At 33.7% G+C, this 266,921-nt stretch overlaps 5 protein-coding genes across 17 annotated transcripts; 1 reads left to right on the plus strand and 4 right to left on the minus strand.

Moving 5' to 3' along the window:
* Nucleotides 1-17,149: 17,149 nt before the first annotated feature.
* On the minus strand, nt 17,150-32,239 carry LOC139521269 (spermidine/spermine N(1)-acetyltransferase-like protein 1). Its single transcript, XM_071314739.1, has 25 exons — nt 32,219-32,239; nt 30,796-30,822; nt 30,180-30,206; nt 29,630-29,656; nt 28,900-28,926; nt 28,548-28,574; nt 27,911-27,940; nt 27,736-27,764; nt 27,008-27,034; nt 26,305-26,333; nt 25,927-25,956; nt 25,286-25,314; nt 24,530-24,556; nt 23,780-23,809; nt 23,230-23,259; nt 22,849-22,878; nt 22,232-22,261; nt 21,770-21,799; nt 21,301-21,330; nt 20,577-20,606; nt 19,324-19,353; nt 18,883-18,909; nt 18,685-18,714; nt 17,778-17,807; nt 17,150-17,173 (listed from the first exon to the last, which is right to left on the minus strand). The coding sequence occupies exons 1-25, from the start codon at nt 32,237-32,239 to the stop codon at nt 17,150-17,152; spliced, it is 708 nt and encodes a 235-aa protein (XP_071170840.1).
* A 38,750-nt stretch (nt 32,240-70,989) lies between these two features.
* Nucleotides 70,990-104,022, minus strand: LOC139521690 (splicing factor Cactin-like). The gene is made up of 18 exons (XM_071315225.1): nt 103,841-104,022; nt 85,353-85,682; nt 84,582-84,705; nt 80,746-80,892; nt 80,030-80,101; nt 79,505-79,567; nt 78,897-78,951; nt 78,282-78,370; nt 77,276-77,429; nt 76,604-76,747; nt 76,045-76,154; nt 75,229-75,398; nt 74,551-74,740; nt 73,892-74,047; nt 73,650-73,733; nt 72,978-73,028; nt 72,504-72,566; nt 70,990-71,887 (listed from the first exon to the last, which is right to left on the minus strand). The coding sequence occupies exons 1-18, from the start codon at nt 103,924-103,926 to the stop codon at nt 71,762-71,764; spliced, it is 2,214 nt and encodes a 737-aa protein (XP_071171326.1). The 5' UTR covers nt 103,927-104,022; the 3' UTR covers nt 70,990-71,761.
* LOC139521692 (F-box/WD repeat-containing protein 5-like) lies at nt 103,953-115,507 on the plus strand. Of its 3 annotated transcripts, none has more exons than XM_071315228.1 (8): nt 103,953-104,046; nt 106,858-107,091; nt 107,998-108,240; nt 110,359-110,530; nt 111,179-111,315; nt 112,370-112,830; nt 113,882-114,073; nt 114,985-115,507. In XM_071315228.1, exons 2-8 carry the CDS (start codon nt 106,873-106,875, stop codon nt 115,370-115,372), a joined length of 1,812 nt encoding a protein of 603 aa, XP_071171329.1. In that variant the 5' UTR covers nt 103,953-104,046; nt 106,858-106,872; the 3' UTR covers nt 115,373-115,507. The 3 variants fall into 3 exon arrangements, with proteins under 3 accessions (XP_071171329.1, XP_071171328.1, XP_071171330.1); XM_071315227.1 differs by having other exon boundaries at nt 103,986-104,155; XM_071315229.1 differs by having other exon boundaries at nt 104,028-104,050.
* Nucleotides 115,508-126,135: 10,628 nt separating this feature from the next.
* On the minus strand, nt 126,136-224,477 carry LOC139519034 (multiple C2 and transmembrane domain-containing protein 1-like). 10 transcript variants are annotated; one of them, XM_071310784.1, is made up of 24 exons: nt 224,324-224,477; nt 214,752-214,817; nt 192,372-192,880; nt 166,964-167,069; nt 165,195-165,417; nt 162,742-162,853; nt 159,873-159,887; nt 157,912-158,100; nt 155,609-155,739; nt 148,857-149,043; nt 147,472-147,526; nt 146,465-146,606; nt 146,057-146,159; nt 145,518-145,619; nt 144,235-144,309; nt 143,543-143,662; nt 138,507-138,632; nt 137,347-137,400; nt 133,297-133,403; nt 131,273-131,382; nt 130,553-130,650; nt 128,799-129,896; nt 128,040-128,377; nt 126,136-127,834 (listed from the first exon to the last, which is right to left on the minus strand). In XM_071310784.1, the coding sequence occupies exons 1-22, from the start codon at nt 224,421-224,423 to the stop codon at nt 129,840-129,842; spliced, it is 2,787 nt and encodes a 928-aa protein (XP_071166885.1). In that variant the 5' UTR covers nt 224,424-224,477; the 3' UTR covers nt 126,136-127,834; nt 128,040-128,377; nt 128,799-129,839. The 10 variants fall into 10 exon arrangements, with proteins under 10 accessions (XP_071166885.1, XP_071166894.1, XP_071166887.1 ...); XM_071310793.1 differs by lacking the exons at nt 126,136-127,834; nt 128,040-128,377; nt 224,324-224,477 and adding an exon at nt 215,208-215,302 and having other exon boundaries at nt 129,104-129,896; XM_071310786.1 differs by lacking the exons at nt 126,136-127,834; nt 128,040-128,377; nt 159,873-159,887 and having other exon boundaries at nt 129,104-129,896.
* A 9,428-nt stretch (nt 224,478-233,905) lies between these two features.
* Nucleotides 233,906-253,150, minus strand: LOC139519035 (long-chain fatty acid transport protein 6-like). Of its 2 annotated transcripts, none has more exons than XM_071310795.1 (11): nt 253,054-253,150; nt 246,505-246,898; nt 245,932-246,042; nt 245,093-245,308; nt 241,075-241,233; nt 239,703-239,827; nt 239,040-239,231; nt 238,575-238,683; nt 235,803-235,998; nt 234,818-234,915; nt 233,906-234,292 (listed from the first exon to the last, which is right to left on the minus strand). In XM_071310795.1, exons 2-11 carry the CDS (start codon nt 246,869-246,871, stop codon nt 233,982-233,984), a joined length of 1,884 nt encoding a protein of 627 aa, XP_071166896.1. In that variant the 5' UTR covers nt 246,872-246,898; nt 253,054-253,150; the 3' UTR covers nt 233,906-233,981. The 2 variants fall into 2 exon arrangements, with proteins under 2 accessions (XP_071166896.1, XP_071166897.1); XM_071310796.1 differs by lacking the exon at nt 253,054-253,150 and adding an exon at nt 250,796-250,925.
* Nucleotides 253,151-266,921: the final 13,771 nt, after the last annotated feature.

Below are 266,921 nucleotides of genomic sequence, written 5' to 3' on the forward strand. Positions count from 1 at the left end.
ACAAAGGCATACCATGTATCATTGTTAATGGTCCCTCAACACTACCTAATGAGATGTGACAGCGCCTATACAAAGGCATACCATATATCATTGTTAATGGTCCCTCAACACTACCTAATGAGATGTGACAGCGCCTATACAAAGGCATACCATGTATCATTGTTAATGATCCCTCAAAACTATCTAATGAGATGTGCTAGCGCCTATACAAAGGCATACCATATATCATTGTTAATGGTCCCTCAACACTACCTAATGAGATGTGCCAAAACCTATACAAAGGTATACCATATATCATTGTTATTGATCCCTCAACACTATCTAATGAGATGTGCTAGCGCCTATACAAAGGCATACCATATATCATTGTTAATGGTCCCTCAACACTACCTAGTGAGATGTGCCAATGCCTATACAAAGGCATACCATATATCATTGTTAATGGTCCCTCAACACTACCTAATGAGATGTGACAGCGCCTATACAAAGGCATACCATATATCATTGTTAATGGTCCCCCAACACTACCTAATGAGATGTACCGATGCCTATACAAAGGCATACCATATATCATTGTTAATGGTCCCTCAACACTACCTAATGAGATGTGCCAGCGCCTATACAAAGGCATACCATATATCATTGTCAATGGTCCCTCAACACTACCTAGTGAGATGTGCCAATGCCTATACAAAGGCATACCATATATCATTGTTAATGGTCCCTCAAAACTACCTAGTGAGATGTGCCAATGCCTATACAAAGGCATACCATATATCATTGTCAATGGTCCCTCAACACTACCTAGTGAGATGTGCCAATGCATATACAAAGGCATACCATATATCATTGTTAATGGTCCCTCAACACTACCTAGTGAGATGTGCCAATGCCTATACAAAGGCATACCATATATCGTTGTTAATGGTCCCTCAACACTACCTAATGAGATGTACCGATGCCTATACAAAGGCATATCATATATCATTGTTAATGGTCCCTCAACACTACCTAATGAGATGTGACAGCGCCTATACAAAGGCATACTATATATCATTGTTAGTGGTCCCTCAACACTACCTAATGAGATGTACCAACACCTATACAAAGGCATACTATATATCATTGTTAATGGTCCCTCAACACTACCTGATGAGATGTACCAATACCTATACAAAGGCATACTATATATCATTGTCAATGGTCCCTCAACACTACCTAATGAGATGTGACAGCGCCTATACAAAGGCATACCATGTATCATTGTTGATGGTCCCTCAACACTACCTAATGAGATGTGACAGCGCCGATACAAAGGCATACCATATATCATTGTTAATGGTCCCTCAACACTACCTAATGAGATGTGACAGCGCCTATACAAAGGCATACCATGTATCATTGTTAATGATCCCTCAAAACTATCTAATGAGATGTGCTAGCGCCTATACAAAGGCATACCATATATCATTGTTAATGGTCCCTCAACACTACCTAATGAGATGTGCCAAAACCTATACAAAGGTATACCATATATCATTGTTATTGATCCCTCAACACTATCTAATGAGATGTGCTAGCGCCTATACAAAGGCATACCATATATCATTGTTAATGGTCCCTCAACACTACCTAGTGAGATGTGCCAATGCCTATACAAAGGCATACCATATATCATTGTTAATGGTCCCTCAACACTACCTAATGAGATGTGACAGCGCCTATACAAAGGCATACCATATATCATTGTTAATGGTCCCCCAACACTACCTAATGAGATGTACCGATGCCTATACAAAGGCATACCATATATCATTGTTAATGGTCCCTCAACACTACCTAATGAGATGTGCCAGCGCCTATACAAAGGCATACCATATATCATTGTTAATGGTCCCTTAACACTACCTAATGAGATGTGCCAATGCCTATACAAATGCATACCATATATCATTGTTAATGTTCCCACAACACTACCTAATGAGATGTGCCAATGCCTATACAAAGGTATACCATATATCATTGTTAATGGTCCCTCAACACTACATAATGAGATGTACCAATGTCTATACAAAGCATACCATATATCATTGTTAAAGGTCCCTCAACACTACCTAATGAGATGTGCCAGCGCCTATACAAAGGCATACCATATATCATTGTTAGTGTTCCCACAACACTACCTAATGAGATGTGCCAATGCCTATACAAAGGCATACCATATATCATTGTTAATGGTCCCTCAACACTACCTAATGAAATGTGCCAATGTCTATACAAAGGCATACCATATATCATTGTTAATGGTCCCTCAACACTACCTTATGAGATGTACCAATGGCTATACAATGGTATACCATATATCATTGTTAATTGTCCCACAACACTACCTAATGAGATGTAGCAATGCCTATACAAAGGTATACCATATATCATTGTTAATTGTCCCATAACACTACCTAATGAGATGTGCAAATGCCTATTAAAAGGCGTACCATATATCATTGTTAATGGTCCCTCAACACTACCTAATGAGATGTGCCAATGCTTATACAAAGGCATACCATGTATCATTGTTATTGGTCACTCAATACTACCTAATGACATGTGCCAATGCCTATATAAAGGCATGTCATATATCGTTGTTAATGGTCCCTCAACACTACCTAATGAGATGTACCGATGCCTATACAAAGGCATACCATATATCATTGTTAATGGTCCCTCAACACTACCTAATGAGATGTGACAGCGCCTATACAAAGGCATACTATATATCATTGTTAGTGGTCCCTCAACACTACCTAATGAGATGTACCAACACCTATACAAAGGCATACTATATATCATTGTTAATGGTCCCTCAACACTACCTGATGAGATGTACCAATACCTATACAAAGGCATACTATATATCATTGTAAATGGTCCCTCAACACTACCTAATGAGATGTGACAGCGCCTATACAAAGGCATACCATGTATCATTGTTAATGGTCCCTCAACACTACCTAATGAGATGTGACAGCGCCTATACAAAGGCATACCATATATCATTGTTAATGGTCCCTCAACACTACCTAATGAGATGTGACAGCGCCTATACAAAGGCATACCATGTATCATTGTTAATGATCCCTCAAAACTATCTAATGAGATGTGCTAGCGCCTATACAAAGGCATACCATATATCATTGTTAATGGTCCCTCAACACTACCTAATGAGATGTGCCAAAACCTATACAAAGGTATACCATATATCATTGTTATTGATCCCTCAACACTATCTAATGACATGTGCTAGCGCCTATACAAAGGCATACCATATATCATTGTTAATGGTCCCTCAACACTACCTAGTGAGATGTGCCAATGCCTATACAAAGGCATACCATATATCATTGTTAATGGTCCCTCAACACTACCTAATGAGATGTGACAGCGCCTATACAAAGGCATACCATATATCATTGTTAATGGTCCCCCAACACTACCTAATGAGATGTACCGATGCCTATACAAAGGCATACCATATATCATTGTTAATGGTCCCTCAACACTACCTAATGAGATGTGCCAGCGCCTATACAAAGGCATACCATATATCATTGTCAATGGTCCCTCAACACTACCTAGTGAGATGTGCCAATGCCTATACAAAGACATACCATATATCATTGTTAATGGTCCCTCAAAACTACCTAGTGAGATGTGCCAATGCCTATACAAAGGCATACCATATATCATTGTCAATGGTCCCTCAACACTACCTAGTGAGATGTGCCAATGCCTATACAAAGGCATACCATATATCATTGTTAATGGTCCCTCAACACTACCTAGTGAGATGTGCCAATGCCTATACAAAGGCATACCATATATCGTTGTTAATGGTCCCTCAACACTACCTAATGAGATGTACCGATGCCTATACAAAGGCATACCATATATCATTGTTAATGGTCCCTCAACACTACCTAATGAGATGTGACAGCGCCTATACAAAGGCATACTATATATCATTGTTAGTGGTCCCTCAACACTACCTAATGAGATGTACCAACACCTATACAAAGGCATACTATATATCATTGTTAATGGTCCCTCAACACTACCTGATGAGATGTACCAATACCTATACAAAGGCATACTATATATCATTGTTAATGGTCCCTCAACACTACCTAATGAGATGTGACAGCGCCTATACAAAGGCATACCATGTATCATTGTTAATGGTCCCTCAACACTACCTAATGAGATGTGACAGCGCCTATACAAAGGCATACCATATATCATTGCTAATGGTCCCTCAACACTACCTAATGAGATGTGACAGCGCCTATACAAAGGCATACCATGTATCATTGTTAATGATCCCTCAAAACTATCTAATGAGATGTGCTAGCGCCTATACAAAGGCATACCATATATCATTGTTAATGGTCCCTCAACACTACCTAATGAGATGTGCCAAAACCTATACAAAGGTATACCATATATCATTGTTATTGATCCCTCAACACTATCTAATGAGATGTGCTAGCGCCTATACAAAGGCATACCATATATCATTGTTAATGGTCCCTCAACACTACCTAGTGAGATGTGCCAATGCCTATACAAAGGCATACCATATATCATTGTTAATGGTCCCTCAACACTACCTAATGAGATGTGACAGCGCCTATACAAAGGCATACCATGTATCATTGTTAATGGTCCCCCAACACTACCTAATGAGATGTACCGATGCCTATACAAAGGCATACCATATATCATTGTTAATGGTCCCTCAACACTACCTAATGAGATGTGCCAGCGCCTATACAAAGGCATACCATATATCATTGTCAATGGTCCCTCAACACTACCTAGTGAGATGTGCCAATGCCTATACAAAGGCATACCATATATCATTGTTAATGGTCCCTCAAAACTACCTAGTGAGATGTGCCAATGCCTATACAAAGGCATACCATATATCATTGTCAATGGTCCCTCAACACTACCTAGTGAGATGTGCCAATGCATATACAAAGGCATACCATATATCATTGTTAATGGTCCCTCAACACTACCTAGTGAGATGTGCCAATGCCTATACAAAGGCATACCATATATCGTTGTTAATGGTCCCTCAACACTACCTAATGAGATGTACCGATGCCTATACAAAGGCATATCATATATCATTGTTAATGGTCCCTCAACACTACCTAATGAGATGTGACAGCGCCTATACAAAGGCATACTATATATCATTGTTAGTGGTCCCTCAACACTACCTAATGAGATGTACCAACACCTATACAAAGGCATACTATATATCATTGTTAATGGTCCCTCAACACTACCTGATGAGATGTACCAATACCTATACAAAGGCATACTATATATCATTGTCAATGGTCCCTCAACACTACCTAATGAGATGTGACAGCGCCTATACAAAGGCATACCATGTATCATTGTTGATGGTCCCTCAACACTACCTAATGAGATGTGACAGCGCCGATACAAAGGCATACCATATATCATTGTTAATGGTCCCTCAACACTACCTAATGAGATGTGACAGCGCCTATACAAAGGCATACCATGTATCATTGTTAATGATCCCTCAAAACTATCTAATGAGATGTGCTAGCGCCTATACAAAGGCATACCATATATCATTGTTAATGGTCCCTCAACACTACCTAATGAGATGTGCCAAAACCTATACAAAGGTATACCATATATCATTGTTATTGATCCCTCAACACTATCTAATGAGATGTGCTAGCGCCTATACAAAGGCATGCCATATATCATTGTTAATGGTCCCTCAACACTACCTAATGAGATGTGCCAATGCCTATACAAAGGCATACCATGTATCATTGTTATTGGTCACTCAATACTACCTAATGACATGTGCCAATGCCTATATAAAGGCATGTCATATATCATTGTTAATGGTCCCTCAACACTACCTAATGAGATGTACCAATGCTTATACAAAGGTATACCATGTATCATTGTTAATGGTCCCTCAACACTACCTAATGAGATGTGCTAGCGCATATACAAAGGCATACCATATATCATTGTTAATGGTCCCTCAATACTACCTAATGAGATGTACAAATGCCTATACAAAGGCATACCATATATAATTGTTAATGGTCCCTCAACACTATCTAATGAGATGTGCTAGCGCCTATACAAAGGCATACCATATATCATTGTTAATGGTCTCTCAACACTACCTAATGAGATGTGCCAATGTCTATACTAAAGCATACCATATATCATTGTTAATGGTCCCTCAACACTACCTAATGAGATGTACCAATGTCTATACAAATGTATAACATGTATCATTGTTAATGGTCTCTCAACACTACCTAATGAGATGTGCCAATGCCTATACAAAGGCATACCATGTATCATTGTTAATGGTCCCTCAACACTACCTAATGAGATGTGCCAATGCCTATAAAAAGGCATACCATATATCATTGTTAATGGTCCCTCAACACTACCTAATGAGATGAGCCAATGTCTATACAAAGGCATACCATATATTGATAATGGTCCCTCAACACTACCTAATGAGATTTGCCAATGCCTATACAAAGGCATACCATATATCATTGTTAATGGTCCCTCAACACTACCTAATGCGATGTGCCAATGCCTATACAAAGGCATACCATATATCATTGTTAATGGTCCCTCAACACTACATAATGGGATGTGACTATGTCTATACAAAGGCATACCATATATTGTTCATGGTCCTTCAACACTACCTAATGAGATGTGCCAATGCCTATACAAAGGCATACCATACTAGTATATCATTGTTAATGGTCCCTCAACACTACCTTATGAGATGTACTAATGTCTATACAAAGGTATACCATATATCATTGCTTATTGTCCCACAACACTACCTAAGGAGATGTAGCAATGCCTATACAAAGGTATACCATATATCATTGTTAATGATCCCTCAACACTATCTAATGAGATGTGCCAATGCCTCTACAAAGGCATACCATATATAATTGTTAATGGTCCATCAACACTATCTAATGAGATGTGCCAATGCCTATACAAAGGCATCACATATATCATTGTTAATGGTCCCTCAACACGACCTAATGAGATGTGACAGCGCCTATACAAAGGCATACCATATATCATTGTTAATGGTCCCTCAACACTACCTAATGATATGTGCTAGCGCCTATACAAAGGCATACCATATATCATTGTAAATGTTCCCTCAAAACTACCTAATGAGATGTGCCAATGCCTATACAAAGGTATACCATATATCATTGTTAATGGTCCCTCAACACTACCTAATGAGATGTACCAATGTCTATACAAAGGCATACCATATATCATTGTTAATGGTCCCTCAACACTACCTAATGAGATGTGTCAGCACCTATACAAAGGCATACCATATATCATTGTTAATGTTCCCACAACACTAACTAATGAGATGTGCCAATGCCTATACAAAGGCATACCATATATCATTGTTAATGGTCCCTCAACACTACCCAATGAGATGTGCCTATGTCTATACAAAGGCATTCCATATATCATTGTTAATGGTCCCTCAACACTACCTAATGAGATGTACCAATGCCTATACAAAGGTATACCATGTATCATTGTTAATGGTCCCTAAACACTACCTAATGAGATGTGCTAGCGACTATACAAAGGCATACCATATATCATTGTTAATGGTCCCTCAACACTACCTAATGAGATGTGCCAGCACCTATACAAAGGCATACCATGTATCATTGTTAATGGTCCATCAACACTACCTAATGAGATGTACCAATGCCTATACAAAGGCATACCATTTATCATTGTTAATGGTCCCTCAACACTACCTAATGAGATGTGCCAGCGGCTATACAAAAGCATACCATATATCATTGTTAATGGTCCCTCAACACTACCTAATGAGATATACCAATGCCTATACAAAGCCATACCATATATCATTGTTAATGGTCCCTCAACACTACCTAATGAGATGTGCTAGCGCCTATACAAAGGCATACCATATATCATTGTTAATGGTCTCTCAACACTACCTAATGAGATGTGCCAATGCCTATACAAAGGCATACCATATATCATTGTTAATGGTCCCTCAACACTACCTAATGAGATGTGCTATCGCCTATACAAAGGCATACCATATATCATTGTTAATGTTCCCACAACACTACCTAATGAGATGTGCCAATGCCTATACAAAGGTATACCATATATCATTGTTAATGGTCCCTCAACACTACCTAATGAGATGTACCAATGTCTATACAAAGCATACCATATATCATTGTTAAAGGTCCCTCAACACTACCTAATGAGATGTGCCAGCGCCTATACAAAGGCATACCATATATTATTGTTAGTGTTCCCACAACACTACCTAATGAGATGTGCCAATGCCTATACAAAGGCATACCATATATCATTGTTAATGGTCCCTCAACACTACCTAATGAAATGTGCCAATGTCTATACAAAGGCATACCATATATCATTGTTAATGGTCCCTCAACACTACCTTATGAGATGTACCAATGGCTATACAAAGGTATACCATATATCATTGTTAATTGTCCCACAACACTACCTAATGAGATGTAGCAATGCCTATACAAAGGTATACCATATATCATTGTTAATTGTCCCATAACACTACCTAATGAGATGTGCAAATGCCTATACAAAGGCGTACCATATATCATTGTTAATGGTCCCTCAACACTACCTAATGAGATGTGCCAATGCTTATACAAAGGCATACCATGTATCATTGTTATTGGTCACTCAATACTACCTAATGACATGTGCCAATGCCTATATAAAGGCATGTCATATATCATTGTTAATGGTCCCTCAACACTACCTAATGAGATGTACCAATGCTTATACAAAGGTATACCATGTATCATTGTTAATGGTCCCTTAACACTACCTAATGAGATGTGCTAGCGCATATACAAAGGCATACCATATATCATTGTTAATGGTCCCTCAATACTACCTAATGAGATGTACAAATGCCTATACAAAGGCATACCATATATAATTGTTAATGGTCCCTCAACACTATCTAATGAGATGTGCTAGCGCCTATACAAAGGCATACCATATATCATTGTTAATGGTCTCTCAACACTACCTAATGAGATGTGCCAATGCCTATACAAAGGCATACCATATATCATTGTTAATGATCCCTCAACACTACCTAATGAGATGTGCCAATGTCTATACTAAAGCATACCATATATCATTGTTAATGGTCCCTCAACACTACCTAATGAGATGTACCAATGTCTATACAAATGTATAACATGTATCATTGTTAATGGTCTCTCAACACTACCTAATGAGATGTGCCAATGCCTATACAAAGGCATACCATGTATCATTGTTAATGGTCCCTCAACACTACCTAATGAGATGTGCCAATGCCTATAAAAAGGCATACCATATATCATTGTTAATGGTCCCTCAACACTACCTAATGAGATGAGCCAATGTCTATACAAAGGCATACCATATATTGATAATGGTCCCTCAACACTACCTAATGAGATTTGCCAATGCCTATACAAAGGCATACCATATATCATTGTTAATGGTCCCTCAACACTACCTAATGCGATGTGCCAATGCCTATACAAAGGCATACCATATATCATTGTTAATGGTCCCTCAACACTACATAATGGGATGTGACTATGTCTATACAAAGGCATACCATATATTGTTCATGGTCCCTCAACACTACCTAATGAGATGTGCCAATGCCTATACAAAGGCATACCATACTAGTATATCATTGTTAATGGTCCCTCAACACTACCTTATGAGATGTACTAATGTCTATACAAAGGTATACCATATATCATTGCTTATTGTCCCACAACACTACCTAAGGAGATGTAGCAATGCCTATACAAAGGTATACCATATATCATTGTTAATGATCCCTCAACACTATCTAATGAGATGTGCCAATGCCTCTACAAAGGCATACCATATATAATTGTTAATGGTCCATCAACACTATCTAATGAGATGTGCCAATGCCTATACAAAGGCATCACATATATCATTGTTAATGGTCCCTCAACACTACCTAATGAGATGTGACAGCGCCTATACAAAGGCATACCATATATCATTGTTAATGGTCCCTCAACACTACCTAATGATATGTGCTAGCGCCTATACAAAGGCATACCATATATCATTGTAAATGTTCCCTCAAAACTACCTAATGAGATGTGCCAATGCCTATACAAAGGTATACCATATATCATTGTTAATGGTCCCTCAACACTACCTAATGAGATGTACCAATGTCTATACAAAGGCATACCATATATCATTGTTAATGGTCCCTCAACACTACCTTATGAGATGTGTCAGCACCTATACAAAGGCATACCATATATCATTGTTAATGTTCCCACAACACTAACTAATGAGATGTGCCAATGCCTATACAAAGGCATACCATATATCATTGTTAATGGTCCCTCAACACTACCCAATGAGATGTGCCTATGTCTATACAAAGGCATTCCATATATCATTGTTAATGGTCCCTCAACACTACCTAATGAGATGTACCAATGCCTATACAAAGGTATACCATGTATCATTGTTAATGGTCCCTAAACACTACCTAATGAGATGTGCTAGCGACTATACAAAGGCATACAATATATCATTGTTAATGGTCCCTCAACACTACCTAATGAGATGTGCCAGCACCTATACAAAGGCATACCATGTATCATTGTTAATAGTCCATCAACACTACCTAATGAGATGTACCAATGCCTATACAAAGGCATACCATATATCATTGTTAATGGTCCCTCAACACTACCTAATGAGATGTGCCAGCGGCTATACAAAGGCATACCATATATCATTGTTAATGGTCCCTCAACACTACCTAATGAGATGTGCCAGCGGCTATACAAAGGCATACCATATATCAATGTTAATGGTCCCTCAACACTACCTAATGAGATGTGCCAATGTCTTTACAAAGGCATACCATATATCATTGTTAATGGTCCCTTAACACTACCTAATGAGATGTGCCAATGCCTATACAAAGGCATACCATATATCATTGTTAATGGTCCCTCAACACTACCTAATGAGATGTGCTAATGTCTATACAAAGGCATTCCATATATCATTGTTAATGGTCCCTCAACACTACCTAATGAGATGTACCAATGTCTATACAAAGGTATACCATATATCATTGTTTATTGTCCCACAACACTACCTAATGAGATGTAGCAATGCCTATACAAAGGTATACCATATATCATTGTTAATTGTCCCTCAACACTACCTTATGAGATGTACCAATGGCTATACAAAGGTATACCATATATCATTGTTAATTGTCCCACAACACTACCTAATGAGATGTAGCAATGCCTATACAAAGGTATACCATATATCATTGTTAATTGTCCCATAACACTACCTAATGAGATGTGCCAATGCCTATACAAAGGCGTACCATATATCATTGTTAATGGTCCCTCAACACTACCTAATGAGATATGCCAATGCTTATACAAAGGCATACCATGTATCATTGTTATTGGTCACTCAATACTACCTAATGACATGTGCCAATGCCTATATAAAGGCATGTCATATATCATTGTTAATGGTCCCTCAACACTACCTAATGAGATGTACCAATGCCTATACAAAGGTATACCATGTATCATTGTTAATGGTCCCTCAACACTACCTAATGAGATGTGCTAGCGCATATACAAAGGCATACCATATATCATTGTTAATGGTCCCTCAATACTACCTAATGAGATGTACAAATGCCTATACAAAGGCATACCATATATAATTGTTAATGGTCCCTCAACACTATCTAATGAGATGTGCTAGCGCCTATACAAAGGCATTACATATATCATTGTTAATGGTCTCTCAACACTACCTAATGAGATGTGCCAATGCCTATACAAAGGCATACCATATATCATTGTTAATGATCCCTCAACACTACCTAATGAGATGTGCCAATGTCTATACAAAAGCATACCATATATCATTGTTAATGGTCCCTCAACACTACCTAATGAGATGTACCAATGTCTATACAAATGTATAACATGTATCATTGTTAATGGTCTCTCAACACTACCTAATGAGATGTGCCAATGCCTATACAAAGGCATACCATGTATCATTGTTAATGGTCCCTCAACACTACCTAATGAGATGTGCCAATGCCTATAAAAAGGCATACCATATATCATTGTTACTGGTCCCTCAACACTACCTAATGAGATGAGCCAATGTCTATACAAAGGCATACCATATATTGATAATGGTCCCTCAACACTACCTAATGAGATTTGCCAATGCCTATACAAAGGCATACCATATATCATTGTTAATGGTCCCTCAACACTACCTAATGCGATGTGCCAATGCCTATACAAAGGCATACCATATATCATTGTTAATGGTCCCTCAACACTTCATAATGGGATGTGACTATGTCTATACAAAGGCATACCATATATTGTTCATGGTCCCTCAACACTACCTAATGAGATGTGCCAATGCCTATACAAAGGCATACCATACTAGTATATCATTGTTAATGGTCCCTCAACACTACCTTATGAGATGTACTAATGTCTATACAAAGGTATACCATATATCATTGCTTATTGTCCCACAACACCACCTAAGGAGATGTAGCAATGCCTATACAAAGGTATACCATATATCATTGTTAATGATCCCTCAACACTATCTAATGAGATGTGCCAATGCCTCTACAAAGGCATACCATATATAATTGTTAATGGTCCCTCAACACTATCTAATGAGATGTGCCAATGCCTATACAAAGGCATCACATATATCATTGTTAATGGTCCCTCAACACTACTTAATGAGATGTGACAGCGCCTATACATAGGCATACCATATATCATTGTTAATGGTCCCTAAACACTACCTAATGATATGTGCTAGCGCCTATACAAAGGCATACCATATATCATTGTTAATGTTCCCTCAAAACTACCTAATGAGATGTGCCAATGCCTATACAAAGGTATACCATATATCATTGTTAATGGTCCCTCAACACTACCTAATGAGATGTACCAATGTCTATACAAAGGCATACCATATATCATTGTTAATGGTCCCTCAACACTACCTAATGAGATGTGTCAGCACCTATACAAAGGCATACCATATATCATTGTTAATGTTCCCACAACACTAACTAATGAGATGTGCCAATGCCTATACAAAGGCATACCATATATCATTGTTAATGGTCCCTCAACACTACCCAATGAGATGTGCCTATGTCTATACAAAGGCATTCCATATATCATTGTTAATGGTCCCTCAACACTACCTAATGAGATGTACCAATGCCTATACAAAGGTATACCATGTATCATTGTTAATGGTCCCTAAACACTACCTAATGAGATGTGCTAGCGACTATACAAAGGCATACAATATATCATTGTTAATGGTCCCTCAACACTACCTAATGAGATGTGCCAGCACCTATACAAAGGCATACCATGTATCATTGTTAATAGTCCATCAACACTACCTAATGAGATGTACCAATGCCTATACAAAGGCATACCATATGTCATTGTTAATGGTCCCTCAACACTACCTAATGAGATGTGCCAGCGGCTATACAAAGGCATACCATATATCATTGTTAATGGTCCCTCAACACTACCTAATGAGATGTACCAATGCCTATACAAAGGCATACCATATATCATTGTTAATGGTCCCTCAACACTACCTAATGAGATTTGCCAATGCCTATATAAAGGCATACCATATATCATTGTTAATGGTCCCTCAACACTACCTAATAAGATGTGCCAGCGGCTATACAAAGGCATACCATATATCATTGTTAATGGTCCCTCAACACTACCTAATGAGATGTGCCAATGTCTTTACAAAGGCATACCATATATCATTGTTAATGGTCCCTTAACACTACCTAATGAGATGTGCCAATGCCTATACAAAGGCATACCATATATCATTGTTAATGGTCCCTCAACACTACCTAATGAGATGTACCAATGCCTATACAAAGGCATACCATATATCATTGTTAATGGTCCCTCAACACTACCTTATGAGATGTACCAATGTCTATACAAAGGTATACCATATATCATTGTTTATTGTCCCACAACACTACCTAATGAGATGTAGCAATGCCTATACAAAGGTATACCATATATCATTGTTAATTGTCCCTCAACACTACCTTATGAGATGTACCAATGGCTATACAAAGGTATACCATATATCATTGTTAATTGTCCCACAACACTACCTAATGAGATGTAGCAATGCCTATACAAAGGTATACCATATATCATTGTTAATTGTCCCATAACACTACCTAATGAGATGTGCCAATGCCTATACAAAGGCATACCATATATCATTGTTAATGGTCCCTCAACACTACCTAATGAGATGTGCCAATGCTTATACAAAGGCATACCATGTATCATTGTTATTGGTCACTCAATACTACCTAATGACATGTGCCAATGCCTATATAAAGGCATGTCATATATCATTGTTAATGGTCCCTCAACACTACCTAATGAGATGTACCAATGCCTATACAAAGGTATACCATGTATCATTGTTAATGGTCCCTCAACACTACCTAATGAGATGTGCTAGCGCATATACAAAGGCATACCATATATCATTGTTAATGGTCCCTCAATACTACCTAATGAGATGTACAAATGCCTATACAAAGGCATACCATATATAATTGTTAATGGTCCCTCAACACTATCTAATGAGATGTGCTAGCGCCTATACAAAGGCATACCATATATCATTGTTAATGGTCTCTCAACACTACCTAATGAGATGTGCCAATGCCTATACAAAGGCATACCATATATCATTGTTAATGATCCCTCAACACTACCTAATGAGATGTGCCAATGTCTATACAAAAGCATACCATATATCATTGTTAATGGTCCCTCAACACTACCTAATGAGATGTACCAATGTCTATACAAATGTATAACATGTATCATTGTTAATGGTCTCTCAACACTACCTAATGAGATGTGCCAATGCCTATACAAAGGCATACCATGTATCATTGTTAATGGTCCTTCAACACTACCTAATGAGATGTGCCAATGCCTATAAAAAGCATACCATATATCATTGTTAATGGTCCCTCAACACTACCTAATGAGATGAGCCAATGTCTATACAAAGGCATACCATATATTGATAATGGTCCCTCAACACTACCTAATGAGATTTGCCAATGCCTATACAAAGGCATACCATATATCATTGTTAATGGTCCCTCAACACTACCTAATGCGATGTGCCAATGCCTATACAAAGGCATACCATATATCATTGTTAATGGTCCCTCAACACTACATAATGGGATGTGACTATGTCTATACAAAGGCATACCATATATTGTTCATGGTCCCTCAACACTACCTAATGAGATGTGCCAATGCCTATACAAAGGCATACCATACTAGTATATCATTGTTAATGGTCCCTCAACACTACCTTATGAGATGTACTAATGTCTATACAAAGGTATACCATATATCATTGCTTATTGTCCCACAACACTACCTAAGGAGATGTAGCAATGCCTATACAAAGGTATACCATATATCATTGTTAATGATCCCTCAACACTATCTAATGAGATGTGCCAATGCCTCTACAAAGGCATACCATATATAATTGTTAATGGTCCCTCAACACTATCTAATGAGATGTGCCAATGCCTATACAAAGGCATCACATATATCATTGTTAATGGTCCCTCAACACTACTTAATGAGATGTGACAGCGCCTATACATAGGCATACCATATATCATTGTCAATGGTCCCTAAACACTACCTAATGATATGTGCTAGCGCCTATACAAAGGCATACCATATATCATTGTTAATGTTCCCTCAAAACTACCTAATGAGATGTGCCAATGCCTATACAAAGGTATACCATATATCATTGTTAATGGTCCCTCAACACTACCTAATGAGATGTACCAATGTCTATACAAAGGCATACCATATATCATTGTTAATGGTCCCTCAACACTACCTAATGAGATGTGTCAGCACCTATACAAAGGCATACCATATATCATTGTTAATGTTCCCACAACACTAACTAATGAGATGTGCCAATGCCTATACAAAGGCATACCATATATCATTGTTAATGGTCCCTCAACACTACCCAATGAGATGTGCCTATGTCTATACAAAGGCATTCCATATATCATTGTTAATGGTCCCTCAACACTACCTTATGAGATTTACCAATGTCTTTACAAAGGTATACCATATATCATTGTTTATTGTCCCACAACACTACCTAATGAGATGTAGCAATGCCTATACAAAGGTATACCATATATCATTGTTAATTGTCCCATAACACTACCTAATGAGATGTGCCAATGCCAAACAAAGGCGTACCATATATCATTGTTAATGGTCCCTCAACACTACCTAATGAGATGTGCCAATGCTTATACAAAGGCATACCATGTATCATTGTTATTGGTCACTCAATACTACCTAATGACATGTGCCAATGCCTATATAAAGGCATGTCATATATCATTGTTAATGGTCCCTCAACACTACCTAATGAGATGTACCAATGCCTATACAAAGGTATACCATGTATCATTGTTAATGGTCCCTCAACACTACCTAATGAGATGTGCTAGCGCCTATACAAAGGCATACCATATATCATTGTTAATGGTCCCTCAACACTACCTAATGAGATGTACCAATGTCTATACAAAGGCATACGATGTATCATTGTTAATGGTCCCTCAACACTACCTAATGAGATGTGCTAGCGCCTATACAAAGGCATACCATATATCATTGTTAATGGTCTCTCAACACTACCTAATGAGATGTGCGAATGCCTATACAAAGGCATACCATATATCATTGTTAATGGTCCCTCAACACTACCTAATGAGATGTGCCAATGCCTATAAAAAGGCATACCATATATCATTGTTAATGGTACCTCAACACTACTTAATGAGATGTACCGATGCCTATACAAAGGCATACCATATATCATTGTTAATGGTCCTTCAACACTACCTAATGAGATGTGCCACTGCCTATATAAAGGCATACCATATATCATTGTTAATGGTCCCTAAATACTACTTAATGAGATGTGCCAATGTCTATACAAAGGCATACCATATATCATTGTTAATGGTCCATCAACACTACCTAATGAGATGTGCCACCGCCTATATAAAGGCATACCATATATCATTGTTAATGGTCCCTAAATACTACTTAATGAGATGTGCTAGCGCCTATACAAAGGCATACCATATATCATTGTTAATGGTCCGTCGACACTACCTAATTTGATGTGCTAGCGCGTATACAAAGGCATACCATATATCATTGTTAATGGTCCCTCAACACTACCTAATGAGATGTGCCAGCGGCTATACAAAGGCATACCATATATCATTGTTAATGGTCCCTCAACACTACCTAATGAGATGTGCCAGCGGCTATACAAAAGACAACATTAGACATACACAAAGGTCTTAACAGAAAACATACCTGAAAATCCTCAATCTGCAATGCCCCCTGCTAGAAAAAAAAAAGAAAAGACAACATTAGACATACACAAAGGTCTTAATAGAAAACATACCTGAATATCCTCAATCTGCGATGCGCCCTGCCAGAAAAAAAGAAAAGACAACATTAGACATACACAAAGGTCTTAACAGAAAACATACCTGAAAATCCTCAATCTGCGACGTGCCCTGCTAGAAAAAAAGAAAAGACAAAATTAGACATACACAAAGGTCTTAACAGAAAACATACCTGAAAATCCTCAATCTGCGTCACGCCCTGCAAAAAAAAAAAAAGGCCACACGACCTAAAGGAAAAAAAAGGAACCATTAAACAAACACAAAGGTCTTAACAGAAAACATACCTGCGAATCTCCAATCTGCGAAGCGCCCTGCTAGAAAAAAAGAAAAGACAACATTAGACATACACAAAGGTCTTAACAGAAAACATACCTGCGAATCACCAATCTGCGACGCGCCCTGACAGAAAAAAAGAAAAGACAACATTAGACATACACAAAGGTCTTAACAGAAAACATACATGCGATTCTCCAATCTGCGACACGCCCTGCTAGAAAAAACGAAAAGACAACATTAGACATACACAAAGGTCTTAACAGAAAACATACCTGCGAATCTCCAATCTGTGAGGCGCCCAGACAGAAAAAAAGAAAAGACAACATTAGACATACACAAAGGTCTTAACAGAAAACATACCTGCGAATCTCCAATCTGCGACGCGCCCTGCTAGAAAAAAAGAAAAGACAACATTAGACATACACAAAGGTCTTAACAGACAACATACCTGAAAATCCTCAATCTGCGACGCGCCCTGATAGAAAAAAAGAAAAGACAACATTAGACATACACAAAGGTCTTAACAGAAAACATACCTGCGAATCTCCGATCTGGGACGCGCCATGCTAGAAAAAAAGAAAATACAACATTAGACATACACAAAGGTCTTAACAGAAAACATACCTGAAAATCCTCAATCTGCGTCGCGCCCTGCAAAAAAAAAAGGCCACACGACCTTAAGGGAAAAAAAAGGAACCATTAGACATACACAAAGGTCTTAACAGAAAACATACCTGCGAATCTCCAATCTGCGTCGCGCCCTGCAAGAAAAAAAGAAAAGACAACATTAGACATACACAAAGGTCTTATCAGAAATCATACCTGAAAATCCTGAATCTGCGACACGCCCTGCTAGAAAAAAAGAAAAGACAACATTAGACATACACAAAGGTCTTAACAGAAAACATACCTGAAAATCCTCAATCTGCGACACTCCCTGCTAGAAAAAAAGAAAAGACAACATTAGACATACACAAAGGTCTTAACAGAAAACATACCTGAAAATCCTCAATCTGCGACGCGCCCTGCTAGAAAAAAAAGAAAAGACAACATTAGACATACACAAAGGTCTTAACAGAAAACATACCTGAAAATCCTCAATGTGCGACGCGCCCTGATAGAAAAAAAGAAAAGACAACATTAGACATACACAAAGGTCTTAACAGAAAACATACCTGCGAATCTCCAATCTGCGACGCGCCCTGCTAGAAAAAAAGAAATGACAACATTAGACTTACACAAAGGTCTTAACAGAAAACATACCTGCGATTCTCCAATCTGCGATGCGCCCTGCTAGAAAAAACGAAAAGACAACATTAGACATACACAAAGGTCTTAACAGAAAACATACCTGCTAATCTCCAATATGTGACGCGCCCTGACAGAAAAAAAAAAAAGACAACATTAGACATACACAAAGGTCTTGACAGAAAACATACCTGCGAATCTCCAATCTGCGACGCACCCTGCTAGAAAAAAAGAAAAGACAACATTAGACATACACAAAGGTCTTAACAGAAAACATACCTGAAAATCCTCAATCTGCGACACGCCCTGCTAGAAAAAAAGAAAAGACAACATTAGACATACACAAAGGTCTTAACGGAAAACATACCTGCGAATCTCCAATCTGCGACGCGCCCGGACAGAAAAAAAGAAAAGACAACATTAGACATACACAAAGGTCTTAACAGAAAACATACCTGAAAATCCTCAATCTGCAACGCGCCCTGCTAGAAAAAAAGAAAAGACAACATTAGACATACACAAAGGTCTTAACAGAAAACATACCTGCGAATCTCCAATCTGTGACGCGCCCTGCTAGAAAAAAAGAAAAGACAACATTAGACATACACAAAGGTCTTAACAGAAAACATACCTGAAAATCCTCAATCTGCGACAGCCCTGCTAGAAAAAAAGAAAAGACAACATTAGACATACACAAAGGTCTTAACAGAAAACATACCTGAAAATCCTCAATCTCCGTCGCACCCTGCAAAAAAAAAAGGCCACACGACCTAAAGGAAAAAAAAAGGAACCATTAGACATACACAAAGGTCTTAACAGAAAACATACCTGCGAATCTCCAATCTGCGACGCGCCCTGCTAGAAAAAAAGAAAAGACAACATTAGACATACACAAAGGTCTTAACAGAAACATACCTGAAAATCCTCAATCTGCGACACGCCCTGCTAGAAAAAAAGAAAAGACAGCATTAGACATACACAAAGGTCTTAACAGAAAACATACCTGCGAATCTCCAATCTGCGACGCGCCCTGCTAGAAAAAACGAAAAGACAACATTAGACATACACAAAGGTCTTAATAGAAAACATACCTGAAAATCCTCAATCTGTGACGCGCCCTGCTAAAAACAAAAGAAAAGACAACATTAGACATACACAAAGGTCTTAACAGAAAACATACCTGCGATTCTCCAATCTGCAATGTGCCCTGCTAGAAAAAACGAAAAGACAACATTAGACATACACAAAGGTCTTAACAGAAAACATACCTGAAAATCCTCAATCTGCAACGCGCCCTGCTAGAAAAAAAGAAAAGACAACATTAGACATACACAAAGGTCTTAACAGAAAACATACCTGCGAATCTCCAATCTGTGACGCGCCCTGCTAGAAAAAAAGAAAAGACAACATTAGACATACACAAAGGTCTTAACAGAAAACATACCTGAAAATCCTCAATCTGCGACAGCCCTGCTAGAAAAAAAGAAAAGACAACATTAGACATACACAAAGGTCTTAACAGAAAACATACCTGAAAATCCTCAATCTCCGTCGCACCCTGCAAAAAAAAAAGGCCACACGACCTAAAGGAAAAAAAAAGGAACCATTAGACATACACAAAGGTCTTAACAGAAAACATACCTGCGAATCTCCAATCTGCGACGCGCCCTGCTAGAAAAAAAGAAAAGACAACATTAGACATACACAAAGGTCTTAACAGAAACATACCTGAAAATCCTCAATCTGCGACACGCCCTGCTAGAAAAAAAGAAAAGACAGCATTAGACATACACAAAGGTCTTAACAGAAAACATACCTGCGAATCTCCAATCTGCGACGCGCCCTGCTAGAAAAAACGAAAAGACAACATTAGACATACACAAAGGTCTTAATAGAAAACATACCTGAAAATCCTCAATCTGTGACGCGCCCTGCTAAAAACAAAAGAAAAGACAACATTAGACATACACAAAGGTCTTAACAGAAAACATACCTGCGATTCTCCAATCTGCAATGTGCCCTGCTAGAAAAAACGAAAAGACAACATTAGACATACACAAAGGTCTTAACAGAAAACATACCTGCTAATCTCCAATCTGCGACGCGCCCTGACAGAAAAAAAGAAAAGACAACATTAGACATACACAAAGATCTTAACAGAAAACATACCTGCGATTCTCCAATATGCGACGCGCCCTGCTAGAAAAAAAGAAAAGACAACATTAGACATACACAAAGGTCTTAAGAGAAAACAAAACTGAAAATCCTCAATTTGCGTCGCGCCTTGCAAAAAAAAAAAAGGCCACACGACTTAAAGAAAAAAAAAGAAAAGACAACATTAGACATACACAAAGATCTTAACAGAAAACATACCTGCGATTCTCCAATATGCGACGCGCCCTGCTAGAAAAAAAGAAAAGACAACATTAGACATACACAAAGGTCTTAAGAGAAAACAAAACTGAAAATCCTCAATTTGCGTCGCGCCTTGCAAAAAAAAAAAAGGCCACACGACTTAAAGAAAAAAAAAGGAACCATTAGACATACACAAAGGTTTTAACAGAAAACATACCTGCGAATCTCCAATCTGTAACGCGCCCTGCTAGAAAAAAAGAAAAGACAACATTAGACATACACAAAGGTCTTAACAGAAAACATACCTGAAAATCCTCAATCTGCGACGTCCTGCTAGAAAAAAAAGAAAAGACAACATTACACATACACAAAGGTCTTAACAGAAAACATACCTGAAAATCCTCAATCTGCGACGTGCCCTGCTAGAAAAAAAGAAAAGACAACATTAGACATACACAAAGGTCTTAACAGAAAACATACCTGCGATTCTCCAATCTGCGACGCACCCTGCTAGAAAAAAAGAAAAGACAACATTAGACATACACAAAGGTCTTTACAGAAAACATACCTGAAAATCCTCAATCTGCGACGCCACCTGCTAGAAAAAAAGAAAAGACAACATTAGACATACACAAAGGTCTTAACAGAAAACATACCTGCGAATCTCCAATCTGCGACACGCCCTGACAGAAAAAAAGAAAAGACAACATTAGACATACACAAAGGTCTTAACAGAAAACATACCTGAAAATCCTCAATCTGCGACGCGCCCTGCTAGAAAAAAAGAAAAGACAACATTAGACATACACAAAGGTCTTAACAGAAAACATACCTGAAAATCCTCAATCTGCGACATTCCCTGCTAGAAAAAAAGAAAGGACAACATTAGACATACACAAAGGTCTTAACAGAAAACATACCTGAAAATCCTCAATCTGCGACGCGCCCTGCTAGAAAAAAAAGAAAAGACAACATTAGACATACACAAAGGTCTTAACAGAAAACATACCTGCGAATCTCCAATCTGCGACGCGCCCTGCTAGAAAAAAAGAAAAGACAACATTAGACATACACAAAGGTCTTAACAGAAAACATACCTGAAAATCCTCAATCTGCGATGCGCCCTGCTAGAAATAAAGAAAAGACAACATTAGACATACACAAAGGTCTTAACAGAAAACATACCTGAAAATACACAATCTGTGACGCGCCCTGCTAGAAAAAAAGAAAAGACAACATTAGACATACACAAAGGTCTTAAAGGAAAACATACCTGAAAATCCTCAATCTGCGACACGCCCTGCTAGAAAAAAAGAAAAGACAACATTAGACATACACAAAGGTCTTAACAGAAAACATACCTGAAAATCCTCAATCTGGGTTGCGCCCTGCAAAAAACAAAAAGGCCACACGACCTAAAGGAAAAAAAAAAGGAACCATTAGACATACACAAAGGTCTTAATTAACAGAAAACATACCTGTGATTCTTCAATCTGCGACGTGCCCTGCTAGAAAAAAAGAAAACAGAACATCATACATACACAAAGGTCTTAACGGAAAACATACCTGCGAATCTCCAATCTGCGACGCGCCCTGACAGAAAAAAAGAAAAGACAACATTAGACATACACAAAGGTCTTAACAGAAAACATACCTGAAAATCCTCAATCTGCAACGTCCTGCTAGAAAAAAAGAAAAGACAACATTAGACATACACAAAGGTCTTAACAGAAAACATACCTGAAAATCCTCAATCTGCGTCATGCCCTGCAAAAAAAAAAAAAGGCCACACGACCTAAAGGAAAAAAAAGGAACCATTAAACATACACAAAGGTCTTAACAGAAAACATACCTGCGATTCTTCAATCTGCGACGCGCCCTGCTAGAAAAAAAGAGAAGACAACATTAGACATACACAAAGGTCTTAACAGAAAACATACCTGAAAATCCTCATTCTGCGATGCGCCCTGCTAGAAAAAAAGAAAAGACAACATTAGACATTCACAAAGGTCTTAACAGAAAACATACCTGCGATTCTCCAATCTGCGACGCGCCATGCTAGAAAAAAAGAAAAGACAACGTTAGACATACACAAAAGTCTTAACAGAAAACATACCTGAAAATCCTCAATCTGCGTCGCGCCCTGCAAAAAACAAAAAGGCCACACGACCTAAAGGAAAAAAAAGGAACCATTAGACATACACAAAGGTCTTAACAGAAAACATACCTGCGATTCTTCAATCTGCGACGCGCCCTGCTAGAAAAAAAGAAAGACAACGTTAGACATACACAAAGGTCTTAACAGAAAACATACCTGCGATTCTCCAATCTGCGACGCGCCCTGCTAGAAAAAAAGAAAAGACAACATTAGACATACACAAAGGTCTTAACAGAAAACATACCTGTGATTCTCCAATCTGCGACGCGCCCTGCTAGAAAAAAAGAAAAGACAACATTAGACATACACAAAAGTCTTAACAGAAAACATACCTGAAAATCCTCAATCTGCAACGCGCCCTGCTAGAAAAAAAGAATAGACAACATTAGACATACACAAAGGTCTTAACAGAAAAGATACCTGCGAATCTCCAATCTGCAACGTGCCCTGACAGAAAAAAAGAAAAGACAACATTAGACATACACAAAGGTCTTAACAGAAAACATACCTGAAAATCCTCAATCTGCGTCGCGCCCTGCATAAAAAAAAAAGGCCACATGACCTAAAGGAAAAAAAAAGGAACCATTAGACATACACAAAGGTCTTAACAGAAAACATACCTGCGATTCTCCAATCTGCCACGCGCCCTGTTAGAAAAAAAGAAAAGACAACATTAGACATACACAAAGGTCTTAACAGAAAACATACCTGAAAATCCTTAATCTGTGACGCGCCCTGCTAGAAAAAAAGAAAAGACAACATTAGACATACACAAAGGTCTTAACAGAAAACATACCTGAAAATCCTCAATCTGCGATGCGCCCTGCTAGAAAAAAAAAAGAAAGACAACATTAGACATACACAAAGGTCTTAACAGAAAACATACCTGAAAATCCTCAATCTGCGTCGCGCCCTGCAAAATAAAAAAAGGCCACATGACCTAAAGGAAAAAAAAAGGAACCATTAGACATACACAAAGGTCTTAACAGAAAACATACCTGCGAATCTCCAATCTTTCACGCGCCCTGCTAGAAAAAAAGAAAAGACAACATTAGACATACACAAAGGTCTTAACAGAAAACATACCTGCGAATCTCCAATCTGCGACGTGCCCTGCTAGAAAAAAAGAAAAGACAACATTAGACATACACAAAGGTCTTAACAGAATAAAAACATACCTGAAAATCCTCAATCTGCGACGCGCCCTGCTAGAAAAAAAGAAAAGACAACATTAGACATACACAAAGGTCTTAACAGAAAACATACCTGAAAATCCTCAATCTACGTCGCGCCCTGCAAAAAAAAAAGGCCACACGACCTAAAGGAAAAAAAAAGGAACCATTCGACATACACAAAGGTCTTAACAGAAAACATACCTGCGAATCTCCAATCTGTGATGGCCCTGCTAGAAAAAAAGAAAAGACAACATTAGACATACACAAAGGTCTTAACAGAAAACATACCTGCGAATCTCCAATCTGCGTCGCACCCTGACAGAAAAAAAGAAAAGACAACATTAGACATACACAAAGGTCTTAACAGAAAACATACCTGAAAATCCTCAATCTGCGACGTGCCCTGCTAGAAAAAAAGAAAAGACAACATTAGACATACACAAAGGTCTTAACAGAAAACATACCTGCGAATCTCCAATCTGCGACGCGCCCTGCTAGAAAAAAAGAAAATACAACATTAGACATACACAAAGGTCTTAACAGAAAACATACCTGAAAATCCTTAATCTGCGACGCGCCCTGCTAGAAAAAAAGAAAAGACAACATTAGACATACACAAAGGTCTTAACAGAAAACATACCTGAAAATCCTCAATCTGCGATGCGCCCTGCTAGAAAAAAAAAAGAAAGACAACATTAGACATACACAAAGGTCTTAACAGAAAACATACCTGAAAATCCTCAATCTGCGTCGCGCCCTGCAAAATAAAAAAAGGCCACATGACCTAAAGGAAAAAAAAAGGAACCATTAGACATACACAAAGGTCTTAACAGAAAACATACCTGCGAATCTCCAATCTTTCACGCGCCCTGCTAGAAAAAAAGAAAAGACAACATTAGACATACACAAAGGTCTTAACAGAAAACATACCTGCGAATCTCCAATCTGCGACGTGCCCTGCTAGAAAAAAAGAAAAGACAACATTAGACATACACAAAGGTCTTAACAGAATAAAAACATACCTGAAAATCCTCAATCTGCGACGCGCCCTGCTAGAAAAAAAGAAAAGACAACATTAGACATACACAAAGGTCTTAACAGAAAACATACCTGAAAATCCTCAATCTACGTCGCGCCCTGCAAAAAAAAAAGGCCACACGACCTAAAGGAAAAAAAAAGGAACCATTCGACATACACAAAGGTCTTAACAGAAAACATACCTGCGAATCTCCAATCTGTGATGGCCCTGCTAGAAAAAAAGAAAAGACAACATTAGACATACACAAAGGTCTTAACAGAAAACATACCTGCGAATCTCCAATCTGCGTCGCACCCTGACAGAAAAAAAGAAAAGACAACATTAGACATACACAAAGGTCTTAACAGAAAACATACCTGAAAATCCTCAATCTGCGACGTGCCCTGCTAGAAAAAAAGAAAAGACAACATTAGACATACACAAAGGTCTTAACAGAAAACATACCTGCGAATCTCCAATCTGCGACGCGCCCTGCTAGAAAAAAAGAAAATACAACATTAGACATACACAAAGGTCTTAACAGAAAACATACCTGCGAATCTCCAATCTGCGACGCGCCCTGACAGAAAAAAAGAAAAGACAACATTAGACATACACAAAGGTCTTAACAGAAAACATACCTGAAAATCCTCAATCTGCAATGCGCCCTGCTAGAAAAATAGAAAAGACAACATTAGACATACACAAAGGTCTTAACAGAAAACATACCTGAAAATCCTCAATCTGTGACGCGCCCTGCTAGAAAAAAAGAAAAGACAACATTAGACATACACAAAGGTCTTAACAGAAAACATACCTGAAAATCCTCAATCTGTGACGCGCCCTGCTAGAAAAAAAGAAAAGACAACATTAGACATACACAAAGGTCTTAACAGAAAACATACCTGCGAATCTCCAATCTGCGACACGCCCTGACAGAAAAAAGAAAAGACAACATTAGACATACACAAAGGTCTTAACAGAAAACATACCTGCGATTCTCCAATCTGCGACGCGCCCTGCTAGAAAAAAAGAAAAGACAACATTAGACATACACAAAGGTCTTAACAGAAAACATACCTGCGATTCTCCAATCTGCGACGCGCCCTGCTAGAAAAAAAGAAAAGACAACATTAGACATACACAAAAGTCTTAACAGAAAACATACCTGAAAATCCTCAATCTGCAACGCGCCCTGCTAGAAAAAAAGAATAGACAACATTAGACATACACAAAGGTCTTAACAGAAAAGATACCTGCGAATCTCCAATCTGCGACGTGCCCTGACAGAAAAAAAGAAAAGACAACATTAGACATACACAAAGGTCTTAACAGAAAACATACCTGAAAATCCTTAATCTGCGACGCGCCCTGCTAGAAAAAAAGAAAACACAACATTAGACATACACAAAGGTCTTAACAGAAAACATACCTGAAAATCCTCAATCTGCGACGCGCCCTGCTAGAAAAAAAAAAAAAAGACAACATTAGACATACACAAAGGTCTTAACAGAAAACATACCTGAAAATCCTCAATCTGCGTCGCGCCCTGCATAAAAAAAAAGGCCACATGACCTAAAGGAAAAAAAAAGGAACCATTAGACATGCACAAAGGTCTTAACAGAAAACATACCTGCGAATCTCCAATCTGTGATGGCCCTGCTAGAAAAAAAGAAAAGACAACATTAGACATACACAAAAGTCTTAACAGAAAACATACCTGCGAATCTCCAATCTGCGTCGCACCCTGACAGAAAAAAAGAAAAGACAACATTAGACATACACAAAGGTCTTAACAGAAAACATACCTGAAATTCCTCAATCTGCGACGTGCCCTGCTAGAAAAAAAGAAAAGACAACATTAGACATACACAAAGGTCTTAACAGAAAACATACCTGCGAATCTCCAATCTGCGACGCGCCCTGCTAGAAAAAAAGAAAATACAACATTAGACATACACAAAGGTCTTAACAGAAAACATACCTGCGAATCTCCAATCTGCGACGCGCCCTGACAGAAAAAAAGAAAAGACAACATTAGACATACACAAAGGTCTTAACAGAAAACATACCTGAAAATCCTCAATCTGCGATGCGCCCTGCTAGAAAAAAAAAGAAAGACAACATTAGACATACACAAAGGTCTTAACAGAAAACATACCTGAAAATCCTCAATCTGCGTCGCGCCCTGCAAAAAAAAAAAGGCCACACGACCTAAAGGGAAAAAAAAGGAACCATTAGACATACACAAAGGTCTTAACAGAAAACATACCTGAAAATCCTCAATCTGCGTCCCGCCCTGCCAGAAAAAAGAAAAGACAACATTTGACATACACAAAGGTCTTAACAGAAAACATACCTAAATCCTCAATCTGCGTTGCGCCCTGCTAGAAAAAAAGAAAAGACAACATTAGACATACACAAAAGTCTTAACAGAAAACATACCTGCAAATCTTCAATCTGCGTCACACCCTGCCAGAAAAAAAGAAAAGACAACATTAGACATACACAAAGGTCTTAACAGAAAACATACCTGAAAATCCTCAATCTGGGACGCCCCCTGCTAGAAAAAAAGAAAAGACAACATTAGACATACACAAAGGTCTTAACAGAAAACATACCTGAAAATCCTCAATCTGCGACGCGCCCTGCTAGAAAAAAAGAAAATACAACATTAGACATACACAAAGGTCTTAACAGAAAACATACCTGAAAATCCTCAATCTGTGACGCGCCCTGCTAGAAAAAAAGAAAAGACAACATTAGACATACACAAAGGTCTTAACAGAAACCATACCTGCGAATCTCCAATCTGCGACACGCCCTGACAGAAAAAAGAAAAGACAACATTAGACATACACAAAGGTCTTAACAGAAAACATACCTGCGATTCTCCAATCTGCGACGCGCCCTGCTAGAAAAAAAGAAAAGACAACATTAGACATACACAAAGGTCTTAACAGAAAACATACCTGCGATTCTCCAATCTGCGACGCGCCCTGCTAGAAAAAAAGAAAAGACAACATTAGACATACACAAAAGTCTTAACAGAAAACATACCTGAAAATCCTCAATCTGCAACGCGCCCTGCTAGAAAAAAAGAATAGACAACATTAGACATACACAAAGGTCTTAACAGAAAAGATACCTGCGAATCTCCAATCTGCGACGTGCCCTGACAGAAAAAAAGAAAAGACAACATTAGACATACACAAAGGTCTTAACAGAAAACATACCTGAAAATCCTTAATCTGCGACGCGCCCTGCTAGAAAAAAAGAAAACACAACATTAGACATACACAAAGGTCTTAACAGAAAACATACCTGAAAATCCTCAATCTGCGACGCGCCCTGCTAGAAAAAAAAAAAAAAAGACAACATTAGACATACACAAAGGTCTTAACAGAAAACATACCTGAAAATCCTCAATCTGCGTCGCGCCCTGCATAAAAAAAAAAGGCCACATGACCTAAAGGGAAAAAAAAGGAACCATTAGACATACACAAAGGTTTTAACAGAAAACATACCTGCGATTCTCCAATCTGCCACGCGCCCTGTTAGAAAAAAAGAAAAGACAACATTAGACATACACAAAGGTCTTAACAGAAAACATACTTGAAAATCCTTAATCTGCGACGCGCCCTGCTAGAAAAAAAGAAAAGACAACATTAGACATACACAAAGGTCTTAACAGAAAACATACCTGAAAATCCTCAATCTGCGATGCGCCCTGCTAGAAAAAAAAAAGAAAGACAACATTAGACATACACAAAGGTCTTAACAGAAAACATACCTGAAAATCCTCAATCTGCGTCGCGCCCTGCAAAAAAAAAAAGGCCACACGACCTAAAGGGAAAAAAAAGGAACCATTAGACATACACAAAGGTCTTAACAGAAAACATACCTGAAAATCCTCAATCTGCGTCCCGCCCTGCCAGAAAAAAGAAAAGACAACATTTGACATACACAAAGGTCTTAACAGAAAACATACCTAAATCCTCAATCTGCGTTGCGCCCTGCTAGAAAAAAAGAAAAGACAACATTAGACATACACAAAAGTCTTAACAGAAAACATACCTGCAAATCTTCAATCTGCGTCACACCCTGCCAGAAAAAAAGAAAAGACAACATTAGACATACACAAAGGTCTTAACAGAAAACATACCTGAAAATCCTCAATCTGGGACGCCCCCTGCTAGAAAAAAAGAAAAGACAACATTAGACATACACAAAGGTCTTAACAGAAAACATACCTGAAAATCCTCAATCTGCGACGCGCCCTGCTAGAAAAAAAGAAAAGACAACATTAGACATACACAAAGGTCTTAACAGAAAACATACCTGCGAATCTCCAATCTGCGACGCGCCCTGCTAGAAAAAAAGAAAAGACAACATTAGACATACACAAAGGTCTTAACAGAAAACATACCTGAAAATCCTCAATCTGCAATGCGCCCTGCTAGAAAAATAGAAAAGACAACATTAGACATACACAAAGGTCTTAACAGAAAACATACCTGAAAATCCTCAATCTGTGACGCGCCCTGCTAGAAAAAAAGAAAAGACAACATTAGACATACACAAAGGTCTTAACAGAAAACATACCTGAAAATCCTCAATCTGTGACGCGCCCTGCTAGAAAAAAAGAAAAGACAACATTAGACATACACAAAGGTCTTAACAGAAAACATACCTGCGAATCTCCAATCTGCGACACGCCCTGACAGAAAAAAGAAAAGACAACATTAGACATACACAAAGGTCTTAACAGAAAACATACCTTAAAATCCTCAATCCGCGTCGCGCCCTGCAAAAAAAAAAAGGCCACACGACCTAAAGGAAAAAAAAAGGAACCATTAGACATACACAAAGGTCTTAACAGAAAACATACCTGAAAATCCTCAATCTGCGTCGCGCCCTGCCAGAAAAAAAGAAAAGACAACATTTGACATACACAAAGGTCTTAACAGAAAACATACCTAAATCCTCAATCTGCGTAGCGCCCTGCTAGAAAAAAAGAAAATACAACATTAGACATACACAAAGGTCCTAACAGAAAACATACCTGTGAATCTTCAATCTGCGTCGCATCATGCCAGAAAAAAAGAAAAGACAACATTAGACATACACAAAGGTCTTAACAGAAAACATACCTGCGAATCTTCAATCTGCGTCGCGCCCTGCCAGAAAAAAAAGAAAAGACAACATTAGACATACACAAAGGTCTTAACAGAAAACATACCTCAATCCTCAATCTGCGTCGCGCCCTGCTAGAAAAAAAGAAAAGACAACATTAGACATACACAAAGGTCTTAACAGAAAACATACCTGAAAATCCTCAATCTGCGTCGCGCCCTGCCAGAAAAAAAGAAAAGACAACATTTGACATACACAAAGGTCTTAACAGAAAACATACCTAAATCCTCAATCTGCGTAGCGCCCTGCTAGAAAAAAAGAAAAGACAACATTAGACATACACAAAGGTCCTAACAGAAAACATACCTGTGAATCTTCAATCTGCGTCGCATCATGCCAGAAAAAAAGAAAAGACAACATTAGACATACACAAAGGTCTTAACAGAAAACATACCTGCGAATCTTCAATCTGCGTCGCGCCCTGCCAGAAAAAAAAGAAAAGACAACATTAGACATACACAAAGGTCTTAACAGAAAACATACCTCAATCCTCAATCTGCGTCGCGCCCTGCTAGAAAAAAAGAAAAGACAACATTAGACATACACAAAGGTCTTAACAGAAAACATACCTGCGAATCTTCAATCTGCGTCGCGCCCTGCCAGAAAAAAAGAAAAGACAACATTAGACATACACAAAGGTCCTAACGGAAAACATACCTGCGAATCTTCAATCTGCGTCGCGCCCTGCCAGAAAAAAAGAAATGACAACATTAAACATACACAAAGGTCTTAAGAGAAAACATACCTGAAAATCCTCAATCTGCATCGCGCCCTGCCAGAAAAAAAGAAAAGACAACATTAGACATACACAAAGGTCTTAACAGAAAAGATACCTGAAAATCCTCAATCTGCGTCACGCCCTGTTAGAAAAAAGAAAAGGCAACATTAGACATACACAAAGGCCTTAACAGAAAACATACCTGTGAATCTTCGATCTTCATCGCGCCCTGCCAGAAAAAAAGAAAAGACAACATTAAACATACACAAAGGTCTTAACAGAAAACATACCTGAAAATCCTCAATCTGCGTCGCGCCCTGCTAGAAAAAAAGAAAAGACAACATTAGACATACACAAAGGTCTTAACAGAAAACATACCTGAAAATCCTCAATCTGCGTCGTGCCCTGTTAGAAAAAAGAAAAGGCGACATTAGACATACACAAAGGCCTTCACAGAAAACATACCTGTGAATCTTCGATCTGCATCGCGCCCTGCCAGATAAAAAGAAAAGACAACATTAGACATACACAAAGGTCTTAATAGAAAACATACCTAAAAATCCTCAATTTGCGTCCCGCCCTGCTAGAAAAAAAGAAAAGGCGACATTAGACATACACAAAGGTCTTAACAGAAAACATACCTGAAAATCCTCAATCTGCGTCCCGCCCTGCTAGAAAAAAAGAAAAGGCGACATTAGACATACACAAAGAAAGATTTGTCTTAAGATATATCTTCGGACAAATTATAGGATAGCCCTAAGACTGTCTTATGATACATCTTAGACTGTCCATCGAATGTATCTTTTAAGACAATCTTAAGATAATCTTAAAGTCATATGAAACCTCAAATTAAAAAAAAGTGATGCATATCTTTTTTATAGCAAAATTATTGTATACGGAAAGGGTCAAAGTAAAAAGAGGTGCATAAGCTATAAAACAAAGCTTATGCTGCTTTGTAGCATAAGCTATATTTGACGTCCCAAAAGGGTCAATAAATATTTTCTGGTTATGCTGCATTTTTATCGCATATGCTATATCACAAACATTGACTATGCTATATTTTCAAATTGTAGCATACTAGTATGCTGTACTATTTCAAACACATCATCAAAGGGTCAAAACTCGAAATTCGCATAGGCTGTATAATTTATATATCTAATACTGTTAGGAGTGTTTAACGAATCTAGTCAATAAACTCATCATAGATACCAGGAATAAAATTTTATATTTACGCCAGACGCGCGTTTCGTCTACAAAAGACTCATCAGTGACGCTCGAATCAAAAATGTTTAAAAGGCCAAATAAAGACATTATAAAGTACGAAGTTGAAGAGCATTGAAGACCAACAATTCCTAAAACTTTTGCATAGTCATCACTAAAGTCTCCGCCCTTTTTTATCAGTACTTATAGAAATGAAATGTATAATGCGATCATTTGAAAAAACAAGTTTTAATGATCAAGTTCGAGTTTATTGAAAAAAAATCATTTTTTAATATTATTACAGTTTATATATTCATATGTTTTGCCTGGTATATTAATGGATTTTATCACAAGTTTAAAACAAGTTGACTGGAAACGCGTCACACATGACATATATCATCTTTGTCTCGGGTGATGTCTTAATCATGTACCCAGCAGAGACTTCTCGCTAACAAATATTCACATGGACGTTCCTGCAGTATCATTAAGTAAATGTTCAGATCAATAGGTTTAAGTATAGTTTTGAATGCTTCTTAAGTAATTTCGTAGCTGGTTGTACATTGGTAAGCGTTGACCGCGCTTCATAGAAGATGTATTTCGGTCAACCCTATGAATTTACAGAAAGAAGCATTCAATTCTTAAATAAAATAATCCTTGAACTTTTGGCTAAGGCCGAAACACGAAAAAATATGCCAGTGACAAAAAGTACGTACATGCAGCAGGAGAATTTGATTTCAGCTTTAAAGTGGGACTAAGTTCATAATTTAATAAAACATTTTTTTAAAGTTTTAAAAATATTCACTGGCTATATAGTTCTTAATTTCAAAGAAATATAGGAAAGAGTCTTAATGGGCTATTCCTTAATTCTAGAAAAATTGCATCCAGGAAAGTAGTAGGGACGGATCAGTTTGATGCACCCCAAAAACGCGTGGCGCTGTGGCGCATCCAAATATGGTCAAACCCCGCCTCCGGAAGTGACGTCACGGGTGAATGGTTAAACAATGAATCACGCATAGAGACGCTGGAAGTCCTAATAAGGCCATGACGCTCGTACCCTATGACTCATACCATACCAACTTACCTAATTTGGTGATGTGCCATGATTCATTCCAGGAATGACAAAAGACGAGCCAGCCTCCTATAACGAGTATTTTTCTGTTCGTTATGATGTTTTATGCAACCCCAAAAACGCAAGGCGCTAAGGCGCTGACGTCATATGAACAGTATGACTCACGTAGATCTTTGCCAATTCTATTAGGGGTATATATCAAAACGGAAGCACCAGATGTCGGATTATGACTCTTGGACCACCATATGATGAATTCCATATATGGAAAGCGACCACAATACCCTATGACCATATATGGAAATTATGACCAAATTTGGTAAGAACCTTATTTTCACTCAAAATAAACATACATGACCATATATGGAAATGATGACCAAATTTGGTAGAAACCTTATTTCCGTTGAAAAATCAAAATAAAATACATGACCATATATGGAAACCGACAAGATACCCTATGATCATATATGGAAATGATGACCAAAGGAGTAGGTCCGGTAAGGACCGATTTTGGCCTCAAATTTCAGGTTCTTCTGACGAAAGATTTCGACAACTTTTTAAACACTTAAGTGTCTATTTTATTTGAATTAATTAGTTTATGTGAAAGATTTGAACAGATTTAGTCATTAAAAAGTAGCCGATTCAAGCTCAAATATGAAAAATCTACCTAATATGCCGAAAAATGTCACTTTTCAGATGGTTTTTGGTAAAAATGAAAGTGGCCGCATCCGTGTTCATCCTCAACCTTTATATATGTTACGTATTATCATAAAATACAACTTACATTTCAATATTAAGGATGAACACGAATGCGGCGACTTTCGTTTTACACGAAAACCGTCTAAAATTTAACTAAAATGCTAGAATTATGAGGATTTCAGTAATTTATAGATATAGGAAGATGTGGTGTGAGTGCCAATGAGACAACTCTCCATACAAATAACAATTTAAAAAGTAAACCATTATAGGTTAAAGTACGGCCTTCAACACGGAGCCTTAGCTCACACCGAACAACAAGCTATAAAGGGCCCCAAAATTACTAGTGTAAAACCATTCAAACGGGAAAACCAACGGTCTAATCTATATAAACAAAACGAGAAACGAGAAACACGTATATATTACATAAACAAACGACAACTACTGTACATCAGATTCCTGACTTAGGACAGGTGCAAACATTTGCAGCGGGATTAAACGTTTTAATGGATCCAAACCTTCTCCCTTTTTCTGAAACAATAGCATAACATCACAACAAAGAAAAACATACGATAAAATATCAATTGGCAGACTTAACTCAATCAAAAAACGTATGATTGAACAATGAACGAATAAATTTGATTTGCGATATCTGAATACAAATGCACAGTTAATTAAATATTAGAGACAAACCTTCATGACCAAAAAGCTAACAAACAAATTCAAAAACTGGACATGACTGAGAAATATTTAACCAATCAATGTTCACTTTAGAAAAAAACCGGTTTTTTTATAATCTTGAAGTTTATACAAATGTTGTAAGAATAAGTGAAAAATTGAAGATATTACAAATAATCAAAGCTGGTGTACAGACAAGATCCATATAAATAAAAAATAACAAAAAAGCATTATAAACAGTATAAACAGGTCGAATTAACAAGAAAATACGATTTGAGAGTACTCGCAGTTACTGACAGCTAGTTAAAAGCCAAAACCAATTAATAATAAAAAATCATGCATCAGAGACTAAAATCGACTAAAACACATCACAGGGATTTAGTATTTTAACGTCATTAATAGTCAAAGAAGACATGACTTGTGCAATGCCAAAAATAAATGTATCGACAGGTAGTAGTATAGTGAAGAGCGACTTCTATAGAAATAAAAGTTAACGTGTCTGTGTCTCTATACATCTCGCCTCAAAAGATAATGAAATTTAGTTATGTTTTAATTTGCTAATGACAATATCAATATTAGTGCCAATGTGAACTATATTCAGAGATCTTATTACAATATTGGTACGATAACCCTTACTTATAAGTTTGTTTAAAGGTTCGATGAGTTTACAAGGATCACATAGTGATTTCCTCGCTTTAAGTACAATATTACCATAAAATTTAGGATGTGAAATACCATTTTTAATAAGCTTTCTACAGGTATAGCCAAATTTACTAATCAAATCTTTGTATCTATGAAAGAATTTAGTAAAAGTTTTAAGTAATTTATGGTATCGAAATTCCTGACACAATAATTTACCAGTGATGCATTGATTACGTTCGTTAAAATCTATGACATCAGAACACACACGGGCAAACCGAACGAGTTGCGATATATAAACACCGTATGATGGAGCCAAAGGCACATCGCCGTCTAAAAAAGGAAAATTAACAATAGGAAATGAAAAATCGTCTCTTTTGTCGTAAATTTTAGTGTGAAGTTTCCCGTTTGAAATTGAAATGTCTAAATCTAGAAAAGGACAACTGCTGCTGTTTATGTTAGATTTAGTTAAAGTAAGTTCGTTTGGGTAAATTTCTGAAGTATATTTAGAGAACTCTGGATTATTTAACGAAAAAATATCATCCAGATAACGGTAGGTATTTTTGAATGTATCAACCAAATGTAACAATGATGGGTCTTTACTGAGTTTGGTCATAAACTGAGATTCATAGCAATATAGAAATAAATCTGCTATTAAAGGGGCACAGTTGGTGCCCATAGGAATACCTACTACCTGACGATACACTTTATCGCCGAAACGTACATAAATGTTATCAAGCAGAAAGTTTAAAGCTTCAATCATATCCTCATATTTCCAGTAAGTGTATCTAGCATACTTTCCTTTTTCGTTACAGAAAAAGACCTTAAACGAGTTACAGCAAATAAAATTACAATGAGATTTTTCGAAAGACCATTTTATCAAATACAAAAACTTTTTCTTTATAAGATTGTGTGGAAGTGTAGTGTACAGAGTAGAAAAATCATAACTGTCAACAGAATTGTAAGGACCATTGAAAGCATGTATTTTATCTAAAACCTCTAAAGAATTTTTAACACTCCAAAAATAATTAATACCATTATTTTCATAAGCTTTATTACAAAAGTTAATAACCAGTTCTTTGATAGTAGTAAGGGAGGTGGTTAGAAGCACTGATAGATTAGCAGTAGAACACTGACTGGAAGCGGAGATGAAACGGAATTTAAATGTTTTTTGTGTAATTTCGGTAACCAGTACATGGTAGGGACTTTCAAATGTTCGGAAGATGCTTTAAGCTGGGCAGTGGCAGTGGTATGCTTGTTAACGATTTGACTCTCTGTGGTGCGCACTGACCTGAATGTAGAGGAATTGATAATTTCGTTTTGAAGAACTTTCGTGTAGTATATGCGTCACACCACCACTACATTATTTGCTGCCTTGTCTGCCGGTACGAACACAAACCGCTCTGCGAGTACCTTGAGTTTGTTTTTTATTCTAGAAATGGGTATATCATGGTTCCTATTATTAATTTCAGAATTGTTTTCTAAATGAGATATTCGAATATCAACCGTATTCATAATTTTATTCAAATAACTGTCTAAAGATTTTTTATCGGATTTTTCACGTTTGCACCAATTTTTACAATAGGCAGACAGAGCGTCTTTAATGACCTGACGACACTGTTTCCAATCTATTGTAGATGGAGGACGGTATTTCGGTCCTTTCTTTAGAAAAGTTATGACTTCACGGTCATCGACGATGTTGAGGTCTCCTGTGATAACATGACCATAGGGAACATATTTAAAACTAGATGTTTCGCAATCTCAAGTGGAAGGAACATTATTTTCTATATTGACGTCTGTTGTAATTGACGTATAATTGAAAATCAAATTTCTGCTTGGTTTTTTATAAGAATACGAAATAATGGGTTGTTCTATATTATCAAAATATGGAGGTATTAAGCTATAGACAGAAGAGTCATTGAATATGCTAGACAAATTAATAAAATCAATACCTCTATTTATATATTTTAATTTGAGAAAATGTCGTTTATGATTTTCAGGTTTATCAATAATAGGAAAAAGCCTGTGATGACAAAAGGCTGTAATAATACGGGTGTATTCATAAAATGGGCTAAAAAAAAGAAATTTTATCACACTCCAGAAAAATAGCATATAATTTACTTATAGGTATCTGACCCAGTTTGCATAATACTTGATGTCTGCCATTATTCTTTATTATAGATAACAGATCAGCAAGTGTATAATTTATACGATGTTTAATACGTTGATTACGGTTCTTGCGTTTACCATGAGACCTATTATTTCTAAGTCGTTTATCAACAATATTAATGACATCGATATGAGTTTTAGATATGTTCCCCTGCCCTAATATTTTATCATTTAGACCGAGAGGATAAGCTGTTTGAAGTCTTTTTATCCAAAACAATTCGCGAACTTCGCGTGATTTTTCAAATTGCTTGTGCGATTCTCCTGGTTGTTTTTGAACGGTTTCGAGCGGTTGGAATTTTATATATTTCAGATTATGATTATGCTTATCTAAATGCTGATATACTAAACTTTTGAATTTTTTGGGGTCTACGAAAGCGGTAGAGATGTTCTTGATTTCTTCTGAAATACTCTCGTCCCGTCTGTCCCACATATTGAATACCACACTTAGGTTGGGTTCAAGTTACCACATATATTAGGTTTTGAGTTTTTCAGGTAATATCACAGGAAAAGGAGAGCGAAAAGGTTCTCCCGTTCACTGTTGACCTTATAGTATTTTGAGAAGTTAATCTAAAACAGGTTAGTCATTTTTTGGCATTGCACGGGAAAATTTGTGGATATCCACGTGCATTTTTGTTAAATAATCTGGCTGTAGTGGCATAACCAATACGTTTATTTATGCACGTAGATAACCTAGAAGTTGTGTTGTTGATAATATTTTTTCCATTCCGTAAAATCATGATTATTTAATAGGGGTATAGGATCAATACAAAAGACCGGAGGTTGTAACATTGAATGAGGATCACAGTTACGGAATAGGGAGTAATTAGGAGTGCAGTAAAGAACTCTTACAAAAACTGTAATAAAAGGCCCGACGTATGGACTTAAATATAACAAAACTGACATGTATAATAAAAAAAGCATGACTTAATGGTGATAGTACCGGATATATGTGTATTGTATTGTAAAAAAAAGCCCATATTTATGTAGCAGAAGCAGTCTACTGTCCAATAAATAACTAAAGGTTTACATTTTAACAATTTTGTAAAACTGCTATATTTTGGGGCCAAAAAGGGGTCTTACTGAACCTACTCCTTTGGAAAAAAAACTTTTATTTTCACTCACAAATCAAAATAAACATATATGACCATATATGGACAGCAGGTCACGTGATCGTATCGAGGAACGTTAACTCTGGTACAAAACAAGGGAAGCAACTCTGTATATATATCTCTCGTGGAGTGACAATTCAACGAGGCAAGGTCACGTGATCGTATCGAGGAACTCTGATACAAAAAAGGGAAGCAACTCTTCATGATGTGAACATCAATCACCGATTAATCGTATCGTGTTCGGGGCAAATAGAAAAAATACCAACGCAGATGCCAGTTTCATATATATTTATAACATTCATTCGTACAGTGCAAGCAGTTTGTCGTCGTTACTCATCAAGTCTCTAGACGAAAAATCTTTCACAATGTCTTCCATGCTAATGTTTCTATATCTCATCTTCACGAAATGTACACAACAGAGTCCGCACGTATCGGATGATCCCGGTTGCACTTGAGTCGTACTGAATCTGTATTGAGGTCCATTGGCGATGAGCACGTTCCTGAAGCGACGATGGTAATACTCCGGAGAACGTCCGAACGAATCGAAAAATTCGACGGGTCCCTCTCGCGGGAAGTGGAACGCCACCCAGTAAATGCCCTTGCCGTCGCAGTCGTCCGTGTTGACGACGAAACTGCGGGGCCTGTTCGAGACTTCATCCGGCAGTTCATCGACACAACACACGGTCGCCGGTAGGTCTTCGAGATAACACTCCAGTTCGTATCCGTAGGTTCCCTCCACGCCGTCGTCTTCCGTTCTGCATCGTTTGGCGGATGGTTCTTCGTCACAGTCCCTCTCTTGGTGGATCTCGAGTCCCCGGGCGTGCGCAAATACCAGTCCGCATGCGCGACAAGCCATCAGGTCCGATTCGCTTCCGACGTCTTCTTCCCCGAGTTCCATGGTGTTCGATTCGCTTCCGGTGGAATCGACGTCTTCGTCCTCGGCTTCGGCGTCGTCCTCGCCTCCGCCCAAGACGTCGCTACGTAATCTCAAGTGTTCGGGTGTAGCGGCCTTCAGATCCGCCAGAAGGTATCCGAAGGGTCTCCTCGTGGCCTCTCGGAACGTTTGCATCAAGAGGTGTCTCTGACTCGGATACATCTGTCTACCTAGCGTGGCGGCGGGCTGGCGATCGACTGGATTGTCGAAGAGGACCAGGTAGTGACAGTTTCTCCTCTGAGTCGGATCCTTCCCAAAATACAGGTTCTGATTCACAGCCACCACCGACAGGTTCCGATGATGCGATCCTTCCGTGAACAAGTCGTTGATGCGACGGTCTTTGGCCGAGGTCGACATCAGGTCGTCCAGCACGAGTAAGTTTCTGGTCCGTGCATCGAAGAAGTGATCGGCTTCCAACTCGGTCGGGATACCGCGAACGAATTCCACGGTGGGCACCACCGTCTTTCGAATCTCGTCGTAGAGGGGTTGCCATCGTCGGTACAGCCAGACGATCCTCTCCGGCACCGGGTTGCACGTGGATCTTCGCAATGCTTCCTTCACGAAAAACGTCTTGCCGCAGGAGGTCGAACCGGAAACGATCATGGTGAACGGGTGTTGAAAACGAAAACTTTCTTGCGTCGCATTTTGCGGCGGCGGCGGCGGTGGTGGTACGCCAGTACCATGCTTATTTCGATGATGTCTCAACATGACGTCTCTTCTCGAAAACATTCTTTGACAGCTAGGACACTCCATCCTAACTTCATGGGTGGAACTTTCCCTCATAACTTTTGTCGGAAATGAAGCAAGCAGAACACGTGATCATCTTTGCAACGGCACACGCGAAGTCGATCGTCTCTCAAGGTGATTTCCAATATTTCCATCTCGCCTCCCCTCGACGCGAGGTAGAGCGGTCTCTCGAAAATTATCTCCGTGGTCTCTTCTTTTCTGATGGATACGGATTGAAGCAGTGGCAGGTAAGTGTCTCTGACGTAAGATTCATCCCTTACCAGATCGCAACACACGTACATCCTCTGCGTAGACGTTTCAAAAGCCGGTACAAAGGTCATCTCCAACAGAGCACACTCCCACGTTCCTTTCATTAAGTGTGATCTAGGTAAACGTATTCTGAACTGTCCTCCCCTATTCTGGGGAAAAAGTTGGAGCGAGTCTCCACTATTGACGAATAAGTAAAACTCGTCCATGGTTTTGATTAAGCATTCGATCCTCTTCCTCTTATAACCATCGCCGCCGGAGTAACGACGACAAACTGCTTGCATTGTACGAATGAATGTAATAAATATATATGAAACTGACATCTGCGTTGGTATTTTTTCTATTTGCCCCAAACACGATACGATTAATCGGTGATTGATGTTCACATCATGAAGAGTTGCTTCCCTTTTTTGTACCAGAGTTCCTCGATACGATCACGTGACCTTGCCTCGTTGAATTGTCACTCCACGAGAGATATATATATACAGAGTTGCTTCCCTTGTTTTGTACCAGAGTTAATGTTCCTCGATACGATCACGTGACCTGCTGTCCATATATGGTCATATATGTTTATTTTGATTTTTGAGTGAAAATAAAAGTTTTTTTTCCAAATTTGGTCATCATTTCCATATATGATCATAGGGTATCTGGTCGGTTTCCATATATGGTCATGTATTTTATTTTGATTTTTCAACGGAAATAAGGTTTTTACCAAATTTGGTCATGATTTCCATATATGGTCATGTATGTTTATTTTGAGTGAAAATAAGGTTCTTACCAAATTTGGTCATAATTTCCATATATGGTCATAGGGTATTGTGGTCGCTTTCCATATATGGAATTCATCATATGGTGGTCCAAGAGTCATAATCCGACATCTGGTGCTTCCGTTTTGATATATAGCCCTCCCTTCTAGAATTGGCAAAGATCTACGTGAGTCATACTGTTCATATGACGTCAGCGCCTTAGCGCCTTGCGTTTTTGGGGTTGCATGAAACATCATAACGAACAGAAAAAATACTCGTTATAGGAGGCTGGCTCGTCTTTTGTCATTCCTGGAATGAATCATGGTACATCACCAAATTTGGTAAGTTGGTATGGTATGAGTCATAGGGTACGAGCGTCATGGCCTTATTAGGACTTCCAGCGTCCCTATGCGTGATTCATTGTTTAACCATTCACCCGTAACGTCACTTCCAGAGGCGGGGTTTGACCATATTTGGATGCGCCACAGCGCCACGCGTTTTTGGGGTGCATCAAACTGATCCGTTCCTACTACTCAGGAAACTTACTTTCTATTTTGAAATGATACCAAATTCTACGTTTTATCATACATAATTCTATATAGTTTTTGGAAATATTCAGAGCCTTCTGTACCATCCATAGACAATAACACACACAGAACAGAATGAACTATTTATTTCTTTGAAAATCGGAACAAGCAATAAAACAGAGTTTCAGCTTTAGAGCGAGAACAAGAGGTCGTAAGTAAAATCGGCTATGAAAGGTAACTACGTGTAAAATGTAAACAATTCATACTTGCAAACAAACGGTCTTATTTATAACAAAAACAAATATGACAGGCACAAACCAACGACAACCACTGAACTACCGGTGTTATATAACCATTCCCCCACCCCACCCCCCACCCCCATTGCCAGTTTTCCCCCCGGGGGGAAAACTGGCATGAGCCAATCTTTCCGCCGAAGAAATTTTTGAATCATTGCCATTCTTCCCATGCAGAAATTTGGTAATACGTATACATATAGTCACGTTTCCCCATGCCAATCCACCCCACGTAGTATAGATTTCACTATATTTATACAACATGTACAATACAGAGTAAGAATTAGATTTTTACGCTCACAAATATTTCGAATGGCAACGAGTACGAGTACTCGGGTACTCGCTCGAAAGGCAGAGTACTCGAGTACTGTTTTAGTACTCGGATACTCGTTTGCTGTTATACATCTTGAGATATTTCTCTTCACATTTCCACTCACTTTAGTTCAGATGAAATATCCCCTTCGTTATACTAAAAAACAATTAAGGGTGTACTTAGGTGATCTAAGGTAAAATTAAATTAATCAAGAATTCAAAACTGATACTTTAAGCTTGAGGAGTATTCGAAAAGGATCAAACTAAGCTAAAAATATTGATAGGTCATGGAGCTTCTTTTCGAGATATTTGATTTATAAAATATGGCGGGAAAAGACTGACTCGGACTTTTACCTTAATTTTGCATTGGTATTATTTGGGTCTCATATCAAAAGAAAGAAATCAAGAATCTGCTTAAATTTTGTTAAATGACATTTGATGAATTATTAAGTCTTATGTTAAAAGATAAATAGGTGTTATGGGGCAAAATATTTTACATTGTATCGTATGAAAAACACCAGTTGACATTTATTCCAAAACCTCACCTAAGTACATCCTTAACAGCATAAATATGTTTTCCTTAGGTGTTACTATTTGTTATAGAAGTACCATCAACGTCCTTTTCTTCCGAGTGAATGTTTTCATGTGCACTACTTAAAACAAAAAATAGAAAGTCAAACAGTCTTTCGTCTGAAACTGTTGACCAGATCATATTTCATAATAAGAAACGGTGAACCCTACGCAACTGATTAGAGACATTTGAACGGTGGTTATACACGGATCAACACTTTCATGGATTAATAATTAACTCATCACGAGTGTAAAACTTACCTTTGTTCGTTAATCAAGACATCTATATAAACGTGGGATGTATAATTTAATTACTCTGTGTTTGAAACTTAACTAAAGATAGGCGAATGTACGAAATCAACCTTAAACCCAAAAGTCGAAAATAAACTGACAATGTCATGGCTAAAAAAAGAAAAATAAGACAAACGATAGTGCAAAAAAAAAAAAAAAAACACAGAAAAAAGTAAGACTGAGCGACACGAAAAAGCACAAATAATTTGAAGTCCAATACTGTGGTTGACAAACTAATGGACAAGTCGTAATATAAACAAGTTGCTTTCTTTAAAATAAAGAAAAGCAATACATGAACCTAATAGAAAAAAGAAGATGTGGTATGATTGCCAATGAGACAACTATCCACAAAAGACCAAAATGACACAGACATTAACAACTATAGGTCACCGTACGGCCTTCAACAATGAGCAAAGCTAAGACCGCTGATTGCCGGGTCATCAAAAGATCGTTGCTGAATTTGTGTTTGCTTTTGAATTGAAATAATTGACTGTGAATAGAAGAGGTCAGTTGAAAGTATATATTTACAGCTTCTATTTGAATAGTTATTTTAAAGCTCGACTATTTTATTTATTACTTGGAAATGTACATAATTTTTCCGATTTTAACCCTTTGGAAAATCCTAATTTCTACTAACCGGATGACTTATGCAAATTGCACAAACCTATCGCAATATATATTTATGCACTCAGTTTGCTTTATAATCTGGAATTGTGGATGCATTTATTTTATCTATCATATCTTTATAATCTTTATATTTTGTTTCCTTCATGAATGCCTTCAGGGGGTTCATGCAAAAATACCGGCTCTTCAGGAACAGATGATAAAAATGTAGTGTTCTTTGTCGGACTTTGTATACAAATATTTTTAATTTTGTTGGAATTTTGTTCATTCATATTATTGTCTCTGGGTTCATGAACACGTAAACAAACAATAATTGCTATCATGATAGGTTATTTGTAGAAACGGCGGTCGATAATTCATTGTTTAATTGACACAAAAAAAACATAAGAGCAAGCTATGTTTGTAATAAATTTGTCTTAATATGTTCATGAAAGGTAATAACAAAAAACACTGCATTCCACCTAAAATCTCAACTTTTCAATAGACGTTTAAGATTCATTCCTTAACTTTGAATTATGAAATACATTGATTATAGAAACATGCACCAGTAACAACATATAGAATAGGAGAAAGGAGAAGTTATTTCGTAACTGAATCTTAAAATACACCTTAATTTAAATCATTGGTGTTACTGTCAATGGCGAGACAATTTTGATAAAATAACACCATTGACCAGTTTAATAACACCACTGAATATATCGTGACAATCAGCATTGTTTTGTGTTTCTTTCATGTTTAACAAGCGAAACATCATATTATTTTTGAAAAACAATACATATTTAACAAAGTTTTAACAATATCATGTATTACATATTCAAAGTTTTCACAAACTGATGTATGCTGGTAACACCAATGACACTATTTACTAACACTATTGACATTTTTTGTTATTGTTATTATATGTTATATAATTTATTTTTTTTTCGCCTAAGAAGTATTTTTTCATCTTTTTCTTTTGCTCGGTGATCTTGGCTTTGTGTTCAGTACTTAAAAAAAAGTAAAATTTGAAATGTGATGTCAATGGTGATACTTTTGTGTCATTTGGAGTTACTGAAGGGTCAGTGGTGTTATCATATAATTTTTTTTTATATTTTTATTCATAAATGAAAGTGTTTTTTATGTCGTATACGAAGAATTAGGTATATTATTACCATTAAATCTATACGTTTTACATATATTCAGTTTAAGTGTATTGTTTAGTATTTACAACGGCCATCATTAGGACAACCAACTTTTTTACGACAATTTTTTCTGAAATTTATGTTTCAATAGAATGCACAGCTATATGAATAATGTCAATAAGTCGTAATTTAAACCTAAACAACCAATTCGAACAGTTGTTTGATGTTTAACAATAATATTTAGTACCTAAATGTATGTTTTAAATTGATAACACCATTGACACGATTCTATCAAAGGATGACCTCAAATTGTTAAAATTGAAGAAACTCTTCATTTTCCCCGTTGCATATTTCTGAATATCATTGCTACCATACTATAGAATAGAGGGCCACATTCAAATGTTTTAAACAATAACATCATTTTTCAAAATAGTACCTCGTCAAAATTTGCACTTTTTTGATAATGACCCGTCTACATGTCCAACAGTCCGTCGACATGACTATCAGTCGGTCTATATGTCTACCAAGCTATGTCTACATGTTTAACAGTCCGTCGACATGACTATCAGTCGGTTTATATGTCTACCAAGCTGTGTCTACATGTTCAACAGTCTGTCGACATGGCTATCAGTCGGTCTATATGTCTACCAAGCTGTGTATACATGTCTAACATTCCTTCGACATGACTATCAGTCGGTCTATAAATCTAACAAGCTGTGTCTTCATGTCCAACAGTCTGTCGACACGGCTATCAGTCGGTCTATATATCTAACAAGCTGTGTCTTCATGTCCAACAGTCTGTCGACACGACTGTAAGTCGATCTATACGTCTACCAAGCTATGTCTACATGTTTAACAGTCCGTCGACATGACTATCAGTCGGTTTATATGTCTACCAAGCTGTGTCTACCTGTCCAACAGTCTGTCGACATGGCTATCAGTCGGTCTATATGTCTACCAAGCTGTGTATACATGTCTAACATTCCTTCGACATGACTATCAGTCAGTCTATAAATCTAACAAGCTGTGTCTTCATGTTCAACAGTCTGTTGACACGGCTATCAGTCGGTCTATATATCTAACAAGCTGTGTCTTCATGTCCAACAGTCTGTCGACACGACTGTAAGTCGATCTATATGTCTACCAAGCTATGTCTACATGTTTAACAGTCCGTCGACATGACTATCAGTCGGTTTATATGTCTACCAAGCTGTGTCTACATGTCCAACAGTCTGTCGACATGGCTATCAGTCGGTCTATATGTCTACCAAGCTGTGTATACATGTCTAACATTCCTTCGACATGACTATCAGTCGGTCTATAAATCTAACAAGCTGTGTCTTCATGTCCAACAGTCTGTCGACACGGCTACCAGTCGGTCTATATATCTAACAAGCTGTGTCTTCACGTGCAACAGTCCGTCGACACGACTGTAAGTCGATCTATATGTCTACCGAGGTGTGTCTACATGTCCAACAGTCCGTCGACATGGCTATAAGTCGGTCTATATATGTCTACCAAGCTGTGTATAAATGTCCAACAGTCCGTCGACATGACTATCAGTCGGTGTATATGTCTACCAAGCTGTTTCTACATGTCTAACAGTCCGTCGATATGACTATCAGTCGGTTCATATGTCTACCAAGCTGTGTCAACATGTCCAACAGTCTGTCGACATGGCTATCAGTCGGTCTATATGTCTACCAAGGTGTGTATACATGTCTAACATTCCGTCGACATGACTATCAGTCGGTCTGTACATCTAATAAGCTGTGTCTTCATGTCCAACAGTCCGTCGACATGGCTATCAGTCGGTCTATATTTCTACCAAGCTTTGTCTACATGTCTATATGTCCACCAAGCTGTGTATACATGTCTAACAGTCTGTCGACATGGCTATCAGTCGATCTATATGTCTACCAGCTGTGTATACATGTCTAACATTCCGTCAACATGACTATCAGTCGGTCTATATATCTAACAAGCTGTGTCTTCATGTCCAACAGTCTGTCGACACGGCTATCAGTCGGTCTATATACCTAACAAGCTGTGTCTTCATTTCCAACAGTCTGTCGACACGACTGTCAGTCGATCTATATGTCTACCGAGCTGTGTCTACATGTCCAACAGTCCGTCGACATGGCTGTCGGTCGGTCTATATGTCTACCAAGCTGTGTCTACATGTCTAACAGTCTGTCGACATGGCTATCAATCGGTTTATTTATGTCTAACAAGCTATGTCTACATGTCCAACAGTCTGTCGACAAGGCTATCAGTCGGTCTATATGTCTACCAAGCTGTGTATACATGTCGAACATTCCGTCGACATAACTATCAGTCGGTCTATATATTTAACAAGCTGTGTCTTCATGTCCCACAGTCTGTCGACACGGCTATCAGTCGGTCTATATGTCTACCAAGCTGTGTCTACATGTCGAACAGACTGTCGACATGGCTATCAATCGGTTTATATATGTCTAACAAGCTATGTCTACATTTCCAACAGTCTGTCGACAAGGCTATCAGTCGGTCTATATGTCTACCAAGCTGTGTATACATGTCGGAACATTCCGTCGACATGACTATCAGTCGGTCTATATGTCTACCGAGCTGTGTCTACATGTCCAACAGTCCGTCGAAATGACTATCAGTCGGTATATATGTCTACCAAGCTGTGTCTACATGTCCAACAGTCTGTCGACACGGCTATCCGTCGATCTATTTGTTTACCAAGCTGTGTGACTGTCTACATGTCCATCAGTCAGTCAACATGTTCACAAGTCTGTCTACATCATCAATTGACTAACAGCTTCATGGATTCTTTTGAACTGAAAATTCACTGTGTGAATGGTTTGATGTAAAGTGTGCATATGCCCGTGATCAGTTCCATCGTGCTCGCAACTTCTTCTTTAGACACCCCACAGAGACAAATAGACAATTGTATGTAACTGAAAGGAATAATTATGATAAGTTGAAACGAACGGCAAAGTTCAATTACAAGCGGCGAAAAGGCGAAATTCTGAGTAAACTGGCGAAAAACAGACTCTAGGAAATTCTGGACCGAGGTTCGTAAAAATTAAAGAAACACTGGTTGCAAAATAGACAATGCATTAATGTTAAAACACTTTGAATCTATTCTTGGAGATAACCCACCGGATTTATGTGACGAAGTTTTAAACCTTATGAACTATTCTTCTTTTGAAAATTTGAATATAAATTACCTAGACATTGAAATATCTGAGGATGAAATTAAAGCTGAAGTCAAAAAAGAGTGCGGGAAATTATGGCATAATTAGCGAAATGTTATCTTGTTGTCAGATCTTATTTGCACCAATATTTAAAATTTTGTTTAACTTTATTTTTTCATCTGGAATATATCCTGATCACTGGACAGAATGTTAAGTCATAGCGGTTCCTAAAACTGGTGATTTTTGAGATCCAAACAACTAGAGACCAATAGTTTTAGTTAGTGTGTTATCCAAACTATTCACTACTATTTTAACCAATCGTCTATTGTCGTGGTCAGAGGAAGAAGAAAAACTCATGAACAACCAATTTGGCTTCAGACCCGGACGATCTACTATAGATGCAATATTTGTATTACATGGAATTATTACTAATACTATTCAACAAAAGCAAAATTTGTACTGTTCATTCGTAGATTTCTGTAAAGCGTTTGACAAGCTGGACCGAAGAATACTTATGTATAAACTCCTTAAGAGTGGAATTAGCTCCAAATTTGTTACTATTGTGAAATCTATCTATTATCCTGTTAAAATGCGTGTTAGATCAGGTGGTATTTTATCCGAATCGTTCGAAAATTTAATGGGGGTAAAACAAGGGGCAGTTATGGCAGCAGTCCCTTTGAGCCAATTACTGTTTTTCAGGGGTATCGTTTGCGCCAAATTTCGTTTTCCAAATGTATCAATTGCGCCAATATTCGGAGTTCATTTGCGCCAATTTACCTGTACACATCATGCACATATCTATCCTAAATATATATTTATTCTTATTTTTGGCTTAAAAAGTATCATATGTTCATAGATATTTCACCATGTAGATGAGCATCTGGAGAGAAATGACTTAAAATGCATTAGACAGTCCATATACAGAGGGAGAAGAAAACGTATTGCTTTGCTGAATATTAAATACAAGATATGCCAAAAGAGAAGAACATAGAAGCATTTGCTGATTATGTTTTAGTCACATATGTTGATGACACCATGCGTATGGGCTGAAACTACATGTATCTACCGCAAGACGTATCAGTACTGGAGCAGAAGCATTCCACAAGAATTACATTGAACTGTTTTATGCATTTCATCCTTCTATTTTTGTGTTTTTTGGACAATAAAGTGAAGTTACAAGCTACTAACTACATACAATAATTTGGGAAGCATACCCAATCAGCAACAGTAAGAAGAAGATATGTTTCAGAAAAGGAAACATTTGCCGTGTAAACTGCCGGTTATAAGTCAGAATAAAGGTGGAGGGAAGTCATTTTTCTTCTAATTGGCGCAATCGTATGTTTTATTTTTGGCGCAAACGATACCATGTAATTTTAAAGCAGGTGGCGCAAACGTAGCATTGGAGAAAAAAAAGTTGTGGCGCAAAAGGACGCATTTTTGTCGCAAACGGATTTCTCCCAAACAAGGGGAACCATTGTCGCCTCTTTTGTTTTTATTCTTCATCATTGATTTGATTGAGGACATTCATATTGATAGGTGTCAGACCACCAATTAAAAATCCCTATCTGTTCAACCAAATTTTGCAATTTTCACAGCTTTCTAAATATTTTACCTTAAGTTTAACTTCAAGGAAACCAGGTATATCCTGAATTGTACATGTATCACCTTCCTACATGCCAATTTTCAACCAATGTTTAAAGTCTTGTAACAAATTTCTGATTTTGAAAAGACAGGTACTACCAAAATAACTCCCGGTTTTCTGGAAATCTTAAATTAGTGTACTATGTAGCGCATTAATCCTGAATTTTTTAATGCAAACTCATAGACAAGTGAATTTTGGCTCAAAATGGTCTAAATATATTTCCCTTTCACCAAAAGTTTCATTTCTGCAAATTTGTTGGTTGGTTTAAGTAAACAATGACATCAAAAGCACTATTTTGTGTCAAAGTAGGACTACTTTTACATACGTTCTAAATTGGAGGGAGTAATTGGTGGTCTGACACCTGATATGCGAGATGATACCGTTACTGTGCGGAATACTATTCTTATATATCTTATTCTTTTTGCTGCCTGATGATACTGAGTTGTTTGGAAAATCACCAGAATTATTGCAAGAACTTTTAGATAAATTATTGAAATACTGTCATAAGTGGAACATTGAAGTTAATACTGAAAAAAAAACAAGTTATAGTATTTAGAAATGGATGGCAACCAGTAATTGCCAGATTCTTCTACGACAACAAAGAGCTACAAATAGTAAATTCCTGTATATATCTTGAAATGATGTTTTATTTTAATGGAAAACTCGTACAGACCCAGAAACGTGTGTCCCAACAGGGTTCCCGAGCTTTATCGCCATTGTTAAACTTAGTGAAAGATTTGCACTTGTCAAAGAAGAAACAACTTGATCTATTTGACAGTATGGTGGCGTCTGTTCTTAATTATGCTTCGGAAATAGGGGGTTTCAATCGAGGTAAAGATGTTAAGATTATTCACTATCGTTTCTGTCGATGTATTTTAAAAGTTGTCAAATCTGTGCCAAATTGGGTTTTTTTTATATGGAGAATTGGGCCATTTTCCTATGTATATTACGGGAAAATTTAGAATTTTTTTAAACATTGGTTGAATATCTGAACTAAAAAAACACCTATTGTTTATGATGTTAATAAATTGTTATTTGATGATGCCAAAAAAAACCTGGGCTTCTAATGTACGTGACTTACTATTTGATAGTGGTCTCAATTATATATGGTATCAACAATCAGAAATACATACTATTGGATTTATTGATGTAATTAAGAATAGAATTAAAGATCAGTATATGTATACAAAGCTGGTTAGCATATGTAGAAAAGAGCGAAAACTTAATTATTTATAAGAATATAAAGTTAGAATTTAGGTTTGAACATTATTTAGATTGCTGTTATAATTCACATTTTTTAACTAAATTGCGAAGTGGTACACTAAAACTAAACATTGAAACAGGAAGATTTACTGGCATGGCTGGAGAATTACGTTTATGTAAATGTTGTAATATGCAGTGTGTTGAAAACGAATACCACTTTTTATTAGTATGCCCTGCCTATAGATCAATTAGGCCTATACATTTGCCAGAATTCTATTGTTCTTGGCCAAACCTTACGTAATTACAGTATCTATTTAAATTAAAGTCTGTTTTACATATTAAAATAATGTGTAACTACATAAAATCTGCGTGGTCAATCAGATCACATATTGTTTAATGTTATTTGCTTTCTTATAATGATTTATATGTATTAATCTCTGCTGTTTATCATTTGTCATGTTGTAAGTATGTTTTTCGTTGCTATAGCATACATATGTTTTTTGCAATAAAGTATTCATTCAAACAGTTTTCATTGGGGTTCATTATAAGCCAAGGAAAATTTTAATATGTATCGCCAAAACAATTCAGGTTGTAATTTTACTTTTTTTTCTTACAACAGGCTAGTATAACTAGTAGCCTAGGGATGGCAAAGAGTACTCGAAAGGCCAAGGCCGTGACTACCATTGAGGCAAGTGAGGCAATTACCTCACTAAAATTTCGACAGTGATTTTTTTTTATGGTAATTAAATACGAAATATAATTGTCATTTGTTGTTCTGTTTCAACCTTAATTTCCATAACTTATCATCATTCCTTTTAAATCATTCTTCCTGGATATAACTCAGTATCCTAACGGGTGATGTTTCTTGATTATATCAACCTAGTAGTAGTAATGATAATCATTGTGGATCTCTTGTTAAAACTGACAGGCTCTTGCAGAAAAAAAATAAAACGATACTGAAGGTAAATAAGGAATAATTCTAGTAAACTAATGCTGTTTGTGAACAGAATCTGAGTATTGAATATAACTTCATTGGAACTAATCCAAAAACGATAAGTAGACTGACAAATCAAGTACTGGGCATCGCAAGGGGACAGTCCTGTCTGGGTATTCATTTCTCCGTTTCACAAATAAAATTGAGAAAGGAAATGGTGAATATGTCAAAGCGACAACCACCCGACCATAGAGCAAACAACAGACGAAGGCAACCAATGGGTCTTCAATGTAGCGAGAATTCCCGCACCCGTAGGTGTCCTTCAGCTGGCCCCTAAAATATGCATAATAGTACAGTGATAATGGACGTCATACTAAACTCCGAATTATACACAAGAAACTAAAATTTAAAATCATACAAGACTAACAAAGGCCAGAGGCTCCTGACTTGGGACAGGCGCAAAATTGCGGCGGGGTTAAACATGTTTATGAGATCTCAACCCTCCCCCTATACCTCTAGCCAATGTAGAAAAGTAAAAGAATAACAATACGCACATTAAAATTCAGTTCAAGAGAAGTCCGAGTCTGATGTCAAAAGATGTAACAAAAGAAAATAAATAAAATGACAATAATACATAAATAACAACAGACTACTAGCAGTTAACTGACATGCCAGCTCCAGACCTCAATTAAACTGATTGAAAGATTATGTCTTCATCATATGAATATCAGGTACAATCCCTCCCGTTAGGGGTTTAGTATCATACTATCATAAAATATATGAGAAGAACATAACCCGTGTCATGCCAACAACTGTTTTTTTAGAAATAAATGTGTTTAGTTCCGATGCAAAGACCCTATCAGTGAATCAATGTTAAAGCCAAAATATGCAATCTTTAATGACCTGACAACAGTATCGTAACTATATCCCCTTTTAATAAGTCTATTTAAAGGTTTTGTTAGTTTCTGAGGAGAATACTGACATTTTTGTGCTTTATAAAGAATATTTCCATAAAATTTTGGATGTGAAATACCTGAACGTATAAGATGTCTGCATGTTGAGTTATATTTACGAATTATTTCCTTATACCGGTGATAAAATTTAGTAAATGTTTTGACCAGTTTGTGATATCGAAAACCCTGGTGTAATAATTTTTCAGTAATACATAAATTTCTCTCGCTAAAATCTAATACATTGTTACATACACGAGCGAATCGTACAAGTTGAGATATATAAACACCATAAGATGGTGACAAGGGAACGTCACCATCTAAAAATGGATAATTAACAATAGGAAATGAAAAATCATCTCTTTTATCATAAATTTTTGTATTAAGCTTCCCGTTTATGATATAGATATCAAGATCGAGGAAAGGGCAGTGGTCATTGTTATCATTAGCTTTATTTAAAGTAAGTTCTACAGGATAAATTTCTTTAGTATACATACTGAAGTCGTCATTATTTAGAGCCAATATATCATCCAAATATCTAAAAGTATTGTTAAATTTTTGTATCAAATGTTGTTTTGATGGGTCTTTGCTAATTTTAGTCATAAATTGTAACTCATAACAATACAAAAACAGGTCCGCAATAAGTGGTGCACAGTTAGTCCCCATTGGAATTCCAATAACTTGACGATATACAGAATCTCCAAAGCGAACAAAAATGTTATCAAGTAAAAATTCAAGTGCATAAATAGTATCAAAGCATGTCCAATTGACATAGTTCTTTTGTTTATTGTTACTAAAAAATGATCTAAAAGAGTTTGAACATATGTACTCTTGTTCTCTGCTTACAGATAAACAAAATATAAATAACATGAAACATAGATATAGGAAGATGTGGTGTGAGTGCCAATGAGAAAACTCTCCATCCAAATAACAATTAAAAAAAAAAAAAAAAAATAACCATTATAGGTCAATGTACGGCCTTCAACACGGAGCCTTGGCTCACACCGAACAACAAGCTATAAAGGGCCCCAAAATTACTAGTGTAAAACCATTCAAACGGGAAAACCAATGGTATAATCTATATAAAAAAAACGAGAAACAAGAAACACGTATAAATTACATATTAAACAAACGACAACTACTGTACATCAGATTCCTGACTTAGGACAGGTGCAAACATTTGCAGCGGGATTAAACGTTTTAATGGATCCAAACCTTCTCCCTTTTTCTGAAACAATAGCATAACATCACAACATAGAAAAACACACGGTAAAATATCAATTGGCAGGCTTAACTCAATCAAAAAACGTAAATTAATACACTATGCATAGATTAATTTTTATCCATGTTTCTTTAACCCTAAAAAATGAAAGAACATTCCGTATTCCAATTGGGATTATTGAGGAACGGTAGGACCTTTAAAACGGGATTTTGTCTTTACTTATTCGGGACTACGAAATTTCGTGTCTTTATATTCGTGATTTCGAAATCGGACACCCCAAACCACTAACCCCTAAATTTATAGATTCTGGAACTAACACATCTTACCACCGACTATTTCCAGAAATAATTTGAAATCACGACTTGTAAACGGCGAAAACTCCATTCCAATTCCCCTGTACCGATACAAGTAAACTAACTCCAGATAGAATCATATTCATGTATCTTATCTCATTCTATCCCTAGTTTGTTTACTCTTTGTCAGCATAAAAGCGAGTTTAATATTTTGTAACAGCGACAGTATATATATGATGGTGCTAACAGGAAAGCTAAGTCCCTTTTTTTCCGACACAACTATTACTACCGATGCTGCTACCGAATTGCTGATGGAGAAGGAATCAGAAGAAGACGTCGATCATTATGTTGATGATAGTGTGCTACCGCTAAAACAGTCTGCCCTGAAACGATTGAAAACTTGGGAAAGTGCATGCATGAGTGGCGAGAGATTGTGATGTTTTGCCATGCTCAATGTTCATCGCGATAAGGATGTCATCAGACAAAATATTCTGAAACGATTTGACGAAACCGGCCATAGAAAAATTGGCAAACTCTACTGAAGCGATGTTTGTTCTAAGTTCTGGCTAGACTCAAATTGACATTTGAATGTTTATCTGACATTTAAATTTAAATAAAAAATTTAAAAATTTAGTGTGTGTAAATGTTTTTAATATGAAAAATTTATATAAAAAGTGTCCAAATTTAAAACATTGTCAAGCTCTCTTGAAATGCCTAGAATGCAGGATTTTGCACCATTCATTTCATACTCTCCCAAAAAAATTTCGCCTCGCTTCGCTCGGCTCAATTATTTTGCCTCACTAAAATAAAAGGCCTAGTTACGGCCTTAAAGGCCGAGTACTCGGATACTCGTTTGCTGTTATACATCTTGAGATATTTCTCTTCACATTTCCACTCACTTTAGTTCCAATGAAATATCCCCTTCGTTATACTAAAACAATTAAGGATGTACTTAGGTGATCTAAGGTAAAATTAAATAAATCAAGAATTCAAAATTGATGCTTTAAGCTGGAAGAGTATTGGAAAAGGATCAAACTAAGCTAAACATATTGATAGGTCATGGACACAGGCACTTGTCTAAGTGCCTGTGGTCATGGAGCTCCTTTTCGAGATATTTGATTTATAAAATATGGCGGGAAAAGGCTGACTCGGACTTTTACCTTAATTTTGCATTGGTATTATTTGGGTCTCAAATCAAAAGAAAGAAAATCAAGAATCTGCTTAAATTTTGTAAATGACCTTTATGAATTATAAAGTCTTATGTTAAAAGATAAATAGGTGTTATGGGGCAAAATATTTTTTCCATTGTATCGTATGAAAAACACCGAGGAGTCCGAACATTTGACACTTATTCCAAAACCTCACCTAAGTACATCCTTAACAGCATACATATGTTTTCCTTAGGTTTACTTACTATTTGTAATAGTAGTACCATCAACGTCCTTTTTTCCGAGGGAATGTTTTCATGTGCACTACTTGAAACAAAAAATAGAAAGTCAAACAGTCTTTCGTCTGAAACTGTTGACCGATTAGAGACATTTGAACAGTGGTTATACACGGATCAACACTTTCATGGATTAATAATTAACTCATCACGAGTGTAAAACTTACCTTTGTTCGTTAATCAAGACTTCTATATAAACGTGATTGGTATGAGATGTATAATTTAATTACTTTATGTTTGAAACTTAACTTAAGATAGGCTTAAGTACGAAATCAACTTTCAAACCCAAAAGTCGAAAATAAACTGACAATGTCATGGATAAAAAAAAAGCCGGAAATTAAAACAAACGTTAGTGCAAAAAATTCGAGGCAAAAAAAAAAAAAAAAAAACACAGAAAAAATAATCTTGACTGAGTGACACGAAAAAGCACAAATATTTGAAGTCCGATACTATTGGACAAGTCGTAATATAAAAAAATACCGACTACTTAGGAACAGATGATACAAATGTAGTCTTTTTTGTTAGACTTTCTATGCATATATATATTTTTAATTTTATTGGAATTTTGTTCATTCATATAATTTTATCATATATATATATATATATATATATATGTATATGTCTCTGGGTTCATGAACACGTAAACAAACAATAATTGCTATTATGATAGGTTATTTTTAGAAACGGCGGTCGGTAATTCAGTGTTTAATTGACAAAAAAAAAACATATTTAATTAAGACCAAGCTATGTTTGTGATAAATGTGTCTTGTGCAAACTTTAATCAGTTATTCTCATCAACTGATATTATTGTATTAGAAAAACTAGCAAGATTCATTAAACATGTATTATCAATTGTCGTCCCTCCTGGTTAGTTAAATTGTGTTTAACATACACAATTAAATGAACTGTCTTTTTCCATATTTATTTACGCATGCACTATTATTATATTATAATTGTATACTAATTTCTCTGTAACTATGTATGTTTATGAGAATAAAATATTCGTATAAATATTCATATTCGTGTTTGTTTATGAAAGGTGATAACAAAAACACTGCATTCCACCTAAAATCTAAACTTTTCAATAGACGTTTAAGATTCATCCGAGTGCTCGCGAGTTCTCGAGTATCATGGCCGAGTATCCGAGTATTAAATTTCAGATTTTGGATTTTGGGTTTGAAAGTTGATTTCGTACTTAAGCCTATCTTAAGTTAAGTTTCAAACATAAAGTAATTAAATTATACATCTCATACCAATCACGTTTATTATTATTACTTTAACTGCTAAGTCAGTGTTTGTTATATCTATTTTGCGTGACTGTATTTATGCATCCCGACATACTTTGAACGACAAAATTATTTCATGTCTACCTGTGCGAATTTCAAACGCGCAATTTTACACCAGTACCCATACCCTCCTTCCTTGATGGGTGCATTTTACATAGACAAATATAATCGTATAATATAATCAAAATGAGTATGTTAATTTGATGTATACCTTTTTGTGCTTCTTCGTTACATTTGTTGTTTTTATAGTGATTAAGATGATAACACAATGTTGACTGCTGTACCCCTATTTTTGACATTTTTACCTATTATGTCTGTTTGTTTTGTTCACGCATCGGTGACTATATAATGGAATTTGATGCGACTGTCATACAAGTGAGAGGTTTAGCTAGCTATAAAACCAGGTTCAATCCACCATTTTCTACATTTGAAAATGCCTGTACCAAGTCAGGAATATGACAGTTCTTGTCCATTCGTTTTTGATGCGTTTTGTTATTTGATTTTGCCATGTGATTATGGACTTTCCGAATTGATTTTCCTCTGAGTTCAGTATTTTTGTGATTTTACTTTTTCACAACCATAATAAATATACATGTTTTTGCAGTTAATGTCTTTCACTGCATGATGTGTGTCCTTTTTTATATGAAATGTAGCATTTGCGCATAGATCTTATCTCGTTAGTAGTTGTTTCGTTATTAAAGAACAACCCGCCACGGTCGGGAAGACTATAATCATATTAGTTGAAATTGGCTTTGTCATAGCTTTCTGTAAATGAGTGTGCTCCTATTTCGGTGCTTTTTTTTGTAAGTTAATTGTTTATTAAAAAACACTTATACTTCCATAATATGTACCCATGGCTTACAAACATTACACAGTCATGATATACATATAATTAACATATGAAGAAAGTGGCAGGTGATTTTAAGCATATCTGCTTATTTTATAGTAAAACATTTCTTTAACAAGAATGTGTCCATAGTACACGGATGCCCCACTCGCACTATCATTTTCTATGTTCAGTGGACCATGGGTAAAAACTCTAATTTGGCATTAAAATTAGAAAGATTATATCATAGGGAACATGTGTACTAAGTTTCAAGTTAATTGGACTTCAACTTCATCAAAAACTACCTTGACCAAAAACTTTAACCTTACACGGGACAGACGGACGAACGAACAAACGAACGGACGAACGAACGGACGAACGAACGAACGAACGGACGAACAGACGCACAGACCAAAAAACATAATGCCCTTCTACTATCGTAGGTTGGGCATAAAAACAGCACTTCGATGGTCATGTGAATATGCACCTAAGCAACAAGCTATATAAATTTGGGAAGTGTGACAAGTCTTTTCTGTTCAAACATAACTTAAAACAACATGAGCCAGGGTGTAAGTAAAAATGAGTGAAAATCATAAAGCACCAATGTGAATTGTGTCAAGTTGAGCTTCTAACTGACAGAAACCTGAAATATCACATTGAAGGGAAACATGGGAATACCGCCTATAGGTGTGATGATTAACCAGACTCAAGCTAGCGACCAATCCTAGCGACCAATGAAGCTAGCGACCAATTCTAGCGACCACTATTAAAGAACACAATGAGAATCAACTTGTCAAAGAATCATAATGTGGTATATGAGAAAACCACAAAATGAAACAACGATCTGTTAAAAGTAAAATATGGCTACCAATACGGTTTATATTGATTTTTACCTTTAAATAATTATAGATTATCGTTGATCATCTCAACGAGATTGATTTTCTCGCTTGAGCTGGTACAGCGAAAGTGAGAAAAGCAATCGAGTTGAGATGACCAATGATAATCTGTTTATCGCTATTTTACCTAGGACGACGTTGTCAATTTCATGTCAATTTCGTTAGCAACGCCACGTGGCCTCCTTAGTTTCTAGCGATAATTTTTCCATCTCAAGCAAGAAGCATGATATGAAAATTATCACAAAAAAAGATCAAATGAAAAATGCACAAAATAGCGATAACTAGAGATATCCATCATATCAAGTCAGAAGGTACACTACAATATCAATGCCGTCTGTAGCCTAATGTACTGACTAGTTTGCTCGCTAAATGTCTGCATTAATATAAATCAGTAAAGGGAGAACGTCCCAGAAAATCGTAAAAAGTCAAAATATCGTAATACAATAGAAAAACAAAGGAGATAGGGTATCTTTAATCAGCAAATGCACAGCGCAAAATACACAAAACGCAAAGGAACAATCTTTTTAGCGACGATTTTTATTCCCCTAAATAAACACATACTTCATGTTATTATGTATGTATTTATAAAATGGAAAGTGCGCTCCTCTACGTATTTTACTCTATAGAGAAGGGCATATAATATATTTTGAGGCCTTTTTTACGTTTTCTCAGTTTTTCAAACTCTTAACCGAGATGGAAAACAAAAATCAAGGATTGCAAATAAACTATTAAAAACGGATCGTATATCACCCAATCAGATAATAGTTATAATATACGAGTAATATACGGATACGAAATGAGAATAAAAAGTAAACGAATTAAATTAGAAAAAAAAACCAACAGTGTTTGTCTATGATGATTTGCTCGCACAATTATTTTCCATATTCAGAGAACCTTAAATAATTTTAAAAGAACATATTTTAATAAACATGTGTACTTTAAAATAGTTTCAGCTTGATCTGACTGCAATGTCGTCTTTCAATCTAATACAGTATAAATGGATGGATACACGGAAAAACGAACGAACGAACAAACCTACAGATCAGATACGGTCTTTACTGTTGTAGGCGTAGCATAGAATAACTATTTTGTAAGTTGACTTAAACTCGTTCCTGTGTAAATACGAATATAGTCCTTAGTGTGGACTGTTTTTTTATTTGCCATTTTTTATACCCCTTCCAAATGTATTTCTTCATGATTTATGCCTCAAATAGCAAGTTAGGAGATTAAAGCACACTGTAAAAAAAAATTGGGTCATGAATTTTAGAGTAAGTAGTGATATGGTCCGGTTTAATTAGAAAAGGTTAAAAAAAATAGCACATCGGAAGCTTTCAAAAGATTTAAGGAACCCCTTAACATAAAATTGTCCATTTGGAGTTAGAGTCAAGGAATTTTTCTTTAATATTTGGATGTTAGTGAGAAAGTGTAGGTAGGATTCAATTCCCAGAAGGTTTTAACCCCAAAAAATAATTTCATCTCTGATTTATTACCTTTTATTTGAGCCATGTCCGGTGGCGTACTTTACCGTATGGAGCTTGCGAGGCTGGCCGAAAGAATGTACGTTGGACACAAAAAAACAACATCGCCACGTATGGGAAAAAACATTGCCGTAGGGAACTGTACAGAAAGACTGCTGCCACCACCCATAATGGACCAAAATGAGAAATTGAGTATGTTGTTGTCCGCTTCCGGTGCACTTTCCCACCTGGGCATTTTCATGAATAAAAGGGTCTGGGACAAGCTTTCAATCCCACTAGGTGTGACAAAAAACTTTGCCGTAGGGAACTGTACAGAAAGACTGCTGCCACCACCCATAATGGACCAACATGAGAAATTGAGTGTGTTGTTGTCAGCTTCCGGTGCACTTTGGGGAAGTGCACCCACCTGAAGATTTCACTGTCCATCTTAAGTCTGAGGTACCTATACAGTTATTGGTATGGGTTCATGTTTTCACTCTTTCTCTGTTAAATCAGACACATAAATAACCTCCTTAGTATAGGCAACCCCAACAGGATGGTTTAACTTTCCTGTAATTTCTACAACATCAACGGGATAATGCAATCGTGCAGAAAACAGTTTGCCTTTGGCTGATGCTGCATCAGCTATCAGTTACATCCCATTTTCAGTAATACAGACTGCAATGGGTGAAGACAGTGTCCCCTTTTTGTTGTCTTCATATAACCGGTATTTTTCTGGTATTATTGTATGAGTTATTGTCTTAATACCTGAAACAATGTTTCTCACTGGTTTACTTGATATCTCCAAAGATGCATCAACATCCATTCTATCTCTATTTCTGCATGCTGCAACTGTCAGGTGTGGTCTTAGTTTATCTTTTAAACTGGGGTCTCCACGTAATGTTCGAAGAAGTACCCGATTGATGCGGCATCCATCAACGAGAATAAATTCTCTTGATCTGATTACATTTGAGAAGATAAGAAGGAATATTCACACAACATTAATTTAGTTTTTGTCATTAAATCAGAATTTTTCTTGACATTGCATTGTGTAATTGATAAAAAAATACGAATAATTTATCTAAAAAAATGTATTTAATAATAGGCGAGTGATATGAGAGCCAAATTCACATTTTTAATGCACCTACCTAACACACGGCTAAATTATATATTACTGGAAAGCTAAGAATGTGTACTTTCTAAATATCGATCAATATCTCGGTCGTCAAAAGAAATTATGGTGCATTTTTTTTTAAATCGAGGTCAAAGGTCATGGGTGCAATTTCAATTCACGGATACTTCCAGTAGAAAAATCGAGTCAAAACAAATACAAAAATTAAACAATTTTATAGGAATGCTGTATTACTGTTGGGAAAATATATTTCTATCATAGTATTAATTAATTTTGGTTGATTTTAACGGTAACGCATGTTACTTAACGTTTTCTCTCGGAGTCTTTGAAAATCAACCATTAAGTCACACAAATGTATCTGTAGTCGCCCTTGCATTATATAAATCTTATAATACCTCCATATCATTTGATTGCACGTATTTACAAACATATATCTGCAAATTTGATATAAATAATTCGAAACAAAATATTTGAAGCAAGGGGAAAATATAACATATGACGTATTTTTAATTGTTTAGAAAGTCCCATGATGAGCTGTACATTAAAATTGAGGAAGCGTATGGTCTCCTGTTAGTTTGAAAGCCTACCAACCGCTTCAAGATCAGACAACCATAGGGCGGATTTTTTTTTTTATTATTGTAGTGCAATATGTTGAGTCTGGATCATACCGCAATTTCATTTACATCACTAAATCAGATATGACAAGAGTACTAACTAACATTACTAAAATGAGTAAAGTGCTACTAGTATATTTATATCAACAAATTGACAATTTTAATATAAAACATCACAAGGAAAATATGACCACTCATTGTACGTTAAACTGTGTTTGATTTTACTTTAGTCGGCCGCCGTGTATCTTGAGATATCTTATTAATCAAACAACACTTGACAAAGGAGTTTGTACTTATTTTAAATTACGCTAGTGTTGACCTTCGGGCTACTTTGGCACTACGTATTACTTTTTTTTATATCTTGTTTCACCGCTTCAAACGGAGGACAAGGTTATCCTAATATTGAACCTTTTATTTAGCTTTCTTATGTTAAAATCCCGTTAGCGTATAACCTAAATGATCGAAACGTCGGACCAATGGGATGTAGGACCATTTAGGTGTCGGAATATTGCGATATCGGAATATTATAGCTTCATTTTAACTTGTAATCTCATCATTCTTATCGGTCAAAATATCCATACAAAGACAACTTCCTTGGCATGGGCATATACCAGTACAGCAGAGGTTTTGCTCAAAGCGGACACAAGATCTACTATATACAGATTGAATTAAAAGTTGGAAATGGACATGAGGGATTTGTCAAAGAGACACCAACCCGTTCAAAAAGCAGACAACGGCCGACGACCACCAATGGGTCATCAATGCAGCAAGAAACTCCCAAACCCGGAGGCGTTCTTCAGCTGGCCCCTAAACAAAAATGTACTAGTTTGAAATGATGATGGACGTCATACTAAGCTTTGAAGTATACTCAAGAAATTTAAACAAAAAATCATACAAAAATTAAAAAAGGCCAGGGGCTCCTGACTTGGGACAGGCGCAAAATTGCGGCGGGGTTAAACATATTTTTGCAATCTCAACCCTCCCCCTGCGTAAACAGATCAAATCTTGTAGAAAGTTGCATAACATCATACCGGACCGATATTGCCTTTTAACCAACCAAAGTCATGCAGAGAACTTTTATTGTTTCTGTAGTTAGGTTGACATTGTCTTGGATAAAATTTTGACCCCCAGAAGAAAAATAATGCCATGTAGAATGTATGCCCCATTTTCAATTTTTCTTATCTGTTGATCAGTCAAACTTGTTAATAGTTATCAAAGGTGTGTCCACAAATACGGTGCATTTGTAATGACAAATCTAAATGAAAAAGAGGTAAAAAGAATAAGACAAAATTATAGAGCTACTGTATACAATAGTGGATGTACCTTGGCCTTGTTGAGGCTGTATACATGTACATTGTAACTATAAATTGACCATATATTTTTAGTATTTGTTGAAGCTGATAATATGTTATTTAGTTTTCTCGGCAGCGATCCTCGGCATAAATTAAGTAATTAAAGTTGTTAACCAGAATACTTCCTTGTGTACAGGCACGTCATCTTTAATCGTCGAAATGTTAGTAAAAGCTGTTTTATGTTCAGAATAAAATAGCTCTTTACTTTCTCACTTCAAATTTTGTAGCTAATATTTAGCGATGCAAGCTCGATGGTATACAGATTTAATAGTAAAATTATCACGAGTTATTTTGTAAATCAGATCATTACGTCCACTTGTATTTTTGTCCATGTGATGAGTTAAGCCTTTTTCAACTGATTTTTATAGTTCGTTCTTATGTTGTACTGTTATACCACTGTCCCAGGTATGGGGGAGGGTTTGGATCCCGTTAACATGTTAACCCTGCCACATTATTTATGTATGATTGTGCCTGTCCCAAGTCAGGAGACTGTAATTCAGTGGTTGTCGTTTGTTTATGTGTTACATATTTGTTTTTCGTTCATTTTTTTTTACATGAAAAAGGCCGTTAGTTTTCTCGTTTGAATTGTTTTACATTGTCTTATCGGGACCTTTTATAGCTGACTATGCGGTATGGGCTTTGCTCATTGTTGAAGGCCGTACGGTGACCTATAGTTGTTAATGTTTGGCAGGGGCGGATTTAGGCGGGGGCGTGGCGGGCGTGCGCCCCCCCCCCCTAAAATTTGCAAAGCATGGGTTGTCCTCAGCTCAATAAAGTATCTGAACAGACTACGAATATTAATCTCGTCGCATTGCATCTGTTTTAACATTCAAAGAAGTATATAAAACAGTAAGTTTAACAGAATCAACATGATTACTAATAAACTGACCTACGGTTTATTTATAAGTTCTATAAATATATTATACTTCATCGCGGTACTGTGTTTGGTGAAAAAATATCATAGGCTTTTATGAGTTCAAGTAAAACAATGTGACATGGTAGTTAATATATGGGATTTTATAAACAATTGCTTTCATAAGTTCAAAAACAACCCTACCTCACTTTCCCACGAAGTAGGCGAAAGTGCCTTACCCGCGGTTGGGTTGGTTATTTCATTATGGCACGGCCAAGAACACAGTCCTGTTTAAATTCTTTCTTAATGAAAGATAGAAATACTGGTTCAAGCGAAAGGTTCGTTTATTAATTTGTATCATTGTTGAACATCTCTGTATGATATCAACATATGTTCTCACATTCAACCTGTAAAGTTTGCCGAACGGCATGCTTAAATGGCGAAGGCCCCCAACCCGTACTACCGTATTACATAGGATCCCACGAAAATAAACATATCTTTGCAAGGTCCTCATTCTGATTTTACTGGTTTGCGGTAGAAATGTATATAAAAAGTTTGCGCCCCCCCCTAACCGAAAATCCTGGATCCGCCCCTGGTTTGGGTCATTTTGGTCTTTTGTGGATAGTTGTCTCATTGGCAATCATATCACATCTTCTTATTATATGAGCCAGTCCATGCGAAAAGGTACAAAAAGTCCTTTTGGTAAACTTTACAGGACACGTTATCAAAGTTTGTTATAGTATTTTTCAAAAACGATTTTATCCGAAAAAAATTAATGTAAACATTCATAAGATTGTCAATTCTATCCCGAATTTGTCAACTAAAACAGAAAAAGACGTAGAAATATCTGAATTTTTGGTATTTGAGCAAGTGTAAAATCATTTGTTCCCCGGACTAATGCTATACCGACCAGAAACTTAAAAATTTACGACACTACAGAGACAAAAGTCAATAATTTCCGTCAGTTCTACAGGTTTAAAGAAAGTAAGACAACATTAAAACACGAGGGAAAATACAAAAACTATGACATCTTGTGTTTTAGAAATTGAAATTTAAGTTAAGTTAAGTTATTTAATATTATTTGTTAAGTTATTTAATATTATTTAAATCAACCTTAGTTGCACGGGATTCGAACCGTTGCCCGGTTTGATTACATTGATATCCGCATCGTAAGCGGGAGTCTTATCCCCACTGCTACCGGGGTTAACATTATCAATTGGCAAATCAAGCCATTTAAACTGTACTTTGAAAATTATTGAAATATATGAATTAGTTCACTAAAAATCTTGATAAAACTACGGGGGGGGGGGGGTCCCAACACTTGCAGGTGCGTGTAGCTCACAGCTTGATGATATGAGGAAAAGTAAATGTGTTTTATAAATCTCAAGTCTACTACCAATAATTATGCACACTTTTTAGATTTTCGTAAATTTTTCGTTTTTGTACCTTTTCGCATGAACTGGCTCATATAGGTGATATCGGCGAGAGTACCAAGCAAAGCCTATGTATAGTAAATGAGTGATTTCGCCATAACTTTTTAAAAAAACAACATATTTTAGATGTGTTTTTTGCAAACTAGGAGTTTTGATAGCTGCCGAATCCATTTGAAACTTCAAATCGTTGCTAAAATATTTGGAATATGGACTTTTTGCTGATTGGTGTATGGTTGCTAAGGGGATAATTTTAGTTGCTAGGGATAATTATATGTCAAAATTTGCATTAAATTATAACGTTGGATATGAAGTATTATAAGTATTTCGATATTTCATTGCTTTTTGGCAATTTCAATTTTTTTGTTTTTTTTTTTGTGATTTTGAAAATGATATGAGCCAGTCCATGCGAAAAGGTACAAAAAGTCCTTTTGGTAAACTTTACAGGACACGTTATCAAAGTTTGTTATAGTATTTTTCAAAAACGATTTTATCCGAAAAAAATTACATTAATGTAAACATTCATAAGATTGTCAATTCTATCCCGAATTTGTCAACTAAAACAGAAAAAGACGTAGAAATATCTGAATTTTTGGTATTTGAGCAAGTGTAAAATCATTTGTTCCCCGGACTAATGCTATACCGACCAGAAACTTAAAAATTTACGACACTACAGAGACAAAAGTCAATAATTTCCGTCAGTTCTACAGGTTTAAAGAAAGTAAGACAACATTAAAACACGAGGGAAAATACAAAAACTATGACATCTTGTGTTTTAGAAATTGAAATTTAAGTTAAGTTAAGTTATTTAATATTATTTGTTAAGTTATTTAATATTATTTAAATCAACCTTAGTTGCACGGGATTCGAACCGTTGCCCGGTTTGATTACATTGATATCCGCATCGTAAGCGGGAGTCTTATCCCCACTGCTACCGGGGTTAACATTATCAATTGGCAAATCAAGCCATTTAAACTGTACTTTGAAAATTATTGAAATATATGAATTAGTTCACTAAAAATCTTGATAAAACTACGGGGGGGGGGGGGGTCCCAACACTTGCAGGTGCGTGTAGCTCACAGCTTGATGATATGAGGAAAAGTAAATGTGTTTTATAAATCTCAAGTCTACTACCAATAATTATGCACACTTTTTAGATTTTCGTAAATTTTTCGTTTTTGTACCTTTTCGCATGAACTGGCTCATATAGGTGATATCGGCGAGAGTACCAAGCAAAGCCTATGTATAGTAAATGAGTGATTTCGCCATAACTTTTTAAAAAAACAACATATTTTAGATGTGTTTTTTGCAAACTAGGAGTTTTGATAGCTGCCGAATCCATTTGAAACTTCAAATCGTTGCTAAAATATTTGGAATATGGACTTTTTGCTGATTGGTGTATGGTTGCTAAGGGGATAATTTTAGTTGCTAGGGATAATTATATGTCAAAATTTGCATTAAATTATAACGTTGGATATGAAGTATTATAAGTATTTCGATATTTCATTGCTTTTTGGCAATTTCAATTTTTTTGTTTTTTTTTTGTGATTTTGAAAATGATAATGAGCCAGTCCATGCGAAAAGGTACAAAAAGTCCTTTTGGTAAACTTTACAGGACACGTTATCAAAGTTTGTTATAGTATTTTTCAAAAACGATTTTATCCGAAAAAAATTACATTAATGTAAACATTCATAAGATTGTCAATTCTATCCCGAATTTGTCAACTAAAACAGAAAAAGACGTAGAAATATCTGAATTTTTGGTATTTGAGCAAGTGTAAAATCATTTGTTCCCCGGACTAATGCTATACCGACCAGAAACTTAAAAATTTACGACACTACAGAGACAAAAGTCAATAATTTCCGTCAGTTCTACAGGTTTAAAGAAAGTAAGACAACATTAAAACACGAGGGAAAATACAAAAACTATGACATCTTGTGTTTTAGAAATTGAAATTTAAGTTAAGTTAAGTTATTTAATATTATTTGTTAAGTTATTTAATATTATTTAAATCAACCTTAGTTGCACGGGATTCGAACCGTTGCCCGGTTTGATTACATTGATATCCGCATCGTAAGCGGGAGCCTTATCCCCACTGCTACCGGGGTTAACATTATCAATTGGCAAATCAAGCCATTTAAACTGTACTTTGAAAATTATTGAAATATATGAATTAGTTCACTAAAAATCTTGATAAAACTACGGGGGGGGGGGGGGGGGGTCCCAACACTTGCAGGTGCGTGTAGCTCACAGCTTGATGATATGAGGAAAAGTAAATGTGTTTTATAAATCTCAAGTCTACTACCAATAATTATGCACACTTTTTAGATTTTCGTAAATTTTTCGTTTTTGTACCTTTTCGCATGGACTGGCTCATATATATTGTAGGAGATATATGTATTAACACTCAATACAGCTGAGTTTGCTACTCAGAGGATACCTTATGAAGTTGTGTAACTTGCTTATAGGCTTTATACATTTGTAAAATATACAAACAGACAAATCAGAATGAGTTGTAGATCTACTGCCCTCGTTGATATATGAGAAGAGACTGGTCGGTAGAATTGGTACATGTAGTACAAAGTCTTTGTACAGACAAAACAGAAACTGATAGGTTGTACTTACTTTTGAAATATTCATAGCAACTCTTATGATATTTTGTATTTTCAAATGGGATGTTTTCATTTTTTCATATTCATCGACCAGTCTGTAAACTTCATCTTTTCGTTTTCCCACTGCGGCAATACAACTGTATCTTCATTTAAGTGTTTAACTACATAGTTTCTAAACTATATATAAATTATCATAATCAACATCAACTAAATTCAAACCAAACAAACATTCATGCAGAAAATGAATATAATTCCTGGATTTGCATTGGTTTTACTGGCGTTCAGTAACTGTCAGCTGCAAAAAAAATGTCCAAATTTTGTCCGACTTATACGAGGGTCAAGACTAAATCCTCAGAATTTGAAGCTGAAAAGGGCATCCGACTTATAGTCGGATCGACTAATAGGCGAGTATCTACGGTACCATATATCATTGTTAATGGTCCCTCAACACTACCTAATGAGATGTGCCAATGCCTATACAAATACCATATATCATTGTTAATGGTCCCTCAACACTACCTTATGAGACGTACCAATGCCTATACAAAGGCATACCATATATCATTGTTAATGGTCCCTCAACACTACCTAATGAGATGTACCAATGCCTATACAAAGGCATACCATATATCATTGTTAATGGTCCCTCAACACTACCTAATGAGATGTGCCAATGCCTATACAAAGGTATACCATGTATCATTGTTAATGATCCTTCAACACTACCTAATGAGATGTGCCAATACCTATACAAAGGCATACCATATATCATTGTTAATGGTCCCTCAACACTACCTAATGAGATGTGCCAATGCCTATACAAAGGCATACCATATATCATTGTTAATGTTCCCTCAACACTACCTAATGAGATGTGCCAATATCTATACAAAGGCATACCATATATCATTGTTAATGGTCCCTCAACACTACCTAATGAGATGTACCAAATTACCAATGCCTATACAAAGGCATACCATATATCATTGTTAATGGTCCCTCAACACTACCTAATGAGTTGTGCCAATGCCTATACAAAGGCATACCATATATCATTGTTAATGGTCCTTCAACACTACCTAATGAGATGTGCCAATGTCTATACAAAGGCATACCATATATCATTGTTAATGGCCCCTCAACACTACCTAATGAGATGTTCCAATTCCTATACAAAGGCATACCATATATCATTGTTAATGGTCCCTCAACACTACCTAATGAGATGTGCCAATGCCTATACAAAGGCATACCATATATCATTGTTAATGGTCCCTCAACACTACCTAATGAGATGTGCCAATGTCTATACAAAGGCATACCATATATCATTGTTAATGGTCCCTCAACACTACCTAATGAGATGTACCAATGCCTATACAAAGGCATACCATATATCATTGTTAATGGTCCCTCAACACTACCTAATGAGATATGTCAATGCCTATACAAAGGCACACCATATATCATTGTTAATGGTCCTTCAACACTACCTAATGAGATATGCCAATGCCTATACAAAGGCATACCATATATCATTGTTAATGGTCCCTCAACACTTCTTAATCACAAATTTTTACAAATTGTGAATTCCGCTGCCAAAATCCTCAGCAGGTCTAACTCTCATCTCCATCTTGATTGAGAAGAGACAAAAGAACAAAAAAAAACAATTTTAGAAATAAAAATCAGTTTTATTGACATACGTTTGAAATCAATATTGAATGAACTCACATGATTACGTGAAAATCTTCTGCAACATATGCTAAATAATGATATAATGATAAATACTATGAAGCAAGAAAATCATAATACAGAGAAGTTATACTTGAGTGAGTTTTATTAGAGGGTCAGCACTTCTTTATCATCCTATTTAAGATCAACCATAAGAATTTGTCAGATGGCAAAGGAGTCAATCAGAAGTTAACTGTTGCACATTTTAATGATAGTGATACAGTTCTTTATTAAAACTCATTGAGTTACATTTTATGAAAAAGAATAAATCAATCATAGATGATATAGAAAACCATACCATCTTAATAATCAAATCTGAGGCTCTTTTATTGTATCAACAGCTTTTCAATAACCCTAGAAATCATACTTTCATATTCCCCATTTCCATTCTCAATTTTATTGAATAAAGAAGTATGTCAGTATATAGGAATACAAAACCGTACACATTAACATAGTTATCTGCTCTTGTCTATTTGCAAAATATTGAAAAACAGCTGCCAATTTTCTAGACACAAATTATAGATCATATCAATCTGTTTAACAACTATATATGTGTATCATATATTCATTTCTAGGCTTATCACTTCTGCCTGTATCTTTGTTCACTGTAACATATACAAAGGCATAGTTTTCTATTATGGCCAAACAATGGTCCATTTGCATAATTTGAAGTACAATAAATGAGCACATTTGTGAAGATCTCCATTTTGGTCATCGTCTGTAACGGTATCGTTTAAAGTGAAACCACATTTGAAATATATTGTTTTGAAACTGACATCTAAATCCCCGTTTGTATGAATATTCCCACTCTCTGTTGACAACCTTGAATGCTATATCCTGAAATAAGAATTTAATCAAAATTTAGTTGGCAGTTTTATCATACATTTTTGTTTGCAGTTAAATTTTTCTGTTTTAATATAATTGACTTAATTCTTTTTGTGATGCCTTGTTTTCAACTAGTGGTAAGTTCAAGGTCCTATGAGTGTAGTCCACGTTTTATTCAACAAATTCTTCTGAAAACCCCTAAAAAAATTGTAAGAGAAATTGAACTTGAATGCTATGTCTTTATACTGGTATAGTGTTTTTTACAAAGTAGGCAATTATATAGCTTCAACATAAATCTGTGAGAACAATAGCCATTTAGAACTTTTGAATATTTAAAAATATATAAAGGGTGGATACTTTTATTCCAAAATGATCTGTGACAATATGGGAACCTTAATTTCAAAGCCCTTATATAACAAAACAATTGATAAATTAAGATTGTCGCTATTTAAATAAAACTTCCAATCGAAAAACCAACACACCAGTCTAATGAATGAATGAAGTGGCTAATCACGTGAAATAATGCTTAAATCAGTAAGAATTCATTAACCACATAATATAAAATCTTCCCTTGCTAGTGTCCTGGTCAACTAATGGCAACAAATAAATCACAAATAATTCTACTTACTTCATAAGGTGGACCTGCACGATATCGTAGTATGGCAAAGTCTTTGTTATCTTCACATGGAGTCTGCAAGTCAAAAACATAGGTAATGTATGATTAAAGCATTTGCATTGCTCAATAATTTGTTAGATATTATCAAAATTGAAATTAATTTCAGTTTTAAAGGAACCACCAGTTTGCAATGTTAATCTAGTTTTTAAAATAGGGTTTTACCCAATTCTTTAAATGGCATTGCAAAGTTAAAATTTGTCAAATCAATTTGTCTGTCACCCTCACAAAAAATAAACTGGAAACCATGGCAACTATTTGTAGAAAGTATTACATTAAAACTTGAACAATTAAATGATACAGAATGATATTTCTTCATGGTATTTGACAATTTCAGATGGTTTGCCTATTTAAACCTATCAGTATTATCTTTTTTTTTTTATTTATAAAATAACTTAATTAATTTTATATAAAGAATTAGTTACTTACAAGAGTATATTCTGGAGGCTTTGTTTTATCAATTAAATCTGGATAAAAAATCTGAAAAACAAATAAATAATATACTTAAAATGCTTTCAGAAATTTTCAGATGTCTGTTGTTGAGTTGCTACAAAAAAAAACTATCCTTCAAATCTATTTAAGGAATGACTGTAATATTTTTTCTGTCTATGAAGAAATAACATAAAAATTGTGGTGCACACTGAATAACATGCATAGCATAGCGTAGGGTGTTATTTAAAGTGTACATCACAAATTTTTATGTTATTTAGAATAGGCATAAAAAATATTACAGTCATTTCTTATAGTTTAATTCTTAATTCCATTTAAACCAGAGTAAATCATGCAAAAATGTTGATGACGTCACGGTCACATGACAAAATTATGTCTATGAGCTGATAAACAAAACAACGTCAGCCAATAAGAAGTAATATCCATCAACTAAATGCAGAATAATTAAACTTGATTTTTTTTCCCCCCTTATACACTTGTATTTCTTTCATCTTGCTTTTTGTGATGAGAAGTTGATGTATTATAACATGTATAAAGGAGCTTTATTTACAGAGGGGGAGATAATTCAAAATGAATTATGAGAGTGAGTTTCATTCTGGATACAAGGCATCATGCTAACCAAATGTAAATTCACCTTCTATGCATACTTACATTAAATTTATAACCCTGTACAATTTTAGGTGGAGGATTATCTATATCATAATGGGTTTGGTTATATTTATTCCACTCAAAACCCTGAAATTATAAAAACGATACAGATAATGTCAATTTCTACAAAGATATTTCATATGATATATGCACTCTTGATAATAGTGTTCAAATTAAAAGAAACTTTTTGATAAATCGATGTAGGTAAGGTTTTTTATAAAAGCAAATGTGATATAAAAACATACTGTATGAACCCTGTTGAAGAACCTTGGTTTTCTAGGCCTGTATTTATCTGACCATAGGAATGCTTGACTTGTAAGAGGTACTTCTACACTGAACTGTGCTTCATCGTCATTCATACCTTCTCTAGCCTTCTTCTCAAACTCAGAATCAGCATCAAGCTAAAAAAATATATTCAGTTTAGTTTAGTTTAAACAATATTTTATTCAAATAAATTGAATTGGATTAGGCAACAGACATAGCCTTTGTAAGCCCTTTCCACAAAAAAACATAATTGTAGAACATTCTGGAATTTGATTTAGATGTTGTTTTTGCCACTTAATATTGAATGTAACTAAGAGTCTTTTTCAATTTCAATACCAGATAAATTTATCAGCTAAATAAAGTATTGAGTTAATCAGTTAACTTTTTTTTTTTTTATTTTTTTTTTTTAATATTTCAAATCCAAAGAATGAAATTTTTTGAAATTTCATTACTGTACTATTCTATATATTTGACAAGGACTATCTATAAATAACACTTCTAAATCAAACTGTTTTTGTTATCATCTAAATTTCATAAAATATCAACAACAAATTGAACTGTTATATTCTTTTTTGTGTTGAATAAGTTATTCAGTTTTAATCCCCAACTTCTGTTAATAGGAGGTATAACAAACACTCACTCTGACTTGTCCAGAAGTTTTGACTTGTTCTCTAGCTAACTCTAACTTCTTTATGTCGTCTGCTACTTCATACACCACTGAATCAATCTCTAAATCATTCTGTGTTAACAACTTAGGAGAATAACAACCAGCCTCATAGTCTACATAGGCTTGTTCCTCCAAATCATCCTCTGTAATCAATGCTTCACCTCTGAAATCAAATCCAAATTTAGCATTTCAAAATGTAAGTGATACACAATATTTTAATTGATTCTGCATACAAAAGTGGTGTTAGATGTAAGTCAATGATACAGCACCTGATCTACAACATCAAGGAATAGCTTATTTTTCAACAGGTTACTTATTCTGTGGTAGGACATCCTCAAAGAGTGACCCCAAAAAAAGGTAAATTAAACATTTAATTTGTGTGCAATTTATGGGAAATGTTGGCTGTTTTCAGGTTATTTTGTCATCTATTGGTAACAAGAAACAGTAAATTTCCCCTCCAAATTGTACAGATTGTACACACAATATGGTTTTCAGAATGGAAAACAGAAATATTTAAAACTTTCACAAGAGCTTAATTACTATTGTTTTCAAAGTCATGTAACAACCACAATACAATTGAAACCTTGCAGGAAATTGGTAGACATATGTAAAGTTTAAAAAAAAGACATGCTGTTTAATTTAGAATCTTACTCTTCCTCTTCCTCCTCAGCTGGGTGACTTTGTTCTCCACTGGTTCCTGGTTCTTCACCTCTACTGACAGTTGGCACTGCAGGCGGAGGCATGTCAGTCTTTTCTTGTTTTATAACAGGAGAATCAGATTTGTCACCAGCAGGAAATAATGGAGCAGACTCTATACCTTGCTGTAAAATAAATATAATGAATTAAGATGAGCTTGAATCAGACAGAATAAAATTGAGAATGGAAACATGGAATGTGTCAAAGACACAACAACCTGATTAAAGAGCAGAAAACAGTCCAAGGCCACCAATAGGTCTTAAACACAGCAAGAAAATCCTGTACTCAGAATTATAAATATAGTTTTTTTCTCTCTCACTGAGTACTAATATAAACACAGGGTTTAATGTGTCAGGTGATATAGGCATGCAATTTCATATTTTCTTTCATCCAATAAGATTTTTACAATGACTCTTTTTCTACACTGATAAAAGAAAGAAAAATATACCAATTCATTTTTTTTTTATCATAGCCCAGTAGCTTGCAACATGGGAAGTATGGTTCCAATAGGGAAAACTTCCAACCGTTGTTGAATAGACAAATCTCCAGCATACTTTTTTTAAGGTGAAATATCAATGTGATATATAAGTTTTGAGTTTAAGTTGCAAGAAAATATGGATAAATTCTAAGGCACTGTATCTATTCAAAAAGAGGAGATCATAATCTTTGTGATTAATGACTGATGGTTTATATGCAAGCACAAACTTTAACTATTCAAAAGTAATTTATATATCATACCAATTAAATATGTCTGTGTATTACACAATTTACCTCCTGTTTCAATTTGAACAGTTTCTGTCTAAGGACTTCCTGATGACGTTCTCTCAGTCTGGTTCTTGCCATGTGAGCTTTCAGTTGTTGTATTAGAGACTCCCAATATCCTATAAATCAAATATACAAAAGTTATTTATAAATCTGCTTTTTAGGTTAAATTACTATTCTTGATACACATATAATCAATATTATAATCAAATGTACAAATGTATGCACAATGAAAAATCATGTATACTAAATTAATAAAAAAAAAATTTAAGTTTATCATGGTATAATAAAAATCTTGTCCTAGAGTCCAATTGTATACTTTTGGATATAAATGATTTTGATATAATTTGGTCTCTCTCTCACCAATACAAAATAAAACTTTGATTAGATTTATTTGACTTGAAAAACAATGTATATTTTAATTATTTTCTTCTTGGCTTCAAAGAGAATCCAGTCACTTTCTCCAGAGCATCTCAATGTATCATATAGTCCATTTTCTGAGAAATTTCAGCAATGAAACATATATTAACCCTTCCCTCTCTGTATGAATTAATCTACATATATATACCTATATCTACTCCTTCTCCACTATTCAATTTCTGATTAATCTGAGTTTCCAGTAATTGGAGTTGGTTGGTTGTCTTTCCTTTGAAGATAGAACCAACTTCTGAGTTCACCGACTCATTTATACCTTCTCTTCTATCTCTATAATCTATCAATAAATAAAAACTTCAAATGTCTGATTGAATATCAATATATTAACTATTTATATCAGCTGAAACCATGTACATGTCTTTGTGCATAAACATAATAGTCAATAACTCCAAGTTACAGACAATTAACAATAGAAAAATTATTGAGAAATGTCAGAGACAAACACTTCATGTCTGCCTGGGTCTGAATTGTACTATGCAGCTTGTATATTGTAAACAAATGAACTTATCTTCGGAATCAAATCTGTACTTATTTATTGCTCCTCATGATGATCATTAAAAACAAATGCAAACTATTGACAGGGGAGATAATCCATTAACAATGTTGACAGCATAACTGAAAATTTCATACTGTGGTAAGGTAGATATCTGATTAAAATGTGTACTCAATTAATTTTACTTGTTTAAATTTCCAAAGACTAGATTTGGGTGATGACCATTTAGGAGAAATGAATGTTAAGACAAATATGTTTTGAACTTAAAGTTGATTTTTGACTAAATTGTTCAACAAGAATGTAGCACATTACCTTTTTGAGTGTTGTCTAACTTCCTGAGTTTAGAAAGTTCATCATTTGTCACAGTGATGATATCTCTCCAATAATCAGCATTCTTCCCTTCCTCTAATTCTAAATAAACTTTAATATCTTCTAACAAATCTTCCATGTCAGTAATGGTGAGACCCTGCAATATAACAAAATTTCATCAAGGTTTGAAAAATAGGGGTAAACAATGCTATTAAGTGAATTATATATTTATTTTATAATTTTCAAAAGTCATTTATCCTAAAGATTATCTTATAACAATAAGATCAGGATGATAGTTTTGCTCTTAGCAAAAATAAGAATATTTTTTACATTATACTGAAAAGTAAAATAACAAAAAAACTGAACTTGGAGGAAAATTCAAAACTGAAAGTCTCAATCAAATGATAAAACACATCCAACAAATGGACAACAACTGTTATATTCCTGACTTGGTACAGGCATTCTCAAATGTAGAAAATGGTGGCTTGAACCTGGTTTTATAGTGCTAAACCTCTTACTTGTACAACAGTTGCATCAAATTCCATTATATTGACATTGATGCGTGAACAAAATGTCACAAATAGGGGTAAAACAACAACACGAACCCCACCAAAAACTGGGTAAGATTTCAGGTGCTTGGTAAGGGTAAGCATATCCAGCTCCACATGTAGCATCCGTCTTGTTGCTCATATTATTACAAAGACGGTAAATAGTCTTAGTCGGTAGGTCATATTTGTGAAAAAGGAATGGGATTGTAGTTATGACATAAGGAACATATCTGATATCATCTCTAGAACCTATATTCCATAACGGTCAACCAACTTGTGATGGCAGCCGTAAAATTTACGAAGTGATGATTTGTGACGAAGTGAAATTGAATCTCTAGTATTTTTTCAGAATTTTTTATACACTGCACTTAACATACAAACTTATTTAACACAAATGGTATCTTTACAAATCATAACAAATATTTGTTTTTACTGAACAATTAATAGAGTTATATACCTACATAAAGGTATGTATAAGGTTCATGCATTTCTATGGCTGAAACATCATCTTCAGCACTGATGTACTTTGCTAGTAAATCTATAGGCTTGGCTAAAAAATAAAGATCCAAAGACATCAACAACATTTGTAAATGAAAGTAATTCAACTTACAGAAATGTTATATTTCGTAAGACTTTAATTTTGCTTTTTATATAAATTTGGAAAGTAAGAATATAAGATAACCCTCAATTTGTTATATTTGTCAAGTACTAATCATACAGCTTGACCGCTCATAATTATTCAGTAAAATGTAATTGGTATTTTAAAAAGTTGTTTCAAGGTAATTTCAAGAAATTATAACATTTCTTTTTTTTTCAATAGAAAAATTGACCATAAAACTTGATCAACCTAGAAACATCAACAGTTAATACATTTGCACATCTGAATAAAAAGGATGAGAACATTTTATATATTTTGGAATAAAATATTAGATATCTAACAGGAAGTTGTCACAGATTTATGTGACATGTTTAAAAATGATCAGATTTCAAAATGTCTGGAAATTCTTAAACATGTATAAAATGATAACATTAATATGAATAAGTTATTTTTGAAAACTACAAAAGATAAAAGTTACCTCTTCCATCCTGGATTCTGATCTGGGACCTCAATTTAGCTTGGTTCAGATGGAACTGAAAAAGATAAATACATATATTATAATTTATAATAAGTCAAACATAATTTTTAAACACAATAGCTAGCTTGGAGGGCTTTTTTTCTGACAGATTATGTTAGTGGCTTTTGTCCTGCTCCCAAAATACTCCTTGACAAGTAATCACTGAGAAAGAAAGGAACAAAATGTGTCACTTTCTTTTTCTAATTAATGACAAAACTGTTCATTATGATATATATTTTTAGTAATATATAATAATGGATGCAATACATATAAAACAATATGAAGTTATGATGATTCAAATAATGTATGATTTTCAAACAGGCTTAATACATGCTATTTACAAAAGTCAATTTTAAGTAGACTCATACCAACAAATCTCAAACATTGCCTTTTCTATAAAATCATCAGTACTTTTATTTAATGCTATCAGAAGTACTATTATTTCTTTTGGTATTTCTCTGGGTCATTATAATTACAAGTTCAGACCTTGCTGCAATACCTGGCCAAACAAAACCTCGATCAAACACATTTTACATTAATAACACTCAGTATAAGTAGTAACAGCTTACATGGTCTTCTTGTTTCTCCCACTCTCTGTAATACTCAGCTTCTTTGTCTCGCTGTAACTGTTCCTATTTAAACACATAACCATTGCATCAGTAATTTCTGTACGTCTTATCATTTTTATTTTTGTGTCAGATTTTTATCATTATAATACCGTTTGAAATTTCAGATAATTTATTGAAGTTTTGGACCTGCTTTGATGAAATGGTAGCAAAACATAAATCTGATCTCACTGATATTAGGTTCACAACTATAAATATACAAACTTTTGCTCACAAGCCTATTCCAGTATAACCATCTGTTGTGTGCATGGAAATCAGATTATTCAGAGTTTTTGGTTCTTAGACAAATACAATTACAATGTATGTGCAAAAATTAAAATGAGTTTAAATTACATTATTGCAAGAATGTATATCATAAAATAAAGAAAAACAAATGAGAATATTTGCTGACCATCATATCTCAAAGTCATCATATTCTTTTATATTTGAATATTGCTGAAGGTGAAATTAAAAAATAAATAATTTTACCCTTTCTCTTTCCCTTTCATCAAGTTCTCTTTCTCTTTCCAGTCTTCTCTTTTTAACTTTCTCAAGTTCTCTCTGAAAACATACAAATGCATATATTTTATTTTGGTGGTAAAAAAGACCTTACTACAATTCTTTAATTTTTCATTTTTTTTGCAAAATATATTTTTTCTTTACATAATATATATATATTTTTTTCAAAAACCATGGTTATAAAACTATCATTTTCAGGGATCCCTTTTTGCTTATGTCGATTAATGCTTCAAATATGTGATTTGTATAAGCTCAATATATATACATAAACCTATAATGGTTTAATTTTAAAAATTGTGACTTGGATTGAGAGTTGTCTCATTGGCACTCCTATCACATCTTCTAACATCTAGGTTTGATATTGGCCAAAATGGCTTATAAAAGAAGAGATAGTTATTCTATTCAATGAATATCTTAAAGTCAAACAGCCTGAAGTATTTCATATGTGGATCCCACTAAAGTAATATATAAAAATACCTCCTTTATTTTACATGTATTAAAAGTAACAGTGACTTTCTGGTAGGTCAGCAGTATTGTTGGAAAATTTTTTAGAAGCTACAAATTAATGCCCTGGGGTTATGGTTGATCACAAGTCCTTTCAAATGAGAAGATTTTTTAAAATATAATAAACAGCCCATCAAGATGCCAAGTAATTCTGACTACTATGTATTGTAATATAATCATACCCTGCTTTCATCCATTTTTTGTTTTTGAATTCTTTGCATTTCATCATGTGACTGGACTTTGACCCCTTCTTTTTCATTCTTCTTCTTCCATGTGAATGTTTCCAACAGCGTTTCATCTCCAAATGGATTATCACTGTTTGTATAACCCTATATCAACAACACAATGATCAAATATTTTATTGTCATACATATTGATTATACAAAAGAATACAGAGGAACAAGGGTAAAACTATGCTACAGCTGGGGCACAAAAAAGATGAATTAAGAAATATGACAATTGTCAAATGAGATTCTCTACTTGGCATAACCAAATATATTCTTTAAATTGTAACCTCTCAAAAATCATGGCAGCATGTAAACAGTACTAATTGTTCTTTTAAAGGGAAATCACACTATTTATACTACTAATAATAATTTATTGAAATTTTGCATGTAGAAAGTACATACTTATTTCAATATTTTAGACGGAAAAAAAATTGGGGTCACCGATGTTGTTTTCAAGATATGACGTCTTCAAAAAGTAAAGAATCTAGTTATGTCGAAATATAGAAATAGCGCTTTAAGTTGCTATTTTAAGGCAAAATTATTGAAAAACGATGTTTAACTGGTATAAATGAAACAGTCAATTGTAACTTTTACCTTATACATATTTATTTTTCTCAGTTTCCTTATTTTTTAAGTCCTTTGAACGTTTCCCGCCATTTTTAATTTCTATTTATTATAGATTATTCTTGAAATAAAAAAAATCTACTAATGTTTTCCCCTTCAAACTTCTACATAAGTTGCAGCTTCAGGGGAGATTTTAAATGCATAAATAAAAAAGGGGGGTCACCGATGTTTTGAATCCGCTAAAACAGAAATAATCATATTATCGAATTTTGGCGGGAACTATAACTAACGTTATAGAACGACGTTGCTAGCATAGGAGCATTTCTTGCAATGCTTGGAACTATTGGGTTGAATTAAACCCTTTCACTACAAACTATAATAAAAAAAATTCAAGGTATTTCGATCATTCATTGATATTTTTATCAAACTATCGAAATTTTTTAACATTACATACAGTAACAGTTTATTATAAAGTAATTGTCAAAGTTGAAGTCACCTTATTTTTTTAATTGCATTTGTCGTATAGGGAAAACGAATGTTTGCCTCATGCTGTATTAAAGAAATTATTTACGGCTTGCAGATTAAGAATCTTCTACTTTGTAAGACCATGGAAGTAAATATTACTTCCATGTAAGACTGAGGGTATCCGGGCTGAAAAGTAACACGTTCCATTTAGACTGCAAAAAGAATGAATTCACTAACTTGTCTGCACCGGGAAGATAAAACCTGAAATGCCGTGTTTAAAAAGCCACAAACTCGGCACTTTAAAAACAGCCCTTAATAACACCATGGAAGTAATATTACTTCCATGATAACACCATTTTCGGAAGAAATTTAAAATTGGTTAACATTTCCGTAATTACACAACACTCCATAATCGAACCAAATTAAGTTCGACTTACAGTTTTTCGAGTTCTATTTTGATTTCGAACATTTATTCCAGTAAGAGTTCTTCTTAAAGCTCGAGTTACACTTAGAAACTCACGAGTTAAACTGTAAGATTGATTAAAAATTCTGGTAAGAGTTTAAATTTTGAGATTCGATGAAATTAGGAGTAAGGTTGCAATTTCTATTTTCTGTTGGTGCAACTCTTTTTCTTTGAATGTTATTCTTTTATCACATTTATCTTTCATTACGGTATATGTACTTTTTTTTTTTATTTATCAAAACTGGTTAATAAAATAACTGATTGAATCTGTGTGCCAATTTAAGCACTCTCTGCGATATCATATTGGCCTTTAAAAAAAAAAGAACCAACGAATCAATCAGCTACCTTAATTTGTATTAAAAAAACTGGTTGTCCTTTTCAGTCATGGTCGGAATCCGACAATCTCACTGTATCACTGTTTTTTTTTTACAGTTTTCGGACAATAACTCAAAAATGCTTTCAGCAGTCCTCATGAAACAATGGTGAATTGTTCATATCTATTGAATTTAGCTCCATTTACAATTTTAAAGATTTTCGATTTTACGTTTCCGAGATATGGGGTTTTATTCATTTAAAAATGGGGGATTTTCCAGTTTTCATTTGAAATGTTTTACATTGTCATTTCAGGGCCTTTTATAGCTGACTATGCGGTATGGGCTTTGCAGGCTCATTGTTGAAGGTCGTACGGTGACCTATAGTTGTTAATTGCTGTGTTATTTTGGTCTCTTGTGGATAGTTTTCTCATTGGCAATCATACCACATCTTCTTTTTTTTTATAGGCATAGTGTTTGATAATTCCCAGATTATTTGACGTCTAGCGGCCTTATATTTAACTTGCTGGTCCTACAGTTCGCTAACCACAGTTTGAAGAAATACTACAAACTATTTGGGTTTTTTTTGTGCCCAAAAGATGTTAGTCTAAACAAAGCATTAAAGAAAGGTTGACTGGCAACATGTTCATTATAATACAGTGCTATATTTTCTTTGAGTTCGACAGCCAGCAACCGATGTAAAATTTTGGACGATTCTCAACTAGCGTTATTCTATTAACGTTTAATATTTCAATAAATATGATTACTCTACGAATCACTCGTTTTCATGCCCCCCCTCCCCCCAAAAAAAATTGAGAGTCGTTAGATGTCAAGGGAACATTTGAGAAAGATAGACGACACTTGGATAATTTCAGTCGTCACATGTGAAATAAATAACGATTTCAAATAGCACTTCACACATAATTTACGTCCAGTGGCAAGTTTAATGCATATTCAGAACTAGAACATATTAATTTTGACCCTGCTTTGTATTAACCCGACAAGCTGAGCCGGGTAAATACAAATATGAAACGAGATTTTTGATGAATTGTTTATACATGTAGTATAGAAGACTATAGTTATGACGTTTCATGCATGCATGTGATATGAGAACACTGAAAGTCGAAACTCATTTGACCTATTAGTATCCCCCCGAAAATATATCCTGAACCGTACATACCGCATCCCGACGATACGCTGCCAAAGAAAAGTATATGTCATCGACTTTGTTTTCCAGAAAATGGTCCGAGAGGGTACTAAATTATATTGAATATGTGAATATGCTATGAATTCCCAACGTTCTTAGTGTTGATTATGCATGATGATTATGTGTTTTGAATTGATATGTTCTTTTTATCATAAGGGTCTGGATAGAGGGGTATTCATTTTTGAATATTTATTTGTGTTACCAATATTTTTTATTCTTTATATTTAAGCACCTCATCTTTCTCTAATCCTTTTTTTTTTTTTACCTTTTATTCTGCAGTATGTGTCCATTATTCTGTCATTCCGTAAACCCCAATACAATCAGACCCTCTTTTATGGACACGTATTTTAAATCTAATTATAACAGTTGTAAAAAATATGATATGTTCATTATCATTTCTACTGCCTTAGTGGAACGTCCTCTCGAGCGGCTCGCTATATATATATATTTTATATATTAGCAACCTTTACGACGGACACAAAAACGGCGACGTCATAATACAGTTACGGCACTATAGCGGCGCCGGGAGCGATGCGTATAAACAATAGTGTGATTTCCCTTTAAATTGAAAATCTGTTTTTTTTTACATTATTTTGGTCTAAAAATAAAGATATAAAGGAAAAAACTTGGTTTGTTTGAAGTGCATTCAATCAGGATGAACTTTCTCTTTTCATTTTCTGTCTATTTAATTATTATTATTTTTTTAAACACAGAGATAAATAATAACAACCGGTAGACTTCAAGTCTTTTATATCTTTTTACTATACAAAGTTATAAATACCAAATAGTCTTTATCCCATCCCATTTGTTCTTTCTTCTTTCTTTCCTTAGCATCTTTTTTTGCCATTCTCCTTGCCCTTTTCTCTTCTGGTGTTTCATACGTCTTCATCAATTCTTTCTGCCTCCTACAAGAGAACAGTTGGTAATACATGTTACGATGTATAAAAAAGAATAGAAAAACAAATTTAAAATGTCCTTTATCATAATATCATTAATACAATGTCTTTTAAAAATCTATAAAAACTTATATCTGTTCATCTTTAAAACGTCTAATAATGAGAGCTTATAATCATCCACACTTAAGAAATAGAAAATTTTAAAATAAATCTGTCACTCCAATTATAATTTTGTGATTGATATTGATAAATCATATGCTTAGTAATCTGAGAACAGGTGAAAATAATTTTACGTGTAATCAAACTTTATATATATAGTTAATCATTTCTGTTCAAAGGGAAATAACTCAATCACTTAAGTACCACTTTAGGTTTCTGAAAAGGACTACAAGTTGTCTACAACCAAACAGTGAGAAAAGCTTAAACATATGCGTTTTAGTAGGTTATAAAATTTTATGTACAGGTGTATGATACAAATACTAATATGGTTCATAAAATTACATGTATATGGAGACATGCTATCAAATGACCATCAAAGCAGTTGGCTGTGACTTTAATGTTTTAAATTCTAACCAATATCTGAATGGGGTTGTCTCATTCCTATACCAAGTTCTATAAAGATTCTAGTTTTAATGTAGTACATGTATGTACTGTACCTTCTTTCTTCTTTTGATAATTCAATGTTCTGAAATTTTGTCTTCTCCCTTTGTTTAAATCTTTCATCATCTGAACTACCAGCATCAGAGCTAGCTGATGAATCCCTGTACTGATTTTTATGAGATTTAGACTTTTCTTCATGTCTTCTAGGTGACCTTGATTCATATCTCTGACTCTTGTTACGTTTTGGTGATCTTGACCTCGACCTATATCTCTCATTTCGTTTTGGTGATCTTGATCTTGACCTATATCTCTCTTTTAGTTTTGGTGACCGTGACCTTGAATCAGCTGAATCAGAACCATCAGAATCTTCAGACTCAGAGTCTACCCTATAACAAAATAAAATATCTTTGTAGATAAAAAATGTATATAACTGTTTGCAATGAAATCTGAAAACATTAATTACACTGCTGAGGGTTTCCATCATTGTCAAATTTTCCAAACTTTCCCAGTCTTTTCCTGTATTAACTCTATTTATACTAACTACTTGGCATTTTCTTAATTTGTCCTAAAATGTAAAAAGAATTACTATCCATCAGTTAATGAATTGTCTTATGACTACATTCTGTTATATTATTCTTGATTTAAATAGCCTTAGGCGCTGTGAAATTATTCTGAATGAGACAACTATCCATAAAGACCAAAGGACAAAGATGTGAGCAATTACAGGTCAAACATACAGCCTTCAAGAAACAGAAAAAACCCATACCTTAAAATAACCTACATGAAAGACCCCAGAATGAAAAATGTCAGACTTGGGAAGGAATTGGCAAGTCACAACTGGAAATTTCAAAATTTTGGGCTTGAACTTGGTTTCCATAACCGGAGATCTTACATCAACATTTTCTACATGTAAGTTAATTTTGATAGTAAAGCTACATGTATCTCCTTTATCTAAATTTAGATACATGAACACATGATGAAAGAGTATTACTTTTGATTTTAATATTCTCTAAATAAGATACATTTTGATTTAAATGTAGACAAACTTTATCTAATGTCTGCTTCCCGTGTATAGTAGATACATGTACTTTACCAGTTATTATCAGTTGAGCTGGGGAAATACTTCTTAAACTCATTCAGACATCCCAAGTTTGATCCTGCAAATGTTATTTTCTGGTAAAGACTTACACTCATCGCCCATTACATTTTCCAGCCAACTAAATAACTCATAGCGGTAAGAGATGAAATCACTTCCAACACATGTTGAGCAAACAGATATTTGGAAAATTATAATTTAATAAGATGCCTCCATCATACAGGAATCAAGATTTTGAATTTACTGAACATACCTCCCTCAATCATACAGGAATCAAGATTTTGAACTTACTGAACATACCTCCCTCAATCATACAGGAATCAAGTACTGAACATACCTCCCTCAATCATACAGGAATCAAGATTTTGAACTTACTGAACATACCTCCCTCAATCATACAGGAATCAAGATTTCAACCATTTCATACTTACCAAAGATAAATTATTTCCATACTTATACCCAGCTGTAAAGAATGATGATTATGAAAGTGCTAGAAACTTTCAATAGAGCAGGGATACAGGCGTGCCTTTTATCTGGTAAATGACATCATAAAGGCATGCACAATTCGCTTTTTCAGAATCTAAAGGACTTTGGGTATTTTCATTGTTCGCACACCAAAATGAAAATAACGTTATGTCATTGGATTGATTTCCATTTTTGTGAATGTTCAAAACCAATTATAACGTTTTAGTGTACGCTTTTTGAAAATATTACCCAGAATGCATTAGATTGACAAACTTTTCCGGTACAAGACATTATTCCAGAAATGATGTATCTGTGTACACTTCCTGTAACCAGGCATCTTATAACTGTATAAGGATTAATGGAGATGTGTCCAACCATCAAAAATCATCCGAAACCCATCACCAAGTCAAGGTTTGGTTTACGGGAAGTCTGTTGGAGAAAGTACTTAGAGAGAACCACTGGGCTTACATGTATAGCTATAGGCGGAAACAGACAAATGAAGAAATACATGTATTCTATTCATCTTATTCTTTTTCTACCATATAGTGACCGCCTTCAACAAATTGAAGATTATGTCACAGGAGGAAACTTACAACTTGTAAGGCAAATTGAAAAATGTACAAATTTTAAAAATTAAAAAAAATAAAAAAATATAAAAAAAAATAAAAATGTTTTTTATAATAAAGTAAGATGTTATAATTGAGTTAATATTGATGCTTTGAAATTGAAGATTTGAAAGAGTCCACTGAAGTGCAATTTACAATGTTATCCGGTAGTTTGTTCCAGTCACTAATAGTTCTTGGAAAATAGGATTTTTTTCTGTACTGTGTTTTGCAGGATGGAATTAAGAAACTGTTCAAATTAGAATGTCTTGTTTGTCTTTTTTGTGGGATTACATGTAATTTATTGTTTTTAGTTATTGCAACCTTTTCGTGTTCAATTTTGTAAAGCATTACCAATCCGGAGTCTTTTCTTCTGTCAGAGAGACTGTGCCATTCAAGATGTTGTAACATGTTACCAACGCTTGAGGTGTTTCTGTATTTGTTGGTAACAAAGCATGCAGTCCTCCTCTGAACTTTTTCAATGCTATCTATGTCTTGTTGTAAGTATGGATCCCAAACAGAGCAAGCATGCTCTAGTGATGGTCTTACTAGGGACTTATATGCTTGCTCTTTAATGGATGTTGAACTTATGTTCAGGTTCCTCCTTAAAAAACCTAATATGCTATTAGCTTTCTTGCATATATGTTGTTTATATGCACATAAATGTGATTGTTTTTTATTTCTTGTGACTGAAATCACATTACCGTACACTTATCTGGGTGGAATGCCATTTTCCACGTAGTTTCCCACGATGCCAGTTTGTCAAGATCTTTTTGTAATGTTGATGCATCGGAATTTGATTTTATTGCCAAATAAACTATTGTGCTGTTTGCAAATAAACGACTGTAGATGTTAGACCAGTTGGAATGTCATTAATATAGTACGAGAAGAGACTTGGTCTAAGCACTGACCCCTGTGGAACTCCTGACTCAACTGCAACAAACTTAGATTTTCCCCCCTCTAGCAATGGTCTAGAACTACTGCCTGTTTACGATTGCTAAGAAAATTTTTATCCAGTAATTTAATTCCCCCTGTATCCCCTAATGGTGAAGCTTATTAGTTAGAAAAGAATGTGAAACTTTATCGAATGCTTTAGAAAAATCCATGACCAAAATATCTGCTATTCTATTAGTTGTGTTTTGCAGGATCGACCTGCAAAATCCATGCTGTCGGGGATATAAAATGTTGTGATTATCTGCATGTTTCATGATGTGTTTAACTACGATGTGTTCTAAAAGTTTGAAACAAATACATGTGAGTGATATAGGGCGGTAGTTTTCAGGGTTATAATTTTTGCCTTTTTTGTATACAGGAGAGACATGGGCAGTTTTTCAGTCATCTGGAACAACACCTGTTTTAACTGACTCTATAAAAAATCTAAAAAATCCGGGAATGCATCACTTCCTAAAAAATACAAAATGTTTAAACACCAGGTGCAGGAAAGTATATGAAAATCATACTGGGAATACCTTGAAAGCATCATATAATATTATTACTACAAGATGAAACAAATTTTGGCACTATGAAAAAATTTGGGACCTACATTAAACATAAAAAAAATTGTTATAGTGGAATTACATGTACTGAAATTAAACAAGATGGCAAACTCCTAACTGATCCACTACAAAAAGCTGGGGCACTTAACGCACAATTCCAGTCTGTATTTACACCAGCATCTAATATTTCCCATACAGAATTTTTCAGTGTAACGTGCCACAAAATACTCCTTTTCCACCCATAATCATAATCAAAGAGCTGAATAGCTCTGAGGGGAAAGACAGCCCTTGTTTCAATTTTATTTTTTTTAATTTTTTTTTTAAAATTTTATTTTGGGGGGGGTTCTTTTGATAGTCTTCATATAAAGAAATAAAGAATGAAAAAAAAAGAACAACTAGAACATGCAGAAAGATTGACAATACTGAAATCAATTGTTGTTTAATGTTAAATTTCGTTTCCTTAGTTTAGGATTCAATTTGGACCATGGAAGAGATCTGCATCTTCTAAATCTAAACATTCGATTAAAGTTGATAGTAAATTATATAAAATTCAACTGAATTCTGTCATTTAAAAACACCTACAATATCTTTTGAAATCTTAATTGTGTACCACTGAATTGCAGGCTAGGGCCATTTTCCATTTTTTGTGACAGTACTCTAAGATTTTTTATTATTTTCTTAAGAAAGTTAGGACTGAAAAATCTATTCAGTTTTAAATTTCCATTGATAAAGTTCCCAGTTACAACTTTCATCACAGGGATACAGGTACTGATAAAAACAATATGATCCTACATTTTGAAATATTTGTAAATTTCATGAATATATATACAAGATATAGGTTCAAACTACAAAATGCAACATTCTTAATTTAATTTTTTTTTTTACCATTACAACGATTATGTTGGTACACAAAATTGAGTTTTAATGGAAGACTATTAATCATATACTAAATGTCACATTTTAAGTGTTCAGATACATTAACTTTCATTTTAGTGGATAATTACTCATCAATTAAAGTGCTCCTGAATTGGACAAAGATTCTCAAAACAGAATTTTAAGGTAAAAATGAATAAAGTTGTTTCTCTCCCCAATCTCATGTATCCCCACGGTCTTTGTTTACTTTGAAAGTGTTGACCTACAAATTATTGCATGTTTGAATCATCAACAGCAAACATATTTATGTTTAAATTTAACAAATACCAATTTTTAATTAGTGCACGAACTCTGAGAATGATTTAAATAACCAATGAAGGATAACCCTGCTTCTGCGTAGTGTGGCATTCCCACAATGACGTCACTATTAAATATATAATAATGTAGGTTGGATATATTTAGAACATCTCGTCATACTGATTTTTCCGGGTTATAAAAGAAACGTAAATAGTGTAAAGGAGAGCTCAAGATACAATAATTTCACGAGAAACAGAAGGGAAATGTGTAAAAAAGTGTTTAAAGTCAATCTATTCATGTGTGTGTCTCCTTTTCATCAATCCCAGTAAGATTTGTTAGGTTTTTTTTCCACACTATCTAAACAAAATGAATGATGTGAGGGGATGTCACTCTGGTCAACCCCTTTACGGCTTGAAGCTGTCTTTAAAGGTATACAAAAACCTTTACATAACTTAAATCCCAACAAAGCAGTAGAACCAGATGAAATTAAACCAAGATTTTTAAAAGAACTTTCACATGAAATTGCACCAATACTTACCATTATCTTTGAGACGGAATGCTAGTCAATTTGTTCCAAGTCCGATTTATTTCAAGCCAGTTCATTCCAGATTTGGGCAATTCGTACCAAGTCAATGGTCAATTCGTTCCAACTGATTTAGTTCATTATTAATCAGACTTAACAATTTGTTCCAACTTTTTTATAATGCATATAGTGGAGGGGCAAACATGACAATTTTAGAAATTTAAATTACCAAAATACCTCATGGAATTTTAATGTTTTAAATTGTCTATCTATTATTCAGCTTCCAAAAAATTTTGTTGTAAATATCAAATCTGGTACAAATGACGTTAAAAACAAAGGTTTATGTGTACAATATTTGATTATTTAGTCATTCAAACTCTCATATTTTGATTTATAACATACATAAACACATAAAAATAAACTTTAGAACGTATCTTGGTATGAATGATTATAAAGACAATCAATGGGTACTATGTTTGGATAGCTTATTTTTAAAATTTTTTAAAAACAACATTTTTTTTTAAGTATAAGTATTTATTTACATTTTATATAAGAACAGCATTAAAAATTTTAAAAGCTTTGGTTCAACGGTTCATGAGTTAATGCACGGACAACATTTGATTGCCGCCCGCCCGACTGCCCGCCGTACATCCCCAAATCAATAACCGACATTTTTGTCACAAAAATCCGGTTAAAAATTAAAATAATAAGGCTATTTAAATGGTTAATATTGTTATGGCACCCTCAACGGAGTTGGGGTGACGTATTGTTATTCATCGATTCTTTTTTTCCTTATTCTTCTTCCACACATTTTGTCCACGCAGTTTCTTGGAATTGAGTTGACCAATGTTGATGGAAGTATACCACAATGTGCACCAGCATCTGAAGTTGTGCACCTGACTTTGGAATGGTCAAAATGGCTGCCGTTTCCATGGAAACAGCAAAAATCCGAAAATATTCAAAGTGTTCCAAACTGCACGAAACTTCACTTAAATATTAACAGGCATGGCTTGAGCTGCATTTTGATCTTGGAATTTTCAAAATGGCTACCGTTACCATGGAAACAGCTAAAATATCAAAAATTCTAACTCTGTCGTTATAAGACCCAACTGGATGAAACTTTATGAAAATATTACCCAGTATGCCAAGATGCCAAAACGATATTTGGAAACTCCAAAATGGCCGCCGTTGTCATGGAAACTGGGGACAAGTTTAACATTGACCCTATGGAAAAATGCATAAAATCAGCATTTTCTCAAAGATTATTGCACCAAAGTAAATGAAACTGTATTGATATATAACATGACATGTGGCAATGAGATGTCTGCTTTTAGAATTTTGGAATTATCTACTGTAACCATGGTTGCAGCACAAATGTTCAAAATTTCAAAAAAAATTTAAGTGCTGCAAACTGGATGAAACTTTATAGGAATAGTAACTGACATATGCAGAGTTGCATTTTGAAGTTTGAATTTCCAAAATGGCCGCCGTAACCATGGAAACAGCAAAATTGTCCAAAATTTCAAATTGCTCCAAACTTAATGAAATTTTACAAACATGATAACTTGCATGAGTAGATGCACTCTTTGACTTTTGAATTTTCAAAATGGCTGCCGCTCGCCTGGCAATGGGGGGACGAGGGTGCCATCCGTTATTGCTAGCAATTACAAATCTAGTTATTATGTCACCCGATCGACAATGTCGGGTGACATATTGCTTTTCCTCTGTTTCTTTTTCTGTATTATTATGTCACCCGATCGACAATGTCGGGTGACATATTGCTTTTCCTCTGTTTCTTTGTTATTATGTCACCCGATCGACAATGTCGGGTGACATATTGCTTTTCTTATGTTTCTTTGTTATTATGTCACCCGATCGACAATGTCGGGTGACATATTGCTTTTCTTATGTTTCTTTGTTATTATTATTATTCTTCCACCTTTTTTTGTCCGACAGGTTTTTTGGAGTAAAATGGAACCAATCTTAATGATAATTCACTATAAGGAGGAACACAAAATTTCGGGTTGCAGTAGGGTCTAAGACCATAAAAAATGGCTGCCGTTTCCATGGAAACGGAACAATTGTGAAAAATTCCAGTTTTTGGTTTTGTGAATAATTTAGAGATGCTTAAACTCAGAATCATCATATTTTATCACAATGTAGGTGCCAGCCATATATTGGTTTTGGATGATATTGGCAATCATTGGAACCACTATGTTGCCATGGAAACTACCCCAAAAATTTCAAAAATTTCAAAATGCTCCAAATTTTTTGAAACTTCATAGTAACGATGAGCAACTTTGGTAGATGCGTAATTTGGCGTTGGAATTTCCAAAATGTCTGCTGTTACCATGGAAACAGTGCATAAGTGTCAAAATGCTCTAAAAACCTCAGGGTTTGGTGAATAATTTTGGTATGCTAGAACTTGAAATCATCAAATTTTTACACAATATAGTTGTCCACTATATACAGCTTTTGAATGATTTTGACAATCATTGGAACTCTTCTGTTACCATGGATACAGGACCAAATATTTCAAAAATTTCAAAATGCTCATAAATTGATCAAACTTAATATGATTGTTAACTGGCAAGTCCGGATGATACTTTTGAAATTGGAATTTCCAAAATGGCCACCATTGCCATGGAAACTGCAAAAAAAGTCAAAAATTCTCTAAATGCTTTGAACTTAATGAAACTTGATATTATTGTTAACTGGCAAGTAAAGATGAGACTTTTGACTTCAAAATTTTCAAAATGGCTGCCGTTGCCATGGAAACAGTAGAATTTTGAAATTTTTTAGAATGCTCTCAATGTACAGAAAATTTACAGAAAGATGTATTGCCATGCATATAGGTGCATTCACTGTTAAACAATTTTGAAATGGCTGCCGCTTAGTGGCAATTGGGGGAAGGGTGACATCCGCTATTGCTTGCAATGGCAATTCTAGTTATTATTATTTTTCTTCCACCTAATTTTGTCCGGCAGTTTTTTTGGAGCCAAAGGAACCAATCTGAATGATGGTGCACTATAACAAGGAACCCTGACTTTCCAGTTGCAGTGCAACTTTGGAACTAAAAAATGGCTGCCATCACCATGGAAACAGAAAAATAGTGAAAAAATATAATTTTAGAGTTCGGCCAATTATTTGAGAATGGTTATGCTTAAAATCTTTAGATTTTGATACAATGTAGGTGCCCACTATACACTGGTTTTGGGATGATTTTGGCCATCATTGGAACTGCTATGTTGCCATGGATACTACACCAAAAATTTCCAAAATATGGAAATGCTCCAAATTTAATGAAACTTCACAGTAACGATGAGCAACATTGGTAGATGTGGAATTGGGCGTTGGAATTTCCCAAATGTCTGCCGTTTCCATGGAAACAATGCAAAAATGGTCAAAATGGTCCAAAAACACCTAAAAGTGGCATTTACTTTCTTAAAAGGGTAGGTCAAATCCATTGAAACTCTGATGGTATGTTCCCTCCCATGTACCAATGTGGTATCTGCCATTAGAAATTTGGAATGGTCTGTGTAACCATAGAAACCAGCCAAAATGTCAAAAATTTCAAAAATTTCAAAATGCTCAAAAAGTAATGAAACTTACTATGATTGTTGACCGTCAAGTCTGCATTAAACTTTTGAAGTTGGAATTTCCAAAATGGCAACTGTTGCCATGGAAACTGCGGAAATGTCAAATATTTTCATAATGCTCCAAATTTTATGAAACTTAATATTATTGTTAACTCGCATGTATAGATGAGACTTTTGACTTTGGAATTTTCAAAATGGCTGCCGTTGCCATGGAAACAGCAAAAATGTGAAATTTTCTAAAATGCTCTGAATGTACTGAAAATTTACAGAGAGATGTATTGCCATGTATATATGTGCATTTACTGTTAAACAATTTTGAAATGGCTGCCGCTTAGTGGCAATAGGGGGAAGGGTGACATCCGCTATTGCTTGCAATAGCAATTCTAGTTTTTATTATTTTTCTTCCACACATTTTTGTCCAGTCTGGAACTCTGATGTGAATGGACCCAAGAAGATGGAACTATACCATAATGTTAACCACCATATGAAGATTTGATTTTTGGGGTTGGCACTTTCAAGATGGCTGCCGTTACCATGGAAACGGAACAAATGTGAAAAAATCCAGTTTTTTGTTTTGGTGAACTGTTTGGATATGCTTTAACTCAGAATCATTATATTTTAATACAATGTAGGTGCCCACTATATACAGGTGTTGGATGATTTTGGTACTCATTGGAACTACTATGTTGCCATGGAAACAACACCAAAATTTTCAAAAATATCAAAATGCTCCAAACCTAATGAAACTTCACAGTAACAATGAGCAACATTGGCAGATGAAGCTTTTGGAGTTGGAATTTCCAAAATGGCTTTTGTTACCATGGAAACAATGCAAAAAATTTCAAAAAAATGAAACTTCTGCAAACTGGATGAAACTTTACAGAAATGGTCACTCGCATAAGCAGAGTTGACTTTTGAAGTTGGAATTTTCAAAATGGCCGCCGTAACCATGGAAACAGCAAAAATTTCAAAAATATCAAAATGCTCCAAACTCAACGAAACTTTACAAAAATGATAATTTGCATATGTAGATGCATTCTTTGACTTAACAATTTTCTAAATGGCTGCCGCTAGCCTGGCAATGGGGGGAGGGTGCCATCCGCTATTGCTTGCAATGGCAAATCTAGTTATTTTTATTTTTCTTCCACACATTTTGTCCGCGCGAGTTCTCAGAATTGAACGGACCAATGTTTATGGAACTCAACTATAATGAGGAACCCCATTTGAAGTTGTGCACCTTGCTATGGAATGGTAAAAGATGGCCGCCGTTTCCATGGAAACAGCACAAATGCGAAAAAAATCAAAGTGTTCCAAACTGGAAGAAACTCCACAGGAATGTTAACTGGCATGTGCTGATTTCCAGTTTGACTTTGGAATTTTCAAAATGGCTGCCGTTACCATGGAAACAGCTAAAATATCAAAAATTCGAACTCTTTCGTTATAACATCCAACTGGATGAAACTTTATGAAAATGTTCTCCAGTATGCCAAGGTGTCAAGACAATATTTGGATAGTTCAAAATGGCCGCCGTTGTCATGGAAACAGGGGCCAAGTTTTGCATTGACCCTATGGAAAAATGCATAAAATCAGCATTTTCTCAGAGAGTAGTGCACCAAAGTAAATGAAACTGTATTGATATATAACATGACATGTGGCAATGAGATGTACGCTTTTAGAATTTTGGAATTATCTACTGTAACCATGGTTGCAGCACAAATGTTAAAAATTTCCAAAAAAAATTAAGTACTGCAAACTGGATGAAACTTTACAAGAATAGTGACTGGCATGTGCGGAGTTGCATTTTGAAGTTGGAATTTCCAAAATGGCCGCCGTAACCATGGAAACAGCAAAATTGTCCAAAATTTCAAAATGCTCCAAACTCAATAGAAATTTTGCAAAAATGATAATTTGCAAGTGTAGATGCACTCTTTCACTTTGGAATTTCCAAAATGGCTGCCGCTCGCCTGGCAATGGGGGGACGAGGGTGCCATCCGTTATTGCTAGCAATTACAAATCTAGTTATTATTATTCTTCCACCTTTTTTTGTCCGACAGGTTTTTTGGAGTAAAATGGAACCAATCTTAATGATAATTCACTATAAGGAGGAACACAAAATTTCGGGTTGCAGTAGGGTCTAAGACCATAAAAAATGGCTGCCGTTTCCATGGAAACGGAACAATTGTGAAAAATTCCAGTTTTTGGTTTTGTGAATAATTTAGAGATGCTTAAACTCAGAATCATCATATTTTATCACAATGTAGGTGCCAGCCATATATTGGTTTTGGATGATATTGGCAATCATTGGAACCACTATGTTGCCATGGAAACTACCCCAAAAATTTCAAAAATTTCAAAATGCTCCAAATTTTTTGAAACTTCTTGGTAACGATGAGCAACATTGGTAGATGCATAATTTGGCATTGGAATTTCCAAAATGTCTGCCGTTACCATGGAAACAGTGCATAAGTGTCAAAATGCTCTAAAAACCTCAGGGTTTGGTAAATAATTTTGGTATGCTTGAACTTGAAATCATCAAATTTTTACACAATATAGTTGTCCACTAGATACAGCTTTTCAATGATTTTGACAATCATTGGAACTCTTCTGTTACCATGGATACAGGACCAAATATTTCAAAAATTTCAAAATGCTCCAAAATTGATCAAACTTAATATGATTGTTGACTGGCAAGTCTAGATGAGACTTTTGACTTTGGAATTTCCAAAATGGCCACCGTTGCCATGGAAACTGCAAAAAAGTCAAGAATTCTCAAAATGCTTTGAACTTAATGAAACTTGATATTATTGTTAACTGGCAAGTACAGATGAGACTTTTGACTTTGAAATTTTCAAAATGGCTGCCGTTGCCATGGAAACAGCAGAAATGTAATTTTTTTTTAAATGCTCTCAATGTACTGAAAATTTACAGAAAGATGTATTGCCATGCATATATGTGCATTCACTGTTTAACGATTCTGAAATGGCTGCCGCTTAGTGGCAATTGGGGGAAGGGTGACATCCGCTATTGCTTGCAATGGCAATTCTAGTTATTATTATTCTTCCAACTATTTTGTCCGCCACTTTTCTCGGAGCCAATGGAACCAATCTTAATGATAGTTAAGTATAATAGGGAACACAAAATTGCGGGTTGCAGTAGGGTCTAAGACCATAAAAAATGGCTGCCGTTTCCATGGAAACAGAACAATTGTGAAAAATTCCACTTTTTGTTTTTTTGGAATAATTTGGAGATGCTTTAACTCAGAATCATCATATTTTAATACAATGAAGGTGCCGCCCATATACTGGTTTTGGATGATTTTGGCAATCATTGGAACTACTATGTTGCCATGGATACTACACCAAAAATGTCAAAAATATGGAAATGCTCCAAATTTTTTGAAACTTCACCATAACGATGAGCAACTTTGGTAGATGTGGAATTTGGCGTTGGAATTTCCAAAATGTCTGCCGTTTCCATGGAAACAATGCAAAAAGGTCAAAATGCTCCAAAAACTTCCGGGTTTGGTGAATAACTTTGGTATGCTTGAACTTAAAATCATCAAATTTTTACACAATATAGTTGTCCACTATATACAGGTTTTGAATGATTTTGACAATCATTGGAACTACTCTGTTACCATGGATACAGGATCAAATATCTCAAAAATTTCAAAATGCTCCAAAATTGATGAAACTTAATATTATAGTTGACTGGCAAGTCTGGATGAGACTTTTGACTTTGGAATTTCCAAAATGGCCACCGTTGCCATGGAAACTGCAAAAAAGTCAACTTTCTCAAAATGCTTTGAATTTAATGAAACTTGATATTATTGTTAACTGCCAAGTACAGATGAGACTTTTGACTTTGAAATTTTCAAAATGGCTGCCGTTGCCATGGAAACAGCAGAAATGTGAATTTTTTTAAAATGCTCTGAATGTACTGAAAATTTACAGAAAGATGTATTGCCATAAATATATGCACATTTACTGTTAAACCATTTTGAAATGGCTGTCGGTTAGTGGCAATAGGGGAAGGGTGACATCCGCTATTGCTTGCAATGGCAATTCTAGTTATTATTATGTCACCCGTACGACAATGTCGGGTGACATATTGCTTTTCCTCTGTTTCTTTTTCTGTATTATTATTATTATTATACTTCCACCTATTTTGTCCGGCAGGTTTTTTGGAGTAAAATGGAACCAATCTTAATGATAGTTCACTATCAGGTGGAACAAAAAATTTCGGGGTGCAGGTGGGTCTAAGACCATAAAAAATGGCTGCCGTTTCCATGGAAACAGAATAATTGTGAAAAATTCCAGTTTTTGGTTTTGTTGAATAATTTGGAGATTCTTAAACTCAGAATCATCATATTTTGACACAATGTAGGTGCCAGCCATATACTGGTTTTGGATGATTTTGGCATTCATTGGAACTACTATGTTGCCATGGAAACTACACCAAAAATTTCAAAAATATCAAAATGCTCTAAATTTTTTGAAACTTCATGGTAACGATGAGCAACATTGGTAGATGTGGAATTTGGCGTTGGAATTTCCAAAATGTCTGCCGTTACCATGGAAACAGAGCATAAGTGTCAAAATGCTCTAAAAACTTCAGGGTTTGGTGAATAATTTTGATATGCTTGAACTTGAAATCAACAAATTTTTACACAATATAGTTATCCACTATATACAGGTTTTGATTGATTTTGACAATTATTGGAACTACTCTGTTACCATGGATACAGGATCAAATATCTCAAAAATTTCAAAATGCTCAAAAATTGATGAAAATTAATATGATAGTTGACTGGCAAGTCTGGATGAGACTTTTGACTTTGGAATTTCCAAAATGGCCACCGTTGCCATGGAAACTGCAAAAAAGTCAAAATTTCTCAAAATGCTTTAAACTTAATGAAACTTGATATTATTGTTAACTAGCAAGTACAGATGAGACTTTTGACTTTGAAATTTTCAAAATGGCTGCCGTTGCCATGGAAACGGTATCAATGTGAAATACTTTAAAATGCTCTCAGTATACTGGAAATTTACAAAAAGATGAATAGCCATGCATATTTGTGCATTTACTGCTTAACAAGTTTGAAATGGCTGCCGCTTAGTGGCAATAGGGGGAAGGGTGACATCCGCTATTGCTTGCAATGGCAATTCTAGTTATTATTATACTTCCACCTATTTTGTCCGGCATGTTTTTTGGAGTGAAATGGAACCAATCTTAATGATAGTTCACCATAAGATGGAACAAAAAATTTCGGGGTGCAGGTGGGTCTAAGACCATAAAAAATGGCTGCCGTTTCCATGGAAACAGAATAATTGTGAAAAAAACCAGTTTTTGGTTTTGGTGAATAATTTGGAGATTCTTAAACTCAGACTACTCATATTTTGATACAATGTAGGTGCCGGCCATATACTGGTTTTGGATGATTTTGGCAATCATTGGAACTACTATGTTGCCATGGAAACTGCACCAAAAATTTCAAAAACATCAAAATGCTCCAAATTTTTTTAAACTTCATGGTAACGATGAGCAACATTGGTAGATGTGGAATTTGGCGTTGGAATTTCCAAAATGTCTGCCGTTACCATGGAAACAGAGCATAAGTGTCAAATTGCTCTAAAAACTTCAGGGTTTGGTGAATAATTTTGATATGCTTGAACTTGAAATCAACAAATTTTTACACAATATAGTTATCCACTATATACAGGTTTTGATTGAATTTGACAATCATTGGAACTACTCTGTTACCATGGATACAGGATCAAATATCTCAAAAATTTCAAAATGCTCCAAAATTAATGAAACTTAATATGATAGTTCACTGGCAAATCTGGATGAGACTTTTTACTTTGGAATTTCCAAAATGGCCACCGTTGCCATGGAAACTGCTAAAAAGTCAAAATTTCTCTAAATGCTTCAAAATGAACTTAATGAAACTTGATATTATTGTTAACTGGCTAGTACAGATGAGACTTTTGACTTTGAAATTTTCAAAATGGCTGCCGTTGCCATGGAAACAGCTGAAATGTGAATTTTTTTAAAATGCTCTGAATGTACTGAAAATTTACAGAAAGATGTATTGCCATGAATATAATTATGTGCATTCACTGTTAAATCATTTTGAAATGGCTGCCGGTTAGTGGCAATAGGGGAAGGGTGACATCCGCTATTGCTTGCAATGGCAATTCTAGTTATTATTATTATTATTATTTTTCTTCCACCTAATTTTGTCCGGCAGTTTTCTTAGAGCCAAAGGAACCAATCTGAATGATGGTGTACTATAACAAGGAACCCTGACTGTCCAGTTGCAGTGCAACTTTGGAACTAAAAAATGGCTGCCATCACCATGGAAACCGAAAAATAATGGAAAATTCCAGTTTTTGGTTTTGATGAATTATTTGGAAATGCTTTGACTTTGAATCATTATATTTTGATACAATGTAGGTGCCGGGCATATACTGGTTTTGGATGATTTTGGCAATCATTGGAACTACTATGTTGCCATGGAAACTACACCAAAAATTTCAAAAATATCAAAATGCTCGAAATTTTTTGAAACTTTAGCATAACGATGAGCAACTTTGGTAGATGTGGAATTTGGCGTTGGAATTTCCAAAATGTCTGCCGTTACCATGGAAACAGTGCATAAGTGTCAAAATGCTCTAAAAACTTCAGGGTTTGGTGAATAATTTTGATATGCTTTAACTTAGAATCATTAAATTTTTATACAATAGAGTTTTCCACTATATACAGGTTTTCAATGATTTTGACAATCATTGGAACTACTATGTTACCATGGATACAGCTGCAAAAATTTCAAAAAATTCAAAATGCTTCAAACTTAATGAAACTTCACAATAATGTTGATTGTCATGTTTGGAAGCAGCAGCTGGCGTTGGAATTTCCAAAATGGCTGCCGTTGCCATGCATGGAAACATCAAAAATTTCAAAAATTTGAAAATGCTTTAAATGTTCTGAAAATTTGTAGAAACATGAATTGCCATGCATATATGTAAAATCACTGTTTAAAATTTTTGAAATGGCTGCCACTTAGTGACAATGGGGGGAAGGGTGACATCCGCTATTGCTTGCAATGGCAAATCTAGTTTTAAACTGTTCTTGAATAACTTGGAAGGAACTGACCAGTTTTTCAAAAAGTTGGAACGAACTGACCAAACAACTTGGGACGAATTTGTTGGTACGAATCGGAGTTGGAACGAATCTGACATCCAGAATCCCAGATACCTTGAGACTCCAAGATATTTTGCTGTTGTTACATGTTCTAATGAATGTACAAAGTTCAAAGATCTTTATTTTCAAATTAAGGGCCCTGACAGGACATAATGACAACAATACACAAAACATTCTGATTGTTAACACATAAACATACATGTATAATGAAGATGAAATTAAAATTTCAATTCAAATGAAGAGGTTGAGATAATATCATACTCATAGAATATATAATATCACAGCATAAAACAATTGTTATTGTTATTATTTATAAGTTATTTTAGTTCTTTCAAAGTTTCATATCTTTGATTTTTCTGCCATGCCAGAGTCCCAGCAAAAATGGTTTAATAATTTATTAATTCACCATATTAAATTGAGAATGGAAATAGTTTGCTATCAGAGACAGAGGTCAACCTAGTCCAAATAATTATGACGTCTTGAAAGGCTATTATAATTTTTTTCTTTGACGCCTTACTTCGAAGTCAATGTAAGGCGTCAAAGAAAAAATTATAATGTGTGAGTTCGTGGTCTAGTGGTTAAGACCGAAGACTACAGTGCTGAAGGTCCTGAGTTCGATTCTCACTCGGGGTGCTAAAAATATCAGTACATCAGAAGGGTAATTTTCACCCTCTCACACACTTCTCTGGTACCCAGACCAGAGTTTAAACTAGAATGGGTACTTTGGGAGCCTCGGTTGGTCAAAGTTGTCCCCTACTTTGACCTGGAGATCAATCTTCTGATATCTCTCTGGTTTGTCTGTTTCCACCGAGTGGCCCGGTGGTTCTCTCCGAGTACTTCGGCTTCCTCCACCATAATAACAGACTTCCCGGTGTCCTACACGCTCCCTTGGGCGGTGTTGGGTGGGGATTGTTCTGGTGTTTGGATAATATTGTAAAGGACACATCTCCATTAATCCTTAGCAAGGCCGTAACTACCTATGAGGCAAGGGAGGCAACTGCCTCCCTGCCCTGAATTTTCTACACCAAAAATTTTGTTTTGAAGTAATAAAATGAAATATTAACAATATGTACACGAAGAACTTGAATTTGTATTATAAACTACACACATTTACAGTTTTAACAGTGTTATAATGATACATGATATATTTGTCATTTTCCGGATTTTTTATCCGAAGTGAACCATTTCAGTATTTGTTTTAGTTTTTTTTTCGTGTGGCCATCCATCTGTTATTCAGTATTTCCTATGTCGTACGAGACCATATGAAACTTTGCTTTCGACAATTTTAAATAAAACTTAACTAAATAAATCACATTTATTTAGGGGTCAATTAAGCAGAGGAAGTTCCCTTTGTATTGTGAATCTTTTATGATATTGGAAATTCGTCACCGGCTAAATCAGCTGTTGGATAATTCTTTTAACGTGTACGTCTCCCGATTGTACGAGAACATTATGGTCAATGCCTTAGTTGTTAAACACTCCAATTCGTTGTAGTTCTATGTCTGCTTTTAACAATAATGAACTTCAAGGTCAATATCTTGCGTTCTATTATCTTGCTTTCAATGATATGGGTTTTTTTAACTTACCAGTTTGATTTCTAACAAAAATATCTTTAAATAAAGATAAAAATTGTTTGCAAAACAAGTTGCTTCCAGATTCAAGCATTACTGGTGAGTCTTTAAGTATGGAAATCGAAGGAAAACGGGTAATTTTTAGCCATTATATTGAGAGAGAAAAATCGGCGGTCACAATGTATTTAATGTTAATAATTAAAGCCTTCAAGACGGAGCCTTGGCTCACCCCGAACAAAAATCTCAGTTTGTTTTTGTATAAAAATTGCTTCCAAGCAATACTGATGAGTCTTTTAGTAAGGAAATCGAAGGAAAACAGGTCATCTTTAGTCATTTTACTGAGGACAAAAAATCGGGAGCCCCAAACCACTGCCTCCCCTGAATTCGAACCCTAGTTACGGCCCTGCTTAGGGAGTGTACATGGATCCGCTGTACCCTTGCAGTCAATCAAGGGGTGCGTCTAAATTGGCGGAATCTCGAGTACATACATAATAGCCTTTCAAGACGTCATAATTATTTGGACTAAGGTCAACCTTGTCTCTTAACCAGAAAAATAAGTTGAAGGAGTGTACACATGTACCTACAGATTCCCAGTTCAAAACCAGTGCCACTTTGAACAAACGAGGCCCTAAACAAATACTGATTTTGGAGTGGTTGCCAGAGATGTGTGTGTGTCTGAGGGAGCAAGGGTGAAGTTCATCTGGAAAAAAAATATATTGTAGACATGGTAGACATCAAAAATATTATTAATAAAAGATGATCATGTTGTTTCAAAGGATGTACATGATGTAGGTAATTTCAAGTGTCTCGTTTTACCTCTTATGCTTCTTTGATTTTTTGTGTCTGTGTCTTCTGTCAGATGATCTGTCTCTTTGGTGCTTTTTCTTTTTTTCTTTTCCCATTTTTTGTGATTTTGGTTCGTAAGTTCGACGAAATAAGGGAGATAATTTTGATAATTCTTAATCCTCATAGTGTTTGAAAGTAACGAGTGCTCGAAAGGAAAAGGGAAAAGACCATGATCTGTAGGTAATTTTGTTTTTGTCAACATCAACAAACTGAAACTGTTTCATCTTCCCTATTTTCTGTTTTCAGTTCGAATGTCACTCATTGATTCTGATAGAAATGACTAAAGTGAGTATCTTCAACTCAATAATCTTATGTCTGCATGTGACAAATTTTGCACAGTAAATCCCTATCTGTTAAAAACACAGCAATAATTTATTTATCTAACATCATTACAATAAATCAATGACAACTCGCGATCGCCCTGATGCAAAAGTTGCCCAAATTTTGTGACCAACTGAGCTCGTCCCACTTTTTACCTTCTGGGTGGTTCCCATTCGGGTCATGTTTTATTATTAATCGTGACACATGATTAAGTGTGAAAACGAGAAACGAAGTCCTGCAGGGCACAGGAAATTACATGCACTGTTATGATAACGAGAAGTGGGATACAGGATTCTAACGAAATATAATTAGCAGGATCCTGCATCAGATGTGGTATGAGTGTCAATGAGACAACATTTCATTCAAGTCACAATTTCTAAAAAGTAAACAATTATAGGTTTAAGTATGGCCTTCAATATTAAGCCTTGGCTCACACCAAACAGCCATTAAGCTTTAAAGGGCCCCAAAATGACGACTGTAAAACAATTCAAACAGAAAAACCAACGGTCTATCTATATAAAAAATGATAATGAAAAACACTTATGAACCATATCAACAAACAATAACCACTGAACAGGCTCCTAACTGAGGACAGGTGCATTTAAATGCAAAGGTCTAAACGTGTGGAAAAAAAGAAATTTTACAACATTTACCTTTAAGGCTACCAACTAGCCGCATTTATGAAAATAAATTTATGACATTTGTTTTTTGGTAAACATAAAACACTGTATTTTAGATTTTTATAAGTCAAGAATCATGGGTGTTTCCACAATTTTATTTTCAGATGATAGGTTTGCACATGTACATAAGTTTGCATACCAATAAAATACAAGTTTTCATGAGTGGGGCGAACTGTCATACCTTTATTTATAAATCTTTCACCCTTTTCTTAAGTGGAGCAAGTGGATAGACCTTTATCTTGATTTGACCCATTTTCATAAGGGGGGGGGGGGGGGGGGGGGGGTGTTAGCACTGTGGAGCGATTTGGTGTGCGATGAGTTGTTATGCTTCCATTACAATATAAAAAAGAAGATGTGGTATGATTGCCAATGAGACAACTATCCACAAAAGACCAAAATGACACAGACATTAACAACTATAGGTCACCGTAAGTTCTTTAACAACTTATTTTACATTAACATGATTAATTTATTGAGGTGAGGTCTTGTTTACAGATGTAGCTGTGGAAATGTAGCTCATAGATCCTGGTGATCCTCATGATTTTTTGGACAATTTGTTAGGGGCAATACTTCGTAAACATGTTTAATTACTGATGAATGCATTCAGGTATATTTTTAAGATTATCTAAGAAAAGCTAATCAAAAGTAATACTCAATCAATTTGAAGCATTGTGAACTTTTTAACAAATTTAAAAAAAACTGAAACAAAGGTAAGATTGTAACTAAATAAGGCTTTTCTATTTTACTCCCTGTGACAAGTGTGAGATACAAGGCACAAATTTCAAATAAATGTTTAGGATGGCATGAATCCATTGAAATATCACTAGAAATTATGTGTTCAAGCCATATAATTCTCAATCCAAACACTATTGTTTTGTTGGCTACAATTTACTGTCAAATCCACAGTTGACATGTCACAACTTAAGAGTGAGCTCCCATCTTGGAAGGTCATAATGAGTGTACCTTCATGACAAAATACGTTAAAAATTTGTACCAGATGGTGTTAACTAATTTTTGTGCATGAGAATAAAATGTTCTTTCTTTTAGATGATAAAAAAAAATTACTGATTTTCAATTTCAATTTGGACACAATTACGATACATGTGGATTTATGTGGGAGTTAAATAGTATCAGCCATAAGATTATATGTACATCTTTAAGTCTGCGTTAAGTAGCAATATATAGAGAATTTTATCACACTGCTGTTTATGAAGTGAAAGAAGCAAGTCTTATCTTTGATTTTACTTTCCCAGGCCATGGTTTATCAAAATTTCTAGAACACTGTAGATATTGGTTTAAGTTACAACAAATGTAACATATTATGTTTGGTTGTTGTCTGCTTGAAGTTCATTCCACTTCTTCTTTAAATTATACCATGAATCATACACATATATATATACATGTACAAATTTATGTATGTTAAAAAGTCTCCTTTGAGTAGACTTTCCTATCAGCAATAACAATGAATCTGAGGCCAAATAAAATGATATGTGAGTTTCCTATTACTTTGGAAAAAATTGGGTAGGTAGGTAGGGAATTGTTTATATTTTACAATTTATTTACAATGATTCTATGGGAGAGAAATTTTGACTTTAACAGTGCTTATTGAAAAATGACCTATAAAAGCTTTATGGTGGACTTTTTCTAAGCTAAAAATATAGGGGAGTTAGGAAAATAGGAAACATAGCTAAAAATATAGGGGAGTTAGGGAAATAGGAAACATAGCTAAAAATATAGGGGAGTTCGGGAAATAGGACACATATTGTTTTATTTGGCCTAATATCACAGGATGATCTATAAAACCAATACACTAAAATTAATTTTTTGACTCTTAGGAGTTTTTTATTTTAGCCACATATTATGACATAAAATATTTTTCAAGATGACAGGAAACTTGCATACATGTATTACACAGGAATTTTATGAATCACCTCTTGTATTGCATGAATCAAGTGAAGGCTATAAATTTTTACACATTGATTTTAGTTTTGAAAAAGAAAAATGGAAGACAGAAATGAAGAAAAAGAAGATGGTGGATTCAGAGATATAAAGGAGAAAGATATACATGATGGATTCAAAGACATAAAGGAGAAAGATTTGTGCCAGGACAGTGTGTGGAATGATGGCTCAATCTGGCAACATATGCCTGATGACTTTATCATTCATATATTCTCCTTCTTAGACTGTAACAGTTTGTTAGAAGCTTCTAAAACATGTAGTGTAAGATATCTCAAATCTTAGTTAGGATGCATGCTTACATGTAATAACATCTCTGTTCATATTTGCATATTGAAGCAAACTACTTTTCAAGGACTCAAATCATAGTAATGAATTATGATTTAGCTACTATCTGACTATTATTCCTAATGAAATTGTGGCAAAAATGAGGGGGGCAATAGGGTCCGTTAACATGTTAACAACACCTCGATTTTTTCAAAAACAGTTTACACAGTGGGTAAAAAAAAGTTAATATCTTTAAAATGTATCTCAGATAACAGTTAACAACACCTTGAAAAAGGCCAAAACAGGTATATATAAAAGGGTATTGCCCCCCCCCCTCATAAATGTTGACATACATGTAGGTTGAATAGAGAAAAGTTGTTCATGCTAAAACAACTACATTCCGTCTACTTTTAACATGTACCCAACCGCAAGATAACCACTTCAGGTGTTGGTTCACTTTGTTCAAATTCTTTTAACATGTTTAAACTTTGAAGTGTACTTTTTGAAAATGTAAGTCTCACAATTCCTGAACAACAAATCTCAAAATTGATACAAAAGAATCTTGCCTTAATGAAACCAAACATGTTATCTGTTAATAATAACTACCCCAGTATGTGAATTTGAAAAAGAAAGGCAGTACATGTATAAAGGCAAACATGAATAAAGGGAAATCTTTTGTGACTTCAATGTCAGATACAGCACTCCATCAACACAGAATTTAAAAAAAAACATGCTTCAAGCAATATTATCAGACAGGAGAAAAAATAAATTATTACATTACAATTAGAAAATTTGTTGTATTTATAGAAATGGAGATGTGTAACTGTTGCTATAGAAACTTTGTTGTATTTATAGAAATGGAGATGTGTAACTGTTGCTATAGAAACTTTGTTGTATTTATAGAAATGGAGACGTGTTGCTATAGATGAAAGCTTATGGAAAGATTTAGTCAGCTGTAAAGTGGGTCTTCCAAGGGCTTCATTACCTGACTGTGAGAGTTGGTATGAGGAATTCAGACGTCTCTGTATGAATGTTCCTGTAGTGGAAAGTGAAGTGTTAAAGGAACACGAGGATGAAGTGTATCATGTGATGTTCTCTCCGTCAGGAAAATATTTCTCTTCAACAGGAAAAGATGGCAATGTTATTGTAAGTTTCTTCCTCAGTAAGATATAACATAATGATTGTTTAATTGTAAGCTTTGTGTCTGCTCATTTTTATCTAGCCTGAAAGGTGAGATTAAAGAGATTTTCAGACAGCTTCGTCATTTGTTGGGCAATAATGTTTACATTTCTGATAAGGTCAGTTTAAGGGAATCAACTAGTGATACAAAAAGTCATGTAAGTCAAAGATATTTGGTATGCAGTTGTATTGATATCTGTACATCTTATATCCATTGCGATTATTTGTCCCTCCACTCACAGTAATGACCTTTAATGACTCTGAAATTTTTCCATAGTTTACATGTTAAAGTTTGTGTTAAGGTCAGTTTAAATTGAAAAGTTATAAGGCCACACCAATTTGATTCCTTGTTCGACGGACCCGCCCGCACCTATTTTATTCAAAACAGAATTTTTTTATTTTTTTTATATTCCCGCTTCCCGCATCCGGAAATGTAATCATGTCCATTTCCCGCACCGTTTTTTTTTTGTAAATATTATAAAAAGATATCAACATTTGTTTTTAAAATCACAGTCTTAACCTGTATATAACGATTTTAAACATAAAAGCACCCCACCACACTTTGTAAATACTGTGAGAATATTTGTTTCAGCATGAAACCTATTTATCCAAAGCGGGAGTGCTCCAATATAAATTTAAAGAACAAAAAATTGGTTACTTTCCCCCTTACTTATATTCTCTGTTAAAAAAATGTTCTTTGCTTTAGAATAAAGTACAAAGAACTTCTGAAAGATTTGCCTTCGACTGCAATTATATTGTATGCTGGCAAAACAAAACTATCCATAGCCGCTGCATGTTTATGCACCTGTCGTGATTGATTGAAGGGCCTGTCGTTCAGCAGTTATTGTTTGTTGATGTTGTTCATTTGTATTTTCCCGTTTAGATATACATGATATATAAATTAGATCGTTGGTTTTCCTGTTCGAATTGTGTACGCTAATAATTTTGGGGTCCTTTATAGCCTGCTGTTTGGTATGTATCAAAGCCCTGTATAAAAGGCCGTATTTTGACCTGTGTTTGTTATTATCAGGTTGAGAACAATCCTCCCTCAGACAAGGGGTCATTTTACTGATGTAGAAAAGAAAATAGAAAAACCAAGGATTTGTATAGTTCTTCTATACAAAACCTTTGAAAACTTAGAATTTTGTACTCAAAAAGAGGAGAGTTACATCATATTTTAAACAACTTTTTCTAAAAGAGGGGTCCACTGAAGGCACTTATTTTGAATAATATTAAACTGTTAAAGTAAATGTGTTAACATGGTTAAAGTCCAGGAATATTACAAAATTCTTGGACATGTTTTGACCATTTAATACCAGATAGATATATAGTTCTCTGAGAAAATATGAGCCCTTTTGTACAAACAAATATATTATAACTTATATTTATCCCTCATAAAACATGTAAAAGGGATATTTATAACATTCCCCAAACTGATTATGACTTGGATGGAGAATTGTCTCATTGTCAGTCACACATACATAGACCAGATTTAATTATTTCTTGGTGAACAGGGAAAAAATATTTCAGAAATTAAAGAAATGTCAAAGTACAAGTGATAAATCAAGCTTTAATATTGTCAAAACCTACTATTTTATGTTTACAAAAAAAAATTATAATCGCTCGCGTTTACTTTTCAAGCTTCGCCTCAAAAATTTGCAAATTAAATATTTTTTTATTAAAATTTTCAAATCGCTCGCTCGCCCCAAATTTTGGAGTCCAAAAATCCGTAGAACAAGAAATTAAATTGGTGTGGCCTAAATGTCTTTTATACATAAAGATAAGAAGATATGGCATGATTGCCAATGAGACAATTCTCTATCAGAGACCAAATGACATAGAAGTTTACATAGTTTACATATTAAAGGATTGACACTTTACATTCATCACATATTTTATTTTTCCTTATTTAGTACCGTTATCCTTCCATACATTTTTTTTGGATGAAATAATATAATATTTAAAAGATAGACAACTACTAAAGTTGTTTGTGTAGCATCATCATTTCAAGGCTTTCAAATATCAATTAGATTTGCTGGATGGGTGTGCTTTTAAGACTCATATATTTATATAACTTTTTTTTAGGTCTGGGAACTTGGAATGCCAACCACAATGTTTACAAAGAAACTTGTTGTAGATTTACCTAGTTATACACGTTTTTCTGAATTTAATCAATCAGAGACCAAACTTTTAGTGGCTGGGATGGATATGGGTTACTTCTATGATGGCTTTATAAAGATTTATCAATTTGGAAAAGGTAAATACTATACTAAACGAATGGTGCTTCTTATGGATGGGAGTCACTATATGTACATGTACTACATGTACTACTTGGTTGTTCAATAAGCCTGAGGACTCAGGAGGCTTTTGCATGGTCAATTGATCGAGTCAGTAATCTATATTTAAATTTTATGCCTCCAACAAGGGCATTGTGTTTTTGCGTCTGTTCGTTCTTCAGTCCGTTTGGCTCGCTTATGATTTAAGTTTCGGCATGGTAGTTTATAATGAAGCTTATGTCCAATCAACTTGAAACCTAGTACACTATGACATGATCTTTCTAAGGTTAATGACACAGAAATGAACAGCTTTTGGTCACTTTACAGCCTTCAAGAATGAGCAAAGCCCATACTGCATTGTCAGCTATAAAAAGCTAAAAAATGACAAAACGAGAAAACTAAAGGCCTAATTAATGTACAAAATAACAAAAGAAAAACAAATTAGAAATATGAAGCCCATTCCAGTTTATAGTTTCATTACAACATGTCAAAGGCTGTAAGGATAAAGGGTTCTGTTCAGTTCTTTTATAAGTTTTATAAACAGTTGAAAAAATGACCCTGTCATTAATGAATAAGCTGAAGTTTTATTGTTATTTTATAACTATGATTGTAATCAATTTTTTTTATAGAACTAATAGAACTCTGTCTTGTAAGAGTTGAATTTCCTAATTTCCGAGGAGCTTGGTATGATGACAATAATTTTATTTCCATGGGTAGAGCTAGTGAAGATGGACATGGTTATTTTTTACAAGTGAGGACTCACAAGGTAAGATTAATACAGTCCAGTTATATTCTTTCTCTGATAAATTTATGCATTTCATTAATATTGACAGAACATCAAATAAACAGACTTCTATAAGGTGAACAAGATTACCAGCCAGCATTGTAATAAATAGTGAAGTTGATAAGATTTTATAAATTTGGAAAATTTGTGAGTTCAGAACTCTGGATAAAATTGCATGATTTATGGTTATCCTGGATTTTGATAGCAAGCTTATTTCAGTTATCAAATGAATTTCATTGAAATTTCACCACTGCTGAGGTATTTGTATAATATAATGTTTTTGCTCTCTTTGATGTGGTAATATGCCAAAAAATGTATGTAAGCATTTATCCTTCTTGGAGATGCTTGATTTTATTCTCGTTATTAAATGCATTTGTTTTGCTTATAACTTGATAGCAAAGAAATGATAGACTTAAATTTGAAATGTTTAAAATAACTATCTCTGTAGATATTATGTATAAAACAAATATTATTGGAATCAGCTTTCTTGGTTAACAACAGGACTAAACAAGTACTATATAATTTTCTGTAAAGCCATAATCTATAATTGGAACAAATTAATAAAGAAGTTTTTGAGAAAAACATGTTAACACCTTCATATACTGTTTTGCCAGAAGTTATTCTTGGAGGTAATTAAGGTACGGTTGAAATAAAATTGAGAATTGAAATGGGGAATGCTTCAAAGAGACATTAACCAGACCATAGGACAGAAAAATAGCTAAAGACCACCAATGGGTCCTCAACACAGCAGAAAATTCTGCACCAGGAGGCAGGCTTCAGCTGGCCCCTTAACAAAATGTGTACCGGTACTAGTACAGTGAAAATGGACAACACACTAAACTCTAAAACATAAATGAACTGGAATTAAAAAATATACAAAACTAACAAAATCATTAATACAAACAAATCAAGCAAGCAAACCAAACCTTTGACTTGCTAGCATTAGGATAACTGCTGTAAAGGCCTTTATGTTTGATCTTCTTTAAATGCCAATTTTTTTGGTCCTGATTAAATGAAATAAAACTTTATTTTTTAGGCTGAAAAGAAGATTTGTCAGCATGAATTTAGTGAGTTATTAAAAATCAGACACTGTCGCCATAGAAACGATTTTGTTAGAATCATAGACAAATCAAAATGGCCAAAAGCAGATAATTCATCTGATTGTGAAACAGATTATAATATGTCCACTTGTGATGCATCAACAAGTGCTTGTGATTGTGACCATGACCCTGTAACTAAGAAACAAAAACAGGAAGACAATGAAAGCGATGAAGACGATAATGAGAATGCTTGTAACAATGCGGAAACACAGGATAAATATTTGATTTTATATCAAACATCATTGGATTACAGGGCTACTTTGTACAAGTATGGTATAGACTATAATGTTTTAAATGATGCAGAGTCAGGTGAAGTAGGAAGGATGTTTACGCCGCCCCATTGTTTATATGAATGTGATGGTACATGTATTGGAACAAGTTTATCAAACGATCATAGGTAAATTTAGATAATTGACTATCCTATAATTGCGTTTATGTTCATTTTTCATAGACCTCACAGAAAATATCACTAATATTTAAGCATAAATTATTTTACAGTCTTCTTTTAATACTATGAATTAGGAAATCTTTGCCAGAATGTTCTTTTGTGATTATGATTAATAGACATCAGTCGGTTAAAGAGCTCTTAAAAGAGCTCATGTTCTTGTTATTATGTATATATGCAACCCGACTTTAAATAAAGATTACTTTACTTTACTTTACAAAAATGAAAAATGCAATCTAAAGAAAAGCTGTGTACAATATTGCTGTCAATATTTTAAATATGTGCTAATGCAATACCATTCTGTATCTGTATCTGGATTAAGAAATGCCTCCTTCAAAGGAGCACTTCGTAAAGAATAAGAATTGCAATCTTGGAAGAAATGCAAACATTGACCTATAATAGTTTACTTTTTTTTTAAATTGTTATTTGGATGGAGAGTTGTCTCATTGGCACTCACACCACATCTTCCTATACCTATATAATGTCAGATTGTAGAATGTCCTTTTTTTTTAAAATTTATAAATGATTTAATTGTTTAAGTATTGAATGTAAAAGGCATATTATGCTCTTATAATTCAACCAAAAAGTGTCCTGTTTGAAAAGGTCAAATGAACATAACGAGTTTCAAAATGACCTTCCTAATGTGAAAGGGCTGCAGTTTTCAGTGAAATATGAAAACAAACAGAAATGTCTTTAAAAAATCTGAATTATGTATGGGGATATAAAAATATCATTATTTCCACAAATCGCTTTGAAATCAGAGTAAACATTGTGTATTTTGTTCTAGATTAATCATTGAAATGAGAAATAATGAGTTAAGTTACTTATTTATTTTTATAACTCCATGATATGAGTTGCTCTATCAAGGCTTGACAAAAGGAATGAATTGATTACGGTAGTCTTTATATGCTATTCAATGCACCTGTTTCCCCAATTTTAAGCCATTCACAATTAAAATTGATGCAACAATCTCAGATAACAATCTATTTATGTTTGCTTTTAGGTATCTTGCTTATTGTGTCAGACAAAAGATTCCAGGGGAAGGATTTAGTTTGTATGATGAGAGTATAGAGGTCAGAGTTTATGACCTTCAGAATGACCTTGAGACTAAAGAGGTTTACAAGGGAGCCAGATCTGTTGGAGAAGATCATGTGTCCTATATTTTCCCTTCTATTAGCAAGAATTTTGTTGCCTGGTAAGAAAAGTTAAAATCAGATTTTTATAACACGAGAATAATTTAATCAAACATAAACTTTAAACATACATTGTATGTCATTTATTTATGTCTTTATACAGCAGAAAAATTAAATTTGGCAATTGTTGTAATCATTCATTAGTTGACATTTTCCATCTTACAGTTCAGCATACAAAATATTATATTATAAAGTAAAATCACAAAAATACTAAACTCCGAGGAAAATTCAATTGGAAAGTCCTTAATCACATGGCAAAATCAAATGACAAAACACATCAAACGAATGGACAACTGTCATATTCCTGACTTGGTAGAGGTATTTTCAAATGTAGAAAATAGTGGATTGAACCTGGTTTTATAGCGCTAAACCCCCCACTTGTACAACAGTCGCATCAAATTTAATAATATTGATAATTATGCATGAACAAAACAAACAGACACAATTATGCTGAATTATAAAAATAATCAAAGAAAGCTTCAAGAATAAATATTTACAGTGATACAAAATAAAGCTGTATTTTGTGTCGGAATTATATTCAAATGGCTTAAAAATTCTAATATCAAAATGCATTTATTGTGTTATTGACTATCACAGAAAATATACTGATTTCTTTTGTAATATTATTTTTAATTCTTATTCAAAACACTCTATTTTTATGTACAATAGGTGACAGTAAGATAGGAAAATCAGCCCACTGTTTAATACAAAGCAATTTAAGCTCTGTTAGTTATAGTATTCTGTATTTGTGTACAGTTTTATGAAGTGATATTCTCTTTATACAGTAAAGTTAGTATTGGAAATTACAATTATTTTACAAAATGTTTTATTTACAAATTTTTGTAATTTTAGAATTAATAATTTTTACATGGTATATTCTTTTATCATGTTTATGATCTAATTTTATTTTCAGTGGAAGTGAAAATTTGAAAGGTTATATCTGGGACCGTCGCTATGGAGTTATATTATCAGAACTCAATCATGAATGTGGAATTCATTCTCAGAATGGTGTGAATGCCACAGCTTTCTGTCCAACAGATCAGGAAGTTTTGGTAACAGTAGCAGATGACCTTAATATCAGAGTTTGGAGGTCAAGACAGGCTGTTTATGACACCAGAATTGCAAGTGTTATAGACCTTCCAAATAAACCTTACAATCAGAATTTAATACCTCCATCCATTGATTCAGATTCAGATTCTCCAGATGAAGTTGTCATAGATGATTTAGATGATGGCAAAACAACGTGTTGTTATGGACTTAAAAATAGAAAATTAAAGGCAAAAATAACGAAAAAAAGATAATGAAGACAAAAAAATCAGATTTTAATGTTTGTTAAGGATTTGTTTTGATAAAACCAGTTAACATATAATTTCTCCAGGAAAGAATTGAAGGAAAGTAAAAGAATCACTGCATGATTAAGGGAGCTACCATTTGATTTTTAGGAGGGGGGGGGGGGGGCTGGGATGAAATTTGAAAAAATAATAGGCAGGACAGGAGTTTTGAGTAAAAAAAAAAGGCAGGATGAGACACTTGCAAAAAAAAAAGTCAGGACGACAATTTAGGTAAAATAAATCAGGATAAACTAAAAAAAAAAAAAGGCAGGACCGAACAGAGTGAAAAATAAAAAGGCAGGACAGAGATTACAGCTAAAAAAAAAATGCAGGACAAAATTTTTCATCCTAGCCTCCCCCATAAAAATCAAATGGTAGCTCCCTAATACTATTTATTATATATTTATATATATGGTAACACTCATTGACAATTATTGTTAGCCAGTGTTAATGCAGGAATTTTGTTTGAAGTGAGATTACGAATAGTAAAATGTCATTGTAGACTATCTACTTTTTACAATCTAATGTTCAAGTATTTCTTTCTGCCGAATTTTATCTTTGACTTTTTCCATGATGTTTACGTAAAGGTGAAAAAAATAGTACGTCAGACTCTTTTTAGCTGTTTTCATGTATGCTAATATTATAAAATAATGAAATAGGATACAAGCAGAAGCTAGATATTTTTTTATACAAGACAGCACAAATTAGATACTAGAACAACAAACTGAAACATTCATGACCAGGACTGCTGGGAAACTGTTGTAGTTACTTATGAACTTTTATTTTTTAGAAAATCCCTCAAACTTTGTGAGAATATGTGCATGTTATTTCTAAAGGATCAATACCTTGGCAGTATATATAAATCATCAGTAAGCGTATGTCTGTGATATATTAATGAGATTTTTTGTATGGAATATATATGAAATATATGTTTATGATTCTTTAAACATTTTTTTTAAAATTGTTTTGGAAGTGTTGATCTGGTATGTTAGGAGGATGTCTTTTGAAAAGATATTTGAATATATGTATCTATTAACATAAATATGAAAACTATATAATTTATGTGTATTGTTTTTCATTAGTTTTTCATGTTTTGTTCTTAAACCATTGGCCCATTTGGGAGTAAAATACTATTCTATAAATAGAAGTATAATATTGTGCTAAAAACTTTAATTAAATAGAGAATAATACATGGCAAAATCCGTATCATATGTCGTATCATCCAGAGACATCAATATCAGCCCAAGGGCCTTTAGGCCCGAGGGATGATATTGGTCGAGGGTGATATGGCATGTGATACGGATTTTGCCATGTATTATACACTTTATCATATATTTCAACAGAAGAGTATTATATTATATGAACTGTTTTCTGATCCATAGCACTGGGTTACCTTCAGTTCTACTTTTGTTCTTGTTTCAAAGGCCTTAAAAGAACTGCTCAATTACTTATCAGAGTTCGCGAAATCTTTTTTCCCCTGTTGGTCCTTGCAGAAAATCTGCTGGTCCTCACTATTAATCTATTGAAAAATACTAAAACTGTGTCAGTCCTATGCAAAAGTTTGGTGGTGAAATCCTGAGGACTGACACTTTTCACGAACTCTGACTTATCCGAAGCATCTGGGTTACCTTACAATTTGCGTACTGTTGTTTTAAAAATATTTTGTTTATTATTGTATTAATTTGTGTGTTTTGTATTTTTCATAGTTGCATTTAGTGTGCCAAAAAATATGAAAACTTGACGTTCGTGACGTCCACATACAATATGAAAACTTGACGTTCGTGACGTCTCATACCAAACAATGACGTCATTCAAAAAATTTACCTATTTTGAGGAAAATTTTTCTTAAGCAAAAAATAAACCAAAACTAACTTTATGTAAAAAAAAAAAAAAAAAAAAAAAAGTAGGGGTGTGATAAAGGGTAGGGGTGTGATAAAGGGTATGCAATAAAGGGTAGGGGTGTGATAAAGGGTATGGGATAAAGGGTAGGGGTGTGATAAAGGGTATGCGATAAAGGGTAGGGGTGTGATAAAGGGTATGCGATAAAGGGTAGGGGTGTGATAAAGGGTATGCGATAAAGGGTAGGGGTGTGATAAAGGGTATGTGATAAAGGGTAGGGGTGTGATAAAGGGTATGCGATAAAGGGTAGGGGTGTGATAAAGGGTATGCGATAAAGAGTGCGCATCAAAGTTGCGCGATATGGATTAAACAGCAGGGTATTTATCACATATGCAAAACTACTGTATTTACTACTAAACATATGATAAATGTTGTTACTGATAGTCTTTTCCTACAATATACTATACAGTCTTTTCCAAATATATACTATGCATTGTTTATCTTGGAAAGATTATAAACCATGGTCTATATATAGGAAATGGAATTTTTAATTTGCATTCATATACAAGATATACAACCTTGTACTTGTCTGCTCATGTAAAGTTGCATAATTATTTGATACTGAAACCAATAGTCTTTCATGTTAAAATCTACAAGTCATGAAAATTTAAAATCAGACATAAAGCTAACTTAATATAGAGGTTTTTTCCCTGACCTCTTAACCTCAATCTCCTTTCATTATTTTGAGCTTTGTATCTTTGAATTCGGTTTTGTCAAGGAAAATTGTTAAATTTTATGAAAAGAATTGTCAAAATTCTTACATTATTACTGGCATTGAATTTCGTGAAATATGTTTGTCTATTTGAAAAGCAAATCTTTCCAATAGTGTTCAAAGGAATAATCTTTTTTTAGTTCTAGTCATAATTTATAAAGAAAAAACATTCATTTAGGAATATCTTAATTCTTTTGAAACAAGAATTGATTCTTTAATTTTCTTTGCTTAATTATTTCCATCAAAGTATCAGTTATGAAAAAATCAGTTGTTCTAAAAAAATGTTTACTTCGTTTGATGTTTTTATGTTAGAGGATAGGTTAAAAAATGTGCACGTATAATTTTGTTTTACTTTCACTACAGAACAGAGTATGTGTTTCCACAGTCTATATTTAGTTATATGCTACACAATGCAGTGTTATATCATGCTTATAATGTCAAATTTTCTGTTAAATTTATTAATAAATCAATTAAAAGAACTTCTTGAATTTGAATTCTAATTTGTGTCATAAAGGGCATGTGTTTGCAGATTTAAGCAAGGGAATATACAAAAATATATCACTAACCAAACAGCTGCATGTGTGTAGAACATTTTATATTGATATTATATAGTCAAGTTCAAATGACACTTGTCAGTCAAACTACTCCTATACTTTGTTATTAATTACAGAAAAAAAAAGATTTGAACTATCTAATTTGTCTTTCCGTCGTTCTACAACAAATACTTTTTATGGCCCAGCAACAAAGTTGTCGATGCCATATAGTTTTACCCTTGTCTGTCATTCAGTCATTCCACAACAAACCATTATAGGGATATTTTTTCTAAATGCCTTCAGATATTGGACTGAATTTTGGTATATGAGTTAACCATGATGAGTTAAAGATCAAGTTTTAGTTTCATTCCGCTCTGCAAATGTTTGCTGAAATAACGGGCTTTGGACTTTTGGTGAATTGTTGAAAATCACAGTTATATGGACTTTTTAGCTCACCTGGCCCAAAGGGCCAAGTGAGCTTTTCCCATCACTTTGCGTCCGGCGTCCGTCGTCGTCCGGCGTTAGCTTTTACAAAAATCTTCTCCTCTGAAACTACTGGGCCAAATCAAACCAAACTTGGCCACAATCATCATTGGGGTATCTAGTTTAAAAAATGTGTGGCGTGACCCGGTCAACCAACCAAGATGGCCGCCACAGCTAAAAATAGAACATAGGGGTAAAATGCAGTTTTTGGCTTATAACTCAAAAACCAAAGCATTTGGAGCAAATCTGACATGGGGGTAAAAATGTTTATCAGGTCAAGATCTATCTGCCCTGAAATTTTCAGATGAATCGGTCAATCGGTTGTTGGGTTGCTGCCCCTGAATTGGTAGTTTTGAGGAAATTTTGCTGTTTTTGGTTATTATCTTGAATATTATTATAGATAGAGATAAACTGTAAACAGCAATAATGTTCAGCAAAGTAAGATCTACAAATAAGTCAACATGACCAAAATGGTCAGTTGACCCGTTTAGGAGTTATTGCCCTTTATAGTCAATTTTTAACCATTTTTCGTTAATTAAAGTAATCTTTTACAAAAATCTTCTCCTCTGAAACTACTAGGCCCCAATCATCTTTGGGGTATCTAGTTTGAAAAATGTGTCTGATGACCTGGCCATTCAACCAAGATGGCAGCCACGGCTAAAAATAGAACATAGGGGTAAAATGCAGTTTTTGGCTTATAACTATGAAACCAAAGCATCTAGAGCAAATCTGACAAGAAGTTAAATTGTTAATCAAGTCAATATCTATCTGCCCTGAATTTTTCAGATGAGTTGGACAACTGGTTGTTGGGTTGCTGCCCTCCAATTGGTAATTTTTAAAGAAATTTTGCCGTTTTTGGTTATCTTGAATACTATTATAGATAGCGATAAACTGTAAACAGCAATAATGTTCAGCAAAGTAAGATCTACAAATAAGTCAACATGACCTAAATGGTCAATTGACCCCTTAAGGAGTTATTGCCCTTTATAGTCAATTTTTAACAATTTTCATTAATTTGGTAAATTTATGTAAATTTTTACCAAATATAGTTCTCTGTTACTAATGGGCAAAGTTCATTATAGATATAATTGTAAGAAGCAAAATCGTTCAGTAAAGTAAGAACTTCAAACACATCACCATCACCAAAATACAATTTTGTCATGAATCCATTTGTGTCCTTTGTTTAATATGCACATAGACCAAGGTGAGCGACACAGGCTCTTTAGAGCCTCTAGTTTTCTATATTCCTTTAGATATGCCAGTTATTTTTGGTATGTCAGTTAACCATGATGAGTTACAGATCAAGTTTAAGTTTATTTCTGCTCTGCTGATTATTGAAATTGCAGATTTTTCAACTTTTTGAGATGGGGCCATTCGTGTCGTTTCAACACAACTAGTTTTCTAAATTCCTTCACATATTAAGCTGATTTTTAGCATGTGGGTCAACTATGATGAGTTTCAGATCATATTAACATTTGGTTCTACTCCACTGATATTTTGCTAAAATTAAGGGCTTTGGACTTGGAAAATTTACAGACTTTTTTTCTAAACATCTTTGTGTATTTAACTGATTTTTAGTATGTGAGTCTACTATCTTTTTTATTTTAAAATTTTGAGAAAATAAACAATACAGACTTTCCACTCCTTAAAATTGCTTTAAGCTTTTTTTTAGAGCTTGCCGGTTCCTGTATATCCAACACATCATATTTTTTCAGAATTAGTATAGTGCTCTAGCATATGAGATATAAGTATTCATTCAAATCCATGGAAATAGAAGAGAGGCAAAAGATACCAAATGGATTCTGTAGTCATTTTGGTGCAGAGACTAGACAATAAAGTGTACAGATCAGAACCCTTTCGTATACTGTGCTTTAGTTATGTTGCTTCAGTGTACATATTAGATCCAGTTAAATCAGAGCTTATACTGTACTGCAGTCATTTTATTTCAGAGACTAGACAAAGTGTACAGATCAGACCCTTTCCATCAGAGCTTATACTCTGCTGAAGTCACTTTGGTTTAGTGAACAGATCAGATCCCTTTTAATCAGAGCTTATACTGTGCTGAAGTCACTGGTTTAGTGAACAGATCAGATCCCCTTTCAATCAGAGCTTATACTGTGCTGTAGTCATTTTGGTTCAGTGAAAAGATTAGATCCCTTTCAATCAGAGCTTATACTGTGCTGAAGTCACTTTGGTTTAGTGAACAGATCAGATCCCTTTCAATCAGAGCTTATACTGTGCTGTAGGCATTTTGGTTTAGTGAATAGATTAGATCCCTTTCAATCAGAGCTTACACTGTGTTGTAGTCATTTTGGTTCAGTGAATAGATTAGATCCCTTTCAATCAGAGCTAATACTGTGCTGTAGTCATTTTGGTTCAGTGAATAGATCCCTTTCAATCAGAGCTTATACTGTGCTGTAATCATTTTGGTTCAGTGAATAGATCAGATCCTTGTCAATAAGAGCTTATACTGTGCTGTAGTCACTTTGGTTCAGTGAACAGATCAGATCCTTGTCAATAAGAGCTTATACTGTGCTGTAGTCATTCTGGTTCAGTGAATAGATTAGATCCCTTTCAATAAGAGCTTATACTGTGATGTAGACATTTTGGTTGAGTGAATAGATCAGATCAATTTCAATAAGAGCTTATACTGTGCTGTAGTCATGTTGGTTCAGTGAACAGATCAGACCCTTTTAATCAGAGCTTATACTGTGCTGTAGTCATTTTGGTTCAGTGAACAGATCAGATCCTTGTCAATAAGAGCTTATACTGTGCTGTAGTCATTTTGGTTCAGTGAATAGATTAGATCCCTTTCAATCAGAGCTTATACTGTGCTGTAGTCATTTTGGTTGAGTGAACAGATCAGACCCTTTTAATCAGAGCTTATACTGTGCTGTAGTCATTTTGGTTCAGTGAATAGTTTAGATCCCTTTTAATCAGAGCTTATACTGTGCTGTAGTCATTTTGGTTCAGTGAACAGATCAGATCCTTGTCAATAAGAGCTTATACTGTGCTGTAGTCACTTTGGTTCAGTGAACAGATCAGATCCTTGTCAATAAGAGCTTATACTGTGCTGTAGTCATTCTGGTTCAGTGAATAGATTAGATCCCTTTCAATCAGAGCTTATACTGTGCTGTAGTCATTTTGGTTGAGTTAACAGATCAGACCCTTGTCAATAAGAGCTTATACTGTGATTTAGTCACTTTGGTTCAGTGAACAGATCAGACCCTTTCAATCAGAGCTTATACTGTGGTGTTATCATTTTAGTGTACAGATCAGACCCTTTTGATCAGAGCTTGTACAATGCTGAAGTCATTTTAGTGTACAAATTAGACCCTTTAAATTGTAGTTTATACTGTATTCATTTTATCATTTTGGAATTTTGGATGCCAAACGTTTTTTTCTGTAGTAAAATTTATGGGAGTAAACTACACCTGCCACATCTGCTCTGTTTTTGGAAAGTTTGCTATAGCTTGCTATAGAAACAGACCAAAACACAAAAAACTTAACACTGAGCAATGAACCGTGAAAATGAGGTCAAGGCTAAATAAAACCTGTGAGACTGACATGTACATCATAAAATACTTCAATACACAAAATATAGTTGACCTATTGCATATAGTATTAGAAAAAAAGACAAAACTCAAAAACTTAAATTTGACCACTGAACCATGAAAATGGGGTCAAGGTCAGATGACACCTGCCAGCTAGACATGTACACCTGACAATCATTCCATGCATCAAATATAGTTGACCTATTGCATACAGTATAAGAAAAACAGACCAAAACACAAAATATTAACTTTAACCACTGAACCATGAAAATGAGGTCAAGGTCAGATGATACCTGCCAGTTGGACATGTACACCTTACAATACTTCCATACACCGAATATACTTGACCTATTGCTTATAGTACCTGAGATATGGACTTGACCACCAAAACTTAACCTTGTTCACTGATCCATGAAATGAGGTTGAGGTCAAGTGAACTGTCTGACAGACATGAGGACCTTGCAAGGTACGCACATACCAAATATAGTTATACTACTACTCATAGTAAGAGAGAAATTAACATTACAAAAAATCTTAACTTTTTTTTCAAGTAGTCACTGAACCATGAAAATGAGGTCAAGAACAATGGACATATTTTACATGCCAGACAGACTTGAACACCTCACAATCATTCCACACACAATATATAGTTTACCTTTTGCTTACAGTACTTGATTGATTGATTATTGGTTGCTTTACGCCGCATTAGCACAAAAAGGCTATATCGCGGCGACTTACAGTACTTGACAAACAGACCAAAACACAAAAACTTAACATTGATTAATGAATCGTGAAAATGAGGTCAAGGTTGGGTGAAATCTGCCAGACTACCTACTAGTATTCAATCTTTCCATGCACCATATATAGTTGACCTTCTGCTTATAGAATTTGAGAAAACGGACCTAATCACATAACTTTAACCTTGATCACTGATCCATGAAATGAGGTTGAGGTAAGTTGAACTCTGTCTGACAGACCTGTATAAGTTGCAAGTAAACTACATACCAAATATAGTTATCCTATTACTCTTAACAAGTGAGGAATTCACGTAACAATAAAAACTAGATGTGTCAAAAACGACACGAATGACCCTGTTCTAAACATTTGAAAAATCTGCAATTTCAACAACACATGCGGACACAAACAAGATGGTAGTCTCACATATACTAAATCTGCTCAAAATCTAAAGGCCTTAAAAAAAACATATAACTGAGACTTTCTACAATTTCTCAAAGTCCAAAGCCCGTAATTTCAACAAAAATTAGTGAAGCGGAGCAAAACTCAGACTTGATCTGTAACTCATCATGGTTACCTCACATACTAAAAATCAGTCCAATATCTGAAAGCGTTTAGAAAAAAAGTCTGTATAACTGTGATTTTTAACAATTTATCAAAGCCTGATATTTCAACAAACATTTGCAGAGCGGAATGAAACTCAAAATTGATCTGCAACTCATCATGGTTAACTCACATACCAAAAATCAGTCCAATATCTAAAGCTGTTTAGAAAAAAAACCCACATAATGGTTTGTTGTGGAATGACGGAATTACGGAATTTCAGAATTACAGAATTATGGAATTTCGGACAAGGGTAAAACTATATGTCCACGACAACTTTGTTGCGGGCCATAAAAATTGTTTAGCAGTCGCTGAACCATGAAAATGAGGTCAAAGACAATGAATATATGATTGATTGTAACTTTGTAACATAAAGTATCCGCAAACCAGATATGAAGCATCAAGGTCTTCTTATGTCTGAAATTTAAAGCTTTATACAAATAGTTTTCATAGCTGCCATAGGATAGTAATACCTATGTCACACTACAGAAAAGTCACAGGCAAAACAAAAACTGTAGTTCTGTAAACATGAAATTTTTGTGCAGTGGTTATATTTGCTTATTTCTTTGATCAACTCAAACAGGTGATAATATCCTCCACAAAAATTGTTTATACAAATTAACAATTTGTATGTCATGGGTATATACTCATTGTTAGAGGGACATTTAACCTCGAGGCGAAGAATTTATGAATTCAAATTGAATTGCCAATATAACAACACATAAAAATCTCCAAATTAAACAGTAACTAGTAATCATCTTGCATATGACTACCATCAGCTCGGAAGTTAATGAGACTGTCATCAAAGTGAGAGGGTTAGCGCTATAAAACCAGGTTTAATCCACCATTTTCTACATTTGAAAATGCCTGTACCAAGTCAGGAATATGACAGTTCTTGTCCATTCGTTTTTGATGCGTTTTGTTATTTGATTTTGCCATGTGATTATGGACTTTCCGAATAGATTTTCCTCTAAGTTCAGTATTTTTGTGATTTTACTTTTTGCTAACTAATATAAAATGAAGAAATATTGCATATATATTTTAATTTTTCATGGCTTCCACCTTAAAAAATTCAAAAAAAATAATAACAATAACAAATAAATAACAAGAAGTGACTATTACACATGTAAATTTGTACTTTGTATGTGACTAATACACATGTAAATTTGTACTTTGTATGGATTACATTTTATCTGTAAACATTTATTCACCAAATACATTTACCAAAAATCTTCAAAAAGAGGACTTCATACATATATACATTTGTACTGGATCAAATGCAAATCTTCAAAAAGAGGACTTCATGCATATATACATTTGTACTGGATCAAATGCAAATTTTGAAAATAAAATTTGCAAATTTAAATGATGATCATAACATAAGCATTACTGAGCAGTTCTGGATTTCTGTTATAAACACGATTATTACATGTTAAAATTAATGACTGATTGATGGATGCTTTAAATAAAAGAAGACAATCCCAGAAGACTGAATCCTTTTCTTTAGCATACAAATGTTTCAACCATTAGAGTATCAATGTTTCTCTTCACTAGTCTGGGCTATTTTCTAAAACATTTTGTCAAAATTAAATATTGAAGGTTTGATTTAATGCCCACTTCATAGGTTATGCAGCAGAGATAATAAATCACCAGTTAATTCAGTATAATAGTGTAATTGCACAAAACTGTGACAAACTATTCGGTTCATCAATACTGAGCAATAATGTAGAGCATAAACATTTCCCAAAGAGATTTTCAGTAGGTGTATATTGTGTTTGTATCTATTCAATGACAAAACAATCATTTTGAACAAGGCAATAAGTAAAAATGTTTCAGATTTTTACCAATTATTTTTTTTCTTCTGAAAATCCCACTTAACACAGTTAAAATTCGTCACTGAAGCATGGCTTATATTTACACTTTGTGAATGTCTAGCTTTTGAAATTGAAAAATGAAAATCATACATTTGAAAATAATTTGGATGAATATACAGAACAAATTAAGCAATAAAATGTATCTTCTCCTTTAGAATTTCTCAGGTTATATACAATATAAGGAGATGTGGTATGATTGTCAATGAGACAACTATCCAACAAAGCCTAAACGATGTTACTTTTAGAAACTACAGATTACTGTATGGCTATCAACAATGAACAAAACTCATACTTTATAGTAGGCTATAAAAGGCCCCAACAAGATAAAATTGGAAACAAATAAATAGGATTATCTTTTAATTACCGGTAGATTATCTGACAATGATTCCCTTCAACGTTTTGTTCTATAATAAAAATAATCAGATTTATTCTATAAATTCTGATCTTTGGTCAAAGAAATTATTGCACACTGAGTAATAAAAACAAAACTAATTCTACTTATACTGTTTTCTTACATTTGATTAGTAGCTTTAATTGCACTTAATTGTATAATATATACCCAGTAAAGATAACTATTACAAACTAAATATGATCTAATGTTAATGAGGTAGTATTCTTACTTTAGTTCATCAAGTTTTGTTTTATTTACTTTCGACTAGAAAACAAATTTGTTCTCAACACTTATGTGTTGACATAAATTATCATTGAGATGGTCACAATTATAAATTATCTGTTAACAAAACTTAATTTTACGAAATACTAAGGATTTTCTAACCCAGGATTAGATAAACCTTGGCTGTAATTTGCAAAACCTCTCAGAATTTTGGATTCTCAATACTTCATTTGCATTTTTACCTTTTTCTATTTTAGTGACAATGAGTCTTTTGAAGACAAAACACATATCTGGCATACATGATATGCATATTTAGTCTAATTAAACCTCAAACAACTATATTTTTAAAAATCCCATCTTTTCAAAGATAGATCATTTTTTGAGCAAAAAAACAAAAAAAAAACCCACTTTTTTATAAGTAAAAAACAGCTCTTTAGAACCAAATCCATTGAGACCAAGGAAAATATGATATGAAAGAAAAAAAAATCTTTGCTTAAATATAGTTCAGTTCAAAGGTAACACATTTGACCTTCAAAGTGTGGAATGTCAATGGATGCTAGTCTGAGATATCTACAACACTAATGAAATGAGACATGATTATAGGAAGTATACATTCCTTTCAAAAAATGTTGTCCTTTTTTATCAAAAATGTTAACCTCCAATAAAAAGGTAATTATGCTATCTCTGTGAGGTTGGGTTATTTTATCAGGATTTCTGCAAGTGTATGTTGTTTTATAATAAACTGAAAACATTTTCCTTTCTGGTATAATTGGCTGTCCAAACATAATTGTTTAGGTTTTTTAAAATTTAAGCTTATTACGCTGTTATTGCTTTGAATTTTAGCTGAAACAAAAAATGACATGTTTGCCTACATAAGATAATGAGAAGTACTACACTGTAGTAACTACAGTCATCTCAATGCTCTATGCCAGTAAAATAATCATAAATAAGATATGTTGCTAACATGAGTTCTGTAGTACAGACATAATTAAGTATACAAAATAATCAATTATACATTATATTATGGGAATTATGTAAAATGGGAATAATCTCAATACAAAATAATGCAATAAATAGTATAAATAGCATTTATACATTGCAAATTAAAAATTTCTTACACAAAAACACATGTTCCTCTCTTTACTCTTGTTAAATTGGTACATATACCAGATATCAACTCCTTTACAAGAAATTGAGGTTAACAAATTGAAGAAATGCACTTCTACACATGATCATATTATGAAATAATTATGTCCTGTTTCTGTTTGAAAGTAAAATGTATGAAATTTCACATCAACAATCTTTGCTGAAGTGGTAAAACCAAAGTTTTTTTTATACAAAACAAGAATGTGTCCCCAGTACACGAATGCCCCACTCGCACTATCATTTTCCATGTTCAGTGGACCATGACATTGGGGTAAAAACTCTAATTTGGCATTAAAATTAGAAAGATCATATCATAGGGAACATGTGTACCAAGTTTGAAGTCGATTCGACGTCAACTTCATCAAAAACTACCTTGACCAAAAACTTTAACCTGAAGCGGGACAGACGGACGGATGGACGGACGAACAGACGAACGGACGCACAGACCAGAAAACATAATGTCCCCCTACTATCGTAGGTGGGGCATAAAGTACATCTGCACAAGGCATAAAGCAATTTACATTTCTAGTTAAATTCATGTTATTCTAAAGTAAAATGCAGGAGAACACACTCAGACAAACTTTTTGTTGTGGACAAACAAACAAGTGAACAGGACAAAAACAATATATCTCATTTTACAGATAAGGAACATAGTAAAAAACTGACAAAAAATATTCAATATACACATCTACTAAGACACATGGTTAAAATGGATATCTCATACAAAGAATCGTATTGATAATGGTTAAGATATACAACTTCTTAAGAATTTATCCTTATTTCACAAATAGAGTACTACAACCAGACAATATCATTATTTATCCTGATTTAGAGTAATTTCTCGCAATTTGATTGGCTGATATTGTCCTAATAAATTTCAGTACAATTTTTTATCATGTCAATTGGAATTATCTCCCTTATTTATTACGTCAATTGAAATTATCTCCCTTATACCATTGACCTAATAAAAAAAATGAGTTGCTTTAATCATAATATTTTTTTTATTTTTCATAGTTTTAGATTAAATATCTAAAATATATTTGTTGATGTTTTAAAATTTAATTTCAATATAATAATATGTAATATAACAAAATCAGGATGAATTCGTTACACAGTGTTCAATTGTCCTAATACGCAATTTATCGGGTCAATAAAATTCATATCGGGTTTGGCTTCGCCTCACCCGATATGAATTTTATTGACCCGATAAATTCTCGTATTAGGACAATTGCACACTGTGTAACTAATAGTGTATAATTTGTCAACCCTGATCAGAAATTATACAGCCTTTTATGAAATATGAACCTAGTTGTTTAAAGAGGACAGGGGCTATGTCTAGTAGCTGGTTTTCAATCAACTACTTCACAACACTAGCAGTGCTTTGATTTTTGATACTGAATAACAGAATGAGATTCCATTTAAGCTGCCAATAGTATTATTTATATAATATACATATACAGTGCATATATATTTTTGGGACATGTCATACAATACAAAATGGTCCTCAGACTAATACTTGAAAGAACAAGACAATTAATTTGAAAATGCATGGAATTAATTATCTATTGATTAAATCTTAAGTCAAATAACCTAATAATGTTTTTGTTAAATAATAATTCCAATTTAAGAAAGTTTGGGGAACACAAAAATTCTAAAATTACCCATTAAATAGTCTTAAGGTAACATCTCTATTTGAACACAAATAATACGTGTATCTCAATCTAACCTAACTCAGATCTGTACCTAAGACATCATGATGAATTATCAGACCATTAATCAAGATGATAAGATTATTATGCAGCTATAATTAACAATATTTCATTATTAGAAAAAGACAAAAAAAAATTATGTCACAAAATTATTTACATTGATTTAATCCACTTTTTTTGTGGGGAACAAAAAATATGACTGTACATTACATTATTCAGTTGAGAACTTGAATTACTGATTATGCAAACAAAACCTTAAAATATTGAAATTTTGAATTCTTTATAAAAGAATTCTGCAAACTGTACCAGCAGTTAGACAGCATATACAACAGGGACCTCTTTTTCAAAATATCTACAGAAAAAAAATTGTTTCTAACAAACTATTTGTTCTATATTTAACAATTAATTTGAATCTTAAGATTATTTGTGAAAAGAGTCCTTGTATCTACAGAAAACATAAAAGGAATAACCAAGTTTGAGTTCATTGAGGAACATAGTATAAAAGTTAATGAGCAAATGTAGCACAACCATTGTTCAGTATTGGTTCTGTATAAATATCACATGGTTTCACAAATTTCAAGATCTCTTCTTCTTCAAGTTAGGAATATCTGGTCTTAGCTCTTTATATTGCACCTGAAAATTATAAAAACAGTAGCTTACTCTTAAAAGTACAGATAAACATTGCTAAAGAAGTATTTTTATATTTTCTAAATACAACCTTTTTAACACATGTTATACAGTTGCAACTAATATTCTTTATTGATATCAATTTTTATCTTTTTTTCCAATTTGAAGCACTTTACACTCAACTTTTTACTTTGATCGATGAAACGAACTACACAGACCAATAAGAAACAGATGCATCTAGTTTAAGAATTAAAGGTTAATCTTTATAAAGAACTGACACAGTCTACATCTATGATGATCCTCATGCTCAAGAACTCTTTTACAATCTTTCGAAATATGGTATCAAATATCTTGGTTATACTAGAATGCAATACATACTGAAAATATTCAAACATGAAATTGATTGGCCATGGTAGCTAAATTGTTTTACATTGCACCTGATACCATAAAAGAAGTTAATGAAATCACAATTACTTTCAGAGATTTAGAATGATAAACTCAAGGTCATCAGTAATAGGTTTCATCTTATTTCGGCCATGAAAAATCATCTTATTTTCAGATACTATAAGTTGTTAGCAGGACCATTTTGATAACCACTATGTATTTTTACATATCATACAGATTTTTCTATGATGAAGAAATTTTACAGCTTTGATACTGACCAATTCACTGTCTGAAGGAACACGTGACAAAAAGTCCAACAATTCATTGTTTGGTATCGCATTAGGTGCTCGTAACTTCTTGGTAAATTTGTTGATTCCTAAAATGAGATCATAGACCATGATTACAATACAAGTTTGGAACTTTTCTCAAATCTTCAATACGTAAATACAAATAAATATATTGTAACTTACAAAATTATGTCTAATTAAAAATCAGAGACATTATGAAAACTTAAAAGAATTGATAGAAAACAATAACTGACAAGATTGATGTAAAACCTAATATCAGTAATGTAATTTAAAAACTTTATCCATTATTCAATGAACCATGAAATATGGGTAATATCACTTTCATCTCGTAGAATAGTCAATATCTCAAAATCTGCACAAAATCACTATATGACTAAATGTCTCATAGTGACTTTGATGATAGAAGTTTTTAATGTTCTTGACTGGCTATACAGCCCTTGCCCAGTCGGTAGTGACTTTGAAATGGCTGCAGAGGCATATAATTAAACATGAATTAACGTGGGTACCCCAATAGTACAGACAACCTAAAAAAAATACTACCGGTATATTCAAATTACCTTATAGTAAAATTAAAATAGTTTACCAATATGAAACTCGTCAAAGGTTTTTTATGAAAGTAAGCCAAGGCCATCTTTATATATTGTACTGGTATTTAACTTCCTATGGTATCAGGTAAGTGATAAAACTTACCCCAGAGCATAACTAGTACTCTGACTGGTATAAAATATAATATCACAGCACCAACACTGAGCAGAATAACAGCAAATGTAGACAGCCATGGTACTGTCCAATTAAAGGTACTGTAAATATAATCATAATTTAGTTTAGACTTTCAAGGACTCTTGTTCACTTTTATACTCAGAAGTTCTCAGAGTCATATTCATATCTCTATAATCTTTTTAATTTTTTTTTTGGTTTCCTTTATTCTTAAATCAAAAGTATTTGGACTCAGACAAAGTTCAGATGATTTGTTTTATTGGTTTTTATCTAAAAGTCCTACTACAACATTGGTGGTGCACCTGATAGAAGCAGAAACTACAGATAAGGCATACGATTACAGAATCAATGTTGTTTTTTTTTTATCAGATACTGTGGATTCATTATAATTCGTTGGATACCAATTTTCGTGGATTTCGTGGGCACAGTCAAACCACGAAATTAAATATTCAACGAATGATAATTTTTCTATAGGTTTGTATGCAGACTTCAGCAAAACCACGAAAATAAATATCCACGAATATGCAAGTTTTTCTTAATCCACGAAAATTGGTATCCACGAAAATAAATGAATCCACAGTAATTATAACACTCATTACATAGAAGTTGTGGTACACTTTAGATAAAATGTCTTATTGTATGTATATTTACATAAATTCAATAATTTACAACATAAAGCGTTTTAAAGTATAACCTGTCACACAAGGAAGTTGCAAATATGGATATAGAGGAAAATGTGGAAGTGATAATTTGAACTAGCCATGAAACAAGAGGCTCTCAAGAGCCTGAATCGCTCACCTGAATTTTTTTGGTTTAATCTCTCATCAATGATTATTTTGGCTTTTCAATTTATTTAAATGTTCTTTGAATCGTCCTATTTTCTTCAAAAGCAAAAAAAAATCATTTTCTCCTATGTTCTATTTTAGCCATAGGAGCTATGTTTCTTGACATACAAGGAAATGAAATATAAAATTTATACTAGATACTCTGAAACTCTAAAACTCATTTAGCCTAAGTTTGGCTGAAATTGATACAGCAGTTTCAAAGGAGAAGATTTTTTAAAGTAAGTCAACATGATGAACAAATTGTGAAAAAAAGTCTTTAAAGGGCAATAACTCCTTAAGAGGTCAATTGACAATTTTGGTCAAATTGACTTATTTGTAGATCTTACTTTGCTTAACATTTTTGCTATTAAAAGTTTATCTGTATCTATAATAATATTCAAGATAATGACCAAAAACTGCAAAATTTCCTTAAAATTACCAATTAAGTGGCAGCAACCCAACAATGGTTTGTTTGATTCATCTGAAAATTTCAGGGCTGATAGATCTTGACCTAATGAACATTTTTACCCCACGTCAGATTTGCTCTAAATGCTTTCGTTTTTGAGATATAAGCCAAAAACTGCATTTGACCCCTATGTTCTATTTTAAGTAACGGCGGCCATGTTTTTTGACGGATCAAAAATCGAAGCACACACTTTGTGCAGGATACTCTAAGGAACAATCATGCTAAGTTTCATTCAAATCCATTCAGTAGTTTCAGAGGAGAAGATGTTTGAAAAATTGTTAACGACGACGACGACGACGACGGACGCCAAGTGATGAGAAAAGCTCACATGGCCTTTTAGGCCAGGTGAGCTAAAAAGAACAATATGTTCCTTTGTAGACTCTCTTAAGGGTAATACATAAAACTACAGGGAGATAACTCTTTAAAATCAGCTGAACGTTTTAGTTACATTTTATTGTTAAGGACATATATTAAGCTTCTCAATGATCCAAATTAGTTTTTGTCAAACTGCTATATATCTAGTGAAATTTTTACGCTTAAGTGTGTGGTTCAATTTTTTTGAAACTTTTATATTTTTGTCAAAGGGTCAAAGTTAATATTTTGTCAAAATTTTAAGAAAATTAAACAAGCCAAATTGATTTTAGTCAAAGTGTTTGGTACCACCTTAACTTCCAACTCTATACATTACAACAGATTTGTTTCCTTACTTTTTAAATCTTTCACCGAGCGATGCCACCATGTCCATTCCTTGTTGTACCTGTAGACATACTTCCTGGGCAGCTTTGTATATCTCATGAACACTCTTCTTCTCATCCTAATGTGCAAACATAAATACATAATTCAAAATGGCTCAGACATTTACCATTAATATTAATAAAACTTTAAGAAAGGAAGACAACTTGAAGCCAATATTAAAGATAATTATTGGTTATTTGTAAGAGTATATGAATATATGCAGCCCACTGAAGAGAAAACATGCCTAAAAATAGAATTGTAAAATACACACTTTTTTTTCCTTTTCTACTTCATAGCATATTTTACATATTTCAACAAAAAGATTGGGTTTTGCATATGCAATAACTGCACTAAGTCCCTTTAAGTTATCATATTTTTTGTCAAAAGGAATAACATTGTTTTTTTCCCCCTACTCTCAATGACATCACACGCCTTAATTCCATGAAATAATGGCAGATGAAGAAAATTCTTGTTTTAATTGTCAATGTTCATTAAGCAAGAAAAGGACACCTACACTGAAAGTAAAACCAACATTCAGATAATCGAATGAACAATGTCATGTATGTATCTTGTCAGATACTAATTCAACATTAACCTCTTTTAAGCATTTAATAAAATAATATGTCCTTTTGCATGCATATCAGCCCTGGTATCATTCATTGACCCATAAGATCCCTCGGCTTGCACCTCAGTCTGATATTGAGTCTCAGAATGAAACAAGAGATAGTAATGCCAAAGATCTGTTATAATCCTCAAATATAGAATTGTGAATTATGATATTTTTATAAACTTCATAAATAATATCTATATCATAGTACATGTGTTGAATATGATATTAATGTCATTAGAAAAGATTAAATAACAAATATATAATTTATAAATAGTTATTGCACCCTTAAATGTACTATGTCTAAAAATAATATAGAACAAAAATGTGTCCCAAGTACATGGATGCCCCATCTGCACTATCATTTTCTATTTTCAATGGACCGTGAAAATGAGGAAAATCTCTAATTTGGCATTTAAATTAGAAAGATCATATCATAGGGAACATGTTTACTAAGTAAGTTGATTGGACTTCAACCTCATCAAAAACTACATTGACCAAAAACTTTAACCTGAACTTTGCACTATCATTTTCTATGTTCATTGGACCGTGAAAATGGGATAAAACCTTGTTTGGCATTAAAGGGGGTCTCATTGGGGGGTTCCAATCCTGGATCCCACTTACTGTTTTGTGGGATTCCCGTATCCCGCTTACACTATGTACGTAAGCAATTCTCATTTTTTTTGTCATTTCCTGGGTCCTGCTAGACCTCATTTCCCGTTTTCCCGACACAATAATTTGACATTCAGGTGTCACGCTTACAAACAAATCGACAATCCCTCGTCACGCTTAGACCCCAATGAGACCGACATTAAAATTAGAAAGATCATATCATAGGGAACATGTTTACTAAGTTTCAAGTTGATTGGACTTCAACCTCATCAAAAACTACCTTGACCAAAAACTTTAAACTGAACTTTGCACTATCATTTTCTATGTTCATTGGATCGTGAAAATGGGATAAAATCTCTTATTTGGCATTAAAATTAGAAAGATCATATGATAGGAAACATGTTTACTAAGTTTCAAGTTGATTGGACTTCAACTTCATCAAAAACTACCTCGACCAAAAACTTTAACCTGAAGTGGGATGAACGGATGGACAAACAGACGTACGGACAGACACACAGACCAAAAAACATAATGCCCATAAATGGGGCATAAGATGGAGGCACAGGCCAAAAAACATAATGCCAAATAAATGGGGCATCAAAATACCCTAAGAAAAGAAATATTGGGAGTTATTGACAGAACATAATTGAACAAATGTAAATTGTTTTTTCAACAAAACAATCTGAGGACTTAAAAAAATCTGGAACCAAAACCAAATTCTCTCACCTTTTAAGAAGATAAAATAATCTCTAAATTTCTAAATGTCTGTACCCTGTTTCTAAAAATTCTAGATTTTCAGTTTTTCAGTTCAATAAATGACATCTAATCATTTTAATAATCTGTCTGCATGAAATTTTACAATTTTTAAGAGTATGATTTAGTAATACATGATATCTAGCAATAAGTGAGAGAAACACCATACATCAGAGAGTGATTGTACTATAAGAGTTTTAGGAAAAGAGAGGGTGAGAAGTGAGATATTATTATCAAGCAGAATTATTAAGCAAACCCCAGCTCAAACGGTTAGAATGTCAATAAACCAGACACAAATACAGGAAACAGTTCTTCAAACAGTTATTCAGGGCATATGAAAATGAAACTTGAAAAAAACGTTTCTAATATATATTTTTGATAAATTTTAAATTCTTTCTGAAAAAGACTTCATTTTTAAAATTCCCCAAAAATACTAAAATCCCCCAGTTCTAAATGTTTGCAATAACTCGTCTAAAAATATTCAATAACTATAGTTTTCTATGAAATTTGATCATGTAAGATTTACTAGATGAAGTGTAATTAAAATGTTCCTGAATAAACTGTTTTGTCTGGGAAATTATAACCATGTAATTAAATCGTTGTTAGAAAGTTGAGGTGCAGATAGGCGTAAACTACCTGAAGAATTAATTTACCTTTTTCTGCAAATAAAAAAATATGAAAATGTTAATCCTTTATTTAAAACCTACACTGAATATGTTAATCTAAGAGTTTCCTACATTCTAATAGCTTGATTCCTAGAAAATGTAACAATCAAGTACAATATTTTGTGTAGATTTACTAAATATAAAAAGTTTTGCTATGTAATTAGCTCATAGAATGATGTAAAAAAATATTTTGCACAAGCTGACTTCATTGTCTTAAGAAGAATGCCCTTATACTTTTAGTGGGAAATAAAATACTCTTTAATAGTGCTTCAGGCAAAGTCTAGATAAAAATGAAAAGCAGAACATATTTTTCAAAAAGCAAAAGATAGACAACTTAAATTTGAAGTTTCTAAGATTTACTATTTTATAGTTTTGCATAATATTGCTGTAGACTTAATCCTAATATAACTTTTTCAAAAACAACTCTTGGGTTTTATTTGGAGAAAACGTTCAATTTATTTTAAATAAAATCTACATATTTTCGAATTTTGACTATATTTAAACAAAAAAATACCCTTAGCTATAGTAACTCATCTAATATGACAGTGAATTAACATACAAGTATTTTGTTAATAATTTGTCATGCACCTCCATTCTTCACAAGTTCCCCAACCAATATACAGTACACCCAACCAATATACAGTACACCTACTATATTTATACAACAGTAATAGTGATAAGATATTTTTGGTTATCAAACGTTGATGTTAATTCAATCATCTCAAACAATGTATATATATTTTCCATGCTTCAAACAGCTTGTATTCTTGGTAGAACAATACATAGTTCATACTATTCAAAACAATGTTCAATTGGTTTCTGATAAGTGAAAATTAATTCAGATGGATTAAACAAAAATAGATAATAAATTAATTTAAATGATCTTTTCAAATCCAAGTTAGAGTCATGAAATACAATTCAGGACCTTATCAATAAAGGTCTGACAAGGAAAGCACACCATTTAAACATTGTTTCCCTTTGTGTTTTTTTTTGTGTCTGTTAATATTTGTTTCTTAATTTTTTATATCCTAAACAAACACATTTTGGGTGTTGCACCTTATTTCAAAGTTTTAAAGTAAAATTGTAAAGAAATAATGAACATTTTGTAAGACAACAAACTGTAATTTTATAAATTATTGCAGTGTTTTTTATTATTGTGAAAAATGTGACAGGGTTATAATCGCAATAATTTAAACTTGCTTCTCGATTATTTATATGAATTAAACAGGATTTTTCTCAATATTGCAAAAATTAAAATAGCATTTTAGTCTTAAATTACAAAATCACAATAATAAATGCATGCTAAAATTTCTGAATTTACAGTAAAACAACATTGAAAATATTTGTATCAATTGTTGGTTTTCTGTCAATCTATGGTTACCTACCTTTTCCAATTTTGTTTCATCGTCATCATCATCATCATCTTCATCTACATATAACTGTAAAAAAATAGATCAAGAACATAGAAATAAAAATCATCTTTCTATGTTGTGATGTTACACTATTGGTTTAGATAAGGGTGAAGGTTTGGTACCATTAAAATGTTTAAACCCGCTGCAATTGTTTGCACCTGTCCTAAGTCAGGAATCTGATGTTCATTAGTTGTCGTTTGTTGATGTAGTTAATAAGTGTTTCTCATTTCTTGTTTTTTATATAGATTAGACCGTTGGTTTTCCCTTTAAATGGTTTTACACTAGTTGGGGCCCAATTTTTTGGGGCCCTTTATAGCTTGCTGTTCAGTGTGAGCCAAAGCTCCATGTTGAAGACCATACTAAGACCATTAACAGTTTACTTTTATAAATTGTGACATGGATAGAGAGTTGTCTCATTGGCACTCATACCTGATCTTCTTATATCTATATAAAATATTTAAATCAAATGTTTGGTTGGTTAAGTTGCTTGTCCTCTCTCTCATGGATGATAGAAATGAATCTTATTCTAAAAATACCCAATCCTGGGTCACTGAATTTTACTGAATCTAGGCCCAATTTAATTTCAATTCCTGTTTAGCTGAAAACTACTGGATCTCAATAACAAATATCCAGACAAATGTCATTTTAACTGTCTGTAAATCAAGGGTAACTGTCAAAATTCTGTTTATATCCATGTATAAATAGAAGCAATTGGTCCTTATTGTCTTTTTTTTTATAACTTCATCATAAAATTCTGTGCTGCTTCTAAGATTTTCTATTGTTATTTCTGATGAAAGCAGTTACAAATTGTCAAGGCTGATAATTTCCTTGCTCAGCAAAGGAGAGTGAAAGGAAAAATTATCGCTAGAAACTAAGTGTGCAGGTGGCCGTTGTCAATGAAACAACAAGGTCCTCATAGGTAAAATAGTGATCAACAGATTATCATTGGTTATCTCAACTCAAATGCTTTTCTCACTTTTGCCGTACTGGCTCAAATGAGAAGATTAATCTTTTTGAGATGATCAACAATAATCTATAATGATTTTATGGTTTCTTGTTTTCAACATGTGACAGACAATTGTGAAAAAAAAATTCAATGGAATTTAATTTTATTCTTAATCCTAAATACTTACATCATTTGCTGGTTCTGTAGAAAAAGCAGTTTGCATGGAAGAAAAGGCAAGATTCTTTAGGAAAACCAGTAATAATGTTATAGGCAGCATATAGGGCTCAAAAAACCATACTGCTACAAGATAGACCTACAAAATAGTAAATCATTTATAAGATTCTGATGATTTATTGACAATACATTCCGGGAGATAAATAATTCAATTCTAAAGTCATTATCTGAAAAAAAAAAATTCAATGACTTACAATAAAGGCAGTGATTGTCTTAGGTTTAGACTTACAATAAAGGCAGTGATTGTTCTAGGTTTAGACTTACAATAAAGGCAGTGATTGTTCTAGGTTTAGACTTACAATAAAGGCAGTGACTGTTCTAGATTTAGACTTACAATAAAGGCAGTGATTGTTCTAGGTTTAGACTTACAATAAAGGCAGTGATTGTTCTAGGTTTAGACTTACAATAAAGGCAGTGATTGTTCTAGGTTTAGACTTACAATGAAGGCAGTGATTGTTCTAGGTTTAGACTTACAATAAAGGCAGTGATTGTTCTAGGTTTAGACTTACAATAAAGGCAGTGATTGTTCCAGGTTTAGACTTACAATAAAGGCAGTGATTGTTCTAGGTTTAGACTTACAATAAAGGCAGTGATTGTTCTAGGTTTAGACTTACAATAAAGGCAGTGGTTGTCCTAGGTTTAGACTTACAATAAAGGCAGTGGTTGTCCTAGGTTTAGACTTACAATAAAGGCAGTGGTTGTCCTAGGTTTAGACTTACAATAAAGGCAGTGATTGTTCTAGGTTTAGACTTACAATAAAGGCCGTGATTGTTCTAGGTTTAGACTTACAATAAAGGCCGTGATTGTTCTAGGTTTAGACTTACAATAAAGGCAGTGATTGTTCTAGGTTTAGACTTACAATAAAGGCAGTGGTTGTTCTAGGTTTAGACTTACAATAAAGGCAGTGATTGTTCTAGGTTTAGACTTACAATAAAGGCAGTGGTTGTTCAAGGTTTAGACTTACAATAAAGGCAGTGGTTGTTCTAGGTTTAGACTTACAATAAAGGCAGTGATTGTTCCAGGTTTAGACTTACAATAAAGGCAGTGATTGTCTTAGGTTTAGACTTACAATAAAGGCAGTGGTTGTTCTAGGTTTAGACTTACAATAAAGGCAGTGATTGTTCTAGGTTTAGACTTACAATAAAGGCAGTGATTGTCTTAGGTTTAGACTTACAATAAAGGCAGTGATTGTTCTAGATTTAGACTTACAATTAAGGCAGTGATTGTTCTAGATTTAGACTTACAATAAAGGCAGTGATTGTTCTAGGTTTAGACTTACAATAAAGGCAGTGATTGTTCTAGGTTTAGACTTACAATAAAGGCAGTGATTGTTCCAGGTTTAGACTTACAATAAAGGCAGTGATTGTCTTAGGTTTAGACTTACAATAAAGGCAGTGATTGTTCTAGATTTAGACTTACAATAAAGGCAGTCGTTGTTCTAGGTTTAGACTTACAATAAAGGCAGTGATTGTTCTAGGTTTAGAATTACAATAAAGGCAGTGATTGTTCTAGGTTTAGACTTACAATAAAGGCAGTGATTGTTCTAGGTTTAGACTTACAATAAAGGCAGTGATTGTTCTAGGTGTAGACTTACAATAAAGGCAGTGATTGTCTTAGGTTTAGACTTACAATAAAGGCAGTGATTGTTCTAGATTTAGACTTATAATAAAGGCAGTGATTGTCTTAGGTTTAGACTTACAATAAAGGCAGTGATTGTCTTAGGTTTAGACTTACAATAAAGGCAGTGATTGTTCTAGGTTTAGACTTACAATAAAGGCAGTGGTTGTTCTAGGTTTAGACTTACAATAAAGGCAGTGATTGTTCTAGATTTAGACTTACAATAAAGGCAGTGATTGTCTTAGGTTTAGACTTACAATAAAGGCAGTGATTGTTCTAGATTTAGACTTACAATAAAGGCAGTCGTTGTTCTAGGTTTAGACTTACAATAAAGGCAGTCGTTGTTCTAGGTTTAGACTTACAATAAAGGCAGTGATTGTTCCAGGTTTAGACTTACAATAAAGGCAGTGATTGTTCTAGGTTTAGACTTACAATAAAGGCAGTGATTGTTCAAGGTTTAGACTTACAATAAAGGCAGTGATTGTTCTAGATTTAGACTTACAATAAAGGCAGTGATTGTCTTAGGTTTAGACTTACAATAAAGGCAGTGATTGTCTTAGGTTTAGACTTACAATAAAGGCAGTGATTGTTCTAGGTTTAGACTTACAATAAAGGCAGTGGTTGTTCTAGGTTTAGACTTACAATAAAGGCAGTGATTGTCTTAGGTTTAGACTTACAATAAAGGCAGTGATTGTTCTAGGTTTAGACTTACAATAAAGGCAGTGATTGTTCTAGGTTTAGACTTACAATAAAGGCAGTGATTGTCTTAGGTTTAGACTTACAATAAAGGCAGGGGTTGTTCTAGGTTTAGACCTACAATAAAGGCAGTGATTGTTCTAGGTTTAGACTTACAATAAAGGCAGGGATTGTTCTAGGTTTAGACTTACAATAAAGGCAGTGGTTGTTCTAGATTTAGACTTACAATAAAGGCAGTGATTGTTGTAGGTTTAGACTTACAATAAAGGCAGTGATTGTTCTAGGTTTAGACTAACAATCAAGGCAGTGATTGTTCTAGATTTAGACTAACAATCAAGGCAGTGATTGTTCTAGGTTTAGACTTACAATCAAGGCAGTGATTGTTCTAGGTTTAGACTTACAATAAAGGCAGTGATTGTTCTAGGTTTAGACTTACAATAAAGGCTTTGATTGTTCTAGGTTTAGTCCTACAATAAAGGCAGTGATTGTTCTAGGTTTAGACTTACAATAAAGGCAGTGATTGTTCTAGGTTTAGACTTACAATAAAGGCAGTGATTGTTCTAGGTTTAGACTTACAATAAAGGCAGTGATTGTTCTAGATTTAGACTTACAATAAAGGCAGTGATTGTTCTAGGTTTAGACTTACAATAAAGGCAGTGATTGTTCTAGGTTTAGACTTACAATAAAGGCAGTGATTGTTCTAGATTTAGACTTACAATAAAGGCAGTGATTGTTCTAGATTTAGACTTACAATTAAGGCAGTGATTGTTCTAGATTTAGACTTACAATCAAGGCAGTGATTGTTCTAGGTTTAGACTTACAATAAAGGCAGTGATTGTCTTAGGTTTAGACTTACAATAAAGGCAGTGATTGTTCTAGGTTTAGACTTACAATAAAGGCAGTGGTTGTTCTAGATTTAGACTTACAATAAAGGCAGTGATTGTTCTAGATTTAGACTTACAATAAAGGCAGTGATTGTTCTAGGTTTAGACTTACAATAAAGGCAGTGATTGTTCTAGGTTTAGACTTACAATAAAGGCAGTGGTTGTTCTAGATTTAGACTTACAATAAAGGCAGTGATTGTTCTAGGTTTAGACTTACAATAAAGGCAGTGATTGTTCCAGGTTTAGACTTACACTAAAGGCAGTGATTGTTCTAGGTTTAGACTTACAATAAAGGCAGTGATTGTTCAAGGTTTAGACTTACAATGAAGGCAGTGATTGTTCTAGATTTAGACTTACAATAAAGGCAGTGATTGTTCTAGGTTTAGACTTACAATAAAGGCAGTGATTGTTCCAGGTTTAGACTTACACTAAAGGCAGTGATTGTTCTAGGTTTAGACTTACAATAAAGGCAGTGATTGTTCTAGGTTTAGACTTTCAATAAAGGCAGTGATTGTTCTAGGTTTAGATTTACAATAAAGGCAGTGATTGTTCTAGGTTTAGACTTACAATAAAGGCAGTGATTGTCTTAGGTTTAGACTTACAATAAAGGCAGTGATTGTTCTAGATTTAGACTTACAATAAAGGCAGGGATTGTTCCAGGTTTAGACTTACAATAAAGACTGTGATTGTTCAAGGTTTAGACTTACAATAAAGGCAGTGATTGTTCTAGGTTTAGACTTACAATAAAGGCAGTGATTGTTCTAGGTGTAGACTTACAATAAAGGCAGTGATTGTCTTAGGTTTAGACTTACAATAAAGGCAGTGATTGTTCTAGATTTAGACTTACAATAAAGGCAGTGATTGTCTTAGGTTTAGACTTACAATAAAGGCAGTGATTGTCTTAGGTTTAGACTTACAATAAAGGCAGTGATTGTTCTAGGTTTAGACTTACAATAAAGGCAGTGGTTGTTCTAGATTTAGACTTACAATAAAGGCAGTGATTGTTCTAGATTTAGACTTACAATAAAGGCAGTGATTGTTCTAGGTTTAGACTTACAATAAAGGCAGTGATTGTTCTAGGTTTAGACTTACAATAAAGGCAGTGGTTGTTCTAGATTTAGACTTACAATAAAGGCAGTGATTGTTCTAGGTTTAGACTTACAATAAAGGCAGTGATTGTTCCAGGTTTAGACTTACACTAAAGGCAGTGATTGTTCTAGGTTTAGACTTACAATAAAGGCAGTGATTGTTCAAGGTTTAGACTTACAATGAAGGCAGTGATTGTTCTAGATTTAGACTTACAATAAAGGCAGTGATTGTTCTAGGTTTAGACTTACAATAAAGGCAGTGATTGTTCCAGGTTTAGACTTACACTAAAGGCAGTGATTGTTCTAGGTTTAGACTTACAATAAAGGCAGTGATTGTCTTAGGTTTAGACTTACAATAAAGGCAGTGATTGTTCTAGGTTTAGAATTACAATAAAGGCAGTGATTGTTCAAGGTTTAGACTTACAATGAAGGCAGTGATTGTTCTAGGTTTAGACTTACAATAAAGGCAGTGATTGTTCTAGGTTTAGACTTACAATAAAGGCAGTGGTTGTTCTAGATTTAGACTTACAATAAAGGCAGTGATTGTTCTAGATTTAGACTTACAATAAAGGCAGTGATTGTTCTAGGTTTAGACTTACAATAAAGGCAGTGATTGTTCTAGGTTTAGACTTACAATAAAGGCAGGGATTGTTCCAGGTTTAGACTTACAATAAAGACTGTGATTGTTCAAGGTTTAGACTTACAATAAAGGCAGTGATTGTTCTAGGTTTCGACTCCCACTCAAAACAACTGTTTAGAAATTTTCCAACTTCTGTGAATGATGATACCATCTGTGTTACTCTAGCGATGTTTCTCTTCATTGTCTGAAAAAATAATTTTCTTTTTTATAATTAACTAATAGTTTGTGTCAAATTAATGTAGCACCCAAATAGATATCATAAATGTCGTTTAAGGTGGTACCTAACACTACAGGGAGATAACTCTGTAAAATCAGCTAAACGTTTTGATAACGTAGTGTTGTTAGGGAAATATTAAGCTTTTCAATGATCAAAATAAGTGTTTGTCAAACTGCTATATAACCAGTGTAATTTTTCTGATAAAACGGTTGGTTCAAAATTTTTGAAATATTTATATATTTTGTCAAAGAGTCAAAGTAAATACTTTGTCAAAATTTTAAGAAAATTAAGCGAGCCAAATTAATTTTAGTTAAAGTGTTGGGTACCACCTTAATCATACCAATTTAAGTTTTCTCTCAAAAATATTAATCTTTGGCTATCAAAATAAAAAAAATGCATTTGAATATTGTTCAATGGAAATTCTAATTTCGTTTGCTCTGTATAAAGAAATATTAAATTTTGCAAACTTTCATCAAAACTTATTTTAAATATTTTTGAATTGTAAAATTGCTAAAATGTTTTTCAAACAAGAGACTTACCGCAATTTTAAACTTTGGTTCTGGTTTCATATATTTTTCTTCTCTGGGGTTTACTGTTCTAATTGCACTTTTTACCTACAATTAAAAGAAAAATGTATGACTCCTCCGACAGACATAATCAGACATGTATTTCAGGTTTTTTTTTAAGTACATCTAAAAATGTTAAATGTTTGACTGTTAAAAGATTCACCAGAAGATGAAGGGTATACATTGAGCCAACAACCCAACAACCATTAAAGCAAAAGACATTTAGGTCTATTTACTATTCCTAGATAACTGTGTTAGAATGAGAAACTTTACAATTTAAATGTTTTTTCTATTGAAAACTAAAAAGTAAAATTGTCACAAAAAAGACTTGCAGAAGTATATCAATTCAGACTAATTTCCATGTTAATGGCTTATGACTCTTCAAAATTGATAAGAGGGATTTTAAGCAAAAGGTCCGAGACCACAATTATTTGGTAGTTCATTTCTTTTAGAACATAAATGAAAATAAAAAAAATCCCACCTGCGCTTTCTCAAAGAAACTTTTACAGTGTGTTGTACTACTTTTGGGACAAATTATATCAAAATTATAGAAAACTTCATCGGCTTTAACTCAAAATATGGACAATTTTATGTTTAGGGCGTCTTGAAATCTTTTGACAGCTTCCGAAGTGCTAATTTTAAACCTTTTTCAGCTGGACCAAATCACTACTTTCCTTTAAAATTCTGGACCCAAATTTCTTTACAGTGTAATTTCACCCCCTACTTGCAATTTGAGGCATTAAACATGGAGAAATAAATTTGGAAGGGGTATAAAAATTAATGGCAACACTAGGGACTATATTTGTGAACAACGAAAATCAAGGGACGACAATTGTGGTCTCGGACCAAAAGATGACCTAATGCTCCTCTTATATTGTCATAAGAGTTTTTAATCTACTTCCATATTTGAATGAGTATGTATGTGATAATACCATGTTAACTCATTTGAATACATGTTTTGAGTTGTTAAGTTAGAATAAAGTTCAAGTCATCACCACTCTTATTGGGAAAATCCCCAATAAGTCATGAAGGTTGGCAGGTCAGTTTAATAATGAAATGAGTACATGTACAACTAAGCTAGTAAACAGTCAGAGAAACTGGGAATACCTCATTAAAGAAACGAATTTTGTTACCCAAAAGTTACATGAAAGGACACTAGAGGTTACAGTAGAAATATATTTACACTAAAATAAAGGACTGCCTTAAAATTGTAAGAATGTAAAAGATATCAAATAATTTGAAACAAATGTTCTTACCGGATTATAAACTACATCAATTTCCAACATTATAGCACCTTTAGTTCTATTTAGTAATTTTTTATCCTTTAATGTATACCATCTCTTCTCACCACATCTAACCTGCAAATATAAAGTTCATGCTATAATTATTACAGCCAGCATTATTCATTATTTAGAGATAAATTTTCTATATTCCATGATTATTTGTTGTTAGCTTGAGATAACTCATATGACAATAGTACAGATGCTCATATTTATGTTTGGGGAGATTATAATACCATTGCAACAAGAATAAATGTCAAGTCCTACACTGAAATGTCAGAGAACGTGAGATTTCTTGTTTTGTCATCTACTGTTACCAGAATGTTTGATTTTTGATTTGTTGTTTATTTTGTAAAGTATGGTCATAGACTGTTCCTATATTTAGATTATTAAAACAAATAATCGTTCATGGTTGAAACCTCAAAATGGAACATGAAATGATATGCAACTCAAATACATATCTAAACTTCTTATTCTAATTTAAAGTGTAAATTAATTCAGCAGATAATACTTACATTTAACAAAGGAATGGCTATTTTCCCCAGAAATTCCACTTTTTTATCTCGATCTTCATCATAAACAGTAACTTCTAATATTGAGTGTATATCTTTAATATTGCTGAAAAAGAAAGAATAGTAAAAGTAAATACTCATAACTGAACATAAGAAAGAATACATGTCTATATGAGACAATGCACAGCTCACACTATCATATTCCTACATTAAGTGAACTGAGAAATCTGAGTCAAAACCCTAGTTTGGCATGAATCTTAAAAAGTTCACAACTAAATGAACATGTTTACTAGGTATTAAATTGATATGACATAACTCATCGTAAACTGCCTTACGCTAAAATTTTAATTTTGCATCAAAGTCTAAATGACCTATATTTCTTGAAACAATTATAGGTCACCATATACTTACAATGTGAACACTTTATTCCACTCAGGATTAAGTGTTTTGTATTCTGTTTGAGTCTGTAATCGTGCATTGTCTAATTCTAAAACACAAAATGGATCACTTGTTCCACCGAAATCTGCAGCAATAAGTCCCTGAGCTCGAAATACTAAAAAATAAATATATATGCATTATGAAATGTCATATTTTATTCAAATTTTCGTTTACATCAAGTCATACTTTTTAAGTGACTTACAAAAATCTTTGTATTTGGTTTGGTGTTTGGTGATGTAACTTATAATACAGAGAGAAAACTTCATGTTTTTCCAAATGTGTAACTTTTTGTTCTGATACTTTAATTAATATCATAGGCAGTTTTTGGAAAAACGTAAAAGCAAATTTCTTGTAAAACTTGAATACATAAATGTAGATAAGAATAATCACACATGCATTGTGAAAATATTATCTCAAACTTCTCCATATATTTTTTGTTCTTGCAATATTGAAAAATAAATGTTTTTGATTATCAACAAAACCCTTTCATTTGTAGGCTAAACCATATACATACTTCAGGGTAATATTACATATAATTCGAAAGCAAGTATTTCATATCAATAGATCTTATTGGATGAGATAAACATAAAATTTCTTCATCTCACTGTCTGTAACTAAAAAAGCTAACATTTTGAATTTCAGAATGTATTGGCATGTAATTTCTCCATTCATAAACAAAAATTTTGTACCTCAAATTTTGTTTTAATAAATTTAAACACATTCTGAGGCGGACAAGAAGCAAGAAAAAATGAATTATGTAATCATTTTGCATTATAATAGTTATAACTGTATTGTGTTTGAAGCTTTGTTGACGTCCATCAGTAGTGTTATTGTCTAACAATTGAGTAACGTGTACAGTTATCTCTTTAATGGATATTAGAATTGCATTTAGCAAAGATGAGATATTTTTTGTTCCTACCCCACTATGCCACATGAAGCCTGTTGTTATATAACTCATTCACACTATAGCCTTTACTTACCTTTAATCTGCAACCAACCAATATCTTTTATATTTTTAAAGGAATTAAATAAACCCTGAAAATGGAGAAAAATACAAAACATGTAATAAATAAACACAATTCTTTATGTACACAATAAATTTGTTAACAGACCAGCAGTAACGATTTCTAAAAAATATTGAGGAAATTATATATGATTGATTGATTGTTGGTTGCTTAACATCCAGTGGCAAATATTTCATGACGATGAAGAAATTATAAGTCTATGTACTGACCTATCAATGTAAATAACTTCGAGATAGTAACTATTTAAATTTTGCATCAAAATTGGACTTGACATTTTTTTTTTAAATAAAATTGTCCAGAAATTTCTCTTAAGGAGGGTACAAAAAATTTCAGCAAAAATTAAACATTTGTTTTTTCATAACAAATTTTATTTATTACACTATTAGTTATTACTTTATGATATGATACAAAAATTAACAAAAAAAAATCGATTCAGTTTGGCCCCTAAATGACTTTTAAAATGTTTATATCATTGAAAAAGCTCAAAATTATCTCCCTTTGGTACAAAAATGCTATTTTTTGGCATTAAAATTGAAATATCTTTTTTTACTCATCAGTGACCTATAATTTTTATTATTGTTTTCAAATAAGCTATACATTAACTAAATAATTGTAAAATTTAAGCGATTTCTGTAATTAAGTTTTTTTTTTATTTCGATATTAACTCTTTTTCTCCTATTGGTTCAACAGAAAAAAAGTCCCCTTAACAAAAATGTATGCTTCTTTCAAAGGCAGATTGTGAGCGTAAATGATCAGTGACTCCTCTTTTTTAATTTATATTTCTGTTAGGTATAAGATGAAGTTCATTTATAGAAAAAAATAGCGAAATTTTATATTAAATAAAATGATTTAGACCCGCGAGCCCCCTTAATTAAAAACAATCAAAACAGATGTTGTGTGGGGGAAAAAAAAGAGTCAACTTAAGAAAAGTATGAAAAAGATCCTACCAGTACTTTCAATTCTGTGCATAAAACAGAGCCCACCAACACTTTCAATTCCAGTAAAACATGTACTTACATATTTCTATCTTCTCCCTAGGATTTGAGGTGTAGTTAGCTAGATCTGAGATAGTTTCCTACCAGTACTTACATATTTTCTAACGATTTCTATTTTCTCCCTAGAATTTGAGGTGTAGTTAGCGAGATCTGAGATAGTTTCCATATCAGTACTTACATATTTTCTAACGATTTCTATTTTCTCCCTAGAATTTGAGGTGTAGTTAGCTAGATCTGAGATAGTTTCCTACCAGTACTTACATATTTTCTAACGATTTCTATTTTCTCCCTAGAATTTGAGGTGTAGTTAGCGAGATCTGAGATAGTTTCCATACCAGTACTTACATATTTTCTAACGATTTCTATTTTCTCCCTAGGATTTGAGGTGTAGTTAGCGAGATCTGAGATAGTTTCGGTACCAACTGTTCCACTGATTGTCAACAGAAGTTTAATGATACCTCCCTCATCTTCTAAGGGCTGGTCTATTGTGTGGGTAACTTCCTTTTCTATTCCTGATAAATCTATAACAGCTCTGTAAAACAGAAGAACAAGTTAAAAAGATTTGGAGACATCCTTGTCTTCTAGTTTATATTATAACTATTATGCCTTTTTCAAGAGTAATTTTCTATATTGACAAGCATATTTCTACATAATATGTTTAAGGCTTTATTCCTTTTTTGCATTGCCACATGACCAAAAACACTGTTGAAAAATAAAAAAAAAGTTTTTAATTCAAGAGATTTAATCATTTTGTTTCTACAGTTGTGACCTGACCTTTGACCAAACCATTGATAGTGTTTTTCCCATTCCATAGTACAGTATTTAGTATATTCTGTAAAACTGGTTTTCTACCAATTCTTTATTATTTTTTTAAAATAATATTGACCTTGAAAACTAAAATCAAGAAGAAAGCTTAAGATTTTACCCAGAAAGAGTTGTAAATGTCCCAGGGACAGACAGATCGTTGACAGAGTGACAACTATATGTTCAAGAATTTATTTTTAGGGGAGTACAATTGTGAAAAAATTAGAAAAGAAAGGAAAGGTGCATTTTTTCGTGGCATCAAAATCATACATAAAAGCAAAGGCAAGTTTTTTATTGATGTTCTTAATTTCAAAGTCAAATATAGGCAGAATACTTGGAGCAAACACTCATACCTCACTGGAAATTCAATACAACTATCAACACTAATTTGGAAGGTCACTAATATCAACAAATTAAAGACTATATAAGAAATCTTAACAAATAAATAGCTGAAGAACCTCAAATAAAAAATACAGAATTAAAACAAATATTAAGACAACAACTGGGTAAAAAAAGATAGTTGTAAGATGCCATGGCAAGAACCAGTGTATGAATAGCTGACAAATAATTTTAACTGTATAACAATTCTTTAAACAAACAAATCAACCATAATATCAAAAGAAAAGTTCTCTAAGAAAGGCTGACAAAAAACAGGAGTATACACCTCAAGCTGGGGGAAACATTTTGAAGGCCTCTGTGCAGCAGGGAGACAAACAATCAATGTTATTAAAAAGAAGGGATGTAGGGTTTGAAAACAAGACATAACATATCTACATGCAGTAACAAAAGCAATGTTTTTCATCAGGAATGCAGGATTATCAATGACTAGGAAAAGGGGAATAAAATTTCACCTCATGCATATAAAATATTATAATCTAAATAAAAGAACTAATGTTGCATACAAAATGAAATGCACAAAGATATCATTTCATTTTTTCTCATTTATATGCATAACAAAAAACAACCACAGGGACAAAATTCTCTGATCATAAAAAGTTTTATCCAATCAAAGAGCATTTCTATTCATCCAATGTATCAGACTTGGACATCTTTAAATTCAAAAGTGCCTACGATAATCACTAATGGCCATCTATTATCCATTTAGGTGCCAGACCTAAACAGAAGGCTGATGGATAGTGCAATTAACATTTCTAACCATTTCTCCCTGAATGGACAGCACATATAGCAACACTTTAGTGCTACAATCATCAGAATAAAATGGATAATTCTTCTGGGAGGTATCAATCCTAGGCACAACATTCTTCTGGGAGGTATCAATCTTAGACACAACCTACAGCAAATAATTTCAAATTGATTTTTGTATTAATTCTGAACTAGTTAGACCTCTTCAAGCATGAGTGATTTATTGTCAACAAGATTAGAATACTAATTCTAATGTAATGACTTAAATCTTCTTTGAAAAGAGTCATAATCATGGGACCTTTGTTTTCATCTGCACTTTAAAGTGTTGTTATTTCATTTTCAATTACTGCTAAAGGATTTAAGTCTTTCATGCACTAGATTTCTTTTTCTTCTGCAGTTTTAAATTGACAAGATGAATTTTCTTGTTTGATATTGATTTGCTAGAATTAACATTTTATATGAAAAGACCTGAAAGTGATTTCCAGACCATTAGACAATTACCAAGACACAGAAATCTCCAGGGTCATGCTATTCATATAGATTATCAGGTTTTCATAAAATATCAGCTGAGATCCACAATGAGAACCTTTTTGGCGAGTGAACGCAGTGAAGGAGGAAAAAAAGCTTCACATCGTGTCCAGCGAAGAAAACCCTATAATCTGTTTATCATTCTATTACTGGCTGTTTTCCCCTTCCTAAGACAGTTTAACGCTTGACAAAAACAGCTTGATAACATGTCTCTTACATTTAGACGTCCATGATAACTTCTCCTCAGACATTGTGATGTTGCTGATAATGCCGGTCTCCTCTCAAAGCAGTGATACGAGAATTACAGAGTGAGTGAGCAGGTAGATGTAGGCGTAGAGAAGGTAGATGTAGGTGTAGAGAAGGTAGATGTAGGTGTAGAGAAGGTAGATGAAGGTGTAGAGAAGGTAGATGTAGGTGTAGAGAAGGTAGATGTAGGCGTAAAGAAGGTAGATGTAGGCGTAGAGAAGGTAGATGTAGGCGTAGAGAAGGTAGATGTAGGTGTAGAGAAGGTAAATGTAGGTGTAGAGAAGGTAGATGTAGGTGTAGAGAAGGTAGATGTAGGCGTAGAGAAGGTAGATGTAGGCGTAGAGAAGGTAGATGTAGGTGTAGAGAAGGTAGATGTAGGTGTAGAGAAGGTAGATGTAGGTGTAGAGAAGGTAGATGTAGGTGTAGATGTAGGTGTAGAGAAGGTAGATGTAGGTGTAGAGAAAGAAGGTAGATGTAGGAGTAGAGAAAGAAGGTAGATGTAGGTGTAGAGAAAGAAGGTAGATGTAGCTGTGTAGAGAAGGTAGATGTAGGTGTAGAGCAGGTAGATGTAGGTGTAGAGAAGGTAGATGTAGGCGTAGAGAAGGTAGATGTAGGTGTAGAGAAGGTAGATGTAGGTGTAGAGAAGGTAGATGTAGGTGTAGAGAAGGTAGAAGTAGGGGTAGAGAAGGTAGATGTAGGTGTAGAGAAGGTAGATGTAGGCGTAGAGAAGGTAGATGTAGGTGTAGAGAAGGTAGATGTAGGTGTAGAGAAGGTAGATGTAGGTGTAGATGTAGGTGTAGAGAAGGTAGATGTAGGTGTAGATGTAGGTGTAGAGAAGGTAGATGTAGGTGTAGATGTAGGTGTAGAGAAGGTAGATGTAGGTGTAGAGAAGGTAGATGTAGGCATAGAGAAGGTAGATGTAGGTGTAGAGAAGGTAGATGTAGGTGTAGAGAAGGTAGATGTAGGTGTAGATGTAGGTGTAGAGAAGGTAGATGTAGGTGTAGATGTAGGTGTAGAGAAGGTAGATGTAGGCGTAGAGAAGGTAGATGTAGGCGTAGAGAAGGTAGATGTAGGTGTAGAGAAGGTAGATGTAGGCGTAGAGAAGGTAGATGTAGGCGTAGAGAAGGTAGATGTAGGTGTAGAGAAGGTAGATGTAGGCGTAGAGAAGGTAGATGTAGGTGTAGAGAAGGTAGATGTAGGTGTAAATGTAGGTGTAGAGAAGGTAGATGTAGGCGTAGAGAAGGTAGATGTAGGTGTAGAGAAGGTAGATGTAGGTGTAGAGAAGGTAGATGTAGGTGTAGATGTAGGTGTAGAGAAGGTAGATGTAGGCGTAGAGAAGGTAGATGTAGGTGTAGATGTAGGTGTAGAGAAGGTAGATGTAGGTGTAGATGTAGGTGTAGAGAAGGTAGATGTAGAGAAGGTAGATGTAGGTGTAGAGAAGGATGATAACCTTTTTTGTCTGCAAATATTGTTTACTTTTTCTTATTTAATAATTTGACACTTCAGTCATATACCTTTACTAGAGATGAATGCATTAATGACAGATTTTATTTCTTATATGGATTAAGGTTGTTACTTATATTATACACTTGTTCATGTTTACATAACATGATCAATTTAACATTTGTAATTTAAGAACAGCTGCATCATGAGTGCATACTACACTAATCCAACTTTTATTAAAAACTGGACATTTAACAAGAGGCACATGAATCCATGGACTACAATTTAAACAATTGAAGTCTCATATCTCCAAAAATAAAGGGAATGTATTCATGGGGAGAAAAAAAACATTGAAATAACATTAAAAATAAAAAAAAAGATCTGTTGTGCATAATCTGAGTTATAACAAGAAATGCTGTTGGATTTTTAATGATTGAAGCCCAATCATTTTAGAATGCAAAAACAATCATTAAAAGCAAAAAGCATATAAATTTGGAATTAATAAAAAAAGCCAATTTTTTGCTCCTGCAATTGCAACCCAAGAATCTCCACATTGCTGTGCTAAGCACATCCCCTTCTCATATTTCAAAGTATCATAAAACAGAATGTAAGTGTCAGATAAATCAGGAAAAAAAACCAATCAGACACATTACAATTGATCACAGTCAACCTACTGATCAAATATGAAGTAATTTCTGAGAAAAAGTGTGACAAAAATATTTGTTGAATTTCTGGCTTATTCTTCCATGAACAAAAACTTGCTATCATGATAAAATCAAGGAAATTGAAAATGACATTAAACAGCAAAATACAAACAAACAAATCTAAATATTCATGAAAAGATCGAAAGTGTGGAAATTTTGGCAGGTTTTTAAGGCTTGCATTAATGCTGTAGATACATTTAGTTTGTAGGACTATTACAAATATTTAAGACACTTAAAATTTAAGACACTAACACCATCAATCAATTCAAAAATAGCATGCACAGCCAAAAGCAGCAATACAATATACTGAGAAGAAAAAACCAACGCAAAATACATGTAACTGAAAATAATGCTGAAATGGAAGCCTGCTTAACAAATTCCACAGAAGACATGGTCTGGTGATAACTAATGTATACATACTTATGATAATTTCTGAATTTCATTGAGAGCAGTGTTAAAAGTTATTGGTTTATAGGTATAACATAGATAGTATATGGCCGTAATAGGCTTAATGGATACCTATAAAAGGTATACGAAGCAAACTGAAAAAAATACATGTACATCAGTTTTGCTATTCAAGAAAATACTGCAAACTTGTAAAACAGCTATTTGAACCTTTGTGCAAGGTTTTTTTTTCTTCTCCATAATATATTTCACATGCATTGCCTGAACTATCAATGCACAAGTTAACCTCAGTTAATTGATTCCTTAGCCAGCTATAAAGTTATTGTTAAAATATCTGTCACTGTCAAATTATATCCTTCATTGCTTTTTGTTACAAATCAAAGTTAACAGAATTTAAAAAAGAATTGAAATATGTCAAACTAGCTCAATTTTTTTTCGGAGGCCTAACATGCAGTCGTTGTTCATCTATGAGTCGTTACATTATGTTGAAATATGATAAATGAACAGATTTATAGGACAATCTTAATTACTGGCTAGCATAGCATTACATCTTAATTACTGGCTAGCATAGCATTACATCAAAGAATTTGTTGACTCACATTTTCGTAAATGCCTATCTATAAGCAACTAGCTATGTTTGATATGCAAATTCATCTCAGATATAAGTTAATAGTTTTCTATCATGAATTTTTCTACTCTAAAGGAAGAAAAAATAAAAATCCAGGCAGCAAAACCTGCAGTCAAGAAATTTTGATCACCGTAAATTATTAAGAAATGACATTAAAATCCTGATAATATAAAACATCAATAATGTATCCAATATAATGATTCTGCACCATGCAAGGATATCACTCAGAGATCTTACTAAAAGATAATCTCATCACTAATTCAGGACGTAAAAGCCACTTCAAACTTTATCAATTGTCAGGGATGATTACTATACATGACAATTTGTGTCATTTTCCATCTTTAAGATCATACATAAAAATTAAGTAGAATTCATTTGAAGGACAATATTTTAATGATTCTATATTAATTTACATCTGCAGCAAGATAGTTTTTGATTGATCTATGATACAATCTAACACACCTTAACAATTCCATGTAAACAAATCCATCATACAATGACAGGATTAATATGTAACTGTATATTATTTTTATGCAACAACACATATTTCTTCACCTCCCCTACATATTTCTACATAACTGATGAGATATAACAACCTATATACAAGGGACAAGGCAACAGTTTATTTATTAATTCATGATACTCAGCAACTTTGTTTCCCAGTGTGATTTTCAAATTTCTTTTGATTTGTCTTTTTTTATCAATAAAATCTATTACAGACATTTAAAGATTTACATTTAAGCTGCCATATTGATTGGCCGGCAGGTTCATACGACTTTACTTTAAAAGAATGTTTGGTTGCAAATGGTGTAGTATTACTTCAGAATAGAAGTGTAAAAGTTAAAGGACGATGGAAGACAGAAAATGGACAACAGAAGCCGTTTGATGGCAACAACTCACATTAGCCCTATGGGTTAGTGAAGTTAAATAAAGTATATTGCTACAGTGTAACCTTCCTAATCCGACACCCAAGTATTCCAACATCCTGCTTTAATCTACATATTTTCTTAGTTCTAAAATACGCTTATCCTTGCAGAAAAAACCTGAGTATTCCGACACCCTGCTTAATCTGACATTTTTTTCTGGTCTCCCAGTGTCAGATTAGGCAAGTTACGCTGTATATCAATAATGAAAGAAAAAACTTTTATCAAAGGTTCTCAAATCAGCATGTACATTATTTCATTAAGTTTTATTACCTGCCCATAAAATCATCCCTTCCTCTAGAATCGTGGTCATACACAGAAAGTTCTAACAAATTTGATTGGTCATCAAACATTCTTAGGTCAAACTGCTCCAACCAACGTGGATTTAAGGTTTTTAATTTATGCTGAAAATGAAAATATAACATATATTTATTTTAAGTTAACTGACAACTACAAAACACTTTAAAATTGATTATTTTTTCACAGTTCAGCCGAAATGTTATAAATAACTGCTGTTGAAATCAAAATTCCTAAAATTGAACTCCTCGAAATGTTAGATTTAACAAACTTAATCAAGATGGTAGACCTAAAAAGTTATAATTTATTATTTGAAAAATTTTGCCTCTTGATAAAATTTAACATAATGATTGGATATTTACAGGGAAGTGTTTATCATTTACTTTGGCAATAACACCATAAGAAGACAAGACAAGCAGTGATGACAGGAAAATAGAAGCAATAACAATTTTATTCCAAATCCAGAACTATAAAACATCTCCTAGAAGTGTAACTATGGGTATTTATCAAAAGTACATTCACCTTACACCTTTAAGTTGGATGAAGAGGATGGGAAAGGGATTAAAGCATAAGATAGACGATAAACATTGCCTCTTTGTTGGGAAAGTTCTCTAAAAAATATGATCAAGTAAAAAACACTTTGCTACAATGACTGTGGAAATTATTTTTTTTTACAGGAAATCCAAACAATCATACAAGCTTCCCAAGGTAATTTTTTAACCTTTCTCATAACTATTTCAAAATATAATTTTAAGCATAATAAAATAATAATAAATACAAATGCACACCTACCGAAACAACCTAAAATAAACATTAAATATTACAGTTTTGCTATTATCATTCCCAAGATGTGGTAAGGGTACACTGCAGTCTACTTGAATTCAATACTGTAGCAAGTAATATTGTCAATATTGTGCATATGTAAAACTTGGATCGTCCCTTATATAAAAATTTCACAAAAAACAGCTTAAATAAATTAATGTGAAGTTGGCTATAAAGGGTCTAATGCAATGCAAAATAAGGTAACCATCAAAATAAGTTGGGTTGACTGTATCTTCTTCTCTATTCACGGGGTCTAAATCATAATACCTTTAGCTACCCTTTCAGACTCTTGACCATAAATTTAAGCTGCATAAGATAAATATATTTAAGTGAAAAAGCATTTTGAAACTGATATTGGATAAAAATATTGCGAGTTGGACTGATTTTCATGTGTGGATTGTCAAGCCAAATATTCAGTAATCTAATTTCGTTTTGTTTACAACTTATATTCATAATCCACTTCTATGATACATATGTATGGCTACTTATTGGGAATTGAACAGTGATTTAACAACAGATGACCACAAAGGACCCTATACATTCATGTTTGACAGTGATAAGAAAATCCCTTATGAACAGAATAAATATTACTGAACTATTACCATAAGTACTTGGACCCTAATGACATTCATTTGAAGAAATAATGACAAAAAAAGTGAATGACATCTCTCATGGGTAACTTCTTCACACTTTAAGTTATCTCTTTGTCTGTAGTCTACGTTCTATCTGTTATAATCAGTTTTTGTCACCAATTTACCATATCTCAGTCAATACTCTATAGAACTATTTTTTTTCCATTTGCCTTTCAACTATTAGTCATCTTACATTCCTATCATAATACTGACATTTGGAGAACAATTAAAGAACACTACAGATCATAATAGACTATCAAATAGAAAATATCAATTTCATGGGATTACAACTTATTAATAATTAAAATGATCAATTTATATCCTTATCATGTTCTGTTTTTAATTGGAAGAAATATTAAATTCTATGTATATGTCCTTTTCATTATGAAATTACAAAAGCTATTTCTCCAGAAGGCATAGCTATTTCCAGGGTCGACACATTTTCATATTTTCCTAATTAAATGGAAAGGCAATTTTTCCACGTATTTATACAATCGTCCTCGTTGGTCATAAGATAAAATGATCCTATTACTGTAACATTCAGATGTGGTGCATATGTTAATGTTAATGTATTTATGTTTCCAATAGAGCAAAATAAAGTCCAAGGACAGGAGCCTGTAATTCAGTGGTTGTTGTTTGTTGATGTTGTTGACTATGTTGTATGGGTTTTTCTCATTGTTGAAGACCGTACAGTGATCTATAGTTGTTAATTTCTGTGTCATTTGGTCTCTTGGAGTGTAGTCTCTTTGGCAATCATACCACATCTTTTTTGTTTATAGGAACTATTCCATAACACAGTGACACTAGTTTCAAAATAATTCTTACCTTGCTTTTATATTTTTCTGTTCCTAATTTGAATTTGACATAAGGATCACTGAAGCCATTGTCATCCATAGCAATTAGGTTACTACCCTCCACTAGAACTATTGTAACAACTCCCGTCCATATCTGGTTCTTCATCTTTTTAGCAGCATCTCCCATCCTTGTGCTCTTTACTCGACTAGACTGTGTATACTGAAAACAATTAAAAAGTTTATCTCAACAAATAATTTTCATTTATTTTGCCATCTGTATATACAAATCTAGCTCTATGTTTATTCAGTTCAAAGGCCTACACATAATACTGAATCATAATGAAAGTACAATCACTTATAAACAAAGGTATATGCTTCTTTCTTCGTGTTTGATAAGACTTTTGACACTACTATCTACTGTGATTCTACATGCATTTCTTGTTTTAAATCGTTATATTTTTACTGTGTTTTCCTAAAGAATCAGACTTGTATCCCATATGTTTAACTGCGTGAGTTTTTTAACAATAGTTCAGTAAATTATGATCAGTTTCTTCTTGAACCCCATGTAAAATTTCATGACATTCTATCGATGAGGGTAAAAATTTAACCAAATCAGGTTGACCACCATTATTTCCTACCACAAAAAGTTTTACACAATTCATTATTTCCTTTTAGTGTAGTAAACAAAGCAAAATATCTATAATCTAAGAATAGAAAATCATAACAGAATAATATGTGGTGCGATAATGTAGAAAATGGAGTCTTTTCTAGCTACAAAGTTGAGATAAAAAATATTAATCTTTCTACATGCATTAATTAGTTGAATTTAAAGATTATGAATGTTTGGTCATACTGATTGTCAAATTTCTTTGTTGTTTATTGTTCTTCATAATATCAGATTTTTAACAAATAGAAAACTTATGGTTTATCAAGAATATATGTCCATGCCATGCTCTCATGTTTGGTGAAATTCAAAATATGAGACAAAATATAATTTAGCACATACATAAAACAATCCCTCTCTTATTAATATATGTACTCATTTTCAAGCGATGTGACAAAACTACTTCAAACAAAAACCTGAAACTACCATATACTCATACTCTATAGCCTGAAACTGAATGGATGGACCCAACCTACTTTTCTAGGCTTGGTTTTAAAATTCAAATTTTGATTATTTTCCGCACGAATAACCATATTATGATAATTTGCATAATGATTTATTCTAACTCGTTGATCTTGCAGATTTACATTTCAAGGTGTTACCGTATTGATTATAGTGTACTGAATTCATGCTTTAATGTTCATTAATGTACAGCATCATATGCAAGTCATAACAATAGCAAGTCATTATTAACTGAATAATACCAGTCTTTTTAATCTTGGTCACACTGACAGCAGGTTATTATTTACAGAAAAATACCAATCTTTTTAATCTCAGTCTTATTATTTACAGAGAAAAAATACGAAACTTTTAATTATTTTATTTAAAAGTTATTTTCAAGGCAAAATTAAAGACATATATATCTACTAGCTATATAGAATTTCAAACAAAATCTAAGATCAAATAAAAAGTATCATCAAAACAAAATTTAATGAAATTAAGACAAGGAAATACATTCAAAAGTTGTGTGCATAGAAATGTGAGTTAAGATGATAGGACAATAGTTCACCAGTTGTTTTGAATAAGTCAGTAAGAAAAAGTCTCCTAATAGTGTCTATTTTATATATGCTTTTTTATCTTTTTATTTTCTATTCATATTTATTTCTGAATTTTATCATAAGAATTAAAATACATTTCAAGTATAAACATTTATCATTTAAATTACAATAAATATGATATGTACCCAGTAGGAAAAATGTTATGAATTCCTGTCTCTAACATGGATAGTGCTTCATGTAGGTCTCAGACAGTAAGAAACACAACATTTAAATAGTCCAAGAGAATAAAGTTAAAAAATATTTGAGACAGCAACTTTGTGAGGGACATACCCATCTTTGTGCCTTCTGGAAAGTATACAATTAATACAAATGTACCAATACATCTAAAATGTCTTCTGATTTTAACTATTAAAGATTTGTGAGTTGTTTACATGCAAATTTACAATTCCAATTTTTTCCTTAAAATCTTGATCTATTTTTGTAAAACTTAAATTGATATTTTCATTGCAATCTTGTCTGTTTATAGGTGTCATTTTAAGTTTTGATGAGTTGTTGGGTTGTTCAACTTGTTGATACATAAAACAAACCCAACAGACTCTTTTACTCATATGGTTTCCACTTTACAGTGTACATGTACACATATTAAATCATTGCATTCATGTTGATCAGTTGTTATTGATCCAGATAAAATCATAGATGCAATCTTTAACCCATTTTTACAACATTTGACAAATAATGTTATTTACAAGATTCTGTAACAGTTTTAGCCTAAATGTTTAATATAATCTTAGTCACTCAAAATTTAAAATAAAACTGTGTTTTTTATTAATATATCTATAAAACTTTAAAGCAACTAAATAACTGCTGCGCTGACCTTCCTCTAAAACCTAGTTATAAGATTATCCCTAGCTAAAATATCTCTAGTATATAATGAAGAAGAGGCTGATCAAATAATCAAATAAAGGAAATGTACTGTATAAAGGAAATGTTATTTTGAAACTTATTGATATATCACCATGGTTTCATGAGAAAATATGCTAGACTAATGAAATCTGTGTCATACTGATCAAAATTGAGTGGAACCTTGGACTAATGCGTTTATAAATTGGTACATGGTGAAATTGTGTTTTGCCTAAATAAGATGATAGAAATAGTAACATATTAGTTTAAACATATTTATTTATAGTGGTTTTGGGAAACAAGTTTTGCAACTCATATTAATCCCTTTCCCTTTGCGGGTGCGATAGCTGCCTTGTAGAGGCATTAGTCTACTCTTTTTTCAAAATCTACATAGGGTATCTTTTTAGTGCAAGAGATATGGCTCTCTCTCTTAACACGGGTCAGCTATTTATCATCTCTTTCCGACTATCATCGTTTCCTCAAGACCATACCCGCAAATGGTGTCAAGGGAGAGCCGAAAATTCAGTCCCTGAAATTTTTATCCCAGAACGGGAATCGAACCAGAATCCTTTGTGTTAGTAGTCCGATGCACTAACCACTACACCAAGGCTCTCCGTATAGTAACATATATAGGATAACATCATATATTTCTTAGAACAGATGTTACTTTTAGATATCTATGAAGATATAAAACATAGAATGGAAACAAGGAATGTGTCAAAGAGACAACAACCCAATCAAAAATCAGAAATCAGTCCCAAGGCCACCAATGGGTCTTTGACACAACAAAAAATCCTACACCTATAGAAAGGCTTTGGCTGCTGCAAGCCTGCCTCATAATGTAATATATTTATTTTGCTAACATGATCTATTATTCTAAATTTAAAACAATTATAAAATTGAAAATGTTATTTTCATATGAAGTTGTATCTAATATGTTAAAGCTTACCTATCTTAAGTAAGTCTTGCTCAGGAGAAATATACAGAGTGAGAACTGCTGTGTATGACACACACACACAGGTAAGAGACAGACACCTGTCACCCAAATCAATATTTAATAACATTACTTTGGTCAGAATCATAGTTTTCTTATTAGCAGGAGATGTAATCATATTCTGATCAAACCTTTTATTTAATTAACACGATTCTGCTATATTTTCTTCCCACTTATCATTGAAAACCCATTATTTTACACCAATTCTTGGTAATAACTAATTATATCTCATTACTTAAACTGACAGATAATGTTGGTAAGACTTATATAGAAATAAGAAGATGTTGTATGAGTGACAATGAGACAACTTTCAAATGAAATGAAGTCATAATTTGTAAAAAGTAAAATGTTATAGGTAAAAGTAGTGTCTTTACAATGAGCCTTGGCTCACTACAAACAGCAAGCTATAAAGGGCCTAAAAATGACAAGTGTAAAACCATTCAAACAGGGAAACTGACAAACAAACTTATATAAAATACTAGTAACGAGAAATACTTATGAAACACATCAACAAACTACTGATTAACAGGTTCCTACTCTTAACTATTAATTCCACTGTTGAATGAAGAGACAGGCAAGTCAGTTCAAAGAACAAAAGTTATTATGACAATTTTAGCTTTCCATACTTGAGAAGATTTTAAATAATTTTCTCTTTAAATCAAAAAAAAATTGTCAAAAACTTCCTTTCCACCATTTTTATACTTTTTGATTTAAGTGAGTTATAAATTTTAAGTTGTTTGTAAGAGAAATGTTCTTGAGATCCTAACAATAAGGAAAATACTTCAAAAACTGCCATTTAAACACGGGTGCAGAATAATTCAATGAGATAAGTTCTAAACATAAATATTAGTTAAAATTTTACATGGTTTATTTTGTAACATGTCTCCCGACAAGACAAAAGCCAAGTTCTTGCTTTGTTATGAGCCAAACTGTTTGCAACTATCAAGAACTTTTGAAAAAATTTCCAAAAGTATATGTATTGCACAGAGAAAACGCTCTTTTTTATTTTTATAGGTCATGGCAACAGAAAAGTGTCTGACAGCATCATACAAAACACTGTACAGTTAACTAAAGACTGAACAACAAAAGGGGAGGGGGTAACTATGGTGTTCCTACACCACTGGTGGCAATCATCCTGCCACTCATTCCAAGGAGGAAACTTTAGTGAGAAGTGGCCTATATTATTGTTCAAGTTAATGATGTGAGATAGGGTAACTCAGCGTCAAAAAGAAATACAGGATTTAATCCAATGAAGTGATATGCTGAAAAATTCTCTTCAATTTGTTGCATTATTGTTATACTTACTGATTTTCTCGTTGATGGGGATGTTTTGGGTGTTAATGTACATTGCAAGAGGAGATAACCCATATATTCTTCTTTACCGCCGTCTGACAACTCTAGTTTTAATTCTGACGATCTGAAATATAGAATGTTATATGTCACTTGCTGCATATATGTATTGTTTGAATGTACATATTGGTACACAAATTATACAAGCTATTTCCTGAGGTCAGTTCGTATTTTTTTTTACAATGATTATCTCATATCAGCCAAATAAAGAAATATGATTTATCACTTTAAACATAATAATTTCTGTTTTTTAAATATCTATCTATAAAAACAAACTGATATCCAATTTATAGAGGGAGAAAACATGCTAATGGAATGTATTAGCACATTTTAAAATTACAACAAATAGCATGTTCATTGTATTCAATTGCACATATACTCATTATCTTATGAAATATGCCTCAAATATCGCTGACTGAACACAAATTTATGTAAGCACTCCTGACATATTATCATTGTAAATTCTACTATTATATATATTTAATAAGCACATTAAAGATATGCAAATAACATAACTGGCCACTTATCCCACACCAATTGCCTCAAAAAAGTATTGATTTTATAGCTATGACTTCATTATGAGGGTCTGAATATGGGGTCCTCAAAATCTTAAAATTTTGAAAATAATACTTCATCTGTAAAATTCTCATGAAATCTATTTTTTAATCTTATATGATTTTTGTTTGTAAATATATTCATTAGTTATATGATTTCTTCATTCTGTACATCATTCATTTCTGTCAGTATTTCATTTTCTACAGGTATTTCTATATAATTTTGCACCCCATTATTCTACATTCTTCATTTTTATGCTAATTTGTTTCCTCTTCATTATCTTTTCTGGCTATTATTCTCTTTTCTGTAAATCCCACCCAGACTGTCATAGTATGACTTAACAAGTGAAATGAAGTATGCAGCCCAAAGATTGCTCAAGAATATATAGGAAAACACAGATATTGTGTTAGAATGAAAACACATTAAGGTTATTTACTTGGATCTGGGCACATCAGCTAGAATGTAAAACTAAAATTCAGATTAAAAATGGGAAATGTGTCAAAGAGACAACAACCCAACCAAAAAGCATGTATAATAATAATTTTGAAAAATAAATGTTATTTTGCCAATAGTAGCAGCTCTGCTAAATTTTTTTGATAAGATGGGTATAATTTTACATGTCTCATAAGCATTCTAAAGCCCATTTGAAGCCCCTAAAGTCAATAGTAAACTGTAAATTTGATCCCTAGAAATGTAATAATAAAGCAATTCACACTTAATTTCAGTGAAACTGAAAATTGCTTAAGGAGGTGTTTTTTTATTTCAGCGTACCAGCCCGTTCCAGTTTAATCAATTAACTAGATTTCAGATCGCCTCCCATGATCCCATCTTAAAGCATCTTTGGTTTGAATGTTTCACTACTGTGAATTAATCTTTTCTGTAAACCTGGAGCTTGATGATAAATAAATCTCTGTTTGTGATTACTGATTGAACCATTCAGTTCTACAAACAATTGGCAGCTATCTATGTAACTCAGTACAAAAAAGCAGGAATCTGTTATAGATTTCCAATAGTTAAACCAGGACTGCTTTACAAAACTTATATTATGACAATGTCAATTTATACTGGTTTTGAATGATTGATTTGTTTGGAAAAGTAAAATTGAAATAAATACTTCATCAGAAACGAATGATTATCAATCAATAAAATACAAAGTGGCCCATTGCTCACTTCTATTACAATTCATTTTTAGCTTTCTATAGATCTTTATTTCCTTAGTTTATACTGAAGTGTTTATTTGTAAGGTATAAGGAAGAATGTGCAGATTTATGCAATTGTAAACAAACAACTCTTTGAGGGGTCTTTAGAATGGTAAAATTTGTGAAATATTTGTCACTGGACTACCACTAAGCACCAAACAACCAAATGCCTAAATACTGGTATTATTACAGTTGAGACTTATCTGTTGCTTCAAATCTTTAATATTCATATAAGATATAGCATCTGCTACCAACACAATGGTATATCAAAATCTCTTTTTTATTTTAATTATTAATTTTTCTACATATTTAACATGTTTTCATAAATTGTGCAATATTAACTTCTTGATATCTTTATTAACCTCTGGAGTTTTTTCTGGAGTTTTGTTTTGTATTGCTGTATAACATATTTGTTTGTTTTACAGTGATCAAGATAATAACACTATGAAGATTGCTGCACCCCTATTTTTGACATTCGTTTCTATTATGTCTGTTTGATTTGTTCACACATTGTTTGATTTTGCCATTTCATTAAGGACTTTCCGTTCTGATCCTCAGAGTTCAGTTTTTTTGGTAATTTATATTTTACTGAAATTAACCCAAGATAACTTCTCCAAAGGTTTGAAAATGTACCAAAGTAACAGACAAACTTACTCATTCAGTTCTATCAGAGACAAATCAATATCAGCCGATCCCATCGGATCATCAAATCGTCCTCGGTCATAGTCATATACTTGTAACTGTACAGGTTGGAAAAGGTCCTCAATTAACAGGTGAAATGTTTCATTCCACTGCGGATTTAAGTTTTTATACACTGTCTTACTTTTATGTGACATTTTATTTCCTAATTTGAATTTTACATATGGATCACTGGTACCTGAAAAAAACAGAACATATTAGACATGCATATCCAACATGAATGACCTTCATATTATATATACAGTAGCAGTGTTTCTACTTGTGGCAATATAGTCTTTTTGTTGCTGATGTGGCATAAAGCAATGACTAATCAAGCAATACTAAGATCAATCCATGAGTCCTGGCCTCATGAAAATAAGATAATCTAGCTTTCCAGAACTGGTGTATAATGATGTACTGGGATTCTTTCTGATGAGTCTTTAAAAAAGCATCAATAACCATTTTTGCAACTGTCCCAGGTAAGGAGCCTCTTGCCTTTGATAGTCTTGTATGTTTTTTAATTTTAGTTCATTGATATGTTGTGGAGTTTAGTATGATGTCCATTTTCACTGATCTAGTACACATTTTTACTTAGGGGCCAGTTGAGGACCACTTTCTGGGTGCAGGATTTTTTCATGGCATTGAAGACCCATTAGTGGCCTTTAGCTGTTATCTGCACTTTGATCATGTTGTCTCTTTGACATATTCCCCATTTCCATTCTCAATCTTATTAATAATCATTGAATGAGTAAATAAATGAGTGAATTTTTCTTTGTCATGACATGCATACTTAAATATGATATTTTAAGGCAATGGTATTGCCGTTCTTTCCAGTGACGTCCTTTGGACTAAATAACACGAGTTCAATACTTGTCTGAAGAAAACCCCTTATTGAGAGCCTTAATTTATTTAGGTACCTGGCAATGTAACTAACAAACAAAATATTTCTTCACATGTTTGTCACAATACCTATTACCTCATTATCTGACTTGTATATAGATCTACTTTCAATCTTATTGTCATTTCATTTGAGGTAAATAATTTGTTAAAGTACATGTAAGTCATATATTATACTTTTGTCACTTTTCTTCATCATGCTAAAAAACTCTTATTACTATAACAACATTTAAAACAAATCACATCATGATGTTACAATATAAGCCTACCTCTAAATCTTCTCATTACTAAAAACAAGTGTAAATATTCAGATATTAAATTGTATATTAGGTATAGTGTTTCCTCATTCATTTAACCCCCAACCAAATAATGGGATACTAGGTTTAGGCACTTTTGTACCAATCTCAATGTGCACCACATGTGAGGACTTTGTTCAGGTATTCTCAAAGTCAAAAGATTTGGAAGCAAATACATAGAACTTTTGTAGCTGTACCTGTATCAATGAACAACCAGGATATTTAAACAATTAAAAAGCGATAACATATTGGTCAAAATTTCCATATAAAGGTAAAATCAGATATCTTTTTTAATTGAGGATACTTTCTATGTTAAAAAAATCCTAAAAATGTCTTACTCTGGATTTGTTTTAATTCATAAGATACCAATTTTTCATTGATTTTGTGGGTATAAAAAGGTAAATCATGAACTTAAATGATCAACATAGAACAAACTTTATAAAGCCTTCTATGCCGACTTTGGCGAAACCAATAATTGTCATTAAAGATCCACAAAAATTAGAATCCACTATAATAAATGAATCCACAGTAAACTAAATGACCTTGACTTACCACTGCTGTCTCTAATGACCAGATCTCGTCCCTCTTTCAGAATTATTTCTAAATCATAACAAGCATGGTGTTGCATGGAATGCTTTCTTTGTCGTAAACCAATTTCCTAAAAAGATAAAACAATCCAATTTTCAACAATACTTTCATACAAATTTGTTAGTACAATGCATTGACATACATATAAGGTATTTTTTGTTGTCATAAATAGAACATGCACAACTAAGTTGCATTCTAGATACTAGTAACAGAAATATAGATTTAGACTATCTCAATCTTAATAATGCTTTAAGCTCAATAAGAAACTAACCAGGAACAAATGATTTAACCAATGCAATAAATAATGCTTTAAGCTCAATAAGAAACTAACCAGGAACAAATGATTTAACCAATGCAATAAATAATGCTTTAAGCTCAATAAGAAACTAACCAGGAACAAATGATTTAACCAATGCAATAAATAATGCTTTAAGCTCAATAAGAAACTAACCAGGAACAAATGATTTAACCAATGCAATAAATAATGCTTTAAGCTCAATAAGAAACTAACCAGGAACAAATGATTTAACCAATGCAATAAATAATGCTTTAAGCTCAATAAGAAACTAACCAGGAACAAATGATTTAACCAATGCAATAAATAATGCTTTAAGCTCAATAAGAAACTAACCAGGAACAAATGATTTAACCAATGCAATAAATAATGCTTTAAGCTCAATAAGAAACTAACCAGGAACAAATGATTTAACCAATGCAATGAATAATGCTTTAAGCTCAATAAGAAACTAACCAGGAACAAATGATTTAACCAATGCAATAAATAATGCTTTAAGCTCAATAAGAAACTAACCAGGAACAAATGATTTAACCAATGCAATGAATAATGCTTTAAGCTCAATAAGAAACTAACCAGGAACAAATGATTTAACCAATGCAATGAATAATGCTTTAAGCTCAATAAGAAACTAACCAGGAACAAATGATTTAACCAATGCAATATATAATGCTTTAAGCTCAATAAGAAACTAACCAGGAACAAATGATTTAACCAATGCAATATATAAAGAAATAGCTAAAGGTAATGGGACAAAGTAGTACAGTGGTATTTAGATATAAGAAGGAAGATTTGGCCTGACGGCTAATGAGACAACTCTCCACAATAGACCAAATGACACAGAAATAAACAACTTTGGAAATTAGTATGGCGTTCATCATCACTGAACTAGTATATATTTGTTTAGGGGCCAGCTGAAGGACGCCTCCGGGTGCGGGAATTTCTCGCTACATTGTTGGTGACCTTCTGCTGTTATTTTTTCTATGGTGGGGTTGTTGTCTCTTTGACACATTCCCCATTTCCATTCTCAATTTTAACTATAGGTCACCATACATGCTTTAACAATGAGCTAAGCCCATACTGCATAGTCAGCTATTAAAGGCCTTGAAATGACAAATGTATAACAATTCAAACAAAAAAAACAAACGACCTAATTTATGTACAAAAGAAATGAACAAAAAACAATATGTAACACAGCAACAAACCGCTACCACTGAATTACAGGCTCCTGACTTGGGACAGACACATACAATTCTTTACAGGCTCCTGACTTGGGACAGACACATACAATTCTTTACAGGCTCCAGACTTGGGACAGACACATATAATTCTTTACAGGCTCCTGACTTGGGACAGACACATATAATTCTTTACAGGCTCCTGACTTGGGACAGACACATACACTTCTTTACAGGCTCCTGACTTGAGACAGACACATACAATTCTTTACAGGCTCCTAACTTGGGACAGACACATACAATTCTTTACAGGCTCCTGACTTGGGACAGACACATACAATTCTTTACAGGCTCCTGACTTGGGACAGACACATACAATTCTTTACAGGCTCTGGACTTGGGACAGACACATACAATTCTTTACAGAATCCTGACTTGGGACAGACACATACAATTCTTTACAGGCTCCAGACTTGGGACAGACACATACAATTCTTTACAGGCTCCTGACTTGGGACAGACACATACAATTCTTTACAGGCTCCTGACTTGGGACAGACACATACAATTCTTTACAGAATCCTGACTTGGGACAGACACATACAATCCTTTACAGAATCCTGACTTGGGACAGACACATTCAATTCTTTACTGAATTACAGGCTCCTGACTTGGAAAGACACATTCAATTCTTTACTGAATTACAGGCTCCTGACTTGGGACAGACACATTCAATTCTTTACTGAATTACAGGCTCCTGACTTGGGACAGACACATTCAATTCTTTACAGGCTCCTGACTTGGGACAGACACATTCCTGACTTGGGACAGACACATTCAATTCTTTACAGGCTCCTGACTTGGGACACATTCCTGACTTGGGACAGACACATTCAATTCTTTAGAGTTTGTTTGATTAATTTATTGTGTTTGTTTAACATCCAGTAGAATCTGTAAAGTTTGTTCAATTTTTACTGACAACTTCAGACACATCTTTTAGTAAAGGTCTATGATGTTTCATTGTAATAATGGGTACATTGTCAAATTTTAGAATTGAAAAAAGTAGCCATATACATGTATGTTTAATTAAGTTTGCCTGTATTTATCAAACTTTAACCACTTCCTAACTCAGTAAAGAATTGAAGAAATGAAAAAATACCTTCCATGTGCTATGTGGCAACTGCAGAGCATGATCATGATCATTTGGGGTTTAAATAAAATGATACAGGTTGGTTGGAATGGATGGTGTTTAAGACTTGCTTTAATTAGTTGAAAATGATCATACTCAGAGACTTTACTAACACCCATATCATTTGCAATTCATTTTGAAAATTCAAAGCAAATTTAAGACATAATTTGTTGTGATCAAATAAAAATGGGGTATATTAGAAAGGGGTGGGTGGTAAATAAATCTCACTTGGGTTTTCGTCTGATACTCTGATACATTGAACTCAGTGTAAATATCTCAATAACATGCAATTGATTTCTCTAAAAAAATCATTAATAGATTGAAAAAATAGGATGCCACCCGCTAACAGTCATCATGGTCATTGTCACAATGAAGTTCATTTATTTTCCAATAATGAAAAGTATAGAACATAAAATTCTTACGCTTAGATCATCATCCCGATCTGTAGATAATAAGGACTCTTGTGAAGAATGAAGAATGCCTGAATCAGAATATCGTACAGGTACACTTAGCCTATCCAAACTATCACGACTATCCTGGCTGTCCATACTCCGTCCATCATCGGACATGTGACCAGTACTCCCTACACTAAGGGTGTCAAAGTTACCCCATGAATTATGGTAAGAATTTAAATCTCCTAAGGCTGTTTTTGTTGTACTCTCAATAAGACATCCAACAGACTGACTTATTGAACGAGACTTTTTCAATTTTTTTATTTTTTTGGAAGACCCTGTTAATCCACTAACAAATTTATGCCTCCATTTCTTTTTTTTATGTCTTGCCATTATCACACTTGCAGACGACAGTACATTGGATTTTTCTTCTTCAGAAGAGGACATATTTGTTTTGGTCTACTTACACAGGTACAAGTTATTTGAATAAAATCCTTGAAACAGTGATCTAAAGATTGAATTATTATTTGTTTTGTGATAAAATTTGTGTAAAGTCGGACTTAAATCCACAGAATAATAGATATTGTCACCAGTTTATAACAATATAGATCACATCATAAAAATTTAAAATCCAGAAACCATAAATTGTATTCCAGTTAATCCTTTCTTAATAAGAATAAACTTATTACAAGTTAACCCCAGGCTTTCTTACATAAGTCAACAGTTACTAACGGTATGTAGGATAAAGCAGAATGCTATAATTCTCCTACAGTCATTCAATAAGTGAACTAGAAACGTCACTTTTATCCTGATAATTGAAAACTGATATTTTTTCTTGTATATCCAATTACTGAATACTGAAAACAAAATCTAGCAAGCCTGTTATTGAAAATTCTGATACACTTAACTGCCGTCCCACAATCAGTAGAGTCGATGCCTGCTGAGAATTGAAACAGATAAATTCCAGTTTTGAAGATTTTCAATAAAACATGTATCAGATCTTGTTCTTGGCACAACTCATTCAAGAAATCATTACGGAAGTCTGATTTAAGATTTTTTTTATCAAACCATCAATATTATGTGCAGATTATCACAACAATCTGTCTATTGTCATAAAATGTCAAATTTACAGTGTTAATCCAATGTATAACTAATGTTTATGATAAATACAGTATTTATCAAATGTATTGCTGATATATATGATATTTCAGGATTAATGTACCACTATTAAATGGTGTTATTTGTAGAAAATGCTTCAAAGAGCTGATTCCCGAAATCCTAATTAACTAATCATATAATCAACACACTACACAACTAATGTCAGAACTTATAATCCTCAAATACATATTCACTATAAATACTACAGGAAGTAAAATATAATCTCCCCTTCACAAACAATTACTATTTTTCCTGTCCTTGTTTTTAAATGAGGTCCTTAATAGATTACTATCTTTGTCCTCTGCACTCAAATTCTATTGTTTAAATACCTTTCCGGATCACTGATAGCAATGATTACACCATATTACAGACTATGAGGCCTATTTGCCTTTGGGCTTACATTTTTCAAACATATACTAGGCATTTATTACCCTCTGAATGTATAACATGCAACTTGATAAATTTTGTTATGATTAACTATAAAAGATTCCAATGACATTCTGTATTTAGTTGCTTTAATTTTTTAATTTCAATACAGTTACAACCATATAAATTGATGAGGTAATAGGATTTATAGTTGACATAATATGATAAATAAATTTCATATTAAAAGCAAACAATGTTAAAAATCCTCCTATTTACAATATTGTACTAATCTAAATTAAATTCCATAATGTACTGGTATGAGAATGATATCGATGTACTGGTATGAGAATGATATCGATCACGATCACAAGAACGACCAAGAATGGTACCACAGAAAAATTGATTTCAATATATTTTCAAACTTAGGCAGTTTAAGTTGTCAGCAGCGGTTTTCAAGTCATTATCACTGATTTACAATTATTACTGTTCAGACAACCAGATCTCTCATATCAATCATCCCACAGAGAAAAGAATGCTATAAAATTAAATACTGGTAGTATACATACACTGAACTACACTAGTGTAGAACCTTATGTCAAAAGCTTGTCTCACAGAGAAAAGGAGGCTATAAAGTTAAATACTGGTAGTACATTCACTGATCTACACTGATGAAGAACCTCATGTCAAAAACTTGTCCCACAGAGAAAAAGATGCTATAAAGTTAAGAACATTTACTGATGAAGAAACCTAATGTCAAAAGCTTGTTTTCTAGCTCAATACAGACATAAACACGATCTTGTCTTAAATTCATTAATCTTCATAAACATAATTCCATCATCCCCTTTAACACTTGAATGGTTTAAAGTTTAAATGTTATTTGTTAAATTAAATCACTGCCTATGAGAAGACAATTTCAACAGATGTGTTATAACACAAATATACACCTTGCCATTGCCATATTGTTCTAACACTAAACAGAAAGTTTGTATCTGATAGGAAAGTTCATTTTCTGTTAATCATGAAATCCAGTGATGTTATAAATCATTCCATTGTGATCATGAAAGTTCAGAGAATGCATTCTGCTAAACATTACAAATTAGCAATTAGCTTTTTCCAATGCTTTAATCGACATTAAAATAAATATTTTTCGAGTACATCAAACATTCTTTACATATGCCTACAGTACCAGGATAGGAATTCAACAGCTCCATATATTTAAAGTATAATATATTCCTTTAGCAGACCAGAATCTCCAAAGTCACCTTGAAACATGTTAAAACAGTTTACATCCAGAACTTAAGTGGTTACACCATAAATGTGTAGTCCACGCCATTGTATTAATCAGCATGCTGTGATGTCTTAATGGAAAACCTTTTACGGTAAATTATTGGACTGGTTTAAGTAAGTCATAACAGCAATAGAGTTAAGCCAGTCCTGTTAGTATATCCCACTATATCAATTAATCGTCTATAAATCAGCAATAGTTTTGAGTTTACAATGAGGTCAGACGATAAGGAACCCTCAGGTTTGTTCATAACATTTTGTTCTATTCATTCTGATAGATTATTTAAAGTTGACATGGTATAATATAGTAAATCTGTTAATACACCAAGGATTTGTTACGTCTCCTGATCAAATGTTATGCTGGAGACATCAATAACATTGGACTTTGTATATTAGTGTAAATTAATGAGATATTGACAGGCTGCAATCAACTTATTATAAACAAAATATGTTTGATTTATTCTGGCATTTATATCAAAGCCGCAGATTTAAAATCAATATATTTCAATGCACCCAAATGTACTTTATAGGTTACTCCTTTTTGGTCAACCAGAAGATATGGTATGATTACCAAAAAAAGACAATTATCCACCAAACTTCTAATGAAGTGATGAATGATAGCAATTATAGACAACCGTACAGCCTTCAACAATAATGGAACAAAAACTATTTGAGAAAACCAACCATCTTATTCATAACTAATATAAAAAATTGAAAAATGATTTCATAAAATTTTGGGACCATTCTATTTCAAAAAATATTATTGATATTAAAAAGAGGAAATAAATTAAGAACTTACAAAGATTTGAAAAAGAAATTTGAGATGGAAGACTTTTTAAAATTAGATATAGACAGAGCTGATATTTCAAACTTTGTGAGAATTAGAATTAGTAATAGTATCCTTATGATTGAAAAGGGCAGACACAGAAAGATTGATTTAGAAAACAGAATATGCCCTCTATGTAAATTTGAAGTTGAGGATGAATTACACTTCACCATAAAATGTACCAAACTCAATGAGTTGAGAATTAAATTTTTTCAGAATATTTCAGATATTTTACCATCTTTCAATAATCTTTCAGACATAGAAAAATTTCACCTCATTTTTCAAAGTAACGATTATGATGTCAGTAAATGTTGCATAAAAGGTATTAGTGAGATGTACAAGTTCAGACGTTCACTAACTTAAGCTATTTTACGTTATTTAGTATATAAATTGTATAACTATGATGTAAAACTGTACCTCCTCAGTCAAATAGATAGATAAGAAAGAAAATATATATTACCATTTTATGTACATATAATTGATTGTAATGATTACTGTTTGTTTGTTCTTTGTGTATGTGTTGATGACAATCCAGATTTTGGATTTTTATATCAATAAAATCTTATATCTTATATCTTATATCTTAACAAAACAATTTATCTAAAAAAAAATATACCAGACATAAACCAATGACAACCACTGAACTACAGGCTCCTAATTTGGAACAGGCTAATTAAGAATGTGGTGGGGTTAATTAAGTTTTGAGCGCTTAACCCCCCTCCCCCTGGCTATATAAAGCTCTTATTACTACATTTCAACCTAAGACCCCTTTTATACTTGCACAAATTGAACAGATCTTTATTTGAATCAATCTTCAAAATACCAGTTCACATTTACATTTGCACAAGCATAATTATTGAATATGAAAAGAAAAGTCTGACCTAATACCATACCATAAAAAATAAAATTGAGAATGGAAATGGGGAATGTGTCAAAGAGACAACAACCCGACCAAATAAAAAACAACAGCAGAGGGTCACCAACAGGTCTTCAATGTAGCGAGAAATTCACGCACCCGGAGGTGTCCTCATAACATAGAATATGATAATCTGTCCTTTTCAGGAAACAGTTAAGTCATTGGAATTACTTATGCACTTATTAATCATCTTTTTGATTCACAATTCACAAGTCATTAAACACAGAAATGTGAGAAGATAATCACTGATATGAGAAATGTCAAGTTATTTGAAGATACATGTATTAGGAATAAGCAGCCAAGAAATAGCATTTATATGTTCAGAAAAATGAAGCAAAAACATCAGAATATTTCTTTGTTTACTTGTCTCATCCTCAAGTTCTGTCAATTTATTGGAGATTATGGATATCCCCAGAGACAGACATTTATTTTTAGCCATGGCGTTGTCAGTTTGTTTTAGATTTATGAGTTTGACTGTCCCTTTGGTATCTTTCGTCCCTCTTTTATAAGGATATAACAAACTGACCATGCACAGAATTATTTCATACCAAAATATAACACTTTCACTTTTAATTGAATAGGATCAATTTATCCGTTTATACTTGAAAAAAATCAATTCAGAAAAAGATCAATCTTTTGAAAACCATCTCTGGAGGATGACTTTTGAAGTCCAATTGAAGATCGATATTTCCCCTTTACAGTATAGACTAAAGAAGAATGCAAGAACGGAATGATAGATAGAGTCAAGCCATTTATAGACTTGCTTTGCAGTTGCCCCTAATTTCTATAGTTGCATCTCTGTATTTTCAAATTTTATACTATTTAAATGTAATTTTCTCTAAAAAAAAGTTTTAAAACTACAAAACAACATGTACTACTTTTCTTGTTTTTGTAGATACCCTCATTAAAACAGCACAAGAGATCAATGGACTCAGTGGAATATGAAATAATTCATGACTTTAGATTAACGTGTCTATCAAAGTGTTACGGCCTTGCATGAGAACTTTCATAATTTTCCTGTCAAAATCATGAATTCTCACTGGTAATAATACTGTAAAATCTATCAGAACTATAAAGCCAATGACCAAATTTTGTCTAAATAAAATATTCTTTTTTATTTTCACATTACTCATTAGATGAAACCCTTCATATGGAACTGTATTTTGGATACTTTTCAACGAAAACAGAATATTCAATAAGCTTTTTAATCTCATCATTGTCATTTAACTACACAATATTTGATCAAGTGTCACTATGAAAAAATTAACCATTAGAAAATAACTGTCTCTAGAAGCCATGTTTGGTTTCATTTTGAATTTGAACAAATCCAGGAATCATTAGAAAAGATCTTTCACATTTTATCTTTGTTGGTTTGTTTCAGATTGATTGTTATGTTTACCTAAGTATTTCAAGCTTTTCACTTCCTCTTTCGTCACAGATGTCAGTCGGTATCACCTAGGATTAAATCTAATCTGTGTTAGTTACATAAACAAATTCAAAACAAAGACTGTGGTTACATAAATTAAGGAATTAATATCTAGACTGAATCAGATTCAATTACATTTTAAACTTCTTCTAAGAAAGACACTATATATCAAATTGAAAATACAGGGAAATAATTTTCCAAATGACATACTTAATTCACAAGTTATTGTAGCTGTCAAACCATAACTCTTGTTGTCCTTATTATATTTTTTTTTATTATGCAGACCATATGGTCCGCAAAATGTAAAAAAATATCAAAAAGACCTAAGAGCTACGGTTCCAAAGGTAAAGTTATTGCAGCCCTCAGCATTCTATCCCTTTCTTATTCATTATATCTTTTCATACTCCAATTTGTTCCTTTATACATGAAGAGAAGGATCTATTATATTGTATGTGCCAATGAAACAACAAACACACACAAAAAAAAAACACCCAATAAACTTCAACCAAAAATAAGTGTTTACACAATATTACTTTAACCTTAAATCTCTCCTTGTTTAGTTATATTAAGACATAAGCACTTTATCGTAAACACTGCAATATTAATTATGTGTGTTTTATTACAGATATTCAAGTTATATCAAAATTTATAATACTGAATTTCCTTTCATATTGCTTTACAGGTCATATAACCTTTTTGAGTTATCTCCCATTGAACACAGTTTGATGCAGCAAACACAACCGGAAAATGGTAAATTTAATATAACATGTCAGTATTTCTGAAATGGAAAGTTTCATTGGGTGACTATAAAATGACATTTACAGTATTATTCTGTTAAATCACAGGAAACAGAATGGGGACACGTAAAATACTGCAATTTCAATTTCGAAGAAGAGGGGCAAAACTATTTTTCTAATAAAATTCTTCAGAAACATAATAAATGTTTTTTCTTCTTAACATTTTTTAAATATCTACAAAATGATGATATCTTTAATCAAAACAAGTAAGAAATGTAAATAAAAGAATAGTACCGTTATCACAGAATCCTGATGATAATATTCATATCCTGCTGTTCTCTCAACTTTTTACACAAAATATCTTTAAAGTATTTATTTTTGATAACATCTAGTATTATTTATACATTTTGAGCCAAATTACAGCAAATATTTTGTTTAATTCCAGCTACAAAACTTAACAGAGTTCATGATTTTTTTCATTTTTTGACACATGGAAGAATATTTTTCATAAGGGCGTTTTTCAATAAAAACGTATTTTCTTGTCCTATCCACTTTAAAAAAAATGTGTTTGATCTTTGCAAGTAATTTTTTGTGCAGTCAGTACATTGAATTAGATTTAACATTTTAAGCAAAGAAACAGTTTATTTTTAGAGGGATTGATAAGATATTGACTCCTGAATGGTCCAAAACAACCCTAGACCGCCTGTTCAACATTCATACTCTAAAATATCGTAAAACAAGAATGTGTCCACAGTACACGGATGCCCCACTCGCACTATCATTTTCTATGTTTAAAGGACTGTGAAATTGGAATAAATTCTCTAATTTGGCATTAAAATTAGAATGATCTTATCAAAGGGAACATGTATACTAAGTTTCAAGTTGATTGGACTTCTACTTTATCAAAAACTACCTTGACCAAAAACTTTAACCTGAAATTTGCACTATCATTTTCTATGTTCAGTGAACCGTAAAATTGGGGTCAAAACTCTAATTTGGCATTTAAATTAGAAAGATCATATCATAGGGCACATGTATACTAAGTTTCAAGTTGATTGGACTTCAACTTCATCAAAAACTACCTTGACCAAAAACTTTAACCTGAAGCCAAAAACTTTAACCTGAAATTTGCACTATCATTTTCTATGTTCAGTGAACCGTAAAATTGGGGTCAAAACTCTAATTTGGCATTTAAATTAGAAAGATCATATCATAGGGCACATGTATACTAAGTTTCAAGTTGATTGGACTTAAACTTCATCAAAAACTACCTTGACCAAAAACTTTAACCTGAAGCGGGACAGACGGACGGACGAACGAACAGACGGACGGACGAACAGACAGACGGACGCACAGACCAGAAAACATAATGCCCCTCTACTATCGTAGGTGGGTGGGGCATAAAAATGAAGAAATAAATGGTTTTTTTACTTTACATAAGTTCTTTAATAATTCAAAAGTATGTTCAGAGCCAACATATTCTAATAAACACATTTCAATATAGGTTTTTTAATTTCAGAAGGTGTGTCCCTCACAAAATGTCCACTACGAAACGAAGTCATTAAAATTTGCCAATAAACAGTTTTATAAAATCAATGTAATTTTTGTTTGCAAGAGATATATACATTAGGGTCTTACAAAAGAAGTGATGCTTTTATAACGGCAATTAAATTGTTGGTAAGAAAAATTGAGCACATCAAATGGACCAGAGTGATACCGTATTTTTAATAATGTCCCCTACGAAACGGGTCAAATCTCCTTCAGTATCTGGTTTTAAAATTATGAAAAAAATATCAGTGTACAGCTTGATAAATGCTTTGATGAATACAATCAGTCTTGTTACTATTGCAATATAGGTATTGTGGGGAAAAAATAAAACATGCGAATACGTCCCTTACGAAACGGTCCCCTACGAAACAAGTATGGGAGAAAAACGTTTCGTAGTGGACACTACCACTACCATGGAGTCTTTTTTTAATCTTTTTTCAGTTATAATCGTGCAAAACAAATAACAAGGACTAGTTTCATGTAATTTTTATTATGTTTTTATTAACATATAATAGGGTTGATGTCAACTACGAAACTTTTTGTCCACTACGAAACGGTTTTGTCCACTACGAAACGCACCAAAATGTCCACTACGTAACATGAGTTGAACCTTCATATGTGAAGTACTGTCTAATCTTTATCGATAAAAATGGTTTTCCAATTCAGAAAAAAATGATATTTTCCTAGTATTTAAAGTAAACAAACTGGAATGTCTATAGGAAACATTTAAAATTGCAAAAAATATGTGTGTTTAGAAGAAATTTCGTAGGGGACAAAAGTCCCCTACGAAACAGTACACAAATTATGAAAATAATATCATTTTAAAGAATATTTAAGATTGCACTTTTTGTTTACAAACAGGTCTATTATAGAGGTATTCAAAATAACTCTTGAAATTAAATTTTAGACAAGTTGATTTTCCATTTTTTTTAGGTCTGAAAGTTACGCTTTTATTGAAAAACGCCCATAACCTTTACTTCTCCTAATATTGTATTTCTTCTGTAAAAGAAAAGAGGGACGAAAGATACCAAAGGGACAGTCAAACTCATAAATCTAAAACAAACTGACAACTCCATGGCTAAAAATGAAAAAGACAAACAGAAAAACAATAGTACACACGACACAACATAGAAAACTAAAGAATAAACAACACGAACCCCACCAAAAACTAGGGGTGATCTCAGGTGCTCCGGAAGGGTAAGATAATTTAACTACTTTTTACAAACTTGGGATGCATTTTGATGCAACACCTTCTGATGAACTTTTGCTGTTCTTCGTGCTAGAAACAAATGGTATATGACTCCATCTTTCATAATTTCCTTTTTAAAATGGAAATGGGTTCGAAAACTCTAATTTGGCATTAAAATTAGAAAGATAATATCATAAGAAACATGTTTACTAAGTTTCAAGTTGATTGGACTTGCAACTTCATCAAAAACTACCTTGACCAAAAACTTTAACCTGAAGCAGGACAGATGAATGAACGGACGAATGAACAGACGAATGAACAGACAAACAGACACACAGACCAGAAAACATTATGCCTATAAATGGGGCATAAAAATATGCACTAGATACAATCTCCGGGGAATTATTCTGAGAAAAGTACACCATTCTCAACAAAACCCAATCTGTTACTCTCCATCATATGCTAATCCAATAAGTAAAAAATCAACTCAATATCTACTTATGTACTAAAAAAAAGTCTGGAATCAGAATGACAATAGAACTGAAATGGATTAGGAATTCACAATTTACCTTTATGCACCAATATTTGTTTCTCTCAATTTTCTAAATATTAAACTATCTGACTACAAAAAGATTGATTGTTTGAGGCCAGCTTAATGTCTAGTGGCAAAAAAGCATTAAAAAATTTTGATCAATCTTAATTTACAATATCACATGACATTTCTAACTTATATAAAGTCATTTTAAGCATTTCTTTTTTTCTTTGTAAAATAAATTAGGATTTCAGAAGCTGATTAAGAGGGGGCCAGGAAACCCAGGACCCCCTTCCAGGTCCCCCTTTTGTGGTAAACATTCATTTGAATAAATAGTGAATCACTGAAGAATGACTGGAGCCCCTCTTAGGCATTCAGAGGGTCCCCTTTACAAAAATTTCTGGATCCACCACTATTTTAGCTGTTAAATACCATAAGAAAATCAATAGAATGAACTTTACTCAACCTATCATCATATAATTGGTTCTTTTAAAGACAGTTTTCTATGTTTAAATCTTTAAGAACAGAATAATGATTTTGTTGCTAGCATTAATCTACTGAAATACTCAATAATACAAATTAAATTCTGATGGAGAATAAACATGCATAGCTAAATTGACAGATAATATAGTGATAACTACAGTTTCATGTTAGCAATTATTGGTATAGCCATGTCTACATGTTGTCCTCCACAAGATTTTTCTGCAGGGTATTTTTTTTTGTAAATATGAAAATTACTCTGTAAACACTGGGAAATGCTGTCAATGGAAATTAATATCCAAATTCATATATAGTTAAAAAAAAAAACATACTCAGGATTTTTCAAATAAATGGTTGATTGATTGACTGTTGGTGTTTTAACACTTCTTTTGGGCTATTTCGTGGCCATCAATTTTTATTGGTGGATGAAGCTGGAGTGCCCTGAGAAAACCACCAACCTTCTATAGGAAAACAAGACAATCCTAGTCAATTACAATTGGAGTTGAGTGCACCCACATGAGCAGGGTTTGAACTCACAACCTCAGTGTTGATTGGTTAGTGTTGCAGTAGTAGTACAACAAAGACCACATGGCCACCAAGACCCCTCAAATAACTGAAACCAAAGCAGTAATATAAAGGATCTTACAGGGAACTGTTTAAGCCTACTCAATATTTTTTAAGTTGGTATCAACTGGTTTTCTGTTAATTCCTTGTCTACACATATCATGTAGATTATAGAAAAATACTACATCCCCTAAATAAGGAGCCAAACAAGAACACCAAACAAATGTTCATCTTCGCTAGCCAAGGGTACGATCCACTCCTGCTCTGGAGTGGATCGTAACCATTGGCTAGCGAATATGACATATGTTCTTAAAGAAAGCAAATTAAAGCTGCATTTCACAAAACAATTTTTCTACATATGACTTATGGCTGGATCCTAGATAAAGGCCAGATTGACCAAATTGATTCAGTGATTGAATAAAAATATCTCAATCACTTCATTCACTTTAGCCATATTAGCTGTGTCATCTGATTCATGGTAACATAGTCTAAGTTAGTACCCTTACAAGGAATCTTCCTATTAAATTTGGATTCTGCCTGCGTACTGATGGTGAAGTTCTTTCTAAGAAGAATTTCGATTATCCTACACATTTCGGAGAGATTATGATTTGACATTATCTTTTATTTAAATGTCAATAGGTTGGCAAATCATTAGTAAAATATCAATTCTCATTGGAACCATTAGGATCATTTTTATCATGGTTTTCTTTAAAGTAGATGTCAAGTAGAAGATGAAACTCAAAGATGACAGTCACCAACTAATAGCAAAAGGCACAGTGGACATTGCAAAAGTGATCTCAAAATGGGATCTGAGACAGTCATATAACCAAAATAAGTTTAGGAAAGCACAATGCATGTTATGTTAGTAAACCAGATCATCAACTTATTGGAAGAGGTTCATATTCTATATATAAGTTTGTCATTCTCCTTTAGGAGAGAATAATATACATGTAAAGTGCTTGTACAGGTATACTGTCAATCTAAAACTTAATACAGTATATCTGTTATCAGCAATAAGAAGAAAAGATAAATGAGACAACTCTCCATCCAAGCCACAATGTGTAAAAAGTAAACCATTATAGGTCAAAGTATGGCAACCTGAGTATGAATTTTCATCTCATTATCATGTATCTTAATCATAAATACCAATTAGTTATGCTGCAAATTGACTCAAATTATTCTGAATCATGACACAAAGTATGTAGCTCACTTTATAGGCATGATAAACAATATTTAGACTAGTCTTTATCATCACAATCACTTTATATTTGGCACAACTTCTTGGAATTTTAGGTCTTCAATACTCTGCAACCTTATTCTTGTTTGGCTTTCTAACTATTTTGATCTGAGCGTCACTGATGAGTCTTATGTAGTCCAAACGCCAATCTGGCGTATCAAATTATAAGCCTTTTACCTTTGATAACTAATTATAACTATGATAAACAATAGCACAGGGACAAAATTTGAACTAGTCTTTATCAGTGTATCTAAAAATTCCTTATTCATTGCCCCCATACCTTTACTCTGTGAAAATTATGCACTCATAAATAAAACCCAAACTCAATCTGTAGCTTACTCTTATGGACTGCCAAACTGAACAATCTGTAGCTTACTCTTATGGACTGCCAAACTGAACAATCTGTAGCTTACTCTTATGGACTGCCAAACTGAACAATCTGTAGCTTACTCTTATGGACTGCCAAACTGAACAATCTGTAGCTTACTCTTATGGACTGCCAAACTGAACAATCTGTAGCTTACTCTTATGGACTGCCAAACTGAACAATCTGTAGCTTACTCTTATGGACTGCCAAACTGAACAATCTGTAGCTTACTCTTATGGACTGCCAAACTGAAATTCAGCTGAATGTCTACATGCACAACAACAACAAACTCTAGACAAATGACATAGTTTTGGAATGAAGAAATAACTGACATGGGTTATCATTCAAGTCAGATATTTTGTAATATCGACCATCTAATACATATCTTTGTTTAAAGCCAAGTTTGAAATGGTTAAGTGATCCAAATGGACATTTTGGCAATTAAAAGATAACAGATAGTTGATGAATGGGTGAAAAACTTAAACCAAGTGCATTGATGTACACAGGCACTAGAAAGGGCTGAGTTGAAGAAGCAATTACATTAGACACATGTATCATCTACCAATAAAATTTAGAATGGAAATGGAGAATACCCGATCAAAGAGCAGGAAACAGCTGAAGGCCAACAAATGTTTAAACATTGTTTTAATTCATTTGGAAACAAATGATCTGTCACTTCATACAGTATATAAAGTTGCAGATAAAGTCAAATTAAAATTTACCTCAGAGAGATTTCCAACCACTGACTCTTCACTGTCACTTCCTTGACTAGAAAACCCTTGGAATTTACATCGTATTGCATGGAGAGGTTTGATCACTAATGCCTGGACAAGTTCCGCTGAAGTTGTCATTATTTCTTCGTGAATTCTGATCAGTTTATTACTCTGACAACTGAATGGACCTTAACCTTCACAAAGTTATAACTCTTCATATAGAATGGCAGGAAGATCAATCCAATCTTGGAATTATAAAACGGCCGAATGAAAGAAAACATACAAAGAGTTAATTGATCTCACCGTGTTGTTACTGTTAGATACTGAAATCCAGATTAACTGATTTCGTCATTTAATCAAATTCATTTTAAGTTCTAATAGAACTTCAATTTATAATACCAGATAATGTTTTGTCTGAATCAATATAATTCTCACATGATGGTCTTCAAGCGACAAGAGCAGAATTCTGTGATGTGATTTATACTGTTAAACCTACAGAGACAAAACAACTGTTCAATCATATAAAATGTATTTTTATCAACAAGTAAATTATATAACATCAACTGTGGAGGCTACAAAACTGTCAATCAAATTATTTTGACAGAATATTTGACAGGGAAAAAAGAGCACTTTATAAAGCAGAGATTGACATCAATTACCCAAAAGTTAGGAAAGTAAATAGGTTAATAGAAAACACTTGATATGTCAAGTCAATTTGTGAAAGAAAATGCTAAAGGTTTTTCTTGTCTTATAACACACTGCAGGGTGTCAGGATTGTTCAAATGAAAGTTATTGAACTAGAATTCAAAAAGTCCAATTAGTTATATTGGCCATCAGCATACTCTTGTTCATCTGTAAAATGTGTCATCAAAATCAGAGCCTTATCTATGAACAATGCCATGTCAAACAGTGTTCTTGAAAGAACTTTAAAAACCATAAAGGGATTTTGCTTTTCTTTTAAAATAATCTATAATATAATTCTGAATACCACAAAACAGACATTCAAACATTAGTTACATGTACATGTATGTTGTAAACTCAGAAATTATTGCAGGGTTTTCATTTTTGTGAATAATGCGACTTGGTGAGAAACACAATAATAAGAACTCCCATTAGGATATCTGATACATATATCTGTATGCATATTTTCAGAAATCACAATAAGCAAAGGAAGAGCTCTTTTATTGTTGTTCTTCATCTCAAAGTCACAGTGAGACATTCAACACAGAGCAAAAAAACTCACCTCACTGCAAGTTTAAGACGGCCTCTAGCACTGGTTTGAGCATTATAGTTGCTTACTTCTAGGTCACTTGGTTTTTGGTGGAGAGTTGTCTCATTAACAATAATATCACATCTTGTTATTTTCATATTGTCTCTTCATCTCAAGTATTTGTTTGTACAGAAATTCAGTATCAAATATCAAAGGCTTTTTTGACAGAAGAATTTAAAAATATACCTCAACTTTGGAAAGTACCATATAGAGTTAAACTTAAAGGTCAGGTGAGTAAATAACTCATTTAATTGATAATTGAAAAAGCAAACCAAACAGAACAAACAACTTAATGATAAAAGATGAGACAAAAGTGGGATGATATTAATGAACATTTTATTGATTAATTGTTGTTTGCTTAACCTTCATTAAACAAGGTAACAGCTCTGATAAAGAGTTCAATTAAAACTAGGTTCTCTTTATTGCTATATTTTTTATGTAAGAGTGAGCCCTGAACAAAGGGTCCAACACAGTCATATTTGCCTGTCATGACTGAAATTGAAAGCTATTTGTCCAAACAACAGATTGAGATTTTGGTCAATATTTTTTTTTATTATTTACAAAAATCATTTCGATTATTACATTGAGATCAGATTTATTAATCACAATTTTACATTCAGTTTTGTCTTTAAATACTTTTCTGGTACAAATGTAATAAAATCGCCATCCACGCCTCTGAGTGATGATGTCTTATCTGAATTATAATTTTCTAAAGTATTTAGTCAAATAAGATCAATTACAAACTGCTTGCTAATTTTTTTTAAAAGAAAACCTCTGACAAGCCAAGACATAATAGACCTCAAATTGGCTGCTTTTTAAACCAATATATGCATCATACATATGCAGTTATGCACATTGCGTACAATGGGAGGCAACTCTCATTGTACATAATTGATGACGCCTTGTAAGAATTGCTTCCCTTTGATGCTTCATCCGGGTTTGTATTGCCATGTGGTTTTGGGCGGAAGAGCATGTTCCAGGCCACTTTTATTATGTAATTGATATAAAACATTTTTTTTTTCTTTCGGAATCAAGATAAAGTTGGAAAACAGGCTAAAGAGCTTACTCGACAGCTGCTTAATCAATCTTTGTCCTCTTCCGATGATTCTGATTCTGATTCTTCAAATGATAACGACGAGGATAAGGACAAAGCTCAAATCAAAGGTAATGATTTACCATATGTTATATTCAAAGATAAACAAAAAAGAACAGCAGTTTCCGGTGAAGCAAGAGCTGCTAAGGATAGAGTTAAATATGATGTGCCATGGCCACATGAGCATGCACAAACCAAATCGGTCAATTATTCTGATAAAGATTTCGGTCTAGCACAACTAGTCAGAGGTGAAACATTCATTATGCATAACATTGAAAAACAAGCCATTTCTGTGCACAGACAAAAACATCTCATTAATTTGCTTTATCTCGTTGAAAAATACCCCTTTGCTGAGATAAAGGATTTTCACGCCGAAATTTTGCGTTCCATAGAAAGAGGTCACAAAAATTGGTCGCATGCATTTGTTGAAGAACAAGGCCGTACTCTCGTCACCCCCCTCACTTCGTCTTCGTCTACTCCGACTAAAACAGTTTTCAAGGATAAGCCGGTTAATCGCAATCCAATTTGCGGCTCATATCAAGCGGGAAACTGTAGTCGATCCGGAGATCATTTTGGAGCCTATGGAGACAAAAAACTATTGCATGTTTGCAGAAAGTGCGTCCGTAAAGGAAAAGATTCGAGTGATGCGTCTGTGCTACATCCTTCGAAGGATTGTCCGCATCATCAATGATGTTCAACTTCAGTGCTACATTGTGAATCTACTAAAATGATCAGTAATAGTATTATTCAAAAGAAATTATATTCCCCTGTAATTACAGGTGTGTTATTGTGTGATAATTACGAAAATGATGTTGTGAAACCCCCTGCAATTATGTCAGGTGCGATTGCTTCCCCTGATTATTCAGGTGTGTATGATGAGTTAACGAAATCTTATTCCCCTGCAAATATAGGTGTGTTGTTTGATAATTCACAAGATTCATTAGGAATATCCTCTGCATATGAGGCAGATGTTTTGAGTAATATTTATGATGTTTCGTCATGTGAATCTATAGGCGAGTCAAGTTCCGTAGGTTTTAATTTAACATGCGTTGGTTATTGTGACAATGCTTGTAGTGAAAAAACGTCCCCTGTGTTTACAGGTGTGTCTATTTATGAAAATGATTCATATTTATTGCAATCTTTATTATGTAGCACTGATTTTGACACTGTTGTCAAAGATAACAATTACATGAATTACAATGTTGTTGATGAAACTAATAATGTACTTTTAGCTTCAAGTATTTGTCCTTGGTTTACGAAAACAGCAGGGTCTATTGATTTTGAGTATTCACCAGATATGAGTGGAAATATTTTGAAAGATGTATCAACCAAATTTTGTGAAATGAATATAAATAATTTTTCAAGTGTTCATGAAGCCGTGTTCTACAGTGGCAAGCCGAATTTTGCATATTGTAAAATTCCAGTACGTTCTAATTTCAACATACAATTGTGGGAACAACTTTTAGAAGATTATCATGATAAAATAGTCGTTGAATTTTTGAAGTATGGATGGCCGTTAAACTATATCAAAGATACACTGCCCGATCCCCCCACACGTCGACAAAATCATCTTAATCAGTTTTCAAGTTTTATTGATTCATATATTTCAAAAGAATCAGACCTTGGGGCTATTTATGGTCCTTTCCGAAAGAACCCTCTTTGTTGTCATTTAACATTATCACCATTATTCACAGTTCCTAAGGGAGATTCCGATAGGAGAGTAATTGTTGACTGTTCGCATGGCAATAATTTGTCCATAAATGAAGGCATACCTTCGGACACCTTTTTGAATGAAACTTTTAAACTTTATTATCCTAGACACGAAGAATTTATTGCTTTGCTCTTGAATCACGGTCGTGGGTGTGCCATTTGGAAGTTGGATTTGTCCCGGGCTTTTCGTCAGCTAGTATTAGATCGGCACGACTTGCATTTACAAGGTTATGAATGGAGGGGACAAATTTTTATTGACAATCGTCTTATTTTTGGTATGCGCTCTTCGCCACAGGCATGTCAACGAACAACAAATGCTGTTTCCTATATGCTATGGAAATCTAACATTCATACAATAAACTATGTTGATGATTTTGGTGGTGTTAGTGACAATCAGAACGCTGAACATGATTATAATTTTGTTTTAGAATTGTTTCAGAGGTTAGGATTAGAAGTCAGCAAAGAAAAGTGTTTGCCGCCGACAAAAGTTTTGACATTTCTCGGCAAGGAGTATAACTCAATTGACATGACAGTCCGAATTCCAGAGATTAAATTACAAGAGACTTATGAGTTGTTACAAAGATTTGAAAAGAAAAAACATTGCACCAAACGTCAGTTACAACAAGTTATTGGCAAGTTGGCTTTTATTTCCGAATGTGTCCGAAGCGGAAGACTTTTTATTTCACGCATGTTACAGACATTACGAAAATACCATTTCAATCATTATCGTGTTCATATTACAGATGAATTTAGACAAGACATTCGGTGGTGGTTATTATTTTTACATGACTATAATGGAATTAGTATAATTCCCGATGTAGATTGGTCTTCACCAGACGCAATTATTTCCTCTGACGCGTGTCTCAAGGGTATTGGTGGTGTCAACTTCACGACATTTGAATATTTTCATTCGGATATACCGGAGTCTTTGCGGGACATGCACATATCTGTGCTTGAAATGTATGCGATTTACATAGCAATTCAATTCTGGACATCAAGTATCTCAAATAAACGGGTACAGCTGTTTTGTGACAATCAATCATGTGTTGAAATTTTAAATAGGGGAACAGGACGTGATCAGGAAATGTTGAATTTGGCACGTCAAATATGGTACTTGTGTGCGTCAAGTAATGTTCAACTGCGTGTGAGTTATATAGTATCTGTTGAAAATAGGTTATCGGATTTGCTATCCCGTTGGAATCTTTCGGAGAAGAACAGATCACAGTTTTTTATAAAATCTAAACTTTACAATTCAGATTTTATTGAGAAAGAAGTGTTTGGTCATATGTTTAATGATATTATAAACATTTAGGTTTTCATACATGATACATTGACATTTATTTTTGCCCATATTTAGTGTCAGATAAGACTAACTTTGATAATTAATATGACATTGTTGTTTATCTAATTACTGTCAGTGGCAGATCCAGAAATTTTCATAAGTGGGGGCCCACTGACTGACCTAAGAGGGGGCCCGCTCCAGTCACGCTTCAGTGATTCCCTATATAAGCAACCAAATTTTTTCCCAAAAAGGGGGGGCCCGGGCCCCCCGGGCCACCCCCCTAAATCCGCCTATGACTGTTGTTTATGACTTCCAAGTCTTAAGTCCAGAAGAGCAGTTTTGCAGAAAGAGGTCAAGCTTGCTAAGGGTGCAGCCTTTCGGCCTGGTACTTATTCAAATTTGAAGAGTCAACTCAATGCATACCATATTTTTTGTGTTTATTATAAATTTCGACCATTTCCTTGTATTAAGGATATATTGTGTGCTTATGCATGTTTTCTATCCAAGAGTTTAAGCAGTTTTTCATCTGTTAAGAATTATATTTCTGGCATTAAGACCTGGAGTCAACTTTTTGGTTTTACTGTGGAACCTTTTTTATCTACAGAATTCAAATTGACTTTAAGAGGATTGAGTCATAAGAATCAGCATGTGGCTGTGTCAAAATTACTATTGTTACCTGCACATTTAATTGATATTGTTAGGTTGTTGAATATTATTGATTATTTAGATGCTTGTTTATGGTGTTTTCTAACGTTTGCTTTTTTTGGTATGCTTAGGGCGTCAAATCTGGTCAGCAGAAGCTCTACATCTTTTAATTCCCGTGAACAATTGATCAGAGATAATGTTGTTGTTAGTGAAAAGGGTATCCTCCTTTTATTGAAATGGTCAAAGACTAGACAAAATCATGATTACACCCATCAGGTTTCTTTGTGTTGCTCAGTTGAGCCATCAATATGTCCTGCTCGAGCTTATAAGCATCTTGTGTCTTTAATACCTGGTGATAAGAATGCTCCCGTTTTTGCTTTACCTGTTCATGGTAAATTATTGCCTTTATCTAGATCCGTTTTGTTGAACCGTTTTAGAGAGTTAATTGTTCTTGTTGGTTTAGACCCTTCAGTTTATTCTTTTCATTCGCTGAGACACGGAGGGGCTACATTAGCCACCAAGGCTGGCATTCCTGAGATTTTATTGAAACATCACGGAGACTGGAGATCTGATTGTTTTCAGACTTACATTAAACAAGCTAGTGTTGATATGTATCGGGTTACGTCAGCTATGAATTATTTGATTGGTAGTTAGTGTTAGGGTATTTTCGCCGGTGTATTTTTATATTCCTGATTTGATGTTGTTGGGGTTTTTTTTTGTTTTTTTTTTTTATGTATATATTATTAACCCCTGTGTTTGGCGACTTCATTTTGGGTTCAGGTGCTTCATATTCACATTTTGTTCATTGTAGCTTATTGATACCATGCTTGGTATAACTATATATGCATTACTATAATAAAGCACCTTTCGCCAAACACTATTAGTTGTCAATTGCGTACAATGGGAGGCAACTCTCATTGTACATAATTGATGACGCCTTGTAAGAATTGCTTCCCTTTGATGCTTCATCCGGGTTTGTATTGCCATGTGGTTTTGGGCGGAAGAGCATGTTCCAGGCCACTTTTATTATGTAATTGATATAAAACATTTTTTTTTTCTTTTTCTTTTTATTGTTAATTTTTTCTAATTACTTTTATTATTACCCACATTGGGGTTCAGGTGCTTCATATTCACATTTTGTTCATTGTAGCTTATTGATACCATGCTTGGTATAACTATATATGCATTACTATAATAAAGCACCTTTCGCCAAACACTATTACTTGTCAATTTTTGAATATTAAAACTATATGAATCAAGTATCTTAACCTGGCTTATAGTTCATTCAGGGTTTCTTTGCCTGCTACAGAAAAATCTAAATTAACTGCAAATATAAAATAGAAGATTTGGTATGATTGCCAATGAGGCAACTGTCCACAAGAGACCAAAATGACACAGACGTTAACAACTATAGGTCAACATACTTTTTTCTTCAATTTCACACACAAAAGCAGAGATTTGTCTCCCCTTATCCAAAGTATGTCTATTCATCAGTATACTCCAAGTAAAGCTGATTAAGTTTTTTTTACTATCAAATACAAATATAATGGTATTCTAGTGTATCCAAAGTTACAGATGGGAACACACTGTTCCTCTAACATTTAACATTATTTGATTTTTTTTTTAACTCAAAAAATATTTCTGCAAATATTAAACAATATAAAATTTATCATTAATTATCTTCTTCTAATAGTTTTGAATTAGGGAAAGATTCAATATGGTTTTTTTTAAATTGATAACTTTTCATATATTTGCATTCACAAATAAAATTTAAAACATCAATTATGTAACATATGTTACCAAAACTGAACGAAGGAATCAATGTCTACAAATATAAGTATCAAAGTATACATGTACTATTGTTTCAAAAGTACTTATTTCTTGTGCCATAGGCTTGTAGAAATTAAGCAGATTAAAAAATATTTTTTTATCTTCTAATATTTGATCCAGCGTCTTGTTATAAGATAAATAAATTTACAATTAAATATCTATAATTACATATAAGTATTGGTTTTGTGATTGATTGTGTATCCCAGACAATCATCAGTATCAGTACTTATATACAACCATTTCTCTATAGATTTATGTCATTATAGGGTTTTTCAAGTTAAATACTCCATCAATGGCTACTAACATAAACAACTAACCGTTATAGTCTATATATTGATCTGTCCACAATTATTAATCGTCAATAAAATCAAAGATTACCGTAGCATATAAATTGACATCAAAGTTGATACAAGCAGAAATATAATCGATGTTCTCAAAAAAATTGGAATAATGGTAACCTAAGAAACCCTTTGAATCAATCTGACATAATACTAATTGCCGCATGCAATTCAGATCCCAAAGATCATCACTTCATTGTTCAACTCTGACCCCTATATTTATCCTGTATTTATATTAGGCATTATCTAATATAACATTCAGTTTTATCAGCTTTCAAGAAAGTTTTCTATTTCACCCTTAGCTACACTTTTTCAATTTGTAATTATAAAGCAGTCTTGATATATTGATGTTGTAGTCTGGATTCTTTACTATTATATGAATAAAAAGTACAAGATAAAAACCAAACCAACCAAAAAAAAAATAATAAAGCTACATTTTCATTCAAAGCTTGTTGTGGGGATAGATTCACACTAAATCATTTCATCCTTGGCTTGACTTTTGATTTGATGCCTTATAGATACAAATATGTATTTGTCCATAGCTGTGTTATAGCTTTAACATTTGCGAACACTTCAAAGTCTCACACAAAATCTTGGTGAATACCAAATCCAGGCAGTACTGACAGCCCCTGACAAGATTTTCTATCACAGCTATTCCGCTGTCTCCCTCCCTAAATCTTACCTCAACAGCTGGAGCAGGGTTTTCTATCTCATCTATTCCACTATCCCCCTCCCTAAATTTTACCTCAACAGCTGGGGCAGGGTTTTCTATCACGGCTATTCCACTATCCCCTCCCTAAATCTTACCTCAACAGCTGGAGCAGGGTTTTCTATCACGGCTATTCCGCTATCCCCCTCATCTTCTCTGTCATAATTTTCATCACTATGTGAATGACCACTCCCACCACTAAATGTCCGCTCATTAACCCGTTCTTTAATTGGTGTAACATTTGGATCACTTAAACTTCTGTCAGGACTAGATTCTACAATTTCCTTAGCCTTTTCAAGTCTTTTCCTAGACATTTTTTCTCTACTTTCTATTGAATGGGAGGAGTATACTATCAGATCTTCATTAAGGTCCACTGGTTCCTTATCATTACAGATATTGGGTTGACTTGCTGAGAGACTTGCTTCTTTGTTTTTGCTCTTGCGTTGCAGTTTTTTACTTGTTTTGTTACGAAAGCTATTCCAGAATCGTCTTCTTGTTGAAGTGGCTTGGGGAGATGGAGGGGATTCCCCTCGAGATGGTGAGGAATCCACTGTTCTGAGGTCTATTGAACTTTTGACCCTTCTGTCTGTTGATTTTGATGATGCATCTATAAAATAATAAATAAAATTAGGATAATAAAACCAATTCATTGGAGTACTAATAATTTTAATTGCAGTATTTGTTATTAATAATATATGAGAAGTGCTAATTATAAGGTATAAGATCAAAGTGCTATCAATAATACATGTGATGTAGAATTAAAACCAGTTTCTATCATTCAAACACCATAACATGTAAGTGATCTTGTTTATATATACTCATGGTTAATGGTGTTATAACAAAACTAAACAAGTTTCCTGGCCACATATGAACCTGAATTACATCAACTGTAGATTCGTTCATTTTCCTTAATTGGTACAATCTAAAGTGTATAAAAAAAACTATGTTTTCATAGATACCTTAATTTCATTTTTATGATAAATTCGGTATAGAATATATAAAAAAGAAGATGTGGTATGATTGCCAATGAGACAACTATCCACAAAAGACCAAAATGACACAGACATTAACAACTATAGGTCACCGTACGGCCTTCAACAATGAGCAAAGCCCATACCACATAGTCAGCTATAATAGGCCTCTGTATAGAAACTTTTAATACAAAACTTGTGTTTATTATAAACTTTAATTTGTGGTTAATCTATATATACCCACAAAATCAAGTAATGTGGATTCATTATTATTTGTTGGATACCATTTTTCATGGATTTTCTGGGTTTAGGAGAACCACTTCGTTAATTAAGACGATGGAAATGTGAAGAAGTGACTGATAGACGGGCGGACCGACAGATGCAAAATGAGACAAGACAGATCACAATTGCTCACCTGACCAATACTAGTATTATGTTTTGCTAACGAAAATTTTACTTTTACCAGCGATATTTAATGGTCCTTTCATAATATCTGTTTTTGACTTTTTTGATTTTCAGAGCTTGTGCCAGACTTTACTGTGTTCCCCACAAACAACAAAGTTGTGTTTAATTTCTTGGGATTCCAAGCATGTAATACAGTACATAATTCGGCTAAATCTTTAGGTGAAATAGATATAAGCACAGTGATTCAAATTAATGAACTAACCTTTCGCTTGAAACAGTATGTCTATTTTTCATTACAGATATTATGAAAGAATCTCACCTGCCGACTGTTATCTTGACTGAGCTGTGCCATGATGAAATTGTGAAAGTGAGTAAGGGATGTTTTGGAACTTCGATTATCAAAGAAATTGATTATAATAACCGAAAATACAATGAAACATTTTTTTTTACTTAAACTGCTAAAAACCTATTATATTTGTCATCAAATGGCAGCTCTGCGTTTGACACCTTCCTTAAAGTTTGAAATGATTTATAGAACTTTAAAAAATCGTAGGTCAGTTGATAAGTAATCACGTTTATTCTGTTAAACTGACTGTGTTATATATACTTTGAATGTTAAAAAAGATGGAATGATCTCTTATGATACTTAAATAAGTTGAAGACAACCAAAGCTTTGTAAATTTTAGGGGGGGGGGCCTAAATCCGCCCCTGGAACATCAACAATTATGTAAGTTTTCCTTAATCCACAAGAAATTGAAAATGAATGAATTCACAGTACTATTAGCAAATAATGAATAAATAGTTTATATTATACAACATCTGTACAATTAAAACATTTCAAATCGGATTAAATTTCAGTCTAAAATGTTTACATAAATATAAAAACATGTCTAAAGTTGGTAGACTATTGAATAATCTATTGATGATGTCATTTAGAATCAATGTAAACAAATGTAGGCGATATATCAACAACTTTTCAAGTAAGTTACAGAGAAAAAAGACTGAAGATGCAGAGATCTGTCAACTTGTTACTAATGTGTCATTTATTTGATTCTAAATCACTGAGACTAAGTATGCTGTCTGTGTTGTCATTCATATATTCACCTATTTTTTGGATTGATCATAACTCACTGATAACTCCAAATAAAATTCTCCATTTATCTCTGTATCCTATATCATTATCACACTATAAATGTTCAGAGTTCATTGCAAAAACATAATTTCAGATTCTGTACTCAGGTACCCTTGGAATAATACTTAAGTTGTCTCAGCTCTTGGGAATCACTGTGAAAGACATTTACAAGAAAACTAGATCAACCATAAATAATCTATATCTAACCGACATAAAAAGATATTGGGATATAGTATATCATGAGGGATTTTTAGTGAAGCAAAATGGTATTTTGGGGTAGAAAACCATAATATTGTTTTCAACTGAGTATAACTAAAAAACATAACAACAATTTTTTGAAAAAGTTCCATTGAAATAAACTGTGGAAAATTCAATTTCGTCATTATAAAAAAAGAAACCAACTTACTTTTAACCATGTTCGTAAGTTATCCAACTGTGTCTTATATTAGTTCAAGTAATGCACTAGCTATACATGTACAAGAGTTATTTTGTTTCTCAATTGTTTATTGAAAAACAAACTGTTCATATGGAAGCATGTATATAAAACTGATTTGTTGACATTTTGAATCATATAGTGAAATGAATTCTTCTTCATGTATGTGGGTAATTTACATAAATATTTAAAGTTTTATATTTATTCACAGTGGACAGCTATATGTCCATAGGTAATTAAATAACTGGACCTTGACATTGAATTTGAAGTTCTTCAAAGTAGACTATATCTGACTGAAAACTTTAATCCACTGATGAATATAACCTCTTGGCTATGACCTTTATCTTTGTGTATAAGCATATATGGTACAGTACCTGAAGATAGTTGAAACCCAGAAAGTAGATTATTGTGTTGACTAGCTATTTGACATTTGCAGCAAGATGTTGAAAAACTGCAGTTATTGTCAGTTTAAACTTCTAAGGCAAAAGTTATTAGATGGCCTGTGGCAGACAATTTTAATTGTGTACCCTTACCTAACTGACAATTTCACCTAATGGATTCATACCTGGCCCAACTATTTTACTGTATGTTTACTCCAAGCAAATTGACAATATTACCTTGTGAACTTCAGCTCAAAACTGGTCAACAATTTTACTTTGGGCATCCTAAGCAAACTGACAATATAACCTTGGTCAACACATTTACTTTGAAGACCCTATGCAAACTTATAATATTACCCTGTAGACTCAAAGCTGGACAACAAATTTGCACAATTCTACCTTGTAGACTCAAAGCTGGTCAAAAATACTCTGAGCACCCTAAGCAAACTGATAATATAACCTTGTGGATTTCAAGATAGATAACAAATTTTACCTTGTGTATCATATATACATGGCAAATGATTTTTTACCATTTGTATCTTCAGCTATTGAAAAATAATATGAGTACCCAAAGCTAGTTGAAAATTTAACCCCTTGTGTCTCTTAATTATTTTGACCTGTGAGTACCAGTGAGTACCTCAGAATCTGTACGTATCATGCAAAGATGCAAAAAATTTACCTTCCCTATTTTCAGCTCCTAGACTCAAACATTTCAACAATGTTTTCCTCATTTTGAATTAAATCACTGTTTTACATGCTATACAACAGCTATATATCCTAGCACAAACATGTATTTACCAGGTAACAGTTCCTCGTTTGATAATGAGATATACAGAATTGTTTAATTTCCATCTAAATATTCTGATCACAATGTTTCAGTTTGTAATTCTTCACCATGCATTCAATACCTCAATCTAAATTCTATGTCACTAAGCGTTGATTGTATGATATCTCCCAGTAGTTTTCAAGAAATCTGACTATTTCCCAAGATAAACAAATAGAACTTGGTTTTCTACTGATTGAAAACCTTTATTAATTAGTAAGAAATGGAGAGTGAACTATTCTAAAAGTACAGCAATTATTAATCAAATGTTTATATTTTGTTTTAAGTTTATAATCAATATGTTTTAAGAAAAAAGTATTTAATCACAAAACATCCTTCTAATTATGTCACAAGTTGAATAAATCACATCAGAAAATTATTTTTCCAATATGTCAAACTCATGATTATTATTTCTGTTGCTACTTGTATTAACACCTTTCTGGCTGTTCTCACTATAAGAAATTATCACCTATTTCACAGTAGATTTTTCTATAAATCTGCCTACATCTTTTATGATTAGAATTATTTGTTTCTATACCACACCATTGAACCTAGGTCAGAGACTGTACATTTATTGTAATTGGTGATAATTTACTTTTATTATCACATTAATTTTCATTAATGAACCAGTTTTATGGATACGATTAGCTGATTAACTTCTGCCACCAGGGATATGACATTGAGTGTGCTGATGATGTTACAGAATACTGACATTAAATTCTATAACTGTCACAACAGTAACAAAAATACTTTAGTTACACAACAGAGCACCAGATTAGGTAACACTTACATGTAATTCAAACTTAAACAGAATAGTGGCTCTGATTATGAATTGTTATTTTGATCCAGTTTTTACAGAATGTGTTACAGGCTGCTGACTTGAGACAGGCACATAAAGATTATGGCCGTGTTATTAAACCCTGATTGCAGGCGCACCCTCCCCTAACAAGGAGCAGTGGTGTTTTTATGTGTGTTCTATTCTAATAATCCACTTGTGCATCCCAAAGAGGCAGAATAATCAATTTAATGATACAAATGTAAAAGCCTCTTTATGGTGTCAGTTTAAGTAGAAAGAGTAGAAAAAATCATAAAAAATCAGCACTTTTTTCAACTTGTAATTATATGTAGACAATAGACTATTCGTTATTGAATGTGTTCATATGATTTAACATTAAAAGCATAATACTTCATTAAAATAAAACAGGAATAAAATAAACATTACCGGTAAATAATAATTGATTTTGATTTTTGTACTATTTTTCTAAAACATAATTACTGCACCAGAATGTTGATCTCAATTCAAATTATTAATGACTTCATGTCTAGTGACATTAAAACTACTTCCTATTTCAAGATTTATTATAAATCAATTATTACTTAAAAATAAGATTAACATGTTTTCTATTCAGGAAACAATCTTTAGCTTCATTTGGGTTGACATTTATATTTTATAGTGTGACAAAAAAGTAGCCTATATAAAATGGATGTAATATGGTATCAGTTTAATATGGGAAAAGATGCACTTCTCATTAATTAAGGTCTTTCCTCTTCCCGAGGAAAGACCTTATTAAGGTCTTTCCTCTCCGTGAGGAAAGACCTTATTGTTTTTCTAATGTTTTTTTTTCTTTTTCTTCCAGCATTGGTTTGGCTCGCCCTCCTTCCGCTTCTATTGGAGTTATCAATACCAAAATTAAACCATCAATAGACCTCAACATGAACTTTTACCAGATGAACTTTTATGGGATTTCACCTTCCCCTTAAGAAGTTATCTCCCTTTTATTGATTTTTTTCAACATGGTCCCCCCAAAATGTGTTAAAAGATATCACGACTTTATTTGGACAATAGGTAGATCTCATCATAATGTATTACCATATGAGGCTGCATAGGATTTCATCATCTACTTTGAGAGTTATATCCCCTTGAATCAATTTCTTTTATTTGCATTTTTTTCAAAAAGTATTAGAGATAGAATTTAATTGAAAATGACAGCATGTATTAGAACTGATGGCAATGTTTATAAACATAAACAATTAATTTGTTTTTAACCTTTATAAGGAGTTATTTCCCTTTAAAAATTAAAAATATTTTTCAAAAATTTATATTCGAGAACCGGAAGTCATAGAGACTTGTAACCTTCACCAATAATCTTAAATTCATATGACCTTTAATATGCATCCAAGGTCAAAGGTCACCGAGTGCAAAAAAAAAATTACGCTGCAATTTCAAGCTTATATATTAGGAAAACGATAAGACTTTGCTGCATACATACAGCGTATAAAATATTCTTCTCGACAAGATCTACATTTTATACAATAAGCCCAAAAATGTCCGACCGTCTGTTCAAAAGTTACAACGGGATGATTCTTAAAAGTATAGTATTGTGTGAATATCTTTTTAAATCTAAAAGATATCAACCTACTATAAAAGGCAAAGATGATCAGTAATTCAAGACCTTCAATTTGAGGTCAATGTCAGGTCATGATGAAATTTCACCTTGACCTTCACAGTATACAATGACCTTGACCTTGTGATAGTTGAAAGGTTAAGTGGTCCTGAGTTGAATGGTGCTAGTCCCATGTCTCTACGACTTCCGGTTCTTAAGTTTAGTATTGCATCATATATTTGATGATTAATTGTGACCTTGGTGAACTTTGAAATTATCCCAATTCTTTTTCTATAATGTTGTCCTTCAACTGTAGATTATTTATCATTTTACAGATTTGAGATATCTATTGTCGTTTTAGAGATAATGCAGGTTGAAGTTTTGCGAGCGGAGGCATGTATTTCTGAATCAACAAGAACTTACCACTTAAAATGTTTTAGAAATTGAAGAAGTTGACATAGTTACATGTTTGACCAAATACCAAAAACATTCCATTGAAAAAAAACACCAAAAAATCATTTTGAAATTTTCATGTTTTGCATTGACTTTGTAAGTTTCATAACTTCTATTTATATCGTTGATATTCAGGGCCGTAACTAGCCTCTTTTAATAGTGAGGCAAAACACTATCTGGGGCCGCTCAAGGCCCACAGAAGCTCTGAGAAAAAAAACGCAAAATCCTGCATTCTGAGCGTTCCACGGACTCTTTCTTACATTGAAACGCAAATAATCGTTTATAGCTATTTTTTCGACAATATTCTGGTCTCAAAGCAAAAACATAGATTTATTGTAATTTAAGACTTTTAGGTTTTAGGGGCAACATTAAAAGACCGATATGCACAAGTGCCGATATATAGGATAAAGTAAAAATCGCATTTCTCCTAATCATTAATACCGGGTCTGTCTGTCTGCTCTTGTCTTGTATTGTGCTGACTTTGGTGATTTTTTATGACTAGATTTAAATATAGTGACAGTGCAGTATTATACTTTAAGTACTAGTACTGCTTAAGTCTACACTAGGGACCATCTTGACCTTCTTTTACGGTATTGATGATTATTTAAGTCCAAAACACTCCAGCAACTATCAAGATGAAGAATAGGAATAAAAACTTTGACCATTGATCATTTGTATTTTTTCTATGCATTGACTTTGTGTGCGATTAGGTCCCGTGCACGTTTACTCCATATTCCTTTATTTTCTGTCTAAACACGACTTAATGCAAGTTTAATCCTTCAATGTAAAAGGTTATATGGCAATTCATTGTTTTTTTTTCAAATGATTTGATACCGGGAAATTGATGGTCTTTCTTTAATTTAAACCATGTCAGCTATGTAGTTTTATCCACAGGAGCTTGGGTATATGATACAGATATTTTATTTTTATTTTTTTGTTGTTGATTAAGATAGTAAATTTTCTATATCTATAATACATATCTATCACTTCTGTGCATGTCTCACCTATATATAGCTAGTTTCGAGTGATTTAAACGACTCAGAGAAAATACCCAATTTTACAATCCATATTAAGAAAAATTGCCGGTATTTTCTCTGAGTCGTTTAAATCACTCGAAACTAGGTGAGACATGCACAAAAGTGATAGATATGCATATTATTAATATAGAAAATTGAATATCTTAATCAATGGAATAAAAGACAAAAAAATATTCGTATTCTTTGATATCAAGTTCAATTATCTATGCAGAAACGACATTTTTTCCCGTGTCCAGTATAGTATCGTAGATAGATATAGGAAGATGTGGTGTGAGTGCCAATGAGACAACTCTCCATCCAAATAACAATTTATAAAAGTAAACCATTATTTAAGAATTGAATGCTGCTTTTTGTAAATTTATTGGGGTGTAAAAGCGTTGACCGAAGTACATTTTGTATGAAGCGCGGAAGCGCTTCATACTAAAAATGTGCGCACGGTCAACGCTTTTACAACCCTATAAAGTTACAAAAAGAAGCATTCAATACTTATAATTACATTTTTTTAGCTAGAATCATGAAAACACGATTTTTATCAAGTTTTCATTTAATTTACCTGTGCACTTTATTGTCGGACCTCGTGTCATCATGAATGATAAATGTTATTGTCTAATACAATTGTTTCAGGAATAGCACGTGATGTGCAGTTAGCCAATCAGAATAACGTATTATAATGAAACATACATCTTATGTAATTATAAGTCAATGTACGGCCTTCAACACGGAGCCTTGGCTCACACCGAACAAAAGGCTATAAAGGACCCCAAAATTACTATGGTAAAACCATTCAAACGAGAAAACCAACGGTATAATTAATATAAAAAACGAGAGCATATTATTAAATATTTTCCCGCACAATATCTGGACATCGGTTGACATGCAACATTGCACACGTTTACAAATGAAAAACAACACTCAGACTATAGTCATAAAGTAGGACAATAAAAGACAAACCCGAGACACAGAAGTACAAACAATAGACCATCAACTCCGAAAACCAAAAGTAAAATAGAAACATAGATCACGAAAAAAATGCAGGGGCGACATCAAGGAGTGAAGAGAACTGGCTTCTTGCAAGACACTCTCCGTGAAAACAATTTGATATAAAGACAATCTTTTTTTCATTTTTTTTTTGAAATTTCCAGCATGAGGCATTTGCCTCATTTGCCTCAATGTAGTTACGGCCCTGATATTGCATCATTTTTGGCACTTTGTCAAATGGGGTCATCTGATTTATCAAATTGTAGGTCTCAATAAATTCTACTTAAAAATGAAAAATTTAAACCTTTTTCATCCCAGGTGGACGGGTGGGGTCATTTAGTGCAAACATTCAAATTTCTCAGATGGTAAGGTTGTCGCATATCAAATGAAAGAACATAAAGCGTACATTTAAAATTTTCAAATTGACGTTCCCCAAAAATTGGTTGGATGGGGTCATTGAGTGCAAAAAATAAATTTTCTTTTACGATAGGGTTGTTGTATATCAAATGAAAGGTCGTGATGTGTACATTTGAAATATCAAATTCCCGACCTCCAAAAATTAGTTGGATTGGGTTATTAAGTGCAAAAATCAAACTTTCTAAAACATGGCGTTGTCGCATATCAAATGAAAGCTCATCTACCCTGTGTTACATATATCATACTTCCGGTCTCAAAAATGTAGGCGGATGAGGTCATTAAGTGTAAAAAGCGAAAAGTTTCAGAAGGTATGCTTGTCGTATATCAAACGAAAGGTCATACAAAGTACATTACGAAAACATCACTTTTACAGGAAAGACCTTTCAATTGTTTTACAAACAATTGAGATACTAGTTGTTTTTCTAATGTTTTTTTTTCTTTTTTTTTTCCTTCCAGCATTTGTTTGGCACGCCCTCCTACCGCTTCTATTTGAGTTATCAATACCAAATTTGAACCATCGATAGACCTCATCATGAACTTTTACCAGATGAACTTTTGTAGGATTTCATCATCCCCTTTAGAAGTTATCTCCCTTTTATTGATTTTTTTTCAACATGCCACCCCTTAAATGTTTTAAAAGATATCATGACCTTATTTAAACAATAGGTAGATATTATCATGATGTATTACCATATGAGGCTGCATAGGATTTCATCATCCCCTTTGAGAGTTATGTCCCCTTGAAGCTATTTCTTTTATTTGTATTTTTCTTTAAAAGTATTAAAGATAGAATCGATTTGAAAATGGCAGCATATACAAGAACAGATGGCAATGTTTATAAACATAAACAATTAATTTGGTACTAAGCCTTATAAGGAGTTATTTTCCTTTAAAAATTATAAATATTTTTTGAAAAGTTCTATTTCGAGAACCAGAAGTCATAGAGACTTGGAACCTTCACCAATAATCTTAAATTCATATGACCTTTAATATGCACCCAAGGTCAAAGGTCACCGAGTGCAAAAAAAAAATTACGCTGCAACTTCAAGCTTACATATTAGGAAAACGATAAGACTTTGCTGCATACATACAGCGCATAAAATGTTCTTCTCGACGAGCTCTACATTTTATACAATAAGCCCAAAAATGTTTGACCGTCTGTTCAAAAGTTACAACGGGATGATTCTTAAAAGTATAGTATTGTGTGTATATCTTTTTAAATGTAACAGATATCAACCTACTATAAACTGCAAAGATGATCAGTAATTCAAGACCTTCAATTTGAGGTCAATGTCAGGTCATGATGAAATTTCACCTTGACCTTCACAGTATATAATGACCTTGACCTTGTGATAGTTGAAAGGTTAAGTGGTCCTGAGTTGAATGGTGATAGTCCCATGTCTCTACGACTTCCGGTTCTTAAGTTTAGTATTGCATCATATATTTGATGATTAATTGTGACCTTGGTGAACTTTGAAATTGTCCCAATTCTTTTTCTATAATGTTGTCCTTCAACTGTAGATCATTTATCATTTAACAGATTTGAGATATCTATTGTCATTTAAGAGATAATGCAGTTTAAAGTTTTGCGAGCGGAGGCATGTATTTCTGAATCAACAAGAGCTTACCACTTAAAATGTTTTAGAAATTGAAGAGGTTAATATAGTTATATGTTTCCCCAAATACCAAAAACATTCCATGGAAAATAACGCCAAAAATTTAATTTGAAATTTTCAAGTTTTGTATTGACTTTGTAAGTTTCATAACTTCTATTTATATAGTTGATATTGCATCATTATTTGCACTTTGTCAAATGGGGTCATCTGATATATCAAATTGAAGGTCTTAATAAAGTTTACTTAAAAATGAAAATTTTAAACCCCCTTTTCATCCCAGGGGGACGGGTGGGGTCATTTAGTGCAAACATTCAAATTTCTCAGATGGTAAGGTTGTCACATATCAAATGAAAGAACATAAAGCGTACATTTCAAATTTCAAATTGACATCTCCCAAAAATGGGTTGGATGGGGTTATTGAGTGCAAAAAATAAATTTTCTTTTAAGATAGGGTTGTTGTATATCAAATGAAAGGTCATGATGTGTACATTTGAAATATCAAATTCCCGACCTCCAAAAATTAGTTGGATAGGGTTATTAAGTGCAAAAATCAAACTTTCTAGAACAAGGCGTTGTCGCATATCAAATGAAAGCTAATCTACTCTATGTTACATATATCATACTTCCGATCTCAAAAATGTAGCCGGATTAGGTCATTAAGTGTTAAAAGAGAAAAGTTTCAGAAGGCATGCTTGTCGTACATAAAACGAAAGGTCGTACAAAGTACATTACGAAAACATCAATTTTATAGGAAAGACCTTTCAATTGTTTTACAAACAATTGAGATACTAGTTTGATGTTATTTTTATTTTTTTCTGAGGGAAGGTTCAGGATGCATAATGTTATATTATATGAAAGTGGCTCGGCTGAGAACCAGAGTTTTTTTTATATTGGATGTTATTGAAATATAAGTTTTATGTCTTTTCACTTCAAACTATATTGACTATAGTCTTATACTAAAGACAGAGTGTTAGAAAGTATATTGATTTAAACGGTTAATTAGTTTATAATTGTGTTCTCAAGTGGATCAAATGATGCCAATGGGTATGCATTTCTGACTTAAATGACAATTTTCCAATTAATTGTCTGATGTAATTTTGTTTCAGACTTCAGGTTTTTACTAACCAGTATAAATAGCTTCTGCATATCCAATTACAATGTTCAATATAAACTGATGCTGACATGAATTCAATTAAATAAACAGAACTATTAGTTTACACTGTACATTAAATATTTATATAACTGATGATTCTTCTATAATAACTGTTGAAACTATTAGATTACACAGTGACAACAGATATAAAACATAAATCAACAACACCTGAAAGCAGGTAGTGTCCATAGACCACACCAACCAACAACACATAACAACAGAAACAGAACAAAAGACCACACCAACCAACAACACATGACAACAGATACAGAACACAGTACAATTGACCATACCAACCAACAACATGTGACAACAGATACAGACCAATAGACCACACCAACCAACAACACATGACAACAGAAACAGAACAATAGACCACACCAACCAACAACATGTGACAACAGATACAGAACACGTACATTAGACCACACCAACCTACAACACATGACAACAGAAATAGAACAACAGACAACACCAACCAACAACACATGACAACAGAAACAGAACAATAGACCACACCAACCAACAACACATGACAAGATACAGAACACAGTACAATTGACCATACCAACCAACAACACATGACAACAGAAACGGAACAATAGACCACACCAACCAACAACACATGACAACAGAAACAGAACACAGTACAATTGACCATACCAGCCAACAACACATGACAACAGAAACAGAACAATAGACCACACCAACCAACAACATGTGACACCAGATACAGAACACAGTACAGTTGAACATACCAACCAACAACATGTGACCACAGAAACGGAACAATAGACCCCACCAACCAACAACATGTGAAAACAGATACAGAACACAGTACAACTGACCATACCAACCAACAACATGTGACAAGAGAAATGGAACAATATACCACAACAACCAACAACACATGACAACAGAAATGGAACAATATACCACACCAACCAACAACACATGACAACAGAAACAGAACAAACAACAGAAACAGAACACACCACCAAACCAACCAACAACACAATCATGACAACAGTTACAGAACACCGTACAATTGACCATACCAACCAACAACACATGACAACAGAAACAGAACAAAAGACCACCAACCAACAACACATGACAACAGAATCAGAACACCTTACAATTGACCATACCAACCAACAACACATGACAACAAATACAGAACACAGTACAGTTGACCATACCCACCAACAACACATGACAACAGAAATGGAACAATAGACCACACCAACCAACAACACATGACAACAGAAACAGAACACAGTACAATTGACCATACCAACCAACAACGCTTGACAACAGAAACAGAACGAAAGACCACATCATTCAACAACACATGACAACAGATACAGAACACAGTACAGTTGACCATACCCACCAACAACACATGACAACAGAAATTGAACAATAGACCACACCAACCAACAACACATGACAACAGAAACAGAACACAGTACAATTGACCATACCAACCAACAACGCATGACAACAGAAACTGAACAAAAGACCACATCAACCAACAACACATGACAACAGATACAGAACACAGTACTGTTGACCATACCCACCATCAACACATGAGAACAGAAATGGAACAATAGACCACACCAACAAACAACACATGACAACATAAACAGAACAAACGACCACACCAACCAACAACACATGACAACAGAAACAGTACAGTTGACCACACTAACCAACAACACATGACAGACCAATAGACCGCACCAACCAACAACACATGACAACAGAAACAGAACACAGTACAGTTTACCATACCAACCAACAACAGAAATAGAACAATAGACCACACCAACCAACAACATCTGACAATAGATACAGTTGATCATACCCACCATCAACACATGACAACAGAAATGGAACAATAGACCACACCAACAAACAACACATGACAACATAAACAGAACAAACGACCACATCAACCAACAACACATGACAACAGAAACAGTACAGTTGACCACACTAACCAACAACACATGACAGACCAATAGACCGCACCAACCAACAACACATGACAACAGAAACAGAACACAGTACAGTTGATTATACCAACCAACAACACATGACAACAGAAACAGAACACAGTACAGTTTACCATACCAACCAACAACAGAAACAGAACAATAGACCACACCAACCAACAACATCTGACAATAGATACAGTTGATCATACCCACCAACAACACATGACAACAGAAAAGGAACAATAGACCACACCAACCAACAACACATAACAGAAAAAAGAACACAGAACAGTTGACCATACCAACCAACAACACATGACAACAGAAACAGAACACAGTACAGTTTACCATACCAACCAACAACAGAAACGGAACAATAGACCACACCAACCAACAACATGTGACAACAGATACAGAACACAGTACAGTTGACCATACCAACCAACAACACATGACAACAGAAACAGAACAATTGATCACACCAACCAACAACACGTGACAACAGATACAGAACACAGTACAATTGACCATACCAACCAACAACACATGACAACAGAAACAGAACAATTGACCACACCAACCAACAACATGTGACAACAGATACAGAACACAATACAGTTGATCATACCAACTAACAACACATGACAACAGAAACAGAACAATTGACCACACCAACCAACAACATGTGACAACAGATACAGAACACAGTACAGTTGACCATACCAACCAACAACATGTGACAACAGAAATGGAACAATAGACCACACCAACCAACAACATGTGACAACAGAAACAGAACACAGTACAATTAACCATACCAACCAACAACACATGACAACAGAAATGGAACAATAGACCATACCAACCAACAACACATGACAACAGAAATGGAACAATAGACCATACCAACCAACAACACATGACAACAGAAACAGAACACAGTACATAAGATCACACCAACCAACAACACATGACAACAGAAACAGAACAATTGACCACACCAACCAACAACATATGACAACAGTTACAGAACACAGTACAGGTTACCATACCAACCTACAACAAAAACAGAACAAAAGACCACACAAACCAACAACACATGACAACAGAAACAGAACAATTGACCACACCAACCAACAACATATGACAACAGTTACAGAACACAGTACAGGTTACCATACCAACCTACAACAAAAACAGAACAAAAGACCACACAAACCAACAACACATAACAGAAAAAAGAACACAGAACAGTTGACCATACCAACCAACAACACATGACAACAGAAACAGAACACAGTACAGTTTACCATACCAACCAACAACAGAAACGGAACAATAGACCACACCAACCAACAACATGTGACAACAGATACAGAACACAGTACAGTTGACCATACCAACCAACAACACATGACAACAGAAACAGAACAATTGATCACACCAACCAACAACACGTGACAACAGATACAGAACACAGTACAATTGACCATACCAACCAACAACACATGACAACAGAAACAGAACAATTGACCACACCAACCAACAACATGTGACAACAGATACAGAACACAATACAGTTGATCATACCAACTAACAACACATGACAACAGAAACAGAACAATTGACCACACCAACCAACAACATGTGACAACAGATACAGAACACAGTACAGTTGACCATACCAACCAACAACATGTGACAACAGAAATGGAACAATAGACCACACCAACCAACAACATGTGACAACAGAAACAGAACACAGTACAATTAACCATACCAACCAACAACACATGACAACAGAAATGGAACAATAGACCATACCAACCAACAACACATGACAACAGAAATGGAACAATAGACCATACCAACCAACAACACATGACAACAGAAACAGAACACAGTACATAAGATCACACCAACCAACAACACATGACAACAGAAACAGAACAATTGACCACACCAACCAACAACATATGACAACAGTTACAGAACACAGTACAGGTTACCATACCAACCTACAACAAAAACAGAACAAAAGACCACACAAACCAACAACATGTGACAACAGATATAGAACACAGTACAGTTTACCATACCAACCAACAACATGCGACAACAGAAACAGAATAATAGACCATACCAACCAACAACATGTGACAACAGAACCAGAAAATTAGAATATTTTCAACTTACCTTAGTTCATATAACAATAGGATGAAGGCTAAACAACATGAATACTAACTTCACAAAAATGATGAAATATGACAAATATGGGAGATATCATAATGTAGCTTCGTTTGACTAATTATTCATAAAATTTGGTTTAATAATTGAAAATAAGTATATCTGTTCACTTATTTACAGCTTTTAGAACTAATATGATGTCATATTAACCATGTTTCTAAGATAATAATCAACAACGTGTTTTCCTAATGTAAAACAATACATTTAATTTCAGTGTCCTCTTTTCAAAATTCTCTATAGACTTGTTTCATTAAACAAAGTTCTGTCCCAGTATAGATATCAGGAAATTAATAGTTTGTTGTTTTCCATTTCAGAAATTGGCTGCAAATGATCTCAGTCTAATGAAATCATCAAAGTCAGCATTAACATGATTAACCTGATTAATAACTGAAATGTTCTTATGTTACATAACTGTCTCAGGTTAGGGACGGGTTTGGATTCTACTAACATGTTTAACCCGCCACATTCTATACATATGTGCCTGTCCAATGTCAGGAGCCTGTAATTCAGTGGTTGTTGTTTGTTGCTGTGTTACTATTTGTTTTTTGTTCTTTTTTGTCCTTAAATTATGCTGTTTTTCACCTCATAAAGCAAGTATTGGAATATCTGAATGCCCCACATGAGTATTCTTCATATAAAATTGAAAAAAATACTACTTGTAGAAGAAGCACTAATGAGGCAGGCACCAGAGCTCAAAAAGCATTTTTTTGGTTTGGTTCATCTCGTCCAATCTTTTGTCTCCTATTAAGTAATACATGTATATAGGTATTTGTCTTTTCATTTTTGATATTTGTTCTGTATTTGAAAATCATTTTGGTGTTCATCTATCTTCAACCCATGTTTCATACCGGCCCATCTTCAACTTATTTTTTATCCCCTCCCCCTTTCAGTACATACTATTTTATTTTCTATATGGACAATTTATCTTACAGAAAAGGAATTTGAACAGATTCTATCTAGGACATTTACATCAAAGTTAACATCTGACAACCTTTATTTATGTATTTTATTATCAAAAATTGAATCATCACCATTTTTATCTGCAGTATAAAGCATTATTTAATTCAACCAACCATATAAAAATGCTTTAAAAATGTTTGATCTTTAACAATTTTTACACAACTCTGATGTCATTATAGGCCACAGTAAAATACTGAATACTTAACTGATATATACCTAAATATGACTATACTGATGACTGTAGATTGGATTCTAATGTCAGTAGTACCCTGGAGACATTAAACAATTTTGTTCTGTAATATTCACAACTTATATCACAACAAAATGGATATTGAATTGCTGTCCTATCTTAATGATCTTTTTTCTTTACTTCAAATGAATACAATTCTCATATGATATTAATGGGTTCATTTTTTGTGCTAGATGCTTGAAAAGTAAGAGGTAATGTACATCATTCAAATTCAAAAACTTTAAAGATTTGTGTTTCCCTCCTCTGTCTTGTGATTTCTGTGTCTGATAGTGATCTTACTAAAGACCATTTTGGGACTTTAAACATACAAAACATTCTACTTTCAATGTGCTTTTTGGCATTATACCTCATCATTAATTATCAGTCAAAAGTACAGGTACCCAGATTTGAAAACTTCAAATAAAGAGCATAAATATGTTGCTACAAAGATCAGTCTGAACACTAAGATGATGCAAGATGATATCCTACAATTTTTATTTGTCTGTTGTATATGTTAGAACAGAAACACATATAAATGATGAATTTGTGAATTATTTTTTTTTAATGTCCACTATACTTACTCTCTGAATCATTGCCTTCAAGTCAGATTAAATCTGCCAGTCCATCTATTATTTCATACACCAAATATAATTCACATACTGTTTATTGTATCGAGATATCCTTAAAATGAGATCAAGGTGAGGTGAACCCTACCCGACATGTATACAATGTATATGTAGACCTTGTAAAGAACATGTATACCAAATATGGTCATCCTTCTACTCATATTAAGAGAGTATTTTACTTTTCTGTTCTAACAAACAGTAATTTTTTTCTAGCAGTAAGTCTTGACTTAACCATCAAAAATAAGTTCAACTTTTTTGGAATCGAGCGTCACTGATGAGTCTTTTGTAGACGAAAAGCGCGTCTGGCGTATATACTAAATTAAGTCCTGGTATCTATGATGAGTTTATATTCAAGGACAAGGAACATATATAGACTGAAATTTTGTATCATAATTTATCTGCATACAAGGTATGAAGTATCCAGGTCTTCTAGCTTTTAAAATATAAAGCTTTATACAAATAGTTAATGCCATTGACATTGAGCCAACAGATTGTAATCTCTAATCAACTTAAAATTATCTTGCATTTAGAGACTTAAGTCACAGGCTAGACAAACTACAACTGTTAGCTTGGGGTTAAACATGTTTGTGATCACTCAACCCTCCCCTAATCTCTAACAGTGGTTTAACAGCATTACATAAGACCAAACTTTTAAAAATAAGTTTAAAAAGGCTCAACTCCTTTTGATCGACATAAAGCACAAAAACAACTTAACAACTGAGACTCAAGACATTTCTGTTTATTGCTCATTTTTTATATTCTTGCCCTTTTCCCGCCCACTTGTTTAAGCTTTAACCTATTACCTTGATGAGACAAATCCATACTGTGATATACACATATCAATTATCCATCCATTAGCTCAAGGTGTTGCATCTATTTTTCACTTCACCTATTACTATGTAAACTTTGTATAAACTGATACACAACATGGACTCACAGAATACATGAACCTTTTAACACAAGTTTAGGTTTTTTAAACTATTTAAAAATAACTACTAAAACGGTAATTTGAGAAAAAACCCTCGGTATGTGATATTCCATATGTTCCTTATATCCATAAACAATGAAAGTAAACACAAAATGAATTCATATTAGCCAAAGATGCCTCTCGTAAGAAATTATACTTGCGAAATAAAAGTGGGTATTTTGAAATCACATCTTTCCTGTTATTAAAAGATACTTTGTGAAATGATGACCCGAATTAATGAACCTTGAATACAATAAAATTATTATCTTTATTTCAAAAGAAATACACTCACTTAAAGAAAACAAATATTTATTTTTTTATACAAAATTATGATGTTATAAAGGTAAAGATGGAAGTCTGGGAGGAAAGAAAACATTTAATAGATTTATAAATGAAAAATATTTATAAGAAAAAAATTGGAATTAGTTAGACAATTGCAAGGAAGTGCCTGTGGAAATATTTTTAAGGAAAATTTGGTTATTATAAGATTATAAAACCATAACTAATTAAAATTCAAAAGTATACCTTAAATATGACATTACAATAAATATAATCTTTCTAAACATTTGCTAAAGATGTACCCCACAAATTCAAGGAAAGCATAATCGCTGAACTAATCCAAGTAACTCTTGTATATATATGTTCTGACAGTAAAACTACACAAGTTTCCTTTATATATCATCCTTTTGGATAGACAAGCATTTTCAGATGTTCTTTGTATATAAGAAGAATTCGATATGTTCAGATGAAATAAGGAAATACATTTTCTGACTATGAATTTGATAACTTAAACATATGATACTTCAAATTTAACACATAAAATAAATATTTCTTATACACTTGAATGGCATGTATATCTATAAAACACATGCATAAAGACTTTCTTTTAAAGAAAATTCTTTATTTTGTCCAAATCTTCAGGAATGTTCTGCTACTGTCTTCCCCTACTCAAATTCACTTGTGAATTCGTCTGACATATATGTTAAAAGTGTGGTCACAGGACTTGGTGTAAAATAGATGCATGCATTTATTCAATTATTTTGTTAACATAATGATCATGTATGGAGACATACGATGCACACAGGAAATTGAAATGGATTCATATTCAGTTGTCAAAGTCGCATTTTAATTTGATTTATATTCTTTTACTAAAAAAGGATCTATTATGACGGTAGAAAAGACCTGGAAAGATCTATGCAAATTTATATTATTTCTTCCCTGTGCCATTAAAGAAACACTGAATCATTAATGTGGCAGTTTTAAAGTTTCTACTTACATACATAAATTTTCAGAACTTAAAGTAAAGACTGCTTAGGACTTTGAAAAGTAAAACGGTGATTATATTTGGTTGAATCATTACAATAGGACAGGTTAGATCCTACTGAAATGAAGAACGAAAACCAACCATCTACCAATAAAAATAATAGTGTAACAACAACCAGTAGCAAGGATTTTGTCAACAATTTGTTTTTAACCTGTTTTTGACCTGTTTTTAATCATGCACAACTTGCCATAATATTCATCATGTTGAATTTGAGCAGTATTTGAAAGAAGACAGAAACTTTTGTGCTTAGAAAAGTAAATGTACATTAACATGCCTGTAAAAACACTGATTAATTATATGCACAACTTTTTAGAGAGAAACATAATTGTGCTCAATGAACATGAACAGTTAAGTACTGTCAACATCTTCTTAAAATAATGATGCATAACGGCATTAAAACAAAAAGAAAAAAAGCCTTACCAAAGCAATTTTTTTTCTTAGATTCCATTTAAGTTATCTATTATATACAATATATTCCATTATAAAATGTCAAACTAAATCAATTCAAAATTGTGTATAAAATTAAAACTTTTTTTGCTGTCCAATGGTCAATAACAAACTGTCAACTTCACCTGTTGCTTTTTAGTTAATTGATTCCCAATAATAAATAATAAATATAACAGATCTCATTTACTAAAGGTAGCTTTTTTATAGCTTTATACAAACCTTTGATTATTTGAATTTCCGTTGTTCATGCATATAAAATATACTGAATAATAATAAAGAAACTTTTTATGAAGTTCTTGAGAGATGAGGCCAAGGTCTCATGTAATCCATGTAAATGAGGTCAAGGTCAGACAAACATGTACACCTGACAATTATACAATATACACCAAAAGAAATTGACCTAGTGCTTATACATGTAGTATCTGAGAAACAGACTTAACCAGGAAAGGTTAACATTGATCAATGGAACCATGTACAGGAGGCCAAGTTCAGACGACACTGCATGACAATAATAGTCATTACATGCACCAAATATTGCTGACCTATTACTTTTCAAAATATCAGAGAAACAAACCAAAAAACAAAAAACTTGACCAATGAGGACTATGAAAACAAACCTAAGGTGAAATGAAATCTGCCAGTCTGACAAATGCGCTGTACAATTATTAAATACACCAAATAGCTAACCTACTGCTAATAGTATTAGAGAAACAGACCAAAACACAAAAACCCTAACCAATGTTAAAACCATGAAAATGAAGTCACTTAATATTGAACAATCCATCATGAAAATGAAGGTCAGACGATACCTAAGTCCTTCCAGAAAGACTAGACTACTTGTAATTATTCCATTTGACACATGTACCTGACCTATTGCTTTCAGAATGGTGTCAGAGAAACAAACCAACACACACACTTTTAATATTGACCAATAAACCAAGAAAATGAGCTCAAGTCAGATGAAACCTGCCAATTGGACATATGCACCTTTCAATAATTCCATACATCACATATACATTTTTGTAGTTGACGGTAAACTGCTTACAGAATCAACTGTTTAAAATGCCTACTCTAGATAACTGACATAAACAATTGTGGTCTGAAATTGAATGCCATGCCATGTTCTGATATTCTATATATACTAGAATACTGGCCAGTATTTCCACTTGTCAAGTACATTAGGTCTGTTCATTTAAACGATATATATATATTACAGACCTATTGGACTAACAAAACTTCCAGACTGGGGGGGCATGATAAAGTGACACTTACCAGGGTAAGTCATTAACAACATTTTCCTACATGTTGAGGTAAAGCTACATGACATTGATTTAATACCAATGGTTTTAAATAAATGTTAAATGATAAAATCAGAGTCTACTTTATAAATAATTCAAATAAAGTTCTCTGATAAATTTCTTATAAATCTATGTAACCTCTTAAAACATGAACAATGTTCATCCCTCAACCTCAAACTTCTAAAAACTTACTTGTAAGACTTGCTCCATCACCGCTTCTACGAACAAGGGTTCGCAAAGTCCATTGTCTTTTTACTTCTAGAAAACACAGAAATAATCTTTCAAAATCTCAAAAATCAAACTTCAATATTAAGATGTTGTTAGCAGTTTCTATATGTCCCTAGAGACTATCTACAAATACCACTCATTAGTAGTAAACATGCACTACTTAGGTCAATACAAGTCCTGTTTTAGTGGAATAAAATACTATAACGTTACATAAACTTCCACATGCCAGATTTCAGTGTTAAATCAATTATCAAATTTCTGTTAATTGTAAATATTTTTTTCAAAGATAGTGAGAACAGATACAAAATAATCATACTGTTATGAATGTATGTGCCTTTATTTAATTAACTTCACTGCATCAATTCCTCTATAATTTCAAACTGTTCACTACGGAATATTTCCAGACATTTTACTAATTACCTTGATTATATTGAATTACTTTATGCTTCAGAAATATCCATGTCACACAATTATCATGATTTAGGTGTCTATTCAAATTCACAGAGCATTTTATATGTTATGAAAAAGGTCTTTATTGTCACGTGGACAAATGAAATTCCATAAGTTTTATATATAAGGTTTCTAATCATTTACTTTTGTACATGTTAATAGCTCTAGTGGTATAAAAACCAATTGAAAAATGAATATAATAATTGTAAACAATTCCCTTGTTTCTTAGTGTTCAATTAATAATAATCCCAAGAGTTTCATCTGACACCACACAGAAATGATCATTAATTTCGTTAGCAGAAAAATTAACATGTATCCAATTTGTGTCTCATTTTTAGCTGTTAAAAATTTAATGTTTTCACCAATAGCGACAGTCCTTATTAATATTTTCGTAACTATGTTTTATAACAATATGGCTACAAAAATAGTGAAATGATCAATATAAATGCATTCACTGCCGCATATATGCCATCGCGTCTATAGCAAAAAGTACATTTATATTAAAGTTTGATGAATCACTTTTGTTGTTTTAGTTTTGTCATGTCTGTATAGCAATTGTAAATGACTAAATTTCCATGCTGCAAAACACAATCAGATAAATGAGTGGGGTGGTTTTCAAATATTAACTCACTTAACAGAATTGCTAAAGAGGGTTATAATCTATTGCTAAAATGTTTGGATGTCATTTGTACTAATTGTAACAAAAACATTACAAATATCAGATATATTGAATAAATGGTCCAGTATCATATATTCATTAGAAACAAATCATGTCAGCTGATATTGTAATTATTAATGTATAATGTTTAACTTTCCACCTTCCTCCCACAAATATAGAAATAAAAGCTAATGCCTTAGCAATGGTACTGCTTAATGGTTTTCTATTGTTAAACTATGACAAATAGACAATTAGTCAAAACTGCAGGTTTGTTTGAACAATTAGCAAACAAATCTAGACAACAGAAACAATGGGTTTTACCAGCAGTCAGGATTAAGACTATTTCAATAGCCCCACAGACAGGAAGATTCAGCAATTTGACTGGTCCAGCATTTATTCAAGGCAGCCAAGTGGGCTGAGAAAAATCCTTCATTACTTCCTTTCACTTAAGGACAAGGGGCATTAGCTGCTAAATATGAAACCTCCAAATTGACATTAATATGATTTATAACATACTAAATTATTTACAAAAATTACAAGAAAGAAAAAACTATGCATCAAAATTCAGACTTTTCAATAAATATCCTTGAAAAAATGTAGCCATTAGATTCCTAACTATTTTATTTTCTACATACTCTTTAATATTTTAAAGGGGAATATTACTGTAAAAATAATTGGTTGTTCTTTAAGACCTTTCTTGTATAAAACTTTGATATAAATTTATAAAAATCCACCAAGAAAATCAAATCAATGAGAGACAACTCCAATACATATCATCAAATTTTTAGAAAACTTGATTTTTTAAAATGAATAATGTCTGGATTTAAATATTATAATTGCATATTCAAAGAGAACATTCAATTAATAATATGGCATTGATATGAATCCTGCTTAGTACTACACTTAACAACCTGAGCTTTAATTTTATCTTACTAGTTCAAAAGATACAGTTCTTAGAAAGAACCCAATACATTATTCTAAATAAGAGTCATCCCCTCTTGCTCTTACTTCTTCATTTTAGTCTGGAAATGTGAATTTATAATCATATTTACAGTGGTTTTTCCTTCACATGACTTAAATATTTGCTACTGGACGTTGAGCAACTAACAATTAATTAATCTATGTTCTGTGTGAAATAAGGAGTCTTTACATTGTCCTGGTCTTTACGATTTACATAGCCTCGTTGTTTTTTTAGTTTATTGATATACATGATATAGTGTTGTATTTTATTGAGTTCTTACTTATTTAGATTCCCTCTCTCCTGAGCTTTAGATTTTGGATTACTTAGAGCGTTGTGCAGGGTTTTAATTCCCGTTTTATAGTCGCAATAATTTAATCTCGCATTTTGTAATTTTTCATATGAATCAAATTGGATATTAAAATTGCATTTAAGTCTAAAATGACTAAATCAAAAAAATAAATGCATGCAATAACATCTGAATTTATAGTATGCAAAATGTCAGTCTCTAAATAGAAGGGTGCAAAACCAAATAATCTATGTGGAAATGATATATATACCAATATTAATGATAATACATACAAATACATGTACTGTAAACTACATACCAAATATCATCTACTAACCATAACAGTGTTCCAGCTAGGTTTTCAAAAGGGCAGGGTGCCAATCCTGAAAAAGGGCATTTAACGCGCGATATGATAATATGAAAAGGGCATATTTTAATAAAAGATGTTAATCAAACATTTATGTTTATTCGTTGAATCACAGGTTATACAAGAACAACATCTTTAGCCCATATAGAACTCTATCTTTCTACTTTTAAGGCTGAAAAACTTGTCAAGCAGCTTTTATCATTGCTTGGCACAGTTGAACTTTATATGCAGTATGTTTTGAAAGGAGATCTGTTTCATACTGTTTCTATGGTCTACCACATTTTACCAGTTTCACCTTTCTACCCCTGCTGTGCTTGATGGCAATACAGCACAAAACAGCTGTGCTCAGTAAATTCACAATTTTAGGATATAAAGCAACAGTGAAAAATAGTATCAAAAATAAAGAATACAGAAAAAGATGACCAAGGCACCCTACCAACACTGCTACTAAGACCCTCTTTAACTTTTCCCATAACTCAAAATAAATACCTAAACATATATATTCTTAAGCAAGAAGTATGGAGACACATTTTAGAATATGTAAATGGGTTACTCAATGCTAGGAAAAAAATCAGATTGAGTTATCTTTCTTTATTCGGGTGTGCTCCTTCTTTGGAGGATTATAAACAGTACGTAAATATGATGTAAATATGATCACAATATGGCGGCCGATTTTGTTATTTTCGTATCAAAAATGAAGGCAGTCAATGACAAATACGTCTGAATTTTCTGTTTATTTTACAGAAAACAAGTAAAACAATGTCTTCAACGAGTTTATAATGGTTTTCTAACTTTCTGTCATTACGTTTCTTCCATGAAACTACGGTAAACATCGCAAATTGTGCCCAAGTTGTTGTATGCACATTTTTTCAAAGATAATTGCCGACTGACCGATTCTATTTGAACGAATTAATGTTGATGATCATTAATGACCCATCCGATAAACGGATTACCTATAACAACAGATTATGACACCAGTTGTAACCATTGATTAGCTTGGGGTGGTAAACAAAGTCATAATCTTTTCCCCAGGTAAAATTTAGTAATTAGCGTATCATATCAATACCCAAATTAATATGCAATCGGTCTTCAAAAAAGGCAGGGCGCCCTGGAAACTGTAAAAAGGGCACAGGGCGCCACTCGGAAAAGGGCGGGCGCCGCGCCCTCTGAAAACGGCCTAGCTGGAACACTGCATAAAGTGGTTCCCTTTAAACTGACTAAATCATTGTGCCACACAAACTTTAACAGGAAAAATTTTGCGAATGTTGAAGTCAATGGACAAGCTAGCAGACAAATTAATCTACAAGGAAATGAGATGTGCCAATCAGCTAATACAACTGCATACCAATTATCATTGACTTATAAGTGTTTCCTCAATAATCTTATGCCAAACTTTAACATGTCAAGTTCAAACTACAAAGTTTTCAATAGTTTTAAAGGTAATGACCTTGAATGTTAGAGTGGGGTGAAATAATTTCTTTGGAAATGAGATCTGCCAATTGTAATACAACTGCATACCAAATATATCTTTTTCTTACATAGCTTGGAACCATACAGCTAGCATTAAAGTGACCAATTGACCTGAGGCAATATTTAAATGTAACCATTAATGATGATGTGAACCCAAGCTGCATCCATTGATTGTGCATTCCTCTATTTATCTATATCTATTCAATATCTGTATAGATTGTTTTATATAGTATAACTGTATAATGTATCATGTTTGTTGTTAAGATATTGTACATGTATGTACCCTTATTGAGACCCCTACTTATTACAGAAGGAGAAGAAAACATTGGACTAAAGAAGTTCTGTGTAAAATTGGTTTAAAATGTTGCTAAGTGAATAAATCACCACATACATGTACATGTACAAATTGCCATTTTTCATTTTGAATTTTACTACTGGCTGAACATGTAACTGGAACAAGCAAAATCTAGTTATATAAAAGCAGCTAGTCAAGAGCTTCAAGGAAAGGGGGGGGGGGTAAAAAAACAAACTCAATTCATGAAATTGTCTTTAAATCAGTGAAAATATTTTAATGGATAATGATTTTTGTAAAAAAATATTTTCCTTTCAATTTCTTAACCTGAACAGACAACTTTTATTTAATTATGTTCACACAAAAACAATATTATTATATAGGAATTCCTTGTGACAATGAACAACTTTCTTTAACAATTGTACTATCATGACTATTGTGGTTTCTAAACATTTTTTAATCAGTACATTTGTACATATATGCAACACATAAACAAACTATTGATTTGTTTAACTTTTTCATAACAAAAGGTATTTTTCTTTTGTTGACGTTTCATCAGTTTACACACTGATATTATCAGTTTAAAGTATATAAGTATAAATGTCAATAAGTAACATTATATACATGTATATATATTCCATAGGAGATAATATGAAATGTAATAAAAATCATTAAAATCAATTTCTGAATGTATTTGACAATGTTGACAACACAAGTATCTTAGAATATGAATAAAAGGAGATGTGGGGTATAGGTCAATGTGCGACTGATTGAGAAATCAATCCAACAACAAAAATAAACAATATGCATCTAAGATGTAATCAAGATTGGCCAGGTGCCTTCATAATTTATTAATGCATTTACCTTGATTTACCAGGTAAACACTTGTTTACCTTGCAATTCAAGCATTAAGCCTAAAAAAGTTAAAAAAGATCAATGAGGTAGTTAAGAAAGTTGGTAAATTTTCTTCAAATTTGCATGCAAAATTATTATAACTTGTTTTAAGAATATCATACAAGTTAATTATAGATTGATATTTTTGTTTTTGATACCAACTTTAATACCAAGAATATCAAGTAACATCACTGGTTTGAGATGATGGAAGTCTGTATCAAAACATAATATTGCATTTATCTTTTATCTGTAATGTGTCCTATCTACATGTATATGTTTCTTGTGTGTCTCTTAAACATAAAGTTACATGTAGTTTGTGAAAAAAACTTATTTTCTGATACAAAATCATTATTAACTAAAAGCTTCAAGTATCACTTCTTGTTTTAATTTCTTTTTAAATAAGGCAGTAGGATAAAATGTAAAATTTGAAGATAAACTGTGTTTCCAACAGAATATCCTATTAGGTACAGGTCAGTCTATTTAATGAACAAACAAAAAGTTTCGGAACTTTTGTAAATACAACAAAGAGTATTACATGACATGTCATGTCAATTAAAAACAGTAATTTTAGGTTGTCAACTTCTGAATATCTTCTATTCCTATGAATAAATTCCCTCTAAAGATTTGATATTTGGTAGTAAAAAGGAAAAATATGAAACACCTACAAAATTCAATAACATCAGAGAAACAAAATAGCTTAAATACTAGTTAGAACTACAAGATAAAGCTTGAAATCCTTCAGATATTCTTCAGCCAGGTTTTGGGATGCATTATAGAACTAAAACATCTATTACTCATTTCTAAGTCTAATGAACTAATAAGTTGCTTATACATGTAGCAGTGCTGCTTACATTGTACTTCCATAGTTATGATTTTTGGTTGTTTAACATCCCAGTCATGCATCATGTGTGTAATTAGCTGTTGTGTTTAATGCTGCTGTTTGAAATCTTTGTAGTAGTGCCTGTGGTTCTTTGATTATTATTACTAGCTTAGTTTTCATTCATGTATTATGTCTATTTTTATACTTATCTAATTTTTAAATCTGTTCAGCTACATGAACATTTTGTATGTCTTGTGCTTGAGGTGTACATGTTTGTTTCAAGGTCGTAATGTTCATTAAAAGTGTATTGTGTAACTATTTTGAGTAGGTCTTGCATAAAAGTAAAAATAATGTCTGGTTTATATTTACTATTATAAAAGCTCAAAAGTGCTATTAATTTTAGTGTTACATGTACAATGTTTGTGAAGAGCCAACTAAAATAAACTTTTGATTGATTTGATTTGAAGTATAAAAATTTTGAAAAATTATTCAATATCAAAATATCATGAGTATTTATTTTAGAATGTCAAAGTTTCGAGAAGCATCTGCATATATGTAAAATTTCACTTTCGTTTATAAATTTCTCAATTTTACAATTCTTTTATTTATTGTAGTTTCAGTTGAGTTACATCTTTTCACTTATCACTATGATCCAGTTGATTTGAATTAAATTATCTAAATTTGCATGATTATTTTGTAACAGTCAAGAAAAGTATAAAAAACAAACAAAACAAAGGCACTACTTAAATATCATAAGTTTAATCCTTATTCATTTGTTCAAACAGCGACTTAATTTTAGGGTTTGACATAAAAGTTTGTAATATTATTTAAAACTCGTTTGTTTACCTGTGACACGCTGTAAACAATCAAACATCACAAAAAATAAACAGACATTTTATAAATATTTAACTGATATAAGATATAAATAGCACGAATTTGTAATTTTAGACATTAAAGCTGTATATGTTGACATATGAATATTATATACGATGAATGGAGATGTATAAATAACACCTTTGACAGGTGATAAATTTTATCAACAACTCACCTTTCCGTTCCATTTTTTTTGCCACACATGCGTGGTCTATAGGTCAATAATAAGAACGATCGAAGACATTTTGGCGGGAAATAATTGTTTAGCTGACCTGGATTTTCAGACTTAGAGTTTTCTCAGTCATCATATGTCGTCCGTCTCTGCCTGTTGTCGTCCGTCGTCGTCCGTCGTTAACTTTTACAAAAACCTTCTCTCTTTATATCTTTAGGCAGCAACCATTTGATTTTCGGGGGGGGTATGTTTTTTTTTCTGTGCAAACTTTTTTTTTCGCCTTCGGCGAAGAACAATCTATTTTTTTTAGCGACAAACCGAAGACAATTTTTTTCTTTCAATTTTAGCATTACATATAGTGGCAGCTGAGGGTGAAACCAGAGACATAATTGAAACAAACAATTTTTTTTACTCAGGGTCCAAAACAAATTATTTTTTTCACCAAAACCTGGAAACAAACTTTGTTCTCCAAAAAAAAACATAGCCCCCCCCCAGAAAATCAAATGGTTGCTGCCTTATAGTCGGATAAAAAGCTCATCAGAGGTCATGTGTTGTCTGTTATTAGGTATATATATTCAAGATTTAGTCTGAGGATTCAGTAAAAGTTTAATCTAAGAAGACTTAAAGATGATTCATTTAACTTGACATCAGAATCTGACTGACGAAGGATATCTGTTATCCGAAATATTTATAAATAATTACATTTATAGTTCCTTTTTATATCATTGGTGTTGTTATGTACACTTTTTAGGCGTTTATATATATATATGTTATATGCCGACTCCAAATCCTTTGAAACTACTGCATTGGCTATAGTTAACCAAACTTGGCCACAACTTATCATAGTGAAGTATACGTATCTAGATCTATCTAGGTTTTAAAAAAATGTTTCCGATGGCTGATGGCAATCAAAAATAGAACATAGGGGTAACATGCAAGTTTTGCCTATTATTTTAAAAACCGTTAAAATAAACAGCTCTACCAATAGTCCATTTACGTCAAAACTACTAAATGATCAATCAATACAAAATCAGAGATTTTTGTCATGAATTTTATTCTTGCCTACAATGGAAAGTGGCATTGGTCACTGAATATGCATCATAGACTAAGGTTAGCGACACAGTCTCTTAGGAGCCTCTAGTTTTATATGTCTGGACACAGTTTTCTAAAACTCTATTAACAATGAAATATTAAGTTGTGCTAGAAATTTTGTAACGTAAAAATAGATTACTTATGATCGAATAGGGAAACAAAATAAACATGACAATTAGTTCAAGCTGAGAAGCAAATTGTTTTTCGGAAATTAACACTTATAAACAAGTTTAAACTTTACTGAAATTATACTTTGCATTTCTCGGTATACTTATACTTTGGGTTTTTTTCTGGCATTCGTTTGTTCTAGGCATTGCATATATATATATAGGTCTTGTTTCCTGTAAATAGTTGTGTTTGACTGTTCTGTTAAATAAGACTTCAATCCGCCATCGGTATTATAATGAAGGCTGTCAAGATTGAAAAAAAAAAACCAACGGTTAAGTAGATTTCCTTCAAACACACGGTCTGCAATCTAATATATATTGATGGGGGAGGGGGGGGGGGCTCCGAATATCAATTTATATCCGTTTTAATATTGATAAATGAATGAATGTTTTTTTTAATTTTTATTTCAATAAGATAATCCTATTTAGTTAAAACTAATCTTCCTGAGAGTCTTCAAAATAATAATAATAGCATATTAATAAAGTACCATAGCATACAATATTATAAATACACAATATACAATTTTATATAGTATTAATAAAAATGAATATTAATTTGCCCTATTCATGAAAAAGCCTTGTAACATTTTGTTTTAAAAGATGCAAGTGTATTACTCCTCTTTATATCATTTGACAAACTGGAACGCATCTCAAGGAGTCAAAACAGATTATTGCAGGAACATGGACAAAACTGACACAAGCAAACCTTTACTCTTATCATAAAACAAAAAGGACTGACACAACTTGAAGAGAGAGCATCGAAACAATTCCTCACATGGACAAATTTGACACAGGCAAACCATAACACATATCATAAAATAAAAAGCACAGACACCACTTGAAGACAGAGCATCGAACCAATTCCTAAATATAAAGTTGAGCTTAACTCGATTGGATTGAATGGCCTTGTTAGTAGCTTCAAAGACATACATTACAATATGTCCCTGGTGGCCTTGAAATAGTTATATATAAGGTCATTAGAAAGCCACTGCGAACAGGTGTTTCTAAATAAAAGCACACAAACCCTCACATACCTTCTTCATTATCCAAAACATCTTGGGGAGTAAAATTCCAGTGTTTAAATTTCCTAGATGCTCCTCTCCTCTTGAACGGTGTTGCTACATCGTCGTCCATTTTGATAAAATACTGCACAATAATCTATATAAATGTAATTTCTGATCAAAGAAATAAACAACCATTCATCCTGTTACAAAGTTGGTAACATATTGTATGTACATTAAAAGTGTAAGGGGACAACTAAAGTGTGCAAATCTATTCAATATTCAGGATTTATATGGATGTATATATATAGGGTTATTGATAAGTAAAATACTATTACAAAACAAAAGGTATCCTATATATAATTACTACAGGGACGCATCATAAAATTTCTTTTTATGACGACCATACTCTAGATTAATTTAGTACCAGTGCCCGAGTGGTATAATCTTGTTTCCGAGACAGTAACTTGTATAAGACATCTCCATCATTTCATGGACATTATCACAAGGATATTATTTGTAATTTACATTATACTCCAGAAACATACTTTCACTACACTTAATAGAAAGGAAACCATAAGTATATAGTTCTTATGTTTGTTTGGAAGTTCAACCAATGATGAAGAACAACCTAATTTTACACGACGGAATCCACTATAACAAAGAAAGATCTGCCTATTTTTTCTGTAGTGTTTGATTAGTGTTGTTTGTTTCTCGTCCTTATTTTTTGCGTTGGTGTTGCCTGTTTTCACACGTCCTTTTGAATCTCGTCTCATTTTTCATTATACATACAATTTTTTCCATTATTACTATACTATATATAAAAATATTAATTTTCGCGAACCATTTAGGTCACGGAAATTCCAAAATATGGCATCAGTAAGGAGAGTTGTGCAAATAATGTGAATACACAGAACCCCCATCCAAATTATCTTTAGCTAAAAGTATTCATCATTTTCTATTTTATATGTACTAACAACATTCCATTTTTCTATAATTTCGATTAAAATATTCCAAAATCTGAGTTAAAAAAAGTCAAATGCCCAAAATAAACATTGTCTGATTGGTTGAAGTACTGTGGCGTCAATGATAAGCATAGCAAGCCTCGATGTAAAGCACACGCTTCACATGAATAAGAAGAGTTTTACAAATAATGTGAATACACAGATCCTCCATCCTATTTATATTTTGCTGAAAATGTTGCAATGTTCATCATTTCTGTTTTGATTCTGCAAACAACATTCCATTTTTTCTTTAATTCCGATTTATATATGTGGAACCCGCAATAAAAATAGATGGCCTCAATGATTTAAACGCAACGCAAAAAATTCCGTTGACCCTGAATTCAACGGATCGATAATAGCATCATCACCATCAACAAAATGTTTACCGTTATCTTTGTGAAATTTCAGTTATATAGTTCTTTAATTAGAGAAATTTTGGTAAGTATTACTTATTAATGTTAAGGTTCTACTGATGTGCTCCTCTAGACCTTTTTGACGGTCCGTTTTATCCCATTTATCTCAATATTATCTCTGATGACAGTAATGTCAACCCGACCTATTCGTGTCAAAAGTGAAAATCGTATCGATTTATTGAACTAATTTCTTCTTAAACTGTGCATGCATTATTTCTGTATTATATGATAACCAATCACATTCACGTTGCATGTTTGCATAAAAATGGTCATGTATTAGTGAATTGTAAGGGCGATGCAACTTGAGGTCAGTGCGCGATCACGTGACATTATTATTTGTAAACAAATTTAAAACATGCTCCCCGCGTAACACGTGTCTGAATTATCCTTTCAAAGTGTTATGAGTCTTTCAATCACTATTTTATGAAATATTTCTAGGTTTGCATATCAGTAGTCAAAGTGAATTAAACGTAGTTCTTAGTTGTGTTTTTTTTATATAGAATTAGAATGTAAATCTACATAAGGGGGTCTCATTGGGGGGGGGGGGGGGGGGGGGGGGGTGTTCTGATCCCAGATCCCACTTACTGTTTTGTCAGATTCCCATATCCCGCTTACACTATGTACATGAGCAATTTTCATTTTTTTGTCATTTCCGGGGTCCTGCAGAACCCCATTTCCCGTTTTCACGACAGACCTCATTTCCCGTTTTCATGACACAATAATTTGACTTTCACGTTTCACGCTTGCGAAAAATTGTCAATATTGGTCACGCTTAGACCCAATGAGAACCACACACTAGTCAGTATTTAACTTCACCCAAAAAGATGACTCAACTTCCCTCTATATTTAAAACCTGCATACTAATTTAAATAGCATTTGCTCCCCTTGAACACTATTTGGCCCCTTCCGTGTCATTTCCCTTTAAATTTGCTGAAAAGTCGTACTTTAAGTCCATTTACAGTAACGGCTAATATTTGATTTTACCATCTTAATTTCAATTTTCATATTGAACACATTTGACCATTCAATATGAGTTCCCATGTATTTTTGTCATATATGAAGGAGGTTTTAGGTCATGTTTTCCTAAACACCTTATTGCTATTTGTCTGTCTGGATTGTTAAAACCACAAAATCAAATATTGATGAATATGCAAGTTTTCAACAATCCCGGAACATTAACAAAGATGTGTGTGAGAGGGTGAAAATTACCCTTCTGATGTACTGATATTTTTAGCACCCCAAGTGAGAATCTAACTCAGGACTTTCAGCACTGTATACGTAGCCATCGGTCTTAACCACAAGATCACGAACTCACATTTGATGAACTAATTTCTTCTATATTAACTGTACGTGCATAAATTCTGTATTATTTGATAACCAATCACATTCACGTTGCATGTTTGCATGATAATGGGTTCTGTATGAGTGAACTGTAGTGTATTGCAAAATTAATGCAAATTGTGACGTCAGTGCGCCTTCACGTGACATAATTATTTGTAACCAAACCGGCTTCTCATGTAATGTAACGGTTTATTTTGTCCTCTGTGATATTTTATCCTGAGGATAATTTGTCCCGGTAATTTTTTTCCAGGCATGGTATTTCATTTCACAGGTTGATTTTTCCCAGAGGAGTGAAAATCTATCAGATTTCTGTGTTATGCGGATAGTATGTACGGGTATATATTTGCCGTATTATATTTCACAGAACCGTGTGAAAAAGAGTCCCATTAACTACTATGTAAGTTACTCTCAATCAATATATACCTGACTATAATTATAAAATGTTTACAAAGGTAAGCAACTGTCTAGGGCCAGGTAAGGGAGGGGAAAAATTAGTATTAGTACTATTTCGCAGAACGATAAACAGATGCATAGACAGACCAAGGGGGTGGGGGAAATTTAGCTTATGACATATATGTAAGAAATCATTGAAGCTTGATGGGAGTGGGCAACCCTCTGGTCCATCAGAGCCCCCACACCTTTTTGAAAAGTTCTGGATCTGCCACTGAGATTTGCAGGTTTTCTTAGTAAAGATACCTTAAAATATCACAAACTGTGTGCTTTCCAGACCATAGTTTACATTTTTTTTCATATTTTGCCGTGTCAAAATGACCTAAATTTAAAGGACAGTATATAGACCCAAAAATGGTATATCACATTCTACACATCAAGATTTTAGCAGGAAAGACTGCCATTGGAGTTTTTAACCATTGTGACTTTTTAATTTGATCTACTCCACTAATTAAAGTCGTTGAAGTAGAATATTTAATGTAGGTTTGTCCACATTTTGGTATATATTAATACATGTTTAGAAATAATGTTGAGCCTGTTCCTAGATGCCTGTTATAGACTTCAATATTTATTGTTTATTGAAAATAAATGGAATCAATTCTTTCAGAAAAGTTTAATTCTATGGAAATGTATCCCCCCTTTTATAAGTTGAAAAGGCTACATAGAGGTCAATATACAGTCTCCAACAGAAAACCAAAAAAGGAAAAATAAAGTGAATTTTGGAGAATTATTAAATGTACATGCATTTGAAATATTTAAGATATTTGTTTCAATTTCTTTAGTTCTAGGTTCCACATAACTACCATTTTAGAAAACGATTTCAATGCTAAGTCTATTAGAGGGATATTTGATTTTCATTGGTTGTAAATATGGAATCTTATTCAGTGGCAAAGGAAATAGACACTGACAAGTCTTAGATAACATTTTATATAGTTTTGAATTTTTCTTCGTCAGTTGACTAAAATTAGATGGAGGTGTGTTCTAATTTCCAACAGAGGAGCAATCAACCTATATCAATATGTGCATGAAGCAAATTGATAGTTGCTAGATACTGAATGATTATATCCACAATAAAGGTTTAACCTGTGCATATATACTTAAAACAAGATAAAAAAAAGTCATGTCTTTTTCAGGACTTCTGAATCCAATCATGTAGTATGGAATGTTATTGAGATATGGTTTGGGTGGATGGATGGTCATGAAGGACCTGTAGTACAAAGTATCTCACTGGATTTAGCTCTTTGTCTAAGTGTATTATTAAAGTACTTTGCTTTGAGCTCAGTTCATTGTTATGCAATTCATTCTTTGTGAAATTAAGATTTGACAGACAACTCTAATGGACAAGGATTTGTCAAAGTAGTATCATCTCTATGTACAATGTAAGTATTCAGGAGATAAAAGCATTCTATTTTGATTTGAACCATACATTTTATAAAAAAAAGTGGGAACAAATTTACCGGACAATGCTACTCCCACTACTAGCAATATGATGCTAGGTTGTTTTAATACATCTGTATTGCCTGCTGATGACTCGGCCCTGAGTGTAAACGGTCCTTCAATTAGGAGGGAAAAAAATTATAAGGCCTATCCAGTCTAAGGGAGCTACCATTTGATTTTTATGGGGGGAGCTAGGATGAAATTTGAAAAAAAAAGGCAGGACAGGATTTTAAGTAAAAAAAAAAGGCAGGATGAGTAACTTGGCAAAAAAAAAAAGGCAGGATGACAATTGTTGTAAAAAAGTCAGGATAAGCTAAGAAAAAAAGAGGCAGGACCGAATAGACTGAAAAATAAAAAGGCAGGACAGAGATTACAACTAAAAAAAAAGGCAGGACAAAATTTTTCATCCTAGCCCCCCCCCCTCCCCACAAAAATCAAATGGTAGCTCCCTAATCGATTTCTAAAACTATACTTCATTGCACATGTTCAACATTTTTATACAACCACAAAAAATTTGGGGTCGTAAATTGGTATCCTGTCCGAAAGATGGTTTCTGGATAATAACTTTATTATAAGTCAACAGAAATCAACAAAATTATAACACAACGTTTATAACCACAAAAGGAAGCTTGGGATTGATTTTGGGGGTTATGGTCCCTAAGGTTTAGGAATAAGGGGTACAAAGGTGCCCAAAACAAGCTTTAATCTAGTGTCGGTTTAAAAAGTTGTGTATAAGTATTTCAATTGTTCTGAAATTGTACCACAATGTTTAATACCATAAGTAGAAGGTTCGGATATATTGTGTGGGTTATGGGACAAACAGTCTAATAATTACGGACCAAAAACAAACATTTTTGTAAATTCAAGACCCTTAATTGGAGTTTGTCCAGAATGGTTCTTGAATTACCTAATACCAATGCTTTATGAAATCTTCTTTGAAAATTGGAGTTATCTTTCTTTGTTCAGTCAACTTAAATCAATTATACAATATACAATGCAATATTCACTTTATTACCAACTGATAAATTAAAGCAGTCATTAATAACCATTCAGTGATTGCAAGCACTTTCTAGGGTATGCCCTTTTACAAATGGAAAAATTATACATTTTTTTAGTTTCTGATCTCTTAACTGAAGTTTGTCTCCTCTAAATGTTTCTCATTTCAGAAATTAAAAAGAAAATTTCTTTAGATATTTTTGTTTGAAAGGATTAATATTCAGCAGCATAGTGAATTGCTCCTAACACAAAAGCAAAACAAATATTTAAGTTCATTAGACCACATTCATTCTGTGTCAGAAACCTAAGCTGTGTCATCTATTTAATCACAATTCAAACTCAGAGCTGTTTCCAGCTTGAATGTTGTGTCAATACTAGCCCCAACTGTTCAGGCTTCGACCTCTGCAGTCGTATAAAGCTGGGCTCTGCGGAGCATCTGGTCCATTCATTTGTTTATTTTTCAATTTGTGTGAATTAACATAGTTACAGTAAATGCTAATTACTGCACTTTCATACCACAACAAATATTGTATTGGTACATGTATCACTCAAATGTGTATCCATATAACCAAAAAAAATGAAAAGGAATAATTTTGCATTACCTTTTGAATACTATGACTTTTTAGATATGTAGACATATTAAGACTCATTAGTAGATGTTGATAATATTGGCTTAAAATGCTTGAAATTCTATCAGATTACTTTTGGAGCAGTTATGAGTTTTGAAATTAGAAAGATCATATCATATGCAACAAGTGTAGTAAGTTTCAAGTTGATTGGAATTCAGCTTCATCATAAACTACTTTGACCAAAAACTTTAACCTGAAACTCCCACTTCCATTTTCTATGTTCAATGGACCGTGAAATTGGGGTCAAAAGTCTAATTTGGCTTTAAAATTAGAAAGATCATATCATAATGAACATGTGTACTAAGTTTCGAGTTGATTGGACTTCAGCTTCATCAAAAACTACCTTGACCAAAAACTTTAACCTAAAGCGGGACAAACGAACGAACGGACCCACAGACCAGAAAACATAATGCCTATCTACTATTGTAGGTGGGGGCATAAAAAATTTAATAAATAACACTCATAATGCTCAGATTGGTTGTCATCGTGCAACATAGTTAATAACACCATATAGAAAAAACATAGAACTCATTTTGTCATAAGACACTGTCAAACATCCATACATACTATCCACACTCATCTGTGTCCACACTTGTAATCAAATAATAAAAGATTTAATTGATTATATGTATGAGTCAGATATGATGAGTTATTCTGTAATTTTCAAAATTATTAGCTTCCAAAAACACTTGTCTGACTGCAGCATCTATTAGGTGTTAGAAGTGCGTCACAAGACGTCAACGCAAGTCGGGTAGGGATCTAGTAAAAGAGGGCTTATATCGTACTACAGGTGTGGACCTTTCATTAAAAGATACGCAAATCCATTACGAAACATGAATGATTGTAATGATTTTTTGTTCTTTTTGGTTTATAATCTCTAACTTCATTTCTTTGATAGGCTTTGGATTTTCAAATATTTTGGTCTCGAGCATCACTGGGTAGACTTTTATTGTCGGAATGCGTATCTGGCAGAAAATTTGGTACCGTTAATTGTAATTTGCATCAGATAACTATGAAACTTTCATATTTGCTGCAATGAAGTGTTCCTTTCTTGGGATTATGTTATTTTTTTAGTGTTTGCAATTAATGTTACTGCATGCTGAAAAATGTTTTGTCTGAACTACTAGTTTCAAAACGCAAACCGTATGGCCGATATACATGAAATAAATTTCTATTTTTATTTTCATAAAGTACTTGTAAAGAAAAACTAAAATCCCATAAACATGTATATGTTTTTCATATTTTAAACTAATGTATCAAATCAGGTTTTAATGCATTGTTTTAGTGTTAGAAACAGTCAACTAACGCCGTGTTCCAAATTTGAACATTTAAAAAAGTTTACTACGTGGCACACATTATATTTCTCATATTATTGGAAGGAGATTAAACTTAAATACGTGTATTGCTGTATTAAAATGGTCAAACAAGAATATCAATAAAAGCAACAGCAGTATACCGGTATTCAAAGTCACAAATCGATTGAGAGAAAACAAATCCAGGTTACAAACTATACCCGATGTAAACACATCAACTATAAGAGGAAAACAAAGGATCAGCATGCACACGAACAATTGTTTATACATGTATCTATGAATTTCAAAAGTTCAATGTTAGCGCATAATGTAGGATGTTTTGTATCTTAAATACGTATTTATACTCAACTTACAGTATGGAGCTTCGATATATTTATAAAATTTTAAATCATAACAGGAGATTGTGTAAAGAGCAAATACATTTGGATCATTAACATGCATAAGCATACATTTGGATCATTAACATGCATAAGCATACATTTCAGCTACAAAAATCAACAAAACGATAAAGGATTGATAAGTTTTAAAAGCATTAATTTATATCTCTGTCCCCTTCAGCAATTCAAAATAGTATAGAATTAAATGATTCACAAAAACAAACAAAATCGATGGGAATCGCGCTAAATCCAAAAGAAGATGGACTGGTTGAGTCGACGAGGAATGCAACTGTTGTTAAACTTAGTTTCCTTCGCCACGCAACCAGTCCAAATTTCACAAACGAGAAAAGAATACAACTTTTAAATGATTAGATCAGACGACTTGTGCATGTATCTGGTATCAAAGATATAAGACAGCAAAAAATGGTAGTTGAGACATAAACACATCGTATCGGTTAACCAATTTATGAGTATGACCGTAAAACGTAAAACTATGAAGTTGTTCTTTTTCGTATCATTATAATACATTTAATTTAACTATATGATATGCCAAGTCTGACTGAAATTTGGTTGTTTATTAAGTGAAATAACTTGTGAGGTGTTATGTGAATTTTGCTTAACAAGAGTACAGTAAAGTCGTTAAAAAGGGGTCCACAATTAGTACCCATTAGTATGTAAAAGACATATAAATAAAATAAACAAATATGTAACAAAGGAGCACTGTATCATTAGATATATAAAAAAAAAAACTAGTGTAAAAGAGTGAAGAAAGGATGTTATCTCTCACAGTTTTGTGATAGTACAATTATTGTAGTAGTTTTCTGGCGTACTGAATTATAATCCTGGTACCTTTGATAACTATTTACACCACTGGATCGATGCCACTGCTGGTGGACGTTTCGTCCCCGAGGGTATAACCAGCCCAGTAGTCAACACTTCGGTGTTGACATGAATATCAATAATGTGGTCATTTTTATAAATTTCCTGTTTGCAAAACTTTGATTTTTTCGAAAAACTAAGGATTTTCTTATCCCAGGCATAGATTGCCTTAGCCGTATTTGGCACAACTTTTTGGAATTTTGGATCCTCAATGCTCTTTAACTTTGTACTTGTTTGGCTTATTAATATTTTGATATGAGCGTCACTGATGAGTCTTATGTAGACGAAACGCGCGTCTGGCGTAGTGAACTATAATCCTGGTGCCTTTGATAACTATTTACTGGAATTTGATGTGACTGCAACAAGTGAGAGGTTTAGCTAGCTATAAAACCAGGTTCAATCCACCATTTTCTATTAACAAAATGCCTGTACCAAGTCAGGAATATGACAGTTGTTATCCATTTATTTGATGTGTTTGAGCTTTTGACTTTGCCGTTTGATTGGAGACTTTCCGTTTTGAATTTTCCTCGAAGGTCAGTATTTTTGTGATTTTACTACTTCAAATATCCTTAATCAATTGAGAAGACAAATAGAAGTTGCAATCATAAACTGAGAGAATAACATGGTTTAAAACAGCGAAACTTGGTAAAAGACGATTTTTTAAGGATCAGACTATATAATGACATTGTTCTTGGTTAAGGATAGACACATTTATGAAGTGGTTGATCGATATCTATCACACATTAAACACGGGTATAACAAATAAACAAAAGAAATATGGTTTGATATAATTTCTTGTAATAAAACGTCCAACAATGTATAAAAATACAAAATGTAGATTATCGGTTACCGTTACAATTTAGAATGGATAACTTGACTATAATTGTCTAATGATAGGGGAACATATGTCTTTGCGAGATTGTCTAGAACATACAACGGATCTGTAACTTTGTTCGGGTCAAAACCCTCTTCTACCAATTCGATTTTTCTGTGTTTCATTGTTTGTGTAACAATTTGCTCATTTAATATCCTAAGAAAAATAGGTCTTGCATAACTTGGTAATTCGTGTTCAATTTTCCTGTACATCTGTTGCAACAGTTCCGTTGTAACTGATATTCCGTGATTAAATGTTATAGCAGCCATACCAGCTCTGCCATCCGCACCTAAAAGAAAATTCATTCTAGAGTTTTAAAAAATATTTTTCAAAAAACTATATGTGCAATTTCTGTTAAGTGAGTCTATGTATTACTCGGCACAATTCATTCATAAAAAATGCTACGATTATTTATAAACAACACAGATATAATATAATCATTGATGGATAAAACAGATTCTTTATAAAGTTTTTCAACAATGTTGAATTTGCATTTTCATCGACATTATGATTGGAAACTCAATGAGTACCATTCGAGGAGAAGGAACTGTTCCATTAACTATACATTTACACATACCCAAGGTTAATGGAATTTCTAAGTTATACTTTAATTTCTTGTACAGTATATACTGTTTTTGTATATATAATTCTTACACTTGTTTTTTTTTAAATCTTTTTATATAATCTGAATGTCTTTTGTACTTGTTGACTAATTATTTTTTATTTCCTTTTGAAATTTGATTGAACTACCTCTATTAATACTGACAGGAGGCAGATATACCCCAAATACATTTTGATTTATACTATACAATACCTTGAATTTGAACGCCATAGACATTAGCGTCTTGTATAAATGGCAGAGTAGATATTGCATCTGAGACTTCTCTTGTTGATACATTCTCACTTTTCCATCTTGTAAACAGAATTCATCTTGTGAGTTATAATTATATAGAGTGCAATAGAAATCAACAAGTAAGAGTTCCCAAATACCACATTTTCAACATTTTCGATTTGCAATTTGTATTAAAACTATTTGAAACACTGTTTATTTTAAACAGAGGCAAATATATCTATGTAAGTTTTTGACCATCTTTGGTTTGAAATGCTATTTTTAACTTGGTTACTTTTTTGTCCCTCCAATCCGCTGATAGACCAAAAACAGCGTCTGTTGTACTTTATTGACCCCTCTTTATTACCAGCCTGTTATCTTTGTTGGGATGTTCCACCCTTGGAGGGATACCACTGATGATGAAAGATTGTCGCAGAGAGTGTTACTAATCCAGATGTCAATGATTCTGGCATGAAACATCATTGATACATCATTTCTGTAAATTTACTGATTATAAAATGTAAAACTGTTTGAGTCGCTCGGTTTCTTTATCACATGACTTATATAGACAGCAACCATTAATGTTCTTCAACCTCATATTGATTTTGTCTTCCGTCATTTTGTGGTTCAACCATTACTGATGAGTTTACGACAAACAAATCTACTATACTTACTCATTTGTTATTGATTATTGAGGTAATTGTGTTTTTGCTATTAATGGATCTAGTTCTAACACCTTGATTTACTTTTAAAGCATGTAATCAAAGTTATCGTCCTTAGTTGATACCTGTTTTATTGGTATTTATAAATCCTTGAATGTATTTTGCATATACAAGAATATTTTAAGGTAAGATACACTGTACGCTGGACTTCACCTTGACAACGAGTTCGCCTTTTTTGCATACCATCTATTCAAATGCTCTCTGCTTCTTCTTATTATAAGAATATTTAAAGTGAAAATATTGTTTACCTGAAAGTGTCACCTACTCGGTCTCGGAAGTACATGTAGTAGTGTTTGTCAAGATAAAACAGATCTCCAAAATTAAAGAACACATCTCCGTCTTTGAATGCATTTCTAACAATTTTCTTTTCGTTCATTTCTTTTGTTCCTTTGTAAAATGCCGTGATGTATTCTGGGACACCAGAAATAAATAAACCTTCTTCACCTAGGAAAGAAAAACGCAATTTAAGTTTTGATCGTATCCAAGAACACGTGGAGCAGGAAATGCTAACGATTTAGAAGCACATGAAATCATCACCGTTTTTTTTTTGTTTGGTTCATGTTGCCCAGTCTTTAGTTTAATTTGTTGTGTTCTGTGTAATGTTTGCCTTTACTTATTTTTATATTTTTTTTGCCACGACAACAGTCTGTTTTTGACTTTTGAGTTTTTTGCCTTTGGTATCTTTCGACTCTCTGGTATGTTACTATTGAGAAAAAAGTATATTTAACCTTTAAAATGCAGAGTACCGACAATGCTGTTAATTTCTTTTTTGTTGTTTCTGATGCAATAAATATATATTGCATTATGATAATAATTTATTCAGGCAATCATATAATATGTCAATACTTATTTATGCCCGCGTCACACTGTGACGATTTTTACGCCGATGGCAACACGATAATGGAAATTTTCAAAATCGGGACTGATCGTATCCAGATCGGGCTATTCGTAGTGCCATCTTTAACCATCGTAGAACCATCGGCCACTTTTTCTAGCCTTCGGGGACAACTTCGGGAAGGGTTCTAAATTTTTTAACGTGTTAAAAAATCCCCGAAGGTGCGTCCGATGTTGAGAGTTCGTATTGAGTTCGTATCACCATCCTCACCATCGTAATGTCACCGGGAATGCATCTTTGCACATCGTATTGCATTCGTGTTTCCATCGTTTCCATCGGGCAGTTTTGACATTACGATGTCTACACGAATGAATCACGAAGATACCCGAAGGTCTTAGGATGGCAACACGACTTCGTGAAGACCTCGTAATCCCGTCGTGTTGCCATCGAATAAAAGTACGAAGGCGACAAGATGGAACTACGACGGCAATAAATCCAGTTAAATGTAGGTTCATTTTCGCGCTAAAATACATTTAAAGTGCCATGCGCGATATGCACTGGTCAGTCTAATACGACAGTTAAGAAAGATGTTCACAAAACATGGAGATCATATCATATGATTCTATGAGAACAAGAAAGGCGACAGCGTTGTTTCTATTAATTCAAATGGAACAAAAAGAGCAGCTATTACAGGCTCAGGATTTACTTTTACAAGTAAAATATTATTTTTGTCAATTTTTCATATCAAGTAACATAATGAAAATCATAAATGCGCCTCGTACACCAACACTGCAGGCACACGTATAAAGGGAAACCAACTTTTTCTTCATTATTCTGATTTTTTATGTATCGTCTGAGTTGTTGTCACACGAATGTTTACTCCATTACCATTTTGTTTTCTATATGTCATATTTTACCGCATTTGTTGCTTTCCCCACATCCTTCCCTTTGTCTATATTATTATGATATTCTCCTGGAAAGAGCTCTTTTTGAATAAAAGGGATCAACGAACCCATTACCTTACCTTTAAGATAGATCAGTAAACATGTGCATAATTATGGGTGATTATTCAGACTAGTGCACACATTGTACAGTTCAAACAAGGCAATGCGTGGCATCCCCTCGTATGTAACATATTGGGGCTCAAATATGAACACTATATTTGTATATGAAACATGCAGAAATGGTAAATTGAATATGCATATTTGATACATAAACTATTTTTTTAGAAATCAACCAAAACATTCAGTAACTGGAAATACCTTTAATATTGTCTTTAGAACTAGCAGGTAAAAAATGAGCAACCAATTTCCTGTGTATTATGCTATTTCAAGGAGGAAAAACAAGTCCATCGGCATTACCCTGACCTTTGGCCTTGAACGTAAAAAATTTCAGATCATTACAAGGAGAAACAATATACTAAATGTGGTTAAAATCTTTTGAAGCATATTGGTTTTAGAGTGTCCACAAGGGTGATATCGCCTTGTATTACAACTGCCACTGTGACCATGACCTTTGACTTTAAAGTCAATAGCGCTTAAGATATTCTTAACAAGTAACACCATACCAAGTTTTGAGCATTTTGGTTCTAGAGTGTCCATAACAATTTTATCTATACGCATCTTACATGTAGTAGGCGAGGGGATAATAAACTAAGTTTTATAAGAATTAGACAAAAAGATCGATTTCCCGCCATGCATGGCAGACTTGTACAGAAACGATATGTTGTCGAAATTCTGTTCGTATCTTTTAGACATCGTATGGCCATCGCGCCATCATCGTAGTCCATCGTGTAGCCTTCGTAATCCATCGTGTAGCCTTCGTGTTCCATCGTGTAGGCTTCGGCTGATATATGAAGCTAAAATACCCGTCTTCGGTTAACCTTCGTACGTCCATCTTTTGCTATCATATATAATTTCGGCACCATCGTATAGACTTCGTTATTCGTCGTACTTGCTTCGGTCACTTTTTGGTATTTTAACGAGATCGGGACCAACTTCGTACGAACTTACAATTTTCGCATTCGGGTGTCCATCGCATATAATAATCGGGACAGTGTGACGCGGGCATTACACATTTTCAACACTAAACGTGCTACTAATGTGACACCGCAACTGATAAAGTAAAAACAGAAGCTTTAGATAATGCAATATTTCGACCAGTACTCCTACGATGGATAGAATACCTGGTTTTAAAATAACACATCGTCCATTCTTGTCTCTGATTGGTTCATACGTTATGGGATCATGACGTACAAGAAAGCTTCCGACACCACGTGGTGGTCCAAATTGTCTCTGAAAATTTAATATGGTGAACAATTATTGTATTTGTATCAACTACCTCTTTAAAAAACAATGCCTCAAAATTTTAAGTTTTTATTTTAATTCATTCATGAGTTTTCTGTAGGGCGTCTTTCATTTTATATATAAGCCGGGTATCGTTAACGGGCTTTATATTTATAGTCTCAGTGACTGAAAATGGATAACATAGAAGGGTGTGGTATATACTAGAATCATGCATTAGATATGCAACGGTTATTTTATATAACAGAATACGAAATACTCTTTAGTTGATGCTTATATAATTTAAAGTTTAGCTAAATGACGGAATCAAACATTTTTTTCTTCATAATATATAAAAACAAGCTTACAGTCAAAGGTGACCATCTTCCAATGCACCCAGGCTTATTGAGGATATTCCAGGTTCCTGTTGTTCCTTCGGTTGCTCCGAAGAACTCTGCTATCAACGGAATGTTGAATCGACCTTTAAACTCTTCCCATATGTCAGGTCGTAAACCGTTTCCGATGGCAACTCTAACTTTATGCACTTTATCTAGGTCATTCTATAATGTGAATAAATCTGTTGGTCGATGTTTAGAACAGTTAAAGACTTATACAAGTTACACTTTCCAGATCAACTTGAATTTTGTCTATTCATTTGATAAAAATATAACAATTAAGGTGGTAGATACAACATAAAAAGGATCATACACTAAAGTCAAATTCTGAAAAGTGTATATTTCAAGATTTGGAAATCAAATATCTAATACAGTTTGTATCAAAATAACTTTTTGATATATGAACCAAATTAGAAAGACTGGTATATTGCGTTTGCTACATTGACGGACAAAGAATACAGTGAAGATTCCACGGCGAAGGATGGATAGTTGACGGACAACTGTCCTCTTGCCTACCCTTGTTTTGCAGCTTGTGTAAAACTTGGTATCCATTATAAAAAGGTATTAAAACATTAAAAGATTAGATAGGAATAAAAGAGTTATATCCATGTGAATAGTAAATTGAAATATACAAACCGGAGGGACCCGAATCAGATATCGACACATTTCTCCTATATACTGTATAACTGTTACGTTGTGTTTCCGAACTTCGTCAAAGTAAGCACGGGCTGAGAATTTTCTACCAATCAAAATCGTCGCACCTTCATGTAGAGTAGAATGCAAAAAAAGAGAAGATGGCGATGCATCTTTTAAAAATATATCTTAATTTACAGAGTTCCGTTGGTTGAAACAGTATAACGTTTGATTTGTCAGTTTTTATGGACTTCTCCCTTTATTTAATTCACCTTGGAGATTGGTCTTTTCTTAAATATCTTTTATTTAAGTTAAGCCTTTTATTTACTTCTATGTAGTTGTTTTCGACTTTTCGGGCTTGCTTTTGTATCATGTGTATAAATTTGCCTGTAGACTACTTGCGATTATAAATGGTAACTCACAATACTCATGATCACACGACTTGTTTTTGTGTCCGTCTCATGTCAAGAGTTATATCGGTGGTTACTCCGAATAATGACTTTACCAAATCAGATGGTATGTGCCTATTCTCATCAATGAGTCATCAATTATGTTAATAGTTACTCAGAATACTGCTTCACCACGCAACGTGTTTAGTGTCAGTCCAAAGTCGTCACAAATGACGCCAGAGGTTACTCAGTTTACTCCAATGAATAATAAGTAGAGCGTCGAACGCGACTGTCATATAAGTGAGAGGTTAAGCTAGCTATAAGCAACCCTTTTCGAAATGTTTATACCATTTCAGTATTAAAGCAGTTGTTTTCTATTCCTTTAACGTGTTTGAGATTTTGCTTTTTTCCGTTTGATAAGGGACTTTCAAATTTGAATTTTCCTTAGACTTCAGTATAACTATTTTAGCTGTGTACCACAAAGTTACGAAATACGTCAGCTGTTTCACACTTTACTGAATGTGTATGTGCATTCAGTAAATCAGTAATTATGGCAGTGGCTACTCGCAATATATGAGTAATATTACCATTGTCTATATTATGAATTTAAAAACTATATATTTAAGGTTTATCTACCGTTGAATGGTTACCACATTATTTTAGTATATCATATTTTTGGTTTTGTTTGAGGATTGTTGTCTCAATGGCTTTAACTTCATTTCATCTTCGTTTTATCAAGTTTTTATCATCTTAAATAAAATGAATAAACTGCCTTTGACCATTTAAATATATTTCATACATAAAAGTTAATACGAGAGAGTTAACTAACCGGTTTGACGTAATGCAAATTCATGGCTTAAATGTGTAAAAAAATCAGTTTTATAAACGCTTGTGCAGAGCGATTTCTATGTGAATATTTCATTGTAGAACTATGTGCCATTTACAAAATTTTTGTTTTAGATCTAATGAGGTCAATATATACAAACCAACATCTATTGTATTAAAGAATCCAAGCACTGTAGCTGCACTATGGTAAAGTGGAGTACATATGTATGCAATATCATTTTCGTTGAAGTTAAAAAACAGGAACGACTTCGACAATCCAATTGCTTTTGTTTGGTTTATGATGGCTGGCTTAGGTAAACCTGTAAATACACAAATAATTAAATACCTTATCATTTCATTATAAATCGCCGTTTTCATTCGTTCTCTTTCTTGAATAAAAAAAAATCATGCTAAAGAAACACAGACTGAAGCTTATTTAACATAGCACCACTAACATTTAGCGAAAAGTGTTGAATTACAAAACAATATAATGATTAATTCTATATTTGTAGATAAACACGTTAATAGTTGTCAAAGGTACCAGGATTATAATTTAGTTAAGATAAGTTTCGATTTATTCCGTAGTAGCCAAATCCAACTAAGGCCAACTTTGTTTGAGGGAGCTGAAACCTTAGTTTCTTTATAATTAGAAAATGTATAAACTGACTAATTAAGAAAAGTCTGATATTGATCATGTCAGTATGGAAGTACTGAATACTGAGCTGATGATAACCTCGGAGACCGATAGTCCACCAGCAGAGTTATCGACCCTGTGCTGTAAAAATTAAACAAACCGTTATAAATTGCACGCGGTCGAAGCGTTTTTCTTGATTTACATTCATCAGGAATATTCAAAGCTCAATATTCGAAAGCCAAGGTGTATAAGAACCGAAACACTTGAAGAGCTGTACATAAAAAAAAACTAACACAATACTCAAATCTTTCTAAGGCTAACTTTGCAAGAGGGATTTGAAATCTAATATTATTTATCATTACAAAATTTATAAACTGACAATTTTAGAAATGTTTGTTATTAATCATGTCAGCAATACCGAAGTTCTGTCTACTAAGCTAATGATACCCTCAGTGACTGATAGTCCACCATCAGAGTTTTCGACCCTGTCCAGTGCTGTAAAAACTGTTACAAATCGTAAAAATCGTGTGCACATGAAAACGTATTCTTGATTAGGGTTTTCATCAAATATCAATATACTTATAACTACATGCTGTTTAATACTTATATTTATTAAATCATAAATTGATACATCACCAAAACACCAGGTTGTGCTTTCTTAAGACGGAGTATTTATGTCATTGTATATGTTCTATTGAACTTAACAATAGTCCTTAAAATGTAAATGAAAAATGCTTAATGTAATTGTGAATCTAAACTATTCTCTTTTTATCAGCAAACGCAATTTGTGAAAGTTATCTATATTCTTTCATATGGAAACATGATATGCATTATCGAGGAAAGTGCGAGTTTAATGTACTTAAATATTCCTTAGCATGCAGATATGTATTCATACTCATCATTGATACCAGGCAAACAATTCTGTACGCTAGACGGGAGCTTTGTCTATACAAGACTCAATTAGTGACGCTCGTAAAAAGATGCAGGAAATAAATAAATGTCGGAGCTGAAGATCAAACACTCAGGAAAGTGTCTTCCAAATATAGCTAATGTAAACTATTCCTTGGATATAAAATCCTTAGTATTTTGAAAAATTCAGAGTTTTGTAAATGGTTGATTTATAAAAGTGACCATTTTAAAACTTATTTATTTATGTCAACACATAACAGTTGACTATTGGGCTGGTGATAACCCCATGGCGGAAACCCTGATCGGAGGTGGCATCAATAGAGTGGTAGTAAATAAACTCATCATAGATACCGGCGCGGGCGAAGTAAAATGAACACAAGACGCACGTTTCGTCTACAATAACGCATAAGTGTTACTCGATTCAAAAAAGAGAAATTAAAGAACGCAGTTTTAGAAGGTCATGTTATCTAATCCTGACGTAGAAAATCCTATTTATTTTAGAAAATTCAAAGTTAAAAATTATTTCATACAATGGTGAAAATGACCTATAATAAATACAAAGTTGTGTTCTACCTTTATATTACCAGTTGTTAATGCCGGCGTCACACATTGGCATATAGACCGACGTGCACAAGACGCACAGAGAAAATTGACCAGGTTTGCATACATTATGTTCACGCAAGAAGAACTCTGAGCAATCGTTAGACGCGCGTTGCACCAGTTTAAAGAAGGTCGAAATGCAAAGGTATACGCTTGGTGAACACTTTAACCCTAGAAAAATTTTAACACCAGCGTCAAATATCTGCGTATAGCAAAGTACACCGGGCGTGATCAAAAACCATGTACGCTGCTAATACGCTACTCATTTGGACGAATTGAATTTGTTAATCATATCTGTATCGTGTACACAACGAGCTTATGTCGACGTATGTCTGGCGTTTGTCTAACGCATATGAAATGCACGGTACGAAGGAAAAACGTCCATTAAACGTATTTAAGACGTGTCCCCGAGCTTAAAGCGTATTTAAGGCCAACGAAAAACGTGCATAAGTGTTCAAGTATGTTGACGTATGTCTGGCGTTTGTCTAACGTGTATGAAATGCACTCTACGAAGGAAAAACGTCCCTTCAACGAAAAACGTGCATAAGTTGTCAAGTATGTTGACTATGTCTGGCGTTTGTCTAACGTGTATGAAATGCACGCTACGAAGGAAAAATGTCCCTTGAACGTATTTGAGACGTGTCCCGGTCGAACCGGTCGAACCTCGGACGATTATCCGTGCTTTTTGCGTGTTTAATTATGGGGTGTTTCACTGAACTAGTACTTATTTTATTTAGGGACCAGCTGAGGACCATCTTTGAATGCATGTTTTTCTCCCTACATTGAAAACCCATTGGTGGCATTAGGCTGTTATCTGCTTTTTGTTTGGGTTGTCATCTCTCGGACATATTCCGACTGTCTAGTCTCAATTTTATTGTTTGTACTACTTCTGGTCTTGTATATTTACGGACATAACCCACTATATAAATGTCAGAGCAAGTTTCGTTGAATGGCAGAAGACATTTTGGATATACTACGGGTGCGTTTTATACGTTCACGGAACGAAAAAAGTACGCAAGGTGTATGTTACAAACACGCCCCGCATACGTTCAAGTAAAAGTCGAACGATTTTGAGGCGTATACAACATGCCAAAAACGTGTCTCAAACATATCTGTAGCGTTTTCCAACGCATTTGTAACGTATGTATTACGTGCGTGGAGCGAACAGGTACACGTTTGACAAACGCTGGAGCTAAATTAAAAAATTTAAGCTGCTTGAAAATTGCCTGGAGTTAAAGCGTTCACCAAACGTATACCTTTGTATTTCGGCGTACTTTTAAACTTATGCAACGCGCATTTTACGATTGATCAGTGTTTCTTTTGCGTGCATCTAACGTATACGGACCAAGTTCATTTTCTCTGTTGCACGTCGGTCTATACGCCAATGTGCGACACCGGCATGAGCAGCATACACATTTTCATCAAGCTCTAGTTTTTTTCAAGCGTATACCTGTTCGCTTCACGCACGTACTAGTAATACACATGTTACAAGCGCGTCGGAAAACGCTACAGATAAGTTTGTGACACGTAAACGCCTTAAGATCGTTCAACTTTTACTTTTACTGGACGTATCAGGGGCGTGTTTGTAACATACCCCTAGCGTAGTTTTTCGCTCCGGGAACGTATAAAACGCACCCGTAGCGTGAAGAAATGACTTATAGGCTATCATGCCACATCTTCTTTTTTTAATTATTAAAAGTACCAGATTCGATCATCGGTCAACTTCAGTTGCCTTTTATCAATGTCATTAACTTCAGCTGCCTTTCATCTATGTCAACTACTATTGTGCTTAATATATGTGAGTTAGTTTTGACTTGTACAAGACGGTTGCCACTAGTAGAGTAGCTATAGATTGTGCGTAGTCAAATTTATTTATTCGTCTGTTCGCTCTTTTTTTTTGGCCTTTGTGTCTGTCAGAGGTACATCGACGACAAACCAGATGGTATCATGAATTTGATTTATATATGTAAGCAATGCATATTTGCAACACGCATCTAAGATCGAGGACTATTTAAAGTTGATGAAGTGAAACTTACCTGTAGTGCCCGATGTGTAAATGTAACATATTGGATGTAGAGGTGAAACACTTTGTCGAAAAACTTTACATATAGGAACAGGATTGGCTACTAGTAATAGATCATCCATAGAAACATATCTGTCGTCTAATTCCGCTCGACATTTACCAAACACGTAAATGGGAAGAGAAGACAATTCATCCCTTATTTCATCAATACTAGCCAACAACTCATCTCCTGAAATGAAAAAAATGAGTTACAAAGCATTCAGTATCCCTTTTATGTTTTACTATTGTACCATTTAGATCATTCTGAATGAACTAGTTATCAATTTGTACATCGTTTATTGTCATTTAGATTGACTGTATCAATATTTTAAGGACTACATTTCATCTTATACACTTATTCGTGTTGCTAAATCTTTAGTTTTCTATGTTGAGTCTTGTGTACTATTTTTCGTCTGTTTGCCTTTGTCTTTTTTAGCCATGGCGATGCCAGTTTCTTTTCGATCTATGAGTTTGACTGTCCCTCTGGTATCTTTCGCCCCTCTTTTATTGCAACTGGTAAATTTATGATAATGTGAATACGGTTTGGGATTGGATTTAAACCGTTAGAATAATTGATGTATACAAAACTTCAATATCTAAGTTATATTCTTTCCCTGAATAGATCAATAAATCAAAGTTTCATCTACTAGTATTATTGCATGCACTAGAAAGCTATAGGCTTTGTTCGAACAAAAACAAAATGAATCAAAGTTTCATCTATCATTGCATACACTAAATAGGCTTAGCTTGATTGAATGCAATATGAAAAACCAAGTTTATATTAGTTTTTGAAATAAACGATACTTAACTTACCTTCTCCAACAATTAATGCTTTGGCTTCACTGACTGCAATAGAATGAGCCAGAGGCTTAGATTTTAGATGGAAGTTGACAAAAGCAGCTGCAATACCAAGTTTCTGTAACCCTAAAATAAAAATAAAAATGTTTGACTGATGATTGGTCCGTTTCTGTGTGTGTTACATTGTAGTGTTGTGTCGTTGTTCTCCTCTTATATTTAATGCGTTTCCCTCAATTTGGTTTGTTACCCCGATTTTGTTTTTTGTCCATGGATTTATGAGTTTGAACAGCGGTATACTACTGTTGCCTTTATTTGACATTGTTATGTAGTTTTTCTTTAATTTCGTTCAATTGGTCATTTGAAAGTTGCGACTTGAGTGTGCATTTCAGGCGAAGATAAATTCATGTTAATTTTACTTCCTGTTCGCTGATCTTATTTCCCCAGAAATATTTTTCTTTACATACAATGTATGACAAATGATTTCAAGTTAAGAATTTATTATTTCTAATGTTTATTTGGTTAATAATCTGGAATTCAAAATTATCTTAGAACAAAAATATAGGGTACGTAAACAAAATTCGTATATACCAAGAAAAGTCCAAACAAAGGCTGGTTCGTTGTAAATCATCATGGCCACTGTATCTGTCTGTTTTATGTTCAATTTTTGAACAGCGTTTGCAATCCTATTAGCCATTGAATCAACAAATTCATACGTATAATATATGTCCTCAAATATTACAAACGTTTTCTTTGGGTGTTTTGCCACAGCTGCTTCAAATTGGTCAATAATTCGTTTATCCTCCATCATTGCCTTCATGATAGCACCGGCCGTCCGTTTGGTTGCCCGGATGGTACGGATGTCGTCGCCAATGTAAGGGAAAAATAGGCGCCATGATGCCAACCCCACCCCAGCTGCTCCTGCTGCCCCTAGTAATGCCTTGTGTGTACTTGACATATCTACTTATAGCCAAATTATGCTAATCTGTAAAAGACCTAGATCACTGATACGTATTAAATAAGATTTTGCAGGAACGAGAATCACATTTAACAATTTTACACATGATTTTTTTTTATATAAGGGGAAACATGTCAGTACAAAATGTAGTATTAATAGTGATATTGTAAGATTGCATTATTTGTAAAGGACATTAAGAAATTTTTGTAGACAATAAATAAACGCTAACACATCATGTTAACAGTCATCGTGGACAAACAAGTTTATAGTAATCCATGTAAACAATTTTATAGCAAAAATCTCTATAATCTTTTTTTTTCTTTCAAAATCTTGGCTACAGTTGACACCAAATCACGATTGTCTATTAAATGCAATGATAGATTTAAATGTATTGCTATGAATGCCGTTTCTCTTTGGTATTATTCAAAAAGGCACATCATTTTTGTATTCTAACTGTTTGTACATTGTACATGTTGTAGTACTTGGGAGATTTAATTATGCACAGGCCTGTAGAAAGGGTCATAAACCTTAATCAATCACTGATTGAAAATGTTTTAAAAACTAAGTTTTACTTTACTTTTAAAATGTATTTTATATTGTGTCATATAGAACTAGACAAGTTTGTTGGTGGATTAACCACACTGTTGTCATATGTTTTAAATATAAAATCTACTTCCTATGTTAACATAGATATAGGAAGATGTGGTGTGAGCGCCAATGAAACAACTCTCCATCCAAATAACAATTTAAAAAAAGTAAACCATTATAGGTCAATGTACGGCCTTCAACACGGAGCCTTGGTTCACACCGAACAACAAGCTATAAAGGGTCCCAAAATTACAAGTGTAAAATCATGATCTAAACAAACTTTTCACATAAGTACATATATACTTGACTATGTATCTATATTTGCTATTAATTCGACAGAACCTGTGAATTGTTGAAAAAAGTAGTGGACATTATACCGGAATTTATTATATATATAACACAGTAGCATGGGTTCGAATCCCGGCGAGGGAAGAACCAAAAATTTGCGAAAGCAAATTTACAGATCTAACATAGTTGGGTTGATGTTTAGACGAGTTATATATATAATATATATATAAAGTGCCTAGAAAATCAACCTAACGATGTTAGAGTAGATTTGATTCGTAACTTCCTCCCCGGCGCCGGGGCTGGAACCTGTACTTTATTTCCTAACTTCTACGACAACACCGCCTAGCATTGCGCAGAGACCTTATCCCCTCCTCTAACTCTAGCTTATGAAAATAAGCTTTCGTTTCGGGAGGTGTTACTTTCTTGTAGGAATTAAACAAGGATCTCTGATACAATACACGAAGTATTTATTTTTCGTGTACAGAAATGATCATCTACTCATCTCTTCAGTATAATTGCAGGATGCTAATCTATTTTTAGAAGCATACAATCACTGTAAATAAATATATGTATATGTCTGCCTGTGTGAAGTGACAACTGCAAATTATACCTTGTCCATTGGATTTCTTATGATTAAGAAATACCAGGCCTTAAAATATGTATAAAGTGCCTAGAAAATCAACCTAACGATGTTAGAGTAGATTTGATTCGTAACTTCCTCCCCGGCGCCGGAGCTGGAACCTGTACTTTATTTCCTAACTTCTACGACAACACCGCCTAGCATTGCGCAGAGACCTTATCCCCTCCTCTAACTCTAGCTTATAAAAATAAGCTTTCGTTTCGGGAGGTGTTATCTTCTTGTAGGAATTAAACAAGGATCTCTGATACAATACACGAAGTATTTATTTTTCGTGTACAGAAATGATCATCTACTCATCTCTTCAGTATAATTGCAGGATGCTAATCTATTTTTAGAAGCATACACTCACTGTTAATAAATATATATATATGTCTGCCTGTGTGAAGTGACAACTGCAAATTATACCTTGTCCATCGGATTTCTTATGATTAAGACATACCAGGCCTTAAAATATGTATAAAGTGCCTAGAAAATCAACCTAACGATGTTAGAGTAGATTTGATTCGTAACTTCCTCCCTGGCGCCGGGGCTGGAACCTGTACTTTATTTCCTAACTTCTACGACAACACCACCTAGCATTGCGCAGAGACCTTATCCCCTCCTCTAACTCTAGCTTATAAAGATAAGCTTTCGTTTTGGGAGGTGTTACCTTCTTGTAGGAATTAAACAAGAATCTCTGATACAATACACGAAGTATTTATTTTTCGTGTACAGAAATGATCATCTACTCATCTCTTCAGTATAATTGCAGGATGCTAATCTATTTTTAGAAGCATACAATCACTGTAAATAAATATATGTATATGTCTGCCTGTGTGAAGTGACAACTGCAAATTATACCTTGTCCATCGGATTTCTTATGATTAAGAAATACCAGGCCTTAAAATATGTATAAAGTGCCTAGAAAATCAACCTAACGATATAAGAGGGGCTGGAACCTGTACTTTATTTCCTAACTTCTACGACAACACCGCCTAGCATTGCACAGAGACCTTATCCCCTCCTCTAACTCTAGCTTATGAAAATAAGCTTTCGTTTCGGGAGGTGTTACCTTCTTGTAGGAATTATATATATATATATATACAACTCGTCTAAACATCAACCCAACAATGTTAGATCTGTAAATTTGCTTTCGCAAATTTTTGGTTCTTTACTCGCCGGGATTCGAACCCATGCTACTGTGATATCGTGACACCAAATCGCCTGCACTGCAGCCGTCCCGCTAGACCACACGACCACCTGGGCTCTAAAAAAAAAGAGCTTTCGCTGGCCGTGTGTTACCTTTCCTCGTCAGTTTTAATCTAGCGGCGTACTACAGTACATGATATATAAGGCATGAAGATGTTATTGTTACAGATCAGCTAAATTATCTATAGTAAAGGATCCTACAAATTAATGTAATATACAGTGCCTAGAAATATCTTCTTTTTTTTGGCAAAATGCACATCTCCTTATTTTGTAGGAACTAAATATCACTGTTTTCAAAACACAAATTTAAACACCACTTGCGGTTTTTATCCAACGCAATCAAACTTTTTAAGGTTTGAACGTAGTTTTCAATTTAGACTCGTTTATATTTTTTCGTTTGGGCTTGTATCATATTTTCCCTCCGGTTTATATGATCCGTTCATCCTATATTGACTCTTAAAATTCAAGAGTCGTTCTAAAAATGAGGGTACTTTTTATATGGCCTTCCAAATACCGTTTTGATCCCCAACATCACTGAAGAGACATTTATTGTCGAAATCCGGATCTGGTGTACTAAAAAAATACTGATACCGTATGTTTGTGGCATAACATCGTGGCCACAAGTTAATTTTTTTTTCTGTTTAGTATTAAATTTATATTAAGATCCATTTTGTTACATCTTGTGATCAATTTTATTTGGCAATCGCCAATGGCAGTCAGCAGGGTTAAAGAACATCAGTTGTTCGACCTGTTAGTCAAATGCGTTTTGTTTAAATCTACTTTTTCACTTGTTTGGTCTTTTGGAAAATGTTGTTTGTGCTGTTTTTAGACCCTTCTACAACGAAATTTGTTTTACATGCACACGTATAAAAATTGAGGTGTTTATCCAACGCAATCATAGCTTTGAACGTAGTTTTCAATTTAGACTCGTTTATATATATTAGACTCGTTTATATATATATATACATTTATCCTTTAACCTCCCCCTCTCTACCTAAAAGACAGAAATAAGAAAGAAGTAAATGGATATACATGTCATACAACCTTATTCGGATCCTCTGAAGTACTTATATTTGACCCTATACTTGGTCAATCTTGCAATAAATAGATAAAACAATTTAGTATGGCTCTAGAATTCCTATCTTTAAAAAGAACTACACTTGAAAAAATTATTGCTGTAGTAATGTGCAAGATTGTTCTTTATAAATATGGAGACTTACCCTACTAAACACTTGTAGTCTTCGTCTAATGATTTTACATAACACGTTTATAATCTAGGTTATCACTATATAGAGGACATCACATTTAATGTATAATCACAAAGTAAACTGCTCATTTTATCGAACGGAAAGGACCGCATATAAAAACAAAACAAACAACATAAAGATTTCAATATAATATTTATTACGCAAATCAAAACAATATGCATGTATGTGTAATGAATCAGTAGTTTCTGTCTTCATGCCAAGAAATTGCCTCCGTTGAAATTCTGCAAACACCCCATAGAGCAAATTACATGGATAATTAATTTTGACCATTTGGTATATGGCCGTGTTCTAAGCGACACGTGCATGAAGGTCATACATTAATTTCTTGAATGAAATCAAATCTTTAGCTACTAATGACTGCCGAAGGGGGTCGACCGGAATTTTTAGCGAGGATTTCTTGGCATGTGTTTGAAGTTCTGAGTTTAATTATATCTTATATAGACTTTCTGCTTATAAAAGAAAGAAAATACAGAGATAGAAAGAAATAAATCAAACTACTATTCCAAACAGAAACAGAACAAGCTCACAGATAAAAAAAAAACCAGCCTTATAAACTTTCACCTTCAGCAGATTTCTGAATTGAGATGACATAGTATTTGTCCTCAAATATCAAAAACTCCTTTTTTAAGGTCAAATGTTATCGTACCCAAATAGTCTTCTAAATATATAGATTAGAACGATAGTTTCTCCGTTTGAATGGTTTTACACTAGTAATTTTGGGGCCCTTTACAGCTTGCTTTTCTGTGTGAGCCTAGGCTCCGTGTTGAAGGCCGTACCGGCTTGAACTATGATGGTTTACTTTTATAAATTGATACTTGAATGGAAAGTTGTCACATTGGCACTCATACCACATCTTCCTATATCTATTTATGAATATCAAACTTGTATACGCTTTTCAAAAAAAAGTATATTAATATGTTTGATAATTAACTAATTATGCGTTTAAATGTTTTTGCAAATTAGTGAAGATCTAGATTTCACTAACGTTTAGTTCTTAAATTCAAAAAATGTAATCAAATATTACAAACATAAATCGTACTACATACAAATTAGTTTGAACTTAAAATTTTTTGTCAAACTTTTCAAGATTTATAAGATTTGGGTTATATTCATATCACATTATCATGTTCTTTTCCTGAGTATGCATTTAATTTGAAACTGGAATATCGACTTAGAAAGCACATACATGTACAATAAAATATCTTCAGTAAAAACACTGGACATGAATAAACAAAATATACGTTTTCTTTAAAATATTTGCTATATGTAGAAAAACTGTCGTTTGCAGGTGTGAGATAGACCTTTTATAGGTGTGAGAACCAACATTCGTGAAATTGTGATCACTCTTGTATCCTTCACCTTTAATCATAAAATTCTTAACTGATATCTAGTAATACTAGTAGAGTTACACTTCTTTGTCTGAGGAATGAATCTATGTTCAAGTCAATCTACCAATAAAGTTACATTTCTTTGTCTAGAGAAAGGGAACAGGTTTAGTCAATTTATCGGTGGTGTTTAAATTTGTGTTTTGAGAACAGTGATAAGTTCCTACAAAACAGGGCCGTAAATTACATAGAGGCATGTAGACAGTTGCCTCCTATTGCGGGCGAACAAAAAAAAAATGGAGAAAAAAACACTGAAAAGAAAAAAAATGGTTAACATCATGCATTATTTTTATAGCAATGGTTGTTAGTTAAAACAACAAGGTAATGACTCATACAATAACATAAAATTGAGAATGGAAATGGGGAATGTGTCAAAGAGACAACAACCCGACCATAGAGCAGACAACAGCCGACAACATGTATAGAAAACAATATTTTCATAATATTTTATCCCCTTGCAACTTTCAAGACGACTTGCCTGTGGTATTCTATAGCAGTTGGTTAGAATTCCAGTTGAACAGTTTGGTTTGATAAAATTGGTTTGATAAAAAAAAAAAAATGCAATTGGTTCACAATTTCAATTGAACTACAATAGGTGGAGAGTAAAACATTACAGTCAAGTCGCTAATCAACATGGAACTTTGCGATTATCTATAAAAGGAAATGCTGTCAAGCGTCAATGGCAAGAAATATTCCAACACGAGGTAAACATTCACGTGAAACTAGAAGTAAATTAAATCAAGTTTTTATTTTTTATTTTATGTTAAAACATGATTATTTTTTCTCAAAACATCTAAATTTGTATTTTTTTAATTAAAAACTTACATTTTAAAAGATTTTTCTCCATGAAGATTATCCGATTAATTTCGTAATTCAATGCTTAAGGAAGTCGTTTGTTGAAACTGTCAAAAGTGCTTTTTCCGGAGTCAGGTTTATAATGAGTTTTAAAATACAAAGTTTTATTCAACATTCTTATAATTGTTTTAATTATTGTATAAATGTGTCATACAAGTTTATCTTTTCTCGTTTCAAATTTGTTTCTATTTGGCTCTTCTGTTTTCGAGTTTCGAGATATAAAAGTTTACACCTCTGCTTATACAATCTTTAAAAAACCCAATATCTTCATTCTAATCTAATCTAATAAATGTATGTTCAACATTAATCTTTATTTCTCTCATTGTAATTGTCGCAATAGTGTCATTGTGTCGCTCAATGAATTCTATGAGCAGTCTTCCTCAGTTCTTCAATAGAAATTGAAAATTAATTGAATTTTTCTTTCCGAAATGTTCTCTTTAATAATAGTATTGCGTACAAAAACATTCGATAAGAAACTAACATTATAGAACCGGTCATTATAGAGGAAAACACTGGGGTCTTTTGTTTTGTATGAAACATGCACCAAACACAACACAGAAATAATTACACAGGAAACAAAATATCATTGTTTTACGATGTTCATCAAACACCACAGCTACCAATGCCACATCGCATGTCCAGCCACTGCTAGTTTTATGATGCTTATCACACACCACAGTTACCAGTGCCACATCGCATGTCCAGCCACTGCTAGTTTTATGATGCTTATCACACACCACAGCTACCAGTGTCACATCGCATGTCCAGCCACTGCTAGTTTTACGATGCTTATCATACACCACAGCTACCAGCGCCACATCGCATGTCAAGCCACTGCTAGTTTTACGATGCTTATCACACACCACAGCTACCAGTGTCACATCGCATGTTCAGCCACTGCTTGTTTTACGATGCTTATCACACACCACAGCTACCAGTGTCACATTGCATGTCCAGCCACTGCTAGTTTTACGATGCTTATCATACACCACAGCTACCAGCGCCACATAGCATGTCCAGCCACTGCTAGTTTTACGATGCTTATCACACACCACAGCTACCAGTGTCACATTGCATGTCCAGTCACTGCTAGTTTTACGATGCTTATCACACACCACAGCTACCAGTGTCACATTGCAAGTCCAGTCACTGCTAGTTTTACCATGCGTATCACACACCACAGCTACCAGTGCCACATCGCAAAGCTAGTCACTGCTTGTTTAACGATGCTTATCACACACCACAGCTACCAGTGTCACATTGCATGTCTAGCCACTGCTAGTTTTACCATCCTTATCATACACCATAGCTACCAGTGCCACATCGCAAGGCCAGTCACTGCTGGTTTTACGATGCTTATCACACACCACAGCTACCTGCGTCACATTGCATGTCCAGCCACTGCTAGTTTTACGATGCTTATCACACACCACATCTACCAGTGTCACATTACATGGCCAACCACTGCTAGTTTTACGATGTTTATCACACACCATAGCTACCAGTGTCATCTTTCATGGCCAGCCACTGCTAGTTTTACGATGCTTATCACACACCACAGCTACTAGTGTCACATTGCATGGCTAACCACTGCTAGTTTTACGATGTTTATCACACACCACAGTTACCAGTGTCACATTGCATGACCAACCACTGCTAGTTTTACGATGTTTATCACACAGCACAGCTACCAGTGTCACAATGCATGGCCAGTCACTGCTTGTTTTACGATGCTTATATCCTACACCACAGCTACCAGTTTCACATTTCATGGCCAGCCACTGCTAGTTTTACGATGTTTATCACACACCACAGCTACCAGTGTCACATAGCATGTCCAGCCACTGCTAGTTTTACGATGCTTATCACACACCACAACTACCATTGTCACATTGCATGTCCAGCCACTGCTAGTTTTACGATGCTTATCACACACCACAGCTACCAGTGTCACATTGCAAGTCCAGTCACTGATAGATTTACCATGCTTATCACACACCACAGCTACCAGTGCCACATCGCAAAGCTAGTCACTGCTTGTTTTACGATGCTTATCACACACCACAGCTATCAGTGACTCATTGCATTTCCAGTCACTGCTAGTTTTACCATGCTTATCACACACCACAGCTACTAGTGCTACATCGCAAGGCCAGTCACTGCTTGTTTAACGATGCTTATCACACACCACAGCTACCAGTGTCACATAGCATGTCCAGCCACTGCTAGTTTTACGATGCTTATCACACGACACAGCTACCAGTGTCACATTGCATGTCCAGCCACTGCTAGTTTACGATGCTTATCACACACCACAGCTACAAGTGTCACATTGCAAGTCCAGTCACTGCTAGTTTTACCATGCTTATCACACACCACAGCTACCAGTGCCACATCGCAAAGCTAGTCACTGCTTGTTTTACGATGCTTATCACACACCACAGCTACCAGTGACTCATTGCATTTCCAGTCACTGCTAGTTTTACCATGCTTATCACACACCACAGCTACTAGTGCTACACCGCAAGGCCAGTCACTGCTTGTTTAACGATGCTTATCACACACCACAGCTACCAGTGTCACATTGAATGTCTAGCCACTGCTAGTTTTACCATCCTTATCATACACCACAGCTACCAGTGGCACATCGCAAGGCCAGTCACTGCAGGTTTTACGATGCTTATCACACACCACAGCTACCTGTGTCACATTGCATGTCCAGCCACTGCTAGTTTTACGATGCTTATCACACACCACATCTACCAGTGTCACATTACATGGCCAACCACTGCTAGTTTTACGATGTTTATCACACACCATAGCTACCAGTGCCATCTTTCATGGCCAGCCACTGCTAGTTTTACGATGCTTATCACACACCACAGCTACTAGTGTCACATTGCATGGCTAACCACTGCTAGTTTTACGATGTTTATCACACACCACAGTTACCAGTGTCACATTGCATGACCAACCACTGCTAGTTTTACGATGTTTATCACACAGCACAGCTACCAGTGTCACAATGCATGTCCAGTCACTGCTTGTTTTACGATGCTGTTATCCTACACCATAGCTACCAGTTTCACATTTCATGGCCAGCCACTGCTAGTTTTACGATGCCTATCTCACACCACAGCTACAAGTGTCACATTGCATGTCCAGCCACTGATACTTTTACGATGCTTATCACACACCAAACTACAAGTGTCACATTGCATGGCCATCCACTGCTAGTTTTACGATGTTTATCACACACCACAGCTACCAGTGGCACATTGCATGTCCAGTCACTGCTAATTTGTATACTATTAATTTCCCACACCTTAGCTGCAATATACCAACTTCACCTTTATATGGAATATACATTGCTCATTTCATTCGTTATTCAAGAGCTTTGCAGCTGCTTCTCAGAATTTATAAAAACGTCAATATTGTGTGATCAGAAAGAACCAGGGATATGTTAAAATAAAGGGCTGCGCTTTAGCGCATGATACGCCCGTTGTTTGAAAGACGACATGCGCGTATCAAAATGTCAAAAAAGACTACAATGACAATGAGGAGCAGCAAGAAGATAACAGGGAAAGTGAAGATGGTGAAAGTGACTCTACTGAAAGTTATGATCTAAATGAGGAAGTAGGTGATGAAAGTAAGGATTTCATTGACGACGGGCGTATAAAAATGGCAAAAAAGACTACAATGACAATGAGGAGCAGCAAGAAGATAAAAGGGAAAGTGAAGATGGTGAAAGTGACTCTACTGAAAGTTATGATCTGAATGAGGAAGTAGATGATGAAAGTTAGGATTTCATTGATGATGAAGATAAAGATTTCATTGATGATGAGGAGGCCTCTTCTGAGAATGAAAATGAGGATTTTTCTGATGATGAGGACAGTGATTACAGTGAAGACACTGATGATTAAACCTAGTTCAGCTTTTCAATATTTAGCATAAAAACAAATATCATTAACATTGGCATATAACATAGAAGTCTTCAATGAAATACAAGGAAAGTGATATATGATTATGGGTTTTAGTATTTCTATGGCTGATTTTCAAATTTTATAGTAGTTTGAAAGAAGGTAATTTTCTTGGGGTATATTGCTCATAGTTAGATTCTGTTGAACACAGTAAGGAATCCATACTAAATAATACAAAGATGTATGCAAAAGTTGTTCAAATGGTGCTTAATATGGTGGATAATGATTATTACCTTTTTATTGTTTAGAATATTCACAAGATGATTATATTGATAAATGTTTAGGAGACTTGATTTCCTTATTTTTTTCATAAAATGACACCCTTTAACATTTAAGGAATATTTAGTCACATGTTAGGATTTTCATGTTGTCACTTGTTCACTTATTATGTGCTATTGTAGACTAGTTATGTTTTATAACATTTTTATTGCGCTCAACCCTTCCACCGAAACCGAACTCTATAAAAAAGCTGCAATGCTAAGGTATCATTTGTGATTTCAATTGCAACCAATTTTAACAAGAGTAAAACATCCTATATGCAAAACAGTATTTGATTTTTATCCATAGCTTAGATAGTAAAATTGTTATCATAAAATGAACAGGGAACAGTTAGTATCTCAGGGAATGCTAATGTGCTTTCATCCTTGCAACCATTCAATAATAGTACAAACGTATGACATTCATGGAACCTATTTTTTACAAGAAATTTAATGTTTTAAATTGAACTAAAGATTTTACAAATTTTATGTTTTCATCAGATTTTATTAAGTATTATTTGTTACATCAATAGATATAAACAATTCACCAAAGTTTCATGGACATTGGTGAAAGCCTTTTTGAGTTATTGTCCGAAGTGTTAAAAATCCCCTTTTTTTTATGAATAAAGCCCCATTAATCCAAAACTTAAAATCTGAAATTTATAAAAATTGAAAGAGAGCTTACATCAATAGATATAAACAATTCACCAAAGTTTCATGGACATTGGTGAAAGCCTTTTTGAGTTATTGTCCGAAGTGTTGAAAATCCCCCCTTTTTTTTATGAATAAAGCCCCGTAAATCCAAAACTTAAAATCTGAAATTAAAAAAAAAAAAAAAAAACGAAAGGGAGCTTACGTCAATAGATATAAACAATTCACTTAAGTTTCATGGAAATTGGTGAAAGTGTTTTTGAGTTATTGTCCGAAGTGTGGACGACGGACGGACGGACAGACGGACGGACGGACGGACGGACAACGATATACCATAATACGTCCCGTCTAAAAGACGGGCGTATAAAAACCGTCTCGTCCTTTTTCTAAAAAAAAGTTTTACTGAAGATACCAAGATCTTGTTGATAAAAATATTCCGTTTTGAAGGATAGATTATAGATACTGATATTTTTTATGGTCATATAATGTGCTATGGTGATCGTTTATTTGTCTGTCTTTGTATATTGTTAACTTTTACTATTTTGTTCAGTTTTGGTGATATAATTTTGACGTGGCTCAGTATTTATACATCCTGCAATTTTATCATTGTTTTATGGTATTTTTTGTATTCTTGTATAACATTTTTGCTGATGTATCTTGTCTATATGCCATTTTGTATTTTTTTTGTTGAAATAATTATTTGTTTTAAAGGAATATAAAATTAGAGAACAATATTTATTGCTGTACCCCATTTTTTTTTTTATAGTTTTACCAATGCTTGTTTGCTTTGCTCACATATTATAAATGAAATGGAATTACATGCCATTGATATAAAAGTAAGAGGTTGAGCTAGCAATAATGCCAGGTTTAATCTATACTTTTTTATACAAGAAAATGTCTGTACCAAGTCAGGCATATAACAGTTTTTTTCCATTCGTTTGATGAGTTGAAAGTACACTATAAATTCATGGCCCTATTGCCTTCTAAGTTAATTTCATCAATTTCAATCAGGCACTATTAGTGGAGTGACAAATCAAGAAAATTCGCTTAGTTAAGGAGTTTAATGGACCGAAATACCTCACGGCTGAAAATCCACATAAAGATATCTAGTAAACATTATACTTTCATGTTAGCTCTGTCGTAGAGTTTTCCCGCTGTGCAGATTTTTGTAAAATTGCGATAAAGTGTGACTCTCCGATTTTTAGCTCACCTGGCCTAAAAGGCCATGTGAGCTTTTCTCATCACTTGGCGTCCGTCGTCGTCGTCGTCGTCGTCGTTAACAATTTTTCAAACATCTTCTCCTCTGAAACTACTGAATGGATTTGAATGAAACTTATTATGATTGTTCCTTAGATTATCCTGCACAAAGTGTGTGCTTCGATTTTTGATCCGTCAAAAAACATGGCCGCCGTTACTTAAAATAGAACATAGGGGTCAAATGCAGTTTTTGGCTTATATCTCAAAAACGGAAGCATTTAGAGCAAATCTGACATGGGGGTAAAAATGTTCATTAGGTCAAGATCTATCAGCCCAGAAATTTTCAGATGAATCAAACAAACCATTGTTGGGTTGCTGCCACTTAATTGGTAATTTTAAGGAAATTTTGCAGTTTTTGGTCATTATCTTGAATATTATTATAGATGAAGATAAACTGTAAACAGCAAAAATGATCAGCAAAGTAAGATCTACAAATAGGTTAATATGACCAAAATTGTCAATTGAGCCCTTAAGGGGTAAATGTCCTTTAATGACAATTTTTCACAATTTGTTCATCATATTTGCTAACTTTAAAAAATCTTCTCCTCTGAAACTACTGAATGGATTTGGATGAAACTTAGCATGATAGTTCCTTAGATTATCCTGCACAAAGTGTGTGCTTCGATTTTTGATCCGTCAAAAAACATGGCCGCCCTTACTTTAAATAGAACATAGGGGTCAAATGCAGTTTTTGGCTTATATCTGAAAAACGAAAGCATTTAGAGCAAATCTGACGGGGTAAAAATGTTCATTAGGCCAAGATCTATCAGCCCTGAAATTTTCAGATGAATCAAACAAACCATTGTTGGGTTGCTGCCACTTAATTGGTAATTTTAAGGAAATTTTGCAGTTTTTGGTCATTATCTTGAATATCATTATAGATAAAGATAAACTGTAAACAGCAAAAATGATCAGCAAAGTAAGATCTACAAATAGGTTAATATGACCAAAATTGTCAATTGAGCCCTTAAGGGGTAAATGTCCTTTAATGACAATTTTTCACAATTTGTTCATCATATTTGCTAACTTTAAAAAATCTTCTCCTCTGAAACTACTGAATGGATTTGGATGAAACTTAGCATGATAGTTCCTTAGATTATCCTGCACAAAGTGTGTGCTTCGATTTTTGATCCGTCAAAAAACATGGCCGCCCTTACTTTAAATAGAACATAGGGGTAAGTTTTTGTGTTTTGGTCTGTTTTTCTTATACTATATATGCAATAGGTCTACTAAAATTGGTGTATAGAATGATTGTAAGGTGTACATGTCTAGCTGACAGGTGTCATCTAACCTTGACCTCATTTTCATAATTCAGTGGTCAAAGTTAACTTTTTTAGTTTTGGTCTATTTTTTTAATACTTTATGCATTAGGTCAACTATATTTGGTGTATGAAAATATTTTATGATCTATATGTCGGTTACGCAGGTTTTATTTGAACTTGACCTCATTTTCACAGTCCATTGCTAAGTTTTAAGTGTTTGTGTTTTTGTCTCATTTTCTTTATTTATAAACAGTAAGTCATATATATTTGTAATATTGAAGAATTGTTAGCTGTACATGTTTGCCTGGCATGGTTCAATATGTTCAATAAGGCATTGTTTACCAGGTGAGCGATTCAGGCTCTTGAGAGCCTCTTGTTTCTTTTTTCTTTTCAAACACGGGAACGTTAATAATTAATTCCCGAATGAAGATGTCTTCACAAAAGTTGTTATAAGATGAAAAAGTAATGTATCAGTTTTATTTTGACATCAAACGTTTTTTATCATATGAACATACAAATTAAGTGAATTGGACGATTTTCAAATGTATATCTCATTTTTTTTCAATCTTACCGTCTAGCAAAGTATATAACATTTCTTATATATATCACCAGTGGTACATTTTCACAACAAATAGTATAATAACCTATATTAAGAAGAAGAAGACCTATATGCAAGAAGTTTTAATACCTAAAATTTCGAAAAAGCATGCAAATTAACTTTTACGGGCCTTTTTAAATTACTCATCATCTAATAGCAGTTTGACTATTCGATTTTCACCTCAATAAGTCTTGTTACTCTCCTTTTTCCTATTTTCCCTGACTTGTGATTTGCTGTGTTTTTACAGAAACTAAACTGTGTATTTTCTTTATTTTCATTTATAATAAGACATATTTATATCAATGTTTGTGTCTAGATTTTGACAGAGTATACATATTTTTTTGTGTTAGTATTTTTTGAGGTGTTTTATTTCTTGTTGATTCTGTTGAATAAACTAATTTTAAACCACATTAGTACACCCCCGAAATAACCCGGAAAATAATGGACACGAGTCCTGTTAAGTTTGGTCACTCAGTTCCTAAAAAGAATCGGCTTAAGAGTAATTGGGAATCATGCGTTATTTGCCAAATATCTACCAATGAAAAGAGAAAACTACTCTTTTAGACGCAATAAATGTCAGACAGAGTATTGTTTATCGCCGCCTTTATGATGATTTTGAGTTAACCAAATTTATTCCATTAAAACAAATAAAATATCATAGGTCGTGTTACAAAGCCTATACAAGTAGAAACAACTTGGAAACATTTCAAAGAGGGAAAGAACAATGCTCATCATCGAGAGCAAAACATTCCGTGTTTGAATCAACTTGCGTTAAAACACGCTCCATGGTATTACCATTAGGCTGGTCTGAAAGTTTATCACGGCCGACACTCGGCTAACCGAGAGTTTGGTCGGTTAATCTATATTGAGTATGCGGCTTAATCGGCGGTTGGTCTGTTAATCGGGTTGGCTAAAGTCTGTTAATCAGGTGTTATCGAGAAAATCATTGCAAGGTCAGTATGTTTCATTGTATAACTTTTTAATTATATTTATATCATAAAAGCTATTCATGTCTGACAAAACGATTTGGAGTACTGAATCCAGTGGTGTAATTTCTAGCTTCAATAAACGATCTATAAAATGAAAAGGCGAGTTACTCATCAGTAAATTTATACACATTTTACACACACAAAATGTACACAAAAATGACAAGTTGGTTGAGTTTACTTGCATGCAATATTTTGAACATCGAAAAAAGACAGGCATTATGTTTGTTTACCATATTAACATCAATATGTAAAAAATCTACACGAAAAACTGTATTTTGGTGACATAAATCAATTTTTAATAAAAAATGTGGTCTGTTAATGGGTCGGATGTATAAAACTCGGTCTGTTTATTGGTCTGTTAAGAGTTATGAATGACATTACAAGCATATTCGGGAATTTCTCGCTACATTGAAGACCTGTTGGTGACCCTCTGCTGTTGTTTTTTATTTGGTCGGGTTGTTGTCTCTTTGACACATTCCCCATTTCCATTCTCAATTTTATAATTTAATTGCTATATGGGGTGTTATCTGAATAAAGGGATAGACTCAAGATTAGTGGCTAGAATATATGGAAACAACACATGAAAAATGAAACATAAGTTTAGACAATGGAATCTGAAAATTGATAGAAATGGTTTCAAAAAGTGTAATATCAAAGTAATATTAATTTCAAAAGACAATACATACAGGAAATAAACTCCTCATAGATGCCAGGATTGAAAATTTATATTTACGCCTTATATTTACGCCAGACACGCATTTCGTCTACGAAAAACTCATCAGTGACGAAAAAAAATGTTTAAAAGGCCAAATAAAATACGAAGTTGAAAAGCATTGAGGAAACACAACTAATACCGGCGTCACACATCAGCGTATAGCCCTGGCGGTTCAAAATCATTTACGCTGCCAATACATGTACGCTAGTAATTTTGGATGCATTTAACCTGTCAATCATATTTGTAACGTGTGCAAAACGAGCTTTAAGCGTGTATTGGGCGTACTAGAAACGTATGTTGGCGTATGTTTTATGTTTTTTTATGCTGCATACAAATTTCCTGTGATTGTAGCGTTCATCACGCGTATTTACTTTCCTTCATTGGCTAGAGGAATAGGGGAGGGTTGATATCTCATAAACATGTTTATCCCCGCCGCAATTTTGCGCCTGTCCAAAGTCAGGAGCCTCTGGCCTTTGTTAGTCTTGTGTGATCTAGTATACATATCTTTTAAGGGGCCAGCTGAAGGACGCCTACGGTTGCGGGAGTTTCTCTCTACATTGAAGACCCATTGGTGGCCTTGGCCTGCTCTATGGTCGGGTTGTTGTCGCTTTGAAACATTCCCCATTTCCTTTCTCAATTTTACCTTTGTATTTCGACGTACTAAAAACGTATGCAACGCGCTTTGAACTATTGCTAAGCGTTCCTATGGCATGCAACTAACGTATACCGACTTTGTCAATTTTCTCTGTACGTTTGGTGCACGCCGGTCTATACGCCAATGTGTGACGCCGGCATAGGGTAATCTATTCCTAAGGTAGAAAAGCCTTAATATTTCAAAGAAAACGCATGGAATTTAACCAGCTGCATTGCAACACATGACAGATTCATAGATGTTACAGACTTTGAACAGACAAAAAAAATAAGGCTGATTGATTACTTGGCGTAAATAATAAATTCGTGCGAATTCGAGCGGCCAATCAGTCCATATAACGCTATATTGAAGTGACACACCCTTCAATGAAATGCAAAGAAATAAAATTAAAATAAAAGTTCTCTTTCTATAAGGATACTGTTGCACCGTATTGTAATTTTTTCGTCACAAGTACATCTCATTTTTTTCAATGTGAAAATATAAACTAAAGGTAGTAAGACTATTGTCGTGGCTAAATAACTCTTAACTGACACGATTTAAATTGTCCAACCCATTAACAGATTGTATTCCCCTAATATTCATTAAAATGTGGCATTACTCAACTTATATAACAATTATGAAATATTTATCAATGACAATTTTTTTTTTAGAACCAAAGTACTATTTTGTGTCCTTTAAATCATATATAAAAATGTTTTTTAGCCTTTTATCCAAAATATTGCTATGCGTACAAGCATAAAAACCACATACTTGCGAGACGCCTTTTCGTTTTACTTAAAACTGCGCAGGCTATGCATTTTTTTTACTGGTGGAAAATGGTCTATGATAGATATCATTTTGTCAGACACTTTTCTTTTTTTGATGTGGTTCTCATAATATGGCAAAAATCTGTATATTTAACAGAGTTTAACATTAAATTGTGAGTTTTACTCTTAACAGACGTATAACCAACCCGATTAACAGCCCAACCGCCGATATAGCTGCATACTCAATATAGATTAACCGACCAAACTCTCGGTTTCCGAGTGTCGGCCGTGTTTATTCTGAAGACAAAAGTCCTATACAAGCGAGATAAGCAATTACGGCGAGTCGAGTCTGTTGAACGTGCTGATAATATCTTAAATGCCGCAAAAGACAAGTCTAACTATCCAATGGTAAGTTTACTCTCTACGGAGAACTTCAAGGACACAACTAGTTTTGTAAATGATTCCATACAGCAAGAAGGTCAGACCCTACATGATGCAGCAAAGATTTTGAGAAGCAGTTTACTTTTTGGAGCTTTGGGTCCTCAATGCTCTTCAACTTTTTACTTGTTTGGCTTTATAACTGTTTTGATCTGAGCGTCACTGATGAGTCTTATGTAGACGAAACGTGCGTCTGGCGTATTAGATTATAATCCTGGTACCTTTGATAACTATTAACAATCGTTCAAAATTTCGAGCGAATATTATCCATCTCCTTCGGAAGTTTCTATCCCTACGGCTTACAATTCATACCTACCTCTTTGATAAACCCTCTTGCCAGATTAATAGATGACAACTATTTTCAGATGGAGAATGATTACAATTCACTCCCATGTGATAAAGTACGGAAATGTATTGCTTTAGCCGAGTGTGTGATATCTCTGCATAAAAACCAGTTCACCCCTTTTAGTTTATCAATGACTCTTCAGTTGCATCATGAATATGGTTCCAAAAATCTTATTGAAACTTCACACTCACATGGCTTTTGTGCGTCTTACACTGAGGTTAGACAATATCTGACTAGTTCAGCAAATCCCAAAATGGAACATACATCCTTTATGGCATATGTCCTAAAATTTCAGGTGGAGACTATTCAAGAAGGGTCTGATAATGTTGATATCAATGCAGAAACTATTGACGGTAAAAACACATTTCATCCTATGACTCGAGCAGTTTTTCAGGTTGTGAATAATCCGACTTTTCATACAGACTTAGCTACCGTCAAAATAAAACGCGACCAAGAAAGATCCCTCGCTCTGGACGAAAAAAAACGTCTGCTCTCGTGGCATGTTCACAATTGTCATAATTAAGGGTACAACAGTCAACATTGTGTTATAATCTTAATCAAAATAAAACAAACAAATATTAAACAAAGAAGCACGTGTGCTCCTCTTCTTGTCAATTTGTTCATGTTCAAAGTTTAAGGACGCAAACCTTCCTTTTACATTTGTAGCTTAGCTATTTTGAAATGAATGTCACATTATAGATTCAAAGGAGCGTATGTTGTTTTTACTTTTTATGATCCTGGTTATGTTTTTATCTTGGATGTCTATTTGTTATTATATCTTAAGTAAACACGCTTGAATAAACATTGCCTTAAAGGGGCACTAGCTACGAGATTTCAAAAACCTAATATATATATTTTTTTTAGTTCAATCAGTAATGAAATACAAATAGTGAAATAATAATTTCTTTTTAGTAGCCGATAATGTTCAATTTTGTCAAAATAAGCAAAAAAACTTTGATTATGAGTTATTCACTTGCAAATAATTACATTAGATGTATGTTTCATTACAATACGTTATTCTGATTGGCTAACTGCACACCATGTGTTATTCCTTAAGCAGTTGTATCACTCAATAAAACTTCTCATTCATGATGACACGAGGTCCCACAATAAAGTGCACAGGTAAATGAAATAAAAACTTGATAAAAGGCGTGTTTTCATGATCCTATAGGTAAAAATGTAATTATAAGTATTGAATGCCTTTTTTTGTAACTTTATAGGGTTGTAAAAGCGTTGACCGTGCGCACATTTTAAGTATGAAGCGCTTCCGCGCTTCATACAAAATGTACTTCGGTCAACGCTTTTACACCCCAATAAAGTTACAAAAAAAGGCATTCAATTCTTAAATGAATAATTCGACCTCATTGCATCCGTAATCATGTGAACTTTAATTTAACCCCTTAGCTTGAGATGGATAACACGTGAATTGTATGTGTAAAGTTATTTAAAGGAAGAGAATGTCAACATTGAAAGTGAAACAAAGGTAAATCATTTGATTGACAGATTCGATCTACAAATAAACATTCTAATACAGGTAAAAAAGATGATAAACGTTTATTTTTTATCTGTAATATGAAATTAAATAGACCTACAATAATTCGACAGCACGTGTTTGCTTAATCTATTTATATCTATATTTATGTTTACATCGGTTATATGGTCATCGGATGACTATAGTTTAAACATATTTATTTATAATGGATTGGGTTTTGCAACTTATATTAATCCCTTTCCACTTTGCGGGTGCGAGTGCTGCCTTGTAGCGGTATGAGCCTACTCTTTTTTCGAAATCTACAAGGGTGTCTTTTACCTGCAATAGATATGGCTCTCTCTTAACAGGGACCAGCCATTTATCGACCCCTGCCGGCGGACTATCATCTTATAGCAACTCGTTAAATAATTAGATGGCGTCTAGACTCAAATACACACGAAACGAAGCTACGTATT

Source organism: Mytilus edulis, chromosome 4 (genome assembly GCF_963676685.1).
Source record: "Mytilus edulis chromosome 4, xbMytEdul2.2, whole genome shotgun sequence".
NCBI lineage: Eukaryota > Metazoa > Mollusca > Bivalvia > Mytilida > Mytilidae > Mytilus > Mytilus edulis.

Bases quoted from the DNA above. Each gene is read 5' to 3' on its own strand.
- LOC139521269 (XM_071314739.1), bottom strand. From the start codon at position 32,239: ATGAAGATCGAAGATTCACAG. The intron at 28,927-29,629 runs GTATGTTTTCTG...TTTTTCTGTCAG, and splicing joins GGCAGATTGGAGAATCGCAG to GGCGTGTCGCAGATTGGAGA. The intron at 25,957-26,304 runs GTATGTTTTCTG...CTTTTTTTCTAG, and splicing joins CACAGATTGGAGATTCGCAG to CAGGGCGCGTGAAAGATTGG.
- LOC139521690 (XM_071315225.1), bottom strand. From the start codon at position 103,926: ATGGGAAAAGAAAAAAAGAAAAAGCACCAAAGAGACAGATCATCTGAC. The intron at 78,952-79,504 runs GTAAGCTGTTAC...TATCTTTTTCAG, and splicing joins GGGAGAAACAAGAAGACCAT to TTCCATCTGAACCAAGCTAA. The intron at 76,748-77,275 runs GTAATGTGCTAC...ATTTATTGATAG, and splicing joins GTTAGACAACACTCAAAAAG to ATTATAGAGATAGAAGAGAA.
- LOC139521692 (XM_071315228.1), top strand. From the start codon at position 106,873: ATGGAAGACAGAAATGAAGAAAAAGAAGATGGTGGATTCAGAGATATA. The intron at 112,831-113,881 runs GTAAATTTAGAT...GTTTGCTTTTAG, and splicing joins AGTTTATCAAACGATCATAG to GTATCTTGCTTATTGTGTCA. The intron at 114,074-114,984 runs GTAAGAAAAGTT...TTTTATTTTCAG, and splicing joins AGCAAGAATTTTGTTGCCTG to TGGAAGTGAAAATTTGAAAG.
- LOC139519034 (XM_071310784.1), bottom strand. From the start codon at position 224,423: ATGGACGACGATGTAGCAACACCGTTCAAGAGGAGAGGAGCATCTAGG. The intron at 155,740-157,911 runs GTAAGAATTATT...TTTCATTTTCAG, and splicing joins CAGAAAAATATAAAAGCAAG to CATAAATTAAAAACCTTAAA. The intron at 131,383-133,296 runs GTAAGGAAACAA...TTATATTTACAG, and splicing joins CTCGGTGAAAGATTTAAAAA to TACCTTTAATTGGACAGTAC.
- LOC139519035 (XM_071310795.1), bottom strand. From the start codon at position 246,871: ATGTCAAGTACACACAAGGCATTACTAGGGGCAGCAGGAGCAGCTGGG. The intron at 245,309-245,931 runs GTAAGTTAAGTA...TTTTCATTTCAG, and splicing joins AGCATTAATTGTTGGAGAAG to GAGATGAGTTGTTGGCTAGT. The intron at 234,293-234,817 runs GTATTGTATAGT...ATTTTCTTTTAG, and splicing joins CTATGGCGTTCAAATTCAAG to GTGCGGATGGCAGAGCTGGT.